We start from the raw sequence: 283,692 nt of genomic DNA on the forward strand, positions 1-283,692 counted from the left end.
CATGCATACCCTCTATACCACCACACAAATCAAAGACAAGAACCAATAAACACAACACAAGGCTATATATATATTCAAGGGGCAAACAAAGGAAGCTAAACTAGAGACAGGTGAAACTAAACAGTAACTAAGGAAACCAACAAGGCTAAATGGAAAGGAAACAAGAAACACCATTTTTATAAAGTTTATATTTTTATAAAGTTTTTTTATAGAGTTTTTCCTTCTTCGTTAAAAAAAAAAAAAAAAAAAAAAAAAAAAACGCATCCACACAAGCACTGTATATATATATATATATATATATGTATATATATATATATATATATATATATATTTTTTTTTTTTTTTTTTTTTTTTTTTGGTAACATTTGGGTGATTGGGACACAACGTTTGGGTGACTGGGACAGCACATCTGTCCATTGATTTAGAGTAGTGTAAGCATATTTACTGTATTGCACATGTTAGTTCATACTTTGATATAATTTTATATGCAATATTTCCTTTTCTGTTCATCATCATTAAGAGTCCATGTTTATGTTTGTTCAACTTTATTTCTCAGTTTATAAATCCATCCACAAAAGAAGGCTTTAAGTCCAAAAGTCATTGAAAATATTTAAAAATTAGCCTACCTGCGTAGTATTGCATTCTGACGCCTCTGTTCTGCAGTATAATGGGAGAACTGTGAATGTTTCTGTATACATGTTAACTTATAAGCCCTGGTAGCGCAGTTATAAGCAGCAATATTTTGGCTACGTCCTCCATTGCACAGACTAGCCTCATCTAAACAAAGGGGATAACAGCGCGCGCTCCGATGTCACTGGCCAAAATCTCAGGTTTCACCGTCTACACGGCAACGCTGTAACCGGAATTTCTAAAAATCTTCACCCTGGCCGGAGTTTTCAAAAAAGTTCGGTTTCAGTTACCGGATGCTGCGTTTGCTTGTGGACGAACGGCCAAACCGCATAGAAAAAGCTGCGGTTTTGAAAATGCCGTGTTGGTGTGGACAGCAAACACGTGAACAAAAGACAATAATCTTGACAAAGATTTTTTAAAATGTTTCAAAATAAGACAAAACATACATTAAAATACTATCTCTTATTTAAATTCACCCCCTCAACTGTTTTTTTTTTTTTTTTTTTTTTAAAGAAAGTACAGTGTTAGTTTGATCTTAATATGAAATATATATATGTAGATGCTGAGAGAGTTAATCAACACTGTCTGAATTTGACCAGCATGTTTTTCACAACAGGACAAAAGACAGTCGTCTTCTCATTCAGTCTGGACTGAACATCAATTTAATGGAACAAACACACTGGAGACTAAGTGGCAACTTGCAGTTGTTCCCTTTCTTTCTTCTTTTCTATAAATAGGTATTATTTAGTGTATAAGGATGATTCAGCTAGTTAATTTAGATGTTACCACATTTCTGTCAGGGATGCTGGTTGCAGCACAAAGAAATATAGTAAGGATCTTGATGCAGCAGCTTCTTCTTCTTCTTCATTCAAACAAATTCAAAGCACCCGGAACCAGGAACAGAACAACCAAAATTACAATGACGAGGACAGACAAAAAACTGAAAGAAACACTACAAGATAATTAATCAGACAGCTGGGACAAATGAACTCAATGATGGTAACCATAGAAACAAAGGAGTGGTGGGAAACTGAACAAAGGAAATACAAACAGAAAGTCCAAACACAAACTGAAACGTGACAATTTTAGGTTAATATTTTTTCAGTGTAGTTGCTAAGCCAAGTCCTGAGCTATGTTCTGTCTGATAGAATCGAGGCTGGTCAGCGCTACACAATCCTTGGCCAATTTTTCTTTTCTAACCAGTCAGTTTCCAGCTCTTTTCTGCTTCTTATACAACACACGTGTAGTGAGCATGTGGGTTTCGTAACCTAAATTGCATCAGTGATTTGTAACCCCAGTTGACCCTTGTGAGTGATGTGCTTTATAAACACGAGCCTTTGAGACGTTTGCTCTTCCTTTCCCTTAGACTAAACATCCATCTCACTTTCAACTGTCACTTAGGTAATTTGGCTCACCACACCAATGAATGAGACATTTTTCACCAGGTTTTGTTTGGCATGTTGGTGCTTGTAGAGCCTTTCCTGAAAGTTCCCAGAAACACCCAAAGAATTGTCTCAGCACAATGGTAACCCAGTTTCTCTAATTAACATTTTATTCTTTTTAGTTTATTGTGGGCAGGCACACTTTCAGTGCAGTGCAATGAACTCTTTTGATATGTTTCGGCCTGAGCCTTTCCTTCTTTTCAAGCAATTTAAAAGTTCCACCCTTTCATTTCCCTAACTTCAAATTATCCCTCATGAATGAGAAGCCATGAAGAATATTTTTTAGTCAATATTCTATTATATTTAAGCTACCTTCAACTAACCACTTCCCTTTATCTACGTCTTAAACAGAAATCTTCCCTCCTCACAGAGAACCTGCGGTCTTCTGCATTTGAACTTTGCCTGTCGTCTGGAAAAAGTAAACTCTTATATCTATTTTTTTTTTTCTTCCAGTTAGCACATTTAAGGCACTAAACCACTTTCAGTTGCCATGGCAAAATTTTTCCTGCCCTACTACAAATGAGCACATTCCCGCACATCACCCTGTGCAGTTTGCTCTGTATTTTTCCAGCTTGATTGTTATGGGGCTTGACAGTGTATGTTGACTCAGGTCAATACGGTGGTGTTATTTTGTCTGGGTTCATTGCAGTCAGTATGCATCACATCATGCAAAGCCAGTTGGGAAGTTGGATCTGCTACCACTACTGGCTCATGAGATTCACTGATTCACTATTTTCTTTTCCCTATGCAGCCTCATTTTTGGCAGACATGCCGCTTTGCAAGTTCAGAGAGTTCAGCAATTTCCCTGTAATGTAAGAAAGGTTTTAGCTGTTACAGCAATTACAGGGCCAAGCACAGTGGATGAAACATAACTTTAGCACAATCCAATGAATCAGAGAACAGTAGAACAATTATTTTATGATAATCTGTACTATTCAGAATGCATATGCATCTAATAAAGTATCAAATATCCATCCAATAAATGTTGTACGGTGAACTTAAGATTGGACAAAATTTGTAGGAGATTTTTAAAAACTGTTCAAAAGTTTGGGTCAGTAAGATGTTTTTGGAAGCAGTCTTTCATGCTCACCACAGCTGCATTTATTTGATCAAAATGCAGATAACTGTGAAATATTATTACAATTAAAAATAACTCTTAATCTCAAAATGTAATTTATTCCTGTGAGGGCAAAGCTGAATTTTCAGCATCATTACCCCAGTCTTCAGTGTCACATGATTCTTTTGAAATCATTCTAATATGCTGATTTGCTGCTTAAGAAACATTTATTATTATTAATGTTGAAAACAATTGTACTGCTTAATATTTTTGTAGGCACCGTGATACATTTTTTTAGTATTCTTTCTATTCTGATGAATAGATGTTCAGAACAGCATTTATTTGAAATAGAAATCTTTTATAAAATTATGTCACTAAAAGTATAAAAATAGCCTATTCATTTCTTAAAAATGTATATTTTAGTTATATCCTAAACAAACCTCTGTGTTTTTGTATACTTTCTTTATATGCTTAATCTATGTCTTAAAAATCTTTAACATTTTTGATTGGCAGTGTATATATTTCTATGTATACGAGTAGATATAATACTTTAATTGTGTGAGTAAGAATAATTGCCATAAAAATGGACAGAAAACATATTAAAAAACAAAAAAGTTTTTATTCAAGAAATGCACATTACTGTCAACAGTAATGTGGATTGTGATTCATTTGGATGTCCAATTTTCAAAAACAGCATTTATCATTTGACACAAAAATCCACCCTAAATCCATACAAAAGCATCTGAGAACACCTCGTGATATTTTTTTTTTTAAGTATGTGTAAAAAAGGATTACAACGCATGTTGCAAGTCAATAACAATATGAAAAATCAGCAATAAATACATCATTGAAATAAATTATTAAAATAAATAAATACACAAATAAATAACAAATTAAAATATGACATCAAGTATCATGGTGAAAGCAATGAGACCTTCAAAATCTTTTAAAGCTCTGAACTCCGCTCGTTCAAGACAACTGTTGGATTAACATTATTTTGTGTGGAGTGCACTGAGCTTGAATTCATGTTTTCTAAACTTTGAACTTTCACATCAGGCACCTGAAAGGACACCATCGGACAGGGTCCATTGATATTCGAGCACACCAGCTTCTTCAGTGAGGCTGTGTTAACAATGTCAAATCCAACTTTCCCACCAAATGTGCTGGGCATCCAGTATTCAGGAGAACAAATAGCATTTCCCATGAGCCCTTTGAGAGAGTAGGGGGCTCCCATCTCCACCATAGTCTCCCCAAATACAGCATTGGGTCTGGGTTTCTCCACAAGAAGGCCAGGATACAGCTCAACAGCGTCTATGTGACCATACAGCTTCTTTAGTTCGTCTGCCAGCTCCTTGTCTCCTGTTTTACCATACAAAAAAAGTTACAGTTGAATAAGAGGTGTATTTTTCATAATATTCTCATTTCTAAATCTGTATAAAAAGAGTTCTTTGTAAATTTTTGCCATATTTTAGGCACTAAGAACGATAACTATATTAATGTACACACCAACAGATGATAACATTCTTTTTTTTAAGCGCACAGTTGCATAAGCGCTTTAAACTCAGGTGGATTCTGATTGGCTTTCAATGTTTTTATGGTTCATCAACTGGAAAAATTTGTTCTGTGAGTGATTCCAACAATATAGTTCTTCTGTGTCGTTATCATTGTAATTGTAGTGTAGACATCCATATTCTCATAGATTAGAATGATTATTAATACTTTTAAGTTATAATTATCATCTTTGGTGTGAATGGGCCTATAGGATTGACACCAGTGATGTTCACGGTTTGTCTTACCTGTCATCTCCTCAAAGGATGAGTAGGGCTTCATGTTGAAGCGTTTTCTGTAGGCATTGAAAGACTGGTAGCGCATCTGTCTGGAATGCTCCAGAGCATTAACAGCCACTCCCTGAACTGAAGCCGGCAGGTTACGTCCACCAGATACCTGTTCACACAAAAAAAATGAGAGAAATTAGCAAAAACAGTAAAGTTTAGTTAAAGATGGACAGACATTTATGCACACTCATGTCGTTTCAAACGTGTATGACTTTTTTCTTCTGTGGAACACATAAGATGATATTTTGAAGAACTTTTTTGTCCATACAATGAAAGTCAATGGGGTCCAAAAAGATCTCACCCACTTTCATTATATGAGGAAAAAAAACCTGAAACATTTTACAAAATATCTTCTTTTTGTGTTCCAGAGAAGAAAGCAAATTATACAGGTTTTCAACAACATAAGGCTTCTCTAAGAAGCTTTCTATCTACAAGTGAAACTCACCCTTCCAGCCATCTGTTTAGTGAAGGACTCCACCATGTTGCGGATGCCATGTTCGGTCACTATAGAGTTGTTAAACACAAACTGGTGGTAGCCGTAGACCTGATCCTGGATCTGAAAGTTGTCGGGCATCAGCGGGTGCCAGTGATACAGAGTGTTGAATTCGGCTGCAATGCGGTTCTGGTACTGGAAGCGTTGATTGAAGAGAAGCTCTGGGTCAAACTTGAGCTTGAAGTTGTAGCCACTCAGATGCTGAACATAGTCCTCGATCACGATTTTGATGGTCTCACCTGGGAGAAAAAAGCAGGAATATTTAATCCCTCTACAAAATTATGAAGATTAGTAATGTTTCAGATGATGCGACCTTGACTCACCAATCAGGATGAGACGAGTGGTTTGAAAGATTCTCTCATCGTCCCAGTCAGGATGCTCTTGCTTCATGATATCACATACACGGTTGTGTTCACGGAGCCAAATGGTAGCATACATCATCAAACCTGGAACCAGACCGAAGGCTTCATGGCCCACAGCAAATTTATGTTGCTCTGGGACATGAGGAGGATAGTGCATCTCCACCTGGACATCCTTCACCAGCGGAGGGTACACCTCACCATCCACAACCTAAGGGTTAAATACAGTTTTCATTAACTTTTACACATTATACCAACAATCAATACTTGTATACATACAATACTGTATGACTTTCTTTCTTCTGAGGAACATAAAATATTTTGAAGAATGTCTTGAAAAAAAGTCAGTGGAGTCCAATGTTTTTTGGTCCCTACTGACTTTCATTGTATGGACAAAAACGGTTCTTCAAAATGGCGTCTTTTGTGTTCCGCAGAAGAATGACAGTCATACAGGTTTGAAACAACATGAGGGTGAGTAAATGATGACAGAAATTTCCAGTGTCCATTTGTCTCATTATAGCACAAACCTGATACTTTAGCTTTCCATCTTTAAATTGACGAAGTTTGTGTTGTCTTTCCAGTGTCTCTCCATAAATGTGCCCCAAGTCCACCTAAAACATTAGAGAACATTTAGAAATTGCATTGTAGTTCCACTTTAGACACTTTAGATGGGATGTAAAATGGTTAATGACAGAGCTTTGAATGCCACTTACTCCATGACCCAGGGCTTTGGTGAAAGCTGGTCCTTTTTTAAAGTCAGACTTAAAGAACTGGTGAGTGAAATGCTGGGCGAAGAAAGCAAACATAAGACTGGATCTCTGTGGATCAGGAATGAACTGTTTCCTCAACAGCACTTTCTCCACCACCTGCTTTGCATTTGGGAGTTCAAGAGTAGGGCAGTTCTGAGGCAATGGGGCGAGTGTGCGGGTGTAATAGGACAGATTAGAATATGCTTCCCAGCTTTTGTAGTTATAATCTGCATTGTACGTCGGTGGACTGTCGACCAAATGGGACCTTGCTGTAAAACAAAAAAAAGGCAATAGTTTACTTTGTGTATTTTTTATTTACATTCAGTTTTACACTTAAAATTAACTTAATTCAACTTACATGTCAAGACGTATCTCATTATGCCATCTCTCAGGAAAGAAATGTTGTTGATAATGTCCCAGATCCATTTATAATGCGTTAAAACGTAATGTACTATGTTTGCCTGTGGTTTCAGAGTTGATCTGATACGCGTGAGAAGCTCAGCTGTGAGGCAAGAAAAAACAGTGTTGAGTGAACACATTTTCTCTATGTAAAATGTTTATCTGTAAAGACCATCCATAGCCAGACTTACGGGTAGTGCAGTTTTCACCATAATAACCTGTCCTGGTACAGTCACATTCATAAGCATCAGCGCCTTTGGATAAACACACACCCTGGTTTTGGCAAGGCTGTGCACAGCAAGGGTCGTCTGCAAGAAACAGTCATAAAGAAAAAAGTGATTATTTCCATGCATGATTATAGGTTATTGCATTTGGGTAGAACAATCAAACTGTGAAAGAAGCACTTTCAAGTCTTCTTTGCTATAGCTGAGCTGACTTACATCCTTCACCGGGAAAGATCCAAAAGCTTGAAAGTAGCACCAGGCAAACCAGTTTATTCATTCCAGAAGTTTTTATCTAGAATGTCCTACACCGAAGCAGAGACGCGTACTCTGGTAGCTCGTGGAATTCTGTGCGCCTTGATGCGATCCTGCGCCTTTTAACTGCTGTTGGGGAAGGAAGTACCTCTTGCGCAATGTCCAAGATAAGAAAAAAAAAAAAGTAAGGTAACGTCAAAAGCAGACCTCATTTTTCCACAAGTGGCACATTCAACAAGGATTTATATTTAGGAAGATGTCTTCATTTATTAAATAAAACTGAAATAAAATTGTAGTATTTATTTATATCTGTTGGTAAAAACCGTTGGAATATATAAACCTAATAAAACATCTTAACGGTTTTATAGCTATATTCAGATTTACAATGGGCTATATTAAGTAATATAGCCTATAATTATATAATTATTATTATAAAGGAAACAAGCTTATAAATCATACAGGATTAGGTTTTTTTTTTTTTTGTTTGTTTTTTTTGAAAATGTAAAAATGCAGAAGGTTTTCTGTGATGGGTAGGTTTAGGGGTATAGGACTAGTGTAAGGGGATAGACTACACAGTTTGTACAGTATAAAACCATTACGACTATGGAGAGTCCCCACAAAGATAGTAAACCAGCTGTGATGTGTGTGTGTGTGTGTGTGTGTGTGTGTGTGTGTGTACGTGTACATGTCTTTCCATCCCGGTGGGGACTTAAACTTGAATGTTCACATCCTCGTGTCACCGTGGGGACCTAAATTGTTTATAAACAAGCTTATAAATCATAGGCTACAGAAACTGTTTTGTTTTCTTTCTTTTTTTTCTTTGAAAATGTAAAAGTGCAGAAAGTTTGTACAGTATAAAAACCATTATATCTATGGAGAGTCCCCACAAGGACAGTGTAACAACCACTTGAAATGAGGGGGCAGAGAACAGTGCACCAGAATGACAGTTAACACTATTCTTTATTAATGTTTAAAACACACCACAACCTCATAAAATACATTACCCCCCTTTATCAGCTTGTAGAATCACACGTAGAGGGGCTTACGTCAGCGGGGAAGATACACTACTGTATTTCCCAGTTAAGTCACTCAGTGGAAAGAATCAGTCCATCGGGCTTAGCATAATCGTTCTGCTCAGGAACCAGAAGTTGTACCCCTAACTATCTGACACAATTACCCCCCACTAACTGGCTATGTTCACTGCCGGAGACACTAATTGTCCGTAGTACGGTGTACATTTTAGGATTTCCTCACACCTCAGTCATATAACGTAAAGGCGTCATGCCTCAGACTAAAATGCTTCAGTCATCGGCAGTGGCGTGCACAAGGGGCGGGGGGGGGCTTGAGCCCCTGCCCCTTTGAGCGCGAAAGTGAAAGTGCCCACAGTTTTTTGGTATTGCCTAACTTTCTATTGGACTTTTCTCCCATCATAATGCCGTCCTTCAGTTGTCTTTTTCTTTCTCCCTTTTTTAAATATTTACCTGTTACTATACCCAAATTGATGTAAGATGTGTGTGCGAGCCTTAATTAAATATTACACTGGTTAGGTTCTATACAGAAAAGAACATGCTGATTTTCACATTGGTCTGCAGATAAACAGCAACGGGCTGAATGAAAATGTAAAATGTGACTCCATCCAGATAGTGGTATTCTGTTTTTATTGTTATTTTTATTTTTTATGCATTCCATTTTTATTCTTATGTATTTGTTTCCTTTTTATGTAAAGCACTTTGATTTACCATTGTGTATGAAATGTGCTAAATAAATAAAATTGCCTTGCCTTGCCTAATCGACTCTCTGACAGTAGGTGGCGCTGGATCAGCAGAAAAGCATAAAGCCGTTTCCTTGGTAACCTCTGTACACAAAGCAGCTGTGCTTATAACAACGCAGTCAAATAGCTCGAAAGATTTTTTACCTCTCTTATAAAAATTAACCATGGTTTTACTACAAATAAAACAAAAAACATGGTTATTGTAGTATACCATGGTAACCACAAATTACCCTGGGTTTTGCTACACTATAGTTTATGGTATTTGTAGTAAAATTATTGTTATACAAATAGTAGTCTATCAATTCGACAAAAAAAAATTCATAGTTAAAATTTTAACCATGGTTAATTTTCGTATAGTGTTCACGATAGTTTGCAATGCAAGCTAGTTGCAATGTGTTATTTAGCTAACTTTTTATACATGCAAATAAAACAAGTGAATAATATTTACAAAATAATCTCAGTGGGATGTTTTATACAACTTAGTGTAACATTTAACTGCGTGCACGTGACGTCACATTGAGGCGGGGCCTTTTAGTCTGAGGCGCGTTGCCATTTTGTCCGATGACTGAAGCCTTAGTCTGAGGCATGACGCCTTTTCGTTGTATGACTGAGGTGTGAGGAAGTCCTAAAATGTACACCGTACTACGGTCCCCACCAGTGAGAACTCCCGCACACAAAAACTCCCTGAGCAGTAATCAAACATTCTTTAAATAGCCTAATCATCTTCACACGCATCACCTGTACACATTAATTATATTAGGAGCACCTACTCACATTGACAGGGGACGTGTACGTTAAACATTCAAATAATTTCCTTCTATTCATCACAATAGTAAACCAGACGTGTGTGTGTGTGTGTGTCAAGGCAAAGATGTAGACAATACGGGCATCCCAGTGATAATACGGGCAATCGGGCATCCAATTCCAGCTCATGAGCGCCATCTATAGGGCAAATGTCGCTATTACATTCATTCGTAATCTTGCATAGATTTTGCATTATTTTTATAATTGAATTATTATTATTATTATTATTATTATTATTATTATTATTATTATTATTAAATAAATCTCAACTGAAAACCTAAACACTTACGTATGTAACGACATTTCACGTTTACAATATTAGGCCTATGAGAAAAAGAGAAACATAGAAAGACAACGTATAGCCCAGCGCTGAAATAATTCCCATCTGTGCCCATCAGAGTGCTTGTGAAATATGAAGATCTGGGGCGGGGAAAGAGTTTGCGAGTGTCCGCCCAAAATGTAACTGATTTTTAGCGAATCGATTCGTTTGAATGATTCATTTCTTTGAACCGGTTCAAGTAACCTATTCACTAGTCATTGAGTGATCGATCAAGTGCTACCATTTAACGTTTTCTTTTTTGTGGTTAAATAAATATTTTGTTCAATACTGATATTATTACTGATCATTTCGATTACGTTTTTGTATTGGTTGTATTTAGCGTAGGCCTACTTTTGTGGCCCTACTGTTTTTCCAGATAATCTAAAGATATGTTTATGGTTACAACACGTCACCTACATATTGTTGTTGTTTTACTTATAAACTATATTCTCCCTTACGGTCGGATGATTTTTTTTTTATTATTATTATTATTATAAACTGTATTCTCCCTTACAGTCGGATGATTTAAACGCTGTGCGAATCGGTTCAATCGAATCCTTACAATGAACAGTTTTAAATGAACGATTCATTTTCACGACTCATCTTTAGTCCGCCCAGTAATGCGCATTCTTCTTGGCTTCCTGAAATGACTTTCTTGTCGGAGAGGGTCCAACATCACTGTACCACCAGTTATGGTAAGTTCTTGCATGTTTCATTTCTCTATAAAATCGTAAAATGTTGAGTATCCACGCGTGTAAATGACTTATGCAACAAAATCGTACTTCAACAGTTTCTGTCATACTTTCTTCTGAACTGAGAGCGAACTTTTGGGTCTCAAGACGTTGAACTGTGTGTTATTCGACAAGGCAGTATCATGTTTCAACCTCTTGTGCGTTTTTCTTCCTCTTTTTATTGTCTAATTTGACAGATGTTTTGACCGTCTTGAAATAAAGTGCCTTCTTGAGCTCCAAATTGCTGTCAGAATGTCCTCCATAGACCCCTACCAGTACATCATAGTAAGTTACTCTTTAAGTTTAAAGCGTCATGTCAGTAAGGAACGTTTTAAAGTATCATGTATGCTGTTTCATTAATGTATGCATAACAGAGGCTTTAAGTCAGGGTAAATTATAGTCACTATAATGTTAACATTTATTTATGTCATAATTTATTTGTGGTTGTTATAAATGTGCATTAACATTTAGATTCTTAAAATGCTGAATTTATGACATTAGAGACATATCTTCTGTTTAGGCATAATTCTGTTTGGGAATCACCTGTTGTCCATTTCCTACTTCAGTAGTTAAATGAGCTTCCTTTATAGCCTACATACACATTTTACTGCTTTTGCCACTCTAAATCCCTGCCTTTGTGGATCTTTTAAATGTGCAGGTTGAGCATCAGTATTCTCATAAATTGAAAGTGATTGTGGTGAGAGCTGAAAATGTGACTAAAGGAGCGTTTGGCGATTTATGTGAGTATTTATTTATGCAGTCTTCTCGCTTTTTGAGGAAATCCTTAAATGAGCATTTATACTTAAGTGACTGTGTGTTTGTTCACAGTGGACACCCCGGACCCTTATGTGGAACTGTCAATTCCAACCACACCAGAGTCAAGAAAACGAACACGCCACATAAATAATGACATTAACCCAAAGTGGAACGAAACATTTGAATTTATATTGGATCCCAAACAAACCAATGTTTTGGAGGTAAAAAATTCAAACTCTAAATTACTAAACTAAAATAAATTAAAGGGATAGTTCACCCAAAAATGAAAATTATATATATATTTATTTATTTATTTATTTATTTATTTATACAGTCAAATCAAAAATTATTCAGACATTTTTGATATTTTTGTTATATTTTTACTAGTGGGTGCAGGAAACTATAGTTCATTTATGTAAGTTAGGATAGCAAAATAAAGTAAACTGTGACATATTATACCCAAAAATTCTTCATTCAGTGGACTACCAGTAAAATTGACAAAAATTTGGAACCAAAAATTATTCTGACACTTTGACCTGACCATGTTTTGCTTTAGTGTTATCTGACATAATTAAGATTTTTTTTTTTCTGACACAGTTTAACTCTGAGATCTTGTCATATTTTATTACCATTTTTTTAAACTATAGTGAATAAACTGTATTAATGAATGAAATGTTCAAGGTGTCTGAATAAATTTTGTATATATAATAAATAAATATATATTTAAACATAAATAAACATATTTTTGTATATATAGTAAATAAATTTGATATATATTATATATATTATTTTTATATTTATATTATTATTATATTATTGTAGTTAATCAAATTAAATATGAGCATGGAGAAGTTTTATAACCAGAAAATTCCCAAATACTTGTTGTCTTAATTTTGAACTAGACAGAGAGAGAGATAAAGAATTAGATTGATCAAAAGAGACAGTAAAGAAACGTGTAATGTTACAAAATATTTCTATTTCAAATAAATGCTGTTCTTTTGAACTTTCCATTCATCAAAGAATCCTGCAAAAAAGTATCACAGTTTCCCTCAAAATATGTTTTTAACATTAATAATAATAAGAAATGTTTCTTGAGCAGCAAATCAGCAAATTAGAAGGATCATGTGACTGAAGGCTGGAGGAATGATGCTGAAAATTCAGCTTTACCATCACAGGAATAAAGTACATTTTAAAATATATTATAGAAAATAGTTTAAATAACTGTTTTAATAATAATTCACAATATTACTTTCTAAGAAATGCAGCCTTGGTGAGCATAAGAGTCTTCTTTCAAAAACATTAAAATATCTCACCCACCCCAAATGTTTGAATGGTAGTGTACATCTATTTTTTTTTAGCATTTAAAACCTAAAAAAACTCTTTTTGGAAATGTTTTGCTTTAAAAGTGTGTCTATGCTGTTGTTGGCTTGTACAGTATATGGTTTATGCAGCATTCATAAAGGTGTTGTATTGCAGTTTAGAAATATTAAAAAATACATCAGCACTATGTCATAATGATGTTTGAATGCTGTCTATTTAGATGACACTGATGGATGCTAATTATGTAATGGATGAAACTCTGGGCACAGCTAAATATTGCCTCTCAAAGCTCAAAGCGGGGCAGACAGAGCAAGTGACCCTCCCTATCGGCAAGGTAAAAGCCTAAAGCTACTTTTAGGTTTACACCTTTGAGCCTGTTATGAATTAACATCATGGTTACTGATTTAAAGTGTCATGTTGTTTACAATTATTCTCTTCTGATTTTTGCTAGACGACCAAAGTGTTCCTCGACTTGTTCTTAGAAGTGTGGTATGTATGAAGTAATGTTTATTTCTGCACATTCTGTGCTTCCTTTGTGGTGATCCATATATTTTTTATTATTGGTTTATCAAATAAGAATGAATAAGTGACTGAATGTGAATCACTTTTGTACAGCTCGTCCACAGACTTGCGCTTTAGCTTGGCACTGTGTGATCAGGAAAAGCTTTTCATGAAGACGCGCAGGGACAGAGTTATGCTCGCCATCAAGAAGCTTCTCAAAATGGAAAACCCACGCTTTCTTCCAGCCTCACCGAGAGAGGTAAAGTTAAAAACCACACAAACAGCCTTGTGAACCATGTTATGCTAAAAAAAGGATCTGTGTGGCTAGTGTTAGAGATCCTGTGTGATTTCAGTTCTGTGTGTGCTTAGGTTCCCACTATCGCCATTGTGGGCTCTGGAGGGGGTTTCCGTGCAATGGTAGGCTTCTCTGGTGTGATGAAGGCTCTGTATGAATCTGGGGTGCTTGACTGTGCAACATATACGGCAGGACTTTCTGGATCAACGTGGTCAGTAAACGTTGAATATTCAGAAAAATCCCATAGACCATTTCGAACACCTCAACAACTGCATAGCGAGCACCACTCACATCAGAAGTGGTAAAAATCTCATAAACGTCCATATTGGCTATTTTTCCACAGGTATATGTCCACACTGTACTCGCACCCTGAGTTTCCTGCGAAAGGCCCAGGGGAAATTAATAAGGAGCTGATGAGCAGGGTCAGCAATAACCCACTCAAACTGCTTCTGCCCCAAAATATCAACCGCTACGTCAAAGCACTGTGGAAGAAGAAATCGGCTGGACAGCCTGTCACCTTCACTGATATCTTCGGGATGTTGATAGGAGAGACTCTTATTCCAGCGGTGAGATACTGTGTGCAAGAATACAAACTGGTTTACTGAGAGTTCTTACTGCAGTAGGACATCAAGAGCTGCATGAACTGCGGTCCACTGTACTCTATTTATACTCCATTCAAGTACAAAGACTCCTTTGTATGTTGTTTCTCTATTATGCATCCCAATGCAAATGGACCCTTCTCTTTTAGGAAGGATCATCCCTGTAAATCAGGAAGATATTTATCTCAATATAAGAAGGCACTACCGTTCATAAATTTGGGATCAGTAAGGTTTATTATTATTATTATTAGAGAAAGAAAGAAATTAATTCTTTTATTCAGCAAGGAGCATTAAATTGACCAAAGGTGACAGTAAAGACTTTTATAATGTTCCAATAGATTTCTATTTAAAATAAATGCTGTTCTTTTGAACTTTCTATTCGTCAAAGAATCCTGAAAAAATATATCACGGTTGAACAGTAGTGCATCAGCAAAACTGTGCGCTTGATGTTCTGCATTCATGTTGCTTATCTGTTGACTGCAGTAAGAGAGTTTTAAATCATTTTCCCAGATCACTGATAACATTGTTTATCTGAATTTTCCATGTGACTTTTTATCAATTGAATGATTTTACTACTTTCAGAAATTCTGTATTTAAAGAATTTATAGCATGTGCTGATATATAGATGCAGCTTAAACACTGATAATGGTCCATTGAAAGTGTGTCTGATGTGCATGATGACGGTGATATTTTAGGAAAACTATGTTGCTTGAACCATATTGCTATCTAAATATATAGCTTGAATGGACCCACATTGTATCTAATAGAAAAAGAGGTCTTTCTTGACAGCACCCAAATATTTTATCATCATTTTACCACTTCTATGGAGCACAAAAGGAGACTTAAAATTTAATGGGGACTAGAGATTGTAAGCTTAAACCAGTACACAAAATCACCATAAAAGAAAATAATCAGTAAATAATACAACTTTATATATACAGTGTATAGTATGCTAAAGCCATACGATAGCTTAATGTGAGGAAAAATCCTGACTAGCACAGTCTTAAAGTTGTGGCAATAAGTGTTGCATGCACTGCAAAAAAATGAATATCTTCCTCAGTATTTTTGCCCAGTTTTCCAATACAAATACCTAACATCTTTGATTTACTTGAGATGCAAATGTAAAATGAAGTCTATAGTCTAAAGTCTATAAAAAAATAACAAAATTAAGTGAGTTTGTTTAAAAAAAGAACAAATATCTGTTAATGAGTTATGTAAACTTCCATTTGAAATAAGCTGATTTTTCTGAACCCATTGGCAGATATTTGTTCTTGTTTTAAATCATAAACTCGCTTCATTTTGATCAGTTTCATAGAAAACAAGACTTTATATTTTATGTCTTTTTCCATCTCAAGTTAATGTATTTTGATGTAAGAATCTCCAGATGATTGCACTGGAAAACAAGACAAAAATATTGAGGAAGAGTGCGATCAGAAGGTACAGTAAAAGTTATTTCCATATTCTAGTGGTTGGGATCAGAGCAATTCAAGCTACTTTTGGTTTATGAAATGAATTAAAATATTGACATATTGTTTTCTCTTCAATTAATTCCTTACATTTTCTTTATTTGGTCTTTAAATGGTCTTTAAAAAATCATTTAAAAAGGTATTAAAAATTATCCCTGAGGTACCTTTTAGAAAGCGCTACGTAAAAAAGTATTATCTTAATTTAAATTTTTTGGCTTACCTCAACACAGATGCTGTGAACACCTAAAGAAAAATAAGTTTGATCATTAAGCTTACTTTGTGTGTTTTTGTGTGTTTTGCACAGAGAATGGACACAAAACTGAGCGCTTTGCAGGAAAAAATTAATGAAGGTCAGAGCCCGATGCCTCTCTTCACCTGTCTGCACGTCAAACCTGATGTTTCTGAGCTCATGTTTGCTGGTAAGGAGAGAGTTCACATTAAATGGGCTACAAATACCAGCAAATAACATTGTATTGCATTGTCCATTATTTATTGCTTTGTGAATGTATAAGTATTTTCAAAATGAAATGAAAAAAGACTGTCAGTACTTGTCATGATAAACAAAATAGTCAGAATTCATGACACCTTGCCCTAGCCTCCATAGAAGCTGAACACTATCGATTTGTTTATATTTGCTTAATACTGTGGAAAACATGCAAATATTTGTTATGGGGCCTAATGATTGACCCACTGTCAGTCAGTCTAAAATTCCACAGCTCCTCCCACAAGTGTAGACACACTATTTTTAGAGGCTGGTCACTGTGAGTAGGTTGTTTTCTGTTGAATGGGATCTGAGCATGTGACTAAACAGGTGAGAGTTAAGTGGAAGTATTTGTCAGGCACTGTCTTTGTGTCATTTTCATTTAATAATATCGGGTGTTTTTTTTTTTTTTTTTCCTGTCAGACTGGGTGGAGTTCAGCCCATATGAAATTGGCATGGCAAAGTATGGCACCTTTATGCCTCCAGGGCTGTTTGGCAGCAAGTTCTTCATGGGCAGTGTTGTGAAACAATATGAGGAAAACCCCTTACATTTCCTTATGGGTAAGACTGAGACAGCTCTGAATTTCCTCAGAAGGCTTTGCTAATTCAGACCCCTAAATGAAAATGACAACAGTACAGTCACTCATGTACTTTACAATTACTCATACTTCCCATCAGATTTACTGAATATTTTTATTAGGTGAGCAACATTGTGACTATCATGATGATTAACTTGTCATTTAGATTGTATTGCAGCATTAAGCAGGATGTTTTAACAGCAATTGAAACTTTAGTAAAAAAAAAAAAAAAAAAATCTGTTCAAACTATCAGTTCAATGAACCAGTTGAACCAATTAACCATTTCAGTACCAATTTGACAGTTTGCGTCACTAAAATGATCACAGAAGTTTCTACATAGCATTTTTTCTATATTAAAATATATTTTAGTAAAAATATATGTACACTATCGTTCAAAGTTTGGAGTCAGTATGATTTTTAGATATTAAGATATTAATACTTTTATCCAACAACAAGGACACATTTAATTAATCAAACATGGCAGTAAAGACATTTATAATGTTACAAAAGATTTCTATTTTTTTAAATACTGTTCTTTTGAACATCATTTAACATTGATAATAATAAGAAATGTTTCCTGAGCATCAAATCAGCATATTAGAATGATTTTTGAAGGATCATGTGACACTGAAGACTGGAGTAATGATGCTGAAAATTCAGCTTTACCATCACAGGAATAAAAATTACATTTTAAAATATATTAAAATGGAAAACATTTATTTTCAGTTGTAATAATATTTCACAATATTACCATTTTTACTGTATTTTTGATCAAATATATGCAGCATTTGTGAGTTTTCTTTTTTTTAAAAAAACATTCAAAAATCTTACCAACCCCAAACTTTTGAACCGTAGTGTATTTAAATAAAGTTTGTTACAGTAGTTTATATAAGTGAAAATGATTAAATGTCATACATCTTTGTGTGCAGCTGTTTAGTTGAAATGATGGTATCTCTGATTTAAAACTTTACTGATCATATTCATGTTCTTCATACTTTTATTCTCACTATGAGCAACTCTTTTAAATGTATCTTATGTTGAATCAAGATCTCTAATCTTGCACAAGCATCTTAAACCTTTCTTAGTTGAAGAGTTTGAGTATGAGCTATACATCCAGGGTCATATGCAGGGTTTCATAATTAATGAGTCAAAAAGTAGAGTTTGCTAGGGGGTTCAGGGGCATGCAATTAATATCATTAAAACTGCCTCACTCATGGATGTGTGAATCCACTACGGAGCATCATCATTGCACTTTCATGTTGTACTTTGCAGCCGCTGCTATTGGCAAACAAGAAAGGGGCAGAGAGAGTTTAGCTTTATTTTCAGTTCAAAACCTCACAAAACTATGTAGCTGTATAGATGTTATTATTGCAAACAAGACCATACACTCAGTCCTGTTTTGGAAAACACAGTTTTTTAAACCTTTCTTTGGAGGGAGTCAAACATTTGAAAATTATTTTGTTAATTAAATATAAGCGAATAAAATGAGCTGAGGACAACGACTCAAAAAAAGACTATCCACACTTTCTTTGTTGGCCAGTCTGAAGTGAATAACATTTTGGATTTACAGGATGTCAATAAACATTTTACAGATTTTGTGCACATTTACAGGATGTCAATAACAGTTTGCACTGCAATATTAAAATCTAGAAAGAAACCACTAGACTGATTTTAGTGGGCTGTTGGTTGTGATTGGCTTAGACCCTGGCATGTTTTCAGTAATTTTTCAATTGTCCATATTTAGATAACTTTTTTAAATATGTTGCAGCATGCTTTGTTCTAATTTATATATTATCTTGAAGTGAAACAGATTATTATGGCAGTTATTATGCCTGTAACAGTTGGGTTCACTAGTTCTAAAAATGTTTTGCTGTTCCGATTTACATCTCATTTTACAACAGATTATATCTATAACAGTTGGTTTACAAGTTATAAATAATTCATCAGAGTACACTGTGGTAACCTGATTTTGTAGGGATTTTTTCTACTTGAGCTAACACTTGTGTGAATTCTGTTAATGTAGCCTTCTGTTACCAAGTTTATTAATATGAAGTACTAGTTTAGTCAAATAATAATAATAATAATAACAGTTAATATAAATTATCACATGAAGCACATTTTCATTTTATTTATTTATTTATTTTTTGTGGGTGGGAGGGGGGGCACTATAGACAGTCTTAATCCACCACTGAGAGTGTGCATACACATTCATTATTAATCTTATGCCTGATGAAACTGCATGTTCAACAATGTGTGTTCAACAAGCTGAAAGAAGTCGATCTGTTTCTTTGTTGGAAATGATTAAATGTAACTGAAGTTTTATTGTTGTCATTATAAATATTCACTTTCCCATGGCCACGGAGGAGTCTCAGAGATTGTGGGACACACATTCAGTTGACAGACAATGACACACTATTTTTTTTAAATATTTATTTCAACAAATGACAACCAAAATCAAATCTCTAGAAGCTTGTGAACAGTTTTGCAGTGGCAAAAGTTATGCTAATTCACAAGCCGAGTAAGAGTCATACTCGCAATGGTAATGTTAATTATTAAACTAAACAAAATACAAACCTTTCAAAAACACTCAGCAATGTGATTATTACTAGATTTGCTACCCAACATCTTCTTGTCACCTTCTCAACCTGCTTTCCTTGGTGTTTTTACACGTAGAAAAGGCTAAAAATGTATTATATTTCAGTACAGTTCAGGACAGTTTTCTCCCTGAACGATGATGTGAGTTACTGTGGCTGTTCTCGATGCAGCAGGAATGACCTACAATGGTGACATTTTTCATAATCACGACAGAAAATCAAAATACTGCCCTAAACTCACTAGCAGAAGGGTAGCGGAAGCGGGATCCTCCTAATACGGCATCTAAACAAGACAGTTACCCTGAAGTCAACACGGCGGACGTCAGCTTTACATTCTCTATTATTTCACAACCTTTATTATATACACCTCAGAAAAATACCGAGGTCCGGGCCTCGGGAACCTCAGCAGTCCTGTCTGCATCAGAATATATAATCCATCATAATCCTGTTTACCAGTTCCATGTATTGTTTGCTGTAGTATTGTAAAGTGTTTGATGCAAGTGTGTGTGCTGCAGGTGTATGGGGGAGTGCTTTCTCCATCCTCTTTAACCGGGTTCTGGGGGTGAAGGAGACAACCAGCAGTAGCACAATGGAGGAGGAGCTGGGTGAGTAAGATTGTTGCTCTTATTCTTCTAGCTGTCAAGAGCCAAAGAACTTGATGAAAGGGACAAATTGCACCATATTTCAAGAGAACACAAATGTAGGACCAGCTAGATTGTTATCTTATCAGCAAGTTTGTATTCTTGTAACATACTAAAATGTGCCATTACTAGTTCTTCTAGTGCAAACGTACAGTTGACACACATGAGTGCACAGTGTTTGTGTGGAAGTGATAAGATTAACACAGGGATCTACACACTATTGATGTATGACCTCAGTCAAACCCCTTGCAAATATTCAAAGTTGAAGTAAACCAACAGATAACACTAACAGATGAGTTTGTTTGGTATGTTTATGTTTATAAATAAAATTAAGTTGTGATAAAATTGTATTTTACGACTTTTAGGACTGTTATAGATTTTCTGCACTGACACTTTATTTTCCACCACACTCTCATTACTGTAATCAAGTTATTAATTCAGCACAACAAATACTTCATGATGTACACTTACAAATACAAATAGTTTACAAATGTGCTATTTGTTTTTTATACAGTAGGCTATTAATAATCAGGGGACCACAGTGCACAAAACCTTAATATGCTTTTTCTAGGCAAAATTTAAATGCCTTTTTTTGAGCTTCACCAATAGTGTGTAACTCAGGACTGGGAAAGAAAGAGGCTGTGTGTGTAATACTGTTTGCATCTTCTGTTTTTCAGAGCAAATTAAGCCAGAGCATATTGTGGGTGATGATTCAGCAGATAATGAGGAGGAAACTCAAAGAGGTGAGAAAGAACTCTTTTCACTCTGTTTTACTTTCTCTCTCACAGACATGCTCAGTTCAATTCAGGGCTCAACAATAAGGACGGCCTGCTGGCCTGGGAAGTGTATGAGTTTTGGGCCAGTTGACAGGACTGTCATTTAGTGTCGCATCATTACATCTTGTGTTTATTCATCATGTACATGTTTTTATGCCTTAAACGTTTGTTTTTTTGTGATATGCTGAACATTGTTATCTGTCTATCTATCTATCTATCTATCTATCTATCTATTTATCTATCTATCTGTCTGTCTGTTACCAAGGTAACATTATCCAACTGTCTAATCTTTTGCACCATATGCAGTCATTTTCCAGTAAAATTGTGTTCATAACTTTCATTGATCATAGTTGCATTTGGTTGCAATTTCAGCTATTATTGCGCAAAAAAAAAAATTAATAAAAATTTGGAGTGTTAAAAAAACTAAATGTATACGGTTATATAACGCTTATCTTTCTGAGGCATATAAAATGATACAAAAATATTTTTTTGTTTTTGGTTCAGTGAAAATATTGGCATAGTACGTAAAAATCTGGAAAAAAAGGAGCTGAGACTCATTGTTTGTTTCTGTTTCCTTCTAGGAGGCACAGAGTCCTCAGAGGCAGAAGATGAGCGGCAGCGTCATGCTCAGGCCAGCTGGGTTCAGCGCATGTTGACCTCCATTATGGGGGACAGCACCCTGTTCACCACACGTGAGGGCCGCGCCGGCAAGGTGCACAATTTCATGCTGGGACTCAACCTAAACTCTTCCCTGCCCTTCTCTCCCTTCAGCGGCATCATGAGCCAGACCTCTGTGGATGAGGAGGTTGATGCTGTTACAGGTACTAATTAATCATTTAGCTGCCACTTTTATGCACATTTACAAACATTTTTATGCCAAGAACGGCCAAATATGATGATCCCCTTGCGAGGACCCCCTTCCTAAAACAGAAAGTCTATTATAAATAGAAAAGTCATTTATTTTCATATATACAAACCTCATTATACTATATGAGTAAAATCTGTGACATTATAAAAGTGAGATATTATAAAGACATTTGTTTGGTGTTGTTAAATGATTGTTTTTTTAAATTATTATATTTAGTGTAGAGAAGGGATTAATATTATCTGGAAAATCTAGAAACTTTATCTTTTGTAATATTAGGGGCCAGATTTACTAACAGCTTGTGCCAGCGCAAACCCTCTTTTGGCGTTAAAAAAACTTCTGTCAGGATTTTCTAAAGACACGTGAAAAATTTGCACTGAAAAGGCATGCTATTTTTGCGGCTGACCTTATTGCATATGCATTTGTAGGAGTTTCCCTTTCAGACGCAAAATTTATGGGAGGAGAGTATTTAAGTGAATTGATTGATTAACTTTATTTTAAGTATTTAAATGAATCATACAAGGTGACTTACTAAGGTTTGCGTTAGTCAGTTTACTGGTATATGCGCCATTATTTAACGCATTATTTAAAGCATGTCTTAAACCAGAGGCTAAATTACACTGTTTTTGGTAGATTGCGTTGGTCATTTTGGAAATTATCCGGTTGTCTGTGATCTTTAATTTGTGTGTCGTCAGTAGATCACACACAGAACTTTCCACTGCCATCTGCGCTTTTTTGGAATTGCGCTCTCACGCTAATTTGCCCTGTTTAGTAAATCTGGCCCTAGTTGTACAAACCCAAAGAGAAACATTTTAAAGGTGCAGTGTGTACATTTTAGCGGCATCTAGCAGTGAGGTTGCGAATTGCAATATAGAGAAGCTACGGTGGCCAACACAGGACAAAGATGTCGTCGTCTGAGCCGCTCTGTAGAGCAGCTTGTCCGTTTGGGGCTACTGTAGAAACAAGCCGGCGCAAAATGGCAATTTAACATGTAAGGGGACCCGCAGTGTATGTAGATAGAAATGGCTAATTTTAAGGAAATAAAAACATAACGGTTCATTATGTAAGGTCTTTATACACCACTGAAAACATAGTTATGTATATTATATTGCATTTCTTTCTTTCTTTGTTTATTTATATAGCACAGTTTAATACAACGTTGGTTGTCCAAAGTGCTTCACAATCCCAAAAAGCTAAAGAACAAAAAAACAAATAAAACGATATAAACAAACATATAACTTTAGAGAAAACATGCACACTATAAAAATCAAACTCCATCATTAAAACTCACAGTCAGAGTTTAGCAAATGTGATTTTAACGTGACTTTGAACACAGGTAAAGGTTTGGCAGATCTAATAGCGACAGGGAGATCATTCCACAATTTAGGACCAGCTCGAGAAAAGACTCAATCACCTTTATGTTTGTATTTTGTCCTAGTAACGCAAAGAAGATATTTCCCCTGAAGATATTATTTTCGGATCTCAAGGATCTGGGGGGAGTGTAAATTGTAACCATCCCAGACAGGTAAACAGGGGCTAAATTGTGAATGGCCTTGAAAACAAGTACGAGAATCTATAACGGAGTAACAGAGTCATGTTTTTTTTCAGACTTGATCATTCTCGCTGCTGCGTTTTGGATTTTCTGTAGACTCATGAGCGCTCTACCATCAACTCCATAATAAAGGGAGTTGCAATAATCCATTCGAGAAAAAACCATAACTGAAATTGCCTTCTCAAAATCTGATAAAGAAAGAAATGGTTTAGTCTTTGCTAACAAACGTAAATTGAAAAAACATGATCTAACAACTGTGTTTATTTGACTATCTATCTTTAACTCACTATCCAAAACAAACCCCAGGTTTTTCTGTTAATAGATCCTCCTAAAATGTACACATTGCATTTTTTCAATTAAATTAAAGCGTATTTATATAGTGCTTCAAATAAAGATTATTGCTTTAAAACCCCCCAGTGAGCAAGAAAGTGCAACATTGGTTACGACAGACTAAATAGAGACTTGAAATTAACTTTGAAATTAACATAATTAATGTAATATTTGTTCACAAAACAAAATGCAGTTTTTTTTTTATTTACTATTGTTAAAAACAAGTTGTCAATAGAAGTTAATATATATAATCTTGATTATTTAAAAGCACAATATGTAAGGTTTTTGGACCACTAGAACAGTGTTATATATTTTGTTGACTTGTATACTTACATTATCCCAAATGTTTTCAAGAATGTTTAAGTCCAGAGAAATAAGCCATTTTAACCAGGATACGGACCATGTCCATGCGTAACATATTAATGACATCATACCCGCGTTATCTTCGATTTCCGGTTTTAATTAGTAGAAACCATTGAAATACAAAAGACACTTTAATATATTATGTGTTTTGTTAGACAGGTGAGCAACTGTTTTGATATATTCATCGACAAAAAAAACTAATCATTGTTACATAGCTCAACACAGTAAGTCTTATTGTTTAAATCTCGTTTTCTTGATTTACCATGAGTACCATGTTTTACCATGACTAATATCGATCTAGCTTACTGCAGTGTGCAACAAGTGTCTCATAGCAGCTGCCGAGCGCACAGAGTAGCATTATATCAACTTTCCACACAAATGTACCTAATATGATAAAACAGTGCCGCGTTACCCCACATACTCATGACCGGAAGAAGCGGCATAATAAAAGCTTAACTGCTCTCGAGTTGTGTGTCGCGCTCGTTTCTGATTAGCAATCGCTCCAGCGGCCTCGTTCCGCTCCAGTGGTTTTCTGCCACACCCTGCTTCATACTACAGTAATGTTAATAAATCTTTAATACATTAGCTCATCCATGAATATGATTTCTGCAAGAGCCTCATCTGATTCTTTTCCACCGCCTATAGATATGAAGATAACACCTCCCGTGATTCCACAAAATCAAGGCGTCATCAAGCTACGCCTTTATTTTGAATAAGCGACCTCTAGTGGCCCAACTGGCCCAAAACTACATAGTGTGCCTTTAAAAAAACCACAATGAACAGTAAAAAAAAACTTTTTTTAGAAAACGTTGCTGTATTTTTCTCTAAAAATGTCCACAGACCCCCTAGCACCTACTGGTTGTATTCCGACTGTATGTTTTTTTTTTTTTTGTAAACACCTGACTGATCGTAAAGTGCCTTGTTCAAAGGCACAATAGTGACAACTCAAGGATCATCCTTCGCAAGATTTAAACCTTCAACGTTTTGGTCCAGAATTTTACTCTGTGTTTTTCTTAATGCCTGAAACCTCTACTTAACTGGGTCTTGTGAAGTATGCAGTTAAAAGAAATGGGTGTGACGGACTGTAGGTGGAACAATAGGCTGAAATCTGGTCAGGTGCCACAGGACTTGATGATGGCTTTCAAACATTATTTGGTGCCTGAGTGGGAGGATGTCAGTTAGTCAGCTCAAAACTACTCACATCTAAGAAATACCAACACACCCACTGCAGATTAACTTTTCTCCCAGGGGTTAAATATACAGATATACCTCAATACATCACACAGGAAGCATCTTGGACACATCCATATCACTGCAAGATCAATGACTGATTTAAAATGAAACAGTTTTGAGCATTAGTTCGCTGATGAGTAAAGGCAGGGTTTCACTTGATAATTGCTGATGATGATAATAATAGCACTGTCAGTGTCTCTGTGGCTCAGCAGTAGTCTACTTCCTGTTGACAGTTGAGTGTGAGAAAAAAGATAAGCTCTTATAAGAATTTGTACAGTAATGTTGAATAAATGATGACATTGTTGCAAAACCTGCAACATAGAATCTTCATTACTCACAAACAACTAGGTGAATGTGATTGACGGCATCCTGTAGTTCCTTTATGTTATTGCCACAAAACAAACCACAACGGTAACATTCAAATGAATCTTTTCTGCAGATCCTGATGAGTTTGAGCGAATCTATGAGCCACTCGATGTGAAGAGTAAAAAAATCCATGTGGTGGACAGCGGCCTGACCTTTAACCTTCCCTATCCTCTCATTCTGCGACCTCAGAGAGGAGTTGACCTAATCATTTCCTTTGACTTCTCAGCCAGGCCCAGTGACTCCAGCCCGCCATTTAAAGTGAGTGTCTGCCCTCAGGCTTGTGCATGACATGTACATTTAAAGTTTAGATAAACTGGGAAATGTCACACAATGCAGATTGTGGTGTCAGTAAAAAGGAAGAAGACAGAAATATTACTTTCATGGGTTTCTGCCTGTGTTTTAAACTTGGGTTGCGCTGAGAACAGCAGAATGGGTCTTGGTCATATACACCTCCATTTAAAGTTTGGGGTCGATAAGATTTTTTAGATTTTTTTTAAGGAAGTCTCTTATGCCCACCAAGGCTGCATTTATTTGATCAAAAATCCAGTCTTCAGAGTCACATGATCTATCAGAAAGCATTCTAATATGCAGATTTGGTGTTCAAGAAAAAAATCTTATTAATGTTGAACGATGAATTGAAAAGAACAGCATTTATTTGAAATTATAAATGTGTTTACTGTCACTTTTGATTAATTTAATGTGTCCTTTCTGAATAAAAGTATCAATTAAATAAAAAACTTTTGAACGGTAGTTTGTTTCTCTGAGTGTAACTGTCATCTAAATGTGTCCTTGTTTGTCTGTGTTAGGAATTACTGCTAGCTGAAAAATGGGCCCGTATGAATAAGCTGCCGTTCCCCAAGATCGATTCGAAAGTATTTGACCGAGAGGGTCTGAAAGAGTGCTATGTGTTCAAACCCAATAAGGGAGAAAAGAACTGTCCCACGGTCATTCATTTTGTCTTGGCCAACATCAACTTTCGGAACTTTAAAGCTCCAGGTGAGAGAATGGCATTTTTATGCTACACATGTATATGAACAACCAGTCAGTAAATACTGATAGTAGTTTTAAGTTTCACTACCTTTATTAATTTTTTCGTTTTTAACATTTTTTAAGCATGAATAACAGAAACAGTTCTCATCTCATTTCATGTAAGACATGACCTGTGGTTGAGTTAGTGAGTGAGTCATTCCAGCTGATTCAAGTTGTGAGTGTTCTGACTGATTCAGTCTTATGATTCAGACTCTGTGGCTCCATTGTTCAATTCATTCTGATTGAACAATTCGGTCCACTTATTCATGAGCAAGAACCACAGTGATTTGTTTGCAAATTGTGCTGTTTGTTTGTTTATAGAATATAGAAATAGCGAACTCCTTTTTTTGTGGAAAAGGTCAGATTTAATAGTTCTCTTTTCTGTTTTTTTGAAGGAGTTCCTAGAGATTCAGACAATGATATAGAGTTTGGCGACTTCGACATATTTGACGATCCAGCCTCTCCCTTCTCTACTTTCAACTTCAAATACTCCAACCAGGCCTTCAAGAGGCTTCATGACCTCATGGAGTTCAACACGCTCAACAACATTGAGGTCAGTTCTACTCCTTCAAACTCTGATTCAAACACCTTCACAGAAATTAGCGTTTGGTCTTCATTCTACATGACTCTGTTTTGTTTTATAGGTCATAAAAGAGGCTATTAAAGACAGCATTCTGCGGAGACGAGAGAACCCATCATGCTGTTCGGTTTCCCTTTCACTCAATGAAATTGAAAACAAGAAGTTCCTGAAACGAGATACCAGCATTGCAAAATGACACACCTAACAGATAGCTATGCAAATAGCTATACGCAAAAGACTTGACATGTGAGAAGGCATTGGTCCGCTAGTGCTTGACGAAAATCAGAGAGCAGATTCATCACACAAGATTGGATTGACCTTATTACAGTGTCATTTTTATGTTGCATTCCAGACAATATTGAATTTTCCCACCTCATACTTGAAAATAACCACTGGAAAGATGCTTGAGGTCAGACACATTAAATTAGAAGCCTTCAGGGTTATTATCATAAGCTAAAACCATAAAACAACATTTTCATTAACTGAAATAAAATTTAATACAAATATTTAAATAATAAAAATGACAAAAAATTACTAAAGCCGAAAATAAAAATTAAAACTAATTAAAAATATTAACTATAATAGTATAGAGGGTATGCACGTGACGTCACCGTTGGCCGGAGTGACTGCGGTTACGCCTACTGAGTGGCAGCATTGGTTTTCAGCGTGAATTCAGCGAAAACACTTCTACAACGGGAAAGAACTGTGCGATTGACTGTACAGATAGAATTGTTGAGAAATCTGAGGTATATTTTTACAGACTTTCGAAAGCTACAGAAAAGAGAGGCAAATGTATCGCTGCAGTTCACAGAAACAACTGGACTCCAGGCAGCGAAATGGGGGTTTGCAATTATCATTTTGTGTCAATATGTTGGATTTCTAGGTAAAATCATACCCTATATATTGTATTGTTATATATTGTATTGACAACTCATCAATTAAATATTTAGCATCTTATATTCTGCCTAATTGGATGTTTTAAATAAACACTGACAAAAACTATACGTTTTAGGGCTGGACGATATGGCGATATATATAACATTGATATAAGTGATCCCCCGGATTTAGACCTACCTATACTGTATTTATATGAAGCATTCACAGGTAAATTTGCTTTATGAATTTCCCCGGCATCGAAATCAGGCACATGTCAGGAAACACGATTCCTGGCTGCATGTCAATATCCATAGATAACTGGATCTTTGGTAAGTTGTAAGGAACACTATATCGAGTCCAACCTTTAGTTTAAACTGATAATCATTTGTTTTACTTGGGTTTTCACAGTTTTCCCTATTAAATCTAGTCATGTAGCAGGCTCTTTTGCCACTCAGTCCGGCTGAGGGGACGTGTTCCGGCGGGAAAGTGATGTCAGTGCATACCCTCTATATCAATGATACTAAAATAATAACACATACTAAATAAATAACACTGGTACCAACCCTGACTTCAATGAGAAGCACCATTTGATATAATTTCCAAGATGGCGACAAATAAAGCGACATTCAGTTGGTTATTTTAAAGTAGAGGTGGGACAATTCTGAGATCCTGGTTGTCTGGAATGATCTAAAGGTGGGAAATGGACAATTTCAATTCAAATTATGCCACCTCTGACATCTGGAATACAGAATCAGGGACATTTTTTGTATTTCAGCACTGATTTTGGGGGAAATTCTGTGGAATATTTTTCAATATGTTAAAATGTGTTAACTGATCTGAGAGCTGAGAGTACTGCACTCTTATAGGTCACTGAAAACTTATCAAATTAGCCAAAATTTAATAAACAAGTACTCAATGGGCAGGGGACACGAAACGCTTTGTAAATGAGAGCCATTATTCTGTGATTCGGTGTGGACCATTTTCCTTTTTTTTATGTGAACATCATTCCAAAATGATGTATAAGTCATGTGGTCAAATTCTCCACACCTTTAATGTTAAAATGCTTACAATTTTGGCTGTGTGCTTCTCTACGGAGCTAAATACTGGCAGCTTTGTTTTCACTTGACATTTAAGCAGTAAATACTGTTCTGAGAGTAATTTATGGTCTCAGTGGTGGCTTGAACCTCAGGACATGCTGCTCTTTATGTGATTAGAAAACAATTTATGTTCTTCGTTCAGTTCTACTGTGACACACCTATGACCACTAGATGGTTGGTGGTAAGCCCTTCCTTCAGGACAGGATTCATCTCATTTTTCAGCTAAATATTCATTGCTTAGAAACTGGATTTAGCTGCTTTTATTTATTTTGCTTACAAATGTGTTCTCCTGCCCTAGGGGTGAAAGGAAGAAGGTGAAATGCCATCTCACATCTCCCACGCAGGACTCCACCTCTTTGTGAGGTGTCAGGAACAATGACATGATGGGACATGTGAAAATCTCCTCATTTCCTGTTTGTATCAGATATTTGTGGCAAATTATGGGACATACAATATCTAACTTCCCACATAGTCATTCCTCTGGTTTACATGATGAAAGTGTACACACGGTTATTTATTTGTATGCTTAATGCTTAAAGTTTTTTTTTTTTTTTTTTTTTTTTTTTTTTTAAGTATTTTAAAATTCATTTTGAAATAAATGTCAATGGGAATAAAGCGATTAAAGTAGATCAGGTAAGGTCATTCATATAACTGAACTCAGGTCAGTAGGATAAAGGTGGAAGGTATAGATACTGCAAAGACTGGTTGTGTGGTAAAAATAGACCTTAAGTGTTAGAGTGCACTTTAACCCAACCCAAAATAAATATCATCCTTTAGACATTCCTTGATGTTTGTGGTCTGTACGGTTGGGTTTGTATAAACTTGATTATGATGTTGCGAACACCACAACTGTCAGATCCTTTGAAAGTAGAAATACTGTATGTTTGTATGATTCATGTATACACAACATAATTATGAGTGTCATGTACTTTTAAGTGAAGTTACTAGCCCATGAGGTGTAGTGTTGTGCATAAAAATAATAAAAGGATATTCATACCAATGAATCGCCTGGGGACTTCTGGAATTATGCAAAGTGTTTACTTTCAGAAAATGACTTCTAAAATGATATTCCAAAATATGGCAATACTATAATTTCACTAATACTTAATAGGCTATATATTTGATGAAAAATGTACTTTAAACAAAAACAAAACACTTTTACTGTGGAAATCACACAAGTGTCTTTTTATTGTTTTGGCAAAAAGGCACCTCATTTCAGGAAATGTCTAGTTGCTGGGAAAAACTGCAGTTAGGAATTTCCTGAAGGTACTGTACAGTAAAACTGAATTTAAAATGCAAATCCTCACAACTGAAAAGCAACGTATAGTTGTTGTTGTTGTTATTAATAATATTAATACATTAGCCTATGTAAAATAAGACAAATTATGTTAAATACTTTATAAAAATCCCATCCACCGCCTCAGCATCTTGTATCAGCTGACAAGATTTCAAGGTGAGTATTCCTGCACAGATTTCTTTCACATAGCCTACCATTCATCTTTTATGAACAGAACTGTTATCTCAAACACACAGATCTCATCAGAGACAAGTGTTCTTCTTGGTCTTCCTTTCCCTTCTCCTCTTCCAACTCCGCACAGTTGTACTTCTCCTCTATTTCAAGTAGCCTGTTTACTATCATTTTTTGGGGTCCAGCATATTGGTGAGTGAACTACAAATTGTGTGACAAGCAGCTGAACAATACGTATAAAGTTTCTTTTTTGAAGAGTGCTATTGCCCAGGGAAGAACTTTGATGCCAAAAAACTTGTATATACTTAACACGTATGGTTGGTTAATAAAATTTGATCCATGACACCACATTCATATAATATAATGGGTTGATTTTTTTGTTAATTCTAAAATGGCAGATGTCTATCTACTCAGATGTAGGCTACTTGTACAGCCCGTTATCTTCCCTAATACACTGGTAGAACATTTTGGCATTGCTTGCTAATCAAATTTGATAGCATGAATGAGCGCTTTTCAACTTTGGAAACGCATTCATTTAGCCTATGTCGCCATCTGCTGGATTGCTGGAGAAATCACATTTACTCAGTATTAACCTTAACTCATGTCTGACTAAAGAAAAGTATATGAACACACATCATTATAATAATGTGGTGCAGGATAACATTATTAAGTATAAAAAGAGTTAACTACATTCATGTCACTGATTGAAACCTAAAAGAAAGTCAAAAAAAGGTTGGGGAGAATTAAATTTTTTTACATAGTTGTTAATATACACATCAACACAGCAACGTCCAACCCAAATTGTAAAAAAAAAAAAAAAAAAAAAAAAAAAAAATGGGTGCCGTCTAGAGTTAGACATAAGATGACACGTGTAGGTGATAATTCAGGCCACAGACACTAGGGGGCTTTCTATGCGGAAGTCAACAAGCACCGAGCTGCTTCCTGAAAGTGCTGGGACTATTCTGTTTAAACTAGGATTTTCTAATTGATTGATTGAACCAGCCATGTCGAAGAACACAGTATCCGATCGATTCAGAAAGGTTGATATAGATGAGTACGACGAAAACAAGTTTGTCGACGAGGAGGACGGCGGAGAAAATCAAATAGGTCCGGATGAGGCTGAGGTGGATTCTCTCATCAGATCATATCCTTTCAGTCCCATTACTTTTATGGTTACTTTTCATAGATTTCTTGCTTACTTGCAGTATGGCATTTTGATTTGTCGTTTTTTAAAAAACACTTGATGTGTTGGCGTTAAGTTTCTAAAATTAATTATTTTTGCACTCTCGTCCAGACATGGGTGTGGTAGTCAGTCACTTCATTCATTTAGGTCATGCATCTTTCACATTGTCATTACAAGTTTACATTGCGGATTCAACTCTTCAAGTTTTTTTTTAAACCGGTAAATTGCGACTATAATGTTCGAAGAGTTTAGCACATAACCTATACCCTAAAGATGTGGCAATTATTTAGAATGGGGTTGCTGTAGAAACACTTCCGGATGCCACCGACTTCCGGTTGCAAGATTAAAATCTGAGGGTGCTCTTAATTCTTTACACTTTATAAATTATATTATATAATTTCCCACATATTATAGTAGTTGCATAATAATAACTATAATAGAATGAATAGTGATAATTAAGAGTGAATGTTATTAGTGAGTAGATTTGATTTCAGGCGTCCTGCGGTGCTTTCCTTAGTGCCTGATACAGGTAACCTGATGGGGGCTTTGCAGGCAGTATTGAAGAATCCACCTATCAATACCAAGAACCAGAATGTGAAGGTAAGTAAAAGCAAAATCACTCTGAATTATCATACCCCAGTTTCACAGACAAGACTTAAGCTAGTCCCAGACTAAAATGCATGTTTGAGCTGTTTGAGCTGAAAGCAACTTGCATTGACGTATATTGAAATATGTCAGTGCCATTGATTTGTCTCAAAATGCACAACAGTAATGTTTTCTTTTTTTCTTTTTTTTTTCTTTTTTTTCTAGGATACGTTTATACAAGCTACTTAAATGTCCTAATTGAACTAAGGCTTAATCCTGGCTTAGTCTAAGCCCTGTCTGTAAAACCAGTCCTTAAATTATCAGTCATGTTAAACTTTTAACATAATCATCCCCTACCAGTGGTTCTCTTGAAGTTAGACCTAGAGGTTTGTTTAGGTCCCCTAGCAGGTTGAGAATTTTACTTAGGTGATCATGATCACAAATATTTGCCTAACAATTAATTGTCTTACAAATAATTGCAATTAACAAATTAATCGTCTGTTACAGTGTAAGCTTAATGCCCATACGTCTAGAGACAGATTTTATTCTCAATGTAAACTCAAATATTGAATGTAGAATGACATTGATAAAGTATTATATCAATGTCAATGCCAGTTTTATTTATATAACACCATTAAAAACAACATATGTTGACTAATGTGCTGTGCTTTACAACAATAAATACAAAAAGATAATGATAATAAATAATAATAATAGTAAATGTATAGTAAAATAATAATAGTAAAAATAATAATAAAAGCAAAGAATTATACATGTTTTATATATTATGCATATTTTTATGTATTATAGATAAATATAATTCATGCTTTTTATAGATGTTAATAAAGTATTTTAATATTTTTAAGTATGTAAAATACACATTTCATGGCATTTCTATAAGTTACTTAAATTCTCTTGTTTGGGTGGCCATATAAGATTGGAGGTGTATAATCATCTTAAATGAATGGATTAAAGATGCATTTATTTTCAAGGGTAGCTCATTATATGTGTGTGTATGTGTGCAGGACCGGGCTGAAGGCCTCGTGTTGAAAGTGCTCAGCTCGTTCAAGGCTAGCGATATAGAAAAGGCTGTTCAGTCTCTGGATAAGGCTGGAGTCGATCTGCTCATGAAGTACATCTACAAGGGCTTTGAAAAACCCTCTGACAACAGTAGTGCCATCCTTCTTCAGTGGCATGAAAAGGTAAACACATTTCTTTAAAGGAATATTATAAAAAAATGATAATTCTCGCTATATTCATTTTCTCTTTCTCTCTCTCTCTCTCTGTCCATATAGGCTCTCTCAGCAGGCGGCGTGGGCTCCATCGTCAGAGTGCTCACGGCCAGGAAGACCGTTTAATGTTCAGCACCTCAGCACCATTGGCGGAGGGACTGGCTGGCACAAGCCCTCGTGGTCTGGTTTCTGCCCACACTGCCAAACTGTGGAGGATGTCCAGTCACTCACCTCTCATCTTTTTTTAAAACGATCAAACATTACAGTCCCATTTGGATTTGTTGCAGTGAAGATAAGCACCTTGGATCTATGTTAACGGAATGGTGATGAGAAAATGTTCTTGTTGACCTCAGTAGATATTAAGCACAGACATTTTAGCTATTATCAAAGGAAACGTCTCTTTACTCGTCCACTTCACGTACTTCACATTCTCATACCTGTCTCTACGTAAATTCTCAACAGAACAGAACAAACAGTGCATGTAATCACATGACTAAATCATTACACAGTCATGTCATTGTTTTTTGATTTATTTAAAGGAACAGTTGTCCCCAAAATAAAAAATTCTCTCATTTACTCACTCTCATATCATTCCAAACCTGTATTTTCTTTCTTCTGTAGAACACAAAAGAAGATTTTTGAAGAACGTTTGAGTCCTATCAACATTCCAAAACCTTTTTGTTTTCTTTTCTGTTGCACAGAAGAAACTCATACAGGTTTTAACCAAAATGAGGGTGAATAAATGATGACAGCATTTTTATTTTTGGGAGAAGCTTTTGGAAGGTGATCAAGCTTTAGTTTGTAGAGGAAGTTCTCTTCACACTCTCTTGCTCATCTGCTCCCTTTTAAGCATAATCAGAGCTGGTTTATGGAACATGCCAACATCAGTATTTTCTTTTTTCCTACTTGCATGCTCTGCATAATATATTAGTTCAGAGTTGGTTGTTGAATCTAGCCTCATTTGAACGCCTGTGCTTTCAAGAGGGAGATTTCCAGCTCAATTTCTTGTGATCAGAGTGTTTATTTTCCTCCACAACCCCTTCAGTAATTCACACGTTTCCATTTTCTCTTTGGTTTCATATCACACCGGGATCACATTTTAAGAAACAAAAAAGGGAATAACTTTTCTTAAGTTGCCAAAAAGGTTTTTATTGTTGATTAATATTAGTGTGTTTTTGTACTCTTTACAAAAACGATGAATTTAATTTTTTTTTATAACGCTGAGTATTAATCGAATTGTCCAACAAAAGCTTATGTATATTTTGATCACATCATTTTTGAACTGTGTTACCAATCGTAGAACATGATTAACATTATTTCTTAACTTTGAACTCAGACTTTATGTCAGGTGCTGATGATATAGCTAACCTCTGAGACACGAGTGTTTGTGTACTCTCACAATTCCCACCAAACACAGAAGCAAGCGCTCAAACTGCAATGGAGAATTTTGCTTCCACTGTGGTCTACTTATTTTTGCCATACTTGAAGCCATACATAAACAACGCGAGGAAGTCTCTACTTGTTCATTTACGGCTCTAAGTGAATGTTGAGTTTGCATCACGCCAGTCAATGATTTGATTAAGTGCAAAAATTATGAACTAGTTTACCAACTGCCTTATAAAATGTTCCTTTTATATTGTATGGTTCTTTTGAAAAATAAATGAAATAAATACAGTCTGTTTTCTTTTCCATCTGTTGATTAAATGTGCAAACCAGAAGACCTATTTGAGGTGTGTAGAAAGCTGTTGTGGCTGTTGTGTGTCTGGGTTATTCTTGTTAACTAAAACCAAAGCCATATAAACTAAAAATAAACATTAACTAAAATTAAATGGTGTGTGTAAAAAAAAACAAAACAAATTATATATATATATATATATACAGTTGCAAGAAAAAGTATGTGAACCACTCGCAGAATCTGTGAAAATGTTAATAATTTTAACAAATGGAATTTGAAGATCAAGGTAAATTGTATTTAATTTGTCTTCCAGGAAACATGCAAGTATTTTCTGTTGCTTCCGAAGGGCAGTACTAAATTAAAAAAAATGATCAAGCGAAATAAGAAAAATTTGGACCTCTTCGTCCTGTTCAAAAGTTTTCACCCCCTGACTCTTAATGCATCGTGTTTCCTTCTGAAGCATCAATGAATGTTTGAACCTTTTTTAATAGTTGTGTTTGAGTCCCTCAGTTGTCCTCCATGTGAAAAGACGGATCTCACAACCATCACAAAACAAAAAAACAGTCGTAGATCATCCAGGTAACCACACACAGTATTAAGAATCACAAACTTTTGAACTGGGTCATTTTAATAAATACAGCTATTTTTTTGTCTTATGGATTATATGTAAACATCTTTTATGTAAAATATCTTACTCAGGACAGTACTAAATAAAAAATAACATGCATTTTGTATGATCTCTCTTATTTTGTTAAAATTTTGTACATTTTCACAGATTCTGCAAGTGGTTCACATAGCATGCAGTACATTGGAAGCATCTTTAAAATAAAAAATAATTACATTTGAAAATATTAGTATAATTTACAGATTGCAGAGAACCCTACTGAAGTAGAAAAACATCCACACCTACAAACCTAGATCAAAAAAGGACATATTCCCGCATTTTACGCACTTTCAAAACAAAGACGTGTATCTTTTAAATATAGTTACATTATGTTACATTTTCAATATTCAGAATGTGTAACTATCCTACAGGACTTTCTACACTTTAATATTTTGCCGCTATAAACGCTTGAGATGCTACAGACATCACAGTGTTTACAATGAGAGTCGAGCACGTGCATAGCAATCACAAGGGGGCGCTGTTTTCTCTGCACTTACATGCTTCTACTTTGTTTATGCAAAGACTCATATCATATAAATGTGCGAGTGCAAATGTGGGTCACAAAAAGTGGTATCATGTGACAAGTTCAAAGATCAATGATGGGGTGAATATCTTTGGAAATACTGATAATGAAGTTAAAGATTAATGGGTTTGTGATTTCATGGGAATGAATCACTCTGTACTTATAACATGATTATTTTGATTTCTTAGAAACTAGTGCATCCAAAAATAACGTAGAGAGAAGAGGTTTTAAATATGCCATTTCTGAAGTCTTATATAAGACTGAGAACTAGAGCAGGAGTGGGTGGATAACTATGAATTAAATATACAGTCTTACAAAATACAGCACAACATCCAAATTAACAAACATGATTTCAAACAAAAAGATTAAAACTTTTAAGTCTGTTCCTAAAAAGAAGACTAGGTTGTATATTTAATCATACACATTTTTTAAATTTAGGTATCAATAACAGGAAGGTAATGAACTTCTTTCTTGTAAATGGCAATGACTTTATACATACATATTATTACTACCAACATTTGCAAAAAGCTCATATAAATGACATCATACCTCAGTGACAATAGTCTGACAAGTTGATTGTGCGTTGTCCGTATAAAAAAATCAATATGGACAATAAAAACATGAACCCTGCCTTCCTTTACATTCTAATGGCACATTTTAGGCATATTTTACATATATCAATATTTAGAGTAACATTTATTTAATTTAATACGAAGAGCCTGAATATGTCATTGCTTCCAAACAAATATATAAAAAGTAGTTTGTTTATAAATATACTTAAATAAATATCATAATACTGCCACAGCTGAATTTAATTAGAGCAATGAAACACACTTGTATTACTAAAATAAAACTAGAGCTCATTCCTGAGTGATGAGAAGTCTTGATTATTGAAGTGCGGCTCAAGAGTCAAGACTATCTGAGAATTATTATACTCTGTTGTCATGCCAAATGTGTATGTTTATACATCTCCATATGAGTAATCATGGGTCACCTGTCAGAAGCAGCAGAGGGGCTTTATTAGCCCATTGTGTTTTACAAGTGAATTGACATTGTTTTCTGTGTGGCAGTTGCTATGGAGACATAAGTGCACAGCATTTTCACACAATTATACTACTAAACTTAAATGGCTTGCGTAACCAAAACACTTTACTGGTTCCCTGCTTACAAAGTAACAATGTACAGTCTGCCTATCGTTATTGCAGAATAAACCTAAATAGAGAGAGGTGCGCCTTCTTAAAATATAAAAATAGTACAATTATAATAAAAAACAAACAAACATAGAAAGCAGTCAAAGCAGACCTAAAATAAAGATTTGTCCAAAATGTAGTAATTGGCTTTTATTTATTATTCCACTAAAGGTATAATAACTTATTTTTATTTTACCTTGAAAATAATGGGTTAATTAGATCTATGGCAATATTAGGAAAAAGAAAAATGTTCAATTTAAATTTTAAATTAAATTTATTTGTATAGCCTTCCATTTTTAATAATGATTATCACTTCCAAACCAGCTTTAGGGACAAGTTCAAGTGAGCAAATTTAGGTGCAGAAATCAACCCAGAAAGATTTAAAAATTAAAAATTAAATTAAATTCCATATAGAGCACAGTTTAAAATCCTTGCAGAGTTTGTTTCCGGTGGCCAGAAACACGCACACTATCATTCCTATATTCCTTGTGATACGAACCTATACACAATAATAACTGCAAATTGAAACATTCATCAGATTAATAGTATATCTGCAGACTGTATCATCATTGATGTGAGCTTAGTGACTTAGTATGTTGTCAAACACGGTTCAGCTGAGTGTCTTATGTAACCTATGCTCAGCTGAACAAGTTTGCATAGAGAGATCCGTAGAGGGAAGGCAGGAGGAGGCATGTCTGTCTACATATTCATGTTTCTTTTTCTAAGTGGCTGGAAACCATGGAGACAGCAGGCTGAGGTGGAGGCGCTTCAGTTGTGCCCATGACGAGGTGGTTACATAATACAGATCTCCACAGAGGAAATGGAATAAAATGCAAAATGACATCACAGTAAACATGACATCTATTTACTTGTAATTGTTTTGTGCAGTGATACTCCTTACAGTCTCTTTTATTGGCCTCATATTTTTTGCTTGTTAAGATGTATGTTCATTTTGACCTGAAAGCACTGTCTATCTATCTATCTATCTATCTATCTATCTATCTATCTATCTAATTAGTATAGATTAGAATCAAAAGATATGAATAATACAACAACACTATCTTTAAACCTCAAGCATTTGCTCCTGCTCCAAAATGTAAACACCTACAATTTGATATAGATAGTGTCTGGACACACCTGTTCTCCATGAATGAATTGCACTGTGTTCTGGTTGCTAGGTGGGGGGTAAGAACTGATCTACTGTGATTAAAGTGAATAATGGTTGGTAACATACAGCCAATCATGCTCACTGCATATTCACACTGGCATTCCATGCAACGCGTTTCTTATCATATAGGTCCAGATATAATACAATACATCCTTTAAGCAACATTTATTCTTTTTTTAACAACTGTAAAGTGTCATTATAAGCAAGTTAGGGATGAGCGCCATTATTTGTCCCTCCCACCGTGCTACTGAGCTCTCGTCATTAGTGACGTAGAATAGTTAAGCGCGCGCTCTTCGGTGTGGCACATCTCGTTAACGGCGGTTCTTTGGACGGATAATCACTCTTTTCCCTAAGTAGATATGATGTTCATGATCTTAAACAGACAAAGGAAATCGGTAAGACGTTTTTCTCATGTTTTGTTTTTAAAATTAAAGCGTTTTTGATGGTTAGGGGAAGGTTAAAGTGGTGTTAAAGTTAGTCGAGCTTGTGAAGTGACTAGAAAAATCCTGTTTTGAGAAAAGGCCACTTTTAGTATCTGTTTGCTGTTTTGCCTGAACGATTGCCCTACAGCTTGAATTTCGGGTGAGGAACATCGATAAAATATCCAGTTTTATATATTATGATAAACGTGGTTCAGTGTACAAAAGACTCAGCTTCTGCTTTTGACTCGACTTCATAGATCGGAATAATAACACTTTAACTGACCGTTTAACACCATATTACGTTTTATGATTTATGATTGACGGTTAAAGATGTAGTTCACTTAAAGATGAAAATGACAGATGTTAGGCAAAATGTTGTTGACCGACAGCCTCAGTCACTATTAACTTCCGTTGAATGGCAAAACGATGCAGTGCAATTGAATGGTGACTGAGGCTCTCGTTCTGCTTAAATCTTTTTCAAATAAATGTGTCATATCAATAAGTATAAAGTATCTTGTCTTTGTCACATGACCTGTCAGCTTGCTCCAGACCTGTAATATGATGTTTATATTGCACCTGTTTTGAATATAAGGTTATGAGAGGTCACGTGCGTTTGTTTCGGCGGTACTGGTTTAATCTGGAAAGCTCAGTTCCTCCTCGAGCTCCGGGTCGCGTGTCTCTCGCGCCTTGAACAAACATTAAACCCGGAAATATAAAAACCACTGAGCGTATCGTCAGTTCAGCAGTTGTTTTGTTTTTCCTGGCTCCTTTTGTTTATGGACATTAAATGTAAATTATCAGGTTTAGAAAGTAAATTAGGTTTTAAACTACAGTTTGTTTGTTTTCTATATAATGTTGCAGTTGTTTAGCCCTACAGTTTAACATTTTTTTTTAAAAGCAATATGACCCGAGAATATTGATACAAACCAAAAACACTGGTTGACTTATCCAAGTTGGTGGTTACAATTTTGGTAAACCCTTTCAGGGTTTCCACAGCCTTTGAAAACCTACAAATCTCAGGGTGATATAATTGGGATTTTCCATGCCTGGAAAAGACATGGGACTTTCTATAATCAATACAAAGTTTTCTACAGCTGTAAAATATTTATAGTTGACACTGAAAGTTAAATATCCCAGAAATCTGAAACTACTGGAAACTTCAGTGGAATTCATTGGTGAAAAGGTTTGTGAACCCCTGACTAAGTTAAACTGAAAAAAAAGGTCGGTAACATCTTTAAAAAAAAATGTCTCTTATGCTCACCAAGGCTGTGTTTATTTAATCAAAAATACAGTAAAAACTGTAATATTCTAATATCACAATTTTAAAATAAGTTTTTTTTTTTTCTATTTAAATTTTTTTTTTAAATTTGTAATTGTCAATCTAATATGCTGATTTGCTGCTCAAGAATCATTTCCTCATACTAGCTGCAGTTAAATTGTCATGGATGAATTCAGTGTGTTTCTCTTTCACTTCTTTAGGTCATCATGCATAATCAAGGTTGTAGAACTTGTATTCTTTAACCCACTGAGTGACATCAGACACGATTGGTGCAGCCGCTGTTTCTTCTCTGTTGAAAGGTCTACTAAAGTGCCTTAGAGCAAGACTGTTCTTCTGTTACATCTGTTTGGTAGGTTTGTTTCTTCACAAGACCTACGTGGAATCTGTGTCCACAGACTTTCGCAATCTGTGGGGATTTCTGCAGAATTTCAGGGTGCTTTCACACTTTAGCACTTTCATTTTTTTTGGATGATGGGAACACTCTTTTTCCAATCGCACCTGCGACCCGTACCCTAGTCTGCATAAAATAAGTGGTCTGGGGTACGGATCATGTGAACTCCATTAAGGTTCACTGATAATATGAATGCAATCCTACTAAATTGTGCAAGTTCAAAAACCGAAATATAAAAGTGAGGTGAGCAACACTGCATTTTGCCGCCTTCTCCGGTGTCGCCGTTACAAAGCAACAGGGGTAAACAGTTGCTGCTTTGATGCAAAAGCACCACGGTTCGGACCCAAATAATATAATGTGAACACAATCCAGTGGGGAAGGGGGAGCAATCGAATTCTTGTTCAGACCAGGCAATCGAACCAAGTGTGAAAGCACCCTAAGTGAGTTCTTCACATCCCCCCACTCCTTACATGTTCATATATTAAATATTTGGCTACTTATGCCCTCATCTTCCAATATAAGTGTAGTACTATCAGCTCAGTTTAACACAAACCATGTTTAAAGCCATTACACAGATATCCCCACACAGATATTGCAGAAAATGTGGTACAAAACTGCCCAGATTTCATGTGGGCCTTCTCATCACATATTTGTAAATGCTAAAAGAGAAGTTCTCATTTTGCTGTGTTTGCCTCTATCCACCTTGACTTTGATAGATCCACCAAAATGACTCCCAACGGATATTTAATATTTGAAGATGAGAGTTTCCTTGACTCTACTGTGGCCAAGATGAATGCTTTGCGTAAAAGCGGCCAGTTTTGTGATGTCAGACTGTTGGTAAGACCCCCTTTGTTTCAGGAAAAATAAACATGCCTTCCTTGTGATACTGTATACATGTACACGTATACTGTATTACCGTTCAAAAATTTGGGTTCAGTAAGATTTTTTTTTTTTCTTGAACAAACTAGGTTGCACTTATTTGATCAAAAGTACAGTAAAAATAGTAATATTGTGAAATATTACAATTTTAAAAAATTTGTTTAAGTTAATTCAGTATCACATGATCTTTCAGAAATAAATCTAATATGCTGGTTTGATGCTCAAGAAACATTTCACAATGTTGAAAAGTTGTGCAGTTCAGTATTTTTGTGGTAACAGTGATTTTTTTTTTTTTTTTTTTTTTTTTTTTTTTTAAATGGAGATCTTGATTCTTCCACGATTCTAAATAGACAACTAAACAAAATAACATGTAATTTACTAGAGGTTCTGACAAAATGTTAATTGCTGCTTAAAAATATTAAATTAATTTTAATGAATTAAATGTTTAAATTAAAGAATAATTCAATGACTCCCTCGTTAAGACTTCACTTGTTTCAATTCTGGATGAATATGCTTTTTGAACAAATCTCTTGAATGAACGATTCAATTACAATTTTTTTTTTTTAATAGTCACACCACCACCTACTGGTGTAACCATGTAATTGATACAGTCTTTAAAGCATCAAGTTACTTTCAAAAGTTTACTCTATTTTTAGCGCAACCGTAGACATCAGTGTTTATACCCGAACTATTTTTTTTTTTTTTACCAGACCTTTTGTGATAATTTAAATTATTGTAACACAGAAATAATGACACTGTGTGGTTGATTTGAGTGTTTGTCAAAAGTTTAGACCTTGCCGAACCGTTGTCATTTAGGAATAAGACTGCATGGGTGTTTGAATCGAGATTGCGATCTTGTAACGATTAATTGTGCAGCTCTAATTTAATGCATCCTCTTTGAAATAAATTTCTTTCAAAAAGTATCTTACTGACCTCAAACTTTTGTATAATGCTCTCTGTACCCACTCACAACATTCTTTATTATGGTACTTCTACAGGTCTGTGGACATGAGCTGATGGCCCATAAGGCTGTGCTGGCTTGCTGCAGTCCTTGCCTCTTTGAAATCTTCAATGCTGACTCTGAGCCACAGGGTGGGATTTCACTGGTTAAATTCGACGACCTCAACCCTGATGCTGTGGAGATCTTGCTGAACTATGCCTACACAGCGCAGTACATATCACATGGCATTTAAACTTTTCATTACACCTTTTATAATGTCAAGGACATACAGGTCTCATATATCCCCATATTCTCCTGTTGACAGACTGAAGGCAGATAAAGATCTGGTCAGAGATGTCTATTCTGCAGCAAAGAAGCTCAAATTGGAGAGGGTCAAACAGGCATGTACAGGCATTTACATGGTCAGAATTCTCTAATGTATACACTGCGGTACTGTTCCCTGATATCCTGAATCCTGTTTTTCAGATCTGTGGAGATTACCTGCTATCAAAAATAGACTCCCAAAGTGCCATTTCATACCGCAACTTTGCTAGCAGCATGGCTGATGGGCGGCTTCTGGGCAAGATTGATGGCTATATCCAGGACCATCTTCAGGAGATTTCAGAACAGGATGATTTCCTTAAACTTCCTCGACTAAAAGTATATCTATATATATATATATATATATAATATAATATAATATAATATAATTTTAAATACTAATTATGTTTTTTGCATTTACTTTTTTGTATAATTCCATTCATAACTGTGTCTATATAGCTGGAGGTTATGCTAGAGGAGAACCTGAACTTGCCTGGTAATGGCAAACTGTACTCAAAGGTGATAAGCTGGGTGCAGCGCAGCCTGTGGAAGAATGGAGATCCCCTGGAGAAACTAATGGAAGAGGTCAGTATTATGGCTTTATATGTACCCTTTCCTTTCACTTTGCTCATGTCTCCTGAATTTCTGTTCAAAAGGTTGACTCAGGTTCCCCCACTTCCCCTGCCCCCATAGTTTTGCCTTTAACCTTGTAAATTTTGCAGTACGTGCTCCTCAAAAATACTGAAACTGAACGGTTTTCCAGGTGAGCCGAACAAACTATGTTAAGTCTGATTTTTTTTCCCGCCCCTTCGCTTTCTTTCCCTTGACTGTATTGACCTGAATTGTCTTTGTGACTTAACATTTTCTCCCCAACAGGGCTTTTTGGACTATTATTAATTTGATTCTAATGGCTGGTCCTCCCCATTGATCTCCCCATATCTCCTGTAGGTTTAGTATACACATCAACAGCAGATTTGTCCAGCCCTGAAGAAGAATGCAAGATCCCAACCATCAGTGGTACTAAGTCAACCTACCAAAAGCCATGTGCTCCCATCTGTGCAGTGTTCCCGAGAGCGTTGCAGCTTTTTTTCCAATCCCACTGTGCAGCGATCATTTGTTTAGATAGCTCTTTGACCCAAAGCGAAGTTACTTATAGTTAGAATGATCTCTCCTTCCAGCAATTTCTACTATCACAGTGACTGTAGACATGTGAAAGGTCATGGCTCCCTCAAGGTCCAGGCAGTACACAGTTGTCAAGGACCTCCCTCATAGCAGCTGACTCCACTGCTTCAAGGAACAAGGCAGAACATTGCTTTGTTCTTGTTATGGAAACACCCACATGGGTCTTGTTGGTGTTTTGTTGTTGCAGGTGCAAACGCTGTACTACTCAGCAGATCACAAACTGCATGATGGGAGCCTGCTTGAGGGGCAGGCAGAGGTCTGCAGCTCTGAGGATGACCACATCCAGTTTGTGCAGGTACATGACTGGATTTCAGTCCTCCCATTCCAGTGCACTGCCTTCTCTGCTGTAGAATAGCATGGCTCCCATTTGATAATGTTTCAGGTGGTTTGCACTAAAAGGCAGATCTGTAAACTACCACCTGTCTTAGCTGTGTTTGCACTGTGGAAGACCTTAAATGGTGGTATTGGCACTGGATGGAATGGGTTTAGCCTTTGGCCCTAAGTCTGTATGCATGCAGTAGAGATAGGGGGTGACGTTTGGGCAGGTTTAGAGCTGCCTGGTTTGGTTTTGCAGAAGAAGCCTCCTCGAGAGAGAGACGAGATGAGCTCAGGCGCCTCTGGCAGCCTCTCTCCCTCCATCAGCCAGTTCAACAAGCACGAATGGAAGTACATTGCATCCGAGAAGACCACCAGTAAGTCTATAGTGCTTCAAACTTTTATGCTATAAATTTCCATAGTTATTTATGCAGGGTCCCAATGGTCATGTTACCTGGATCAAAAAATTAAGTTAAGCATGATTTCCATGCTTAAAGTGATGAAGATTTCTATAGTGGACTTTTTCTTTTTACTCTGCTCTAAAATTTCCTGTTTGTGAATTTATTTTATTTTTTTTAATTAATAAAAAATATCCTTATCTACTAGAAAATCCTGGGTTTTTGTTGATTACAAGAAGTAAGAAACCTGTTTTTGTGTAAATTAACTAGATGTCTCTTGCAGATAATTCATACCTGTGTCTGGCTGTTCTGAGAGGCATGCTATGTGTGATCTCCCTGCATGGCCGCACCAGTCCTCATACTTCCCCATCTGCTACACCATGCGTGCTGAAGAGCCCCAGCTTGGAGACTCAATCAGAAGATCTGCAGGAGAAGCTGTTGAAGCCAATGCATTACGCTCGCTCAGGCCTGGGAACCGCTGAACTGGACAGCAAGCTCATTGCTGCAGGTATGAAAATGGGCTACTTTCCCATAGACTGAAGTGAGACCATAGATGTCTCTTGAGCTGTCGCAATCTGTCTCTTCAGCTGTTGCAGTCTGTCTCTTGAGTTTTACTAATTACAACATGAAATAAACATGAATAAACATCAGAAGGTATGTTGAAAGATACAGTAACAACCGCAGAAAAGCGTCAATAAAACTGCTTGTAAACAATCTCCCATTTACCTCAGAAAAGTCCAATAAATCATTAGTCCGCAAGAAAAATTAACTTGGAGGGGAGCATTTAGCTTAATATATGCACTATATCGCGCATTCGTTGTATTTTTACTTAACCTGTTCTTCAATATTGAATGTTTAAATAAATCAGTTTTATAGCACCCACCATTTAAATGTTAATATAAAAAAATTAGTAGAAACATAATTGTCATTAAAAATGTATTATAACATTATTATAAAAATGTCCTTATGTGCAAGTTCCTTGTATAGTTTACAGCATAAGTTGAGAGACTTTTTTTTTTTTTTTTTTTTTCTTTGAGGAAATTTTGTCATGTACTGTACCTGATAGGCCCCAAAGTAATCAATATTGAATCAAAGTTAATCGAATTGAAATTGAATCACAAGCTTGTGAATCGAAATCAAATCCAATTGTGAAATTTGTCAATGCCCAGCCTTAGTGTCAATAAATGTTTGTTTTTGTTTGTTTGTTTTTTTTCTCACTTGAAGCAAATGTTGCCCCCAGACCCCCCAACAACAATATATTTGTAAACATGTCACCTTTTTCACCTTTTGTGAGTTTGCGGCTCTGTTATTAAAATCTATTTTCTATTTTTTTCTTTATTATCAGAGCAGAACATGCACAGATGTCATGTAGGCCTTTTCGTGTCATTCATGCAAATTTTGCAAAACAAACATTCAGTGTTGATAGTGGTGGAGCTGGAGAAGAACAAATACAAAAACGAAAGAACCACATAGCATGACACAATAAATGGTCATAGATGGAAACATGAGCAGGTCATAGGTTTGTGAAGATGTGATGTTATCTGTCTAGGTGGTTACAACAGAGAAGAGTGCTTAAGGACAGTGGAGTGTTACGACCCAAAGAAGGATTGTTGGACTTTCATCGCTCCCATGCGCACTCCACGAGCTCGCTTCCAGATGGCTGTGCTAATGGTAAAGACAGTGCACTGTTTCCAGTCCTAAAGTAGCTTTACTGCATCTGCTATTACAGCTGAATGAATGGTTTTTCTCTCAGGGTGAGCTGTATGTGATGGGTGGCTCCAACGGTCACTCAGATGAGCTGAGCTGTGGAGAGATGTACAACCCCAAGGCTGATGAGTGGATTCAAGTTCCTGAGCTCCGCACCAATCGTTGCAATGCAGGTATGCATCGCTTCTATTGAGATTTTTGTCTTTATGCAATCAAACTAATTGTGTTTGTTAATTGCAAAAATAAAGTAATTGATAGCAAAACTCTTTGCAGTGCAAATAAATCTGTTTTCATCACGCATGCACAAATTTGCTCTCTGTTTTGCTGCCATTGTTTCCTACTCTAAAACCTTTGCTTGCGAGTTGAAAAGTTTTTGAGTTCTTTATCAACAACATGAAGTGGATTAAACATTACATCAGGGTTTCCCAGACTGGTGTTTGTGAAGGAACTGCAGGGGTTTTGTAAGTTTAATGAAAAACTAATAATTAAATCATAAAAATGTAAAATTAAAATAATATAAAATTATACTAAAAATGTTTTTGAAAGACAAATGCCTCTAGGGGTGGGCAATATGACAAATCTTTTATCAAGATATGAGTAATTTTATCACTGTGTGATAATTTATGTAAATTTGGATGCTGTCCCTGTAAGACTGACGGCACCAATCCATTATACTAGGGCTCTTCAACTGGCGGCCCGCGGGCCACATCCGGCCACAATCCTCTTTATCCGGCCCGAGGGCACCCCAACCTCACTCCTCTTCTTTTCCTGGTGGTGCGGCTAAATTTGGTTAGATACGTGGCCGCAGTGGCGCCTGCAGCTGCACTGTTTGTACCATGCACGCTCCTCCGAAAAAGGTGGTGTTCTCATTAAGGGGTGGATAATCTCTCTCGTTTCTTCTCAGGTGTGTGTTCCTTGCAAAACAAGCTTTTTGTGGTGGGTGGATCTGATCCCTGTGGCCGAAAGGGCTTGAAGAATTGTGACTCCTTTGACCCAGTGACAAAAATGTGGACCAGCTGTGCACCCCTCAACATCAGTATGTCAATTAAATTTTATATTCTGAAATGACTGATTTGTATTGTACAAACCTGAATGTGTGGTTGACTATTGTCCCTCTTCTGTGTTTAGGGAGGCACCAGGCGGCAGTGTGCGAGCTAAATGGATTTGTGTACGTGATTGGTGGCGCTGAGTCCTGGAACTGCTTAAACTCAGTAGAGCGCTACAACCCAGAAAACAATACATGGACCCTGGTGGCCCCCATGAACGTGGCCCGTCGTGGAGCTGGTGTGGCTGTGTATGAAGGTAAATGGAGACTTGTTGAAATAGGAGATATATAGATGGCATTCTAGTCCAGCAGGGTTATAAATTCTCACTGGTTGGAAAATGACTTACACTTGTTAAATTCAGAAATTGCCTTTAATTAAGTTATTTCCCAATTGCTTCCAGGGAAGCTCTTTGTGGTTGGAGGATTTGACGGCTCTCATGCTCTGCGCTGTGTGGAGGTCTATGACCCAGCCAAGAACGAGTGGAGGATGTTAGGTAGCATGATGTCAGCACGAAGCAACGCAGGGCTGGCTGTGTTGAGCGGTGTGCTTTGTGCTGTCGGGGGCTTTGATGGTAACGAGTTTCTCAACACCATGGAGGTGTATGACCCAGAGAAGAATGAGTGGAGCCCGTTTATAGAGGCGTTAACTAAGAACTGAAGGGTGTCGGGATCCCTTCCTCAATCCGACACATTATGCGACGTGATTGTGTTTTACTGATGTTCATCTGTTTGTTGAGGTGCTGATGAGAGAGAACTCTGATAGATGCTCATATAGGGTTGCCAAAAGCAACATAAAGCCTTTGCATATTGCATAATTACTATGTAAATAAATTTCTTTCTCCTTTTTTTTTTTTTAATATTATTTTTTTTTATTTGTTGTTTCACTATCAAAGCTTGTAGCTGGAGTAAAATGGAGATGGCATGACTGCAACAGGTTTATTAGATTGTTATAATATGATCTGTAACAAAGGTTCACAACTTGCCGCAGTGAGGCACAGTGCTTATGAATGATTTGACGATGATTATTGATGATAGCCTTTCTTATTGAAGATGCTATCTATATATGTAAAGTTGGCAAGTCTTAGACCACAGAATACTTAGCTAAAGCTTATCTTAAATGGAGCCATAATGCTTCAGTGGAATTGTATCTTTTGCCTTTTTATAGCATTTTTATACAACTTATCTAAGTGTCTAATATGTAAAGCTGACAAGCATACATTCCAGTTATGAATGAATCTGTGCCACAGGCTTATTTTTACCTAGATGCTTATCTGTGTCTGCTTTATGCTAAAGAAGCCAATGATGATAATGCCACTTAACACCAATTAATGTCTCATCTCATTTATTTAAAACCTTGTTGGACCTGATTTGTAAATGACTTTCTGATGTTTTACTTTTGGTGCAAAAATGGTGCAAAAATTAATAAACCATTTCAACTTGTAGTAGATTGAGTGTCTCAACTTTCATCTGTCCTACTGGAAGGTTACATTTTTAGTTTTAATTTTTTGGGCTGCTTTTTTTCGCTGGTTAGATTTAACGTTTTTGTTAATGATCCTGAAGAGTTAAACATGAAAGACAAGTCTGCTTGATAACATCTCTGCATTAGCATTATTAATCATGACTGGAAAGGTCATGGAAATTTTATAGCTTGTATGTGGGAAATCTGTACAGTGCAATGGAGATTGGGTATCATCATGTCAAAATCACTTTCATGCAGATTACATGCTGCGTTAAGAGAATTAGACTCAGGAGTAATAGAGAGTACTAGGTGCTAGGTGCCCGAGTGAAATTAGTCTAAAACATTTACTTTGCAGTTGGACTACGGGTCACAATTTTCATGCCCAAGTCATGAAGTCCCTGATCCCTGGTAATGTTAGGGCAGGCCACTGTAGGTAAATGGGTCAGGCAGTGTCACTGTGAGATGAGGAGACTTGAGAGTGAACAGATCCTTTTGAAGTTTCCACATACGTCCAGGTCAGGCAAGGATATTGACCTTGGATTCTATAAGACATTTCAAGAAACTTTTAGATACTGCTTTGTTACTTTTGTACTTAGCTGAAAATATAATGCTTCTGAAATTACTGAAAAGGAGGCCATATGAACCAGTGTTATTAGAATCATTGAGTGTAGTTTTTTTATTAATATTTAGAATTCATTTTCATTTGTATATTTTCTGTTTTCATTTTAATTTTAGTTCAAGCTTTAGTCATTTTGTTGTGTTTTTGTCATTTTTATTAATTTTGTAAATATGTAAAAGCTTTTATTAAGTTTTATTATGGTACATTAAGTTAAAATAAGAAATGTTTCCTCAGCAACTAGCTAAAATAAAGTTTGTTTTTAAAATATTTTATTTGTTACTTTTATTTTGAGTAATGAAATTTCTTTTATGGTTAAGTTTTAGTTAATAATAACCCTGATATAAACAGATGTATAGTTTTCATATTAATTTATATTCTCTTTATTATTTAGTGGTTCAATTTTTTTTTTTTACTTTGACTAAAAATGTTCAATAGCTCCAATCCTAGCTAGTGCCCCTTTTGTCCCAGTACTACCCTTGTATTAGCTGGGTATAACCAAGTATCTTATTCTATTTCACTGATGCTTTAATTGGTACATATCCTCTCCACATGTCATCTCTAGGGTGTATAAACCTATTAAACATGGTCCAAAAAAAAAAAAAAAAAAAGGGAAAAAATGACAATCAACCTGTCATATACTCCACTGTTTTGGTCCTTTACAATTAATTTTCATTTGAATAGCTCAGTACAACTCTGGTTCTGTTATGTGTAGAAAGCCACAGGATGTAGTGACTCACAATGAAACCACACAGTACTGCCAAAGAGCAAGAGCTGCATTCTAGACTATTCAAAGTTAAAATGGTGTATTTTCTATTTATAATCTAAAAAAAAATGTAATAAAAATCAACAAAATGAGGTTTGCAGTTGTGTAAAAATCAAATACTACCACACTAAACCCTCTCAGTGCTGTTTTGTTTTGTCTGAGAGGGGATTATGTAACCATCCCATTTTTCATAGTTGTGGTCTCTTACATAAGACAGGCAGTGCCTGCAGGCACAGCTTTTACAGACCCTTTACGCATAACATAAAATGTCTCAAATGCTTTGCTTTTACTGACACTGCTATTTAGAGACTTGTTCTTTCACTCACTTTATCGCCAGGATGTATGTGCTGGCAGTCGGCCCAAAAACAGGTGTGCGATAAACAGGAAATGACACATTACTTCATATAGTTCATAGCCCACAAAGTCAAACTCTAGAAGATGTGAGGTTAATTGTTCACCTCTCCTCTCTTTAACAGCATTTATCACACTTTATCTTTCTGTAGATAACTAACTGTCAAAAGTGCTTTCAGGAACACAACTTCAGTTTGCTATCAGTCCCTATACCCAGCTAACAACTTCTCAGAATGTTCAGGGAAAATTATTTTATGGTTATATATATAAAAATAAAAAAAATAATAAAAATAATAAAACGTAAAAAGAACATTCTTAGAATGTCATTTGGCTCACCCAAAATTAACCAAATTGGAAAGTTCTTACATTAGGAGAAAGTTTGGTTAGCTGGATAGCATCCTTTAGAAATTGCTTGGATTCTTATTGCTGGTTTAATCTATCACATTCACAAAGGCATTATTAATAATTAATGTTTTCATTTTTTGACTTTGCCACTCATTTGGAGAGTTATACTGAAACAAAGGACAACTATGGTCAAGGTATTTGCATCATGTGACCTTCCATAGTTCTTGAGGCCTAACCATGCAGATCCACCCTCAAGCAATGCTATTTGAGGACAGAAGTGTGTTGTTACCAATAATTAAATTTGCTAGGAATCAGAGCAAACTAGACAAACTACCTGTATCACCGGCAGCCTTGATTTACAAAAGCATTACAGTACTTTTCCAGAGTTCTGCTGAAATGTGAGTGAATGATTAGTTGAATAATTCATTTACAATATAATGAATCATTAAGTGTTTGAATACTCTATTAGGAAGTTTAAAAAGTTTGCCAGAGGTGACGGAAGCTGGGCACAATTGTATGAGGAGGAAGGGGAGAAGAAGGCATTGTATTTTTGGCAGTAGGCAGAAAATATCCGGCAGCTGCATTTCTTGTTTATACATCTGACACAGGACGTTGTTCCTTGCAAATATATGCTACACGGACGAATTTTTACCCAGCGTCTCGCGCATGAGCGGAACATTTATAAATTAAAAAGTTCAACTTTTTAAAATGCAGTGTCTGTGGAACTTCTTTTAGCTCGACATGCCGTCAAGTAAATAACTATAACTAAACTATAACTATAAAGTGAATAGTGAAGTGACTTCACTGAACACCACACACCACAACTATAACAACACACAGGGACATTTTTCCAGCTGATGATGAATGATAAAAAAATCAGAACACAAGTTTAAAGAGTGCGAGCATTTAAAGTGGCAGACGACATTGCTGCGTGTGTTTATAAAACAAAAACAAAAAAATGTTATGTCTGTTGGTGTGGAGCAGGAACGGTATTTTTGATCAAATAAATGCAGGCTTGATGAGCATAAGAGACTTATTACAAAAACATAAAATAGGAATGAGACTTTTGATACACACATACACACACACACACAGTTTGTTTTGCTATCAAAGTGAGGACATTCCATTGGCGTAATGGTTTTTATACTGTACAAACTGTATATTATATCCCCTACACTACCCCTACCCCTAAACCTACCCATCACAGAAAACATTCTGCATTTTTACATTTTTAATAAAACATTGTTTAGTATGTTTTTAAAGCTATTTTAAATATGAGTACTCATGAAATGTCCTCATATTTCATGTTTACGTCGTAATACCCATGTCATTATACAAATTTGTGTCCTCATAAATCACAAAAAATGCTCGCACACACAAACACACACATATATTAATATATTTATATATTAATATACACACATTTTTTTACATTGCCCCTTTTTTACATTTGATCCCCTGCCCCTGAGGAACTCTCTGCACGTCCCTGGTGTGGATGAGTGGACACCAATATTGTTACAGTTATCATTATAGTTATCGTTCTTGGTGTGAATGAGCGTTAACTCTAAGAGAATAGCAAAGTCCAGAAACTCTTTTGTGTGTGAATTCAGTTGGTTATGTAGCATGGCTCACAGTCCCAGTCCCAGAAGGCAACTTATTATGCAGCGTGTGGTTTTAGTTCAGATGAATCCTCTTTGCTCAAGCTGTTAAGCATTCACATCCCATGGGTGAAAAATGTCCTTCTGGGACTCATTACTTTTGCAGACTGCCCAGAGAGTAGAAATGAAGAACATTTGTTTTAATGGATGTCTATATCAAAATTCAGAAGTGATTATTGATAAGAATGCTTCCTTCATGGACATGCAATAGACATAAATATTCTGAAGAATTTCCACTCCAGTTAATGCATAATAAATGGTTTACTGGAATCAGGGAATATGTTCTTTGTTAAATGACTTTCAATATTTAGTTTGTTATTCAAATGTTTAACTAAATTGAACATACAGAATGATAACTAAATATTAAAATATACATCTTCCTGAAATTAGAATGAATTATGTAACTTTTAGGTTGAACTAGTCGTTGACGCTTTCAGTTTTCTTTTTATGACATGATGAATTTCCTTTGAATGTGAAAGTAACAGGTTAAAAAGCATTTAATGTGTTACATTAGGACACAATTCCTAATGCTGTGCTAGAAAATATTTATGTCTGAACATCATAAATCACATCTACACACTGACGTAAAGATAGATAAGCTCTCAGATTTCTGTAAAAGAATTTTGTGTACGTGTGGTGCATGATCTGCTTGAGAATGCTTCAGGTTGTCACGTGATCTATAGTGAACACAGCGTTCTTCTGTGGAGGTTCTCTAATTTAGGAAGTCAAAAAACACCTTAGCAACAGCACACCAACAATTGTCCAATATGCCCGAATGGTGGCATGGTGCCCAGGTGCTCAGATTTGGCCCAAGAGTTTCTATAACCCCTAAACAAAGGGAGAAAGTGTTGGAAGCATTCACATACAGAGCACCAATCACAACACAGCACATTTTGTACTTTTATCTCATTGGCTGAGCAGGCTTGATTCAGAACAAAGTGAAACTTTATTTAACAACAACAAAAAGGTTTTGTGGCACAAACATGAAGAATGTGCTTACCGAGAACATTTGCACGTGATAAACTAAACAGTCAGTCCAGGAACATGATAAAATACTAGAAGATAGTTGGCAGCAGATGCATGCAGGGAAGGTTTAATCACACAGGGGATCAGATAGTTAACGAGAACTTTGTTTACACAGAGAATAATCCACTATTTTTTAGAACCTCATGGGGGGGCCAAATATACAGCTGTCGAAATCAATCCACCCACCCCCCCCCCCCCACCCCCAACTGATGAGAGATGTTGATGCAGTGACTTAAAATATGCTGATTCTATCCTCTGTGTGGACGAACTTTAACCAGCATCAGTTTAAATGTTCATTTTTTGCCTTTTTGCCATTTATTATGATATTAAATATATTGAGAGGAAGCTAAATAGGTGAGAGAAGGCAGACGGGATCCAGAAAATTCCACAAGCCTGGATTCGAACCTAGGTTTTTTTGCGCGCAACTGCACCAAAAGTCAGTACACTGTCCACAAAGCCATTAGGAAGCATGAGGCTAATCTAATTTGATAAATATTAGAAACTCATGGGGGGGGGGTAACAGAATTCGACAGCAAATATACAGCTGTCGAAATCCGTTCCCCCCTCAAATGATGAGAGATGTTGATGCAGTGACTTAAAAGACGCTGATTCTATCCTCTGTGTGGATGGACTTTAACCAGCATCAGTTTAAATGTTCAGTTTTTGCCTTTTTAGAATCTCATAGGGGGGGGGGGGGAACAGAATTTGATGGCAAATATACAGCCATATGATTAGAGATGTTGATGCAGTGACTGAAAATGTAGCGATTCTTTTTGGGAAAAGTAGCGATTCTTTTTGGAAATGTAGCGATTCTTTTTGAAGAAAGTAGCGAATCTTTTTGTGAAAAGTAGCAATTCTTTTTGGAAATGTAGTGATTCTCTTTGGGTAAAGTAGCTATTCTTTTTGAGGAAATGTAGCGATTTTTTTTGAGGAAATGTAGCGATTCTTGTTGAAGAAAGTAGCGATTCTTTTTGAGGAAGTGTAGCGATTCTTTTTGAAGAATGTAGCGATTCTTTTTGTTAAAATGTAGCGATTCTTTTTGAGGAAAATAGCGATTCTTTTTGAGGAAATGTAGCGATTCTTTTTGTGAAAAGTAGCCATTTTTTTTAGAAATGTAGAGATTCTTTTTGTTAAAAGTAGTGATTCTTTTTGAAGAAAGTAGCGAATCTTTTTGGAGAAAGTAGCAATTCTTTTTGTGAAAAGTAGCGATTCTATTTGTGAAAAATAGCGATTCTTTTTGAAGAAAGTAGCGATTCTTTTGAGGAAATGTAGCGATTCTTTTTTAAGAAAGTAGCGATTCTTTTTGTGAAAAGTAGCGATTCTTTTTGTGAAAAATAGCTATTCTTTTTGTTAAAAGTAGCGATTCTTTTGTGAAAAGTAGCGATTCTTTATGAAGAAAGTAACGATTCTTTTTGAGGAAAGTAGCGATTCTTTTTTAAGAAAGTAGCGATTCTTTTTGATGAAATTTAGCGATTCTTTTTTAAGAAAGTAGTGATTCTTTTTGTGGAAAATAGCGATTCTTTTTGAAGAAAGTAGCGATTCTTTTTGTGAAAAATAGCAATTCTTTTTGTGAAAAATAGCGATTCTTTTTGAGGAAAGTAGCAATTCTTTTTGGAAATGTAGCGATTCTTTTTGAAGAAAGTAGCAAATCTTTTTTTGGAGAAAGTAGCGATTCTTTTTGAGGAAGTGTAGCGATTCTTTTTGAAGAATGTAGTGATTCTTTTTGAAGAAAGTAGCGATTCTTTTTGAGGAAATGTAGCGATTCTTTTTGAAGAAAGTAGCGATTCTTTTTGTGAAAAATAGCGATTCTTTTTGTGAAAAGTAGCGATTCTTTTTGAGGAAAGTAGCAATTCTTTTTGGAAATGTAGCGATTCTTTTTGAAGAAAGTGGCGATTCTTGTTGAAGAAAGTAGCGATTCTTTTTGAGGAAGTGTAGCGATTCTTTTTGAAGAATGTAGCGATTCTTGTTGAAGAAAGTAGCGATTCTTTTTGAGGAAGTGTAGCGATTCTTTTTGAAGAAAGTAGCGATTCTTTTTTTGAGGAAATGTAGCGATTCTTTTTTAAGAAAGTAGCGATTCTTTTTTGAAAAGTAGCGATTCTTTTTGTGAAAAGTAGCGATTCTTTTTTAAGAAAGTAGCGATTTTTTTTTTTTTTTTTTTTTTTTTTTTTTTTTTTAAGAAAGTAGCGATTCTTTTTTATGAAATTTAGCGATTCTTTTTGAGGAAAGTAGCGATTCTTGTTGAAGAAAGTAGCGGTTCTTTTTGAGGAAATGTAGCGATTCTTTTTGAAGAAAGTAGCGATTCTTTTTGAGGAAATGTAGCGATTCTTTTTGTGAAAAGTAGCAATTCTTTTTGGAAATGTAGCGAATTTTTTTGAAGAAAGTAGCGATTCTTGTTGAAGAAAGTAGCGATTCTTTTTGGAGAAAGTAGCCATTCTTTTTGAAGATAGTAGCGATTCTTTTTGAAGAAAGTAGCGAATCTTTTTGGAGAATGTAGCGATTCTTTTTGAAGAAAGTAGCGAATCTTTTTGAAGAAAGTAGCGAATCTTTTTGAGGAAAAATAGCGATTCTTTTTGAAGAAAGTAGCGATTCTTTTGAGGAAATGTAGCGATTCTTTTTTAAGAAAGTAGCGATTCTTTTTGTGAAAAATAGCGATTCTTTTTGTTAAAAGTAGCAATTCTTTTGTGAAAAGTAGCGATTCTTTTTGAGGAAAGTAGCGATTCTTTTTTAAGAAAGTAGCGATTCTTTTTTAAGAAAGTAGCAATTCTTTTTGATGAAATTTAGCGATTCTTTTTTAAGAAAGTAGCGATTCTTTTTGTGAAAAGTAACGATTCTTTTTGTGAAAAGTAACGATTCTTTTTGAAGAAAGTAGCGATTCTTTTGAGGAAATGTAGCGATTCTTTTTGTGGAAAATAGCGATTCTTTTTGTTAAAAGTAGCGATTCTTTTTTTGAAAAATAGCAATTCTTTTTGGAAATGTAGCGATTCTTTTTGTGAAAAGTAGCGATTCTTTTTTAAGAAAGTAGCGATTCTTGTTGAAGAAAGTAGCGATTCTTTTTGAGGAAGTGTAGCGATTGTTTTTGAAGAATGTAGCAATTCTTTTTGAAGAAAGTAGCGATTCTTTTTGTGAAAATGTAGCAAATCTTTTTTGGAGAAAGTAGCGATTCTTTTTGGAAATGTAGCGATTCTTTTTGAAGAAAGTAGCGAATCTTTTTGGAGAAAGTAGCGATTCTTTTTGAGGAAATGTAGCGATTCTTTTTGAAGAAAGTAGCGATTCTTTTTGTGAAAAGTAGCAATTCTTTTAAAAAAAAAAAGCCCATAAAATGTAACTATAAAATAAAAAGTTAGTTCACCTAAAAATAAAAATTACCCCATGATTTACTCACCATCAAGCTATCCTAGGTGTATATGACTTTCTTCTTTCAGACGAATACAATCGGAGTTATAGTAAATACTGTCCTGGCTCTTCCAAGCTTTATAATGATAGTAAATAGAGGATGAGATTTTGAAGATCAAAAAAGTACAACCATCCATCATAAAAGATATCCACACAGCTCCGGGGGGTAATAAAGGCCTTCTGAAGCGAAGCGATGCATTTGTGTAGGAAAAATATCCATATATAAAACTTTAAAAACTAAAATAACCAGCCTCCGACAGACAGCCGTACACATCGATTTATGGCGAAAGAGTGAACTCTGACCCAATGCATGACGTAATGAAAAACGCGGAAGCACAGAGGATAGAGCAAAACAAAACACCGGTCACGAATTAGAATATATAACTGATCAAATTGAATGCCTTGTTGCTTGATTTTAGTGTTCTTAATAAATCATGTTGTGAGCTTAATGGCAACAAGGGTGTGCTTAAAAGGGTACAAAAATGCACCCATTAAGTACAGCCAGACTTTTTGCATTTAATGATGTACATCTTAATTGAAATGCTTTTGTCATTTAAAATAAAATTAAATATTATTTTGTGAGAGATTAATATTTTATTTTAACATAACTTCTTGTACTGAAACCAGTATCCTGTGCACTAAAAATGTCTCAATGTAGATTTTGGTAAACTTAATAGGTACGTTTACCCTTGCATTTTGAGTCTATATACTTCTCAGTGTTCTCTATTACAGATAATCAGACCTAAAATTATGGACTCAGCAGGAGCTTCAGCCTTTAGTATGGAGGATCCGTTTGCTCAGTTTATGCAACAGTTATGCACAACTCTCGTCAATTCTCCTGCACCTGTCAGTCATGCCAGTCCCATGGTCAATCCCTCTCTGTTTTCTGGATCTGAGGAAGAATGCGGTGGATTCATACTACAGTGCCAATTAGTGCTGGAGACTTACCTGCATCAGAGGACCATACCTGCATCCTTGTGGTAGGCCTAGTTGATCGATTTTCAAAGGCCTGTAAATTAATTCCATTAAAACAACTCCAACAACCTTGGAGACTCCAGAGAATCTGTTTCAACCTTGGCTTCCGAAATTAAAGAAATTAGAAATTCTGACTGCAAAAGAGTGTTAAAGGAGAAGATCTGAATTGAATGAAGCTGTTTTACAGTTTGTCAATGTATAGAGGCAGGTCCTGTTCCTCATTGTGTGTCAAAGCATGAATATCTGATTGTTCAGCACAGTGCATGTGGAACCAACCCAAGAATGTTCTCATCCAGCCCTCAACTCTCCAAACACACACTTACGCTGAGGGAAAAACAGTTGAAATAAGGTCCCTAGTTGTGACTGCCAGGAAATATCTGCACAATGTTGCCATCTGCAAACCAACAAACAAACTACGAGTGCTGATGACGTCACGACAACTGATCATTGACCAGCTTAAAAGCTCAGAACAGTTTAAAATGAACATCAACAGCATCTTAATAGATTTTCCAATCTCTGTTTATGAAAGCTGTGAGCATCAGATGAACTAACAACACAAACGCATGAGTAGATCCCAACTAATCTACCTAAAAACGATGTGGACATTTATGCTTATTCTGATTTATGATTATTCTGATGATCGAGAGTTAAACAGACTCTTACAGTCTGTCAAACGTCAACCCAAAGGGTCTACAGAGATCATTTTTGATCTGTGAAAATGCCAGAGTGCTTAAGGTTATGAGGGCATACTGTCAGGGGCTTTTACAAATGCATGGCCCATCTTTTGATGTGGGAGGCTGAAGCTCTCAGCTCTTTCAAGGCAGCAGGGTGTAAGCAGCCCCTGCCATGACCCCGTTCAAAACTGCCCTGAGAGTGCTTGTAAAAACACATTTCTGTGTCTGCAGTTAGTGTCAGCTGCCTCCTCGCTGTGAGGCTGTAAAATCCATTCTGAATGGCCGCATATCAAACTATGCAGAACTGACACAGACAGACACTGACTTACATGAAGCACATGGTCTGTCGGAATCTCTCTTCTTGACATACAAATGACTGGTAGGTCACCTGAGGTCATATTAATAAGTCGCTTGGGAAATATCACAGTCTCTTAAGCTTCAAGATGCAGGAATAAAGAAAGTAATATGGATATTGTGAATCAGTCCATAAATCAATGTTTCAGACAGTGTATTTGAAAATGATTTCGACATTTTGACTGAATTTCATTGCATTAGAAAACAAAATATCAATCTAAGTGATCCTAGATCTTTTCTCAGACACTGAACATATCTTTCCTGAGTCATTTTGACCAAAAACTTGGTCATCAAAGTGATTTTTAGTGGCAGTATGATGATATCTTTTCAATTTTATATGTGTTAAAGTAAGCACAGGTTGATTTGCTTGGAAAATGTGATTGTTATCTTTCTTTAAAATAAATGTCCCTTCATTTGATACTTTGATGTTTAATGCATTCATACATTTTAAATACTTGAAGGGATAGTTGACCCAAAAATGAAAATTCTGTCATAGTTTACTCACCCTCATGTTGTTCCAAACTGGTATGACTTTTTCTCTTCTTTGAAACAAGACATTTTCATAAATACTATTTGGTGCCATTGTATGTGCACCAGAGTATGAACAAAATGAATTTATGAGCCTCGAGTTTCAAGACAGATGTGATGAATGGCTAAAGCAAGAGTGAGATTGTACAAACACTGACACAAGTCTGATTCCTCATAAAGCACACTGAATGAAAATGTACACAGCATCACAATTTAAAATGCAAGTAAACACAGCTTGTAAAGTGAGAGCAATTGTTTTTAATGTGTGATTATTATATTTATAATATATGAAGAAAATGAGAAACACAAAGAAAGAGATGCTGTTTGTTCCACAGCCATCCAGACACGAGGACTGGCAAAATGCATAGTATTTAAAAATGAAAAGCTGTATAAGCAGATGCCACATGCATCATGTGTTAGAAGAACATGCTGAGCCACATGGAAGAATACAGGACACCAGCCACTATGACCACGAGTCTCATATGTCTCCAATCCACTTTAGAGAGAAGAATGACAAGAAGAAGCCAAAAGAACAGCAGAAAATGCAGTCAAAATGGAGTGCCACATGACCTGAAGTGTAATATATGCAGCACTGACTCTCAGGAGCAGGATAGAGAAACAGATATATGACCATAAATCTGCTATTTCACTTCCTCTTAAACAAACAGTGCTATAGAGCATCATGTGATGAGACTAGACCATCACGATTAAATGTATATAAATACACTATAGACTTTTGTTTTTGAAAGAAGTCTCTTATGCTCACCAAGACTGCATTTATGTGATTAAATATGCTGTGAAATATTACAATTTAATATGTGCAGCTCATTTCCCTTATTTTTATTTTTGCCATAACATGAAAATAATTGTTTTATTGTATTGGCAAGAATTTGATTGGTTCATCCTTAATTGATATAATAGTTATGTGGGACACATCACCTTAATGGACAAATATTAGCAAACATTTTCTGCTTTTAAGTTAATCATTTGTTATTTGTATTGCGGTATGATTTTACACCATGGCAAATTCTTAATTTTTAAATTTAATCAATTGCCATAACCTTAAATGACCTGAGCACTAGCGTCATCTACTGGGGATGTGATGTTACTCCACTATACCGGAGAACCTCTTTAAAAAAAGCTGTTGAATGACACAAAGAGTGACACCAGCATTTGCATACATTTTTTTTTTTTATTATTTTCCAAACAAAGAACGCTGTATACATTTTTTCCCAAACAACAACATGAACTCAAATGTATGCCAAGGATGTCAAACTAAAAGTACTTCATGCTCTAAAAAGTTTTTCCATGTCTTGGATGAAGCGTCTATGAAATGGAACTATCAAAACCTGGGTCCAAATGTACAACTGTCAACTTATGTTTTTATGAAAGGGTACTGTAATAGCTGCAACAACGGTGTCAATATACAATTTCCAGGTAGTTATTCTATAAAGTGATGTAGTATGTACAATCCCCGAAACATCTGACGACCAACACAGTAGTACAGACCAGTGACATGACAGTGTCATGTGAACTAAGCCATCACATTGTACTGGTACACAGTGGCAAGATGCAGTCATGTTAGTGAACAAATGTTGCTGCTACAGGAGTGGTGTGTCAGAAAATGCACTTAAAATCTCTTACAGTTCTGCGAACGTCATTGGTCAAGTCTGATATTAAAGGACAGAGCCATTGGCTGTAAAAGCCACCTTCCGAGCCATGAAAAGCCAGTCTTTCATGAAGCACTCAGTATGATTTCCTCATGGTGTTACCGTCGCAATATCCATTTTGACTAAAATTTTGGTGTGTTAAAGGCAACGTCTGAGTCCTCTTGACTCAAAAAGGACTCAACATGTAACAATGAAATGATTGTGTCAACTGAAAGGGTGAGAAAAAAACAAAAATCCACACTGGTTTGACTTCCATGGCCCTCCCACCCCATTCCCAATGATCGACCCTGGTCTCGTTCCCATACAAAAAGACAATAAAAATACAAATCAAAGCAGCCACAGTTATTGAGGAGCCAGGGCTCCAGAGACTATTTTACTCCAGATGAGGAGGAACAGAGAAAAAAAAAAGAAAGAGAGAAGAGAGGATGAACCATCAGTCTGTCCCGGGTCAGCTTGGACCCTCGTGTCTCACAGGATTCATTTGTGCTCCTTTGTTGGGGCGAAGTACAACTCCATGGGCTTGTTGACTTTCCAGTACTTCTCGCTCACCAGCTCCAGGGAGAAGGAGCCGTTCAGGACCTGTGAGGAGAGAAGGGACACTGTCACACTGAAGAAATGTACGTATGACATGTTTATAAAAATAGGAGTACAATGGTATTCATAGTTTTCATGTGATGTATAGCCTGTATTAGTGTGCATCATCAATAAGGTATATACTGAATTTGATCTTTTAACATCAATGTCTTAGTACATTAAAGGCATAGTTCACCCAAAAATGAATTTCGTCATCATTTACTCACCCTCATGTTGTTCCAAACCTGTACAAGTTTCTTTCTTCTGTTGAACAGAAAAGATGATATTTTAAAGAATGTTTGTAACCAGACAGTTAACATCACCCATTAACTTCCATAGTATTTTTTTTTTTTTTACTATGGAAGTCAATGGGTGCCGTCAACTGTCTGGTTACCCACATTCTTTAAAATATCTTTAGTATTCAACAGAAGAAAGAAACTCGTACAGGTTTGGAACAACATGAGGTAAGTAATGACAAAAAATTCATTTTTGGGTGAACTATCCCTTTAAGCCACGAGAAGCATTTTTTACATGAAATATTGTGTTGGGTGCTGTATATGGATCACAAGCCTAAAACTTTTTTTTTGTTTTTTAAGAGGGGATCTAAATAGCTAAATAGCTTGAAACGGAAAATTGAAAGGGCTGTGCTACAGTTCTATGAAAGTTTTGCCCTCCAGGTCACATGACTGAAAACTATTAATTAACTGCATTAAAATTGAAATTGGTGTAACATCTAAGCAGCAGTATTAGATGATAATTGTTTATACTATCATAATATTTGTCAAAATAATCATAATATGATTGCTTGACCATATTGTGCAGTCCTAGATGTCTTTAGAAGTAGAAGCGGCACTAAACTCACTGTGAACTGGTTGTTCGCTGTAGGGATGTAGATGGTGTACTGTTTTTCACTGGCTGCCTCTACATTGATAGGGCTTCCTTCTCCGTTCTTGCGCATTTCCTCCAAAGCCAATCTGACGGCCAAGTATTTGGAGAGGTGGTCCACTGTGGCGTTCCCCGAAGTTTTAATGTACCTGGTAACAAATTCCACATTCAAGTTCAGACTAAATAAAATGAACAACAACAATAAATTATGGTTAAGCGAAACAAATTAACTGCATATATGTTGGCGAATAGATTAACAGAGATGGCCCACCTTGTCTGTGCGGCGTCTTCTTTCTCCATCAGCGTTGGGTGAGGGCGGAACACCAGCTCAATCTCGCTGGCCCCGTCCAGTGCCAGGTCTCCTCCTCCGTTTTCGGTGGCATTGTCCATATCCAGTCCCGAGTCGTCAGAAGTTTTGGTTCGTTTGATGCTGGGCCCGGCCTCTTGGTTACTGTGCACTGATGCATTGCTGCAGTGTGAGCTGTCCCCATTGTCCTCCGCCCCGCTGCCATTTTCTATCTGGTGCTTCTTCCCCCGCTGCAGTCTATAGCGCCCCAGGTGGTGGAAGTGGGAACACAATAACAAAAGCAGTCGAATTAAAAAAATTTTAAAAAAACGGCAAAATCAACAGAAGATGATCAAAGAAAGCTGTCTTAAGGCCTGTTCACACCAAGGACAATAACTATAACGATAAAGATATAGTTCTAAAAATCGAAGAGCAGTCCACACCACAACTATAACAATAACGTCACAGAGAAATTATATAGTTGGAATCACTTTTAGAATGATTTTGTTCCAGATGATGAATGATAAAAACAATGACAGCCAATCAGAATTCACCTAACTTTAAAGAGCTCGAGCATTTAAAGTGACAGGCGACAAAACTCAGCGCGCGCGCTTTGCATAAATAGAACGTTATCGTCCGCTGGTGTGGACGCTAATATAGTTATCGAGTTACAGAATCTGTTAACTGAAAAACATAATATTTAATATCCAGTCAAGTTACAACTGATTTCAGCACATAATGACAGTTAATAATATGTATGATAACACTAAAAACAGCAAGCTAAACCTTTATGTCATACTGAATTCACGAAAATAAATATGTTATTAGAAAAATGTTCCACATGGATGTATATCAGCCATCTAACCTGTTCATGGCCTGGATTTTTAGGCCCTCTTCAATACTATGGCTGAGCGCCTGCTGGTTGTTGTGCTTGCTGATGCGGGCCAACACTCTCTCCTGGTGGGCTTCGTACTCGTCTCTGCTGGGGTAGATCTTACTGATCAAGGCGTCAAAGTTGGGGTCTGGACGGAGGGAGCGCTTAGACACCAGCTTCTTCCTGCATGTTGGACACTCCTTATTCCTGTGAACCAGAGAAGATATGAAAATTACAAAGTGACAATGCAAATATACAGTTTAAAATCAGCATGAAACCATATTTCTCTTCCCTATTTTTCTCGAATGAAAAACAAAAAATTAGGGTTGGATTACGGGTTGGGTACCATTTGAATTTTAAGGATTCTGATACTTATCGATTCCTTATTTCGATTCCAATATGTGGTACTATCATGTATTATTTTACGTCACAAACAAAATGTACAGTATGATATAAATATGAATACATAAATCCTATGGGTAACACAAACCCACCCCGATCTGAGTGCAGTGATGATGCAGTCGGCACAGAAGCGGTGCAGGCACTCCTTGGTGGTCATGGTGTTCTTCAGCATGTCCAGACAGATAGGACACATAAGCTCACTGTGTAAGCTGCGTGGGGACACAGCGATCTCCAGACCATCCGTGATGGCCTCCTAGAGGAGCACAAAACCACAGAAGCAGAATTGAGGGTCTAAAACTAAACTACATATACCAAAACTGTTTCTCGAAGGGCTTTCATTAGCACATGGGTTTTTAATCTTTTGGGTGCCACGGACCACTATATGATAATCCTGATGTGAGGGATCCCAATCCTAAATTTTAAAAGACATCTATATTTTAAAAACACCCAAATTAAACGCTGAAAAATTAATATTACAAATCTAAAATTTGTTTCGATTGTTACTGTATATATTTTTCTACTCACTATAGCAATATACTGTTAATTGTATTGCTTTTTTAATTTAATGTATCATCACATTTTGATTAATCAATCAAAAATGTATATATTTATTTATCTAATTTAATCTATTTATTAACTAATATTTTTTTAATCATATTTTTTATTAATTAATTATTTTAATCTAATTTATATATTTACTATATTTTAGGTATTAGTTATTAAAACACTATATTATTATTATTATAACATTTTTTTTTTTTTTTGAGTTTTTCTCTAGACTTTTTTTCATGGACCCCGTTACTCCTATGTGGCCCCCAGTTTGAAAACCCATGCACTACCATACATTCAGAATCACGCTTGAGAAACCTAAATGTACAATAATTGGCATATGAATTTTCTTACCTGTGGAGTTCTCTGTAATTCATAGAGACTAAGCTCCCATGTCTTGCTGAGGGGTTGAACCCCATTCGTCTGGACCGTCTGTGTCATATTTATATACTGTGTCTCCTTCACCTCTGTGAAGAGAACATTACTGACATGATGATGTGCAGAAAATAATATGAAAATCTACTACATGATGCGATGAGATACAGAATCAAAACAAAACAATAATAGCATGTTTTATGTCAAAATTCATACACAAATATTTAGGACTTACTAAAAACCTCTTTAAGACAATGATCTAACAATTTTCAAACATCATTTTAGGACAAGGACAGCAAAGTCGTTTTTTTCATCATTATCATCTCTGACAACTGACATCTGAGGGATGTTATGGTCTGATGACGTTGGTTTAACCCGAAAGCTGGCGCGTGATTACGTCCGTTAAACTCTACTCATGTTTACTTCCATCATCAACTCTGCAGTTTTTTGTTTTGTTTTAGATCTTCATACTATAATAAACCATTAATCTGTCTAACCCTGCAGTCACAGAGCTAGCAGGCTAAAATTAGCTTCTGAAGGCACTTATAACTCTTTGTGTCACCGAATAGACAAAGCATCTTCCTGTACGTACAAAGTGTCTTTAGAATGACTGTGCCTGCTCTCCAGCAACGGATAGAACAAAAACAAAACAAAATAAACGGAAGAGAAAAAAATAAGGCGGAAAGGTTTTATCTCCTGCGCTGTCATGAAAACGTAGAGCTAACGGCTAACTCTCTCTGCTAATCCAGATGCTGTATTCACAAGCTCCATTAAATCAACTTTGAACTCAGTGTCGGCGAGATTGTGACATATAAAACCCTTTGCCCTAATAAAAACGTCAATATCGACAACTAGGAAAAAAATATTTCTGTTAAAACGGAGCTGTTTACATACTTACATTTCAATGTTGTGAACACTCTCTCTCCTGCCAGCGCGTTCTGCTAAGCTCAATATGGCGGATTCAGTGGGCCCAAATGAACTCTGGGAAATGTGGTATTTTTGAGTCAGAAAACTGAGTCAGTTTCGCAGCCATGCACCCACTTTAATAATGTGCAAAATGAAGACATGCAAGTACATTGTTTTTCTGTATAAGTTCAATTGCATAAACGACGCGTCTTATTCTGCCTTACACGTTAATATTTAGCCTATATGTATAATAATGTTTAAAGAAAATGGAAAAACTTGACTACAGTTTTTCTGTTCATGCTAGCACTTTCATGGACTAGCCACCTGTCCATTATAGTGAATATCATTATAAGGTAGAACAAAACTATGAAAGCCAATTTCCGCCACATAAGAAAAAGTAATCATGCTTTGGTAAATAATATAAAACAAATCACAAATATGAGATACTAAGTCATAATTATGAGATACTGGCAAGGTTTCACAGACAGGGTTTAGGCTAGATTAAGCCAGGATTGGGCATTAGTTTAAGGACATTTAAGTCTTAACGTTCTTTGGAAAAACATTACTGGTGTGCATCTTGAGACAAAACAATGGCACTGACTTATTTTAAGATATCCCAGTGCAAGTTGCTTTCAGTTAAACAGCTTAAAAATGCATTTTAGTCTAATGCACTGCAACTGAAGAAAACACATGCTAATAGAAAAAACACCAGCAAATTAAGAAAACATCTTCATCGGTTTGACGTGCTGCAAATGCACACAACGCATCTAAATAGCCTACAGATACGCGCGTTGAGCTTTGTGCTATTTGCAGCGCGTTTCTGTAGGCTATGTGGTTGCGTTGTGAGCATTTGCAGCACATATGTTGTCAGACTGTTGAAATTGTGTTTTCTTCAGTTTCAGCGAATTGAGCTCTCTCTGCACTAAGCCTTGTCTGTGAAACCGGGGGACTATGTCATGATTATGGCAATTTATCTCATATTTTTTTTATGACAAACAATGTTTTGATAATGATAATGATAAATTATGCATAATTTATCATTATCAAACCAATGTTTTTCTTCTTATGTGGTGGAAATGGGCTTCTATACACAAAACATATTGCAAAAAACCATAGAGATTAAATATTTCAGTAGCATTTTTTTGTGCGTAAACCTAGAAAAGTAACTGCAAACTGTGCCTCTAGGGGGGAGTAGAGTAATAACATAGCATAGCCTACGCTTTTTTGGATAACCTGTAAACTTTTTTTTTTTTTTTTTTTAAGAGGATTCATTGTGCTAACAATACACAAATTGCATGTGTAAATCTTAATGCACATTTTGCACTTCTTTTTTAATTGGGAGTAATTTCAACTAGAGGACGCACCATTAACATTTATTTTCTTCGTTTTATACTTTGTAGACGGTCCCTAGACACAGAATAATCGAGGCTGATTAAAAGAATATAAACTGCGATGTAAGTTCTATTCTACGTTCTAATACTATTCAAATGAAACAATGTTTATGCCATATCTTGCCAAACCGATAACCCATTGATGTTTTGAAGTTTTTTCCAAAATATCTTTTACGCGGTAAAATACAAAGTTGTTACATAAAAATTAATTGTAAATACATTAATAAACAAACAAAACAGTATAACGTTAAATGCTCTATAATGCTCTATGCTCCTTAAAAATAACTAAAATATTGTTCGGATGTTGACAGAGTTGAGAGGATAAGCGGGCGGCGCTGCCACTGCAGTTTGAGGAAGTTTGAGATGCTTGAGTCACAGTTTATTTGCGATCGTCATTATCTGACAGTCAAAATAGCCGCTGCGCTTTAGAACAGAATCGGACTAACGGGAAAAAGCCTCCGCTCGGGACCGGGACAAGCCACACTGCACAATGGGAGCATCCTCATCCAGTCTGTTGGACGAGAGTAAAATAAGCTACATTCGAGGTAAACAGATTTCCATGTGTAGCCTATAGTATTCGAAAGTTTATAGCCTACATAACGGCTGTAGCTTTCTTATGTTTAAACTTGAGATTTATTATCACAATTGAATGGGACTTTCTCTCGTGTACTCTTTATTTATCCGTGTTCTATTGTTTTAAATTAAAATTCAGCGTCTTACCACCAAATCATTATTTCATTATATTAGTTATTGTAGGCAACTGAAATCCAAGAATAACTTTACTAAAACACATCAGACATGCATGTAGTGCAGGAAATGTCATCAGTTTCATACAGAGAGCACAACCTACCACACGCCCACCACACCTTTAACCCCACCTATCAACAGTTACCCCGCAACTAATGTCATGCAATAGCTCAGTTTAATTATCTATGTCACATACATAAATTCCGAGTAATGAACCTTGAGAAAGAGTGCTGTTGTTCTGAATATCTGCTTGTTTTTGATTTGACTCTAAGTGCAAACTTAGCCTAACTTTAGTAACATAGACACATTTATTGTCTTTAGCTATGTGTACCTACACGTAGGCTTCTTGTGTACATACATGTTTTAACATTATACTTATATTTAAAAAATGAAATTACATCTGCAATTAATTTCTGTAATGACCCTTTCCTTGAACCTTAACCCACCACGAAACATGCTTACCCGTATCCCACTTCAATAGCAGCAAAACTCTTTTGCAATATACAAAATGAATGCAATATGCACAAAACCATTTTTTTGACGTAAGCTCATAGTAGTTTAATACACCTAATATAAAGAAGCACCATAACTTAAAATGTATGTAACATGGAGACTCTAATTTACAGATTAATTTATGCATTCCACAGTTCTTTTGCAGCGCTCTCAGAATCGCTGATGTACTGTCTTTGTGAATGCACTGAAGTGTGTATGTGATTTCAATGGAATGTCACACATTCTGAGCGCATATACTGCAGAGAATGGGTTTCCTTCCCCTGATGGGGAGCACAGCTGTTTCTCCATAATGGGGATTGTTTTGCTCTTATTTCATCTGGCCAGCAGTGAGCAGGAAGTATTGGACCAGAGTGGAAACTCATTCCAACATTCACTTCTCTTTATTGTTCAGTCTTTTCAACTGAATATTTACCCCCATTTGTTTGCTGACTTAAAGTAATGCCAATGCTGAATAAAAAGGTTGTGTTGCCTAAATTCTGCATAAGTTAAGGTACTTGCATGTGGGCTTCAGTTTATAAGAAAAGTGTAATTTAATAAACTGCACATTATAGAAATTATAATGTCCCCAGTTGCAGTGATATTAAAGACACCTAATACAGCTGGACAGATAAGTTTACTATGATCAAAGCAGAATGAAACACTATTTATAATAGCTGACATAGTGACATCACATTCATGAGGTTCAGCTGGTAATCTATTAGCAGAATAGGAGTTTAGGTTATAAACTGAAACAGAAAGGGCTTCAGTCTTGGAGTGAATACCGCCCTTGTGCTCCAAAAACTCAAGTTATTTGCCACGTCCTCTTGGCTTTTTTTTTTGGGTCCTGGCATGTATTTGCTCAGTGCTGTCCAATGTATACACATGCAGGTTAAATGAGGACTCAGATCACTTCAGGGGTTTATGCTGTCGTTAGAACGCTGCATGTTTGATTACATTTGTTTTCTGTCCCATCACAGTTATTTACTTGCCATTAAACAGTCATCATGTAGATGAAAACATAAAGAATAGGCATAAAACAGTATAAGGGTGTGGGCTGACGTAACAGATGGTAAAAATCAAAACACCAGCATATAAAAGCTGCACAGAATGTGTCCTTAATTATGATGCGCTATTCACCACTCCCTCCTCCACTAAACTCCTAAATGATGTCATGGGTTTTTGGCACTAGGATTGATTTAGCTGAGAGGGGCTTGATGTGCTCTGGACTCTCCTTCATATGCTATAAAGTGACCCATATGTTGCTGTTTAGCACAACTGTGAAAGCCAAAAATGTATCATGTTTTGTTTAGCTTGTTTGTTACCTAAATGGTAAGACTTTACAATAAGCTTCCATTAGTTAACGTTAGTTAATGCATCAACTTGTCATTGTTAATGTTATCTCAGGTCCATTAAATAGTATTAACAGATAGAACTTTTGATTTTAATAAATATTGAAAATAATATTAACTAAGATTAATAAATGCTTCAGAATGTTATGTTCTAATGTTAATTAATGTTAACAAATGGATATTGTAAAGTGTTAACCAAAAAAGAAAAGCATACACTGTTTTTAGCATGTAAATGCATGCATACAGTAATGATTAGTGCTTTCTGCAGGTGTGTAATTATGTACTTCCAATCAATGCATAATTTTAATATAAAATATGACTGACGGGTAATTATATATAATTATCATCAGTCATTGTGTCCGTCTTGTATTTAAACTCCCTGATATGATCAGTCCCTTGTCATTTCTCGTATATGACTTATGTTGTTTGTGTTGGATTGTTTTCTCCAGAAATCTCCTGCATATTTGTTTAGTTTATTAATTAAGATTTATTTTGGATTCTCCTTCATCCTCATGCTATCACGGCCACCGTTACACCTTTAGAATGACATCCCATAATAAAGTCAATTTATTAGTCACATAAAAAGATTAAGCACACACAGTACTACTATTTTTTAAAATGGAGAGTGTTTGTGAACTGTTGACCATTTAAATCTCCTGCATTTGAAATCACCAGTTTAATAGATGAAATAATGCTGATGAGATGCTGTTGGAATCCAGTTTGTGTTGCTGTTTAGTCTTCACATTATTAATCCACATATATCATGCTGTATAATGACGGCACTTCTTTAAGTGTATCTTGTGTTCTGTTGGTCTCAGCGTAGTTTTAATACCACCATATTCTGTGCCCACTGAGGTATGATGGCACCTTGCCGAGGTGTGTTTTTCAGCTTTCTCTAAAAGGAATCAGATTACACAATCATTCTCTGTTCTTCAGCTGTTACTTGTCCTCTTGCCTTTTTAATGCCAGCAACTAGCATTAGTAGATAATTGTGCAAATCTACAATCTGGATCCACTTTCCTAATGCAGTTGTTTGAGTGCTTGAAGGAACCAACTGAGCTTCACATCAGATGTCCTTTGCCACTTACTCCGAGCCCTTCATTTAAATTTGCAGTGGGGCTCTAGGGGGAATGGTCATATTTCACACTGTCCTTTACTCACCATATGGGAGGAAGATGTGTAGGGAATTCTTTGACAGAAACATTCATATTTCACCCGTTCCATATGGTGAGGTATAACATTTTTCAGCATTTCCCATTTGATTACAATTGTGTCCAAACACCTTGAAGAAATGCAGATTGCCTTATCGCAATCTCTATAGAACACATTCCTACCACATACTGCAGAACATTCCTCACAAATTAAGTATAGAAATGTACAAGAATCGTTCAATTTAAAGAAAATAAATAGGGTCCACCAATGAAAACTTGCCACCATGGTGATTTTCAAAATGTTGCTATGTGGTTACTAATGGGTGTTGCAAGGTGGTTGATAGGTGGTTTTTCAAAATATTGTTATGCTTTTACTTGACAGTTTGCGGGTGATTTCTAGGGTATTGCTAAGTGGTGGCTAGGAATTTATATATAGTTTTTAGGTGGTATTCTTTTAAGGTATTCTAGGTGGTTTTTAGTTTCTAGGTGGGCTGTTGGAGCCTATACTATGGTGTTTATGTGTTTTTTAGGGTGTTCATGGTGTTAACTAGGGAATTGCTAGGGTGTTCCATCCATCCATAATCATCCATCCATTCATCCATCCATCCATCCGTAGAGTCGTAGGGCTGCTGGAGCCTATGCTATGGTGTTTGTGTTTTTTAGGGTTTTCAGGGTGTTAACTAGGGCATTGCTAGGGTGTTCCATCCATCCATCCATCCATCCAAACTGTTTATTCTCTGTAGGGTCACAGGACTGCTGGAGCCTTTGATATGGTGTTTATGTGTTTTTTTAGGGTGTTTAGGGTGTTAACTAGGGCATTGCTAGGATGTTCCATCCATCCATCCATCCAAATCGTTTATCCTCTGTAGGGTTGCAGGGCTGCTGGAGCCTGTGCTATGGTGTTCTATGTTTTTTAGGGTGTTCAAGGTATTGCTAAGGGGCCATGATATATGCTAAAGTGTTGTAGGTGATTGCTAAAGGTTTTCTGGGTGGTTATTGTTCCAAGACAAAAGAGCCCACCTAAGTCTTTAACGGCATTCTTGCTCAAGTCTTTCCTTCAATGTAAATCTAAAAGATTTTTCCCCTCTGTTTATAGTCTGCCATGCAGGTGAAAATCATAAATTTAATTGCTTAGAAACATAATAGCACACCTCTTCTCAACAAGTCAAACATTTTGAGGTATCATTCATATGCAGAAACGGTGTTGGGCAAGACGTTAAGAGGTTTTGAAAAGAACGTCTCTGGTGTGTTTCTGCTGTTGGGAGGAGTATTAGTCAGTGAATCAGTTTGATTCTGAAAGGAGGAATGGTTCTGAAACCTCCAGTGGAAAACAGCTCAAAAGCCTTACTCTGACCCACACCCTCATAGATTAATTTCATGATTAGTCACACACTGACATACACACTAAAACAAATCTGCTACATGTGTCACTCTATCACACCTTCATCTTCACCTTCACACCTTCATTTCACTGTGGCCTCAGACTTGTCTTACTGAGTGACCAGCTTGCCACATTACAGTTTGGATTCAAAACTATAAAGGACTGAAACAACCTCCTCATAAGCCCACACTGACAGAATAATATAGCTCCTCCAAGAACTTCTCACTTTTGCTGAACCACACACTATTTTTCAGTTTGGACTGGGGGGACAGTGGAGAGCTGTCTCCCTTTTTGGGCGTTTCATGCTTCAGATCTCTTCTGCAGGCCAAGAGGTGATGGGAAAAGCAGGCTCTCTGCTGGTCATCCAAACCACTGGACTTATAACTCTGCTCTGATACTTTTAAACATCAACAAGAGTTAGACAAGTGGTGTGTAATATGCTGTAAAACAAGACAATAAAGTGTAATTAGTTGGCTCTCTAAAATTGTATTGCGAGCTATTTGGGCTGCATGCTCACTTTTGAAAATAAAGGTTCCAAAAGGGGGTTTTCACAGCGATGCCATGTTGGGTTCCCCAATGAACCTTTCAGTGGTCCGTTCTTAAAAGAACCATTTTATATATATGCAATAACTTTTTTTTCACTATTTTGCAATGGAAAGGTTCAATGGATGTTAAAGGTTCTTCATGGAACCATCAATGCCAATATAGAACCTTTTGTTTTTATGAGTTGTAGAAATATTTCCTACACCTTTTAAGCCATTTTAGGTACTTAAAACTATATTTTCAGCTGTCAGAGAAACTGGTTCTGCCAAAACGTTGTTGCACGGCACTGAGAAAGCAGCAGTTCAATGCAAACACTCAGTTTGCTTAAAAATTCTGCATATTACTGTCATTTTTATCTGTTGGTTGTTCTGCTACATAAATGTCATGTATTGGCAGCATCTCAGGCTGTCAGCTAAATGTAGGACATTTTGAAATATGTCCATAAAGAAAAACTTTTTCCAGTCCCACTGTGACATCTGTAGATAGAGAATGGAAAGTGCTATTCTTTCCATTTTCAGTTTCAGATGGTAGTTTAAATCATTGGCCGCATCTGAGGTGTAACGTTTGTGCTGAACCTTTTGCTTGATTTTACAGCTGCCTCGGAAGTTAGCTGCGCTTGTGTTGCAGGAAATGACTTCACTTCACACATAACAAATATGACATAGATGCTTAATTTGACACTCTAAAAAAATGCTGGGTTAAAAACAACCCAAGTAGGGTTGAAAATGGACAAACCCAGCGACTGGGTTGTTTTAACTCAGTGGTTGGGTTGAATGTTTGCCCAACGTGCTGGGCAGTTTTATTTAACCCAACTATTGTATAAAAATTACTATATGACTGGCTTAAAATGAACCCAAAATAGGCTAAAAATCAGACACATAATTACTAGAGGCAACAATAATAATCAAAAGGTGAACATTTTTTAATAAGCACTTTAGTAAATGTTTGTTGTTGAATTATTATTCATTAAACTTAATAATAAATGTTAATTTCCAACAATTTAGGTTCATTTTAAACAACCAATACAGTAATTTTTTTTTTTTTTTTTTTTTTAAATAGTTAAATAAAACTACCCAGCAGTTTGGGCAAATATTTAACCCAACCACTGGGTTAAAACAACCCAATTGCTGTGTTTGTCCATTTTCAACCCAACTTGGGTTGTTTTTAAGCCAGCGTTTTTTAGAGTGTACATTTCGACTTCGTTAGAAAATAATTGTGCAACCAAAAGCAGTGTATGCAATGCAATGAGATGCATGATTGTGTGCTTGATATACTGTTTCAGACCAAAGTTTTTGTTGTCCAGAAGATATTTGACATAAGGGTGGGTAACAATTGCCTTTATTCTCCCTGCTCTTTCCTGCATCAAAGGAACACACATATGTAGGGCAAAGGATAAGGGACATATAAAACAACAAAACTGAAGTCCCAGACACTATCCTCTGTCAGGATATCATGATATGTGGAGAAACTGGATGGGGGCTATTTAAAAACCTGTTTGTGTGTGGAGAGATGAAGGGAAGTTTAAGACTTAAGTTATAGTACAGATGTGCACATAGCCATTTTGCTGTCTGCAAAACAGTTGAGAAGACACTCTGTATTTATGAATCGACACGGGAGACCCACAGATCTGCTTAACTCATCATTGGACATAATACATTTCACATTCTGTTTATCATTGACCATCTGCCCCCTTATCTGTTGTTTGTCTGTTTATATGTTGACATTAAGAAATATAGTTTGGGGTCATTGAGTTTTTTTTTTCTGAAAGAAATTAATACTTTTATTCAGCAAGGATATTAAATTAATAAAAAAAGAGAGACATTGATAATGTTACAAAATATTTCTATTTCAAATAAATGCCATTCTGTTTAACTTTCTATTAATCAAAAAATCCTAAAACAAACAAACAAACAAACAAACAAAAAAACCCTAACCCTAATGTTGTTTCCACAAAAATATTAAGCAGCTCTCTTTTCAGCATTAATAATGATAAGAAATGGTTTTTGAGTAGCAAATCAGCATATAAGAATGATTTCAGAAGGATCATGTGACACTGAAGACTGGAGTAATGATGCTAAAAATTCATCACAGGAATAAATTACATTTTAATATATATTCAAATAGAAAACAGTTCTTTTAGATTATAATAATATTTCACAATATAACTGTTTTTACTGTATTGTTGATCAAATAAATGCAGCCTTGGTGAACATAAGAGACTTTCAAAAATATTAAAAAATCTTACCAACCCTAAACTTTTGAACAGTAGTGTATACTTATAAATATATATAAACCTCAATACATATTTTAGCTTTTTCTCTCTGTTTCCTTGGCAGTTGAGGATTTACAGTATCTCACAGAAGTGAGTACACCCCTCACAATTTTGTATATATTTTATTATCTTTTCATGTGACAACACTGAAGAAATGACACTTTGCTACAATGTAAAGTAGTGAGTGTACAGCTTGTATAACAGTGTAAATTTGCTGTCCCCTCAAAATAACTCAACACACAGCCATTAATGTCTAAACCGCTGGCCACAAAAGTGAGTACACCCCTAAGTGAAAATGTCCAAATTGGGCCCAAAGTGTCAATATTTTTTGTGGCCACCATTATTTTCCAGCACTGCCTTAACCCTCTTGGGCATGGAGTTCACCAGAGCTGCACAGGTTGCCACTGGAGTCCTCTTCCACTCCTCCATGACGACATCACAGAGCTGGTGGATGTTAGAGACCTTGCGCTCCTCCACCTTCCATTAGGGTTTAGGTCTGGAGACATGCTTGGCCAGCCCATCACCTTTACCTTCAGCTTCTTTAGCAAGGCAGTGGTTGTCTTGGAGGTGTGTTTGGGGTCATTATCATGTTGGAATACTGCCCTGCGGCCCAGTCTCTGAAGGGAGGGGATCATGCTCTGCTTCAGTATGTCACAGTACATGTTGGCATTCATGGTTCCCTCAATGAACTGTGACCCACCACCATGCTTGACTGTAGGCAAGACACACTTGTCTTTGTACTCCTCACCTGGTTGCCGCCACACACGCTTGACACCATCTGAACCAAATAAGTTTATCTTGGTCTCATCAGACCACAGGACATGGTTCCTTAGTCTGCTTGTCTTCAGCAAACTGTTTGCAGGCTTTCTTGTGCATCATCTTTAGAAGAGGCTTCCTTCTGGGACGGCAGCCACGCAGACCAATTTGATGCAGTGTGGGGCGTATGGTCTGAGCACTGACAGGCTGACCCCCCACCCCTTCAACCTCTGCAGCAATGCTGGCAGCACTCATACGTCTATTTCCCAAACACAACCTCTGGATATGACGCTGAGCACATGCACTCAACTTCTTTGGTCGACCATGGCGAGGCCTGTTCTAATTGTGGAGAGAAAATGGCTAATTGGGCCCAATTTGGACATTTTCACTCACTTTTGTGGCCAGCGGTTTAGGCATTAATGGCTGTGTGTTGAGTTATTTTGAGGGGACAGCAAATTTACACTGTTATACAAGCTGTACACTCACTACTTTACATTGTAGCAAAGTGTCATTTGTTGTCACATGAAAAGATAAAATAAAATATTTACAAAAATGTGAGGGGTGTACTCACTTCTATGAGATACTGTATCTGCATCAATACATCCTGCAATTACATAAGGCCTGTAATAGCACTGATTATATTTAATTACACCAATTACCAAGAAAGGCCCACTGCCATATAGAGATTCCATCATCACTAGTAGCTGTTTGAAATCTCAGTCCAGTAGCAGTCAGATGAAAAGATGCCGAGGACAAACATAAACATTGTGTGTATTCAAAGATGTGTGGTAGATTTGTGTAGTAGATTTGTCATTTGAATGCACTTTTACTCTCTTGTACCTCTTCATGTTTCAAAACTGTGGAAGATTCAGTGAATCTAGACAGTGTGGTACAATATCAAAATGACAAGTGCATTGGTGCAGCGCTATTAGTACTGAGTCTGACTGTACAATGGTACAGTACATGGTTAGAGAGGTATTGTGGTATGTTGTTTTATAGCTTCTGTGTCTTTTAGAAAGTGAAATTTGCTGAGTTGTCCAGGATTTACAACGGCCATGCTCTTAGCACAAGTGTGTGTGTGTGTGTGTGTGTGTGTGTGTGTGTGTGTGTGTGTGTATTTGTGGTGTATGAGTCCTCACAGGAAACCACCATCTCATCTCCCTGCCCTCCTCAGAGCAGTTGTCTGTTCTCTAACTCACTTATTTCAACTTAGCTTAAGTCAGTCCATTTGTATAGCACCTTTAAAGGGGACATCGGATGCCAATTTTCCACAAGTTAGTATGATTCTTTAGGGTCTTCATGAAAAGTCTATAACATACTTTGATTAAAATTTCTTAATGGTTATGTAAAAAAAAAAACACCCTTTTTACCTTGTCAAAAACAGCTCTGTTCACAGCGAGCCGTTTCGGTGCATGTCCCTTTAAATGATAATGAGCTAGTGTTCACCCCACCCCTATCTTCAGTGGGCGGGCTGTAAACACTATTTGGCAGGTATAGAGTACCACAGGGATGACGTGTTTTTGTAGGCAAAACCCAGAAGCGAGTTAGCATTTTAGGACTTCCGGTTCCATCGCCCCGAAGTCAATGGGTTTTTTGAATGGGTTTTTGCTAAATTGCCTGAAATAAGGTCTGTAGTTAACAAAGCCTCTAAATATTTTCACGTTTTGATCTATGACATAAAACACACCAGTTATAACCTGCTTGTGATTTTTTAAACCTTTATTGTGTCTTTAAAAACAGCGGTTGCTAACAAATTGCTAAAAGGGACTACTTCCTTTGGCGGGGACTTTAGACGTCATCATGACAAACAGGACATTTGGACAGCATTTCTCATGAAAAAGTGGATAAGTATTCATACACAGCGCAGATCATAATCAGCGAGCATGTTTTTAAATAAAGTTGTTTTCTAAATAAAGTTTGAGGAAGCTTGGTGGTGGTGACGTTGATCCGCGACCATGGTGTGCTGTAGTCCGTTTACAGCCTACTGTTAGCTTTTTATATCTGACAACTTTATTTAGGCTTCAAAATGTATGTATATGATTAAAATACATTTGAAAATTACTTGTTAGTCATTAACACCTTTATAAACCTTATTGTAGTGTTACCATGTTATCTTTACATAAAATGTATACGGTAAGACAATCACATTAATGCATTGTTCATTATAAACGTGCAGTTATGAATTACAGTGAGAAGGTTCTGAATATAAGTTTGTTCGACTGTATTATTTTGATAATGAACAAGCTGCGATGTCACATTTGCAGTGCTTTGTTGTGTGTGCGTGAGGCGCCGGCGCGATCAAAAAGCAGTCTTTGCAAGGGAATTGCCTCATCGTCATGGCAACGGTTCGTGGCCAGGTCAGATTACATCAGAGTTTGTTGTCGTTTGTTGGAAAATCATACCATACTGCTCAGACATTCCCCGACCCAACAAATGCCGATTAAACATGTTCAGTCGGGTGAAAACAAGCTCCGACCAATAGCAACAGACACCTACAGGGGTGTCGTGGGAGGGGCCTGTGCAAATTTACGTCACTTTGCCAAGAATCTGTGAACTGCTTGATCTGACATAAGCCCTTTAAAGTGCTTATGATTTGTGGAGATTTAAAAAAAAGCACTGGGTGGATGTTTATCATTATAGGGTGGTTGTGTAGACACACTGCCAACGCACATTTATGTCCAAACACCATGTAAAAGTGAATTTTGCATCCAATGTCCCCTTAAAAAAAAAAAACTTTACATCAAAGTCCCTGAACTCTAATACTATAATAACAAGGAAAACTCCCTTAAGACTCCCTTAATATTATTTTATTCCAAAATAATAACTATAAGAATGCAGTAACATATTTCATATGCATTTTATTTGTTAACTGATGTTCAGCTGTTCTTTTCAGTACTTAACTTATTTTCTGATCATCAGTCATCAAAGCTTGTTATATTTGTACTGAGTTTATAATGGGTCGAAAGCAGGAATTGATTATATTTTTTGTATAATTTTATATCCAAATTCACTCCCTTTTAACTGGATTAAAGTAATAATTAACCTAAAATTAAGAAGTCATGTGAGATTAATGTGTAGAAAAAAGAAACTTAAGTCAGTTCAGATCATTGTATCAGTCAGTTGAAATCAATGACTAGGATTTATGAACAAATCATTAAGTCTCAAATGAACTGGGAGGATTATCCATGACTAGTTAATTATGATAGTTTCCTTACACAAAGAAATTGTATACAGCATAAGTCTGACAATTTATTCAGGTTTTTAAGTAATGTCTTGAATAACTCCACATATTGATGACAAGTTGCCAAAAAGTTTTAGCAGATTAACACTCATTGTGCAGAGAAGGCAGAACACTGTACTACGCCTTTTTAAAGACCCCCTTTGGTGAAAGTTTTTAATGTTGTTTATATGTCTAAGTGGTGATTTTAATATAGCCTACTTTAAGACAAACCATGTGCAAATTCATCCATCAACACCATTGCTGAGTATTTTCTCCTTAAAGGAACACTCCACTTTTTTTGAAAATAGGCTCATTTTCCAACTCCCCTAGAGTTAAATAGTTGAGTTTTACTGTTTTTGCTAAGCTATGCTAAAAGTTGCTCTGTCAGACCCGGAGATCGGCTGAATGGATTCGAAAAAAGTAAAACTCAACTGTTAGGTTGAACAGTTAGGGGAGTTGGAAAATGAGCCTATTTTCAAAAAAAGTGGAGTGTTCCTTTAAAACTGCAGTTTACCAGACAGTCTCAAAAACGAAACCATAACAAAAATGCAACCAATCTCATCAACGTGTGGGGCAGGGCTTTTCCTATAATTCCTATTATGCTCTGAGGACATTTTAACACAGTGAGCACAAAAACACAGACAGGAAAAATATAGTAGATGTATTATGTATGACATATATTACGATGTCATGATGAACTCTATGTCTTTCTCCACCGACTTTTTATGATGTCCAAAGCATACTGATTTTTAGAAGGCAGCTGCCTGACTCTGAGATGGTGAATGGGAACATGGTTTGTGTAACATTAGCAAAACATTATTAGCTGTTTGGTAATGTAGTCAAGACAAAGGCTAATCATATCAATTACCATTATGTGTCCGGTGTTGTGGAGAGTGATACATAAAACTCATTACTATTCTGATACATTGATACAAGCCTGTATAATTTGTTCTTCCTCTTCTTCTTCTGAATCAGTTTCTGGTTCAAATATATATGGCTGAATTAAACCAATATTTTCACTTGTCGTTGTGCAGCGTTTACTACAGTAAAGTTGACAGAGTGGATCAGGTATTCTGAGCTGGTGTGATTGAGTGGAGACGGGGCTAATTTGCATATTCATGGTTCAGCGTATACTAAATGAAGTAAGGGTGTATAGTTACAGTCAAGCTTTTTTAAGTCATGAAGAAATTATTTTCCCAGTAAAAAATGGTTTAAATATGTCATTTAGATTACAAAAGATGAGTTTTAAGAAATAAAATTATTGACTGCAGGGGGACTTTAAGACTCCACAACATCCCTTTTTGTAATCCCAGAATCCTCAGAAACATCATGGGGACCATAAGTGGACCACAAGTCAGTAGTAATCTGTCATTTTCTAAATTGTATCAGACACTGTTTTGTAAAGCACTGGTAATGGTTAATATAGCGTGTCTAATGAGCACCGTAAATTACATATTACTCATCCACTGCCAGTGGCTGAGCAGAACTTCATCCAGACAATCAGAATTCTATACTATTTACTCCTTGGCAGAAAATAATATTTCCAAGTAAAATCAAAGGATATTTTCCCTTAAAATCTTGGAAATTGGGATCCAAGCCCAAGAGTTGTTGGAAATAAAGTTTTGAATTTAGGTTGCACAGTGGAATAATGCTGAACTGGACTCAGGCCTGCAGTCTGTGCCATGTTATTTTGGCAGTGCAGTGAAGTGGTAAAGATGGCTCAGTCTTCTGGAATGAGTCACTGTCTGTCAACTCCCTTAGAGTCAAGAACAATAATATGTATGATCTTACTGTATTACCTTTGACAACTGTCACGAATCAAACCACATGAAAAGTATATATTGTGATATATATCGTTATTGTAAAGTACAATTTCTTATATTGTTATATAAAACTTTTGTCATATTGCCAATTCCTTGTCATGCATGCTTCGAGCACTCTAACTGATTTCGGAAAAATATATTAGTATACTACACTTACTAGTTTTGTATATGAAGATATGGCAGAATAGTAAGAATGTTATGCTAGTATGCTGTTCATAAATATGTGTAAAAAGGTGTTAAAACAACTGTTTTAAATGTTTAAATATTTAATATTTAAATATAAATGAATATTGAAATAAATGTAGTATCTTGGTTCATTAAAATGTACTGCCTGGATCTTGGATCAACAGGGCTAGGGTAATTCTGGTACTAGTATTTGGGTAACTTCAAAAATACCACAGTACACTTAGGATTATAGTACTTTACATGTGCTTTAATATTTTAGTAACTTAATTTGACATTATTACAAAGCAAACTTTTTAAAAATGCATTGAAGTGTGTTAAGAAATAGTGATGAAAGTATACTCTCTTTAAGTACACTTAAAAAGGTTAGTTCACCCAAAAATGAAAATTCTTTTGTTATTTACTCAACTTTATGTTGTTCCACACCCATAAGACCTTCGTTCATCTTCGGAACACAAATTAAGATATTTTTGATGAAATCCGAGAGCTTTCTGATCTCCCATAGAAAGCATCGCAATTACCACTTTCAAGGCCCAGAAAGGTAGTAAAGAAATCGTTAAAATAGTCCATGTGACCACAGTGATTCAACCTAATTTTATGAAACGACGAGAATACTTTTTGTGCACAACCCCAGACCCCCCTCCCCCTTAATTTATAAAATTAAGGTTGAACTACTATAGTCACATGGACTATTTTAACAATGTCTTTACTACTAACAATGTCTTTACGATGGTTTTTGTTTTCTTGGCCTTGAAAGTGGTGATTGCAATGCTTTCTATGGGGGTCAGAAAGTGCTCAGATTTCATCAAAAATATCTTAATTTGTGTTCCGAAGATGAACGAAGGTCTTACGGGTTTGGAACGACATGAAGGTGAGTAATTAATGACAGAAATTTTCATTTTTGGGTGAATTAACCCTGTAATATTGTAGTATCTGCAACAGGGGTGTTTCCTCCGAGGAGGCAAGGGAGGCAGTGCCTCCTCAAAAAAAGAAACTGGATGAGAAAATAATCGATATTACAAAAATAAAACAATGCAAATGTTACAAAATTTTACATTAAAAAGTGTAAAAGTCACTCGTTTTTCTAAAGAAACACTGTCAAACATCGACACCCGCAGGTGAAATTACAGCGGGGAGTCCGCGTCTCTTGTGCCTCCCTTCAGCTCATTGAAACAAAGCAGAGCCCCCAAAGCATGCGGTGGGTTTAGTGGGGGGTAATTGAGAATGAATGGGGGAAAGTCACGTGAGAGGAGGCAGTGCCTCCATCGCGCTATGATTGGATATGATCGTTTACAATTGGACATGATTGGTTCGTGTGATAAATCCCGCCTCTTGTTTTCGTGCACGTTCTCATCGAATCGGCCTGAATGAAGACACCAATGGCGTTAATGGGAAGATTAATTAAAAAGTAAGTGATCAACTGTCACTTAGATATCACCACTTTATTTCATGTCAAAATCAAACTCGAAATGGCCTGAAAACATGATGACTGAGGGGGTTATTAGTGAGCAATCAGCGTGGTGAAATTAAAGGTACATCTTTGTGTCTGTGAGTGAGTGACCAGTGTGTACAAGCTTGATGACTGCTGAAAATAAATTGACTATTAAAAAGAAAAGCTGAATATTAGTTTATAAATAATATATATCGTTTAAATTGTTACTGCCTTTAGTTATCATTTTGGAATAAATGTAAAAATGCGTAAAAACACTAACTTTATGAAATTTATACTTGGTTTTAATAAATAGAACATTACATAGAGTAAAAATACAAAATAGAATTGTATGTGGTCTCTCTTTTTATGTAATGTTAACTTAACCAGGAAAACTGTGTAACAGGAACATAAATGAGGACGTTGCCTCCTCATTTTAAAACACCACGGCACACCACTGATCTGCAAGTACAGATTCGGAGTACACTACAAGTTAATGGCACTTCTTTTTTCACAATAATAATCTGATCGTTCATGTGTGTGTAGGCCGGACAGAGGCTGAGCTGAAAAACTTTAGTCCTCATTACAGAAGGCAAAGCTGTGTTGCCTTCTTTTGCCATCTGAAGGATGAGGTGGAGCAGCACAGAGCAGGACAGGCCCAGCTCCTCAAACAGAAGGTGAGAGCATAGCTATCTTATACTGACAACATCAATTAATGTGGTGATTTTATTGCATTCTCACTTACTGTACAGTGTCAGTGTTATCTGATTTATGATGTTGCAGAGTCTTACTCTCACTGATTCTAGTATGTTTCACTTCAAGGAACCTCCGCAGGCCTCAGAAGTCCTGTACAAGGACAGCATGCTTTACTTTGATGACAACAGAAAGTGGAGAGAGAGATTTTTCGTAGTCTGCGCTGACTATAGCCTTGAGCTACATGATAGCCAGGAGGTCTGTAAATGTTATCTTTGATCATTGTCATGTAAAAGCCACTTTTTATGATAGAACATGCTCATGATTCTGTTATATTTTATGCATCCAGTCTTATACAAAGGGAACCCCTGCACGCCACAAACTTCTCCCAACAGGAGGCACTGTACTGACCTCAGAGGAAAAATACACTGCCATCGTAGACAAGGACTTTCCCGATCCTAATGGTGAGTGTTTCTCTAGTTTTACATTCTGATCTCTTTCTTCCTGTCCGAAATCGCTTACTCTCTTGAGTAGGTTCTTAATTTGAATAAGTAATTACTTTGTGACCGCTAAAAAAGTACATTCTATATAGTATGAATGTGTGTAGTATGAATGTAATCTGGACGTACTACACAGTGTTGCCAGATTGGGTGGGTGATTTCCAGCCCAAAAGCTCACCAAAACCTGCCCACTTCAACAAAAAACTGCTTTAACTGTCAAAATAATGTGATAGAATTTTATTCATCAATTTTATACATCAATTTAGATGTTTGAAAACCGCCAAACTGACCCCAAACCAGCCCAAATTTTGTCCACCTGCCCAAACCGATTTTTACCCGCACAATCAAATTCAAAACCGCCCAATCTGCCAACACTGATACTACATTCGCCACGTTGTCATTATCATGTGACCTACTGTACCAGCATCAGCTGTGTCACTTCACAAATCCTCTCCTGTGGCATCATGGGATAATAAAGTGTCCATCATATGCACACTTCAGAATCTCACCAGAAGAAGTAGATCATCCGGGTACTTTTTGAGTACTGTGAATTCGGACATACTTCTTTTGTCACGTACAGTTTTTCGTCTACTATATAGTAGGGAAGTATGCGATTTCAGATGCAGCCTTTGTGTGTTGTTCAGGTTCTAAGGAAGAGCCCTCCGTTCCTGTGGTGGCGGTTCCCGGTCCGCTTCCTGTGTACCTTAGACTGCCTTACAGACGAGACTCATACTTCTGTTTCCAGCAGGAGGAGAAGCGGGCCCGCTTTGTCTCGATCCTGAATGACTGCGTTCGTCATCAGAACCAAGGTAACAGATCAGTCCTCTGTCTCAGAGTGTACTTTTTTTAAATGTTGTTTGCGGTATATTTGATTAAATTCACAACTTATACCCACTGGGAAATATTTCTATTTACTCAATTCAAAAGTACTTCTTGAGGTCATTCTGACTAATTCTCTGTACACCCACCCAAAATCAAGCCTAAACACATGCTATATTACAGTAGTGAGGCTGATCAGAGGATACCTCAAGCTGCTCTGCTCTCTCATCAGTTTACTACTGTTTTTCTGTGGTGGTCATGGTGATACACTAATAATATCCAAAATTGCAAAGCTCTCTTCCTGCGTACTTGTCGCTTAGCGGTTACACGGCCTCTGCAGAGCATGAAACTGTGTGCAATAATGTTCTACTTCATCACACATACAACTGAAAAAAAACTCTTCACACCTTCATGCTTTACGTACTGGGTAAGAGGAGAGTTAACCACCAACACAGAGTAAAATCATACTGTTGTAAGATTATTTTAATGTTACACATAACTTTTTTTTTTATTTTTTACTTTTGTTGTTGTCTGCTATCGTAAGATGAAAGTCAGATTAGAAAAGAGTTAAGGGTCAAATCTCAAACCCTTATTTATGCAAAATAATAATAATAATAATTATGATGTCTGCTATGGATAGCAAAGCAGCACTAATGATTGTAGATGTTAGCAGTGTTGGGAAAGCTACTACAAAACTGTAACTTGCCAACAGGTTTGTCAGGTCTGTGCAACAAAAAAATAGCTCAATGCGATATTCTCCATGGGGTGGCCGAATTCTTGACTGAATTTACATCTGTGGGGTGTTTTGGGGGTGCCGAAATTGTACGTACGGGGGTGGACATCAACCCACGGAAATTTTTTTCCCCACAGCAACAACTTAAAAGTAGCCCAAAACTGGACTTGGCAACACTGCTTGCCAAGCTAGCTACTTATAATGTAAAGTAGTTAAACTATATCCATACTAACCTTACAAAAAGAAGTATACTTAAAGTTAATTTTATAAAGTAAACTTAAGTATAGTTCAATCATATTTTCCAAGTATACTTTATGTAGTAAGTATAATAAAATCAATGTACTAGCAATATATTTGTAAGTGTCTTATTTTATTACTACTTGGGACTGAACTGGTCCACTGTTTAATTTATAGAAGTATACTTTTAAGTGTACTTTAAATGTAGTAAACAGTTGTAAACTTTAAATACACAACTAGTTTAGAAACTTTTTTTTATTGCAGCTACTGTGAACTATAATATAATCGAACTTATAAGGTATACCTTAGTTTACTAGCTATATACTTCTAGCACACTTTTTAGTTTGTAAAAGTTTTTAAAAGTTTTTACACTTTGAAGTATACTCTTACTTTTCTTAAATATATCTTGGTCAAAGATATAAGTGTTGGACTAAAATACTGGTCAATAAGGCAAGCCAAGTGTACATAAGTAAAACTTTAAGTATATCTCTGATAATTACATAAAAGTTGTCTGAAAGTATATTCGGTTACACTGTATCTTAAGGTGACGTAGTTACATTGTACTTACTCAAATAAGTACTCAGTAATATAAATTAGCTACATGTACTTACTATAATGTTATGGTTAGGGTTTGTTTTAGTGTTAGTTACTTGTAAGTATGCATAATTTACTGTTATTGCTATAGTAAGTACATGTAGTAATGTGTAAGTACAGTCAAACCAAAATTAATTCAGACACCTTGAACATTTCATTCATTAATACAGTTTATTCACTATAGTTTAAAAAAATGGTAATAAAATATGACAAGATCTCAGAGTTAAACTGTGTCTGAAAAAATAATCTTAATTATGTCAGATAACACTTAAGCAAAACATGGTCAGGTCAAAGTGTCTGAATAATTTATCAATTATCAGTTTTACTGGTAGTCCACTGTATGAAGAATTTTTGGGTATAATATGTCACAGTTTACTTTATTTTGCTGTCCTCACTTACATAAATGAACTATAGTGTCCTGCACCCACTAGTAAAAAATATAACAAAAATATCAAAAATGTCTGAATAATTTTTGGTTTGACTGTATGTCACCTTAAAATAAAGTGTTACCAAATATTCTATATAATTTTATTTTTATTTTTTTTAGTTTAAAAGAAGTGTACTTTTAAATGTAAATGTACTCCAAATACAGCTATAAAAGTTAATGAAACTGAATCGAAAAAGTAAGGAAGAGCAGCATTCAAATATTTATTTTAAGAATGCTCAGGGACTTCTGCACAGAAGCTCAAATCAGTGAGTCGCTTCTTTTTGAACAGGTTCATTTACATTAACAATCCAAATGAACCGACTCGCTAAAACGAATCGTCTTCCCAATGCTACTTATGTGTTTAAGGTGAGTGTGTTATTATTACCTCATCTAAGTGCACAATACAGTGTGTCATTAAAAGTGGCAATGTAGCGTTTTGTTGCGCTGCTTGGTAAAATAGCTTATTAATGGCTTTTTTGAAAACAGGTAAGCTAAGTAAAATGTAGTTGCGTTAGTGGTATTGCGCCACTGAATAAGCTACTCCTTAACAGTAAAAGTGAGATTGTTTATCCCTTATTTAACATTACAAGTCATTTATGATGGGTTTCTCAGTTTTCTCTTTTTATCACAGCATCATACTTGGTAATTCCAAGCCACTTCTGTGTCTTGGTCTTTTTCCCTTTCGTTTTCATAAACCAGAAAAGAGAAGTTTCTTAGAGGTGCTCACATGATTCTTCATTACACAATCAATTCATCTGACAAAACTATTCTCTTCTCTATATTATCTGCAGATTATCTGAAGAGTATGGCATGTGAAGTGCAGGCTTTCCTGAAGGCCATTCACTTCTACAGGCAGGAGAAGGGCCACTATGAATCATGGGATATGCTGATGGGTCGTGACTGTGAGGTGGGCCTCCTGGTCTCCATATTACTCACAACTATGTTTTGAATGAGTTTCCAGAAAAGCAGATTCCACTTCTTTTGAATGAATCAGATGAGTCATGGTTCTTTTTTGATGTAGTGGCCACAGAGATGAACAAATAGTCTGACTTAGGTGGACGTCATAGTGTGGTCAGCAGACTGGTGCAGTCAGAGGCTGAGTGTGGACAGAGGGTCTGGTCAGGGATTTAGGAGTGTCTTGCTGTTAACATTCCATTTGTGGATCATTGGACTGTCATTTCATGCTTGACTGAAAGTTTTAAATGTGTGCCTACATGTACTTGTTTTACAAGATCAAGTACATATGATAGATACATGATTTATTTAATAGCTATTTAATTTATGAAATTCATATTTAAAATGTTACATTTAAGTATTTAAATTCACATTACATTTAAGTTATTTAATAAGTAGAAACTACAGAGGGCCATGGTGAATATATTTCAATACTTTGCATTCCCCTAAAAATCTTAACCCAGTTTGCTTACAAATTTGAGTCAATTTGTAATTTGTTTTGTCATATGCCAGACAAAATTTGAGTAATGGCACACCTCTTCTCAAAACGTAACATGATTTGAGGTACTGGACCATTCATGTTTGTAGAAGAAATCTAATAGTGATACATGCCTTAGAGGACACAACAAATTATGCCAAAATTCCTCTTGTAATCTCCTGTTGTTATGAAATCTTGAGATCACAACAGGGTCTTTCACAGGATGTCCCGTAGCCACTCAAGGAAACACCTCTGCCTTCCTCCAACTATTGTTGGGTCCCACATTGAACCCTAATTTGGTGGACAAGGTGTTGTTTTGTAAGAGAACTGAAAACAGACATGAAAAATAGGCTATTTTAACAAGACAAAACAAATCCTGAGAGGTGATCAGGACCTCTACTTTTTAAATAAATAAACAAATGAAATATTGTAAACTAAATTATTATATTATAATACATTACCGTAACTTCTACCATTTAGTTTTTAAAGACATTAATACTTTTATTCAGCAAGGTCACATTAAATTGATCAAATCTGACAGTAAAGACATTTATAATGTTACAAAAGGTTTCTTTTTCAAATTAATTCTGTTCTTTTGAACTTTCTGTTCATCAAAAATAAAAAAAAGTATTAGTTTCCTCAAAAATATTTAGCAGCACAACTGTTTTCAACATTGATAATAATAAGAAATAAGTTTCTTGAGCTCAAAAGGCAGAATATTAGAATGATTTTACTGTATTTTTTTTTATAAATGATTAATAAATTATATTATCAAAAACAGTTTTTTGTGGCTACATTCATTTAAACAATTAGCATCATTATACAAGAAATTTGATCGTAGAATAACCAGTCAAAATCAAAAAGTATTTATGTAATAATTTGTATAGCATATTTAGTTACACTCACTGACGGACAATTGTATTTGTCTTATCAATAAAACTCAGTATCCACATAGGACTCAACTGCCACATCATTGTGGTGATTCTGGCTGTTGTAGACTAATTCATTGCTGTGACATTATACCACTGACAACCCAGTGATTCAACACTTTTACTGTTCCTCCATGAGTCAATGCCATGTGGATATTTTTGTGTCTGTGACTCAGTCCGGTATCATTACAGCTCTTATTCTACCATGGGCTTCCATAGTGACTCGCTCTGCCTATCTGCAGGTGCTGGCTAACCTGGTGATGGAGGAGCTGCTGCCCTCGCTGCAGACGGAGCTGTTGCCCAAACTGAAGGGAAAGAAGCCAGAGAGGAAGAGGGTGTGGTTTGCGGTCAGTGAGATCAGCCTGCCCCTCACATCTATTCTTAGATCTTTGACACGCTATGTGTTGAATGTCACAGTCAGGCAACATTTTGGCTGGTCCATTCTGAATATATAAATCCATTGTTTTTCTGGCCTCCACACCACCCAAAACAATAAAAGTTTTATACCATGAAACATAATTCTCTTTCACAGAGTGTACCAGTTAGATGAGGTCACTGCTCTATAAAAGGACATTTTTTTTGTCATTAGGCAACATGTAGACAAAGGCAGCTCTATGTTCATAATGAAGTGGGATTATGGTGGCCACATTTAGGATGTTACTGTGTTTTTGATTTTTTTCCTTTGGTGGTTAGACAGTGGAAGCAACCTATGAGCTTGTACATGAACAACTGCGAGAAGGATTGGAGAGTTTGAAAAATGAGTGCAGAGATGCCACCAAACAGCAGGAGGCGCTCATCCGCTCTGACATGGACCAGATCATCAACTCACAAACATTCCTGGAAACTAAATTGCAAGGTATGGACAGATATCAGTCCTATATACAATGTTCAGTTCCCCTTAGTTTTTTTACACTACCGTTCAAAAGTTTGAGGTCAGTAAGATATTTTTAAAAGACTAAAGGTGCGGTAAGTAGATTTTGAACAGCGCTGTCGGACATTGTTGATATTTGAAATCAACCCAAACAAACCCACCCCTCTCTTCATTGCTCCACCTCCAAAACTCACACTCCACTCATTAGGATTCCGAGTCGGTCTCGAACCCTGGCCCAATCACTGCTGGCATGTGAGTCGAGTGCACTAACAATGACACTAAACACCGGATTCTCTAGCGGTCGTCAGTGTGCAGTGGTTTAACTGCAAAACTCTCACTATCTGGCCCATGTTACACACGCAATGCGAGTGGATGTCTGGGTCCTAAAGAGCTTGCCCAGTCATAAACCTTCATTCCAGTGATATTCTTTTGAGCTCTTTTGTATTGTGTCCCATCTCTCGTTCTGCAGTTTTTTTTCTTATTTTCAAATCTCCCTCTTCCTTGTCTGTCATAGCATGTGATCACAGCGATGTGGATATGTTTGCACGAGCTCTGTTCAGCACTTCAGTGAAGGCACGTTTATTTAAATAGCATTTTATACAATAGACTGCTTTAAAGCAAGCAGCTTTACAATATTAAATATGAAAAAAACAGTCATGCAGTCATGGAATGGACTATGACTTTCTGTTGTTAAATACTTTAAAAATTAAAAACTGCTATAATTTGAACCTTTAAAACATATACACCTAAAGAATCCTGCAGTCACTTGACTATTTTCCCTTTACTTAGATTGCACAAAATAGTGATTAGTAATGTAAATGCTAATGATACTGTCTTGATTAAATAAAGTTTTTTGTCAGGTATTATGCATATGGTGGTGGTCTTTATGACGCCTTTCTTAAAGTATCGCAATATATCACAATATATCGTATCGTAACCCCTGTATCGTGACACGTATCGTATCGCCAGATTCTAGGCAATACACAGCCCTACAAGGAGGCATAAAATTGATCAGAAGTGACTAAAGACATTTATAAAAATGCTATTTCAAATAAATGCTGTTCTTTTGAACTTTGTATTTGAAAAAATACATCATGGTTTCCATAAAAATATTAAGCAGCACAACTGTTTTTAACATTAATAATAAGAAATGTTTCTTGAGCAGCAAATCAGTATATTAGAATGATTTCTGAAGGAAAACTGGAGTAATGATGATGAAAATTCATCTTTGCCATCACAGGAATGAATGACCATTTAAAACAGATTAAAACAGAACTAATTTTTACCATTTTACTGATTTTGATCAAATAAATTCAGTCTTGGAGAGTATAAACGACTTCTTTTAAAACATTAAAAAAAATCTTAGAAACCCAAAATTTTTGAACGATAGTATATAGACAGTATAGAATAATGTAGCATTATTTAAAAAAAAATGTTTTTCCTTCATAACACAAAAATCATATTAACCTATTGTATTTTGAGAGTACACCATAGGTGGAATAATAATTGTTTCTTTAATATTTAATAATGTTAGTCAATCATTTTCTCCTTTATATGCTACTATTTCTTTTTGCTATCATGAATAATGTGTTTAAAGCAAAATAATAATTGGTAACAACATTATAGTTGTGTTTAATGAGTTACATTTTTTGCTAAAATACTGTGTATCAGCCAATGATTTAAAGAAATAATTTTCATTACATACTTTAAAGATACAGCCTTTCAATTTATTCATACAATTTCCTAGTTCGGAGTGTCTATTTACACTAAGTGCAAATAGCGTCCCTTGTTGGCAAACGCGATTTACACTAGCTCCGCCCACGAATGTCTGGTTGGGCCACTCAAGTTTTAAAAAAGACATGTAGATTCAATGTCTTCAGTGGCACAGCAGCAGCAAGTAAGGCTTGCAGACTTCACTTTTAATGCGATCAACGCGGGTTCGAATCCACCTTTTGCCGAGCTCACATTTATTTTCTATAAAAATGAAAATAATGCTCAAAAAGTGGAAATAAACTGCGAATGAGTGGTTAATAATATTAAAAGTGTTTATTGGGTAGGGTTAGGGGAAGGTGTAGGGAGTGTTTTTATTCTCCCAATAAGGCAGCATCCATTTAATAATTGTAATAGTTATAATCATTTACACTCTATGATATTATTGCATCATGTTAATGTACAAAAATACTGAGGTGCAAACAACTGATACTGATACTGATACTTTTACATGGTGTAAACAGAATCTATCTCTATTTTCACCTGGTGTAAATAGCATATCGCTAAGAAAATGCTGCTATTGTCACTCAGTGTAAATAGAATATAACTATAATAAAATCTTGTTTAATAGCTACCAGTGAATGTGTAAGCAAATGGCCACCTTGACTTATATTATTTTAAGACAATCAGGTTACCCAACTCTTACAAAATTAAATATGACCATATTTTGATTAATGTATCTGAATATTTTTATGCATGTAAATGTAGTCAGCGAAACAAACCAAATCCATCTTCATGTTGTACGGTACCTTTTGACTTACTTTCTGTTTGTGTTAAGCTTTAGTATCAGAGCCAGCCATGAAATACTGTTCAGAGAGCGTGGCCCCATACCTGACCTCTATCCTGGAGGAGCTGATGGGTCCGGTCAGCGCAGGCTTCCAGGCTGTGAGACTGCTGTTGGAAGACGAGCTGACCCGAGTCTGCAAGGATTTCCCTCAGGGGGGAGTCACAGAGGAACTTCAGAGCGTAAGAGAGTGCAGAACATTTAGAAATATGTGGCAATACAGCTTTCTGGCATGCAAGTTCTTAAAATGAATATTTATCTGCTGATTTCAACATTTCCTGGCCAAGGCAATTGCACAACAATTGAAGCAAATCAGGTCAGTTTTTCCTTTGAGAGGAGAGTGAAGTGTTAGACAGCAGAGCTGACGTGATTAGATCATGCTGGAATAACGATCATCTGAAGTCACAAACACACTCAGACTCCCTCGAGTTCTCATGAGTCATGCCTGTCTGTTTGAAGGCTCTGAAGCAGGTGGGTCGTGACCGGATGGAGGACTGTTACCAGCATGTGAATGTCCTGAAAGAACAGCTCCAGGAACTCCGCAACCGCTTCAAGTTCTCCAACTCGACTCGAGTAGTTCACTGCACCCAGAATCAAATGCAGCAGGTGTGTTTCCATGCTCTTGGTGGGGCTTTTAGATGTTTTATGTTCGTGTAATGAAATAGTTCATCTGGCCTTCTGACTCAAGTATAATTGCAAGTATAAATCTTTTCAAATCTTTTTCAGACCTCAGTAGTGGATATAAACTACTGGAATCATATTTGTCCTATAGACTGCTCCACCAAAATGGAGAGCATAGCCTCACCTTGTCATGAACTTTGGTTCCCCCTACAGGCCAAAGGAATATAAATGAACTGTGGCATGGCTGTTGTTTTGTTCCACTCTTTTTAGTTGATGGAGAATGCAGTGTACACTTTTGAGCTCCTGCTTCAGTCTGCCTTAAAAGATAAACCTGACAAACAGGCCTTGGTCATGGAGAAAGCCAAGCTACGTGTCCTCAAGGTTGGTTTTACGCACATTTACATATGAGTGTATACATGAGCAAGGCAGCAGTACACCATCTTACTAGAATAATTCTAATATATGACAATCATTATGAAAACTTTTGCTTTTGCCTTTAGCAATTTGACTATGACAGCAGCACAGTAAGGAAGAAGATATTCCAGGACGCCCTGGTTGACATCACCCTGCCAGCCATCAAGAGAAACCTGGCCCCCGGCTGCAAAACTGTATGCACTATTCATCTCTTAACAAGTTTGTAAAAAAAAAAAAAAAAATGACATTGTTCTGATAATGATATTATCAGAGGATGATATTGTTCTGTTTATTCTAAGCATGCACTGCAGTTTTGTCATCTGCCTCTTTAGATGCTCGAGCTCTTTAAAATCTGCTGGATTCTGATTGGCTGTCATTGTTTTTATCATTCATCAGCTGGAAAAAATCATTCTGAAAGTGATTCCAACGACATCGTTTCTCTGTGCCGTTATTGTTATAGTTGTGATGTGGACTCTGCTATTTTATTATATTTAGAACGATTTTTAGAACTATATCGTTTAGGGCTGGGTAAACAATATCGATTTCTCGACTTTAATCGATTTTCATTTTTACGAACCGATATCGATTCTTAAATCCCAAGAATCGATTAGTCTAGTCTGTTTTCAGTTGATGAATGAACAGAACATGTAGCGCGCCTCCCATCCAATAAATCGCAATAATCTTTGTGCTTTGTTACTTTTGATATGAAGCAAAGTCTCAGATTTCAAATTATGTCCATCTTATTATGAGATTCAAAAAATAAATACCGTTTTGGCGCTGTTTAATGTGACGTGACAGATCGCGCCTCAGTTAAAGAGAAGCGGTAGCACGGAGCGCATGTAAACATCCTCTCCTCCGCTTTAATACGAGTTACAGCGCGAAATAAACATGACTAAACATCTGAAGGTATGTTAAAATATGCAGTACAACTTACCGAAATCCGTATCATGTCTCAGTGTTTCAACGTCGGAAGACGTCAGTAAAACAGCTTGTAAACAATGTCACGTAAAGTCACATTTACCTCAGAAAAACCATATTCAGTGACCATAAACTCATTAGGCAGCTAGAAAAGTGAACTCTAGAGAGCAGCATTCTGATAAATAGCTATGCACGTGACATATTCATTATCATGTCAATATTTAATGCATGTTTGAATAAATCAGTTATGACAGCCACGATTTAAATGTTTATATTAAAAAAAAAAAAGAATTGGAGTAGAAATATGATTATGTAATTCTAAACTTTATTTATTATAAAAAAACAAATTACACTCAATTAAGTGTTTGTATATAAAAAAAAATTTTAACCTTCAATATTATAGTAAAGTAGTACCAACTGACTCCCATGTGTAGTTTACAGCATTAGTTGAGAGATTTTTTTTCCTCTAGAAAATTTGCCATGTACTGTAACTGATATACTACATCCAAAATAATCAATATCGAATCGAAATCGCAATCGAATCGCAAGCATGTGAATAGAAATCGAATCGAATCGTAAAAAATTGTGTCAATACCCAGCCCTAATATTGTTATCATTATGCTTTGTGTGAACGGGCCTTAAAACTGGGAATCAAACTACACTGGCTGTGCTGTATGTATTTGATTCACTAAAAAGAACTGACTAGTCTTACAAGTTAGTAATCAAATATTTTTCTTCTAGACTGTTCATATCTTTTTTAATGTCCATTACATAAAAACGTAGATTGGTGTAATTTGATACTGAAAAGTAAGACTGACTAGCCCTAACTAACTGCTAGTTGGGTAACATAATGGCTATGTTTATGCAACTGGCCCCAGTTCTTGGTTCCCAACCCTAATGATGACCTGGATGACTGAGAATACTCACAGATAGTGATATGTGTTTGTGTCAATGAATGCACTACTTAGTAATGGTCAGCCTGTACAGAATCATGATTTTGTTTGATATTAGGCTCCTGCTCAAATACAGGGGTGATTAGCGTTTTGTTTGAATTGTTGACTGAATTTTTTTTCTCTTTTTGGCAGGAGCTTCAGAATTTTGAACAATTCGTCTTTGCAGATTACACAAACTTTGTTCAAGTGGAGAATATCTATGAGAACTTACTACTCAACCTTTTGAATAACGAAGTTAACAAAGGTAAACTGTTTTAGCTGCTTGTTTTGAGTGTCTAGAGACATATTATTAACTTCAGAATACTCAACATCTACATATTGGTCCATATGTTTGCTGTACAGTGGTGAAGGAGGCGGCCAGCCTGAAGAAGAACAACCTGTTTGCGGACAGTACTGACCTGCAGTGTGTTAGTCAAAGCAGCTTGGCTGACAGCCGCACGCCGCCCCTCTCTGCCCCTTCTAGCCCACCCCAAGTGCTGGCCTCTGTGGCTCTCTCTCAGAAGGCAGAGCAAAAGATCTCCTCCCCACCAGGAGGAACCGTCAGTGAAGACACCCACCAGACACATGATACTTCAGTCATTCCTACAGTGAAGATTACAGTGTCTTCTCCAGAATCTGCGGAACCTCCAGAATCACCGTTCAGTGTTGCTGAAAGCCAGCCAGATGTTCCACCAACATTACCTAATAATTCATCTCCTATTCTAGAGAGAGAGTCAGTCGCAGAAACATCAGTCGCAGAGACTGATGTTTCTTCAACCAAACCTGAAACCATCATATGTGCAGAGGATTCATCTTCTCCACAACCAGAGACACCTTCCAAAGTGAAGGATGATGATGTTACAGAGGGATCTTCTGTTAGTTCAGACCAAGCAGTCTGTCTCAACTCAGCTGCAGAAAGGCCTGTTGCTCTTGCTGATGCCTGTGAAACCCTAAATGTGGAAGCAGATGAGCAGAGTAAAGATGCAAGTACTCCGCAGTCTGAAATCAAAGAGGAATGTGTCCGTACTGTCCAACCTGACGCTAAACTGACGATCAGTGAAGAAGTTTGCACAGATGTATGTGTTGAAGACACTGATGTGGACGCCAAGCACAGTGTGGATAGCCAGGTGTGTGAGGCAGTGCCATCTAGTGATGACAATAGTAATGAAACGCAAGACAGTCCTGCAGTGGATGCTTCTCCTGCTCTTGACTCTGTTCCTGATGGTCCGGTAGGGGGCGCTGTTGCTTTAACATCAGAGCTGGAGGACCATAAAGGCATTGTGAACACAGATTCACCAGAGGAGACCGCTGACAGTGTGCAGGCTATCAGAAATCTCATAATGGAGGTCATCGAGGTAGAGGACATAGTGAGACCTTGTAATGAAAACCAGCCTTAAAAATGTTTTAATGAAAAATTATCATCAACTATCCAGCTTTGCTAACAAAACCAACTACAGTGTTCCAATGTTTTTTTTGTTTTTTATTCCATATATATATATATTTTTTATAGTTACATCATTTACTATTTTTTATTATTAATCTAATGATTAACATTTAAAGTCTGACTTTTTGTAAAATACTTTGACTCACATAGCAACCAAGTGTCTATGTAAACAGAATTCAGTCCTTTTTAACACTTTATCTTGTATCATATTAACAAAAATGGTTGTTTGTACCTGCAGTTTTTTTAGACAGCATAATTTTAATGTTAGAACATTTTTATTTTATTTTTTTAAACAATGTGAGGCTATTAAAATTAAATGACAAAAACTAGAAACTCTAAATTTTTAGATGGTACACAAATGTTTTTAGTGGACTAATTTATTCACAAGCTGTGCTGGCCTGTACAGACAACTCATTCTTTATATTAAATAACAAGGGGGTCATGCTGATCACTAAACAATTATTTTTTACCATGCTGTAGATTTTCTGAAAATGAGACACAGTACCTTTGTACATATGATTATCACAGAGAGTCTGTTAAAATAAATTTCCACAAAACAAAATTAGTGCATTGTTTTATTTCTTCTGTTTGCAGTTAAGGACAATTCACAGGATCATTATAGCAGCAAAGGCCAAGATGTTACGAGGCACGTTTTGTGTCTGGAAATACAGAGCGGTCCTGAATTCATTGTGATAAATTAAAACTAAATTACAGTACTCTAAAATAAGACTTAAAAATGAACAGACACATGCTACAGCTCAATCAGAAACATGATAATCAAGTAAAAACAATTACATAAAATTGTAACAGAGGCAGCATTTAGCACCTTACTTATAGTGTTGTAAGACTCTTTTCACAGCAATGAATCCTGGACATGGTTAGGTAGTTAATTCATAAATATCTCTAAGAGGAATGTCTACTAATATATGCTATCTGACAGACACAGCGTATAGTTTTGTTATAAGACAAGTAGTGCAAGATAGTGAGTGATGCTACATCTTTATGAAGCTGTAAATGCAGTTTATGGTCATTGGGTTAATGAAAACTGGCTATATAATAATCCATTTACTGGCCGAAAGTACATTATAATATCATGTAAAGATAAAATAGTCAATAACATTTTAGCTGATAATTATTTAAATATGAAGAACAGATTTAATCCAGTTCAGTGATTATACTTAATATTAAAGTGCACTCTCCAAAACCTAAAAAACAAAAATAAAATGTATAAATAAATGAAGACTATTCTGAAGCTAAACTGTAACTTTGTCATTAGTAAGTCAGTTGTTTCATTGGTGGTATGTAGCGCATGCAGCACATTATACTTTACCTGTATGTCTCTCTCTCTCTCTAAAGATCAAAAAGTTTTGAACCCAAATTATGCCCACTGAACTACAGCGCTTTATATCTTTCATAAATAATATTAATACATTGTATAAGATAATGTAAAGCATTACATAATGTAATAAAGCTTAGCAGATGTGTGTACATTCAAAAAGTCAGAAAAAAAAAAACAATTTATAACCAAACATGGGAATATAAAATATATAACATATTTTATATTCATATTTGAATGAACGTGAACTACTGATTTGCTTGTTAATTAATCATTTAAAGTTATAAAGCATCACCAAGCATTTTACGGGGGTCTCGTCATTAAATCTGCCTTTGAATCCAAGGGTGGGCTCACATTTTGTGGAAGAGATGGTTGGTTCACAGCGTTTGAGTTTTCAAGGAGATTAAAATCGTCTTGTAGCAAACTGTTATGCAGTGACTCTATCTGCTGGATCCGTACCCGTGGAAGAACGGCTCATCAGGACGAAAGCCGTAGGCAGTGGCAGGACGTGCTTCGGCTCCATTACTGAGGAAAGAGATTTGAATCGAGTGAGCGTTAAATCTGATGATCATGTTACCTTTAACATGTTGCCTCTAAGAGTCACTAGATGGCCTTCTTCCATACATATTATTAGGAGAGACGATATCAGGTGCGTATAGAAAGATTGATTTGTTAACGTAGATTCTGTATTCGTGTCGGTGCTGTGCTGTACTACACATTAATTCATTAAGCTTGAATGTTTTTGTAAATTTAAATATATAAATTATATACTATAACTATAGCATAATATTTTATATATATTACACACACATAATTTCTATGAAAATTGCTATCTAGCTGGCTTTTAAATTCCAAGAATGACTTTTGACATTGATATTTTGCACTATAAAAATGTGCTTATGAAATAAAAGTGGTGTAATTTATTAAGCCCTTAGATTGGTCCAAGCACACTGGATACATTTCATAACCACCAATAATGATTCATTGTAACAATTACATTAAATGAGAAGTTAACAAAGAGAATTTAATGAATTAATGTTTTAACAATATAAAGACTTACAATCACATAACAAGAATCAACCAACAAAACCAAGACTGACTCATCTTGTCTATGATGATATAAACAGAGATGTAAAAAAAAAAGTTATACAAGTATAAAATGAAAACTGCAATCTTTCTGTGAAACATTTACCTGCTGCATATTGTCCCATGAAAGACTGCCAAAAAGCCAAGATTTCAATTCAATGGGCTCTGCATGCCAATGTAAACCATACATCCTACAGTATATCAGCCTCCCATACTGTATACTATTGCCCACCGGCAGCGTACAATACAGGCTACGACATGTACAGTGTCAAGTTACAAAATGTTTAAGTGTGTTAAATATTCAAAACATAATATACTCAAAATATTCCTAAAACTGTTACATTATTCAAGTAAATCTGATGAGATTTGTTTAATAAAACAAAGCAACTAACAAAGACTGAATAAAAACAACATTTCATTTTTGAGAGGTGTGACACGTTCCTGTCCTTCTTGCACCTCGACAAGAATTTTACACTCATTCAGGATGAACAGAGCCAGAAAAGTGCTGTGGTTCTAGAAACAAATTGGCCACTGGCTCTGTCTGCTTCCCTTTAAACTAACAGTTTCAGGCCTACGGTCTTTAAAATATGAGCTGTTTGCTTTGCCCCTATGTGCCCATATTACATTGTGTTGTTTTTAGCCTCATATGACCTCCAGTAATCAAATACAGCTAGCTCCTCTTAGCACCCCGACTCTCACACACTCTGCTGTCTAAAATATGTCTTTTTCCTATTGGCCTGCCAGATCTGTCAGGCTGAATTTGAACAGCGGGTAAGAGGGATTCATGCACGGATTGACGCCACCTGTAGGTGCTCTGAGCCTCTGTTTTTTGACTCCGACACCTAAATTTTACCTTCTCACTTGGGCTTTCCTTGAAAGCAAGTTCTTTAGCAAGAAATACAGGCTTCAAGAGCCTGGGATAGTCATCTACAGAGGAAGAATCTATAGCTGAGAGTTATAAGGGTTAGTTTTGTGCTTCAACTTGGTATCAGGACATTAATTACGGGAAGATAACGCCCAAAAATAACACTATGAACTCAGATAAGAAAATTAATTTGAATTTGAATTTGTTTGACGATTTATCTCAGTCCTGTGACCGACCCTGCCTATGATCCATAGCGAGCACATTCTTGTCTAATTATGAGGCAGCCTGTCACCTCTTCCTGCACGGGGCTTCAAAACAGGGTAATAAAAGCTGAGTGGGGGTGGGACTGACAGCTCATAGGGAGCCAGGTCGGCCCTGGCGTTCTGGGGGGAAACGGCCAAAGGTGCCCGTAAAAAAAGGCCCTTTTAACCAGACATTGTTTCATAGCTCAGAAGAGTGTGTTTGCACAGGAAACGGGTCTCGGCTCTTTTATAAAAGGACGTTTCTCCTCCTTTTTTCCCCAAGTCGTTCTCCAGCCCGCGCTTTGATCTCCCGTTCCTGTCACATCTCCAGTTACAGCAGCCCTTTTTTCCCCTTCCTTTGCCTGATTGCGTCTCCACATCCCTGTTTTCTATTTTCCTCCTGCCTTCTCGTCCAAGCTCCCCAAGGCTTTAGGGACATGCAGCGCCACACTGCTTGAATAAAGGCGGATTTGTCAGGCTGATGTGTGCACACAAAAGACACGCACACAGAACTGGTTTTCCTCTGAGACATCAGAAGCCCATCTGCAGACAGTGTGTCCCGCTCATGCTCAGAGTGACCAGTTTTAGCTTGATTCAGCACCTTGTCTGTCTCTGGGAATCAACAGGGCTCTGGTGTTAATTATATTGGTATGTAGGACACAATACAATAATATTGCAATGCTTACTGTATGGTTATTCAAAATGATAATTTGTGATTAGTCAAAATTAATGCATTAACGTATGCGATTATTTTCTTTTAGTTTAACACGTTAAAAATATTTAACGCAATTAACGCAGCATCCATTTTTTTCCGTCATCCGTTAGCTAGCATTAAATTATATGATCTGTCAATGTCCTATGTGGCAGACACACGACTCATGCGAACAGAAAGCCGCTTCAGCGCACCGGCAGCAAAAACACGCAAAATTATGCCAAAATGCCCGTTTTGATGCCAAAATGCCCTTAAATTAGTTAAATAAAGTCTTAAATTAACATAAAAAGTGAAGAAATGGGATGCATTTCAGATCCGCATCATGTATTAAAGTGACAGCAGCCTAATAAACCTGCTGTAGTCTGTCATTAATCCTAATCAAACAACAAAAGAAAAAGAGAAAATCATTCACTGCTCTTGACTAAATCACTTTTATAGCTTAAATAAAAGTGAATATAATTTATGCAGTGAAGGCTATAAAGTGTTGGATAACTTTATTTAATTTCTGTATATTTCCTACCTGTTAGATCAAATATTTAAAATATACTGTCTTTATGCTGTTTTTTTTACACTAATTTGGAGATTAAATGTGAAATTATTACTATAAAAAATAAATTAAAAACTTAATGTGAGGTGTGATTACTCGTGATTAATCAGAAAAAAATGTGTGATTAACTACTAGATTGACAGCACTAATTATGATCTTTTACTCACTTGTTTCTCTTTTATCTGCATTGGATTTTGGTACTTTGAACAATGAGCAAAAAAAAGCAGTGTATATTATGTATATATATTATATATAAACTTTATAAGTGTATATTATATATACACTCTACAGTTTTATTTATTATTTGATGCTTTTATCCAAAGCAACATAAATTGCATTCAAGGTTTCCCTTTTTTTCTTTAAATCAGTTAATGTATTTCCTGGGAGATATATATTTATACATATATTTCAAGTGCAATTTGACATTGTTAGAGAAATCTCTTCTCCAACAATGTCAAATTGCACTTGAAATGCACCCACTGACTTTGATGCAAATCTGCAATAATTAAATAATCTAACGACACTTTACACACATACACTACCATTCCAAAGTTTAAGGTTGATAAAACTTTTATGTTTTTTTAAAGAGGTCACTTATGCTCACCAAGGCTGCATTTATTTGATCAAAAATACAGTAAAAACAGTAATACTGTGAAATATTATTATAATTTTAAGTGCATGTTTTTTTTTTTTTTTAAATATATTTTAAATTCATCTAATTTATTCCTGTGATGGCAAAGCTGAATTTTCAGCAGTCATTAACTCCAGTCTTCAGTGTCACATGATCCTTCAGAAATCATTCTAATATGCGGATTTGCTGCTCAAGAGACATTTCTTATTATTAATTCTGCAAACTGCTGTACTTTGTACTTAAATAATTTTTGATTCATTCAATGCATCCTTGCTGAATTAAAGAAAATTAAAAAAAAAAAAAACACCTTACCCCAAACTTTTGATCAGTAGATTTGTAAAAAACAAAAACAAAAAAGTCTAAAGATGTTCTCATTAATGTTTATACAAATTTATGATATTTAATTTTGATGATAGTTGATGCCATATAGTATGAAGAATGCAAATGGATTTCATTTATATATATATATATATATATATATATATTAAAAAAACTATTCAATGTGAATGTAAATTTTCGATACCGCTGTACTATTTTTGTACCATACAACCCTACATGGGAATCAAGATGGACCACATGAGTGAATCAAATACATGTCGCAGGTGAAGTCAAACCACTCCAATGGCCCTGCGTTCACACACATCGTTTCACAAGCATCTTAAGTAAAGACTGAGACTCTATTTGATTATTATGGTAACCTCTGTCACTCAGAGCTGCCCACTCAAATTAAACCATTCATCCCAGGACCCTAATGTTGCCCCCCACCCCTCGGTGTATATTTGAAATGTATCACTTTACAAAGAGCCGCTGGAGAACTCGCCCCTCCATCTGGATCCCGCCTCTATCCTCACCCACATGACAGCGCGGCGGCACTCAGTGCCCCAGCCGTCAGTCCGCAAAGTGCCCAAATCCCCACCCAGCCAAAACAAACAGGCCAACGAGCAGCACATTCTCCATACAAAGCACACAGCGCATATATTAAACACGTCCAGTGAAAGCAATCGTATCAAGTATGCGCTATCAGGGCAAGTTTAGACTACAAGAGTAAGCATGCACTATATCAGAGCTGCATATCAAACACAAGTGGCAGATCCATTTCCTCACAGATCAGCTCTTTGGCAGGCTGAGATAGTCAATGTGAGCACTGGAGTGGATGGAGAGGTGAAATGTTATTTCATCTGTACGCATGTGTGTCTGTGTTTGTAGAGGAATGTAGACAATATATTTGGCTGCATGGGACTTAAAAGGCATGTTTATTTTTGGGCCATAGAGTGCCACTGACAGAGAGGAAGGCAATGTCAGACAGAGTAATATTACTTGGTACTTTTTTTGAACAGCTGTAATCATGTTCTTCAAATGATTAAACAACTTAGAAAACCCAAAAATACATTTAATGTGGAAAATTTTAAAATGCTGCTCTCTGAAGACTACAAAAACAAACTGGTGAGCTCAAAGGGATAAACAATATCAATGGCCTGATGGTCTGTGACCAGTGGGAGAAAAGGACCTTCACTTGCCCAGCTTTCACTACACTACATGTTCGTGATTTTATGCCCTGCTAACCATATCCAAAATATTTGGATTTTCGTGATGTATTAAAGATTGTTGCTGATTTAAATACATCACTGAGGTAATATAATCTGTACTGTAGATGGTTTACATGAGGATGACTTATAAAAGTGCCAAAAGTGTCAGTTAGAACTGGATGAATATTATGTTTCACATCGTATGGCAATGTTTTGTAGCGAAAGTGTATTCCCATTTATAGCTGTCACAAAGCTTTTTTAAAAATAATAACCTTCAATTAAAATAATTTTTTTTCTAAAACAATGCTGGGTACATTAAAATATAAACTACTGGTCTGACTAGGCAAGATGTGAAAAAGTATTTTATTTTTCCCTTGAAGGCAACAATATGTTAATAATGGTTTCTTGAACCAAAAACTGTCCTAATTAGTTTTACATGACCATTTCCACCCTTCTCTCTGAATCTTAGAATTAAGCTGGCAGCACTTCTACAAGTATACAGTAGTTCATCCAAAAATGATCATTCTGTGATCATTTACTCACCCTCATATCATTCCAAACCTGTATGACTTTCTTTTTTCTATACGACAAAACACAAGATATTTGTAAATGTCTGTTTTTTTGTTTATTTTTTTCTCAATGGGCTCCAATGTTGTTTGGTTTCCAACGTCCTTCAAAATGTTTTTTTATTTTGAGAAAAGAAAGTCCTTATGAGTAAATGACTCCTTATGTATCCTTATGCTCTGTGGTGCACCATTTTATATGGTTGTATTTGACAGGCTCTGTAGCGCACCCCTTTTCACCAACAGTGACCAAGCTTTATAAACTTTTAGATCTCATCGAGCCAAACAACTTTCGGACTGTATGTCATATGCCAGTCCAACAGGAAGTCGACTATTATGGGTTGTTTGAAAAACGCATGCTCTGGAATTTGATATACTCCTCCTAGGGGATTCATTTGATCGTAACCAAACTCAGTCAGCATGAAGTAAAGACATTGAGGATGCTAAATTGCAAGTGGATTTTTGATATCTCGAATGGTTTGGCCATGGTGAGGCAACAAATTTATGGCGAAAAAAGGGAAACAGGAAGTGTGTTATAACTTCTGCATTCATTCACTGATTTTGATGAAACTTCAGCTGTGTGTTTGTTGGATATGGATAAGACTATTATAAGACTAAGGCCTAATCCACACATGCATGTGTATTTTTTCCTCCTTTGTTTAAAAGATATTCCGTCCACATGAAAACGCAAAAACACGTCATGAAGCGCTGTCAAGAGCATGCCAAACCAACAGGTGGCGATATAACCCTAACCATAAGGCCATGTTGGCCAATCAGAAGGAGATAGCAGCGCACAATCTAATGTTAAACAAAGAAGATAACAGCGTGCACTCCGAGGTCACAAGCCAAAATCTCCGGTTTCCCCGGCTACACGACAACACTGCAACCGGAGTTTCTGAAAATCTTCACCCTGGCACCCTGAGTTTTCAAAAAGGTTCGGTTTCAGTGACCTTATACTATGTTTGCGTGTGGGCAAATGGCCAAACCGCATAGAAAACGCTGTGGTTTTGAAAATACCCATGTTCGTGTGGACAGGGCTAAAGTCATAGCGCCACCAACTGGCAGCAGGAATGTGCCACTTTCTAAATGCTTTGAAATCGCCCTTATTTTTACCCGATTTGCTTCAAGCTTAGTCAAAATAATGACAAGACACCGCAGATGTACACCTCTAAAAAGATTGTAATATCTTGAATAATGTTGTCATGGCAATGCGTCAAACTTTAATATTTTTTGGGGTGTTTTTTTAGACTCTTCGCATGTTTCAAATTGCATGAAACTCGACACACACATCAGAGTTGTTGACCAGTACACATGAGCAATGCCTTAGAAATGGGCTTCTAGGAGGAGCTCAGGAGCGCCACCTTTTGACTAAAGTGGGGGGATAGTTTTACGTACAGTCACCAAACTCGGAATATATATTGTTTTCATTGAGCTGGACAACTTTTTAATATACAGTCATTAGCTCCGACTAATAGAAAGTCAGTTATTTTTGTTTGAATTTGGATTTTTTGAATCAAGCTCTGAATTTTTAACTACTGCTCCAAAGGGCGTCATTCGATTCACAGCAAACTTTCTCAACATGATGCCAAAATATTGGAAGATGCGAAAAGGTATTGCATATCTTGAAGAGTATTGCCATGTTGAGGGATTAAAGTAATGACAAAAAGGGAATCTGGAAGTGTCTTACATCTTCTACATAATAAATTATACACCATTTATTTCTATATAAAATAATACAAATAAAAAGTAAAAGACATTTTTTTTATAATGCATTATGTGAAAGTAAAAATATGCAGATGCTATCTGGCTGAAAAAAAAGAAATAAAATCAAATGTAATGCATAGTATAATCACTTAATGGCAGCATAGGCCTGTTTTTAAACAGAGTTGAGACAAGTCTTGTTGCTCGTAACAGTGTTTTCAGACGTAATTAATTACTTTTATTAGCTTTTGCATTTGGATATATATTCAAACATAATCAAAGACTACTTTCTTTTGCAGTTTAGATTTTACTATTTTTTGTAAATGTTGAATTTCCTGGCTCAACAGTGTCCAACTTATCCTTTGATTAAAATTACCAGGTGTAAACGGGTACGCGTCTCCCTTGTCCACTTGTGATCAGATCGACCAAAACACATCTTAATACCAGGTGTAAACAGGTTTAACCCATTCATTGCTGTGCGCTTTTGCCTGCATAAATGGATAAGAAATCTCTTATGCCTTCTCTTTTTCTATGAATCTGAATAACAAAATAAAGGCATAGATCCAGTTCATTTGTAGTGCACTGACAACATAGTTTTATATAATTAGTTTAATAAAAATATAAAAAGACCTCAAGATAAATACTTCTGAACTTATACATTTTGAGCTGCAAATGACAACTTCACACTCATTTGTTGTTGAGAACAGTGTATCAGACATAATGCTTTTATTAGGTATTGCATTTGGATATATATTAGACATTATCAAAATCTACTTTGTGTCAGTTTAGATTTTATTTTTTTGTTTAAAATGTTATTGAATCTTCTGGCTCAACTAACTGGGAAGCAGTGTCCATAATAATGATGCTGAATAATACTTTTAAAATACTTTTACTTTTTACCAGAAAGACGTTTCATCAGCTTAATAATCGGATTGCTGTTAAACAACACTACAATCCATTGAATACACTATTTTTTCCCTCACAGCCTCGTTTTCATTACAGTCAAAAATTAAATATGGCGCTACCCTGATAATTGATGAACTTTACAGTTATTGAACTGAACTGAATCAAAACTGAACTGACTTCAGCTAGTGACACTACAGACAATGCAGCATATTTAACCTCTGTTTGCATCAGTGATTTTCCTGTTTATCACTGTAAAGCTGCTTTGAAACAATATGTATTGTATAAAGCGCTATGGAAATAAAAGTGACTTGACTATTATTTAAGGAAATACATTTAAAAATCATTTTACATATGTATTTAATGTGAGAGAAGCTGATGAGGGTAACAGCTGCTCACTCACCAGGCGCTGAAGTCTCCATTCTGAGAGTGGAACTGGCTGTAGAAGTCTGGACTGAGGCCGGGCTCAGGGGGCATCATACCGTCTGTACACACACACAAAGTATATAGAGCAAACAAACGTATGAGACAGCGACCCAGCAGAGCCACTTCCACCCAGCAGCTCTCCTCATTTATCTTCCTGACAACCTCTCACTATGACAAGGCTTTGATGACACCAACTCGACGGACGATCAAGCCAAAATACAGCATCACAATTCTCGTGAAAAATCTGAATCTAAATGTAAGGGTTTTAACTTTCCATATCTGTCAATTTGTGGCACAGGATGTCAATCAAGTCATGTCAGGAGACAAGAAAACAGTGAACGTCTTTTGTGGTCTCAGCCATGTTCCTCTAAGGGGTGTTTTGGTGTGTATGTGTGGTTTCGAACCAGTGCTGTAGAAGAGATCAGGCTGCTCTAGGGCGTCCGGGTCGTCTCCATACAGGTATGGCTCTGCATCCTCCATCTGTCTGCTTTCCACCATCTCCAGCCACTGCGAGTTATGCCAGCGAAACTTCTCACTTTGGATCTTCTTCCCCCACTCTTCATCATACTCCTTTGCAGAACACACACAAACATGTATATTTATTCGCCTGAAATGTGTTACTCCCCTCTAACCTAAATTATACCACACAGCTGTGCAAATTTATGTTTTTAAGTTGTCAAAACAGGGCTGGCACTCTGTATTTCAGCGCCAGTTCTACTTGAACTCCCCATAAGAGATTTCCAGTGAATATCTCAGAGGGTCCCATACACTGTCATGCCTGGCAATCTACCATTTACCGTTGCACAGACTTCTAACACCGTCCGGACCCTCCGCAGCAGATATATTTCATTCCACAATGAGGGCTTCTGTCTGAGCAGGTTTTTCCCTATAGGCTGTGGCTGCTGATGGAGCCACAGGGAAACAGACTCTGGTTTAATCCAGTGATTAAAGGTGCAGAGCCCACAGACTGGGTGGAGTGCCACACACAACACACAGGTCGCCCACAGCCGTACACTTTCTGCCCAGCTTGCACTTTTGGTGAGATGGGGAATCAGTTGATTTTGTGTTTTTGGATTCTTTTGCCAAAGCATGTCAAGTGTGTCACTCTGTCTACCTCCATCTCTTCCAAAGAAATGGTGATGAACTAGAGCGATTCTAAGAGAAGTGTGACTATACAATCAGTTATTTAATATATAACAAATACAATTTAATCAATTTACACTATACACTATGTTCAAAAGTTTTGGTGGCAGTAAGATTTTGTAATGTTTTTGAAAGAAGTCTCTTATTCAGCTCACTAGGGATGCATTTATTTAATAAAAAAATACAGTAAATATTTTTACAATTATTAAATATTATTACAATTTAAAATAAATGTTCTATTTGTATATATACACTACCGGTCAAAAGTTTGGAAACATTACTATTTTTAATGTTTTTGAACGAAGTCTCTTATGCTCATTAAGGCTGCATTTATTTCATAATAAATACAGAAAAAACAATAATATTGTGAAATATTATTACAATTTAAAATTATGGTTTTCTATTTTAATATACTTTAAAATATAATTTATTTCTGTGATGCAAAGCTGAATTTTCAGCATCATTACTTCAGTCTTCAGTGTCACATGATTCTTCAGCAATCATTCTAATATGCTAATTTGATACTCAGTTATTATCAATGTTGAAAACAGTTGTGTTGCTTAATATTTTTTTGGAACCTGTGATACTTGTTTCAGGATTCATTGATGAATAAAAGGTTTAAAAGAACAGCATTTATTCAAAATATAAATCTTTTCTAACAATATAAATCTTTACTATCACTTTTTATCAATTTAACACATCCGTGCTGAATAAAAGTATTAATTTCTTTCAAAAGAAAGAAAGAAAAAAAATTACTGACCCCAAACTTTTGAACAGTAGTGTATATTGTTACAAAAGATTTCTATTTTAAATAAATGCTGATATTTTTTATTCATCAAAGAATCCTGAAAAAGTATCACAGGTTATAAAATAATATTAAGCAGCACAACTGTTTCCAACATTGATAATAAATCAGCATATTAGAATGATTTCTGAAGGATCATGTGACACTGAAGACTGGAGTAATGATGCTGACAATTCAGCTTTGCATCACAGAAATAAATTATATTTTAAAGTATATTAAAACAGAAAACCATAATTTTAAATTGTAATAATTTTTCACAATATTATTGTTTTTTCTGTATTTATTATGAAATAAATGCAGCCTTAATGAGCATAAGAGACTTCGTTCAAAAACATTACAAATAGTAATGTTTCCAAACTTCTGACCAGTAGTGTGTGTATATATATATATATATATATATATATATATATATATACACACACACACACACACACATTTAAAAAATTAAAAATGAAAAGAAAAAAAAAAACCTTTAAAGTTATACAGGTTTGGAGTTACAGGGTGAGTAAATTATGACAAATTAAGTTGTTAAGAAATCTAGTTTTCAAATGCTTTTTTTTGTTACTATACTAAACTGAAGACAACAAATTAATTGTTACTCTCACACAGTGGGAAACACGTCTAGCATCCTCTGCACAGAGCTGATCTCATAAAGAAAGATTATAAAGTTAACCATCTCTGCTTAGACAAAGTATTAGATGTACCAATACTAACTCATGCTGAGGCTGGGATTTTTTTCAGCATTAGCTCTCTATGGTGAGACAACAGAGGGGGGGAGGGTGCAGGAGGAGGGCTGCTGGAGTTTAGAGCTCAAGGCCAGCTCTCTGTCCCGGGGTCTAAAGGCCCACAGAGGCGTCCTGCCGCCGCCTGCTCCGCTGAATGAAAATATGGATTAATCAGCCGAGGCCCCCTGTGGCAGAACCTAAGTAAATAAGCCCTGTTTCTCTTTTCTTTGCGGTGTCCATTCATCATGTGGACAGCAGTGCAGAACTGCGCGGGAGCCCGGGGCAAGAAGCAAGCCCAGAGGGCCAGTGAGAATACACACTCACACAAACCTGCACCCACTATTTTAAAGAGTTAGTTCACCCAAAAATTAACAGTGTGTCATCATTTACCCACTCTAATGTCATTCCAAACCTGAATGACTTTCTTTCTTCTGTAGGATATAAAAGAAGATATTTTGAGAAATGTCTCAGTGTTTTTCTTTGTCAATGGCCTAAAATGTTTGGTTACTAATAGCAACATTCTTCAAAATATCTTGTTTTGAGTACCGCAGAAGAAAGAAAGTTTTGAAATGACATGAGGGTGAATTAATGACTTCATTTTTGGGTCAACTATTTCTTTACATCCGTTCTAGATTGTTAAGATATATAAAATATTAAGAATATTGAGATACTTTCTCAAAAAAGCAAAAACAAAGCTGTTGTTGACACTTGTAGATCAGGGTTGAACCAGCTAATCAAGGTCTTTAGGGTGACTTAAAAAAAAAGGAAAACCTGTACCACAAACGAGCTGCTCTGAGACACATAAAACACAGAATCATGAGCTGCAGTATTTGTATTTGCAACACAACAAATTGCAGATTGTTTTGTAATTGTTTAAGGCCATTTTATGATTAACGTGGGTCATACGTCTTCTCTGGTCAGAAAATATGGAAATCAGATGTGTTGGGGCAAATTGGAGGTCAATTCTACAGGATGTTGGCCCTCCAGGAACAAGATTGAATGTAGATGCTTTGAGAATCGTTTTGAAATCAGATCACAACTCCATGAATCAAAATGGAGAGGATGTTAGCTGACAATGTACAATTAAAAAGACTTAAAAAGAAAGTTATGAACCTTGCTACCATCATATTTTTTCACTTTTAAAATCATCCTCTCCTCTCTTTTATCTTAATGAGCATAAGCGAGACTTTTAATGTCAAATTAATCTGTAAAATTAATTGATCTTGAGATAGCACAAAGCAATTGATAAACATGATTGTCTGAAAGAATATTTCAAATCATATTAAATAAAAATCTTTAGAAACTGGAAAAAAGTATGTTTCATAGAATGGCTGCTGAAAGTGTAAATCTGCATACTTGATACCAACGTCAGCCTCAGTTCAAACATGTCAGTCTGCTGAGCCAGAGCTATACATCTGCACTTTCTCTGTCACCACGGATACAAACCAGATCCCACACGCATGCTTTTATGTGGCCGAGGCTTAACGAGCAGGCTAATAAAGTGAATGAAACACTTCCCCAAACAAACCTGGCTCTCAGAGTTCACCACCAATTACTGCTATCTAATGTCAGTGAGTGAGCATTAACTGCAGAGATTTTATCAGCACTGTAAACACACATGGTCAGCACTGAGCAAAAACTCACACAGGGGTCTCTGATTCAGATTTGAGTGCACATGTGTAGTGGGGTTGTTTTAGAATACTTACGGCAATAATGTCCAGAGTGTTGTCACACACCTGTCGGATCTCCACATTTTTGTCATGCATTAGGTCGATGAGGTAAGCTGGGGCCTCTTGGAGATACGGTTAAGGAGTTCACAATTCATTGACAATTAAAGGCTAATAATTGCTGAGTTCAAATTCATTTACCATAATTACAAATCTTCACTCAGTAAAAAAACATTCACATTTTCATCAAAGTGAACACTGCTGAAATTTTATAAAAAATTAAAATAAAAAATTTAAATTTTTATATGAAAACCTCTATCCAAATTTGTGTTCATCATATTACATTTTATTAAAGCAAGTGCCACATAAAAATAGCCTTGGTCTGAGTTTGAGTCCATTGGTCTGGGTCTCAGAAGGTAAAGTTTTGGTCTGGGTCTTAAGCGGTCTGTTATTAGCCTGGATGTAGTTCTACCTCAGAGGCATCAGGCATCTGTAAAATATTTTTTCAGGAAACCCAAAAAATGTGCTTCATGTTGTAACATAAAACAAATATTATTTAATATGTCTGAATCAACCGGACTACTTTAGGCTACACAAACGAAAGTCATTTTTACTGGTTAGATCAAGCATAAATAGATTTGTAGGGTAACTATTGTATCTTTCCACTTTTTACAGTTCAGACAAACCAGTTTTTTTTTTTTTTTTTACATTCTCCTTCTGTCTAGATGCTAAAATAGACCATACAATAGCATGTAGCTGCAGTATTGAAGACTGAAGGACCCAACAGTATCAATGCATCAGTGAACACAGGCCAAACAGCTGTCAAAGACCATTTACCAAACATTTGCTCAAAATAACACACACACGGAAAATCAATTTATTGTAACAAGGATACGAGTGTCCTTAATGATGACATCTCTGGTGGCCTGGTGGAAAACCATCTGGTAGAAGACGTAGATGATCTGACACACAAATTCATCATCTTCCTGTTGGGCTGGAAACAGCAACACAAGCAAATGAAGAACAATACTTTGAGCTCACGAAATAAAGCATTTTGCTTCATATAAAGAAGGCACACTCACTTCCTTATCACGAGAATATCTGCACATCAGCATTAAGCTGAAATGCAATACGGGAAAACTAACAAACACGCACACTCTAGAGCAGCTGTGCAGGCATTTCCTATCCAATGGTGCCTGTTCATGCGAGCTGATGTTCAAAAAACCTCCTCCAGTGGATCATGTTTATGTATGAAGGCTCTCGTGAGAAGCCACCATTTGGGGAGAGTATCAACTTTTCTTCTGAAACGATACAGAAAGCTCCTATGGAGAACTGTGCGGTTGTAACTGCCCCCTCCTAAATTTAATAAAAGCCTTTATTTCAATTTTGATCTGGCTCAGAATGAACTCGTCCCCTGGGATTGAAATTCCTCTAGAAGAATGATAGCAAAGAGGCTTTAGCTGCTCCATGGGACCAGATACTGAATACCGCTACAGCAAGAAGTTGTACAAGCTTTGCACAAGCTACAAATAACATCACAGTGAACATGTCAACGCCTCTTCAGATGAGAAAGAGCCAATGAACGAGTATACGAACACAAGTGCTGAAATGATATGTATAAATAAAACAACACCCCAAGCATCTGTCAATGTGGCGTTGCCACATAATGCTTATCAGAAGGGAAACAAATGTCAGATTTGTTATTGCATTGCTGTGATCAAAGTTTCAAAATATTATATGGCATGTAGTGCAAAAACATTTCGGATGTTGAATGTCATGTAATTGAGACCATTGTGTCTGGAGTGGGATAACAAAAAGTTGCCAGTTCAAGAGGTTTCTTTTCTTTTTCTCTTTGAGAGGAGCTGTATATGTTGGGACGGTCCCGATCTTAGTCCTCCACCTCCTTGCTGCTTTAAACATTTATTCTTTTCATGGCAAGGAAAAGCCCCGCCATCAGGATTTATTGAAATGAGGGCTCACATTGAGCAGAACCAGCAAATCTGATGCATGCCATGAGCCTGGTACTTTCCTGTTCTTGAAAACACTGTCACTTCCCAGCACATAATGCATAAAGCGAGAACCAGCCCTCCGTGTCCCTAGCAGCCATGGGCTGTTTATTTATTCTAATTTATTCTAATTTAATATTAGTTTAGTCTAAATAAACTCTTCAAAACTCATTCCATCAGATCACATTAGAGAAGACAAAGCATGCCAAATTGAAATCTGGTACTTGAGTGGCTACAGACATGCAAAGCAGGGGGGCAGCTGTCGCAATTCGGCCAAACAAAAGTAGAAATGAAAACAGCGCTGATCTTTTCCTCTGAAATAATTTTTATGGCTAGCGATAATGAAAAAGATTTGTTTGTCAAGAGAGTTTGGAGATCCGTTTGTTTCTTTAAGCACTCATGCACTGGCTCAATGGTAATAAATGTGTGTAAACTTTGGCAGCACTCTTACCATTTAGCAGCTCAATAAGAGCAGGAATGATGCCGGACTTTGCCAGCATGACTGCACAGGAGTCGTCCATTGACACTGTACCGATCATGATCACCACCTCCAGGATCAGGTCATCCTCTGCTGAACCTGAAACACAGAGGTCAAAGACCAAATCTGGTTGAGTATGATGAAAAAAATGGTATATCATACTACTCGTAGAAGGAATGCACAAGGATGACTTGCTACCTTTGCCAAAATGTGTAATATATGCACATTTAGTAATATATACTAACACTATATAGACCTACCATTTCAATTGTGACAAATAAATGAGGGTGATGTCAACTTAAAGCCCTTTTGAGACTTATCATGATTGGACTGTCAAAAGTTAGGCCAATTTTACACAAAAATGGACTGCACATATTTATCCCTGGTATAATAAACGGACATCTCTCACTAAAGTAAACGTGAGAATGATATGTAGCACAATATACCATACTGAAGATTAAAATGTTAGGGTTGCATACTGGTTACTGTTTCATATAACATTTATAACACATTTATAACATATTTATAACATGAAAAATATTTATAATATGAATATTTTGAATGCTACCAATCCACATAACAATTTAACAAAACAGGATGCACAATGCAGGATAAAGTATGGGTAATTGACATTAAAAACTTTTGAAAAGTTGAGATGTCTTGCAGAGTATCTTGCTATACTCTATTTAAAACTATTTTAAACAGCATTTTGAAAAATTACACATACAGTTATACATTTTGTAAGCTCAAATTATTATTAGAGAGATGGCATAAACTACTTATACTTCTAAAAAATCATGTCACACTACAGGACCTTATAATGAACAAAGACAGAATTATGAAAAACTTGTCAATCTACATCACCTTGATGTCAATAAAAAAGTACCAAGGGCATGCTATGCGAAAATTACTCGTATACAGTGTAGTACTGCAGTGTATTACACCTACACAAACAGGTACATGTTAGCTTTACCGGGTTTGAGGTGGTCTTTTAGGTAGGGCACCAGGTTGTATTCTTTCAGCAGGAGCTCCCAGTCCAGGTCAGGTATGGTGAGGTTTGCCATTGTACCCAAGCACTCAATAACAAACTCTTCATTGCCCTCCAGCTTGATCTGAGCTGCCAGATCACCCACATAGTCCTGGAAAGTAAATGACACCAAATATCGCTAGATGTTTCATGTAAGACATCATTTGGCACAGAAATTACAAATATTAGGCCTATCAAAATATCTAAAACAAAAATTTAATTTAATTTTTAAAAACTTGTTAAACTTTTAAAAAACATTTTTAGTTTAAAAGTGATTGACTGTTATAAAGGTCATTTTAATAACATGACAATGCTAAATGATGCTTTGATGTATTCAGTAAGTTTATAATGTGTAACTTGTAACTCTCCATGCATGGCAGAAATATTGTATTTACAATGAAGAGTTGTTTCAAGGTTCCATCGTGTTGTGAGACGTTCCTGATCATTTTCATCAGCAGTGGGTCCTTCATTTTGAGTGCTCTTTTCATCAGCATCTTCAATCCATTACCTGCAGATACAAAAATAATCAGTTTCAGCCAGAGTTTAATCATAAGTTTGAACAGACTTCATGTATTATTTATTACAGAAGAGCAACAGTTGTCAGTAATGCGTGACAGTATGCTATATGACATGTAAACACAGATGTTTGTGACAGTGTAGTTCAGTGTTGCATGTCATTCCAGGGGAAATGAGATACAGGCTCTTACCCTCACAGATTATCTGAGCATTAGTCTTGTTAGCAGCCAGGTTGATGCAGAAGGAAATGAGCTCGGTGTCGATTCTCTCTTCACCAAGTTCAAAGAGCATTTGCATGAGCTGCTCACACACAACACAAGATATCATTCAAAATTTCAAAATTACTATACCCAAGGTATCAACATACATGTGTCATACATGAAAACATTGAATCAGCTATAGCAGGGATTGACAAAGTTTGGTTGGGACAAAAGCAAAAAATCAGAAATTTCAAAGGAATAGTTCAACCAAAAATGAAAATTCTGTCATCATTTACTCACCCTCAGGTTGTTCCAAACTTGTATACATTTTTTTGTTATGTTGAACACAAAGAAGATGCTTTAAAGAATGTGGGAAACTAAACAGTTCTGGGGCACCATTGACTTTCAAAGTATTTTTTTTTCCTACTATGGAAGTCAATGGTGCCCCAAAGCGGCCTGGTTACAAACTTTCTTCAAAATATCTTCTTTTGTGTTCAACAGAACAAAGAAATTTTTACAGGTTTGGAACAACTTGAGGGTGAGTAAATTATGACAATTTTAATTTTTTGGTTGAACTATCCCTTTATGGTAGTCCAAACTGTCTTTACACTGCTGCAAGCATTTTTTTTTTTTTTTTTTTTTTTTTTTTACAGAGGTGGGAAATTTATTTAAACAAAGATTGCAGGACACAGTGTATCACTGTCACGATCACCAGCTGGAGTGCCCAGGATATCCACCAGATGGCAGTTTCAGCTGTTTCTCATTTACCCATATTAACTCTGTCTATATAAACCTGGTTAACTCAGTCCCTCTTTGTGAAGTCTTGTATATGTCATAATGCATTTCTGAGCGCTCCTTTGGTTTTGACCCTGTTTGCCTGAGTTCCGGTCCTGGTATCTGTTTGGACTGTTTGCCCATATTTATGACCTTTTGCCTGTTTATTGGATCACGTCTTTGGATTACCCTTAATAAACTACTGCATTTGGATCCTCAACCTTTACGTGTCCGAGCAGTTGAGATATTTTTGTTGAAATCCGATGGCTCCGTGAGGCCTGCATAGGGAGCAATGACATTTCCTCTCTCAAGATCCATAAAGGTACTAAAAACATATTTAAATCAGTTCATGTGAGAATAGTGGTTCAATATTAATATTATAAAGTGACGAGAATTTTTTGGTGCACCAAAAAAAATAAAATAACGAATTATTTAGTGATGGCCGATTTCAAAACACTGCTTCAGGAAGCTTCGGAGCGTTATGAATCAGCGTGTCGAATCCGCAGTTCGGAGCGCCAAAGTCACGTGATTTCAGCAGTTTGGTGGTTTGACACGCGATCCGAATCATGATTCGACACGCTGATTCATAACGCTCCGAAGCTTCATGAAGCAGTGTTTTGAAATCGGCCATCACTAAATAAGTCGTTATTTTGGGGTTTTTTTGGCGCACCAAAAATATTCTCGTTGCTTTATAATATTAATACTGAACCACTGTACTCACATGAACTGATTTAAATATGTTTTTAGTACCTTTATGGATCTTGAGAGAGGAAATGTCATTGCTCCCTATGTAGGCCTCACGGAGCCATCGGATTTAAACAAAAACATCTTAATTTGTGTTCCGAAGATGAACGAAGGTCTTACGGGTGTAAAACGGCACGAGGGTGAGTAATTAATGACAGAATTTTCATTTTTGGGTGAACTAACCCTTTAAATATAATAAAATATAAATGAAATCCATGTTATTGTTGTTGTTGCTATTGTTGTTGTAAACAGAACTACTTAAGAATAAGAACTACTTACTATTATAAGAATAATCACAAAGGAACAAATAATCTGGGCTGACAACTGTCTGACAGAAAAGTACCTGGAAAATCTTAATGTGACACCTGGAATAGTATGTCACAACGAGGAGCATGTGTGGTTTCCAAGTGTCCTCAGAGTGATATCACAATAGACCTATTAAAGCACAATTTAAAACTGAGGAGGATTGCAGAGTATGTAGAGTATCGTGCAACAACCAGAGGGAAAACAAAAGAAATAAATGATGAAACAGACGTTTCCTGACAGAGAGAAGTATTAGTGCTGTCAGTGTTGGCAAAGGGATTGTTATTTGTGTTTTTATTCATGAGCCAGAGAGAGCTGAGGCAATATCCCACAGTCCACTTCAATCAGGTCAACACTGCAGACATAGGACATGCCAGGCCTATCTTAAGGAGGTAACTGGTCAGAAGCCAATGAATTGAGCATGTCTAGGTGAAGAGAAAAATTAAAAGATGAACAGATGAAGAAAGATGAGCTTCATAGTCCGCAATGGGCACAGCCATGATGTGGGCTGGTTGGATGTTAAACAGGAAGGCACAAACAGACCAGCGCAGGCCTGTGAAGAGGCAGCAGTGAGCAATCAGGCCTCTCCCATACTGAGTATCACATAACCTGGTCCCAGGCCTCCAAATCACGCAGTCTAGACTCACTGGCACCTGCTTGCTCCTATTTACCAGCAATGGGAGGCCCTGCCTCGTACCCCTGAGTCATCCCCTCCCTCCCATCTCCGTCTCTGAGCTCTCCATGGTTTCATAGCTCCATAACCCCTGCAAGCATTTCCTCACACACACACACCTCACAGCTTTGAGTAATTATAGCAAGACCCCTTTGTGGCAGAGGAATGGGTCCAATGCCGGGCCTCTCCTCACCAGTTCAGAACCCAGAGCAGCGAGGCTGTTTGATCTAAATCCTCCCTTACTGAAGAGGGTCCAGGCTAACTGCCAGAGCAGACCTGAGGGACACCAGATCTACTGGCAGAAATGGACAGACTGACTTTAGCTATTGATGAAGAGTCAGGGGAGTCTTCAAAGAGAGGAAAAAAAAGAACAAACTGACACACAAAAGAATGAATTAAAGAACAAAAGAATGAACAACTGAAAGAATGAAAGAACAAACCACTTAACAAAAAAAAAGAAAGAACAAACACAAAAGAGAGAAAGGAAGAAAGAACAAAAAAGAAATGTAAGAAAAATCAAACAAAAAAACTACATGAAAGAAAGAACAAACAAACGTAAGAAAGAATAAATTAACAAAAAATGATAAGAAACAAAGAATGAAGGAATGAGCAACTGAACAAAATTGAAAAAGACAGAATGAACTAAAGATCAAACAAAAGAATGAAAGAACTAAAAAGAATGAACCACTGAAAGAAAGAAATAAAAAACAAACAAAAAAAGGAAGAAAGAAAGAAAAAACGAAACAACCAAAGAACAGTCAAATGAATCAAAAGAATGAACGAACAAACGAAAGAACGAACGAACAAATGAACGAAAGAAAGAAAGAAAGAAAGAAAGAAAAACACTGCATTCTTCCCTAAGGAGTCCCGCAGCTATTCTGACATCATGCCCCAACCGTCTCCAGGCGGATTGGCGGAGCGATTAGGTTGAGGAATTTAACTTTTTTTCTTTCTTTTTTTTTTAACAAGCATCTGGTAGGCATTTTCACCCAATTAGAGAAGACAAGCATTTTAAAGATGACAACGTTCGGCCAGAAGTTGTTTCAGAGAAATTGTACCCAGGCAATTGCTGGTGACCCCACAGAGGCCCCCTCCTATTAAATTAGCTCTGTTATCTCATTAACGCCATGTGAGAGAAAGACAGCACTACAATTATCCCACTTTACAACACTGTGAGGTGCACACATGATACATGCATAACACACACAACAGCAGCAGCAATAACATGCAGTATTTGGAATAGCATAGCACAATTTAACCCGACTAACTCTGTTATTCGGGTCTTTGCACCATGCACGCGAACTTCCATCAATAACGGCACTTCAAAACATAAAATATTTTGCTCTTAACAGCAAATAAGCAATTAAATGCCTCTGTCACTTTTAGTATTTAACTCTGCATACTTCATAGAGCAGGCCTGTCAATTAAACAGATCCCAATCATATAGATCAAAACCATATTATCAGTTAAATTAGGTTTTAAACAATAACAATATTTTATTTCTGAAATTACTGAAAAAATCATCTGATTACAGTACATGCTACTATGATAAGAGAAGGAAATGATGTCTATGTCCTTAGACTTTTGGGCAAGTTATGATTAAGATATGGTTAAGATTATCTAATTCATTTAAAGGGATAGTTCACACAAAAATGAAAATTCTGTCATCATCTGCTTGGTTACAAACATGCTTCCAAATATCTTACTTTGTGTACAGCAGAACAAAAAAACGTATACAGGTCTGGAACAATTTGACGGGGAATAAATGATGACAGAATTTTCATTTCTGGGTGAACTATCCCTTTAAGAAATAATCAACAGAATAATTGATTATCAAAAAGCCTTAAATCTCAATAATCAAAAGTGAATAAAAGTGAATAAGACTCTGACCTGAGGGATGCAGTCAGTATACGCGAACATGGATTTAGATTTGTCATCAACGCTGATGTGGTACAGGATACGCATCGCTATGTGCTTGTGCGTGTCATCGCCTACAGAAAAAGGAAGAGAAAAAAACCTTCAGAAAGATTAACAACGCATGTAAACTTTTAAAGCGCTATCTAAATTGATCAGTCGTGGTCAGTTAGATAATGTATTTATACTGGCTCGTGCAGAGAGCAAGTCATTTATCATAGAGATTGGAGATAAGAGCATGTGGGGTATGTGATTACAATCCAAACTCATTTCACGGGGGAGAGAGAGAGCATAGACACACATGCAGCACAAACACTCACACTTCTCCCTACAAACACTCTCATTAATAACACTTTATGCCCTCCTCCTCTTCTTCCCTAATGCTGATATTCCCCTGTGAGATAGGAAACACTCAGATAGATCAATGGTATAATCAGTCATTATAAGTCCAACCATGGCAGTCAGGACCCAAGACACCCTAGAACACATTATCACATCGGCGATTGGAAGCAGATGTGACCATTGGGGAGGAAAAAGTGACGGAAAGCTGAGTAGGTAAAGAAAAGGAGAGAAGAGGTTGGCTTAGTTTGTTTAATTGGGGACACAGGAGGAGGCATATATTTTAGTGGCATTAATAAGCGAGGGCCGTCCTGGGCGGGCCCTCGGTGGCTGGAACATGTGCTTCTTGTTAGTGGCTGCAGACGCAGATGACCGACGTCGCTGCTTCACCTCAGTGAGAGTAAGCGGAGATGGACGGGCTTTACGACACCAGTCGTGTTAGCCTCTTAAACTCAGCCTTAACTGTTGAAGCGTAAACGGCTGACACGGTGGAAAAAACGTGCAGCAATTAAGCCCTTAGATGTAATCACGAGAACGATTTACAAAGCAGCATTTTGATGCAGAGGTGTCATCCGAGCTGGTCAGCAAAAGAGCAGCATGTGATTGGCCTCAAATTACCCAAAATATTGTGGTTGATGCCTGACAAAGACATACAGAAAGCGCTGTTGGATTGTTGTGAACGACTAAAAATGAAAACAGACACAAAGAGGAATTATTCTCCTATGACGTGTGGCTGAACTCAAAGTCACTGGGTAAATGTGTTTGGCTTAGCTAGATTCAGGATATCTGATAAAAATGGCCATAATTTAAGTCAAACCTCCATCATCTACACCTGCACCAGCTTCTGCCAAAGCAGGTTTTTGGTTTCAGTGTAACTGTATATTCTTCAGCTTGTAAAGAAAATCATTCAGATGTAGATCATATGTTGGTTTTCAAATTTAAACATTTCAGCGTTACTGATTTTCCAGCGCAAATAAGAGTGTATAATACACATCTTTAATTTGGAAGCGTACAAATATAATTTGTCCATTAACCTTGCCTATACAAGTTTTATCTAATTTCTTGCTGGCCCAAAGAGGTTTATTTCAAATGGAAAAGAGGAAAATGATATAATCCAGTTCATTTAGGGCTTGGATGAGATGTGCTATTCAGGAGTTGGTCCACAAGGTTTTCTAAACCAGGGGTTTTCAAACAGGTCCAAGGATGCCCATTGTGCAAGAACAAGAGAGCAGAAAATTTAAGTGGAGAAAAAAAAAAGATTTCACAAAATGTTTTTTTTAGGGCCGTCAAAGTTAACTTCTTACTGTTCAAAAGTTTGTTCTTTTGAACTTTCTATTCATCACGAAATGTATTAACAGTTTCCTCAAAAATATTAATCAGCACAACTGTTTTATACATTGATAATATTAAGAAACGTTTCTTGAGCAGCAAATAAGCATATCAGAATGATTTTTGAAGGATCATGTGAGACAGAAGACTGGAATAATGATGCTGAATATTCAGGTTTGATATCACAGGAATAATTATAGTTTAAAATATATTAAAATAGAAAATGTAATAATAATTTTAAATGTAATAATATTTTACAATATTACTGTTTTCATTGTATGCTTGATTAAATAAATGCAGCTTTCGTGAGAGACTTCTTTCAAAAACATGAAAAAATCTTACTGACCTTTTCAAACTTTTGAATGATAGGGTAAATATATAATTGTTATTATTTCTACAGAGTTTCTCAGTGAGGGTTTCAGGCAATATCTCTTGTAAAACTACTTTGGAACTATATCTGTTGCAAACTCCTTGGCATTAAAATTTAAAAAACCTTTCTGTGCAATTTAATTACAGTGGAACAATGGTCTAATCTCATTCATATGAAAGGTAAGAGAGTTACCCAGCAGAGCAGTGAGTTTGGGCAGCAAACCCACATGCACCATCTTGGTGCGTAAGCCCGTGTCAAAGGAGAGGTTGTGAAGGAGTCGCAGAGTGACGTTCATCAGGTCTTCGTGCTCACATGGAACCAGACGAGCTAGCTTCTCCACAGTGTCCATCTCGGCCTATTACAAACGCATAAGTGAAGTACACATAATACATTTTAAATTAAACGTCAAAAGAAACAACTACATAAAAATATTTAAACTATCTTTTCCCTTTAAATTAGTCTGGAGAAACAAACAGAATCATCTTCTTTTCTCACTTGTTCCTAGTATCCTACAACAGCCAGAATGTTTTGTTCAACATGTGTTTTTATGTACGTACATGATGAAAGATTTTCAAAGCCAATTGTCCATTTCTTTTATCTACAACAAGGATTTGGTTAAGGGATACAGGAATAAAAACAACTTCTGTCTTGATAAATGCACATTCATAGCCAAAGTAGATTGACTCCAGGTGGACTGACAGTGGAGCAGAGTAGGACAAGCAGGACGAGTCTCTGTACAGCAATGACAGAAAAATCCTGATATATCTGATCCCATAAACTTCTAAGACACCTGAAAGATGCAGCTTAATGCTTAAAATGCATTTATCATTATTTCATGTCTGTAGTGATCTCATAGTAATTTCATGAATGTTTATTTCAAAGCTTCTGAAGTGCTGGACACCAAGAAGATCTTACCATGTCATTAATTTTTTTATCGTGGCTACGATTCGTTCCTTCATTTTAAGTAAATCGTGCACACGATATTATAATTTGTTCCCTCAATTTAGTAAATAATGGACACATTGTACTAATTTGTTCCCTTTTTTGATTTAACTAAAACAAGAGAACAAATTATTAAAAAGTGTCCAAGATTTAGTAAAACTAGGGAACAAATTGATATATTGTGCGTGTGATTTAGTAAAATGAGGGAACTAATTATTATATTGTATGCACAATTTAGTAAAAAGAGAGAACTAATTATATTGTGTGAAAGATTTAGTAAAACGAGGGAACAAATTATTATATCGTGTACACAATTTAGTAAAACGAGGGAACTAGTTATTATATTGTATGCACAATTTAGTAAAACGAGAGAACTAATTATATTGTGCGAAAGATTTAGTCAAACGAGGGAACGAATTATTTTATTGTGTACACAATTTAGTAAAACGAGGGAACTAATTATTATATTGTATGCACAATTTAGTAAAACGAGAGAACTAATTATATTGTGCTAAAGATTTAGTAAAACGAGGGAACAAATTATTATATATCGTGTACAATTTAGTAAAACAAGGGAACTAATTATTATATTGTATGCACAATTTAGTAAAAAGAGAGAACTAATTATATTGTGCGAAAGATTTAGTAAAACGAGTGAACAAATTATATTATGTGCGCAATTTAGTAAAACGAGGGAATTATTATATTGTGCGAAAGATTTAGTAAAACGAGGGAACAAATTATTATATTGTGTGCGCAAATTAGTAAAACGAGGGAACTAATTATTATATCGTGTGCACAATTTAGTAAAACGATGTAACTAATTATATCATGTGCACAATTTAGTATAACGGGGGAACTAATTATTATATTGTGCAAAAGATTTAGTAAAACGAGGGAACAAATTATTATATTGTGTGCGCAATTTAGTAAAACGAGGGAACTAATTATATTATGTGCGCAATTTAGTAAAACGAGGGAACTAATTATTACATTGTGCGAAAGATTTAGTAAAACGAGGGAACAAATTATTATATTGTGTGCGCAAATTAGTAAAACGAGGGAACTAATTATTATATCGTGTGCACAATTTAGTAAAACGATGAAACTAATTATATCATGTGCACAATTTAGTATAACGGGGGAACTAATTATTATATTGTGCGAAAGATTTAGTAAAACGAGGGATCAAATTATTATATTGTGCAAAAGATTTAGTAAAACGAGGGAACAAATTATTATATTGTGTGCGCAATTTAGTAAAACGAGGGAACTAATTATTATTTTGTGCAAAATATTTAGTAAAACAAGGGAACAAATTATTGTATTGTGCGCACAATTTGGTAAAACGAGGTAACAAATTATTACATTGTGCGCACAATTTACTTAGAATGAGGGAACGAATTAGTAAAATTTGTATTATTAAGTTCATTTGTGCCCATGATGTATATATTTTTCCCGCATGTCATGTATAAAATTCAAAGTCAACATACACACACACACACACACACATACAGTATATATATATATATATATATATATATATACACACATACTGTATATGTGTGTGCGCGTGATGAATAAAAACAATAAAATGAATGAATGAATGAATGAATTAATAACTACTACTTCTAGCACAAAATGTTTGAGCAGTTTGAGCAGTTATACATTTGAAAGGCTTTAGAATTTTAACTGTTTTATGAGTTCCTTGTTTTGTGTTTTCATGTTTGAAAAGGTTTCAAAGTACATTGTGAGATCAGTTTTACAAAATGTAATACATGAGGGTTTTTACCATGTCGTTCTTGTTCTCCAAGAAGATGCTGAGCTTTTTGAGGAAGGAGACCACCAGCACCAGCAGCTCTTCGTTCTCTCTCTCTAGAGACTTGACCAGCAGGTGCACAATGTTCTTGTTCCTCATCTTGAGCTCTGTGCGGGTGTCCTCAGACAGGTTCAACAGCAGGTAGAACGCAACTAGAGCCATAGGGAGGAAGAGGAACACATAAACAAAGCCTCATGAATGACTCCTACTAAATGACTCCTACTCCTAGAAATCTTTCACTTCCTGTACCTCGCAGCAGCTGCTCCTGTTTGACGAGGAAGCTTTGGTATTTCTTTAGGGTTTTCTCATGCTCCTTCCGTAAGCTCTGGTTGTCGGGGTCTTCGTCACGTGGATATGTTAAGGAATAATCTAATTAATTTAACATGTTAATTTAGTGATTCATTTTTGACTTTTAGATTAAAAAAAAATTAACAAAAAGGATATAAGCCTTGCTCTTCTTCTCTAACTCATCCTGCCACAGGTCATATTTCTTCAGCTCATGCTCGATGATGTTCATGCACAGCACGCCGATCTTATAGTGCGTGATGAGCCCGTGGAACTGAGAGAAACTGCAGGAAGAACACGAGTCGTGAGGGTCTGTCCTCCTCTGACCTCTAATGGCACATTCAGCCAGACACTGATGCATGCGATACAATCTGAGAAATAGACAATGGCTGGTATGCAGAGACACCGAGACGGACATGCCAGATGAATTTCATACTCTAGTCCTGATTAGTACATAAACAGAACTGAAAGATCGGGCCAAACAACTCATCATACATTTCAAATACATCCTTCAAACGTCAAAGTCAATCTAGCTTGTGGAAAGAAATTTCCACATTAGCCATCTGAAAATGAGAGCCAAGGAAAACCTTCAAATGAGAACACAGTCTTTCATTGCTCAAATAAATGCTGACAGCTATCTCAGTGAAAGCAGTAACCTGATCTGCGCCCCACTAAAGATGTTTTGAAAACATATCATGGTTTTCTTAAGGCTTTCAATCTTATACAAGAGCTTTATCAGAATGATATATGGTATGCAATCTGCTTCTTAAAATAAAAAGTTAGAAGTGAAGGTAGCATATTAATCCTCCAAAATATCTCTCTCACTACACAGTAAGATTTTTTATTTTTTGAAAGCCATCTCTTATGCTCACCAAAGGTGCATTTATTTGATCAAAAACACAGTAAAAACAGTAATATTGTGAAATATTATTACAATTTAAAAAAAACGGTTTACTATTTTAATATATTTTAAAGTGTAATTTATTTCTGTGTGTCATGGTGTGGCTGTATTAAAGTGCACGATGATGGAGAATTTAACAAAAACAGTATTTAATCCAAGAAATCCAAGGAAAGAAAACACAGGAGATTACAGGAGAAAGCTCAGCAAAAATCACCACATATAATATAGACGACACCAAACAAAGAAATTAATGAACTGCGAGCTTAAATACACATAGGAAGCTAATTCAGGTTTGTAATTCCAATTAGTAACCACAGAAACAAACTCGTGTGAAAATGAGAACAAAGGAAACAGGAACTAGAATTAAACCAAAAAAGAACATACACCTGACACTGTGATATCAAAGCTGAATTTTCAGCATCATTACTCCAGTCTTCAGTGTCACATAATCCTTCAAAAATCATTATAATATGCTGATTTGGTTGGTTGTACTTCTTAATATTTTTGTGGAACTGTTTTTGTAACAACATAAAAATTTTGATCAACTGAACGCTTTCTTTCTGAAGAAAAGTATTAATTTCTTTAAAATAATAATAATAATAATAATAATAATAAACTTACTGACCCCAAACTTTTGAATGGTAGTGTACATATTTATCTGAATGATTATTAGTTGACTGGTCAGTATGAAGGAAGCCACAGGATGTGTCATTGTGTTCAAAAACAGCTGGTGGGGAGGGGAGGGGTTGCTAATACAATGCTATATCAGATATGTACAATAACAATCATAGAAAAAAACAACATTACGATGTCCAGAAATAAATTAATAGTACATTAAGAACTCATGTTTAATGCGATATTATCTAATATATCTGTAATACAATATTACTGTTAGTCCCGAGATTCTTCATATTACACTGTAAAAAAAGTTGCTGCCTTAAATTTTTAAGTAAAATCAACTTGGCTGTTTAAGTAATTTCATCCTAAATGACATTAAACTGACTTTAAAAAATGAGTTGTATCTTGTATAACATAAAAAAAAGTTGAAAATTGCTTAACTTATTTTGATAAGACTTAAAGGTGCAGTATGTAGGATTTCTGTCCGCTAGAGGTCGCTAGAGGCCTATTCAAAACAAAGGCGTAGTTTGATGACGCCAAGTTTTAGCGCGGAATCTTGGGACATGTGGTCTTCACCTCAACGGACGGTGCAAAAGAATAGGGATAGGACTCGGGAAGAAATCATGTTCATGGATGCGATTATTAAAGTTACTGTAGTATGAAGCAGTGTAGGACCGAGTGTTGTGGGAGCTGAACGAGGCCGCTGGAGCGATTGCGCAACACACGCCTCACGAGCAGCAGAACTTTTATTATGCCACTGTCGCCGGCGCCGCTTCCGCTTTTCCAGTCATGAGTATGAGGTAACGCAGCTCTGTTTATCATATTAGATACATTTGAGTGTGTTGAAAATGATGTTATAACGTTACTCTGTGCGTTCGCTTGGTGGCTGCTGTAAGACACTTGTTACACACTGCAGTAAGTTAGATCGATTTTAGAATATCATATTAATAAATGCTGGGTGGCTCGTGTTGATAAATGGCATGCAATTCATTTTAAAACGTATTGTATGATGGAGAAAATTCTGTATTACTGTTACTAAAAATAAAGCTGCATCTGATTATGCTATGTTAGCTACTTGACAAAATATTGTTTTTCTCTGAGGCAAGGTAAAGCATGGTACTCGCAAAAAAATCAAGAAAATTAGATTTAAACAATAAGACTAAACGTGTTGAGCTATATAACAACAATTAGTTTTCGGTCTATAAATATATCAAAACAGTTGTTCCCTTGTCTATTAAAACGCCTTTGGTGTTTCCATGGTTTCTACAAAATAAAACCGGAAACCGAGGCAGACCGAGAGTTAACGCGGGTATGACGCAATTGACAGGCGACTCCTCACACGTCCCGGAGCCTTGGTTAAAATAGCAATTTTCTCACGATTTACAAATAGTTGGAAAAATTTGGGATATTGTAAGTACTTAAGTGAACAAATTATATAACACTGGCCTAGTGGTTTTTGGATATTTTACTGCAAAAATCGTACATATTGCACCTTTAAAGTAATGTAAAAACATAAAACGTATTCATCATATAATTTTTTACAGTGTCGGAAATAAATACATAGATCTGCAATTAGCATTCGAATTACCTGGTGGTAGAAATTTTGTTAACCGTGTCAAAGGTTCTGGGTTCTAATCTGCCCTCATATAGGTTTTTTTCTCATTTAAATCAAAGATGATCAATGACTGTATATCAAGAGCAGGGTCGCGTTTGTGTGCATTTTGTTTTGTGATTTCACCGGAAAGAATAGTCTCTGCAACAGCATTAAGCAATAGATTGACACGCTCGTCTGTGTGAAGACTGTGCACAAGCCAAAAGAGAATGTAAACCCCGCCTACTTTGATTTGATTGGCCATCTCAATCATTTTGACATTGACGTGCGCTGTTAGACCGCTGAGGCAGAGCAGACTAAAAATGTAACTTTTAAAACTTTTTGTCATCACAAGAACCTACAGAGTTCTGCATAATGAAGTGCAGCAGAGCAGTGCAAGAATTTCAAATATTGGGGGGGACAATTTGACCATTTCTAATTACTGGGGGGGACTTGTCCCCCTCAATATCTATGGTGGTTACGGCCCTGTTCTACTCTATTCTATTCTATTCTGTAAATCACCACAACAAAAATTAATATGGCGGTTGACATAAAGGACAAAAAAGCTGTAAAGGAATTGTGTACCTTGAGAAGCAGAAAAAAACGTAGATGATAGTAGTTGCTAACTCCACACTGTGTTTCCAGTCCTCTCTCAGTACCCGGGCCAGAGCTCCAAGTGCAGTCTCTGAAAAACATCAAACATATCACAAACTCACAAATAACTGGATAATGATCGCAGATTAAACCCACACGCTCCACCAACAAAATCAAACATATATTGCAAGAGAAGTCAAAACTGCTGAAATTGCTGCTGTTGTGCAGCAGTTCATGACCTTTCATATGTTTATGACGGAGGTTTGTTATAGAATAATAACACTTTTGACAGTGAATTGAAAAAAAAAAAAAAAAACAACTGGTTAATTTAGTACCATTATGCAGGAGCTCCTCCAGGTTATCAGGGTTACGGGCCAAATGGAGGATCAGAGTGGACCCTCTAATCTTCTCAGGGATGTTCTCATACAACAGCTCTATGTAATCATCGATTTTATTAATATTGGCCTCCTCATCAATCTGAAAAAGAAAAAAGAGATTATGGAAATACATCAACTTTAGACTACGGCTGTCAATCAACTAAAATGTTTAAGTTTGTCACAGTTAAAACATTCAGGAAACTAAATAATAGTAAAAAGGCAGTCTTCAATTGATATTAAAATTTCTATTAAAGGGTTAGTTCACCCAAAAAATAAAATTTCTGTCATTAATTACTCACCCTCATGTCATTCCAAACCTGTAAGACCTTTGTTCATCTTCGGAACGCAAATTAAAATATTTTTGATAAAATTCAAGAGGTTATTTATCCCCAATATAAAGCAACGTAATTACTGCCATTCAAGGTCCAGGACAGTCCAGAAAAACAATGTCTTTAGTACTTCTCTGGACTTTGAATGGCGGTAATTACGATGCTTTCTATTGGTGACAAAAAAAAAAAAAAATTGGATTTCATCAAAAATATCTTAATTTGTGTTCCGAAGATGAATGAAGGTCTTACAGGTGTGGAACGACATGAGGGTGAGTACTTAATGACAGAAATTTTATTTTTTGATGAACTAACCCTTTAGGGACGTTGTGGGTGATATTTCATTTGTTGAGCTTCACTGATGATTGAATTACACCATTCAAAGACTGCAAATGACTTTAATTTTATTAGACGCCTCATCAGGGTTAGGTTTATATACAAACTAAAAAGAAGGAGGATCAGTTTCAATCAGGTTCGAATTAGTTGGTAAAAATCACACAGAACAGAATGAATCAGCTATCATGTCAAATTAGATAAATGTTAACGGCATTAAAATTAGCAGCATTTGACATTTTTAATTAATCACATGTTTTAACACATTCACTTTGTCAGCCCTAATTACAAATAACTTTAAATGTGTTTGGGTGGAAAACATACTTCCATTCCTTCAAACGGCAGTAGTTCTCTGGGTTTCAGCGGTTTCTTTTCCTTCTTCTCTGCTATGGACAGACAACATGAAACAACGAACGCCATCACCATTAAAATGTCATATAATATATTAAAAATAAATAAATAGATAAACACTACTAAAACAACAACATGGTGAGTTGCTCTTTTAAAAGTACAACAAAAAAAAAATACTTTTTATTGCTTGCAAAAGGAAGGGATTTACATTTACTGCTGGGCTTCTTTCGGTTCTGTAAATACAGCAGCAGATGCTCCACTTCTGCCAGTTTTGATGGATGAATGATTTTACACTCTTCCACCACCTTCCTGGCCAGGGAGGAAATGTCAGTGCTGGCATTCAGACTCCTCAGCCGGATGCTAAAAAACAAACAAAGACATAAATGTAAAACAAGCTGAATGAAATGTAATAAAGAGAATAGAGAATGTACAGAGTGTGTGCATATATATACAAAGCTAATCTCTGCTTACATTTTCTGGCATTCCTTCTTTTCCTCATGCCTGGCATTGCCTGACTCTCCTAAAATGGATGCTTCCACCTCATAGTACACCACTAGAGCCTTTTCTGTAGGATGCACATCTATATCACCAATCCTACATTTCCTAATAGACACAGGAGAGATCAAGATTGGATGTGACAGTGAGTTGCAATAAACATTGGATGTGTCTCAAACCCTATAGTGAGCTGTATAATAGGTGCAGCTTACTCGGGACGCGCCCAAAATACTACATAATTGTCTAGATGAGCAGAGACACTGGCCTCACAACGGGATGGTTACAGTAGGCCACGCCCACGGCAAGTGGAGCGGATGAATTTGACCCAGATTTACACTATGACAACAGAAATTATAAGGAATTAATTCACTTTAAAATAAAACCAGCGGGAGTAAACACAAATTAATAATATTTAGTATACACACATTATATGCAGTGTCTCTACCTTGTCGATCGAACTAACATAAAGCATTCATACTGCGATATATGTTTAAGTTAAATGTAATGGTTACCGCTGCAAATACTGCGAATCGTCCGGCTGCATTTTATTCCGTTCATGTGAAAGCGCGAGACGTCGGTTTGGGTGCTCTTCAGATTGTTGTTGACATGAATGAGAATCAAAGCATCGTTCATCCGCACTGGACTGATCCGCTATCACATTCACATCTGATGGGTCGAGGAGGGACAGAAGCCTGAACTGAGCGCGATCGCCATCTGTAGGACGGGAGGAATATGAGGGCGGAGTGGCGTCTTTTCATAGATATTAAATCTATTGTATAGTGCTATGGAGTTTCCAAATGACTATGGTATAGTGTTATTATGGTTAGTTTTCAGTTTTTTTGATGTTGAAATTTTAATGTTTCCATAAGACAACAAACATGCATTTCTTCATTGGAAATTATGGATTGTAGCATTGGTTATATGCAAGTTGTTTATTTACATATGTGTTATATAGTAGGGAATATAATCGAATTTATGCATAAATGAAAGCAGTTAGGCTACATTCTCCAGAGGATATGATTACCTCTAACAGTATGAGTTGAGCTGGTCTTTTATGGCCCAGTTTCACAGACAGGGTTTAGCTTAAGCCAGGACTAGGCCTTAGTTAAACTAAGATATTTAAACAACTTTTATTAAACGCCTTGGGAAAAAAAAGAAAGAAAAAAAAAACATTACTGGTGTGCATCCTGAGACAAAACAATGTCACTGACATATTTTAAGGTATTTCAGTGCAAGTTATTTTCAGTTAAAACAGCTCAAATATGCATTTTAGTCTGGGACTAGCTTAAGCCATGTCTGTGAAACTGGGGGTAAGAGTAATAAAGAAAAATTATAATGATTAATTCAACTGAAGGATGTAGAACTTTGAAATATATTAATAGAAACATTCATAAAATAAACTTTTTGATCATTTTTATCATTTTGCTTTGTAGCTTTTCTTGTGTGTCATGTTGAATGTGCTGGACACTTGGCTGGTCACCAGTGTGTTTGTTCTGGCTTATTTTACAGATGGATTTATATTTACTGAGTGGTGATTCATATATTTGGCATTGCTGATTTCAGAGCTGTCTAGCAGAAAAACTCATATCCTGATAATTTATCCAGCTCTTCTCTGCAGACAAGAGAACATGAAAGAAAGCAAGAAAACTTTTTTTTTTCACTCCAAAATAGGATGACAGATTTGTTTGTTCTGGCTATTAATCCAAACCCATAGGTGAATGTTTAGAAAAAAATACTTTTAGTTGAGGAGTTTCCCTGTTACAGTTTAACAAGCAGTGTTGGGGAAAGTTACTTTTTATGAAAAGTAACTTTTGCGTTACTTTTTCTCACCTGGGCTGGGCTTGCTTGTTTGTTTTTTAATAACAACAAAAAAGTTATGTTTTTGGCAAATGTTTTCACACCAAAAGTGAAATGCTGAAGGAAATGCATATTTACGCCTGTACAGTAGAGGGCGAAACTCAAACAAACCTTTCAGCTGTGCTGCCATTCTGGATTAAAGAAGAATAGGATACAGGAGAAGGAAGTTCAACACTCTTATTTCTAAATCTAATCTAAAGTTATTTTTGCTTATTAGTATGGTTGAATTAGATCATTAAAGGTCAGCAGCAAATACATTTAATAAAGTGAGATTAAATACATGAAGTATATTTGTGTCATTTAATATAGTTAATTATTACAGGTTTGGGTAAAATTCTGAGATTGTTTTTATTCATTTTGGGGACAGGAGAGCTGCAGTCAACAAATGTGAAAAAGTAACTTGCATTACTTATTTAAAAAAGTAACAGATATTTTGTTGTAAATTGAAAAAGTAATGTGTTACTTTAGTTACTTGAAAAAGTAATCTGATTACGTAACTCAAGTTACTTGTAATGCGTTACCCCCAACACTGTTCAAAAGTTTTGCTCTATTTGACTAGAGGACAGGTCACCAGACTTCTGACCAATATAAAAATATGTTATACCCATAAACATCAGCCATTCATATACTTTTACGCTGATGATCAGCTCTAAATTTCAACCGGGAACACCAATAGATTGTGTTACATTTTAAAAGACAGAGAGAATCCATAATGTTTGGGAATAGTGAAAACAATATCAACAGCATTGGGTGGCCTATATATAGTGGCATTACTAAACTCAGCAGCCTATAGCACAGGGCAGCGGATATACTCTCTGCATGAGTTCACACGGATTCAGTCTAGTGACCTTTACCAGTTATACTATACTATAATGATCTCCACTGGCTCACACATGTGAGTCATAGCATTACCCAAATCCAGTTTACCATAATTAAATGTTTTCATTTCTCACAATGAATCATCCAGTTGGATTCATTTACCGGTCAGCCCTTGAAAGCTGGCTAGAGTTTATAGGGATATTTTCAGGTTTAACGTTGCACTCATGTGAAACTTTTTCTTTTTTTTTTCAGATGCATCACACTCAGGGCCATACTATTAATGATGTCATTGGCTGCTCATGTTGTTGAGGATTCACCATATATAATGCTATAACAACATACAGAGTGCCCGCTCTGCTTACGGTTGTTTGCTAAAGTACATTTTTGTCCCACCACGAAACACGACGCTCATTTTCCCGGCCCACCCTGCAAAACACCCTCTGACACATTAGAGCCGTCTAGCACGCACTGCAGCAGTAACAGCAAAGTAAAACAGTAATCTAACTAATTTGAAACATTTTGTGGTGATTTACAGGCAAAGCTGTGAAATATGACTTTAATAATGGTTACAAATGGCTCCACTGCTGTCTGTCTGAGAAACGCAGAAGAGCTCGAGAGCTTATGAAAAAGGCTGGCCCATTTGCCATATTTCTGGCAGCACATTTGTTATCAATGAAATGTGAAAATGACTGTGGTGTGGCTGTTACGGTTATTGCAGACTGAACTGTTGATGAAGTTGCTGTCCTGTGGTTCTGTTGTAATTGAGCTGAAGGTACTTTCATGTGTCAGACTGTGGGATGTGTGTGGTGCCAGTGGGCTGACTGGATTGGTGCTGCCCTACATTTACGAGCCAGCTTGTTTGTTTCAGTACTTCATAACAGTGTGATTTTACTGTTGACAATCTGCGTCAATAAGGTATTTAGCTATATTTAGTGATTTTACTGTTATGACAGATTGAAAAAACATTGGGATACTGATCCTAAATGGAAAACATTTTTTATTAAAACTGAGCAACTTAATTATATTGGCTGAACTTGTTAAAATTGTGCCCAGAACATTGAGGGAACATTTCTCAAACTACTGTGTGACCTTCAGGGTCATTACACTCACTTCAGAAGTCATTACACTTCAGAAGCCACTTTGACACTCGTTCGGTCCTTTGGCTTCCCTCTCATGTTTTATGCACATGCCTTGTACAACCCGTAGGTGAGCGGCCTGCCACATCTGACACCAATAATATGCATAAGGTAACAGAACAAAATGGGATCAAACACTGGAGCCCTCGAACTACACCACCACACAAACCATTTATACCATCAATTTAGAATGTCTCTTTGCTTTTTATATTATAATCACTGTTGAAATTTAAGTCTTCGAAAGACGCATTTCAAGGTAACCTCCTGAGACGGATACTTCTGAAAATAATTAAATGAAGGACTTCCCTTGAGCATTTTAAGCATCCCGGCCACGATCATAATTAATCAGATGAAAAAACATAGCTACTGATTATAGTTCTGTGTGCAGATTTATGTCTGCGCTGATGTGGAATGAAGATGAGAAGAGTTTCACAATGTGCGCCTGCTCCAGAAAGAGTTAAGGAATGTTGTTCATTGTCACATGATGTGGGAGAAGACAGGCAATATTCAACACCCCCCGACACCCCCTCCCTGCCGGGCGCACATCTTGCCCGCAGATGTGGTGATACCACAAACACTTCAAAGTGCCTCCCCTCAGACCAACTGATATTCTGACGCCAACTGTAAATGTCCTGGACACGCAGAGTGGAAAATATGAAACCTTTTAAATGGCTCTGGAGGAACTCCTTGAGAAAAAGAAGCACTTCCATTGTGACTATGGAAAAGTTAGAACAAAAAAATTGTTCTATCTGAAGATTCATTGTATCTGAAAGTGAATTAGGCCTCTGTTGCAGAAAAATAACATTGGCTCTCAGTATTTGCAGGGATAAAAAGTGTCTTGGGCATGCAAGCTGTTTTGGGTTATGTAATGGTGTGTTTTTGATTTTAGGTCATTTTAAGTGTCAAATGCTTTTATACTTACAATAATGTTCAAAAGCTTTGGGTCTCTTTTGCTTGTCACAATCATTTGATCGAAAATGCAGTAATAATGTGAAATATTATTGTAATTTTATGGAACTGTTTTCTATTTGAATATATTTTAAAATGTAATATATTCCTGTGATGGTAAAGCTGAATTTTCAGCATCATTACTCCAGTCTTCAGTGTCACACGATCCTTCAGAAATCATTATAATATGCTGATTTGCTGCTCAAGAAACATTTCTTAATATTATCAATGTTGAAAACTGTTGTGCTGCTTAATATTTTTGTGGAAACCGTGATGCAGTTTTTTCAGGATTGTTTGATAAATACAAAGTTCAAAGGAGAAGCATTTAAATCAAAAAGAAATCTTTTGTAACATTATAAATGTATTTACTGTCACATTACAAAATGTCTATTGTCACTTTCAATTAAATTAATGTATCCTTGATGAATAAAAGTATTAATTCAAAAAAGTGCACTGACCTCAAACTTTTAAACGGTAGTGTATATTTTACCAAATAAATGGTAAATGGACATAATTATTTAGGTTGAAGTAAATTAAATATTTTTTAATTAAATTAAATTACACCAAATGATTAAATTAAATTAAATTAAATACAACTATTAAATCGATTCAGTTCAAATTCAATTCAGTTCAATTATTAAATCCCAGCACTCTTTTAAATGTTTTTTTAGTCAACTCTGCTTCAAACTATAGCATGCAGACGCAATATTTTAAATGTCCTCATGCAGCAACACTTTGACCTCAGCCAGAAAACAGCAACATGAGAGGCCACAATTAGAGCAAGAGAAACCGCACCACAAACCATGCAGAAAGTTCAGCATATTCAGTTCATCTGAGTACCGAATTATGCCTCAGTCTCTGTCATACAGTAGTCTAGACAGACAGTCATCTTCCAGATATTCCAATGGTCAGGACTGAATAAAGTTGAGCTTATAAGACAGTAACAGTGCAACAGACATTATACAGTTTAGAGGTCATTATACAAAAACATTTGACCAGAATAAAGCATTCCTGAGAGTCATGTAGTGAAATTATATAATTTGGATCATGTCAGCCCATCTTCAAAAGTGTACAAAGACCTAAACTGCTATAAAACAATTCTAAATCTAAGTAAGGAACTAAACATGAGGACATTTCAGCCATGACTATCTACCAGATCAACAGAAAACATGACAGTAAAACTACCACGTTTTTTTAATTTGGTGGGTATAGGAACTCACACCTGATCTTGTTGGGAGATCCAGCTATGATAGATGTGTAAGTTAATAGGGAGCGTGTTTAGAGTGAACATTATGACACCCCTGAAGTGGCCTGCTGGTATTATACTGGTTCACAGTTGACAGGCTCAGAGAGTTCAACTCCATATGGAACTTATATCACTCAATCTTCCTAACTGCTGGTGCTGCTGCACTTATTAAACTCACTTTAACACATGGCAAGTGGGCTTCACGCTGCAAGTTTCTTGCACACTCTCACACGCTTACTCTTTGTGGTCAGCTCCATATATTTCACAGGCCCTGACTACTGCAGGAGGATTTGATTAGTGTGAGATGCTGAGATCTGTCATCTTTTCAAGCTTAGCCATAAAGACATTTTTCATTTCTCAGTGGACTTTACTGGCTGAACATTAATAAATACAATACATGCAAACTCTATACATTAAACAACCAGCGCTGTTTGTATCTTTTTGTTGTCCTTTTTTTCTCTTTCTCTCATGGCAGAGATATTTATACAGTAGGCTACCTGTTCGTTTCTCACCTTTCTTTTTCCTTAAATTTTTTTACTTAGGAATTTTCCCATTAGGGTTTTTCACACTGCACTTAACCCTGGGTTATCATCGTTCTAAACCTTAGAAGTGGGGTTAGCACCGCTTTTTACCCGGGATTATGAAACCCTGATCTGGAGCAGGGTTAGCGGTGCCAAACTTGTAAAGTGTGAAATGATGCAGTGTTATGTTACAACTAGATGCTTAGCAACCGACAACCAATCGCGTGCCTTATATTCACGCACTTTGGGCAGTCACGGAAACACTGTGCGATGTATAAACAGTGGTTTCTGCATATGATAGGAAAAATGTCAAACGGAAGTGGAAAATGTGACAATTGGAGTAAAGAAGAGACTGTCATTCTTTCCTTCATAGTTCGAAAAGTTCACTCAGAAAAAAACTTTATATTACAGGTAGCAATGTGTAAAATGAGGATGCGCAATGCTAGAGCCTTTATGTTAACAGGTCACGTGCTGCGTTTGTCCAGTCAGTGACACTGACACCACAAATATGCAGATAAGGACTTTAACCTGGGGTTTAGGAATGTGCAGTGTGAAACGGTAGCTTATGAATACCCAGGATTAACTGTCAACCCCGAGTATAGTATGAGCAGTGTGAAACGGTAGCTTATGTATACCCAGGATTAACTGTTTACCCCGGGTATAGTATGAGCAGTGTGAAACATGAATAAAGATAACCCAGGATTCCGTTTACCAGGGGTTTAGAATGACCCAGGGTTAACTATTTCAAGTGTGAAAAGCCCTAATGTGTGTAAGTTTTTGTTGTTTAGGGCAAGGGTAGCACACAGAAGGTGATGGTATAGCTGATATAAAATCTCTCTAAAGCTGGGTGCATTTTCTGTCAAAGCTTCTAAAACTCGCTTAACAGTTGATCCAGGTGGATTTTCAGAACATTATGTAAGTATTACTAAAGGTAACATGTTGCAGAATGAGAATTTATTTAAAAAATGATACAACTATAAAATATTATGATTTTTATAAATAATAGGTTTTTATGCAAATCAGTGCACAGAATCTCAAAGTGCCCCTATTATGCTTTTTCAGATATTAACTTTCATGCGGAGTGTAATATCGCTGTTTGTGAATGTAAAAGGTCTGCAAAGTTTTAAAGATCAAAGTGCACTATAAATAAAGTTATTGTCTCCTAAAAAAAATGAATTGATTCTGAATTGCCACAGTGAGTCAGTAACATTACATAACATTACATAATAGTCCTATGGTCTTCATTGGCTGCCCACGAACAACGTCTACTTTGACCCGACCTTAAACACTGTAGCTGGTTCTTGTTGTGCACATCGAGAAGACACTGTTTTCTGCACTGCAACAACATATTCTCTTTGTAAACACTTCAAAAGAGTGAGGATGTAAAGAGTCAGTGGTTAAAATTACCACAGCAATACAACAGCAGTATAACCTTTTGACGATTGCGTCACAAATCTCCATGAGATCTAAATGGGATTTATGAAAAAAAAAACCTATATCCATTAAAGATGGGCCAGTACCCACTTTGATTGGACCACCTTGCTCCTCATAATCATAACCTGTAAGTATGATTAATTATTGATGTATTTTCTACCGGGTGTTCAAAATATGTAGTTTTGTGTTATATTGTGTAGGTCTCTGGCTAACTCATGTTATTGTTGTTTTACTGAAATACTTCTGCTAATCAGCTGTGGGCCCATTATTACCTAAAATTGCAGATTGTCTGTTGCTCTTACTACTTTGAGTAATTATAAAGGATGGAGCAAGATTTGTTTTACAAACTTTAATGTTACATCAGTCTTTAATGTTAGTGCTTGGCTAACATATACATATTAGGAAGCCTCCAGAGCTGAAATTCAGTTATAGTAATGGGTTTCGTTTGAGACACGCTGTAAATGGTAGACCAATCACAGCAGACTGGGCCATCTGACCAATCGGTGCCGAGTAGGCTCTCGGAAAGGAGGGGTTTAGAGAGACTGAATCTTCAGACGAGTTGTTTGAGAATCTTTTAAAAATGTGGTGATGTGCAATGTATATTATGAGAAAATAAAAAAGTGTTTTTTGACCTTTGATGCATGTAAATCTGTTGTAGGAGACCTCCAAAACAAAATTAGGAACCTTTAAAATAGCATAATAGGGGCACTTTAATCAACCTTAATCAACCAACATGAGCTTGATGGCTTGTTGTTACTCATTCACACCAAAAAATTGAATGTTTAAAAGAAATCGTGTCTATGGCCAAAATGGTTAAAGTAACATTTAATGAACAAGTAATGAGCTTTTCCTGAATCATGTCTACTGATTTGTGTCATCATTTAGTCATAGTTATCATATATCAATGGAACGTGAGGAGTATAAATTAATGTCAGTCCGGGACACCTGTGGTTAGTGCAGAAATGCCGTGGTGTTTTATTTGGATCTATTTACAGACCTCTGAAGCTTGACTTTTAAAAACATGGCATATTATGAAATCTCAGTTTGGGTTAAATGACTCATTTATTAATAGCTGTGGTCCATTTTCACAGTGCTTTCAACAGCTTAAGCCACATGCTCAGTGAATCACCGATGGAAATGTGCAAAACAGGATGCAGGACTTTCTACATAATAAACACCAATAGACATCATGAATAGTCTCATACTAACATAAAAGCAATACCTCAGCTATAATGTTTGGGGCTAAAGAAAATGTAACATTGGTGACAAATTGCCTTTGTGCGTTAAGGTTGATGACATGAGGCTGATATTAGATCAGGGTTCATGGGGGACAATAGTCTGTACCAGCTGCTTATTTTCTCATTATCATAAATGATACTCAAAAGAACACATAAACTATTTTAAGCCCAGAGTGAGGGGAGAAATGGGAAAAGTGCAGCCACACATAGTGGGTTGCTGTGTTTGCCAGCACTCTCTTGCTGATGGCAATATTGAAGTAATCTCAACCAGATGTTCATTAATGGCTTTTTAAGAGATCTCAGGGAGCGAGGTGGAGAAGCGGCCCAGATCCGCGCTCTGATCTCAGGCTCGCTTTCGCCGTGCCAAGGGCCCGGAGCTCCACAATAACACACATCATCTGACAGCTCCGCTCCCTAGCAACCGGCCTGTTTACACAGACAACACTCACCATAGGGAGGCTATTCGCAGGCTTCCCTCGCAAAAACATATCTTTCCCTACAATTATGAAAAATGATGAGTCTAGAGTTTACTGTAAATTGCCAAGAAGACTGGGATTTTCTTCAAGGGTGCTTGTCTTCCTATACACGGAACCTCATAAATGAGGCTAATGAATGTGACTTATCACTTATTACTCAAAAATATATATATATTTAAACACATTTTAATGGTTAAAGCCTTTAACCTTAGATACCTAATAAAATTAAATACATTAATCAGCTAGATTGCATTAGTGGTGAAGATTTTTTCACTGACTCTTTCTGCAGATTAGCAATATCATTACGCCAGTAGGTGGCGTAAGTGTGAGTGAGTGAGTCATCGACTTGTTCATTCCAGCGATTCATTCAAAACATTGATTATTTCAGAATCAAATTGGTGTTTCCGAAATCGCATAATCTGTTGAGGAGGTACTTTTTTTGAATAATTACTTCATGACTGCTAAAAAAGTATGTTCTTTATAGTATAAATAGTAGTATGAATGTAATCTGGACGTATTACATTCGCCATATTGTCATCATCATGTGACATACCAGCATCGGTTGCGTCTCTTCAATGCCATTCACAAATCCTCTCCCATGGCCTCATGGGATAATAAAGTGTCCATCGTAAGCACACTTCATTATCTTGCCAGAAGAACTAAGTCATCTGGGTATTTTTTGCTTACTCTTTTATGAGTACTGTGAATTCGGACATACTTCTTTTGTCACACACTGTTTTTTGCCTACTCAATAGTAGGGAAGTATGCAGTTTTGGATGCAGCCACTTTTTATGAGTGAGTCATTGAATCATTCATTTAAACGATTTGTTCAAAAATGCTGATTTTTGAGTCAATTGCTGAATTGCAGACTGATTGGTCTACAACATCAAAATACCGCAAGAGCGATTAGAGAGCAGCGTATGCTCATAGATATAGATAGATGCCTCATTAATGGCTGTTACTATGGGCCGCTATACATAAGCCATATTTGAACGGTCAAAAGCCAGTCCGTGAACACTCGAGAGCAAGTTGATTGTGCATCTGCAAACTTAGTTATATGCAAGTATCAATATCTATATCTGCAATAGACTTCAGAAGATGATTTTCATAGGATTTAATACAAGACGAAGGCATTAGCTAACATGATATTAAAAAGTTACCATAATATTGAGTTAATAGGCCTACATACTGTATAAAAGCACAAATCAACACATTCTCACCTGTGAAAGGTTAACCCATTTCTTCAGGAATTTAAATCTCTGCAGTTTTTACAACCAGAGGCTGCACAATATTGTGGCGTCTTGAAAAACTCATTGACACTGATTGGTCTGCACAGCGCCGCTTCAAATCGAACACATAAATGCAATGAAAATTCAGCCCAAGCATAGAGGCTATAATGACAACTTTTACAAACCAATTGCAAATACTTTTATGAAAGTGTAATCTATTAAATTGTTAGTTCATCCAAAAATGAAAATTAGTTTTACAGTCTCATTATGAACTTTTTGAGGCATAAAAGCAGTAGTTCTATAGACTGCTATAGATAGGTGTGGAAAGATAGCTGTGGAAAGACATGAGGGTAAGTAAATGATGATAGAATTTTCACTTTTGAATGAACTAACACTTTAATTGTAATTAAAACATAATTAAATAGCCTTTCATTAAATATGAAGGTTCTGTAAAAATTTTAATTAGAAGGAATTAAATATTGTATTATAGCAAATATTACAATTCATCAAATTAATGCAAAATAAATCTGATCCGAGATCAGTTAAAACCATTAGACACTTGTTTATGAAATGCATGGTGAAATCACGACTTGGTGAGTTTGACAAGCTCTGAACCTCTGATTTGAAACTAAAGATTTGTAAATGTTTTGAAGCTTGTGGGGCAGTGTTTCAAATGCACATTAAGTGCAAAGGCTTACAGCTTTTACTTTGTTTGGAACTATTTTCATTGGCAAAGCAAAGAGGCACAAAGTTACTGGTAATATTGTGTCTAAAATATAAGTTACTCAGTATTATATTCTTGTTTATTGAGCAGATTTGATATTTTTACTGTTGTGGATATCACTGACTAATCACTCAGCATATCTTCTGCGAACACTAAGCAGTGTCTCCTACTCTCCAAAGCTATCAGAGACTTTTTCTTCAAGTTTCTTCAGAATAGCTGAGCTTTGCACATGTTTACGGGTTTTGCAGTACCAGAGCGCACTTTATTTGCTCCTCATGTGCACAGACTGCCAGCTCTAGTCTGGTGCTGTTGAGTCACTCTTGATGGTTTTGATCAACAGAACACCCTGTACTTCCTTTGTTCCCTAATACAAACCAAACATGAAAACAACTGAGCATTATTATGTGAGGGATGAGGTTTACATGCATTCCTAATTAGATCTGGGCTTTACAATCTAAATTTAGATCTGCTTAGAACAAAACCCACCACTTTCCATTTTTCAACAAACAACACATCCAACCTCAGTCAAATAGCAGATAATTGAACAGCAAAATTGGATTATTAGCGTTGCATGATTTGGTTTGTTCGTGAATGACAGTGCGCTATAGAAACACGACAAGTGGTTGCAATCATTTCTGAAGTAATATATCAGCAAATCTTGAGAGTGCAGGTATTTTCCCTCCATCATTCTGACTATATTTGACACTGCAAACATCCACAACGCTGCTCTACTTGGGCAGTAGGCCCTACCAATCCTGCCAGGAGGCATTTATGTCAGAGAGTCATGTTTGATGGCAAACTTGAAATGATTTCCATGCTGCCAGAGGGTGATTCAGGCCTCCTTTTGTTCTTCTGGTTTGCAACGGGCATTGCAACAATTACACGACTGTAATGCTAATGGTGGGTTTATAATGGACGCTGTGCCGTTCCCTCCAGACTTGGGATCCCAATAGACTGAGATTACCTAGGCAAACCTCAGCACAGATGGGCAGTGGAGAAGTCCAATTGGTAACAGATGTGAGCCCCCTGAAATGCTGGCTTGGATACCACAGATATATAGGCCCTCAAGGCCATCACAATATTATTGATCAACTACAAAAGCAGCATTTGTTGTCATAGGTCTAATAACACTTAATTATTTTAGAGCTGCATAAAGAATCTTGTAAAAACAATGTTCTGAAAGCAAATGAATGCCAAGAGTGCGTTTTAATATTCAGTGCACTTCAGGTGTGCCTATGTGACAAACCGGGTTTTGTATTTGGGTGAGGCCCAATCGTGTCTAATAAACATATGGGAAAGCATAATAAACCAGGGAGAATGGCTATGAACGTTTGTCCTAAAGCCCCTGAGGTGAGCCCCTACACTCAATTACCTCTGTAAACATCCCACAGCCCACGTTTCTCTCTCTCTTTCTCTCAGTTGTAATCAGCCCATATCTGGGCAAGAGTTTATTTACTGGGCCTAAGGAAAACAAAAGAACATTTTGAGCTTAACTAAATAAACTAGCTATTAACCCTGTCATCCACTTAAACTAATGGATTTAGCCAGTGTTTGCTTTTACTGATACTTACACAAGGGGTGGCATTTTAATGCCGTTAAATAGGTGAGGCAAGCACATGGATGTTGTTGTGGATGTTATACTGCAGTTTCAGCCAAAAGGTGCAGTCATATTAGCAAAATTTCATCATCAAAAAAGGTCTATTGCCAGCCATGTATAAACTAAAGCACAGCTCACACTGAAGTCACTTTCAAACCAAGCAGCTTTCTGTTAATCAATGCAGTGAACATGTGTGACCAACTTACACCTGTTGTGAAATCTGCACAGGGAAATATTTCGCCCTCTTGTCATGTGGATTCCTATTGATATGACTGGTTCCCTTTCAATATCGGTCTCTCAACGTTGCGCCATTGATGATGCTATAGACCTTTTTAGTGCGATGTCACAATTACGTCACAGGGTTAGCTGGAGGCAAAACAAAGGGAAAACTGGAGACGGCCAATGCAAACCAGCTAGTTTGTCAGCTATTAATATTTATAGTCGGCTACATAAGGAGCTTAAAATGTCATCTTGTGTTTGTTGGGTGCCAGAATTGACAGATTGCAGGCTCCAAATTGAAATTTTATTGCAGTTTGCCAGACAAAAAAAATTACGACTGCTGTGGTTAAACGCAATAAAATGAGCAGACTGGACAGAAACGATCATCAAAAATTCTCACGTTTGTCAAATTGCGCACAATTCATATCAGGGAAGGTTAAATAAACTATTGTCTTTTGTTAGTATGGATTATGGTTTGGTTAAAAGTCTAAAGATTTCCCATGTCTGCCCACCTAATCACAAACTGGGGAACAAGTTAAGTGATTTCTCATGTAACTCTAACTTTTTTAGCACGTAAGTTAGCTAACTTTGCTGCTCCCCTGCTCTGCGTTTCGGTGAGTATGGCATTTTCTTTCAGCGTTGGAAGGACCTTGCTGTCCTCACTGTGAAGTGATTCTTCGCCTCCGTATCGCCATCATCTTTGACAATGTGCTGGCCGCTAAACTGTTCCGCCCTCAGAAAGCAGCGGCAGCCAGAGGGAGGAGAGTCCGGGGACAAGCTCACGCTGAATCAGTATCCGCATGCCTCGCTTCCACCTGAACTACTTATGATTTTCAACTCTGCCTGGGCTGCACCCACGCGGAAGCCACCCTTGAAGAATCAAAAAGCTGGCATAGGTCCCGCAGGCCCTTGTTTTCTGAATGTGCTTACTAGAGCTGGGTGGTATGACGATATATATTGTTACCATGGTGTAAAATGCCTATCGTTAGAGATTTTGATATATAGTGTATATCGCGGTATGTAAATATGTAGCACTATTGACACTTCAGAGTAATGAAATACATGAATGAGAATATAAAGAGTGGGACATGCATGATGTTAAAAAGTGTTACACGTGCAATATATTCTGAAAAGGAACTCATAAAGGCGTATGGTGTTGCTTACACTAACCACTATATAGGTCAGCACTGCTGCCGTTCATTGCCTTGCTATGATAGACACAGGCTGTGCCGCTATTCTCATGAGAGGGTGTAGCTGTTTGCACTGTCTGTTATATAGCTTATGTCTCAATCATGTTCCTCTGTATTTTGGGCAACAGATCCGATTGTTTTGTTTTTCTTTAATCATGGTTGTGCTTTTCCAATAAGAAACACAATAAAACCAAAATAAGCGAAGACTCTCAATAGCAGAGATTTTCTCCTCTTTCCTGCTTGCTGCAGAGCATTGGGTGAACGGCCTTGTATGCAACACCTGGTGCCCACTCACCCGCTTAAAAAAAATAAATGAATAAAAAAAACAAGACAAGCTAAATGCATTCACGTAATGGGGACTGATGATGACATAAATATTATTATACAGAATTAATATTTGTTTTAGCTCTATAGTGTTTTTTTTTTATTATATTTTGTCACAAAAGTTGTTATATTCCTGTACTCACCATTGGAGTGATTAGTGTTCCCTTTGGTGAAGTATCTTCTATTTCAATGAATATGTATGTTGTATAACATTTTTGGAGAATAGAAATAACTTTATATAATTCTGACAGTTTGCTGCACAAACTGATAAACAGGTCAGGCAATCCAAGAAATTTCTATATCATTATTATGGTTAGCTTAACTTAAAATGGATGCTTCTTGAACTTTATTTAAAAAAACAATATATTTGATTTGACAGAACTTATTAAATTATGTTTGATAAAAGCACATTCCTATGGAGCTCCACACGACATGCAGGAAAAAATATGAAATCGTGCGCACGATTTACTAATTCGTTCCCTCGATTTACTAAAATTGCACATTTTAGTAAATCGAGGGAACGTATTAATAAATCGTGCGCATGATTTAGCCTATTTTTTTTCCTGCACATTGTTGATATTTGAAATCAACCCAAACAAACCCACCCCTCTCTTCATTGCTCCGCCTCCAAAACTCATTCTCCAATCCTAATCACCCTGCTCTGAGTCGGTCTCGAACCCCGGCCCATTCACTGATAAACACCTCATTTCTCTAGCGGTCGTCAGTGCGCAGAGGTTTGCCTGCATAACTCTCACTATCTGGCCACTGTTACACACGCAATGCGAGTGGATGTCTGTTTATCACAACTGACGCGCAACAAAATGCTTCATGAAAAATAAAACGCAGATGATGAACGGACGACATGGAAGCACAAAACATGAACGTACAGTACACAAGAGTAAATACAAACAAAAGTTTGTTGTTAATCGACAACAGCACAGCAGCTCCAGACAATCAAAACCCAGTTTTACTCACATGAAAAGCGGGTTCAAAGCTCTCTCCAGTGCTGGAAAGCTTTTCTAATATCAACGCAGGACCTAAAGCACTTGCCCAGTCATAAACCTTCATTCCAGGGATATTCTTTTGAGCTCTTTTGTATTGTGTCTCTTCATCTCTCTTTCTGCGTTTTTTTTTTTTCTTTTTCAAATCTCCCTCTTGCTCTTTCTCTCTCCTCAACCGTCATACGCCCCCTAATGCTGATTGGTTAGACGTTTGTTGTTGGTATCGGCCGACTAACTACCAAACAGTATAGTTGAAAAAATGGATACCCCACCTCATGGTCAACATGTTCAGTATCACCCAAACCAACTGGTGATGATAAGCAGTATCTGGGTTTAGACCCTGCCAAAAGCCTCAGGAAGTTTTCTTCAACCCCAGATGTTTAGTTGGTGGTCAGACACATCAGCTAAAGTTATATCCACTGCCAAGCAGTTTCCAAAGGACAGCGCACCCATGTTTAAAGCAAATGGGAGGTGGTTCCAGACAAATTGGTGGAAAAGTTTATTCTGCTGTCACAACAGTTCCTGTATTGCAAGTTGCCAATCTCAATGACTACTTTGTAAATATGAGTGATCTTTTAAAAAAGTAAATAAAAGACTTTGTAATGATAATATTGCACCATACCTATATAGGACCTTAACTTTTTACTGTTCACTTGATGCGTTTTTGACTTTCAGAGTCCTGTCCTAAACTTTGTGGAAAGCCTTCTCAGAAGAGTTGAAGCTGTCATAGCTGCAAAGGGTGGGCCAACTCCATATTAAACCCTACGGATTAAGAATGGGATGTCATTAAAGTTCATGTGCATGTAAAGGCAGGCACCCCAAAACTTTTGGCAATATAGTGTGTGTGTGTGTATATATATATATACAGGTGCTGGTCATATAATTAGAATATCATCAAAAAGTTCATTTTTTTATTATAAATTATTTTTAAAAATGAAACTTTCATATATTCTAGATTCCCTACATGTAAAGTAAAACATTTCAAAAGTTTTTTTTTTAAATTTTGATGATTAGAGCGTACAGCTCATGAAAGTCCAAAATCCAGTATTTCAAAATATTAGAATATTTCCTAAGATCAATCAAAAAATGGATTTGCAAAACAGAAAAGTTCAAGTTCTTTAAAGTATGTTCTTTTGTGCACTCAATACTTGATCGGCAGGACATATTACAGCAAATGACTTGCTCCTAGCACAAATTACTGCATCAGTGAAGTGTGGAATGGAAGTGATCAGCCTGTGGCACTGCTGAGGCACTATTGAGCCTTCAGATCATCTGTATATTGTTGGATCGACTGTTTCTCATCTTTCTCTTGAAAATATCCCATAGATTCAGGTCAGGCATATTGGCTGGCCAATAAAGCACAGTAATATCATGGTCAGCAAACCACTTGGAAGTGGTTTTTGCACTGTGGGCAGGTGCTAAAGTCCTGCTGGAAAAGGAAATCAGCATTTCCATAAAGCTTGTCAGCAGATAGAAGCATAAAGTGCTCCAAAATCTCCTGGAAGATGGCTGCATTGACTTTGCACTTGATAAAACACAATGGACCAACACCAGCAGATGTCACGCCCCCCCCAAATCATTATTGACTTCAGAAACTTCACACTAGACTTCAAGCAGCTTGGATTCTGTGCCTCTCCAGTCTTCCTTCAGACTCTGGGACCATGATTTCAACATGAAATGCAAAATTTACTTTTATCTGAAAAGAGGACTTTCGACCACTGTTCACTGTCAGTTCTTTTTCTCCTTAGCCCAGGTAAGATGCTTCTGACGTTGTCTCTGGTTCAGAAGTGGCTTGGTAGTCCTTTTCCTGAAGATGTCTGAGTGTGGTGACTCTTGATGCGCTGACTCCGGCTTCATTCTACTCAATGTGAAGCTCTCCCAAGTGTTTGAATCGGCTTTACTTGACAGTATTCTCAAGCTTGCGGTCATCCCTGTTGCTTGTGCACCTTTGCCTACCCAATTTCTTCCTTCCAGTCAACTTTGCATTTAATATGCTTTGATACATCACTCTGTAAACAGCCACCCCATTCAGTAATGACCTTCTGTGACTTACTCTCTTTGTGGAGGGTGTCAATGATTGTCTCCTGGACCATTGCCAAGTCAGCAGTCTTCCCCATTAGTGTGGTTTCAAAGAACAAAAGATACCCGGAATTTATACTGTAGGGATTGTCATTTAATGAAACTCAAATGTAAATATTCTAATATTTTGAGATACTGGATTTTGGACTTTCATTAGCTGTACGCTCTAATCAACAAATTAAAAAAAAAAAAACTTTTGAAATGTTTTACTTTACATGTAGGGAATCTAGAATATATGAAAGTTTCATTTTTTAAAATAATTTACAATAAAAAAATGAACTTTTTCACGATATTCTAATTATATGACCAGCACCTGTATACACCGATCAGGGATAACATTATGACCACCTTCCTAATATTGTGTTGGTCCAGAGGTGTAAAGAGTAACTGAAAACCATACTTGGGTAAAAGTACAGATACCTTACAGTGAAAATGACTCCATTGCAAGTTATAAGTCGCCAATTCCAAAACAACTTGAGTATCTGATTTTAACAGTACTTAAGTATTTTACTCATACTAAATAAAGGCTCAAAGATGCACTACTCCTCAACACCAAAGAGACATGCCAGTGAAACACAAGAAACAATTGATTTGTGAGAAGAGCAATCATATTTATTTTCTATAATCAAAATAAAACCGAACATTGCTATAAATCAAGGTTGACACAATATCCTCTTAAACGTCTATAGACAGTCAAGTCTCAGTTAAGCTCAAGTGCTCAAAAAGAGCATAAGTAAATTCATATCCATCAAAAAGATCTCTTCAGTATAACAGATAAATAAAATAATGTTAAGTAACATAAAAAAGTCAATTCCTTCTAGCACTGGATGTGCCGGTTTCTGTCTCAACGGCAGCTGCAGTCATGTCCTCATCTCATATATAAAACACCAGCCATTCACAACTACTTGCTAATGCACTTGCATTCACATAAAGTAGCCTTGTTGACAAGTTTCAGTGAGTAAGGGCAAAACACACAAGATGTAGTACTTGCAGTGCCCTGTAGATGGCGATATCACTTATTTTGTAGCAGAAATATACTGCTGAAGAAAATGTTAGGTGCCATGAAAAATGTAATGTGTAAATAATTGGTCATTACAAATGTGGTGGAGTAAAGAGTACATATACTTATTCAAAATGTGGTCAAGTAAAGAGTAAAAGTTGCTAATATCTTTTATACTCAGTAAAACTACAGAGTAGCCAAAATGATACTCATGTACAGTAACTAATTTCATTCACTCAAATACTTTACACCGCTGTGTTGGTCCATCTGTGTTGTGTTTGCCAGATCTGGGCCACAAGCAGGCCATAGCAATGCCACATGTCAGCCAAGAGCAAAGAAATAAACCAGAACTGGACCTTATCTGTGTCACAAAATATTTATATATTATTTATAGAATCATCTTAGCATTAACAAGCCTGTTAACAAGCAGAATCACTGAAGGAAAGAAGAGAACAGAAAAAAAGAGACAAACAGAAACACAAGAGCTATAACTGACTTCAGCCACAGTCTTAGATGAAACCAACTGACGATAAAAAAGATATTAAATCTCTCCAGATCTCAGCAGAGAAGGATTAAACCACTCCACAAACAGCACTACAGCTTCACATATTACTAACCAGATTGACTTTATTTCTGTCATTAATTTACAGAAGTTTAACGCTCATTTTTGTTTCATTTGAAGTCACCATAATGGTGATTAATGTTTCCATTAGTTGGGCTCTTAACTCTTATAATATGTTTGTCTTCTCTGGCAAAGAGAAGACTGCCTGCAGCGGTCAACCTGAAGCTTTCACCTGCACACCCACTAAAGCTAAGCAGGGTTGAGCCCGGTCTTTGTCTGGATGGGAGACTGGGTAGCTGCTGGAAGAGGTGTTAGAGAGGCCAACAAGTCTGATCAACCTGTTGCCTGAGTGGGTCCTAATGCCCCAGTACAGTTGCAATAAGCTGTACTGTATAGGGGGTGTAACCCTGGTGTAAAATAGTCCATACAGCACATCGCATACTGCCCAACGCCCCAGTACAGTCACCATAAACTGTACTGAATAAAGGGTTGTAACCCTGGGGCAAAAATAATAATTCTTACATTACATCACATATCATGCAGTTAGTTAGTTTCACATGACATCATAAATGATATAGTACTTTATTTAGTTCTTACAACTTACATGGAAGCACTCTATTTTTTTTTCATTAGTGTTTTTAATGTTTTTGAAAGAAGTCTCATATGCTCATCAGGCCTGCATTTATTTGATCAAAAATACAGAAAAACAGTCATAAACAGTCATAAAAAGTCGCTCAAATCTCGTAATTAATCAAAACGGTTTCAAATTCTACTGTCATTGAGATCTTGTAATTGAACAAAACCAACCAAGATCCAGTAAAACCGACCATCATTGAAATCTTGAAGCGCAACAGAACCAGCCGTCACTGAAATCTCACAACAAAACAAAACCATCAACCATTGAGATCTCATAAAGGAACAATACTGACTGTCATTGAGATTTAGTAAAGGAACAAAAGCAAACATCATTGAAATTTCACAATGAAACAAACCTGACTGTCTTTGAAATCTCGTAAAAGAAAAAAAAAAACGACAGTCATTGAGATCTAGTAAAAACAAAAACAAAAAACAAAAGCGACCATCATTGAACTCTCGTAACGAAACAAAACCAACCGTCATTGAAATTTCATGAAGGAACAAAACCGACCAACTTTGAAATCTCGCAAAGGAACAAAAACGACCGTCACTGAAATCTTGTAACGGAAAAAAAATTAACTGTCATTGAAATCTTCTAACAAAATAAAACTGACACTGAAAACCAACCGTCATTAAAATCTTGTAGAGAAACAAAACCAACCATCATTGAAATGCCGTAATGGAACAAAACAGACTGTCATTGAAATCTCATAAAGGAACTAAACTGACTGTCTTTGAAATCTCGTAACAGAAGAAAACCAACCATCATTGAAAAGTGACAGTCATTGAAATCTCGTAACAGAATAAAACCGAAAATTAACTGAAATTTTGTAAAGGATTTCATTTGAAGCCACCATAATGGTGTTTGGCGTTTCCATTAGTTGGGCTCTTAACTCTTATAACATGTTTGTCTTTTCTGGCAAAACGAAAACTGCCTGCAGCAGTCAACTGCCCCAGTGCAGTCACAATAAGCTGTGCTGTATAAAGGGTCTAACCCTGGTGTAAAATAGTCTGTATGTCACATACTGAGAACTTCTGACAGAACAAAATGTCTCATAAAGGAACAAAATTGACTGTCTTTGAAATCTCATAAAAGAACAAAACTGAATGACACTGAAAACAGACTGTCATTGAGATCTCATAACCAAACAAAACCAACCATCATTGAAATATGTCATTAAAATTTCGTAAAGAAACAAAACGACCGTCATTGAGATCTTGTAAAGGAACAAAACCGACTGTCATTGCGATCTCATATCCAAACAAAAACTGACACTGAAAACCGACTGTCATTGAGATCTCGTACCAAAACAAAACCGACCGTCACTGAATCTTGTAAAGGAACAAATCCGACTGTCATTGAGATCCTGCAAAGGAAATTTCGTAACCAACCCATACCGAATGTATTTGAAATCTCGTAAAAGAACACAGAATCAAAATTGACTGTCACTGAAATCTTAAACAAAAACAGAACCAACCGTTGTTGAATCTCGTAAAAGAACAAAACCGTCATTAAGATCTTGTAAAGGAACAAAACTACTGTCATTGAGATCTTGTAAAGAAACAAAACTGACCGTCATTGAAATCTCGTATCCAAACAAAAACTGACACTGAAAACCGACCGTCATTAAGATCTCGTACCAAAACAAAACCGACTGTCTTTGAAATCTCGTAAAAGAACAAAGGAACAAAACCGACCATCTTTAAAATCTCAGAACAGAACAAAACCGACTTGACACTGAAAACCAACCATTGAGATCTCGTAACCGAACAAAACCAACCATCATTGAAATCTCGTAACAGAACAAAACCAACTGTCATTAAAATCTCATTAAGAAACAAAACTAACCATCATTGAAATCTTGTATCAGAACAAAACCCTCTTTGAAATCTCGTAAAAGCACAAAGGAACAAAACCGACCATCTTTGAAATCTAATAACAGAACAAAACCGACTGACACTGAAAACCAACCGTTATTGAGATCTCGTAACAGAACAAAACCAACTGTCATTAAAATCTTGTTAGGAAACAAAACCAAGTGGCATTGAAATCTTGTAATGAAAAAAAAAATTGCCATTATTTAAATCTTGTAAAAAGAACAAAACCAACAGTCATTAAAATTTCATAAAGGAACAAAACTGACCGTCATTGAAATCTTGTATCCAAACAAAAACTGACACTGAAAACCAACCGTCGTTAAGATCTCATACCAAAAAAAACCCGACTGTCATTGAGATCTTGTAAAGGAACAAAACCGACTGTCAATGAAATTTCATAAAGGTACAAGATGACCGTCATTAAGATCTTCAAAAAAGAAACAAAACCGTCTGTCATTGAAATCTTATAAAGGAACAAAACCAAATGTCATTGAGATCTTATAAAGGAACAAAACCGACAATCATTGAAATCTCATAATGAAACAAACTGACCGTCATTGAAATCTCGTAGCGAAATTAAACTGATTGAGATCTCGCAACTGAACAAAACTGACAGTCTCTGACATCTTATAATGGAACAAACCTGATTAGAAAAAAAAAAAAAAAACCCCACAAAAAAATTATTCTAAGATGACACACAAAGACATCAAGAACCTGCACATGAATTGCAACAAAGGTGACGATCAAAAGTGTCATGCTGCAATGCATGCTGGGAACAATAGTACACTCCCAGCATGCATCACAGCATGAACAAATTATGCAGCTGAATTGTCCTATTATTTTCTTTAATTCTAAATATTTGCTTTTATTTTTGGCTGTGGTTTTTGTTCTGTCTTTTATTAGCTTTTTGTGATGTCCAGTGTTGATCTGATTGTCAGAATATTTTGTTGTCACCATTGTTGAGATTCATACGCTGATTGCTCATATCTGTGTTTGTCAATGTAGTTTATTGTTTTCATCTTGTGGTTTTTTTTTTTTTTTTTTTTTTAAATCTTTTAACTGATTTCTGCAGTACCGTGTGATCTCGTGTTGCAATAAAACAGGGCTTATAATTCAAACATATTAATGGCTATGACATGCAGGGGAAAAAAAATAGTAGGTTATATCATGCGCACACTTTACTAAGTCGGTCCCTCGATTTATAAATCGTGTGCACGATTTACTTATTCGTTCCCTCGGTTTACTAAATCATGTGTACGATTTACTAATTTGTTCCCTCAATTTGCTAAATCGTGCGCATGAAATAATAAAGCTTGCGCACGCTTTACTTTTTTTCTATTGCATTTCATGTGCAGGGCACCGTACATATCAGCATTCTTTGTTACTGCAAATATGTTTGATAAACAAAGACACAAACATAGCATAAGAGTTAAAAGCCCAACTAATGGAAACACCAATCACCATTATGGTGACATCAAATGAAACAAACATGAGCGTTAAACTTCTGTTAATTCTCAATAAGAAATTCTGTAGATGAATGACAGAAAAAAAAAGTCAATTTATTTAGAATTATGTGAAGCTGTAATGCTGTTTGTGGTGTTGTTTAATCCTCCTCTGCTGATATCTGGTAGATTTAATGTCTTCTTTTATCTTGTGTTGATTTCATCTAAGGCTGTGGCTGAAGTCAGTTATAGTTCTTGTGTTTCTGTTTGTCTCTTTTTTCTGTTCTCTTCAATCCTTCAGTGATTCTGCTTGTTAACAGGCTTGTTAATGCTAAGATGATTCTATAAATAATACATAAAGATTTTGTGGCTTAGAAAAGGTCCAGTTCTGGTTTATTTCTTTGCTGCGTCCCCAGGCCTCAAGTTTTTCTGCTGACTGTATGATGTTTTGCTCCAGAATCTGTAATACTGTAGACTTCTTTTTTCATGATGCCATTTACTTTTACAGGGTTGCCTGGCCCATTGGCTGAAAAACACCCCAAAAGCATTATGTTCCCACCACCATGCTTGACCATGTGAATGGGTTTGAATGGTTCTCATGGTTGAATGGTTTTTCTCCAAACAAAAGCCACATCCCTACCTCCAAACAACACAATTTTTGTCTCATCAGACCACAGAACAAAGAAGAAGCCTTTTGGTCATCGATTCTGTGCATAGTCTGATGAGACAAAAATTAATACAAAATAAAAATATATTACAGTATTGGTTGGTTGTTGATTAAAGCACGTGTAAGGTCAACTGTGTTCTATATTAATTACATTACATTGCCAACAATGATTAAATCAACAACATTTGGTCATTTTGAAGATCTCAGTTGATAACATTTGAGTTAAGTTTTGCTGACCCTTCTGCAAGTACTCTAAGTAACCTTCTTACATACAATGTATGGTCTCACTAATTTCATCACCTCCCTCAACGGCCTGTCAAACCTGTCTTCACCCCGGTCACACTGGCATAAATATAATACATATATGACTTTCCAGATTGGACATGCTGAATATTTTGCATTCTATTGAGATCGCTACTGTTTGAAATGCAATATGCAGGGATTCTGGTTGAACTCTGGATGTGCTGGAGTGTTTTTGGTTTGGAAAGGGGGTTCTGTGACTTTAGGCCAGTGGGAACAAGATATGGATAGGGGCACTGGGGTTTTGACAATTTCTGCAGCTGACCATGACTTTAGTTTAATTGTGTATGAGTAAGTACATTTGGAGCTAGATCAAGAAACCTGGCTTTCGTACAGGAAATGGAGATGTATTGCTCCTAATGGTAATTGAAAACATGAGGGAAGTCTCTGATGGTAACAAACTCCCTGAAGAATGTTCAGCTTCCACTAACTGGTGTGCTCAATCCATTCTCGAATGACAGTCCTAAGGCCAAACACATAAAACTCATGAAAGCCTTGTGTTTAAACACGTTTATACAACAGTTAGTTCTGGTACTCAAATTTGATTCTCCAGGCACTGATATAGAGTGCTGCAGTAATGACATATTTTTGTAGGCCAACACGGAAGTTACTTCATCCTGGTTGACTCGACAGAAAGCCAATAGGATATTTTTCCATTGGCATTTGGATTATTGCACAAAACAGGCTCTGTGACCAGCAGAAGTTTATGATTTTTGCGTTTTGATCATCATGATCTTCTTCACAAAGGAACACAGCTTTTATGAATTTTGAAGCATAAATACAATCGGCAGAAGAAAAAAGCTAAACAAAGGCTAAATTAGCTACATTACAGTCACATGATCATTAGGCTTCTGACAACTTTTTTAGTCTATTTAAAGGATTAGTTCACTTTAAAATGAAAATTACCCCAAGATTTACTCACCCTCAAGCCATCCTAGGTGTATATGACTTTCTTCTTTCTGATGAACACAATCTGAGTTATATTCATAAATATCCTGATGCATCAGAGCTTTATAATGGCAGTGAACAGGGCCAATGCATTTGAAGCTCAAGAAAGTGCATCCATCCCTCATAAACATACTCCACACGGCTCTGGGGGGTAAATAAATGCCTTCTGAAGCAAAGCGATGCGTTTGTGTAAGAAAAATATCCATATTTAACAAGTTATAAAGTAAAATATCTAGCTTCTGCCAGACCGCCTTTTGTATTCAACTTTTTTCGTAAGCTGAATACGGAAGGCGTAGGACGTAGCATAAGCATTTTGAACTGTGAGAGGTGTTACACTTACTTCGTAAGCTGAATACAGAAGGCGGTCTGGCGGAAGCTGGATATTTTACTTCGTAACTTGTTAAATATGGATATTTTCTTACACAAACGCGTCGCTTCGCTTCAGAAGGGCTTTATTAACCCCCTGGAGCCACGTGGAGTACATTTATAATGGATGGATGCACTTTCTTGATCTTCAAACTTGTCCCTGTTCACTGCCATTATAAAGCTTGGACGCGTCAGGATATTTATTAATATGACTCTGATTGTGTTCATCAGAAAGAAGAAAGTCATATACACCTAGGATGGCTTGAGGGTCAGTAAATCTTGGGGTCATTTTCATTTTAAAGTGAACTAATCTTCTATTAAATTTCTGTGAAAGTTTGAGTAAGTAGTTTGATCACGATTAAACACAATGAAGCTGCAAAAGTGAACTAGTGAATATAATTTGTTTGGCATGATGTTTAAACTCGGCATGAAACAGAATATAGTCTTATCAATAGTCTTTTCTTCCTTATATGTCAAGTATCTCTAAGTAAAACGGCTGATCGAACAAGAAAAAATGTAAAATGGGACTTGATTTTGTCCATCTGGAATTGATTGGATCATTGGATGGTTTTAGTTGTTATTGCTGTGATCTCATGTGAGTGACAGGTTGTTTCGCCCTTGCGCGAGTACACACGTCATCAGAGAAAGTAGAGATGTAGTTGCAAGATTGAGGGGAAGTTAATTTGAATAAAGATTAAGATAGCACATTAATAAAATAAGAATGGTCAATTTTGATTTCATGGTGACTTTACAAATGTTCCCAAGACCTATTAATTTGTGGTCACGTTTTATTAAAAGGGAAAAAATTAGTACAATGTGGCCATGATTTAACTTGTATGCATAAATTAAAATTCTAATTAAATATATTTCAAAAGTGAAATAATAACCAACATACATGTTTCACATTTTGTGAGAGGAAAGCATCCCTACAACTTCTGAAGAGCAGTGTTTTACAGTTGCATTACATAAAAAGTGTCATTTTAACGTCAGTGTAAACCTAACTACATTAGCCAGGTTTAACAACAGAAATTAAACAATCAAATGTAAAAAACAAACACTGCTTGCTTAGTCTTCACTGTATGAATTAAATCTACCTTAAACCTACAAAAGTTATTCCAAGCGTAAGCTTAGGTGAGAGTAGAACAAATAGGGCTGGGCAACAAACTCAAACTCCTCTGACATTTCTCTTTAAAAATTCTGGTTTTAGACTTCTAATTCATGACTGGTGTTTGGTTTTGCTCTATCCTCTGAGCTTCCATGTTCAATATGTCATGCGTCGGGTTAGAGGTCACCCTTCCGGAGCCAGTGATTATAGTTCATAAAGTTATAAATATGGATATTTTTCTTACAAAAATACATTGCTTCACTTCAGAAGGCCTTTATTAACCCCCTGAATCTGTATGGATTACTCTTTTGATGGATGGATGTGCTTTTTTTTTTGGGCTTCAAAAAATAGTACCATTCACTCCCACTATAAAGCTTGGAAGAGCAAGGATATTTTTTAATATAACTCTGATTGTGTTTGGCTGAAAGAAGAAAGTCATATACACCTAGGATGGCTTGAGGGTGAGTAAATTATGGGATAAGTTTCATTTTTGGAACCCTTTAAGCACACAGACGGAAGCAGGTTTAGCTGTTGTCACTTTACGAGCTGCACTCTTTCTTTCTCAACTGTTTACTCCACTTAAGACATAACTGACTGTTTTTACGTAAATACCCACCAAGACGGCCATTTTTACATAATTGTGTGTGTATTTGGCCATATAAGATGCGGAGGAGAACTGAAATCGGGATTACACGCTGTCCGAGAGGCTGCTTCCTGTGCACATGAGTACTTCGCTTATTGTGCCTAATAACATTAAGCATGTCACACACGTATGTAACAGTCACGTGTCCAGTCTATTCTCTGCTGTCTGCATCAACCTAAAGCTTAGACTTTGTGTAATCTTTTGAAGTATTAAAATCATTCAGTTTTTGTAAGCAATTGCAATATGCATATCGCGATATGTACATTTGCTATAGGCTACTTTGATAATTTCGATATATCATGTGCAGCCCTAATTGTGCTGTTGGTCTTAAAATATACTCGGAAGAACAACTCTATTTCTCATGTGAAATTGCTTAACTGTTTCTTCTACTTTTATTACTTCAATCTAATGTAAATTACAAAAAAAGCAAGCAAACAACATTCATAAAACCTTCTGTCTTTCGTGCTCCTACACAGCTGTCTCTTACTAATCAGTGCCACCAAGCCCAGCAGGGGTCTCTCCAAGCAGGCCAGGAGCTGGAAAGAGTGCTGTACACCCTGCTCTGGGTCCCAGCATCACAAACTCACTGCAGATGTGGAGAGCTGCAAGGTCAGGACTGGAAATTAAAGAACAAATTCAGACCAGGAGTAAGGGAGCCCATTGGTGGTTAGGAAGAGGGACACATCCTCCATAGTAAGGTCAGGGCTGTCCAGAGAGCATGTGGCCTCTTTAAACACATCAGAGATTCGAATGTGCATGAGCGTAACACACATATGAGAGACATATGCAAGTACATCCATACACTTTGTCTTTGGCTGTTTGCCCTTCTTGAAGCCTTTATTTATCTTACTTTTTCTCCTGACCGAGTAGTGCAAGATCTTTTAAAAATGTCAAAGCTGACGGCTAAAGGGAACTCTGAACTTGGGCTGCTGTGTTCATGGAGCTGGCTTGATTTTCTTTAACCTCTTGTCTTAGAGAATACCCGACTGGCAATTTCCTGTCCATAAATCAGTTTCATGCTCAACAGTAGATGGATAAATGTTTGCCTAGAAAAAAAAAAAAAAAAGAAGAAAAATCAAAGAATGTGTTTTTAAAATGGTTTGCATGATTTGTAATGCAATTCACGGTTTGTAAATTTGTTTTTATTTGTTGTTGTACTATGTTTTTGTACTATGATGGAATGAAATATGTAATTTTTCAGTTGAGTAGCACATGCTACTCAAATTTCAAATATTAAGGAATTCCTTTAACAGACACTTTGATAATGATAATTTGAGTATGAAAATTATACATTAAACCCAATCATAAAATTTACGTTCTTTCTGCAGAAGACGGCTCTGATAAATTCATAAATTTTCCTTTAATGTTTCAGTATCATCTGCAACAATTTCGACAAGTTTTCAGATTCCAAAGAACATAGAACCGCTTCTGTTGGGAAGCAAGGCTTGAACGCGGAGCTTCCAGTCTATGCTATCCTCTGTGCTTGCACTGCACAAATCTAAAATATTTTGAAAACCTAATTTCCTGTTTCCTGCTCGAATCCTTTCTGCTGCCATGCCAACATTAGCCTCAGGCTCCCTAGCACTTACATCCCATCATATTGGTGGAAAAGTTGGCTGCCAATTTGTTTGAGTTAATGGGTGATAGTCGATGAAAATACTCTCTAAAGTCCCGCTAGCGTTGGCATGCGGAGGAGGAATGACAAGCTGCCTTTGTGTCTGAGAGTTTATAAGTTTAGTGTTTAGAAACTTCAGCAGCAGTCGCTGCATCAGCGCGTTGATTTATTTCTTATTTGTGTGTTTCAGGGTTGGTTCACTCAGTATAAATAAACCTAAAGAGTGAAATGTGGCTTATACATATCCTGGTCATGAAACAAAGCTTATTTTTGATTAAGTGCTCTCAAATGTTCATTAGCTCAGATTCAAAGGCTCATTCAGAAATGTTACGGTGTGTTGGAATTAGGTGGGTCATTAGAGCGCAGTATATCAATCTTAGTACCACCCCTGATGAACAAACCAAAATTGGTTTGTTGATCTTAACAATGTTTTTTTTTTATGTACACTGCTGTTTAAAAGTTTGGGATCAGGATTTTTTTTCTTTTTTTTTAAAGAAAAATGAAATGAATACTTCATTCAGCAAGGATGCATTAAATTGGTGAAAAGTGACAGTGAAGACTTTTATAATGTTACAAAAGATTTCTATTCAAATAAATGCTATTCTTTTTCTATTCATCAAAGAATATATCATGGTTTTCACAAAATATATTAAGCAGCACAACTGTTTTCAACATTGATAATAATAAATACTTCCTGAGCATCAAATCAGCAAATTAGAATGATTTCTGAAGGATTATGTGACTGGAGTAAATGGCTTTTCCGTCACAGGAATAAATTACATTCTAATATTCAAATAGAAAACATATAAACATCATAAAAATCATATCAACCCTAAACATTTGACCTGTAGTGTATATAGCAATAAGAGTCTTTCTCATCCATGTGTTGTCAGCACTTCTAGGAAGCTGATGTTAAATATAATCAGAATATGGTCAGTTTTCAATTTTTGAATCTCATCTATCCCAAATAATTAAATAATACAGTCTTTCTTCGCTAATATCCCATATTTGCTTCTTCTCAATGTACCGTGACAAATTGATTTGACATTTGTCCTCAGGCATCTTTTTTTTTTTTTTTTTTTTTTAAATATGACTTTATGGATTTGGCCTAAATTTGTATTTTGTCTTGATGTACTAGTAATGTATTCAGTCTTAGAAACACAATTATCATTTTTCATTGATGGGCCCCCTCCATCTTTTGCAGCCCATGTGTTTTCTATCAGAGCCCCTCATTGTGGCAGCACAGTCTGGCACAGACAAATTCCTCATATTGTGACTAATGGTCATTACGTTTTCAGGAAACTTTATTAGATATTAATAGGCAGCGCTGTGAAGTTGGACCTTGGGTGTCAGACTTTTTCAATGTTCCAATGCACACATACACTTTCCCAAATCCACGTCAACCGTCTCACATCTCTGCTTGTGTTAAATGGTTCTCTCCTGAAATTATAAGGCTCTGATTTCAGAACTAGCTTGCTGATAAAATCAGAATTTAATAGACAAATAAGGGAAAATTGGATTAGCGTTGCAATCTGCACAGTCACCTTACATCTGTGTTTGGGAAAAGCTGAAGCAGACCAACACAACTCCTATCACGGTCTATGATCGCAATTCTCCATGAGGACCTGCAATAAGGCCCTGCCATTGGCCCATCACTCAATAACTGGGCTAATAGCCTAACACTTCCCATTAATAAATGACTACTTCTCCTGGCCTCTCGCTCCTTCAGAGGTGATATTCATCACTGCTCTTAATTTTGTTTATCTTTTCATGCTCTCTCCCCTCAGCGATGGCCATCAATTAGCCACTCTGGCCTTCCTTTTCACGGCTTCAGTCTGTCGGCCGGCAGGGTCAAAGGGTTAATATAAGAATGAGCCTAATTTCCAAACAGCTTTAAGTCCCAAGAGGTCCCTGGAATGTGAAGAGGTGGTGCTTAAATGCTGCTCTCCAGGCCAAGACGATCAATATATCATGAACTAAGAGGATAAGGGAAACGATCATTGTTGCTGTGTTTCAGCGTTGCTCTGCATTGCAGCAGTGAGGTCAGAGAATAGCAAAACGCAAGACTGATCTCTGTGTGGGATCTGTTGTTTTTCCTGTAAGTTTTGAATTTGATCAGGCTGTCTTGGTAAAGTACCATTTTTGGAGTGGTGACTGGCCAGAACACATTTTAGAAGCTTTATCACCATTTTTCCGTTTTTTAATATATTTATTTTATTTTTTATTCCTGGCTCTCATTTAGTCTAATCTAATTTCCTTTAACATTGTCCTCATGTAGACTGAAAATGTAGTTTGCAAATGCCACAGTATTAGATGAGAGCAGAAGATTATAGCCTATAATTTACATTCATATCCTCATAATTAGTTTTTTCGTAAGAGACAATTTCAAGGCAGGTGCTTTACATGTTCATCTTTGTAAATATACTCATTAAAAGAAAACTGATGGGCCTAGGCTAATAATAATTTAATATATGCCCGTTTTAAAAAATAAGCGATATAATTAGACGTGTATATGAGAATGTGTTTTAACAGTTCATCTTCATAGAGCAGCATTCCTCTGGATCTGCTTTTAATTTAGTGGGGTTCCTCTCCAGACAACTTGTAAAAGTGTGTAACATGAGACGTAAAAAGTCTGTGTGATAAATACAGAGCACTAACGCCGCTGGCCACGCATTAGTTATAGATTGTAGCTTTTGACACAGTATGTAAACGAAATGGGTTAAATAATTGGATTACAATAAATCATTAATAACTACTGGACATGTTTTTTCGCGCGGTGTAAGGGAAAGTTATAGACATCTATATCTCTTATATTTTTTGTATTAAAGTCAGAACAGCTGCATCATTTGAAATAAAAGACATTTATGAAATTTAATTGCGGTTTATAAAATGTTTTGCATTTAGTTTTAAAGTAATGCCTAAGAAAACAAAACCGTGTTAAGAGTTCACTTTGGATATTTGTAAAGGGAGGCTATAAAAATTTAAACTCCAAATTAACTGATTTTTATAGTATTTTATGGACTTTTTAAACTAAACAAAAGTTTGTTTTGTTTTTGTTTTTTCTTCAATGAGGGGCACATGCCGACTATAGTTTAAAGTGCATGTACATCTGTTTATATGATACGCCTTCACTGTAGTTGTCAGGCCCTTGTTTCTTTTCTTGCTGCTCGTTAGACAAACACATGTTATGAGTAACGTGATGTTATGAGAAAATGTCGCGATGCTGAAAACAAATGTTGTATAAGGTGTGCACATGTATGTTTGTGATGCAAAGGGTTCGGCACGAGCCCTTTTTACGAGAGGATCCTCGAGTCTGATCATAATAATTATCCTAATGAACGCCAGTTGATCCCTTAATAATCCTATGGACATGTGATATGATCCTCGTGAAAAATGATCCGTGTAGGGTTGCTTTCATGAAATTTATTGTCCTCCGTGTTGCCGACAAAGGGGACAAAAAGAAAAAGACATTTTTTAAATTAAACGAATTTGAATATTAATACATTATACACGGTGTTGATTCACCTAATTTTACCTAATTACTTATGCATTATTACTGATCAAATATATATATCAGTCCAAATGTTTAAAATGAGTCATTCCTAATTACTTAGCCTACTTAGGCCTACTTTATTTATTTATTTATTTACTTGGAGCAAATTCGTATTATGTAGGCTAATGCTGGAATGCATAACGTTCCCATGTGACCGAATTTTTTAAGGTTATTCATAAATTCCTGAAGCAATAATAACCACAATAATAGCTCATTTCCATTATTTACGACTAATATTAGGCTATTGTCATGACCAAACTAAGTCTAAACTAGGTAAAATGTATCACCTAAATTATGTCTATTGCTATCATGTTTTAAAATTGCCTTACCGTATTATTAAAAAATATCACCATTAGGCATATATTAATATTTCGATTATGCCTATGCGATTTTCACTTAATTCAAATTGACATCTGTATTGGTTTTCCAATTATTCTGGGTTACAAGTTACAAACAAAAATGCGACTGACAACTCACTACAAGCCATGACAAGATGCAAATATGTTTTGCGTTGATTTCAGTTTCAATTGTTTTATTGTCAATGTCAACTATTATTTGTTGCTGTCAGTGTGACCATCATGACCTCTATTTCTTTCGATAATAAATGCAGGGCAAGTGTTGTCCTCAAAATAAACCCCACCACATTGTAATAAAGTTCATTTAGCCTACTATAACTAAATGACAGCTGTTCAATATCAATGCGTTTATTGCAGTTTTTTTTTTTTTCTTCCTCTATGCAAACAATTATTGTTTTATCGTTTCAGGGTAGATTATTATTTTTACTTTATCCAGTTCGTTTTACAATTTTACTTTTTATTGCCTACTTTTCGTGAAAAAATATAGAGGTCGCTAGACGTTGACTTTTTATTACTGTAATTTTGTTTTAGTGCATAATGTATTTCTTCATCCATATTCAGATTACTCTTAAGCCCTGCTCATAAAGAAAAACATGTTATGGAGGCTGATTAAAACTTTTCTTGCTGGTAAACTAGACGGGCCTGGTTTTGTTTCCCTGTATTCCTCAAAGAAGCGAGAACTTTCATTCTTTACAAAGATTCAAGGTTTCGATATGTGGCAGATTTATGGGCAGAGTAAAATAATAATAAAAGCAAAGCCTTGCGCTGGCACAGGGCAGCGAGCTGGGCTTCGAGGGAGAAATGGGATCCTGGGGGAAAACTAATGATGAAGAAAGATCTCCTCAATCCAAGCTCCTTAATTAAATGCACGGAAAGAACGAGAGAGGCACTGCACATCTGGATTCAATCTGCGCCCCTTTGATGGCATCAAGTGTTCTTTTCCCAGACCTATAGGAGGCTGACGGAGGCAGCTTGGAGCCTGAACTCATGTCACTGCGACACATGCAGAGCTCGATCCCCTCCTGTCAAGAGACTCTTTAAAAGCGCACGCAATGCTTCGACATCCTCTGTAAACCGATTCAAAAAGAACAACATTTTAGTGTCACATCATGGACTGACACCAGGACGCGCGATACCCATAAGAGCTTTGCCAGTGTGTAACTTTGATCATTTTAAGTGTTCGTTTTAATATAGCTTAACATCAGTTAAGCTTAACAAGACCGTTGTCCCTTTAGCCTATTCAAACTTGACTTTAAGACACCACAGCTTGTGATTTAGTAGATAAGGTTACAGACTATTTTATTCAGCTTGCAACAAAAGTGATTGTGATGATCACTACATTGTAGACAAGACATTGTCTATTCAGTTTGTAATCCCAATTGTGAAATAAAGGACATTGACAAATAATGATTTTCGAGATGATAAAAGGACAAAAGTTGAACCAAAAAAAAAAAAAAAAAATGACGACAAAGATTTTTTTGTTTTAAATTAGTAGGCTATAAGGTTTTTTGTTTGTTTGTTTGTTTGTTTTTTTGTTTTTTGACAAAATGTGCTTTTTTATAAAAAGGTCAAAACAAATATGATCTAAAAAAAAAAAAAAACGCATGACAACAAAAATGGCTTCCTAAATGTTGGTTATGCTATTGGTTTGGATTAATAGGCCTATGACAACAAAAACTTTGTTTATTTTTAAAGAAATAATAATAAAAGATGACAAACTAGCTATGTAGTGTAATGTAGTCTTTGACTATATATTTTATTTAAACCCAAAATAAATATCAATGACTTTTAATTCAGAAATGTATACCATGTTCATCATATTTGAACCCCCAAAAAACTATCACATCGTTGACCCATTAATTATTAAGTTTTTTAGAGGGGTTGTTAGGGGTGGAGAAAAGAGATATGACTTTGTTAAACGTTAGAAACGCCGACTAAAAAAACATTGCCACGTAATTAGGGCTTCTTGTATGTCTATCATCCCTCCCCAGGGCTTCAAATGCTCATGTATTTTGCTCTCAGGCTCCCCCCTCAGCGCCAGTGTGTGCCGTTTGAAGTACCGGAGAAAGGAGCTGAGAGAGGCTCGTCCGACCTCCTACTCTTGGGCGTAAATCGTTCATCTGTGCCATCAAACCTTTCTCGCCAGATAACTCCTTCCCTCACTCTCGGAATGAGAGGAGAAAGTCCCAGTTGCAGAAACTAAGAGGGAGTCGTCGGGTAAAAGGCGAAGACTTTGGAGTTCTAAATTTGGAGATATCTTTCGGTGATGCCTTTTTCCATAAAGACGCATGATTGTCGAGTAAAAGATTGATAATTACGCTTGTTTGGATCCATATGACACTGAACTACGGATGCAGAAATCAAAATCGATCTATTTGTCGAATATAGAGTGATTGTTTATGGTCAAGACTTAACCCATGTTGGTTATATGTAGAGGATATCTTGGGTTTCGTCAGTTTGCGTCATGACTTCCAGCTATGCTCATGTAATGGACAGACAAGCCACGCTACCTAACCGACTGGAGAGTCCGATCACCGCGAATCAGGATCATTTACAGGCTAAGAAGAACTTTTCCGTGAGCCACCTGTTGGATCTGGAGGAGGCGCGGGAGATGGTGGGAGCTCAAGCGGAGGAGAGCGTAGGAGAGGCGGGCAGGAGTATGCAGGAGTCTCCGGGACTGACCAGCGGCAGCGACACGACACAGCAGGAGAGTAAGTGCACGAGTAGCACATAATCCCCGAAATTCTTTTAATTACTCAAAACATTCGCAGCATTTAAGTATTAGAATGGCAGTTAATGATTTTTTCTAATTTAATAAGAAATAATTATAGCTAAGCAAGATTTCAACTAAAAAAAGTCGTGCATCAAAAACTGAATATTAAGTTAATTAACATTACTTCTGTTTAGGGTTTCCCAGTTGATTAAATGCAATGAATTTGTACAAGCTAATATTCTTTATAGCCTACTATAGTATGAACACCCTACACATAAAGTAATAGATGTGATTAGCACCGTAGCGTGCAGAAAACGGTCACGTTAGCAGATAAGTGACAAGACATCAGTAGCTACTGAAGGATGGCGTTACTGAAGGATGCATATTGGCCTTACAAGAGTCCCAACTCTGAATGCGTTCTGCTTCATTTACTCCATATGCGTTTAGTTAGCAATTAAGACATGTAATTAATTGTAGGTAGTGTATTGTTGCTTAGACATTCCAGACTTAAACTCACTTGTTTAAACAATAGGCCTAAAAATAGCCTACAGCTAGGCCTGCCTAGTTTTCTTCGATAGGCCTATTAAGGTTTGTTAAAATAAAACAATATCAAAACATAATTTTAAACTTTGAACAGAAAAGTGATAATTTTGTAAACTTTCAGACTGTAATTCTGCAGGCTGTCATGACTGTAGACTTACCAGTCAGCCAGTTTTTATATTTTCTTCTCAAAGAGTCCAATGGCAAGAGTGATCTCGGATCTGCAAAGTCATTATAGGAAATAGATCGTAAATCTTCTAGAGCCTATGAAAAAAAATCTACGTTTCAGATTTAAAGAAGTTGGCTAGTCCAAAGTTTCAGTGAATTACTGAATGAAATTCACTAAATTGGTTAGACCGTGTACATTTTTTCCAAACTAAGGGTTTAACAAAACTGTTCGTTTATTTTTATACTTGTTTTGCGAAAGCTATAGGCTAATTAGCCTATGTCTAGGCTACATGATGGGCTTTATTTTTTGCACATACAATTTTTAATCTCTCTCTTTGAACACGAGGATTAAAACGAAATAATTTGTAGTAATTAACTAAATAAACGTATGGCCTAAATAAAAATTAATAGTTGGGCGTGTATTTCGTAGGCTACGTCGGAGAAATAAAATTAGGCCAATAACCACACGATTTACTCGGGGGCATTTAGGACTATGTTAAAAAAAAATCCTGAACAATTTACGCAACATTTCAGTTGTGAATTCAGATGTACTAGACCTATTTTAAGATAAATTATCTCTGAATAACCATAACTGAAATGAAGACAAATTTCATGTAGGTCTAAGCGCATATAGTAGCTGATAAAAGACGATAAAGTCGAGATGATTTTCGTTGTCACCAAGCACACAGCTGTCACAAGCAGAGCTGTTCATGCTCTGGGCCCAGTACTGATAACCTCTTCTTTCAACTTTCTTTTGACTTTACGGCCTTGGAGGAATTGGGGCGAATCAATTCGTCACTGGGGTATTTTCTCCCTCTCTGGGAGTTTTATGGAGCGATTTAAGAACTGATTTATGTATCAAAAGAGGAGTGAGTCTGCAACTATCTGTTTCTCCCCAGACCAAAAAAGCCCTAGACATTATAATTGTCATTTTACTACTAGAAGAAGCCAGAATAATTTTAGAAAGAAAGAAAGTAAAAGAAAGAAGAAAATAGATACATCAAATACTATGGATAAATAGTGGAAACTGATACATGTAGTTTTATTTCATGTACATTATGGCTGATGGGTAATTCTACAAAACCTGATGAAAAATCAAGAAATAAAAAAATAATATTAATTGTGCATATTTTTAAACAATTTGATAAGGGTCTGGGGTTATATTGACCCAGCGGGTTTATTAACTTAAAATGTGAGTGTTGAAAATGTATTGGAAAAAAATTGGAGAAAATTTGCAGATTTTTAATAAATAAGAATTAGTGTTCTAGCTTACACACGGTTTGGTTGGCATACGGTTTTAGGAAGGATCATCACTTTTGCCTTAAGTATAATTTGTATTAATTCTCTGCAGCTCCATCCCATTAAGCCGACTGTCCATTAAACAGTTATAAACTTCCAGTTTTTCAAAGAAATATTTGTGACTTTGGGTTGAATTTCCATTTACTAGTTTGACTTAAGCATAATCCTAAGAATTTAATATCCTTTTTCCAGGTTGTTTATTGAGTAGGCCTACAGACTATAATGGGGATATTCATGTCATTATTAAATCTCTGTGTTTGCAGATGAGCAGCTCAACTCAGAGGAGAAGAAAAAGCGTAAACAGAGGCGGAATAGGACCACGTTCAACAGCAGCCAACTGCAGGCCTTAGAGAGAGTGTTTGAGAGGACGCACTACCCCGACGCTTTTGTCAGGGAGGATTTAGCACGCCGAGTCAACCTCACTGAAGCTCGAGTGCAGGTTAGCCATTTTTTATATTAGCCTGGTCTACAGAATGTAATCGTGCTCACTGTCGTCACATCATGTGGATGCAGCAGTAGCACATCCTTGTATTTTACCTTCTCAGTTGAAACTAAACACAGTGCTCCATTATGATGGTATGGCTGCTCTTCACACTGTCAAACTGAGCACCTTTCATGATTATCCAGGTGTGGTTTCAAAATCGGCGGGCGAAGTTTCGGCGAAATGAACGTGCAATGTTGGCCAGTAAAAATGCCTCGTTGCTCAAGACTTTCTCAGGAGAAGTAACAGCCGTAGAGCAGCCTATTGTCCCACGACCCGCTCCCAGACCCAATGACTACCTGTCCTGGGGCAGCTCACCATCGTACAGGTTAGAAGTCCATCTCAATTTTTATGCCTCTGCTGGTGTTTCCATTGGTTGTGCAGAAGTTATAAGAATATTCTGGGTTATTTACAAATTATTGAAAATGGACAGCATCTGCAGTATGAATGTAATATTGCCATCCCTCATTTATCTAAAAATGCAAATGAAAGTAGTATATTTGTGAATAAATGGTTTAAATATTCAATTATCCAACCATTTGAAAAGTATAACATTAAATGTGTTAGTATGAGAGTTAGTAAGTTACATTCGACTCAAGGTCAAGGGTTCAGTTCCCTGGGAATGTATACAATGTTAATCTCTAAAATAATTGGTAACACTTTACAATAAGATTCACATTAGTTAACTACATTAGTTAACATGAACTAACAATGAAAAATAGCATCTTTTAATATTATTTAATGTACATTCGCTAAAATGAACAGTGAGCAATTGTATTTATTAACTAACGTTTACAAAAAAGAATAAATACTGTAATAAATGTACTGCTTAATGTTAGTTATTACATTAACTAATGTTAACTAATGGGACCTTATTGTAAAGTGTTACTCGATAATTGCTTTGTCACTAGCTTTGGATAAAAGCGTAGATGTAATTCTGCGTAACTATCCATAAAGCACTGTTGGAGCTGAATTCTACAAACTCCACGTACAGAAATTACATCAGTGATACATAACATAAATAAGAAAGTTGCTGTAAACATCTTTTTTTTTTCAAACTAAGGGAGTGAAAATTATTAAAAGTATTAATTATTACAAAATTAAAAAATTGTCTTGAAATCAGAAATGTGGTGCCACAAATGCTATTCATAGGAATTAAGTTTTTCATCAAAAACATATTAACAATTTTTGCCCCAGTAAATAAAATGAATAGAGAGAGAACATGCATTTCAAATCTTTAATATTTTTTAACTGTTAATGAAAAGTGTGAACTCTCATCCTGACTTCTTCCTTACAGCGCCATGGCAACTTATTCTCCATCATGCGCTAACAACAACACAGCCCAGGGCATGAATATGGCCAACAGTATCGCCAACCTAAGACTGAAGGCCAAAGAATACAGCCTGAACCAGGTACCCACCGTCAACTGAAGTGGACAGCAGGGCTGTCAGAGACTCTGAGCCACATGTCAGAGAGCAATCCCAAAGTCCCGACAAAACTGGCCCCCTACTATTGACGTAAATGTTGTTTTCTGTCATCCTATATGTGTTTAACTCTTATCCATCAATTCTACAAGGAAACGAGAACTTCTCCAAGGTACAGAGCTTTCCTAAACCAATGATTTACATAAGACTGTCATGTTCTTGGCATGTGGGAAAATGACATGTGGGAAAATTCGGTTTTGGAAAGCACAAAATGGAAACTTTCTCTGTTCGCACTCACTGTGGCAGTATGAGTGTGGTCATCCCGTTTGAAGACCGTGGCTTACTATAGATTTCTTTCTTGAGACTTTTGCCGACCACAGGGATTTGATGACCTCTGCGGAATCCATATACTACAATCTTGTGGACATCTGGGAAGTTTTTAGGATTTCCCCCTTGATTTCTCCTTGGAACTCATAACTATGCACTGAGGCCACAAAATTGGGATTTGGATATTTTGATAATTTGGAACTGGGTGAAATTTGGCTACCTTATTACCGTACTCTAAAATCAATCTTCACTGTTTTCAGTTTAAAACATGCCGGGGTTATTTGTTCATTTTGGCATATTCAGAACTCTAGCCATATATGTAAGTAATGAATTTGGAGCCTTGTTAATTTTACCCATTTATATTGTCTAAACATATCTAAACATGTAATATTCCTTTGCAATAAAGATGTCCAAGCAGTTGCGCTTCAGGGTTAGAGTGTCCTCAAATGTCTATGGCCTGCCAGAGAACACTTCTTTTGCAACAATGTTTTTACTACAACTATGTTCAAGATTCACTTGTTCTGTTGCTGGCAGCAGTTCCACATTTCAGATATCAATTCCTATTTCATTATGTACGCATAGCCTCAGAAGAGGTGTTTTAGAATAAAACTAGATGAAAATCGTACTCCCACTATTGGCCCATTGAATTTACACCATTACGTAATAGAAGGAAAGGCAGGTGAAATCATTGAGAAACCCAAGAGTAGTGAGAGTTAGAGATTCAAGTGAAGATGTTATGCATGCTTTTCCAAAGCTAAACTGCTCAAAGTGTGTTTGTGGGCTCCCATGGATGGTTGTTACTCTTTCCTTCTCTCAGTGTGAACATCTACCTTTAAACTGTAAAATAACTCTTTGTCGGGACTCCTGGGGGTTTCGTGAGAACCCGTAGAAAGCTTTGCAGAAATTCCTGCGGCTCTTTTCCTCTCCACCCGTTTTCAACTCTGTTCTTTTCTAGGGTAAACAAAAGCAATGAAACTACAAAATTTAGCTAATCAAACTGGTCATTTACAATGTGCTCCAAACACTTCTAGCGCTGTTGTTCTTCTCCTGCCAGCTATCCTTCCAATAAAGTGCTTGTGTATTTGCTTTGGATTTGAAAGCGTTTTAAAGGCTGAAGAGAAAAATCAGCTGACAGGAGCGTTCTGAAAAATAGCCTTTGCTTTTTACTACCTGATGATGGAGACTTTGGTGTCGCGTGGTGAACTTTGATTCCTTTAAGCAGTCTTCAGGGCCGGCGCTGTTAATTTTTTGTTGAACAGGAATGTTTACTTTCAAAACAGTCTGTTTATGGCACAGGAAGCGATCGTTTGAGTTTAAGTGGCCTCGGGCTGTTTTTGAATGGCTGACACTGGCTTGTTTATGTACCTGATGGCTCCCTTGGTCTGCTGATTACATGTGACCTCAAATGACCTCAGAGACAGTCAATTGGAGGAAGGGGGTGAGCCGGTGAGTTGTTTTTCTTTTCATCTGTCTTTCAGCTCTGTGAATGAAATCTGTCAGCTGCCATCACTGTAATGTGCGCCAACAATTTGTTTACATCATGTTTTGTGGGATAAAATGAGATTCTCACACAGCATTGCTGAATATCTTAGATGTCAGTGCACTAAATTAGTGCACTTTATTTATTGTATTAGTTGATATTGGCTATTTTATTGTGCATGCTCATTTACTCTATTTTTACATTTTGATTACCTTTGCCATCATCTAACGCTCACTTAAAATTAATATACAATGCTGTTTAAAAGTTTGGGGACTGTAAGATTATTACTTTAAGATATTAATACTTTTATTCAGCAAGGATGCATTTAAAATGATCAAAAGTGACAGTAAAGGTTATAAAATATTTCTATTTCAAATAAATGCTGTTCTTTTCGATGTTCTTTTGAAAAAAAATGTCACTGTTTCCACAAAAATATTAAGCAGCACAACGGTTTTCAACTGATAATTATAAGAAATGTTTCTTGAGCAGCAAAACAGCATATTAAAATGATCTCTGAAGGATCATGTGACACTGAAGACTGGAGTAATGATGCTGAAAATTCAGCTTTGCCATCACAAGAATAAATTACATTTTGAGATATTAAAATAGAAAATGGTTATTTTAAATTGTAATAATATTTCACAATGTTTCTGATTTTATTTTTTATCAAATAAATGCACTTCAAAAACATTTTAAATATCATACCAACCCCAAACTTTTGAAAAAGTTTGTACAAACATAAACATTTGATAAAGCTGTTTAATGTAATCTTTAGCAAATCTAATTATTTTTCATATTGTACTTTCACTATTCACTTGTAGCATTTCAACTATTGATTTTTTAAAATTATTATTTATTTAAAAAAAACAGTACAGAATACAGGACTGGTCCCCCAAATGAACTTTTGAAGAGTTTCAATATATGGTGTTATTCCAACTGTTAAAAACTAATGGAAGATAAGGTTGTTTAACATTCAATAAATTGTTGCCTTAGGCTTTTTAAATACAGTTGGCAACAGCCTCTTCACATCCAAGAAGTCCAGATTAGGACTGAGAGCATTCCCGATTAGTTGACCTCTTCCGAGTTAGCAGTGATGGACAAGAACTGTGTTTCTCAATGATCCGAGTTTGAGCATTTTCTTAAATGATGCATCTATATTAAAATTCCTGTTTTTATTCCATTTGTGATGCCTTTAATGTGGCTTCTCCCCACAAGCTGTGCTCGTTCCAGCCAATTTACAGCGGAATCTTTATGATCCAAGCAGTTCATGAGTCAAACCCTTTCCAAATACAGCCATTCTCTGAGGACCTGCAATATACGGGATGTTCACTTTGGAGAGGGAGCCATTTCCTATTTCTACAGGTTTTTTTTTTTTTTGACACTACCCTCTTTGAACCATTTATATCAAGGTCGATGGGCCTTGAAAGGTTCCTTAACAAAGTGAGTCTCTGGTTGGAGGATTTTTAATGATACATGCAGAAAGCTGGACGGATTTGTTACTGTCCTCGCGCCAACATCAACCAAACACCTAAGAATGAATTTACGACTCTAAAACATGCGCAAGTTTTATCCTGTAATGTTCTCGGGTGGGCTACTATGCTCATATATGTTTGTTCACACTGTTGATTTCATAAATAATGAAAAGTCTTTGCTCATGTCCCTAGGAGAGTTGTTTGAGGAAGCCACTAGAAAAGACTGAAAAAACAACTTTCATGTTGTCTCCTCTGTCCCCCTGCCTGGGCGTCCATCTTACCTTTCACAGCCTGGGCTCGCTGACCCCAAGTGCTTCCAGATGTCGTCTAGCTCTAACCTGAGCCCCAGCAGCCCTGATCATACGCCCACCCCACCCCCACATCCCTCTGCACCCTGCAGCCCACTGACAGAGCCTCCCCACGGACGGACAGCTCCACAGATGACAAGCGAGCAGCTCACCCCCATCAACCTCCACATCTGGAGCCCATTAAGAAGGAGACAGTCAGAGAGAGAGAGAATGCTAAAGAGAATGGGGTGGGGGTTCAGTTAAACTAGTGTTGGCTGGAATTGCGGTTTGATCTCTCCTCAAGCTGTTACCTTTGAAAATGCCACTTTTCTTATAGCTCATTATAGTAAACATTATTGTGCTTTCTGGAGATAATCTCAGAGAAAATCAATACAATTACCATGTAAATAAAAAGAATTCTAGTTATGACCACATGGGTTATGGTATCATACTGATAACATGCTCCTTTTAATTAAAATATATAATTACAGATTTTTTAAACATATTGTTTCAAACCGTGTTGCTAGTTTTTTTGTTTTTTTGTTTTTTTGGAAGAATAGTTACATAGCTCTTGCCATTTAACAATTCATTTTAATCATGGGCTGTCAAACATTAAAAAACCATAAAAACACCACAGTGCAAAAACAACTTCTTAATGAGTAAAAAAACAAAATAAAACAAAAAAAACATATCTTCCAATAAAAATGCCTAAAATCATTGAAAACAGGATACATTTATTTGGGAATCAACACTATAACACGGAATAAAATCTGACTGTGCCAAGATAAAATACCCTTATATTAAAGATACATTATCTGAAAATAAGTTAAATTATGCAGTATTGCTTCTCAAGTACATTTATATTGTTTCAAAGATTTTGAAAAATATTAATATTTAAATGAATAATTAAATATGAAATTAATTTCAGTTGTTTTTATTGGATGGATTTTTGAATTATTTAATGGATTTTTAAATATTTTAACATAAAAAATAAGACATGCTCATAACACACTTTTTTTGTAGTGCATGAAAGTATAAGTTGACCAAATGCAATATAAGACAAGTCTTCTGATGCTTAAGTTCTACTCCAATTAAGTCAATATTCACTGATAATCTTCACCCCAACCAAAGCTTTCGTCGACATTCCCGTCCAGATATAAAAATTGTGTGTCAATATCACTGACACCAAATCATAACCAAACTGTAATGTAGTTTTAGTTAAACAAACATGCCACATTATTTTTGAATTCTGCATATGAACACAACTTAAAATAACAGCACACTGGTTTGGAACGATGTGAGTAGATGATGACAGTTTTACAACTTCAATAAACTTGTTTGTGATATGGCCCATTCACAAACAACTTGAGCTTGGCCCATTCAGAAAAAATAAAATAAATCTATTTGCTGTTCTAATAAATTATTATATATCACAATATCTATTCATCAAATACCAAACAGATGCATCATCTTGGAAAAAAGTAGCTTTGTTCCTTGAAGACATGTATTCCAGATTGTGGAAGTTATGAGGCTTTGAACACTGTTTTACATTTTTCAGGAATGATGAATGCTGGAGATGAAATGGTCCAAAACACTGGTCACCTCTCACACAGACACCTATCAGCCCTGAAAATGATCGCTCTGAGCATTGAAAAATATGCTCTGAGAGCCCCCAAAAAAAGTCACTCCGGACCTGATGAGATACGCTGCCCCAGCAATGGTCCTGTCAGATCAATCTGTTGTATTTCACTACATATTAAAATTGAATTGTTTTTCTAAAGGTCTGTCCTCAAACAACCTCTCCTTTCCTTAATAGAAGTCTTTCAAATTGCATTCATGAGAAGTTAGTTGAAATGGACATCTCTAGTTCATAATGCCCTCTGGAGCAGTTTAGACCCAAAACTCATCAAAGCAAACAATCCCAACATTGCTCGATCAGTCTCTGTTCTCTCTGCTCTCTCCCAGAGGAGGAAACCTTCTGAACCAGCACCTCCCCACACGGACCTGTCTGACTCTCATTTCCTCAGCATGTGAACAGTGATGTGGCTCTCATGTTAGAGTCTGTCACGGTTCATTACTGATCACTCTCAGGTACATTCAGAGCCAGTGAATAAGTAGGGGGAAAATGTAAATGATCCATATTGGGGGAAATATACATCTGAAAATATTTAATAGCTGTAAGAGGCACATGGGCATTCAAATATTTAAATCTCTCTCCATTTTGGATCTTGTGTATCTAAAATAGTTGGATTAGAATAATTTTGAGAATAAACGTTTTTCTTTAAAATAATTTACATTTAGAGACATCAGCATGTAAGGCATCATCTGTTTAGCTGATGATGAGTATTGTCCTGTGATTTAGTTTTAGTGTCCCTATTATGCTATTTTGAAGGTTACTAATTTTGTTTTGGAGGTCTCATGTAACAGATTTACATGCATCAAAGGTAAAAAAATGCTTTCATTTTCTCATAATATACATTGCACATCACCACATTTTTCAATGATTCTCAAACGACTCTCATGATGATTCAGTCTCTCTAAATCCCTCCTTTCCATAAGCCTGCTTTGCTCTGATTGGTCAGATGGCCCAGTCTGTTGTGATTGGTCTACCACTTACTATCATACTTACAGGTTGTGATTCTGAGGAGCAAGTTGGTCCAAATAAAGTGGATACTGACCCATCTTTAACGGATACGTGTTTAGTAAATCCTATTTAGAGCTCACGGAGATTTGTGAATCCTCAAAAGGTTATACTGGTAATTTTAACAACTGACTCTTCACATCCTCATCCTTTGTAAGTTTTTACAAAGTCAATTTGCTTTTGCAGAGCAGAAAGCAGCGTCTTCTCCACATGTACACAAGACGAATAGCTGTAGTGTTTGAGGGTGGGTCAAGTTATTTTCGAGCGGACAACGTAGAACATAGGCGGGCATTAGGCAAATGTGTTACCCAGTGATGTGTACCTGTCATGGAAGTGGGATTCAAATTCCTGACAACTCCTGTAAAAAGTAATACACTCTATCTACTCAATAAAATTGTGGCAACAGAGCAATATTATTAATTAAATTCAACATATAAGAACTGAGTTAGAATTAATCAAATTAAAGTCAAATATTTAAAATGTGTAAAATTAGCAAACATCATTACAAAAACCACAAACTGACATAAAAAGCAAAGAGTCAAACTGCCCAACTAAATGGAACACTAATCACCATAATGGTGACCAAACTTTTACAATAAAATCAACATCAACATCTAAACCTCTGTTACTTCATGTGTTTCTCTTTCCTTCAGTCATTCTGCTTGTTATCATCAGGTGTCTTCAATGTTGGCAATAAAAAATAAAGAGTTCTTCATTCATCATTGACATCTGTCTGTTATTCAGATATTTTGTTTAAATTTTACTTAAATTTTACTCATTTTAAATGGTTTACATTTAACAATTAATTTGATTAATTCTAACTCAATTCTATTTGTTGAATTTAATTAATAATATTGCTTGTAATCTGTTGCCACAATTTTGCGGAGTAGATATAGCATATTACTTTTTACAGTGTAGGTGGTTCAGAGTCGATTCTTTCTTTTTAGAGACAATAACTTTATCGTGCACTTTCAGCTTCGCAGCTTTGCAGATTGTTTACATTCACAGACAGCTACATTACATGCATGAAGGTTAATATTCGAAAAAGCATAATAGGGGCACTTTAATGGTTAATACGATGGCACTCTGTTCAATGTGTCAGTGATTTTTATAGATCTACATGCAGATCCGAAGCATAACCAAAACAATGTTCTTCCGCAAAATGCATGCAGTTTTGTTTTTTTAACCACAAGGGCGTAAGTTACAAAGTATACCTTTAATAAACGGTAGCCTAATAAAAACTGTTTTATTTTACATTGAGTGGGTCACCTCATGTTGGCCTTTTTAAAGAAACGACATATGTCAAAACTGCTCACTTTATCTCTGCAACTGCCATTTTCAATCACTACAATCATGGCTGACAACGAATAGTGCACTTCTATGATGGCATTAGTATAGCTGAAAACATTTATTTTGTGTGATGCTGCATCCATAGCACTAAATGTAAGTTCAAGATGGTGCTATATGCACAGCATAAACAAAAAATGACTGTGCACCTTTAAACATGTTTGTAAACCATCCAACTGCTCTGTGGCATGTGGACCAACTGAAGTTCAGTTTTCCTTTCCTTCTCTGTTGCTTTAATGGCAACTCCCTCTTTCCCCAAGTGAAGGAAACAACACTACACTAAAACTCCAGGAGAAGGAAAACAGGTTGGGGCGGAAGACGGCATGAGAGAGTTTTTCTAACAAAGTAGCCACACCATAAATCTGCAGCACAGGCTTATGGAAGGAAGTAGTGATATTATACATCTGTCCCAGAGGCTTTGCACCTTCCTCCCCAGGCTGATTAAGTGGACTCATTCATAAAGGCTGCTATTGTGCTGCTTATCATAACTCATCCATATATTCAATACAATCAGCCCCCTGCTGCAGGTAAAAAATTCCACTGATTTACACGCTTAATTACGAACCTCACTGGACCAAAGAACTTCACTCTTACAAAAGGGAATTCGGGAGAACTAGCATATTATCACTTTGTCAAGTTTGTTTTGGAAAAAAATTATCGACAATAGATTATTCGATTATTAACAAGCAGGCCCAGGAAAATTACCCTGATCTTCTATACCCTCAAAGCAACTGAGAGATATTATGATAAATCAGCAATAATCAAAACATACTTCTAATGTCTCTAACAGAACCGAGGATTCGCTTCTATGAGTTGGTTTAGTGGACGATTCATTTTAATAAACGAGGCTGTGAAGAATAGAAGTACAGTGTTAAATGGATTGTATTGTTGTTTAATAACATATCGATTGTTTAGCTGAAGAAACATCTTTCTGAAAAAATAAAAATGCTGTCAACCCTGATTAAGGAAGTCCCTGTGTTGTTGGTTTTTTCCCCCAATATTATAGCAAAATAACTAAATGCTGCTTATCACTTTTTTTATTTAGTTATTTAAAAAAAAAATGGTTTTGTTATGGCATTTGATCAAAATAAATACATTTTACAGTGTTACAAAATTTCTATACCAAATAAATGCTGTTCTTTTGATATTTCCATTCCTCAAAGAAGCTTGAGCATCAAATCAGCATATTAGAATGATTTCTAAAAGGATCATGTGACACTGAAGACTGGAGTAATGATGCTGAAAATTCAGCTTTGCCATCACATTAGAAAATACAAAGAGAAAACAACTATAATATTTAATATGTAAAAATATTTCACAATATTACTGTTTTACTCTATTTTTGGTCAAATAAATGCAGCCTTGGTGAGCATAAGAGACTTTTTTCAAAAAAACGTACTGACCCCAAACTTTTAAACTATTATTTGACACCTCGTATATGTTAATATACTTAGCTATTTCGTAGTACTGTACCTAGTAATAGCAACTCGAGCTACTTTAATTCATTAATTGCTACATTTTCAAAGTAACTTTGATATGAAATCCATTTAAGGGTTCAGTCATACTAATGAGATATTTAATATTATAACATCATGTGCCGGTGAGTGTTCTCTCCAAACAGGGTCTGGTCAGGAGGCCGTGGAAAATCTGCCTTCAATTTCCTTTCTGGCAGCACTCTCACAGCATGCGGAAGTTTAGCTTTCCAATTACCAATTATGACTAATTGGCAGTGTGGCGAGAAGATCTCCACGATTCTAAATGCTATTATCAAACACTTTAGATCTGATTACAGTGAATCAGTCAGTGCTGATTTGCATCTTCTACTGTTTAGGTTTGCACCAGTTTCCCTCTATGCAGCATGTTTTACATATAATTTTGATTAACATATTAAAATTACATTTTTTTTTTTTAATGTTATTTATGTTAAGAAGTAGTCTAAGAGATTTTCTAAGCATCAAAAGAAATGAATGAAGCAAAGGTTCCTAAACTAGGATTTGTAGTATGCAAACTTCATTATGTCATATGTTGACTTGTTACAGACTCACCATGATATCATAATAACAGGAAAATCTCTGACCACAGGTCATTAATGACCTATAGTTTTCATTCACTTTTATCATATTCAGACAGGAAGCAGTTAGAAAGCCTGTGTAAACAAAAAAATAATGTGCAGAAATTAATCTGGTTGATCTAGTAAGACAAAAACATGCTTGAGTCATCTGTTTTAAATCTGCTGGTAATTGCTTTGGATAGTATTTTAATGATGTTCACTCTCCCTTTCTCTTTTTTCTCTTTGCTTTTTCCCACTCTCCATTACTCTCTTTTTTCCTTTCACTCTCTCTTTCTCTCATTTGGTTTTGATTAGGGTTGATCAGGATCTGTGCCAGAGTATTTCACAAACACACTGGTGGGCAACCGCGGCAAGCCCTACAACTGGATTCCAATGTGTGTTTTATTTACATGCTAGATTTACAAGATTCCCTAATTCATTTTCCAGTCCTCCCTAATTAGGGATAAAACTTTGGGTTCTCAAGTCCTTGAAGGGGATGTTAGTATCAGATGAGTAGTTTTCAGGAAGTGTACAAATACAATGATGTATGGGGAAAAAAATTGTACTTAAGTATAGAACAAAGGAAACCAAAGGAAAAAGGTATATTCATTAGAAACTTACAATGGAATGCAATACAAAAAAAAAAAAAAAAAGACTTCAAACACATCTTACATTTGCCTCCGAAGTACATTCAAAGGTTTTTCTTTTCATGAGAACTTGTAACATGTTGCCAGTGTTTGTCTCAGTTTAATTCAAGATGTTGCTTGCCACTCTTTCCGCACAAACACCGCCCCTTTGCAACTCCAACCTAACGCAATCGTCGAATTAAATTGCAAAGGAAGTTGTACTGCCTCTTGACTCAGAGTGGAAAGAATTCCCTCCCCAAATCTGGAAACTTTGACTACAATATCAAGGGGAATAGCTGAAAGACCACTTAAAGGGTGGAGAGTGAAGGCGTGGGTTTTTGTTTTCCATCATCATGCTAGTCCACAGAATGACTAAAGAGTTTAATCAGTTAGCCTTCTCCGCCACAGCACAGAATGGAAGGAAAGAGGTATGAGGAAACTATTGTTTTTCCCACACTACAAATGTTAACAAACACTCTTCCATGCCTTTAACAGTCTGGTGGATATGTGCCACATTAAAACACCACATACACATTAAAAACCCCACACACAAACGTGTACACATACAAATTCACAATGCTTAAGAGGTGTGGTAGCTTTGAACAGAGCTGGGCTAAATGCAATTTAGACAAAAATCATTTGCTTAAACCATCATTCTCAACTCCATACTCAAGGTTCATATAAATACAATTAACTCTGGATAGCATTTTAAAGTTAAACTGAATTAAGAAAAATGATGTTAGTGGTAGAGAGGGGTTCTGAATCGTTCTTTCGTGCCGTGCTGTTTGAATCTGGCCCTTGTAGCCGTGCCATGCGCTGTACATCAGGACTATCGGTTTTCAGCCAGACCTCAGTAGGGATCGTTGAGGAATGCTGTGCATTTCCCCTCTCGAAGCCCAGCCTGGCTTCAGCCTCATGTCACATGATCAGCTCCTCATCAGCCTCACGAACTCCAGCCAATGACAAATTATCCAAAATTGGGGCAAATATTAACACACCGAAGCGAGCTGCTGGTGACTCTTAGGAATACATTGGTTTTTTGTGCTTTGTAGGATGACCATATATACAGTATATATATATATATATATATATATATATAGTATTCACTAAGTACTGTAGCAGCATCTAGCATGCTCTGTAACCTCATAGCCCATGGCCTATGTCCTAAGTATGAAGTAATACAATAATACAGATGCTAAATATACACTGTTCAGTAATGGTACTGTATGCATGTTTATCATTTTCAAATAATTCCTCCTGTACTTTTCACATAATTGATTCTAAAATCAAATAATGCATATTTGCTAGTGAAGGCCACTTGTTTCAGCATTCAAATGTAGTTTTATTGATTTCCAAAAATTACATTCACTATTAATAAACTGTTTAAAATTATGCCATAAAAGTGTAGGCCAGTGGTTTAAAGACCTCCTTTGACCCTATTATAAAACTATAAACAAACAGTAGGCCCCTTTTTTCCTTCTTTTATGCACAGTTCAGTTGGTTATTAAAATTACATAACTATTACATTCATCCACTTTGTCTTTTGTCTCTTTTCTCAAACTATGGATTGAATTCAAAACATACTAATAATACAGTCCAGTTTGAGGGCAGGAAAACACTCAACATAGCCATGTTCCCTTTCAATATCGGTCTCTTGTCGTTGCGTCATCCTATGACGCTATATGGGAAAACACCTTTCTCCTAAAAATACGGAAGCCTGATTGGAAAAATGCATTATATAGTAAGCTATATGGGTATTTTAAATGTATTCGTATTTACTTAGAATAATCATTAACTGAGAGTAAGGGAGACCCGATTTGTCATGACACCGGCATTGCCGCCACTTAGCCAACCCATTTACACCGAACCCACCAAAACGCTGGTGTTCAACTATGTTCGGTAGTCTCCACTGCTGTCTGTTAACGCCGGAAGCATACTGTTGCGAGACATTTATTGATATGCAATTTGTTATGATAGTTGTATCTTGCATGTATGCAGAATTTTTTAATGTGAGACATTGTACTTATAGGGCCATTTGCTCCGCTTATGCTGAGCACCCTTCGCAGTAACACGCCGTGATTGGACTATGTTCCCCATAGCATCATAGGATGATGCAACGTCAAGAAACCAATATTGAAAGGAAACGTCTCCGGGGTTTTTGTGAGTGCCTTATTCAGTCAAAAGTTTCTGAGGAAATTTTGTTCAGCGCTGCATGAGGCGTTCCCACCATTATGGTGCAACAGAGTTATTCTAATCTGGCCTCAGTACTTCTAGGAGAAAAGTGTTTCCCTATAGTGTCATAGGATGACACAATGTCTCTTTCCCTCATTTCAGGGAACCAAGGTTATGTTAGTAACATGAGACATTTTGTACAAGATTATGTAAAATCTGATTAGCAGAGCAGTGCTTCCAGTCCAACAGCATTAAGACTTTTTATTTTTTGTCGTGATACATTATGCCAGTAGGTGGCGACAATGTCTTTATACGATTTGTTCAGGAACACGCGACTGAGGGGCAGTTAAACGACACCGTTTTCAACTAAAAACTTTTAATGCGTTTTGGCTGTTCATTTACACGACAATGGCGTTTTGGGTGCCTGAAAATGCAAGCTTTTGAAAACGGATTTCAAAGTGCAAGATTTTGAAAACGGTCTCCGTGTAAACAACAAAAACGCGAATCTGTGGAAACGATGACGTCATGCACATGCGTATTACAATTTCAGTCTATGGTGTTTCATCGCCATCTACTGGCCTGGCAGCAGAATACAGCGTTTAGTCTTTTTCGCGGATCCGTGTGAATGGGGATCGTTTTGACAATGGTGTCGTTAGTACGCAGAAAACTTCTCCGTTTTAAGCATATCGTTGTCGTGTAAACATACCCTGAGACAGTGCGTTGTTTCTGCTGCTGTACCTTGTTTTGGAACTATTGCATAACTGTCTAAAACGCAAGTTACTTAATATCAACTTCATGTTTATTGAACTTTTGTGTAAAAGCCATTTTTGATGGTCCGAACTACTGAAAAACTACCCTAAAGCACCTAGAGGATTGTCAAACTAATCAAATGAGGTAGGTTTGCGTGTCAGAGTATAATATGGCACTATACTTTGAAGATACAATTATTATTCTGTAAGTGCTCTGCAGAGATCTCTGTAAGCTTTACCAACTCCATAATAGAGATGATTTACGGCTACGTGGAGTGCATGTTTCTTGTCCACAGGCAGGTCATTTGAACAGCAGCTGTCTAAACACAACACACGTGGTGGGTGTGACCGATCCAGTGGCAGCATGCTCTCTCCTCTCTCGCACACTCTCTCTGTCCCTCTATCTATCCTTTTCTCTCTCTCTCTGTCTCTCGCTCTTGTTTTTATTCACTTGCCGCAGCCACAGTGAATAAAACACGTCAGTTCCAGCCAGCACTGATACTAAATCACATCAACAGAGACATTAGATGACACAGATATGCGTGACCAAATCCAAACCTCTCTTCTTGAATCTCTACTAGATATTAGTTAAATATTATGCAAAGTTTAAAAAGACTTATTTCATGTCTGATTATTCATTTGTCTAGTTATTCATGGACATATTCCAGTTAATTTCCCAGTGTTTTTGTTTGTAGCATATTTTAGCATTGAATGTTGAATTCTGGCTTCAATTTGTAACATATGGCACCAACATGGTCCGACGAGATTCACAATCAACCATTGGAAATATGATCATGTTAGTCATTGATAATCAAGCCTTGGGGCCTGAATCATGTTAAAGAAGGGGAAAGAATACATGTCATTCTTGGAAAGCACCCCTAAGTTCATGTTTTTCCCAGGCTCTGGTGGTTAGAGGTCCAGTATGCTGAGATATCTAAAGAAGAGAGCTGCCTCGCTCCATAACCACTGATGTGGTATTGACAGCTTGTTTGGGTCTGTCATTGCCAGTCACTCTCTCATGACTGTTTGCCAGAAAGTTGAAATAATAATTATTATTATTAATAAAGTAACAAAATATTATGTATATAATTGATTTAATCTTACCTATTTTTTATTTACAATTTTAATTAAATACATTTAAATAATAATAATTTCCACTTTTTTTTCTCACAGTAAATTCCCCAGTGTTAAATTAACACCGCACTGTGTTCATATGGGAACCAGCAGGGTGTTAAAAGTAACACCGAAGCAACTGATGACATGTCACCATAGTATAAAACTCATTGTTGAGATCCATATGCTGATTCTGTATGTCTGTGTGTATCTAAAAACATTTTTCCCAAAATGTTTTTAAAAATCAAAATTTGGAATGTCTGATCTGTGCACTACTTTTGGACAGTTATGAGTTTAATCAATCATTTTTCTTTACAATGATTAAAACTTTATCATCTGATTGTCTAGGCAATGAATTATGTTTTAACAAACACTGTTACAAAGACCACAAACAAAAAGTGAAGAGTCAAACTACCCAAATAAAGGAAACACAAACATTTTCAATAAAACATCAACATCTAAACCTCTGTTAATTCTCAAAAAGAACTGTAGACGAATGACAAAAATTAAGTCAGTCTGGTTTGTAATAAGAGAGATTTAATGTCTTTTCAGTTGATTTCATCTAAGGCCCTGTCCCAAATGGCACCCTAAACACTCACGTCCTACCAGTCCGCAATTTCGTGACGTAACGGCGCTTTGACTGTCGGGAAGAAGTCTGCTGCAAAGCTCGCACCAGTGCGGGCTCAGCAGAAGTGCGCATCGAGGGCGCATATCGGCCGCAAAGGGGGCGCTCGCGAGCACCCTTCTGAAGCCTAAAATTGACAAATGGGACAACCTACGGTCTCGTGGACTTAACGGACACGCGCACGCGGCAGCCATTGTAAGTCCACAAGACCGAAAGTGCATAGAAGTGTGCCATTTGGGACAGGGCCTAAGGCTGTGGTTGGAAAGTTGTATTTCTTGAGTTTATTCAGTGATTCTGCTCGTTATCATCAGGTGTCTTCAATAATCGAACAATCATCACTCAATTAATCAAGTATCTAATGAACTCTAACACTGCTTCGGTGTTACTTTTAACACACTGCTGATGGTTCCCATATAAACACTGTGCGGTGTTAATTTAACACCGGGAAATTTACTGTGCTAAATCTACTTTAATTTACATATACATTTTTACATATACAATTTACATATACATTCTACATACAAGTTCTCTAATTCTCCCAAAGTTAAATTCTCTTAGGCTACATGTTGATTTGGACATCTGTTTCAAACATAATATGGAAGGCAATTCCCAGATATGGGCCTCGTCCAAAATCGCATACTCTCTTGAGTAGGTACATATTTTGAATAATTACTTCACGACTGCTAAAAAAAAGTATGTAATAGTAGTATGAATGTGTATAGTATGAATGTAATCCAGACATGCTACATTCGCCATGGTTGTCATAATCATGTGACCTGTCAGCGTCAGTTGCGTCGCTTCTCTGCCATTCACGAATCCTTTCCTGTGGCCTCATGGGATAGTGTCCATTTTATGCAGACTTCAGAATCTCGTCAGAAGAACTAGGTCATCTGGGTAATTTTTGCCTATTTTTTTGAGTACTGTTAATTTGAACATACTTTTTTTGTCACATACTGTTTTTGCCTACTATGTGATTTCGGACGCAGTTATTGTTTCTTGGATTATGGTGACCCTCATTTAAGTTGCAGATGCCTTTCAGCCTAAACCAGTGCTGTTTTACACAATTGTGACACTGAAATGTGCACTTGCACAGTGACTTTTGAAAACTGACCCTGAAAGTCTATGGTGTTCCTTTTGGATCGGTACTTCATCCACACTGATTGTCTCTGGATATGAAAACAAACATTTATAGTCTTGGACAAAGTAGCTTGATGGATAATAAACAGACACATTTCTCAAGTGCCAGATGATGTAATATGGTGATAAATGAATATAGCCATTTTTTAAAATAGTAATAAAACACTGGAAGCTCTGAGTGAACTGATCAATACACTGGAGAACAATAAATGAAGATGACAACTATTACATTTATTGCTGATGATGTTTTATCACTCTACTCACCTCTCTTTCAACTCATTACATGAGTTCAACTAACACGTCTAAATGCAAAGTCAAAGTTGAGTTCTTCTGTATTTGAAGTGCTGAAACTATGAAACATTATGTTTATTTAAACTTTAAACAATGAAACATTCCAATTATTTAAACTTTGAAATATTCTATTTATTTAAACTTGAAACTATGAAACATTCTAGCGACTGTTACTTAGTTTCTGAAAAGACAAACAAGTAATAAAGCAGAGGTTTTATGCACCAAATGTTTGATTAGAAGAAATTGTAAATAAATAAATAAATAAATAAATAGAACAGAACAGGGAAAAGAAACTCTGCAAAGTGTCCATCTGTTTTTGGCTGATTAGTGTTAATTTAGGCCTTTTGTTGTAAAATCCTCTCTTTTTTTTTTTTTTTATTTTTTTTTTTACACATTTTTCAGTTTTACTCAAATTAGGGTGATGCAAAAATGAGTACACCCCACAACAAAAACTACTATATCTAGTACTTTGTATGGCCTCCATGATTTTTAATGACAGCACCAAGTCTTCTAGGCATGGAATGAACAAGTTGGCGACATTTTGCAACATCTATCTTTTCCCATTCTTCAAGAATGACCTCTTTCAAAGACTGGATGCTGGATGGAGAGTGATGTTCAACTTGTCTCTTCAGAATTCCCCATAGGTGTTTGATTGGGTTCAGATCAGGAGCCACTGAATCACTTTCACCCTGTTCTTCAGAAATCCAACAATGGCCTTAGATGTGTGTTTAGGATCATTGTCATGTTGGAAAAGTGCACGACGACCAAGGGCACGGAGTGATGGTAGCATCTTCTCTTTCAGTTTAGAGCAGTACATCTGTGAATTCATGATGCCATCCATGAAATGCAGCTCCCCGACACCAGCAGCACTCATGCAGCCCCACATAAGGACACTGACACCACCATGTTTCACTGTAGGCACCATGCATTTTTCTTTGTATTCCTCACCTTCGCGACACCATACAGTTTTGAAGCCATCAGTTCCAAAAACATTTATCTTGGTCTCATCACTCCAGAGTATAGAGTCCCAGTAGTCTTCATCTTTGTCAGCATGGGCCCTGGCAAACTCTAGGCGGGCTTTTTTGTGCCGGGGCATTAAGAGAGGCTTCTTTCGTGGACGGCACCCATGCATGCCATTCCTCTGCAGTGTACGCTGTATTGTGTCACGGGAAATAGTCACCACAGTTTGGCTTTCTACTTCTTTAGATAACTGCAGTGAACTTGCATGCCGATTTTCTTCAACCGTTCTCATCAGAAGACACTCCTGTTGAGGTGTTAACTTCCGTAGACGACCTGGACGTCTCTGTGAGATGGTTGCAGTTCCATCTTTTTTAAAATTTTTGTACCACTTTTGCTACAGTATATTGACTGATAAGTAAAGCTTTGCTGATCTTCTTGTAGCCTTCACCTTTCTGGTGTAAAGAAATTATTTTCTTTCTCAGGTCTTGTGACATTTCTCTTCCATGTGGTGCCATTGCTGACAGCATGAATTGGGAATGGGTTTTAACACCCTTTTATAGTCAACTGTCTGCTGGACACCTGTGTAATGAATAATTAGACTCACCTGTGGTTGAATTCTTGTTAATTTAGAAATTTGAGTAAAACTGAAAATTTTGTTCTCTAAGTTATATTATTAACCTTACTTTTAATGTTGTAAGTTAAACAGATGTTATATAAAACTTAGTCTTGTCAACATTTTGGATAGTTTAAAATGTTACTTTTCAAAGGGGGTGTACTCATTTACGCTGAGCACTGTATATTACAGCAACAACAGGTTCTATTTCCTGTTGTTGTTTTCAATTAGGCTGTGAAGTCTTTAAATGTCCCTCACCATTTAAACCTGTCTGATCCGTTCTCCATGATGTCTTTAATCATCTTTAATGAGTATGTGCAGTAAATGTTTAGGACCTGCTAGATGTTTGATTGCTGCCAATATGGATGTGATTGTGGCCTCTGGGATTCCCCCAAATAAAAACCACACCAGAGTTATTATCTCTATGTGGTTTCACCTCCTGGATTTTTCCCTTCTCTTAACCAACAGGGGATTGCTTGCCATCTGACTAAAAGGCTTTATAATGTCGTGTTTTAACAGGAGAGGGGAAAACAAGCCTTTTCTTGTCAGCTGTGAGAATATGCCGAAGGTTAAGTGCTTGAATTCCAATAACACATGATCAAAAAGACACCATTATCCAAGGGGTGTGAGCCGATATTTAAAAGATTGAGAATATATACCTTATGATCCAGCCAAAACACCTTTATAGACTTTAGATGCATGGTGCTATTTAGTATCATTAAGATACTATTATAGCTTTTAGTAATATTTTGAATGTTTTTATTTTTACTTTCCATTTTAGAAAATCAAGTTAAACTAAATGAGAAAAATAAATATTGCCTTGACAGTTTTTTTTTCTTCTCAGTTAGCATTTAATTAAAGTAATGAAATTTTTTTTAATGGTTATAGATAACTATAATAACCTTGATGCAAACACTGTGTAATTTGGCTTTACAAATATAGGGTGGCCAAACATGGCCCGATTTACCTGAATTCACCCATATTTGCAGTGCACCTGGACAATGCATTCATTGATTAACATTTTTATTCATGTTCTCCTATTTGATCTGCCCATTTTGGATAGAGATCTGTCATTTCTACACATGGCAAAACAGCTGCAATCAGGTTGAAATCAGGTAATGCCAACTTTTATAAACAAGCAGTTCTGGCACCACCCAATGGCCATTAAGAGAAACTTCACCCATCTCTGTCACAGGCGCTGAGGCGAGGGCAAAAGTAAAATAAATGCTGGAGAAAACCTACACTTGACACAACTATAAGTATGAACTTATTTATAAACTGAAATCACACGCTTCCAACATAATAAATGAAATGTTCCATAAACTTGGCTGAATAAGGCAATAATAAAACTTCTATATTTACCCTAAAATGACAGAATATCTTAAAAAACAGGGTGAAAGGAAGAAAGCAGTGATTAATGGCATCATTAGTAGTTTATTTTAGAGAGTGTTTCAGATCTTAAGGGAGCAGTCTAGTATTATTTCACAAAGCATATTAGAAATACACTGGCTGGCCTGCAAGGTAATATGCAAATAAAGCAAATGAAAAGAATGGCTTGCCTTTACATTTTGTCTTCACTGCAAACAGATTTGTGCCTAATGAGGAGCAGATTACGCCATGATTCTGGTCTGAATTAAACAGCAGGCGTTAAGAGCTGCGGGAGGCACAAACTAATGTATTTTGTATGTTCTACTGTTACTAGAAGGCTTTTAATGTGTTTCAGCAGTACTGCACATATGATGCAATGGGAAAACTAGATGACCCACAGAACAGAGCGCAGTCCAAAAATACTGAAGGTTTCTCTGATAGAACTCATAGGGGCCATTCACACAGAATGCGTTTTTCCATTCCACTGCGCTACTTTTCCATTGTTTTTCAATGTAAACACGCTCTAGACGTTGTGCTCGCGTCTCGTGCATGATGGCGCGTTCTAAAAACGTGGAGCTCAAGTTAAAATTCAACTTTTAAAAATGGTGCTCTAGACCTTGCGTTTTTTCTCCTCCACTGACCTGGCGTCAAGCGTTTTTAACAGTAAAAACGCGTTCTGTGTGAACCAGCCCGTAATCTGCTTGTAAAGGCAGAAAATAAGATGCATCTGTACTGACACGTAACTTCAACACAACACTCTTATTGTTTAAAACTCAAAGAGAAAAGTCATTGCTTAGTATCGCGTGTTGTGCAGTACAGTGTCACTGAAACGATCTATTGTTACACAATAACATAATGGATAATTCACAGTGGTTTCTATAAATGCTGTTCCAATTAGTGATAATTGCTCCTTAACAGGATACAGCTGAACGTATGGTTTTGATTTATTTCCTAAGCTTCAAAACAAAGATGTTATTAATAAATGTTTCGGTGGGATTTTCCCGTGGGCAATTTGTGAGTTGTGTTGTACATGACAGGAGATGAATAGATCAGAGGTGTAACTGAAATGCTTTTCACATTAAAAAAAAAAAATTAAAGAACTCCAGCTTTGGATAACCAAAAATCTCATGTCCATTACCTCTCATTTTTGCAACCATCACCAACACTGTTTTATAATGAGAAATGACATCAGCAAATGTGCTGAAGCACAACACACTAGCAAAAGACTATATGACTGTATCTTATTTTTAAGAAATAAAACATCCTCTCATTATTATTACAATAATGTGTGAAAAAATATAAAAATAAATGAATGAGCTCCTTTTGTATGTATAATTGTTTGCAGTACCAGGAAAAGCAGTCACCATACATAGCCAGCACAGAACAGGCATTATTGGACATTTTAAACATGAGACCCTTGTATCCACCTCATGGACTCCTTTGCCACCTTGTGGACAAAACTATATAGCAGGTACATACAGGTCACACACCAAGAGAAGATTTTAACATATCAGCCATTAAGCACTGACACTGTCCTCAGCAAGACTGCATTCAATTGATCAAAATACAGTAAAAACAGCAATACTGTGAAATATTACTACGATTTAAAATAACTGTTTTCTATTTTAATATACTTTATAATGTAATTTATTCCTGTGACAGCAAAGCTGAATTTTCAGCATCATTACTCCAGTCTTCAGTATCACATGATCCTTCGGAAATCATTCTAATATTAACTTATTAGAAATAAATGTTAAAAATAAAATAAAATGAAATAAATGTAAAATAAATAAATGTAAATAAATGTTCAAAAGAACATTTATTTAAAAGGTGCAATGTGTAAAATTTAGGAGGATCCATTGACAGAAATGCAATATAATATAGGCATAACTATGTTTTGTGTGATGTATAAAGACCTTACATAATGAACCGTTATGTATTTATTACCTTAGAATGAGCCATTTCTATCTACATACACTGCGGGTCCCCCCCTCCATGTCAAGTCGTCATTATGCGCCGGCATGTTTCTACAGTAACCCTAAACGGACAAACTGCTCTACAGAGCGCGTTTCGTCACTATGTTCGTTGGTGGTTTGAGAGGCAGCTTGCATCACTACGTTGAATACGCACGAAGAAGTAGTTGTAGTAGTCATCTGGTTTATTAGAAGCAGAGACCGTTCTTTGTTAGAAGTAAGAAGAAACCTCATTGCTTGACTGGCTACTCTGCTGTCTCAGACAATGACATCTTCGTCTTTGTGTCGGCCACCGTAGCTTCTCCGAAAGGGAGGGGTGAGCACGGTGTCAAAGAACTTATATTGGCTTCCATACTCTTTGACGGTGCTGAGCCGTTGGTTGCAATTGCAATTCGCAACCTCACCACTAGATGCCGGTAAAATTTACACACTGCACCTTTAAAATAGTATTTTGGTAACATTATTTAAAAATGTCTTTACTGTCATATTTGATCAGTTTAATGCATCCTTGTGAAATAAAAGTATTAATTTCTTAACAAATCTGCAATATGCCGTCTCTATTACTTGGGTTTGTTTTTGCACATCTTATTCATAATCACAGACACATATAATTAAAAAATAACCACTTTTATTTAAAAGTCATTTTAAACAAGACGTCAAAGATCATAAAATACAATTATTGTCTTTTTACAAACATCCTGGTTTTGTAGATTAATTTCCAATATAATTGAATGCACTTCAGCTAGATGAGCAACAGCTTTTAGGAGTTATTTTGAGTATTTAAAGTCTTAAGCATCAGCAAAATCAGCTGTCCAGATGTTACATCTACTCACAATGACACTGCACTCCTGCTAATGAGTCACTAGTTACAAAGACAGGTTACAATGTATCAACTCAAGATACAGAAATGTCCGTTCATAAAGAACATTTATTCTGTTCAGTTAATGATATGAACAGAAAACATGTCAGACACAATTGTCTTACATATGAAAACCATAATTATGCATATATACATATATAAAAAAAAAAAAATACACAAGGAAAAAAAAACTAGTAGTTATAGAGGAAAATGCACATGATTGGCTCTCTGGTCCCTACCAGCAAAACCCCACGTATCTCACACCAAAATAAATGAACATGGCTTTATATCCCTGATTTAAAATATTAATTCTTCCCTTTTCATGAATTCCCTTATAGAAAAGTTAGATGGATTAATTTGAAATAATTTATCCACCATAACATGTGCATCTTGCATTGGCCTTTATGGCAGGTATTTAAATAAATTCCCTTATTTTCATGGATTTGATTTAAATAACTAAACTAAATTTATAATCATAAACAAAAAAAATTCTGAAACGATAAACATGACAATGTGCAACAGCAAAATTAGTCCCTTTATAAAGTGTGTGTCTATAAAGACTGCTGGGTCGAGTGAGAGCTAAGAAATAATAAACCATGATATAAAAGAGGAGTGATATTAACTAATCATGTCTAAAAATAAACTCACATCTTTGGCTCTCAGTGAACACAAGATGAAACCTGTATTGTAGAAACGTGCAAGATGTGACCGTTCTATAGACTTAATTAGCAAATATTGGCCAGTGTGAAAGATTATTATGAACCAAAACCTGATTTTAACTCTAACCTTCACCACTGTGTAAACCAGAGTTCTCTGGTTATCAGAGCTGAAGAATCTCTGCGGCTGCTGTGTGTTCAGTCGACTGAAGGCTGTTCAGAGCTCTCGGAGTCCTCTCTATCACTGCCCATAAGACCAGTCACCTCAGGCAGATCTACAAAAGCAATACAAACATTACATATTACATGTATAAGTTCATGTACACCATTGTTCAAAAGATTGAGGTCAGTTTTTTTTTGTTTTTTTTTGTTGAAGAAACTGATATTTCTATTAAGCAAGGGCACATTAAACTGATTAAAAGTGACAGTAAAAACATTTATAATGTTACAAAAGATTGTTGTTCTTTTGAACTTTCTATTTATCAGCATATTAGAATGATTTTTGAAAGATCATGTGACACTAAAGACTGGAGTAATGATGCTGAAAATTCAGCTGTCATCACAGGAATAAATTACATTTTAAAATATATTCAAATATAAAAGTTATTTTAAATAGTAATAATATTTCACAATATTATTTCTGTTACTGTATTTTTAATACAAATTATACACATAAATGCGGCCTTGGTGATCATAAGAGACTGCAAAACATTAAAAATTATTACCGACCCCAAACCTTTGAGCAGTGGTGTTTAAGTATGAAATCAATCTTTTTTTTTTTTTTTCTTCTTTTTTTTTTTATAAAAATAATAATAATAATAATAAATAAAAAAAATAAAATAAAAAAAATCACTTTTAAAAGGGGTCATATCATATTTTGTATTATAAAAAAAAAATCCACTTATAATGTTTAACATTTTATACCTTCTTCATCTTCAAAAGCACAAGGTTTGGCAAACTTTCCCACATATTATCATTAGTTCTTCTGGGGTTTGGAATGGATTTGCTTAGAATTACTGCATCAAAGCATTTAGTAATCAGAGGAAAAACTGTTTGGAATAAATCCAATTTATACAAATTGACATTTTTTACAATCCTTTATCTCAAAAGATCAAGGAAAACTGACTTCATGATATGACCCCTTTAACTTAAAGGTGGATGATTGATGTTACTGATTGTGTTTTGAGGAGAAAATCATTTAGTTCAGATTCCTGTTATTTCAGACGCTGACATGTAGCCCTCACCCTTAAAGTCTTTGCTGTTTATTGAACTGTTATGATCTCGCTTAGACACTGAAATACAAAACATCATGTCAGCCGTGAGGTGAAGAGGTTACTGAGTAACACCATTAAAAAGAGTGGCTCAAAGAGGAGGTGTATGTATGAAAGTGAGACAGACATAAATAATAGTTTAGTTGAGTTTCTTACAGCGCACAATCTTTATAGGCCAGATAAGGATCATGCAGAGGCTTAGTGCTGCTAAAACGGCCACTCCACCAGTGACGATGACCATGACATAGTGGTAATACCACACGCAAGCCGAACAGCATACCACTGTGCTGAATGAGAGAAATCACACACAAACACTTTCAACTCAAAATTCTATATTAAAAATAAATAATTTTATATTAAACATTAGGGGTGTAATGGTACAGGTATTCGTCACGGTACGGACGTCACGGTTCGGTGCATACAGTCAGACAACAAATACAGTCAGTCACAGGCAATCCACACTCCAATCCAGAAGGGGGCATGCGCGGTAATGCAACACTGTTTGCTAACCACAACAGGAAAAAGCACAAAAGAAGAACATACGATCTATGGCCCTGTCCCAAATGGCACACAGCACCCCCTTTGTGGTCGATATGCACCCTCGATGCTGTTAGAGTGCTTTGACTTTGACTAAAGACCGCGAGTGTTTAGGGTGCCATTTGGGACAGGGCAAATGCATAGATATGTTTACGTGTAATCTCTCAACCAGTGTTTCAACCACGGACAGACATCAATAAAACAGCTTGAGAATAATATCTCATGTAGCATTACATTTACCTCAGGCAAGTCATTTAGTGTCCACAGCATATTAGTTCATTAGAGAAATGAACTCTAGAGGGGAGCATTTCACTAAATATTTGCACTATATTAGCTTATATATTGACAATATTTACTTTACCTGTTAGTAATGTTTTAATTATTTAATATGTTTAAATAAATTTGTCATGAAAACAAGTTATGACAGTAACTGTGTAAATTGTCATATTTCAAAAATTTATTTGAGTAGAAAAATAATTTTATAAATTTGATTTAGAAGTTAATGCTAAACCTGTCTGCGCAATTTACATGTGTTTTTTTTTTGTGTGTGTGTTTTTTTTTGAGTGTTGATTATCATATCAAAAAATAAATAGCAACTAAATTTAATAGTTTGGGCTCTGTTGTTAAGTGTAACCTTTACTATTATAATGATGTGCAAGAAAGAGCTCCCTGTTAAATTACAGCATTAGCTGAGAAAAATTGCTTTTATCCTTAAGAAAATGTTCATTATAATTGAATTTATTTACAGAGAGAGAATTTGTTCAATAAACCACTGTTTAATAAAAAATAAGAAAAAATAAGCAATTTTATGTTTAGTTTTCTCCCCCTGCTGTACAGAACCCGTACCGAACAGTGACTTCAATACCAAGGTACGTACCAAACCGTCATGTTTGTGTACAGTCAGTTACACCCCTATTAAACATACAAAAAACCTGTTTTGTTTTTTTTTTACTTTGTATTTTTTTTAATTTTACTCTAAAAATAAAATTAAACCATTAAAACAGTCTCTCTGACTCATATTCTAGTATGCAAGTATACATTTACCGGCAGGGGTGTAGTGCCTGAATGATCATGACTCCCAGACCATTAGCCACCTTGTCTGTGAAGCTCATAGCTCCATAAACAAAAGCCCCACTTTGCTGTCAGGAGGAAAAGAAAAGTGAAATCAGAAACTCGACAAATTCTTTAAAAACAAATTTTAGTTCCCTGCGACTATTTTAACACTTCTGAAACTAGTCCCTTTGAAGCACATGCCCTTTTCACTTCTGCAAACACCTGCTTTTCTTACTGGTTCAATCATGCGTTGCTATTAAAGTTGTTAGCACTACATACACTAAATAAAACAACAGCTTGAAGCGTTTGCTGTTCATTTTCAGTTCTCAACACTTACTGTCTGATCTCCTATGAGTTCAGCCGTCATGGCAAGTGACATCACCAGGATGGTGCCAGACCCCACCCCTAGCAGGACCGCTGCCCCATACACCTTTTCTCCCATGTGTGTGTCCACCAGCACCCAATAGGAGAACACCAGAATCAGCAACAGTCCCAAAAAATAAGTCATCTATCAATAAAGAACAAGGAAACTTTAGTGTAAACAAAAACCTTCTATCATATTGTATCAACTTTCAATAGTGTACATGAAATTGTCTAGTGAATTGTTTTTCCATTCATTCATTTTCAGATAATTTGGATGGCTGAGAACAGATTGAAGTTCTTAGCGAGCGGGTGAATTTCCAAGGAGCCCTTAAGATGAATCAATATGTAAAGCTTATTTAAACAAGCTTTAAATAAGCTCCACAAAAACAACTAAAACCAAGATATTTCTTATTTTGATTCACCCCTTCTTTTTTAGTTTAAATCTAGATTAAAGACATCTCTTTAGCCAAGCATTCACATAATGCATCTACTATCCTTGCACTCCAGTTATACAGTTACAAGAAAAAGTATGTGAACCACTTGCAGAATCTGTGAAAATGTGCAAAATTTTAACAAAATAAGAGGGATCATACAAAATGCATGTTATTTTTTATTTAGTACTGTCCTGAGTAAGATATTTTACATAAAAGATGTTTACATATAATCCACAAGACAAAAAAAAAAAAAATAGCTGTATTTATTAAAATGACCCAGTTCAAAGTTTGTGAACCATTGATTCTTAATACTGTGTGTGGTTACCTGGATGATCTACGACTGTTTTTTGTTGTGTGATGGTTGTTCATGAGTCCCTTGTTTGTTCTGAGCAGTTAAACTAGGCTCTGTTCTTCTGAAAAAAAATCTCCATGTCCCAAAAATTCTTCAGTTTTCCACCATCTTTTGCATATTTGAACCCTTTACAACAGTAACTGAATGATTTTGAGATCCATCTTTTCACATGGAGGACAACTGAGGGACTCAAACACAACTATTAAAAAAGGTTCAAACATTCACTGATGCTTCAGAAGGAAACACAATGCATTAAGAGTCGGGGGGTGAAAACTTTTGAACAGGATGAAGAGGTCCAAATTTTTCTTATTTCGCTTGAATATCATTTTTTTTTTTTTTTTCCCATTTAGTACTGTCCTTCGGAAGCAACAGAAAATACTTGCATGTTTCCCGGAATAATGCATCATGTTTTTTTCTGGAGCATCACTAAATGTTTGAACCTTTTTTAAAAGTGTTTGAGTCCCTCAGTTGTCCTCAGTGTGAAAAGACAGATCTCAAAATCATTCAGTCACTGCTGTAAAGGGTTCAAATATGCAAAAAAATGCTGGAAAACTGAAGAATCTGCAGGACCTGGAGATTTTTTCTGAAGAACAGAGCTCAGTTTAACTGTTCAGGACAAACAAGGGACTCATGAACAACCATCACAAAACAAAAAAACAGTTGTAGATCATTCAGGTAACCACACACAGTATTAAGAATCAATGGTTCACATACTTATGAATGGGGTTATTTTAATAAATTCAGCTATTTTTTTGTCTTGTGGATTATATGTAAACATCTTTTATGTAAAATATCTTACTCAGGACAGTACTAAATAAAAAAATAACATGCATTTTGTATTATCTCCCTTATTTTGTTAAAATTATTAACATTTTCACAGATTCTGCAAGTGGTTCACATACTTTTTCTTGCAACTGTATCAGATCAAAAGCACATGACTATGTATTGCTTGAAATGTTATGAACAGCAGCTACGCTAATTATTTTTCATTTGCTTTTCTGTTTCTACCTCGGGATGCCCAAGACAGGAAAACTTATAGCACTAATGAAAAAAATAAATAAATGAAAAAACATCCAAGGATGCACAATGACGCTCCATCTGTGTATTTAAATCTGTAATTGACACACCTCCAACACGTAAGGTCTGGGCTCAAATAAAAATCAAACGTTTCCTCACTGGTGATTACGACTTTATGGTGGTGTTCATGTGTGCTTAACTCATAATTATGATCACACGTATATGGCACAGCAATACTGACTGGTATTGTTAATCACTTCAGACAATGGGAAGAGTTATGATGACTTATATTTCAATCAAAAGACAGAAGTGCAAACTCATACTCACACATTTGCCTATTAGCTTGCTGAGAGGTTTCATGATAAATGAGGAAGCAAAGCCACTCAGGAACATCACCAGGGGAATGGTGGCTATGTACTTCTGCAAGACAGAAGGTCAAACAGAGATCAGTGTCTGTTTTCTTTAATGCTTTTGTTGCTGAACTATGTGTAAAGTGAAGTATTACTATAGTTGTCTTACCTTTGGCAGCAGTAGTGTGTAGGTGAGATACATGGAAATGTACGTTTGTGACAGGTTTACTATCAGTCTGGTGGACATATAAAGCACAGCCACCTGAATAGAGCAGGGTTTAGAGAAGATATTACATTTCTCAAGTCAGTTATAACAGACAGTAACCAAATACGGTTTCCTTAACATTTTCACACCACTGTGATTAAGTGATAACATAGTGTCTCAACCCACTATTCACAAAAGCTGAGCACTAAATTACATGCCACTGAAGAGTAACATGGGTTCTGGCTTCTAACCTGGTAGAATGATGGCTGTCTCAGCCAATGTTTCCACTGCAGTGGATTAGTGGGAGGGACAACAGTGGCGTTGTGAAGAAGTGGCTGGCGTTCCCCAGGACTAGAGCCATCCTCCTCCTGACTGGGACGTGCCCCCTTCTCCCGTGTGCCCAGGTGAAACAGCAGCGAGAACAGAGCTCCAATGCCCACCACTATAAGACCTAGATTCTGAGTGTAAAAACATATTACTGCATGAAGCTTGTCAGAGCTCTTTTATTCAGGCCTACATTATGTAACTTGCTATATAAATGTCAACAGAAGCAAAAGCTGAAAAGACTTGTCCATAAAAATCAGCTGAAAACCATAAACCATTGATTACATTCATTTAACAACATTTTTCTACTCATTCAGAGAAACATCTGAGGGAAATTTGTTGGGTCATCTAACTTTTAATGAAATTTCCTGTAGCTCAAACAGTAGACTATGGTGCAAGCAAAGGCAGTTTTATGGGTTCTATTCACAGAGAAGCAAGAACTGTAGTACCTTGAATACAATGCAAGTTGTTTTTTTGTTGCATAAATGTAAATTGATTCTCTTTTCTGGTCTTGGTCTTGATTCTTGGTCTTATAGAGTACATACAAACACTACCTTCAAAAGTTATCAACTTTTAGGAGTACATTAGCATATGGATATTCACAAAAATTTACATTTGATAGGGTCTTTTAATTTAGGTGTTTTGTAATGCAGAATTAAAGGGATAGTTCACCCAAAAATGAAAATTCTGTCATTAATTACTCACCTTCATGCCGTTTCAAACCCGTAAGATTTTTGTTCAACTTCGGAATACAAATGAAGATCTTTTTGATTAAAATTTGAGAACTTTCTGTCCCTCCATAGAGAGCTACACAACTACCACTTTGACGCTTCAAAAGGTTCAAAGAGCTTGTAAAACTAATCCATATGAATTGAGCGGTTTAGTCCAAATTTTCTGAAGAGATTCGATCGTTTTATATGATTGAGCTTCTGTTTATGTTCGCTGATCAATGTTTATGTGTGAATAAATCTGTTAATCATATAAAGTGAATAAGTCTCTTCAGAAAATCTGGACTAAACCGCTCAATTCTTATGGATTAGTTTTACAATCTCTATGAACCTTTTGAAGCGTTAAAGTGTCAGTTGCGTAGCTGTCAATGGAGGGACAGAAAGCCTCAAGATTAACTACATTTGTGTTCCATAGATGAATGAAAGTCGTACAGGTTTGGAACGAAATGACGGCGAGTAATTAATGACAGAATTTTGATTTTTGGGTGAACTAACCCTTTAAATAACCTAGAGTTCACCTCAACACAATAAAAGTTTAGCACTCACTCTGAAAACGGGAATGTCAACAGGGCCAAGATTGTCTGCAATGGCAGGATCATCTCCTTCCTGAGTCTGAAAATGAAACAGGAGCCAGGCCACTGCATACACTGTGATGTTGGCTATCACGGTAAAGGCATACCTGAGGGATACAACCAAAATACAATAAAATGCTAAGACATCATACCGGTCACTATAAGGCAAAGTCCTCGAAACAAGCATCACAAGAATGGTTGATCATTACATGCAAAGAGCTGTATGAGTTTACCTGTACGCAGTGAGCTCCACTTTCTCATGCTCGCAAGACGCCAGCTCGGGAATGAGGGAGAGATGGGAAATCTGGGTGGCCGCCCATCCAAACTGGAAGATGACGATGAAGGGGGTGAAGTAGGTGAGACTGACCCATTGTGGAGTGTTCAGATTACAACCCAGGCACTGATTAAATATAAAGGGGAATGATAGGAGGACGCTGAAGGTCCCTAGGTAGGGTAAAAGACAGATGAGAATGTATATCAATCATCCTATAATATGTATGGAATAAACCTTAAAGAAACAGTTCACCCAAAAATAATCGTTTACTCAGGAAAAAAAATATGCAATGAAAGTGAATGTTGATTCATAACATTGGTTTTTGAAAGTCATACAGCTCTGAAACAACATAAAAGTGATGACAGTATAAATTTGCCTGAATTTTTCCTTTGCCACCATGAAAAAGAAGTTGCGATAGGCTTTTTCTTCCCTATTGTGACACATCTAAATAAAATAACTCAACTAAAAAAAAGAAAATATGTAGGGCATTTTCTTCATTGGTAATTGATTGGATGGTTGTGGTTTGCTATTGCTGTGATCTCACGCGAGTGACAGGTTGTACCGCCCTTACGCCAGTAAACACGTCATCAGAGTAGAGAAGTCGAATAATAATAATAATAATAATAATAATAATAATAATAATAATTAATTTATTATTATTATTATTATTATAACCTGCACGGATAAATCATTTACAATAAATACTGCAATATTCGTTTTAAAAAATTAAGAATTGTCCATTTTGATTTTCATGATGATTTTCCACGTCACTTACCGACTAAATGCCATGTTTTTCTTTTCCCATACGATCCACAGCCGGGTGTCTTATCAGACTCATAACCGATGAGCGGTGTACACACTCCATCCGCTATCTGCCCCACCAACAGCAATACACCCGCATATGTGTTCTGAAAGCCCAGCACTGAGTGATAAAACACCAGCAGGTATGTAAACCACATCGAGGCGCACAGATCGTTGAGAAAATGCCCCACTGAGTAACTCAGACGCCTGAAAGCGGGTAAAGAGGTTTCTGAGGAGTCCGGCATGATTAACGCTATACAGTCAATCCCCAGCCGGCTAAAAATGCGTATTTCCGTTTGTCCACCTCAGCATATTGTCCTCTCCAGCGCCGGCTTCCTCACTGCAGGGAATGAGTCTAGTGTGTGAAGGTCAATGCTTTCGGTCCATAACTGTTATAACAGCAATTCCTCTGGATTTGGTCAGCTGACTTCGCAAATAAGTCACGATGGACGAGGCGCGAAATAAAACTTCTTCATTCTCTTTCATCGATTGAGACTTATAGCCTACTTTTAAATGTAATTTTGGTAAATATCATATGCAGCATGGTTAATGCTGAATTTGTCTAGTGCAAAAGTGATAGTATAGCGTAGTGTCTTGTTATTTTCGATTCCTGTTGTTTATCACGTGCTTATTAAGCCACGCCCTCTCTCATTCGTCTGACGATGGCTTTTTAAAGCGAATTAAAGTCCCTTTAAGATTTTTTTTTTTAATAAAGTCTTTTGTCTAGTGTGGTAAGTTTTTTTTCCATAAATATGATCAATCGCGGGTTTAAGCTTATTTCTACAGTAATAGCCTACAATATTATTTTTATGTATTTGGATTTGCTAGTGTTTGAGCCACATAACACAATAAAGCAAAAGTAGCAGTTGTCAAATATCACCACCTGCTGTTCGTGCAGCACTTTTTATATTCCTCCCGTGTTTTCCCCTTTCCTCGTTTCTGTGCGCACAAGATAGATTTAGTCATGTTTTGTGACTCTTAAAAAATTATAAAAACCATTATAAAAACAAAGACATTTTCTTTGCAACAATATTGCTTAGGCTTGTGTAATTTATCTTTGTGCAGGTTTATATGTCCGTTGACATGTCGTAATTACCGTAATAACGAGATTTCAACTTATAAAATGTGTTCACCTGCTCGTAATTACAATTTGTAAGTTGGGAATTTTCTAAGAGATCCTACTTGTACCACCTGACCTCTTCAGATTCTTTTAGTTGCATAATTCCCAGGCCGAGGTAGGGTATCTCCGAGTAGAACATCACGTGTTGTCATCTTGAAATTACGGTAATTACGACATGACTTGAATGCAGCATGAATATGCAACCGTAAATCAGATAAATTAAGTCAAGCCATTCTCCTGGAAATTAACCACTTATTAGGGGTTATTTTTATATTTAGGGAGATCTGAAAACACTGCGTTTATACATTCACACGTACTAAATTTACTAAATGCGTATTTTACTCAGTTAAAATCTAATATCGCAACTAATAACGTCTGATTTAATGATCAACCCCGGTATATGACGTGCAAGTTCATTACAACAACAAAAAAATGATCGAGAATGCATGGATGATTATCATGTGTCAAAGTTCTTTCTATCGAAGAAGCGACCACATACAAAGGCTCATTTAGATTAGCCAAACCTAATTTGTTAACTCTACACCAGTGGTTCTAAATCAATAGTTTAAAAATAACTTTTTTTAATCCTTGTCCAGTAAATCATGAACTGCTTGAGAACCACTGCTCAACACCATTTCTAAGAACAGCTCATTCATGTTTCTTGACAGTCTGTTCTAAAGAGGTTAATGATTGAATAATCACAAGATGTCATAATTGACTGGCTCTGTTGTATCTGCAAGTGAAAAGTCATTTGGAAGTATCCTGTTCTAGCAAAATACAATAAACTACAAGGGTGTGACACCTGATCTCATGCCATTCTAACAAGGTGTACTACTCAGTGAATTATATTACACAGGCTTTCACGTGCAATAAAAGGGCTGTTTAAGGCACTTGCCCTGCAGCTAAATGTTCTATGGCACCACATCCTGGCGATTCACTGCAACTGTCTGTGTTTTGTCATGTGATGTCGACTACAATTGGAATAACAGGCAAGGATCAACCACAACCATAAACTCAATACAGTGACTGTGCAAGAACACAACATGTACCATTTTATGAGGCATAGAAGAAAAGCAACATTTAATAGGTATGTAAATTAATACACATCCTCACTCTGATAGGCAACCTCTGTTACTGCGTATAAACCCATGGACTCACGTCTTCATGGAGCTTTGCTATGATACACTTTACAACAGTGAAAAAGAAATCTGAGAAATGCCATTAGACTCCATTAGACTGGCATGGAGCGCACGGTAGAGAACAAACACTCTAAGAGGGCCATGGACACCCCACCTGGATAGGAATCGTAGAGAGGGACACATTAGTGTTAAATGTTTTACTTGGAAAGGCACAAACTATGATTCCCAGGTAACTTAATCTAATGCGAAAAACAATAAAAGCACAATTTTGACTGAGAGCATCACTTTTGTCCCTTTGGGAGAGACCAGCCTGCTGTATAAAATGATCCCACATCTGCCTTTATTTCTGTTGCTTCCTGTCAATTTCAATGCCAGAAATGCCAAACGGTTTGCTTTTTCCCCCCAAAAGTGCAATTCACAGAGGAGAGATCCCATGTATTTCTCTCCATCTCCCACAGTACCTGAGACCAGCCACTGTGCTACAACATCATGGACAGGAAAAAAAGAGCAAGTAAAAAAAACAACAGAAGAGAAAATAAAGAAACACTAAGAGCGGTTAAAAAAATGTTCACACATTCTACAACATGAGTAAAACTGTTCAACTCAGGGAGAGCAGATCTTCAAAACAACTTTTTAAATTACAAAAACAAAAAAGGAAAGACAGAATTTACATAGTTTTTTTTTTCTGATTCCTGTGTGTGTTTCTCCACATATCAGTCAGCAGTCTTTCCCCACTTATTTTGATCCCATAAAAAAAAACATCATGGAGCACATCACTCACTCATCCAGCCAGTGTCAAAGTGATCAGATGTCTGTGTGTATGTGTGAGTCTGGTTGCCTTTTAGTTCTCAAATAATGATTTTGCATGTCATCTAAAATACAAGTTTAAACAGTCCATCTGGGTTTAAGTCACATAACATATATCATCTTACTTCTGATGAATGAAGTCTCTTCTGGTGTCCCACATTGTACAAATATATCTATTTGTTCCACTGAATTGTTTCCTTACAAAGAGTGTCAGAGCCCAGAGTGCTGAGGTGTGTCCTCTGAGCGGATGCCAAAAGTGAGGCAGTGAGTTTCTGTTCTGAGGTGGAGCAGAGACAGAAAGGGAGGAGCTCCATGTTTCAGCTCCAAGTCCTTTGCAATATTTTTTTCTTTAAACGCACCAGTGACTTAACGTTTCAAAGATATTCCTCCTCACTTGTGTCGCTGGAGCGTTTTCCTCTTCCTCCTCTTGAAAAAACAACAGCACCTGAAACGACCGAATGAGTTAAAGACAGTTTTGCAATCTCCCTTCATTCTCAAACTTGTCACACAGTGGAGTCTAGGTTATGTCAGGCAGAGTTCAAAGCAAATTTAAACAACCCACTAGGACAAAAAGCTGAATGTCTTCTAATGTTAGCAAGAGATCACACTGCACAATTGTTATATGTGACTGGTGCTTATGTAACCAAAACATAAAGACATAAATGCTACAACAGTGCTTTTACCCATTGAAACCCATGGCAAAACAGTTGTATAGTACCTGAGGAAGAGCTTTTGACCATCTGCTAGATAATGTGTCATTATAGTTATATATATATATATATATATATATATATATATATATATATATATATATATATATATATATGTGATATTTTGGTGTATTTATCTACACTTAAATATGGATTAAATAGTTGTATATTAATTTATGTTTGAAAAGTTGAAAATGTAGCACATTTTTATGAATTAATACAATGATAACCAATTCCTAGCAATGAAACCAAAACCTATACTACCATTCAATAGTTTGTACAGTAAGAATAATAAGCAGCAATACTGTGAAATTTTATTACAATTTAAAATAACTTTTCTTTTTATACATTTTCTATTTTTTATATTTTAAAATGTAATTTATTCCTGTGATGGCAAAGCTGAATTTTCAGCATCATTACTCCAGTCTTCAGTGTCACATGATCCTTCAGAAATCATTTTAATATGCTGATTTGCTGCTCAAGAGACATTTCTTATCATCAATGTTGAAATCAGTTGCGTAATATTTTTGTGGAAACTGATACTTTTTTTTTTTCAAGGTGATGAATAGAAAGTTCAAGAGACATTTCTTATTATCAATGTTGAAATCAGTTGCGTAATATTTTTGTGTAAACGGATACTTTTTTTTTTTTCAAGGTGATGAATAGAAAGTTCAAAAGAACATTTATTTTAAATATAAATCTTATGTAACATTATAAATGTCTTTAATGCATCCTTGCTGAATAAAAGTATTAATTTCTCAATGTTTTTGACGACATCCAGTTTTATAGCCAATGTTGAGCACATGAATATTGGCATTTTTCCTCTTTTAGATGAACAATGAATTAACGGTAAAACTGAAAATGAAATATTATTTCAAATATAATAAATTTTATTATATAAAATGAAGGATTCAATAACAAATGTAAATAACTAAAATTACTTTTTTCAGATTGACAAATACATGTTTAAAATGTTTAATGTTTAAAAAAAATAGTTAAAATGTAACAAAACTATGAATTAATAAATTATTTTTTAACTTATTAATTATCAACTTTCAAAATTTCATTTTTAAAACAAAGCCACTAATTGGAAAAAAAGGGCAGTTCACACGATGACAGCATATGGATCGTTAATTGGATCGACTTGAGCCAAGGTATCAGAGGAAAAAATAATTTTGTTTCTAGCCCTTATGGTTCAAAAGTTATTAGCATAAACATGGGTGCAACGTTGGTGGCGTAGCAGCTTAGCAGCTTCGGTGCTTGGCCCCTTATTATTATTATTAAAAATATATGAATAGTGGTTAAATTAACAAATTAAATAAATTAATTTTAAGTATGGATATTTATTCGTCAGTTTGAACTATTTTTTTAATTATTAAATTGATAATTCCTTTTTTAATTTTAAAGTGTCATTCCAAGCAAAGAAACTATAACCTTTATAATTTTTCTTTGATTGAACACTATAAAATTGCAACAAAAAAAGAAAAGGATGTGTATAACACAAACATGTATTTTACATCGCCATTACTTAACTATGAAATCAGTTTTTTAATATTTTTTATTATACAGCATGACAAATGGTTCTCAGAACCAATTTCACTACCATAGCAAAAAATATTGGAACTATTTAAATATTTTATTTAACTTTTTGAAAATATAAATATTAAACAAAGTCAATGAATTATTAATGCTAATAACAATTTTAAGTAAATAACACATTAAAACATTAGCATATAGCCTTCAAATATTTAATTAAGTAAACATTGCTTTAAATGGGATAAGTGAAAAGTAATAAAATGAACAACAAATAAACAAATTACATAATTATTACACATACTTGTTACAAAACAAGTGGCATGTCTGTTAGTCTGCACTTAATGCACACATCTAATTTGACACATCAGACTTTTTTGTCTCATCTGTTGCTATTTTTATCACCATGTCAATCAACTCAATCTTGGATTCAATCCTGCATTGAAATTGTTGTCCCTCCAAAAACAGTGTGTACATAGCAGCATTAAAAATAAAATTCATTCAAATTGTAAATGGGTTATGGCAAACAAAGAGCGCTCCCTTTAAAATCAAGAGGGCCATTGGGCGCATTCTGACTAATTTCTTAAATGCTTCTTATTGGTTATTGCGTTCATGTGTCCAACATTGTCTACAATGCTCAATGCTGTAAAAACATGTTGTAAGTAGAAACCTTTGATGAACTTTAGAGCGCCACCGCTCACACAAATGCGCATGAGAATGTTTAAAAGCACTCGCCTATCAGCCGGTACGAGTTGGTATCGTTACATCTTTCAGTATCAACAAAATTTCAGTATCAACATTGTATCAAAGTACTTCTGACAACAATCAGAACTAAAAACAGGCTGCATCACTGCTGTAGGTTGCTGTGCCGACCCCTGGTTTATAACGCATAAAAAAATATTAGTTAGCAAGTTACTGAATTAATGTTAACAAGGTTAGGTAGCTGCTTACCAGCTGACATTTGTTGCAAACATTTGAGTAGTTAATAACATTAGCTAACTGCTGCAAGGGAAAATATGAGACTAAACATTATCAAAATACACTTCTCTCACACATCAAAACTCAGAGTCCCTGAACATAGCACTTTCTGCTACTAATGTTAATTGTTTCAGGGAGTGATAAACTCTTCATTCTCAGCTAAAGGAAAAACACAAAAATAACTGTGTATTAATTGTTGTAATCATTTTCCAGGATAACAAGAAGTTTAAGGACATTTTACATTTTCTCTAATTTTCCATATGTTTTCCAGGACTAGTAGAGATGCACCGAAATGAAAATTTTGGGCTGGAACTGAAACTTCTGGATGCACTTGGCTGAAAACCGAAACTGAAAATGCCATTTTCAAAATAATTATTAATTTCTTATTTTAAATTAGTTGTTTTATATAATTGTATTATTATTATACTTTTTAATTAAATTCAGTAACTGAATTCAAAAAATATGAGCCATATATAAAATAGCCACACTTTACTAAAGTAAATACTAATACTAATGTAACAAAAATTGGACAGAAAATAGGCCTGTATTAAAATAACGTAAAACATCAATATATTAATATCAATAGTTCTATGCAACAGAATCAGATTTAACAGATTTATTTTTTGACCAATTATAAAAATAAATGATAGTCCTGACTCCTAAAAAGCAATTATTATCAGAGCATGAGAGCAGATAGCAGGGAGTGGATCAGTGAACGAGAGGGTAGCATCATTTTACCAGCGTTGCCCTGCACAGCTATACCATACCATGTTACAGTACAGTTTGCAAACAGAACCAAACAAGTCCAGAGAAATTTCAAGTTGGCATGTTATTTGAGCGGACTTTGTCTTTCCTGTGAGCGCGAGTGGTACATGAGTGGAGCGTTTGGGCCGTGAGTGACTGAGCATGCAGCGCACACAGAGCGAAACATTGAGCACTCGCTTCGAAGTTGTCCGTATTCTGAAGTGGAGTCGCTTGCAAAGTTACAAAACATGCTGCGCAATGTTCTTTTTCTCTATCGGAAACCAAAAATGCCATTTTTGACCGATAATTTTCAGTGGTTGAAATTTTGATGCATCCCTAGAAATTAGTCATCAATTTTCCAGGTTTTCCAGGACACGTGGGAACCCTATTATGCAAACATGTACTTTTGAAAACAACTGGCAACCTTAAGATTCTTTAAATTGTCCTTACTTTGTATCATCGGCCACCTCCACCTCAGCAGGGGCAGTTATGGGAGCGTTTGAGTGTCCCGCCGTGGGATCGTCTGTATTCACTTCTCCATTGGTCGAGCTCATAACCTGGAGATTAATTTAAGGTAGCAGACAATGTGTTTTCAATATGGACTGGCAAATATGAGTAATAACACAAAACCACAGTACACACTGGGATTTATTTTGTCTAACTGGCACTGCATATTTAACAGTTCATGTATCTCAAATTGGGGCTAAGTAACCCATTGAGGACACTTTTTTTAAAATAATTAACCTGTTCAAAATCAGGTTGCTTAGCACCAACTAGGAAGGTTAAGAAGAAGGGGGGAGGGGGGAATGTAAAATGAAAGAACGGTGCTTGGTTAGATAATGGAAATAAGCTGAAAATGAGTTGGAATTCTTATAACACTAAAATTTTATAAAAGAAAAGTTACACCCTGGATAACTGTATGTACACAAGCAAACATCCATTTGTCTTGCTTAGCTACTTGTATACAATATAAGCAGTATTTTCACACTGAAGTCACCAGATCCCAAGCCTAACCATCAGGAACATGCAAGTGATGTGTGTTAGACAAGGGTGAAGAGAGGAAAAGATCATTTAAGTGTTCACAGCTAGAAAATGGACAGAGGTGTCTCAAGTGAGAGGACGAAAGGAACAGAAAGACTAGAGAACAGAGAAAGGAAGATATCGACACCAACAGCATGCAGTACTGCGCAAACACCCAGTACCTGGACAGAGCCCCCCAGCCTATCGGCCGTGAGGTGCGACCCCAGGAGCTCCCTGTTGGTCACGGGAGTGGGCTGGGACTCACTTCCTTTAGGTTCTGGAGACTGGCATGACAGCAATAGGGGGAAAGGGGTCGGAAGGTGGCAAAGGGCATAATAGATGTTTTTGAAAGGAGGTGAGGGTGCAAAGAAAAAAAGAACAGAAAGAGTTTAAAGAGGAACGCCTTCCATGCACAAGCAGACTGCACTAGCTAACAGGATAGAGGTGGAAATAAAAGTGTGAGTGAAAAAACAATAGAGCATGTGACATGCAGAGATGGAGAGGAAAGCTAAGCTCCAGCCAATCATAGAAAATGTATAATGTAACAGATTTAAAGGGACTGTGACCAAGACATGGCAATACCACTCTCAAAAAGAATGGCATTCAGCGTCTGAGGAAACGACAGATCTTCAAACTAGCAAAAAACTACTCTGGCTACAGGAAGTTGTCTTGGGTTTGTTGATGAGTGAAACCAAACATTAACCACATACTGCTGACATGGGTTAAAAGAGAACCATGAAATACTGAGATAACATTTCAAAAATTACACTGCATTAAGCAATGTTTTTCCACAAATAACCAAAGAAAAAAAAAAAAAAGAAAAGAAACTGGTACTTAAATGTAATAACTTTGTCACATTCTTCCTCTTTTACAAGGACTTAGCGGTAAAACTGAAAGTGAAATATTTCAAAATATAATAAATATTACTATATAAAATTAAGAAATCAAAAAAGTGTTTTTAAAGTGTGTTTAAAAATAGTTAAATGTAACGAAATAAATTAATAATTCATTTTTAAACGCAACTTTTAAGTTTCATTTTTAAAACCAAGCCACTAATTAAAAAGAAAAAAATGCCACTGGGCAGTTCACACATGATTATTAATAGACATTTTTATTTTTTTTTTAAATTAATAGTGGTTAAATTAAATTAATTAATTTTAAATATATTTATTAATCAGTTTGAACAATTTAATTAATAATTTGATTATTCCTTTTTTAATTTTAAAGTGGCATTCCAAGCAATGAAACTATAACCTTTATAATTTTTCCTTGATCATACACTATAAAATTGCAAAAAGTAAAGTAAAGAAGAAAGAAAAGGGATGTGTATTACGAAAACATGTATTTTACATGGCTATCAACAGCATGAGGGTTTATCTCACCTGGTTTTTGGTCTGTGGTTGTGCTTTGTCTCTGCTGCTGGGTTGCAGAGGTGTGTCACTAGGCATGGGTCCTATTGGAGTCGGCTGTATAGATACATATATGAAACTCAACATCCATTTACTTGCATCATATACAAGCGGTTTATGGTTTGACATCCAAATAGACTTACCAGCGGCTTGCCGACCCAGTCGTATTCATAGTCAAAGACATAGCCATTCCTGTCAAAGAGGTCTGTAAAGAGTTTTCTCAAGTAGTCATAATCCGGTTTTTCAAAGAAATCCAGTCTCCGCACATAGCGCAGGTAGGTGGCCATTTCTTCTGTGTGATGAAGTCAAAGTTAAGAAAATGCACTGGAGGTGAGAGTGTTCGAGATACGTTTGAAAAAGAACTCGCTTACCAGGGAAACTCTCACAGAGCACTTCTATAGGGGTTGCCCTTTTGGTATCTCCAATTTTCTGATAGCGCTCCTTAAGTGTGTCAGCCTTAAATGAATAAAATGGGACAGAACAAAGATTAGAACATTTTGGGAATTCCGTAAAGATATTTGTTCAGTAAATTGGTATCTTTTTATACTAATAGTATTAGCAAATTTTATTTTACAGTCCCTTGTTCTGCATATACATACTACATATACATACTTATATTAACTGGGTAATAACTAGGTACTACCCCTGAAACTAATTCTAAACCTAACCTTAACCCATCTAGTTACTTTATATTATTCAGTACTTTCTTGGGTAAGTAAACTGCAAGAACACTAAGTGCACATACTGTAAAATGAAGTGCAACCAAAATAGCTTTTTGACCAAAGAATTTCCCTGACCTCTCCCATCATCTGCGATTGAAAAAAGACTAAGCTCAAAAAGGACCATTTCTAGCTGATTGAATATTTTAGAGCTAAGACTTTCAGAAAAATGTACTTTAGAAATTAAGTTGACTAAGTTTTTATTATGATTTTTCAGACATGTCCATATTTTCCATGACAATGGGAACCATGTAATAGGCGAAATTATGATTAGCATGTGTCATTTAAAGGGATAGTTCACCCAAAAATGAAAATTCTGTCATCATTTACTCACCCTTATGTTGTTCCAAACCTGTATGAGTTTCTTTCTTCTGTTGAACTAAAAATGTTGCTTAACCAGACAGTTGAAGGTAGCCATTGACTTCCATAGTATTTTTTTTCCTACTATGGAAATCAACTGTCTGGTTAACCAACATTCTTCACAATATCCATTTTTAGTTCAACAGAAGAAAGAAACTCATACAGGTTTGGAACAACATAAGGGTGGGTAAATGATGACAGAATTTTCATTTTTGTGTACACTATCCCTTTAACAGTAAAGTCACCAAGACTTCAGTCCCCCCCCTCCCCCCCTTTTAGGCTATAAAACCAGATAAAGCTGTAAACAAACACATTTAAAAAAAATTTTTGATCTTCTAAATAGGTCAGCTTATCGAGGCTGTATTGGTTATTCTGCTGACTTTCTGTGATAGTGACAGATAGTGGGGCCTCTCACTTTTTCAGACATTAGCTGAGTGAGATAAGACTCTCAGACCAGAAGGATACCATCAAAACACAGTTAAGAGAATGAGACAACTGAATGGAGGGGAAACTAACCATCGATTTATAATTTTTATTGGTACAAAACCGCACAGAACTGACAAGATGCATTAATCTCTCATATATACCATAATCTGTGCTTTAAAATGCTTAATGAAACGCAACAGAATAAAACAAACCACATTTTCTATAATAGTATCGCATATTTTCTCAGTTTTCGAAACAAACTCTTAAATCAAAATGTATAAAGGCAGCAAACATTTCTTTCACTCCACCAAACACAATACCTTCAAGCCTTGCCAAGGCAGACTGCCCCGTAGGAAGTACATAAACATATGACCCAGCGCCTCCAAATCATCCCGCCTGCTTTGTTCTACAAGAAAAAAAAAAAATTATGAAACTGCTAGGTACACTGGAATCTGTCTTCAGTCTGACAAAGAGTCTTAATTTACTTTGCAAAATGATTTATGCATTTAGCAAATTCAAAATCCTGATCCAAAGAGCACCTGCATCTTACCAGTGCCATGATTAAATCTAAGTTGTGACTGAGCAAGCAGATTTGTGTCACTAACAGCTAAGCTAGGTTTTAAGACATACTTTAGTCTTTATCCCCCTATGAAATTCTAATAACCCTTCCTAAGCCCTGACAGAGCGAATCTTTCCCATGTCTGCAAGTCTTACCCTTTCCCAGGTGTGTGTTGATGCTCATGTAGCGAGCTGTCCCTGTTAAGCTCTTGTGCTCCCTGTAAGGGATGTGTTTTTTGGTCTCAGGGTCAATGTATTCTTTGGCAAGCCCAAAGTCGATGATGTGGATTGTATGTTGCCTCTTGGTCCCCGGTCGGCCCACCAAGAAGTTCTCTGGCTTAACATCCCTGTAGATCAGACTTCTTGTGTGCACATATTCCATCCGTGTGATCTATAATAAAGGTATAAGTCAGATAAATTTTTTTTTTTTTTTAACATATTAGTTCCAACATCTTTGTTTCTCTCTCATGAGTGATTACACTGACCAGCTGAATTGCGATCATGAGGACGGTCTTGAGGGAAAAGGTTCTGTCGCAGAGGTCAAACAGGTCCTCCAGACTGGGGCCCAGCAGCTCCAGCACCATGGCATTGTACTTCCCACAAGGCCCAAAGTAGTACACCTGAGGAACACCCTCTGAACACACACGTATATATGCAGTTAGAAAACAGATCCACAGAGTTCGGTAATACAAAGAGGTACTTTAGCACAGCATTAACCTAAATGGTCAGAATTAATAAGATTACGTAAAGACAAGGAAGAATAATCTTTTGTTATTTGGTGTTTGGCACTCTACATAGTACTGCTTCATATTGAGGTACACTACATTTTTGTGTATAATAGCAGTATGAGGCAACAGGGTATGGATTCTATTAGGTGACATATTGAACTGGAACATGGAGAATATCGTAATTCTTTTAATGAGCGTTTGATTAGGCCACAAATTTGTGGTCTAAAAAGACCACACTAGTACACAAGCTTCCTGCACACTCTTTGTGTCACAACTACAGTATGACAGCGTTAAAACAAGGTATTTAAAAACCACCTTTGATTTAAACCTCAGGAGCAGAAACACTGACAAAGTTGGCGAGTTTGATTCATTTAAGCTAATCAGTTCTTTCAAACTGTCCATTTCAATTAATCACTTAAACAAATCATTTGTCATCACTCAACGTTCACAGAAGTCTCCATGTGAATGTCTTCATGCCTTAAAATGTTTTGGGAAAAAAAGGGTAATTATAAAGATTATAATATATACAACAATGGCTGTTTGAGCAAAACGATGGTTTTAAACCAAATTCACAAACAGAAACAAATCAAATGTTTTTAAAAGGCTGGAAAATATCAAGATAAAATATTTTCATCAATATCACCGAGCCCTAATCAGGCCTGGTCACACTGTACAAAAAGACTACCTTGAGTAACCACAAACACGCACAAAAATTAGATTCACAATACAACTTCAGCATAGGAATGAGTAATTATTCAAAGTGTACAGTGTCATGTTTTTCTAATGCTCTCCTCATGAAAAATGCATAGCAGAATAAAAAGGTTCTGAAGCCTTAACGTTGGGAACAGAGATCTCCTCTGGCTCAACAGCAATGAGAGATGCAACGCTACAACCATCAACCCTAGGCTTTATTTGATCTGTGCAAAACACTTAATGGCATTCTTTTATTGATGAACACATTCTGAATACATCATATCATATTGAAATAAGCTATATGTTAAGCCGTCACATCTTTGAATACAAGTTAACCTCTTTCTGTCCCGTGTGAAACGCTGTGTGAAAAAGACTAAAGCAAGTAGAGCAATCGATGCACAGGAACCACAGCCTGTGCTGATTAAATTCATCCTCCGTGCTGAAAAGAGGATGTGGACAGGATGAGCTAAAAGCAACAAGATTGTAAATAGGATGTGGACAGCTTAAGCTCTACAACAAAGAAAGTGGTCTAAATATGGGTGCTAAACTGTAAGATTCAAAGTAACGTATGGTGGATAATAAAAAGAAAATAGATAGAAATACAGCATATTACTTACCCGAGTTGCCCAACTGTTTGTAAAACCTGTACTCGAGGTGGAGCTGGGGTGCTCTGGATTTGATTGGCTCCTATGAAAGAGTAAAATTAAATGACAAAAACATAAGAAGTTTTGGAATTTCTTTTAAATAAAAAGCCAGTTTTTAACATTGGTTTTAGGTTAGCATGAAAGCTGTAAACCATTGTCAGATAACTGACGTAGTCCTTATTATGGGTGCTTTGGGTTACATATACTGCAGTGGATCACTATAATCACCATTGAAATTTCGCAGGTCCATTGTCAATAGTGTAGCAATGTATGCACAACATGATGCGAAATATTTCGCCCTCAAACAAAATTTTCCATTGTGTGGATTCCTATTGAAATCCCTCGATTTCGACCGTGACAATTTACAGAACAATGCAACTTTGATCAATAGGATATCGTTCTGCGTGGTAGATCCAGGTAATGTCATCCCTAAGTGATAAATGCAGGGTGGTCCATTTAGTTGAATGCTGGTTTTTACATAAATAATGTAAGTGGTAGAATGTGTACGTGCATGTTCAGTTAAGTGCAGGATCCAGGGTTGAGTCATCCATGGCACCAGCAGCTCTGAGCATGCGGAGAAAAGTGCTGCTAAGCAGGAGGCAGAATGGAAGAGCCAAATACATATATAAATAAATTAAAAAAAAACAGATTGCATAAAGGCCACAGGATGTATTAAATACCCAGCAGTGGAGAGTGAGAAGTACAACACTGTTACTCTTTTAGAGTGTATTTCCAGTTAATACTGATTAATGGTCATATCAGGAGCAACATCAAGACTCCTTTATTTAGTACCAGTAATTGGATAATACAGCCTTTGTGTAGCTTCTTCAGAGAGGATATTTGTCTGGTTTAACAGAATCAGTACCACTAGGCACACACGTATGCATCTCGATATGCATGTCATAGCAGAAAGCTTGAAATCGGTGTTGTAATATCTCCATGAAGCTGTGTGTACAGACCTATACTTCACTTGCTTCACTCTTATCAACAAATGGGTAGCTACATTTCATGAAAGTGTGATTAAGGATCTCAGTGTAGTATGTAAAGGTTAGACCAAGGAGCTAATGACAAAAGTGAGAGTGTCTTACTTACACGATCACATTTCTTTCAAAGCAGAACAGTTGGCAACATGGAAAATGTAATAATGAAATAAACTTGAGATTTCTGCAATGTTGTGAGACTCTAGAGAATCTGAATATTCACAGAATACATCTTACACACTCAACACTTGAAATTGAGGCCGGTGTTGCTCACGAACAATGTGGGTGGCTACTAAAATGTCCCTAGATAATATTCTAATCACTAACTAATCTTTCCCTATATGTATTTTGGATATGCATGCTTGAAACCAAATCCAATTAAAATACTTATCTGGAGGAGCAGTTTTTAAATTGTTTTTGTATGGTTTGCACAGCAACAAACTAACAAAAAGTGGATGTCCTTCTAAATGAGAAGGCCAGGCACAATTTTCACACTGTGATACTGACCAATCATAAAATAAACATGTACGCTACTGTTCAAAAGTTTGGGGTCTGTAAGATTTTGTAATGTTTTTAAAAGAAGGCTCTTATGCGTACAAATGCTGCATTTATTTAATCAAAAATACAGTAAAAACTGAAAAAAAACTTTTTAAAATCTAAATATATTTTAAAATGTAATTTATTCCTGTGATGGCAAAGCTGAATTTTCAGCATCATTACTCCAGTCTTCAGTGTCACATGATCCTTCAGAAATCATTCTAATATGATGATTTGGTGTTCAAGGAACATTTCTTATTATTACCAATGCTGAAATCAGTTATGCTGCTTAATATTTTGTTGAAAGTTTAAAAGAACAACATTTATTTAAAAAAGAAATACAAATGTCTTTGTCACTTTTGATTAATTTAATGTGTCCTTCCTTGCTGAATAAAATTATTACTTTTTCAAATAAATAAATAAATAATGACCCCAAACTTTTGAATTATAATTTTATATATACATATAATATAATAATTATTTATTTTCATTAAAATTGTACTTAGTGTTTATGAAATCTAATTTGTTACTGCTTTCAGCTACCAAATAGGAGTGTATTATTCTCAGCTCTAACACATTTTACCATATTTATCCTTTCCACAGACTTTCCCCCAAAATCATTGCAGAAAATATATTAAAAAGTCTAAAGATCATGTCTGATCTTGCCAATCGCTGATCAGACATCAAGCAATCAGAAATAGAGAAATACATCTTGCAGCGCAATATTTTTTTTACCACACTGAACCCGCCAACACATCTCAAAGGATTCCTGTTCAGCACTTCATGTTTTTACATGAATATGCTTATTTGCACTTTCACAATCTTTTGTAAATTTACAGAGTATATTCCTCACCACAGGTTAACATACTGCAAGAAAAAACATATGATGTTCTGCATATTTTTATGCAGGTACATCTGTTGTAGAATAAAAAACTATTTAAACAAGACTGCAGTTTCTTTTGTTCATTTAGTTTAAGTAAAAGGTGGATGACTGTTGTCTCCAGTACAAGTAATTACATGGTAATGAGTGTGTGTAAAAAGGTTTTTTTTTTTTTTTTTTCAGATGGAAATGGGTGAACAAAGGAGAACAAGCACTGCATATTAATCTAATGTGGCTAGGTGTTATGAACAACTGTGTGTTGATTTCTTTTTGCAAATGTTTAACAGCACACACACAAACTACAGGCAGCAGTGGAAGTTCAGGGTTCATCATTAATTCCTACAATCAACACAATATTGACTATTATTTGTGAGGCACTTACCAGTTTAATGGCCACATATTCATTAGTGTAAAGATTCTTCCCGAGTCGAAGCTCTCCAAAGTTACCACAGCCGATCTTCTTTCCCACTCGGAAGTTAGGGCCAACCATAAGCACCCCGGAGTTGGAGTTTCGGCCACCTCCATGCCCTGTCCTGCTCCCGCCAGTCTTAGACATTCTCTTTCCTTCCTCAGCCTCACCTTTTCCTCCTCCTCCTTTCTTATCAAAATCCATAAGCTTGTGATACCCCGGCCTCTCCACGATTACTCCGCTGCCATAAAATCACAGAGCCACCAAAACAACTAGCAACAGGGGTACGGGGAATGGGATGGAGGAGAGGAATTTAGTGAGAAAGAGAGTGGAGGGAATGGCTTATCCACAATACAGCTCTACACATGTAGATTAAAATAGACATTAACTGCTTTTATAGACGGGGGGAGGAGGGGGAAGTATAGCTGACAATCCAAGGGCGATACAATTCAGGACGAAGACATCATACAGAAATCTTCCTTAAATCCAACTGCAGAGGAGCACATTCCTCGGGAGATGGACACATGCGCACGACACTAGCTGGTGAAAGTGAGGTGCTGTCTGGCATTGGTTTCCATCCTTTGCACCCCCTCCAGGTGGATTTGCAGAGTTGTGTCAGGCATTCCTTGTGTCCAAGTACGAATGCAGAGCACACCAAAGTTTGCGTTTAGGGGAAACAGGCGGCACATCAGCAGCACACCTTAGAATATCTGGGGCAGAGAAAAGGCACAATTAGTGCTAAATAGACTGCTTAAAAGTTCACTGCACTCTCTTGGAACCTGTTCTACTATAGACACTGATTGTCCCACTCATTTTAAGGAACAGTCCACCCAACAATGAAAATTCTGTCATTATTTACTTACCCTCATGTCGTTCCAAGCCTGTATTACTTTCTTCTGCAGAACACAAAAGAGGATATTTTGAAAAATGTTAGTCATCAAAGTGTTTTGGTGACCACTGACTTCCATTGTATGGACAAAAAAAAAAGACATCTCAAAATATCTTCCTTTATGTTCCACAGGAGAAAGAAATTAATACAAATTTGGAGAGAAATAATGACAGAGTTGTCATTTCTGGATGAACCAAACATATTAATGATATTAAAAGACCCCCCTAAGAACTTATGACCGCACCTTAAAGGATTAGTTCACCCAAAAATTTAAATTCTGTCATTTATTACTCACCCTCGTGTCGTTCCACATCCATAAGACCTTTGTTCATCTTCGGAACACAAATTAAGATATTTTTGATAAAGTCTGACAGCTTTCTGTCCCTCCATAGAGATCCACCGCAACTACCACTTTCAAGGTCCAGAAAGGTAGGAATAACATCATAAAGTACTCATAAAAACATAATTTACCACTTTACTTACAAAAATATTGTCGTGATGCTCTCGTGAATGCATGTTGTGTTCAGACTTGAGCATCAACACAACGTACATGCATGAGTGTTCACGAGAGCATCATGACGCATGCGTTTTGTGTTGACAATTGACATTGTTGCGTGAACACATTTAGGATAATATTATTTTGCAAATAAAGTGGTAAATTATGTTTGTTTGTTTTTTTTTTTGCACAAAGCACTCATGTCACTTCATAAAATTGAGTTTGAGCCACTGGAGTCACACGGAGTACTTTAATGATGTCTTTCCTACCTTTCTTTACCTTGGAGTGGTAGTTGCGTTGGATCTCTATGGAGGGACAGAAAACTCTCAAACTTCATCAAAAAGATCTAAATTTGTGTTCCGAAGATGAACAAAGGTCTTACGGATGTGGAATGACACAAGGGTGAGAAATAAATTACAGAATTTTCATTTTTGGGTGAACTAACCCTTTAATCAATCTAAAGGAAGTTGCCAAAACTACTAATACATGACTTCTGTCTTTGGGATATTGCTCAGCATAGCAGATTCAGGTAATGTCATCACTAAGTAATCAATACAGGGTGGTCCATTTAGTTTTTATATAAATAATGTAAATGAGAGAACTCACTCTTGCGTTACCAATTATAACTTTATAAACTTATTACAGCGACTATCAAGGCAGCTTGTTTTAACACAAAGAATTATAACATTTACACATAGCCATATAAATGTTGTTGTCCTACTTACAGTTTGCTTTGTTTTAAAGTATCAATCTTATGTGAGAACTCAAATAAAACACAACGTATACAATAAAAATGCAGGAAGAAAAAGTCAGCATTGCACTATCACCGTTTCTATGAAACACACAAATTAAGAGTCAGAAGGGACACGAAACCAGAGACCATTTCCCTACAGGAAATGTTATCTAGCTTTTCTGACTTCCAGCTCTAAAAATACATCCCTCAGGAGCTCGAGATGAGGCCTGAGGTCGTGTGAAGACGAGCCGGAGTCATCTTGGACCGAGTGTCTTGGTTATGTTTTGAGCAGAGGGAGGCACCTCGCCAGAGGTTATGGATGATGCCGTCCATTGGCTGGTTTATAAAACAACAGAGAATGTCTCAGGAAACGCTCACTGGGTTGCTTATCATTACAAGAGTAATTTTGTCACAAGGCAACAATACTAAGTACCAATAAGTTACACTATGATAGAGTGATAATCCAATAAAGAGATGATAGATAGATAGATAGATAGATAGATAGATAGATGACTAAGTGATGACAAGAACATATTCATTGCTTAAGGCGACATAAAACATGACTTTCCAATAAAACGTTCCTTATGATCAATTCACAATGGATCCACTGAAATGTTACATCTTAACATCGTGAATTATCAACGAAACTACTGAAATGTTACATCAAACCATTTTGTTATGATGCACAAATTTTAGACGTGATAGCCTAAAAATACAAGAATATATATTTTTTCCAGCCTGTGTGGATTGTAGCATCCATTCCATATCCAAGAGTAAGGTACCAGTATTAGAAACGATGACTAAATGTTATAAAACTTATTAAGTTAACCGTCCAGCTAAGACTATAATCCATCGTCTCGCGTCGGATCAGGCCTGATCTATATGCATCGACAACAAAACTGTTTTACAATGCCAACAAATGTGATGAATCAGGCCTGTACGCTGGCCCTCTCTTTGGATTCAGCAGCTTGTCTTATGTATGACCCATACTTTTAAAGCTAGAGAAATAAAATAACGCCAGTGTCAAATATTTCAATGTCTAAAGGAATAGCCTGCTGAAAAAAAACTGACTAAATGTGCCTGCTAGCCTCATGCAGCTCGCCACCAAAGTATGAGAAAGAAACTTGGGTTACTAAGATAAACTTCAAACATTTTGGTACATTCTGTTCCCTTTGTAAGAGTACATTATATGAACGTAAAGATAGCAACGAAGAGACGTTCGTGTGAATCCTCGAGTGTTGAAGAGCCAATGTTGTCAGTTAGCCACTGAGTTGCCAACTAAGCAGCAGAAATGAGTGAACACACGGCTAGCGCGCTAACTAGCCCAAACAAGCTAACGATCTGTGGCCTGCGCTTCAGCAAGCTAACGAGAGTTACTAATTCAACAACAGCAGCAGGGTTATGGAAAATAAAATACAGCTTGTTATTATCTACAACAACATTATACATACATCAAAGCAATATTTGTTGACAAGCACATAGATTTTGTTGCCAGCCATTAACCGGGCAACTCCTTAATCCCGAACAGTCGAAATTGATCTAAATTACGTACGCGGAATATTCCATAAATCGTTCAAGGAGGAAGGTTTATCAACAGATTAGACACTTTTACCTAGATCTCTGTATTATAAGTCGATGACAATTCCCATTTTGTCGGTTTTAATGGTCATTCCTTGAAGCCATTATCATTTTTTCTCCCTCTTCGCTGATGTCTCTTTAAGCCTCTCCGTGCAGCTGGCGCGTTTCCTCCGCTGTCGCCGATCACATCACCGGGTCTAAGTTGCAAAACTTGCGTAGTTGGGTTTGGAGAATACTGGGTCATAAAATTCCGCGCTCTTCGGAAAAAATAATGCGCAGTTTCATTCAACGTAAAACTACGTGAGACTGAACCGGGTGACGTAGAAACTGGTATCGACATGAAAACTAAGCTTGTAGCTACTGTACGTGGGTCAAACTCAATCATATTATGCAGCTTATTTTTATGTCCCCAACATTTTGTTTTAGTACACTGGATAAAATATAAAACTGACTTAAATCATGTTAGTTCGTTTATATAATTTATTTATTTATATAATTTATTTATATATATTTACACTACCGTAAAGTTTGAGGTTTTTACTGTTTATACTGTATTTTGATCAAATAAATGCATTAGAGCATAAGAACAATTAAACAGATTGTGTGATCCTTTAAAACAGATTCAATACTTTTGGTTGCCATTTAAACATGAAAACATGATGAAAACATTTACCCTGGCTATAATATCTATACCTTTTTATAGAAATACAACTCGGACACAATCATTTTTGAAAAGTTAAAAATGCGTAACAGAAATGACCCATATGCTTTCTTATTTTAAGTTTCAGCTATATTCAAAATAAGTAGCCTAAAAATAATTAAGCAGTGTTATGGGTAACGCATTACAAGTAACGCGAGGTAATAATCAGATTACCTTTTTTCAAGTAACTAGTAAAGTAACACACTACTTTTAAATTTACAGCAACATATCTGAGTTAATTTTTCAAATAGAGTAACTTTTCAAGTTACTTTGTTTTTATTGACTGACAGCTCTCCTGTCCCCATGTTGAAAGAAATCGTGAGTAGCTAAAAAGTGCAGAGGCATTGTGGGCGCTGTGTGAATGGTTATTGTAGTTCTAATTAGGCATTTGCTTTTATCCACCTTATTTTTCAAGTAAGGCGTTTTCTGTGAATGAGTGAGACTTCCGGTTTATTATCCGCTAGGCTACAGGGAAATAACAAGAAGAATATCAAAGTGCAGTAAACTGTAAAACTGTGCGCTACAAGCCAACATGTTTAAAATTAAGACAATACATTAAAATAATATGGTGGAAATACCAGTTTGCAATATCAAGCAGCATAACGAGCTTTTTTTGTACAGCTAAAAAATAACTGCCCTGTTGAAAAAAACAGCAAATGCTGGTTAAGGTAGGTTTTGAAGTTGGTATGCTGGTTTATGCTGGTCAAGTGCTGGTCCTAAACTGTTCCTATGCTGGTCCATGACCAGCATAAACCAGCTCAAAACAGCATACCAGCTTCAAAACCTACCTTACCAGCATATGCTGGTTTTTTCAACAGGGTGGAAGAGAATGACACCGGAAGCCAGACACATTAAAACTACAAATGGCCGCGCCGCTCTTACCTGAAAAATAAGGTAGATAGCATTTGTTTTTCATAAATTTTATCAGCTGAAAGTTTGTTTGAGCTGCGCCATCTACTGTACATGTGTGAATTTGCATTTCCTTCAGCCTGAGGTTTATTCATTAATTTCATTTTTGGTGTGAAAGGGCCTTTACATTTTCCAAAAATAGAACTTTTGGAGGTTTCGTTATAAAAATTAAAAAAAAGCAAGCCCAACCAAAGTAAGAAAAAGTAATGCAAAAGTAACATAACACATTACTTTCCATAGAAAGTAACTAAGTAAGCCTACTTTTTGAGGGAGTAACACAATATTGTAATGCATTACATCAGGGCTGTCAATTTAACACACTAATTTAATTAATTAGTTATGGGAAAATAAGGCATAAAATTATTTAAGGTATAAAATTATTTAGGCCTAACGCATTTAACCCTCATGTTGTGTTCCAGATCATTTTGACCCGGATTTTCCCCCCACCTTGTTACACTTGTTACCTACAAAAATTGCTTGTACATCGCTCATTATGCTATATTATCTATATATTATTATCGTTATTCTATATATTATAATCCAATCAGGTTTTAGGAAAAACCATTCCACAGAAACAGCACTGGTGAAAGTTCTAAACAATATATTACTGAGTCTGCTGTGTTAGTGCTGTTAGATTTGAATGTGGCGTTTGAAACGATCGGCCACTGCTCTGACCTCTTGTTTGGAGCACTGGGTGGGCATTCAGGGAAATGGTTTCAATCCTATTTTAATAGAAGGTTCTCTGTTAGTATTGGTGAATTTACTTCATATGCTTATGTGTGGTGTCCCTACAAGGTTCTATTTTTGCTCCGATTTTATTCTCCTGTATGTTTCCCTTGGGGTCAATTTTTAAGAAACACGGCATCTGCTTTCACTGTTAGGCTGACGATACCCAAATCTATCTGCCCCTGGGATCAAATAACATGGGTTTGGATACTCTGTTGGCTTGTCTAGTGGATGTAAAGGCCTGGATGTCCCTAAATTTTCTTCACCTCAATGAAGGCAATACAGAGATTATTGAATCTTCAGAAGCTGCTATCTCCCCTTGCTTAAATTTTGTCCATTTGTCTTTGTGTGTGAAACCAGTGAAGATCTTGGGCGTGTTTTTCAATAGTGCTTTCAGATTTGACAAACAGATTAGTACGGTAGTCAAAAACAGTTTTTTTCATCTCAGAGTCCTTTCTTTCTTTTAAGGACGGTATTAACCAAGCATCGTTAGCCATCCTTAATGGTGTGTGTAAATGAGAGCACATTACTCCAGTTATGATATTTCTGCATTGGCTCCCAATTCGTTACAGAAATGATTTTTAAAGTTTTGTTGCTGGTTTTTAAATCAGTGAATGGATTAGTTCCTGTATATATTTTCGATTTATTATCTGTTCACAATCCTAGCAAAAAGCAAAACTCAAAAGCAAAACTCAAAACCTATCTTTTTTCTTTGGCTTTTAATTGTAGCTAATTTGTGCTGTGTCTGGTCTGTTCTGTGTTGTAATTTATGTTGGTGTTAAATGTTGATGGTATTGATGGTACAGCACCTTGGTCAACAATTGTTGGTTTTAGTGGTGCTATAGCTAAATAAAGCTGAGTTGAGTTATCACCAAATATTGGTGTATTAGGTAGCTTTATAGCTGTACGTATCTGGTCTGGCCACCAGCTGCAATAATTATTTATGGTTCATTAAACGAGCATGAAATATCTGTAAAGCTTGGGGTTTTACAAAATTATCTTTAAAATACAGTATCTTGAAAAAGGGACGTTTATTTTTTTGCTGAGTTTATATAAATGTATATAAATGTCACCATAACATTAATTAGTCATACGTAGTCTAAATTTAGTCTTAAATATTGGCAAGATGATTGAAGTTTTTTGTTTGAATTCTCAATATGCTGTATGGCTGTAAATAAAAAAAAAATAGACCATTATACATGTTTTTGCAGGTGATGTTTCAGTTTGATGTCCTTTCTGTGATTTGGGGGATTTTTGTTACTTGAATGTATCAATCTCATTGCTCATCAACTGATAAAATACAAAGCCACAGCCTGAGTTATTTCCTATTGTTCACGACATGCTCTGCAGAGTCTATTTCTACTCGAACCTCAACGGGTGGTCGCAGTTCAGTTCAAACATGTGCTTTCTGAAATTCATTTTGCTGCTGTTGATTCCATCATATATAAGTGGTAAGTCTCAAAAAAGGTATATAGTAAAATGTTTTTTTTTTGTTTGTTGGTTTGTTTTTGACTGTATTTGGAGAGCTACATGTCTACAATAACTGTACATTTGTACATAACAACTAAAAATTTAACATTTGTAAATTACAAATTGTAAACAGTACTCTTGTAAATAACATATCTGTACATTCATTAAAACAATTATATATTTTTTCTACTACCGTATTATATTGCATTATTTCATTTTTTGTTTTCTGGAAGCTCCTGTCACCAAGACAGATTCCTTGTGTAAACATACTTGGCAATAAAGCTCTTACTGATTCTGATTCTGTCATTATTTCTTTTAGGTGGCTGTCAGTCCAACATTAGTGTAAGTGGAGGGCAGAATGTTTGCTACGGTCAAGACTTTAACCTCACATGTCAGTTTGCTTGCCATGGACTACAAAACCATGTAAAATTGGTGAAAGAGCAACAAATTGAGTGCAGAAAAGTGTCTTCAGATAATAGTATCACACTCTCTATGCAAGTTCATGGTGCAAATAGGAATCATTCAGGAACATATAGCTGCCAAACAGAGCCAGAGGATTCAATAAGCATGGCTTATGTAAGAGTGGAAGGTAAGTGTGAAATCCTCTCGGCCCATTGAACAAATTTAAACTGAATTTTTGAACATTTTTGACTAAGAACGTATTTTCTATTTTCTTTTTCTTTTCTGTGATTCAGACTGTGTTTTTCCTTCAAAATCAACATCATCCCCTCTGGCTACCACATACCAAAGCCCCACACCATCAAGTAAGTTTCTCCAATTAATAGACTTAATCCATCAGTATAGAGAATTTGGATTATTGAAATAAACCATAGCCTATATAACTTATGTTAATGGCTTTATTGGCTTTATCCAGGAATGTGATACAGATCAATATGCAGGATATAACTTACTGTTTGATAAATGTCTGTTGACAATTGTAATACAATATTACTTATCTCTCCTATTGTCCTGCTAAGAAAAAGCTCTGACCTGTGACTTGGGACAAACATTAGCAAGTAAAAAAAAAAAAAGGTTTACATACATGTGCCAGAGTAGATTATTATTGATTTTTTTTTTTAATTAAATATTGATAAAGTAACACAATTTTTATAAGAAAACTGCAACTGTTGTCCTTTTTCCTGGATATTTCAGTCACTTTTGGCATTTCATAATATTTAATGCATTCTATAACAACTTTAAGTGTGTTTTTCTATCTGTTTCTGTAAGGGATCTTGGCTCCAGGGCTGATATGGTACATACTGTTCAAGACAGGGGTTTTACTCATCGGGTCAATAACTGCAGCGCTGAAAGTCAGAAACACTGAAAAATGACAAGAATTTCTGTCATTTAAATTAAAATATGCTTCTAATAAATCATGTACTCCATGCATCTTCACTTGCATGCTGTTTTGCAAAATTCAGTATTCTTGTAAATGTCATGTAGTTGCTATAGCTTCTCTGTGTTGTTCATAAATCTAATGTCAGATGTTCTCATAGATCTTGTCCTTCTTAAAAGAGAGAATGCAAATCATGCCTTTTTGGACATACATGCCTAACTGGACCAGTTCTTGCTTTCTGTTAAAGATGATGATGTTAATATACAATATATTTTTCACAAGTACGGCTTTGTGAACTTGGCAGGTATCTCTCAGAATTTTTACAAAGTAAATAAATAAATATATATGATGAATATATATATGAATTCTCACAAATCTGCTTTCAAAGTGATATGGATCCCATCCTCTGATTCTTTGTGAAAGACAATTTTCTATACCCTTCTAGGATAGCTAATTTGAATTTTGAATTGAAATCAATTATTGCGTCTAACAGTTCAACAAAAAAGTTAAATGAGTTACATGTCCTTTGCCTTGCTAACTGTTTTTTTTTTTTTTTTTTTTTTTTTACCAGTGAAATGAATGTTTAGACAAAATAATGACGGGATTTCAACACTTGGGGGAGCTCGTGTCCGTAAACTCGGGAGGAGGCTTATTTCATGTAAACAGGATTAGATTGCATCTTTTTAAACGGAGGTTATACTTAAAGTCTGACACAGCCACTGCTACTTTCTTGCAAGATTAGGCTACCTTAAACCATTTTTAAAACCACCTTTAAAAACATTTTTTCGTAAGGGAATAATTACCTAATAATTTTATTGCAGTTTTACACACTTTCCCCCGGTTTCACAGACAAGGCTTAAGCTAGTCCCGGACTGAAATGCATGTTTGGGCTTTTTTAACTGAAAGCAACTTGCTCTGACATATCTTTAAATATGTCAGTGCCATTGTTTTGTCTCAAGATGCACTCCAGTAATGTTTTTTTCTAGTCTACGTTCATAAAAGATACTCAAATGCCCTAATTGAACTAAGGTCTAATCCTAAACCGGGCCATAGTTTCACAGACAGGATTAGGCATTCAATTAGGACATTTATGTAGCTTTTATAAACATGCCTTAGAAAAAACATTATTGGTGTGCATCTTGAGGCAAAACAATGACACTGACGTTTTAAGATATGGCAGTACAAGTTGCTTTCAGTTAAAAAAGCCCAAACATGCATTTTAGTCTGGGACTATAGGCTTAAACCTTGTCTGTGAAACCGGGGGATGATGTAGCAGTTAGTCTGAGCCGTGCATTCATTTGAACGGTGACAGCTATGTAGCAAATAAAATAAATAGAAAAATATTATCTGCTTTACCATTAGAAAAATGTTCTTGGCCCATAAGAAACTTTAATTAATGCTGTCAGTGTCACGTGACAAATCTACTTCACTGGTAAAAAGAAATAAATTGCTAATAAATTGCTAACAATATTGAAATACAAATGTAAATCCTATAAGAATAATATAAATTGTGAAATAATGTAAATAATTAGGCATTTTATTTATCGGTGTTTATTTATTTAGAAATTTCTCAAGTTTTTCGTCAGGTGTGTGATGTTCTTATTTTAATCTGATGTCATTACGTTGCTGTCTTGCCGCCAGCCAATCGCTGCACTGCTGATCACGGTTTCTAGTATCGATATTTATGCCCTTTCTAAATAACACAAGGACGCAAAGTAATATCAGACAATTTAATCCAGATATTTTAATCAAATCCGCCAATTCGCATGAAGAACCAAATTAGCCAGAGATCAGTTATCACGATTGGAAGAACTGGCATCTGTCAAATCATCTCAGATAGCCTATAAACGAGGTACGAATGGACCCCTGTTTTGAAAGTCTTGTAAATACACGTTTTTTAAATTGTCAGCCATATTTATCAGATGATACTTTTTTTTACTCTGATCAGCACGCAATAGTAGCTATACTGACACAATGGCACTGATCCATTTTGCCCCTTAAACTAATTAAACTAAGTTTAAACTAATAGACATCCTGTAGTATTGTTAGCATTGCCTGCAGTATCAGAAACTACCTTTAATTTATGCTTACGGGAAAAACATTCACTTTTGTAACAAATACTACATTAAATGTAAATCACCACTGAGAATAAAGAAATACATTCAGAAGCATTACAATTAGGCCTACATTTTTCCCCCAACACTTAAAAAAAAAAACCCCTCATGTTATGGCAAACTCAAGTGTTTATCAAAGCTGTGATATAAAAATGACCTCTGAGTGTGTCTACATGAAGGACAAAAGTTCAGTGATGTTTGTGAGAGACGAACAAATGAGAAGTAATTTGTGTGAATTAAAACATTTTAATTAGAGAGAGAGAGAGAGAGAGAGAGAGAGAGAGAGAGAGAGAGAGAGAGAGGTAAACAACAACAAAAAAAGTCATTTAAAAAGTTCAAGGAACATTCCACAGCACAAGATAATGGGCCTGGTCTGTGTCTATCTGAATTAGGGGAGGATAAAAATAAGCTGATTATTAAAGCATATTTACAGATGCAGATGTTCTCTTCTAACACAATTTAAATGAACTTTGTGTATGCTGTTTGTTTGTCATCCTAAAATAATAATAATCCCCTGAGCTTAGGTAGTCAATTATGAGAGTGCTTTTACAAAAAAAAAAAAAAAAAAAAAGAATCAGATAAATAAAAGTAACAACTGTAGTTGAACATTTTTCCATGTTTTTTTTTTTTTTTTTTTTTTTTATTTTGGCCCCCCTGGGTCAGATGCAAAACAAAAAAAAAGGTACAACCACATGAAAATACATGAAATACATGAAAAACACGAAAGCTACACCAGTGGTCCATAAAATGAGTGTAGAGGGGGCATCTATGAAAATGCAATGCCAAATAAAATAAAAACAAAAACAAAAATGAGGTCTTTCTCAGAAGGAAGACTAAACTCAGCATATTCCATCTTCCAATGTGGTTTCCATAAGGAAGAGAAAAAGGGAGAAAAAAAAAAAAAAAAAAACCCCTCAATTATAGGCTTTGCTTCACTCAGAGTGAGTAGGAGCACTTGGTTTTGTTCCTGGTTGATCGGCATATTTGCTTGTGACATTATATATGAGAAAAACCAAATCAAACATTAAAGTGTCTACAGTCATTATAGACAACAGCCAGCCTTTGATCTGTAAATTGGCACTTATTGGGAAAAAAAAAAGGGGGGGGGGCTCATTTTCTCATAATACAACTTCAACAACTTTTAAAAACAAATAGACAAACACTTAAAAAAAAAAAAAGGAAGATGAAAATCTCCCTTCCTAACATAAAAAAATAAAAGGGGGGAATAAAAAAAATAATAATAATATAGCAGCACAGCACATTGGTGTCTGGAGGTTTCCTGTATATCTGAGCTTCACCTTTCTCTCAGATGTCTGTCTACAAGCACAAAAAGGAGGCTAACAGAGGACTTAAGGTCTTCATGGAATAAATCACCTTTATTCAAACAGTGAATGGAGTCATTGACAGAGCCCGTGTGTTCACGAAATGTTCAATGACTAACTGAATGAATGAATGGTGAACGGAGCTGGAAATACAAATGCTAGAGACTTTCTCAGAATTTGCTGTAGAGCCTTGAAAATGCACCTCTGTCAATTCCTCAAAACCCCCATGGCATGGCATGACATTTCAGGTCAAAAGGGGAGGAAACAAAAAGGGGGTGGAAATATGATTGTGCAACCAATTCCTGTTTTCCTGAGAGGCCAAGTACAGAAATTGTGCTGCCTCCCTGAAAGAAGCTAAACTTTCCAGTGCAAGGACAGGACATGTAAAACACCAATTAATGAACTAACGTAAAATGGGTTTCAGCTTTAAAATCTGCTTTGGTTGTTCATTCAGAGAGAGATCCTGAGGTTTCTACTGAAAACACTGCTCAGATTTGCTTTTGGCAGAAAACAAGTGTTTTTACAGTAACACAGTGGACTGAAATTTGTAAATGAGGTCCTTGATAAATAAATTAAGGATAGAGAACCCTGCACAACATGGCTGCAATTTCTGCCCTGAATAACTTGAATGAATGATAAATTAATTTGCCACTTAAGTCCCAGCAACAGTCCCAGCAACACTTAAGTCCCATACATATTCACAGTCTGCCATCACTATCACTGTGTGACTTTGTGAAGAAAAAAATAAGTCTGCATAAGTACAAATTATTCAGTTGCTGGGGGTCCCGTGTACGCAAACAGCAAAAGAGTTTTTTCTGATGCTTCGAAATTAAATGGCTTATGTGGGGTCCAGCTTTAGATGAATGGAAGCAGCTTGTGTCCTTTGATGCTCGTGCTTTTCGTAAACATTTTGTTATATTGACAGATTCTAGGGACTTTCAGACGTCAACAAGTCTTTTTCCAGCCACAACAGCCTTTTTATCGAATCAAAACTGAACAGGGCCTTTGAGGTGCTTCAAGTGCTACATGAGAGTCCTTCCGACAAAGTAATTGGGCAGAGAGGTCAGAGGTCAACACACTGCCTAGTTGAAGATTCTGATAAAGTTCATCAGGGATGACCAGAGGCTGGAGAAGGTGGTAAAGATCAGGCACAGTCGCCCACGATCACAAGTGGAGCGAGGAGCTGGCGCAGTTCAGAAGCACACACCGGCCCTCGGTGCTGGCTGCCTGCGGTCTTCCTGCGGCAGGCCAGCTTGGACCTGGAGGGAGGGGACAGCAGCATGGAGCCAGAGCTGCTGGAGAGGAGATGGGGGGAGGAAAGCTCCTTGTCTAGCTGCTGCTGCTCCTCGCTCTCTTCCCTCTCAGCCAGCTGCCGGTTCATGGCTACGGCCTGCCCTGCAAAGAACGTCAGGTCCTGAGCACTACCGCCCCTAGAGAAAGGACATTGATGGCCAGGACAGCATGAATATTAATGAACTGGTATTTACAGTCAAAACTATTGCAGCTGGATAATGGGATTCAGAAACATTATTAAAGGCCCCGATATTCTTCCAGCAGAATCAAAAAACGAACTTGTGTGACAAAATCCAAACAAAATCAGACAGAGTTCAAATTCTGCCAAAGCAGAGTTCGTTCGGGGATTGTTTTGGAAGTGTGAAATTCCTGGGGAGGGGGGTTATATAGAAATAAAATAATTCACTCCGGCTAAACCCATTCAAACTGCCATTGGTCTGTAGCCATTATGTATAGCTAAGTGTGCTTCTAATCAAAAGTGACATGCACACACCTTTAAGTTTAATACTATAAAGCTGCTTTCTTTATAGTACTTTATACAATAGATTCCTTTATAAATAAACCTGACTTGGCCAAATTGAAGAGCTCGTTTTCTCAACACAGTCATTTTTGTTGTGTTTATATTTTGTTATTGAGAGGAAAGTGCGTAGCACGCATTTACATATGTGGGCGACATTGGGATGTTCGCTAACAGTATACCACTCATTTCAAACTTAGAGCACAGTGAAAAAAGAACTTTGCTGTAGGTATATCAGAGCCTTTAGTCTGCACTTTACCCACCTCTGATGTAGTATGGACGCAGACACAGCGTTTGGTGCACACTAAAATGAAGGACAACAGAAATGGGTCACTAAACACGATTTACAAGTCAAAGAAGCAAATATGTGTTAACTAGGTTAAATAACGTCACCAGAGTCCTAGAGATGGGAGGGAATGGACATACCCCTTTAACCCATGGGTGCTGCAGCACTTGAGCGGCACTGAGGCGGTCTTTGGCATCCCGTACCAACAGCTTGGTGATGAGGTCTTTGGCTGCAGGGGATATGTGTGCCCAGTCCTTCTCAGGAAACTCATATTTGCCTTCCTGAATACTCTCAAACAGCATGCTCTGTGGACGCATTGTGATGAATGGTATTAAAAATCCAATCTGAAGTAGTATCAGGGAATTTTTTTTCCTACTGGCCTGGTCAGCCCAGTGGTTCAGATTTTTACTTTCCCTGCCACAAAAATAACTATTTATTGATTGATTTCATTGCGCTCTTCCCTTAAAAAAAAAAAAAAAAAAAATAATATTTATTTTATATTATATATATTATATATATATATATTATATATATATATATATATATATTTATTTATTTTGTAACGATACCACTGCAAAAACTACTAGCCAAACTAATGTAAAGTTAAAACATTAAAGAAATAAAAAGTGATTTACCCCAGGCCAATCCCTGGCTTTGAAACAAGATGGCTAGACCAGGTCCTACTGGGTCTTTCATACTACAATTCTTCGGAAAGTTTTGAACTTTCAGTACTTTCGATACTGAATGATTTCCCAGAAAACTAGATGTGTGGTGTACCTGGCAGGCTTGGCAGGGCTCTCCCCAATCCCAACCGCAGTCTGTTCCACAGCGACCCACAAAGGGCGGGTATCCACTCAGCATGATGTAGAGGATGACGCCGAGGCTCCACAGGTCACAGCGCTTATCGTAGATGCTAGCTTCTTCATTAAAGGCTTCCACCACCTCAGGGGCCATGTATTCAGCTGAGCCACACTGTAGGAATAAAATAAACTCTTTAGTATGTACTGTAAAAGCCCTCAGACATACAAAGGAATGTCCATAAATCTCCCACATGGTTTTTAAATGCCACAAATACACTATTGGGGTAGAGCAGAGAGGAACAATCCACCCTCAAGTTCTGGTTTCACTTCATGTTTACAACATATACACTCATTACTACATCCCATCAGAGTGTCCCTAGTTTGGACAACAAGTTCTGATGTACGGTAACGAATCACAAGATGAGCAACCTAGAGCTATCATTTGTCAGAACTGTCAGCACTCCCTCATCTAGGCCTCTCCTGTTTGCTTTCACCTGCGGAGGCATTATCAAGTTCATTGTTCTGAGTTAAGCTGGGGTGGCCTGATCCAATTCAGACCTGGGAGCGTCAGGGGACAACTGTTCCAGCAGGGACCACAGGCAGCTGTCTGCACTGCGTCATGTGGAAACTAGGCCAAAAGGTTGCTGCTCGAGGGGAAAAAAAGAAAAAGGATTTAAGCTGCTCTACACCGGCTGGGGATAAACAAGCCCCAACCCTGCTTGAGTGTTACATAACACACACATACAAATGGACACCCTGAATGGTGCACTAATAATTAATGCAACAGACAAAAACACTGAGGAGGTTAGCAGTTTAGCAGGACAAGCAGACCGGTTTATTTTTATGGAAGTGCAGCGGTCTGGTAAAAAATTGTTACACAACTACTGCATGAGTCACTGATGCAAACGGAGGAAGCTGCAGACATTATGCCGATGTTTCTGTGCAGACCTAGGGGGAGGAGACTACGTGTCCTCAAATATCCTAAATATCAGGCTGGACTGCCTTCCCTCTGACCCTGACAAATCTAAGCCCAAGCCTTGGTAACCTCGCAAGCACACTCCATGTTCCCTCAAACCATCAGAGCTCTGTAAATCTGTCAGGGGAATCACTTTCAAGGAAACGAGATAGCTGGCAAAAATAGAGTGTGCTGTGATAAAATGCGACTGTGTGCTTTTTCCGTAAGAGGATTGGCCAGTTGATCTTATGACACAATGCCTTTGTAATCAGAAGTAGGAGCTATTGGTTAAACAATTGAAGCTAATAAAAGATCACCTGATAGTGGAAGTGCAATTGGACCCCTTTCACTAGGGACACAGTGGTGCACTGTGATTCAACAAACCGAGAGTCCAGCAGTGATCCCCAATTGTCAGTTTATTGCCCAGCTGATTCTGCTTTCAGCATGACTGAACTCTTACATAATGCTCCTCTGTGCAAGAGGAATCTTAGGAGTGTCACACAAAGCAGTCTGTTGCTTATGAGCAGCCCCACCCACTTCCTCCTGTCATTAAAAAGGAAAAACAAGTGTTTCCAGACAACATGTAGGCTACAGAGGTAGGATTAGCAAGTGATACACAAAGACGATAAGTCATCTTGTTTATATCAGTGACCTCAACCACTGTTAGTTAGCGCTGACATTGCATCAGTCTCAATAACAGTATGTTCTTAGATGGTTTGTGAAGGGAATGTTATCATGGCAAAAGAGGACTTAAGCTCTGGCAAAACCAGGGACTTTCCCTGGTTTCTATTCTAGCAAGTAAAACCACAGTTGTGGGTGAAAAGTGTAACAAAAAGAGTTAAGGGGAAAATCAACCACAGAGTATTTAAAAGGGACAGTTCACACAAAAATGAAAACTGTCAAATACTTGTAGCCATAAGACTTTTGTTCAAGCATGTTTGAGGTCCTGCAGACCAGATTTTATGTATGAACAAAACACTACATTAAATCGATTCATCATATGAAGTTATAATGATTCTTCAAAAGACTTGGATTAGACTGCTTGATTCATAAGGATTGCTTTTAAGATGTCTTTGAGAAGCGTCAAATTTTAGTGGAATAGCTTTCAATGGAGGGACAGAAAGCTCAGGTTTCATTAAAAACATCTCCATTTGTGTTTTGAAGATGAACGAAAGTTAAGGTTTTAGAACAACATGAGTTGGTAAATGACGACAATTTTCATTTTTGTTGAACTAGGCTTTTCGCCTGGTATGCCTCAGAGGGAAAAGTCATTTCAAATGAGTTATTGTATACAAAAGTAAAAAGCCATGTAGAACTATGTCATGGATCTGTTCTTGAACATCCTGGTGCAGTTATGATCGAATAAAAAAAGTAAACGGAAAGGGTACACCATCCAAGTTCTGTCCCACCCTGTTTCAGTTGTAGACATCAGGAAGAATAGACTGTACAAAACCACAAGCCTGTAGTAACCCAGTCTGAGTGCTATAAAAGTGTCTGAAAACCCCAGGGTATGGTGGGAAGAGGGAGATATGGGTGAAAAGACTTCCATGAGGAATTTTGTTTATGCTCTCTGTACATGAAGGTATTCACATTAAAAGACCTTTGCCTGTTCCCTTCAGACTTTGAGAGTTAATAAAACTACTTTAGGTCTACGGTTCCTTGATCTGTAATCTTGACATAATTGTGTGACCTATGGTAACGCTTCATCAAAACAAATGTTGAAACTTCACAAAACTCAGTTACTGGAGGCGATCACTTGAAGGTTTATTGGCTGTAGCTTTAAAGCAATAACCTTTATCTCTGCTGTTCTTATTTTGATAGAGGACAACAGTACAGTGAAGCAGCAATAAAAATGACATTTAAACACTGGCTAGTTTTAGTGACTTGATTTAAGTACACCAAGAATTAAATGTAAGTGAAATAAGTTTAATTTGTGGGTGTTTGCAAGTTCTCAAAAGTCCTCACAACCTTTAAAGTGTTAGTTCAAATGAAAAATCTGTCATTTATTATATCATTCCACATCCGTAAAACCTTCGTTCATCTTTGGAACAAACTCAGATATTTTTGATGAAGTGTAAGAAGTTTCTGTTTCTCCATAGATATCCAACGCAACTACCACTCCAAGGTCCAGAAAGGTAGGAAAAAGACATCATTAAAGGACTCCATGTGACCCCAGTGGCTTAAACTAAATTTTTTGAAGGGACACGAGTGCTTCGTTTGTGCTCTTGATTTTTGTAAGTAAAGTGGTAAATTATTTTTTTTTTGCGCAAACAAAGCACTCGCGTCACTTCATAAAATTGGGATAAAACCACTGGAGTCACATGGAGTACTTAAATGATGTCTTTTTCCTACCTTTCTGGACATTGGAGTGGTAATTGTGCAGGATCTCTATGGAGGGACAGAAACCTCTCGGATTTCATCAAAAACATCTTAATTTGTGTTCCGAAGATGAACAAAGATTCTCCTCTTAAAATGGGTTTCTGACTACTTTTTCCTACCCCTGTCTTACAATCACCCGTCCTATAACTCTTTTAGTCATGTTTTAACAATTTCAAACACTTTAATAGCATTACAGAATCAAGAAGCTAATATCCTCCTGGGTTAAACTCACCGGAGTCAAAAGTTCAGGGGTGGAGATGGGAGAGCTGTCACTATTCAGTTTGATCCCACTACCCAAATCAAAATCACAGATCTTCACTGGAGAAATCTACAGAAAAGAAAAAGAAAAAGCAAGTTAAGAAGAGTGTTGCATTGAGTATTCCTAAACCGGGTCAATTCATGTCCTGTTCAACAGCTCAAAAAAAAAAAAAAAAAAAAAAAAAAAAACACAGCACAAAATGTTACTGTACCCAACAGATTCGTCAAAAATCTGGTCAGAAATGCAGTGCATGTTTGTTCTCCTCAGATGTCTCATGTCTCCTCGTGTACAGAGAGAGACTCACCCTGTCACTATGCTCACAGAGGATGTTCTCTGGCTTTAGGTCTCGATGCGCCATCCCTAGAACAAGTAGAAGACATAATGAATAATCATCTATGTTGGTAATGTATAGACTGCATGAAGACATTGTATGCATCATTAATAAAGATCCCAACCTTTGTTATGGAGGAAGTCCAGAGCACTGGCGATGTCCTGCACCACTATGCTGGCTTCCTGCTCATTGAAGTGTTGTCTTCGGTGTATGTGAGTCAATATAGAACCTGAGAAAATAAATAAATGCATGAAGATTGCTGATATTTTAGATTATCAAAAGTTCAAAGTTTTCATTTTCTCATGATCCTTCAGAAATAATTCTAATATGCTGACTTGGTGCTCAAGAAAAAAAAAAAAAGATAAATATATTTAATAAACCCACACACCACTTACCGCCTCTCAGTTTTTCAAAGACCAAATAAAATTTGTCCTCTTCCTCAAAGTATTCCACCAGTTCCAAAATGTTTCTGTGGTGAGAAATTATATTAACATTAGGCATTGTAACATGTCATCTTAAAAGGATTTTCAAATGAGCTTCACAAGCTTTGTTCCAAAACCTAGTAAGCAGTATTGCGACGTCTATGTAGGCAGCTACTTTCTACAGCAGCATCTTAACAGTCACAAGACTTGACCCACAATTGATTTTTATAGTTTGCCATTACCATGTTGCTAAGCTAACTGCATAATACTCCAAGAATAAAGATACACAACTTCGGGTAATCAATTTCTAATTACATTCAAACTATTTAATTAACACTTTAGTTTACAAACAGTATTAAATGAAGTTTTTCTCCCTTGTCCACCATCTTGGATTCATTTTTACCCACAAAATGAGGTATCAGAAAGGACCAATAGTCTTACACAGAGCTTTCCGTACCTGTGGCCCTGACACTGGTAGAGCATTTCCACCTCCCTGAAGACACGGCTCCGACTGTGGCCCGGCCTCTTCTCAATTATCTGTATAACATTGGAACATCATCTTAATTACCTAATACAAACCCAAGGAAGGACACAGTTCTGCAAATCAAGGTCAGAGCACAATGAGTCTGTTTCGATGGGCTCTTTTGCTACCTGGAGACAGCCCTTTAAGTACACATTTGCTTTTAAGTGGCAAAACTCTCAGACATGTCCACGTCATCTCAGTATTCAGCTTGAGTCGACAGATCTGCGTGTCCCTTTGTGGATCACCCACGCACAGCATGTGTGGGAGATTAGCAAGCACACAGATGACACGCCACTGCTCGTCTACAAAAGAACATCTCAGACCACTGATTCAGCAGGTCACCACATGGTCATCAGGCTTTACAAGCCAGCAGACTAGACAGATGATCAGGTTTCACAACATTCAGGGCACCCAGGGCATATGTAATGTACAGCGTAGTGGCAGGTTCTTAAATCACAAACAAAGGGTTGACTAATGTTGCGATCAAGTCATGTTGTAAAGACTGTACTTACGAGTTGAACGCACATGAATGCCACCACAAAGTCGTACATAGGAGTGGGAAACTCTATCTTCTTTAAGCCCAGAGTTTACTAGTTGGGGGCGTGTCACTGAGAATGGCAGAATACCACAATTCTTAGAGATATTTAGCAGTGACATCGCCAGGCTATTTACAACAAAATAAGCTAATTGCCTGCACAAAATATAATAGCATTGTAATATAACAATATATGTAAAGCAAAACACACCTGATGCACATTCTTTGTTCTTCATTTTGTATATAGTTTATAAAACCATGCTGTATTTTTGTGTAGTTAATTAAAAGACGGTACACCGCCATCTTGTTCTGACGAAAGTGATTTGAATGCACCGGACGTCATAAACATGACTTCCCAACTCGTAAATACGAACTTCCCAGGAGACCTACTATTGACGAACCAAATGAATAAAACCAAATCATGCCACCAATTTTCTGGTTTTGTTTACTGGGTGCAGATCCATCACCAGGCCAACTGGGAATGTTGTGATAAGTGGTGTATAGCAGTTAATTTAAATAGCACTGCTTAAATCTCACAAAATGTCTATTAAATTTTACACTGCCATACAAAAGTATGGGGGGTTGGTAAGGTTTTTTTGTTTTTTGTTTTTTAAAAAAGCACAAATAAAAGTTTTGCATTTATTTGATCAAAAATACAGCAAAAACAATTTAAAATAAATTCTTTTTGAATATATTTTTAAAAATGTTTTTTTTTTTTTTCCTGTGATGCAAAGCTAAAATTTTCAGGATCATTACTCCAGTCTTCAGTGTCATATGATCCTTAAGAAAACATCATTGTTGAAAACAGTTCTGCTGAGTAATACGTTAAATGGAAATTCGCAATTTTTCTTTGAATAGAAAGTTAAAAACATAAAATAAAAAAAAAATTAAAAAAAAAACAGTTTTTATTTTTAACAATTATTTTATAAACGTCTTAATGGTCACTTTTTAATCAATTTAGTGCATCCTTGCTGAAAATTTTTTTTGTTGTTTGAAAAGAAATTAATACTTGCTGACCCCAGACTTTTGAATGGTAGTGTATATTTCTGTAGGGCTTGTGCTTACAAGATGTGTTGCCCCCATTTCCAAACATTTCAACCCAATTACACAATTCACATTATATGGGATGCAAATTACAAATAATCTCAACAGGGAAACTACAAACTTTCCCCAACTTCTAGAAGAGCACCAGCTATTTAACAATATTCCATGACATCAGCCATGTGGAGAACCTGCGGTTTTCAATTTTGTTTTTTCTTTTGGTAAGTTACAGAACATTTGCTATGAAATGCCACATGAATGTCCTGCACATGCTTTATTTAGTCCCCTTCCGTTTCCATAATATTACCTTTCCATCTACTAGAGGTCAAACAGATGTAACGAGAGGAACCACACTGCTTTTTCAAAGATTACATGTCCTGCTGCACAATAACAACAATTGAAAAGAGGAAGTTTCTCTGCTGAACAGGCACTATAGTCATTTATTTTTGTTTCACAGCTGCAGCAGCAGGACAGTAGCTGGAAGGCCAAAGTTCCAGAGAGAAGTACACATAACACAACGCATAAACAAAAACGGCTTATAAGAACACAGCTCAAATCAAAGCTAGTGTCCGGTATTTCCTGATGAGGGCTGAAACACTGATACAGAGCCATCTGTCCCAGCATAAACCCCCTCTTATTCTTATGTAACGCTCTACATTGAAGGCAGGACACATAACTAAGAGCCAAAATTTGCTTGCTTACTTTCCTCAATACATACACCTAGTGTCAAACACATCTTGGAGTGTTCATAAATAAAAACACAAATTTAAGAGAAGATACTAACAATGTTCACCTGCAATCCAAAGTTACCTCGATTTAGATGCAACTTTTGTAGCAGAATTCACTCTAAAGATGGTAATTTGACCATTTTAAATATATATAAAATATTGTATTGAAATTATGATATATTTTATATAAGCATTTTGATTTGCTTCCTTCTTTAAGCCTTTTATTTTCTCATCGGTTAGCACATTATCTATGCATTGCTCACTCTACAAAACTACGCTGCAGTAATATTAAACTTTCTTTAAAAAAAAATAAATAAAAAAATAAGTGTCATGATGAGTGACATCACAAGATCAGCTCAGATCATTTAACACACTTCGGCAAATACCACAAGTCTGATTTGGCTATGATCTGGTATTGTGACAGCAAAATCAGAGCAATAATCATGTAAGGAGGGTATTTTGCTTTTGTAACTGGAGTTTAATCTGTACATAGATAAGACTAATTATTTGATAGCCACATGAACAGTGATAATTTGTTTAGCAATGTGCCGTTTTAACATTAACACTAAAAGAGGGTGTTGATACTTGCCTTAACTGCATAGTCTTTATTGGTGATCAGATTGATGCAGGTCTGTACAACGGCATAAGCCCCTTCTCCAAGAACCTCATTTTGCAGTTTGTAAACATCTGTTAAAAAAAAAAAAAAAAAATTCACACACACACACACACACACACACACATATATATTTATATATATATATATATTATATATATATATATATATATATATATATATATATATATATATATATATATATATATATATCCTCTACAGACAGTGAAGCTTAACTCCAGGCTCGAGAATTTACAAAACAAAAAAAGCTTGCCTTCAAAACGTCCAGAGAAACTGTCAGTGGCTCTGCATCTTTTTTTCTTCTTATTTCTTTTCTTGGCATCAGGGATATCAATGGGCTTGCTGGATGGCATGACTTGTAAAAAAAAAAAAAAGTTAAGATAAACAATGTGTGGCAAGTTCATCCCTCTAATCTACTATGAACTTTGACTAACACAGAATGAGTTCTTGAGGAGATATCTCTTATCTCTACCTCCTTAGTTTACATCAACCATTAGGAATGACAATAACTGTCGATATTAATTAAACAGGAGGCAAAATAGCTGTACCAGGCCTTGACGAGAGGTCTAACTTGAAGGAGGATTCTGAATCTATGAATTCATCAGTCTTGAAAGGATTTTGCCCCTGGGAACAGGAAGACAGGAACACTTCTGTCAAGTGTCACAAATTTAAGTCCGCCATTTCACATTCACTCACGCCATTAAAACACTTTCTGTCAGAATAGCAAGTAACCAACCTTGAAGGAGCGATGGAATCCTGTGACCTCTGTGATTTTGTTTTGCACCATGTTTTCGAATGGTCAGATGATGGAGTCCAGCTTGGTGCCTAAATCAGTGCAGTGGCTCCTTTAAATCAATTATTTATCACCTCTGATCTGATCACCTCAAGGTGGTCATGCAACAGATGACTCCTGCATACACAGGGAGATAAAAACAGCATTAATATGGGTTCAGACACTCTTCCAGTGAGACAGATAATCTGGAGTCTCAGAGATAGAGATAACTACAAGAGAAGAGAAAAGCTCTTGTACAACTTTTTTCTTCATTATTATTTTTTTCATATTGCAAGAGTCAGCAGTCAGAAATTTGACATGCAACAAATGTATTAACTTGATATTAAAATCGAGTAATATCAACTGATAAGTCTTATGTATGTTTACAGTCCGTTCAGTATTAGTTTACAAGGTATCAGTAGCTGTTTTAATCAAGCTGACCGAGTAACCTACCCTCAGAGCTGCATGTGGTTGCATTTAGAAAGTAATGGGCTGGAGTTTATTTGCTCAAAAAGAGTTCTCAGAATCATTTCATAGGCAGAGGAAAGCGTTTCATCTTACCCCGTTACTAGCCGTGAGGCGCCAGCGTTCACGCCGTTGCTCCAACCCACCGTTTAATAAGTTCCTACTATGTGTTTGTCAATTGTAAGCTAATCTTGAGAGCACAACGCATATATAAGGTTTTATCCCGCACTCCGCCCACTCTATATGCAACATCCAATCAAAATGATAGCTTAGAAAGTCAGAATTGAAAACTCAGAACACTATTGGACATTTCATTTCAGGGGCGAGGCATCCCTATCCCTACGTCATCTATTCAGAAACAAAACTGGACAGGCGATTTAGTGGCAAATTCAGTGGACTTGTTTATTGCCCCATCTACTGTACAGTAGATAAATTAACACAGTTAGATTTGAGGCAACAAATATTTTCTAGCTGTTTCTCACACTTTTAACTAAAACAAAAGCCAAAACTTTACAGATTAATTTATAAATAATTAATTGTTACCATAAGACATTTGGCCTTGCAATAAACATGGTAATATATATATTTTTCGTGTTAGGTCAATTATTGTACCTGTGGTTAGGAGTTACATTTTTAAAACGGATGACTGCAACTTTCTTAAGTAAAAAGAGTGTTTTTATTTACTGTCATAAAAATATGTGTATAGTTTGAATTAAGTATGGTTGGGAACAGCTATTAGAGAAGGGGGTTTCAAACTGTGTTATTGTTATATTTTAAAAATTATATTATTTTTTTGGCGGGGGGAGGGGGCAACCTTTTTATTTTGCATTATTTTAATATAACGTAATTTAAATTAATTTAAATAATTTTAAACAATTTCATCTTGGTTTAGAACCACTGGTCTATAGGCTGGCAGGATGTGTGGATCACTGCAGCCATCTGCTGGTCATTTAGGTTAATTAAGTCTAAATACCATAACGTTTCAAAATAAATGCTTTAAGTTGTGTGAAACATATTCAGCACCATACAATGTCACAGATCACTATTTTCCAAACACAAAATTAGATCAAATAACCTCAAAACTGTTTCGACTTACTAAATATTAAAAATTATGATATTCGGATGAAATGTTAAATTAAGAAGAGCATAGTCTTTATTAAATGTGTTGAGATGAGATTTTGTGCCATCTATGTTCAAAAGAAGAAAAAAAATTCGAATCAATTTCTGCTAATAATTAGAAGTGTAGCTGAGCTAAACTTCTTTAAAAAAAAAAAAAAAAAAAACAATGTTAAACAACATCAAACATGTATAGAAATAGTGTTTGGAAAGCAACTGTAACAAATTGTACTTATCTCATTTACTTGCCATGTCTACAAGCTGTGTCAACAATTATAGGATTTCCCTTGACATTTTGGAGCCTTCTGGTTGCTCAACTACAGACAGGAAGACATATAATAGCAGGAAAACCTTTTAGACTGCCAAAGTCATTGAATATTTTAGAAAAAAAACAAGTAGGTATTACTGTAGAACCACGAGCTGCACAAAATATATAGAAAATACCCTCAAGATGCCACTCCCACTAGCATAATGTTTTTATTCTATCCACAAAATTGCAGACTGAGCAGTATTTTTAATTCCTGTCTTTTTATTAATCGCTATGTTGTGGATAACAAATGAACTAAAACTAAAATTTGCTACAAAAATAAAATCGGTTGTAAAAATAAAAATGTCAAAATCAGAAACTCTGAGTTGCGTGCAGTTTTGAATAAAAATGGAAATGAAAAATAATAATCATCGTCTGTCAGTCATCAGTAAACAGCACGAACTGGAACGCGCGAACGTATGTTCTCGCGATATTTAAAGATGAACGTATCGCACGTAGCCAGGGTGGAAATGCGATCTAGTTTGGTAACGTCTTTCATTTGAATTAATGTCTATTTTTGAAAAGAAGCTTTGAAAACTTCGAGAAATCCATTCATAGTAAGTGTCATGATCAGTGTGCACTATAAATAATTGCTCATTGAATACATGTATTCTAAGCAGATAATGTGATAATTTGTTGTTGTCTGCTAGCTCGTGCGTCTGCTGGCTGTCTGCGCACGTCCCTGATTGTTTACGTTAGTGAGATGATCTATTAGTTTCGTCAGTAAAGTCAATGGGTTGCTTATTGTTTGAACATTGTTATTGAACAAATGCATGTTACTCTACACTAATTGCTTTTAAGTCTACTGTGTTGTTACTCTTTGCACACCCACATTAGAACTTACTACGTGCCATTCACTGAAAGTGCATGAGCATTAATGCACTATATCATATTTTATCTCATTTATCTAGTCTGAACTAGAGCAATTGTTATCTTAAAGTGCAGTTCTGGCTGGAAAAGCATCGATTCCACTTCCTCAACTCTAAGCAATCACCATGATGGAAGGTATGTCAATATTAGTGCTATGTTTTAATTTGCTGTTTCAGTGTTCATGCATAGTAAAACCTATTTTAAGTAGCAGACAATGTTCCACCAGGCTGTCAAATGTCCTGCTCGTTTTATGGGTGCAAGAGGACCTACAACAGTCCAGAAGCATTGAATAGTCATCTTCAGGACCATCAAAAGAACACTGCCCAGTCTCTTCCAGGTGTGTATATATATATATATATATATATATATATATATATATATATTGTACTAGTGCTCTTGATGGATGAAATGCTGTTTGTAATCGTTTAATCAGTTAATTTATCGTCACGAAAAGTGTCACGTCAGCAATTTGATGTCAGATGTACTCTCCTTTATTCTTTAGGAAAAGCTTTCCTGTGCTCTCAAATAGGATGTGATGGTTCATTCAACAACATGCAGCAGCTCATGGAACATATGAGACACCATCACAAGCCAAATTATTTTTTCTTGTGAGTTCCGCTTTGCATTTAGGCTTCTTTCTTAATAAGGATACATTCATTTTTAAATTGTCTCTATTTCTACTCTTCTAAATATAGTTTATTTTGTTGATACCTTTGGAAAGGTTTTAATCAAGTTAACCCAAATTTATTTTTATATATTTTTTTAGAAGAAACAAGTCTTGAATATCATATTTAGTTTCTATAACAAATTGTAATAGCACATGTATGATTTTTGCTATGAAAATAGCCAAAGAAGCTGTCATGGCATTAAAAATAAACAAACATTTCACTCTTTCTTCCCATTGTTTTTATATCTGGAACCATATTATTTCAAGGAACTTTCTTAGTCCTAATGTCTTTAAAAATGTTCTCAAAATCTCACTAACCAATTTACAGTTTTCTTTTATCAATGTATTTTTATTTTTTCATATACATTTTCATACTTTTTTGTGATTTGATGTTTTCTTTTACTATTGATTCATTTATTTTTCATTTTTAAAACTTTTTTTTTAATCCCCAATCATTTACTTCTGTTTTTTAATAATATATTTCAGCTTTATGCTTCCCTGTTACCATTATTTCTATGCCCTTTAGGTGCGAGAGCTGCAGGGCCAAACTGCGTTCTTACCGCACTCTCCTCAAACACCTGCAGACCTGTGCCAAGGTTGCTAAGAATAAGGCTGCAGTAAAGACAGAGCCTGACGCAGAGCCCACCGGTGTTACTCTCACTTCTGGTGACATGGAACCATCTGGACCCATCTTAGCCCCAAATATACCCGAGGAGATGGAGTCTATGCCATCTATGCCCTCTTTAGCAACACATTCAACACCGGCAAACATGCCAGTAACCCAGCGGCCCCCAGAAAACAGTGCTTTCGCTAACCTGACCCCTGCAGGCCCTGCATCTCTGCTCCTTGCCACTCTAAATTCTGCCTCGACCCAAAATCTTCCTTGCAAACCAGAATCCCCCTACAGCCCCTTTCCACCCACTCTGTCTCCTGTTAACCCAGCTATCCTGCCAGATCCAGGGCAGCAGCAGCAGCAGCAGAGGTCTCCCAGGTCTGGTCCTCCCAGTCTGCCCTCTTCACCGCCCCTGCCGTCATCGCCAGGATCAAATGCAGTCTGGAGGAAGAACCAAGGTGAATGGATCTCATAAAGCTTTCCTCTGTGAGTGAGGAAAGCCGACTTAAAAGGTTAGTTCACCTAAAAATTTAATTTCTGTCATTATTACTGTCACCATCATGTCGTTCCACACCCATAAGACCTTCGTTCATCTTTGGAAACCAAATTAAGATATTTTTGATGAAATCCGAGAGTTGTCTGACTCGTCCATAGACAGCAATTTAACCACCACTTTCAAGGTCCAGGAAGGTACTAAAGATTACAACAGTCAACGTGACTGCAGTGGTTCAACCTTAATTTTATGAAGCAACGAGAATACTTATTGTGCACAAAAATAAAACAAATATAACGACTTTATTCAACAATATCTTGCTGTTCACGTGAGCAGCACGATGCATGCATGTGATGCTGACACAGGAGACAGCCAATACTGAGCCGGCATTCTGACGTAGAACCTAGAAGCACTACATGTAAACAGCGTATGAGAATGACACAGAAGTGAAGATATTGTTCAATAAAGTCGTTCTTTTTGTTTTGTTTTTGCGCACAAAGTATTCTCATCGCTGGTTGAACCACTGTAGTCACGTCGACTTTAATGATGTCATTAGTACCTTTCTGGACCTTGAAAGTGGTGGTTAAATTGCTGTCTATGGAGGAGTCACACAGTCCTCGGATTTCATCAAAAATATCTTAATTTGTGTTCCGACGATGAACAAAGGTCTTACGAGTGTGGAACGACATGAGGGTGAGTAATTAATGACAGAATTTTCATTTTTGGGTGAACTAACCCTTGAAAGAAAGTGTCATTGCTCACAATGGGTCTCATTCACTATCCATGTGTATGCACAGATTTGTTCAGGAATATCTGATCATGATTCATCAATAACTTTCATACAAATTTTTTTCTTGTAAGAACAACTGAAATCACATATGATCACATATATTATGTACATATATACACAATGTGTTAAGATGAAATTTTAGATATAATATGCTGCCAAGGAAAGTTTGTGCAGAAAGCCCTTAAATTGAGATTGTTTGGGCATGCTTTATGCAAATCACTAACCTTGGGCACACATTTGCTCTTTTAGAATACTCCATATTCATTAACATTAGAACAAGGTTAACAAATCCATGTGTATACACATGTGTTGTAAACTATAAGTGAATTTTTTTTCATAAGAAGCTCTCCAGTGCACATAAATCTGAATAACCCATGCAATTATTAGTGAATGAGACCCAGTGTTCCTTAAATCATCCTACATTTTAGACGCTGTTCACCTGTGTATTTTCCAGTTTGCTCAACTGATCTCACCTGCTTATCAACAGGTGTGAGTCCTTTTTAAAGGGAATTTGTAAGTCACTTGGGGGGAAATGCCTAAGCCTTGGCCATGGCCACTTTGAGTGAACTGTGTTTTGTCATGTTGCACTGTCCTGCCAGACCCGCCCGGGCCCCTTTTGCACAGATGGAACTCTCCAAGCAGTCAGAGTTTAAGTAGAGATGAAGTCCAGGTGAGGCACAGAGAATCCACACACACATTGCTTGAGGGAACAATCAGATCATCCCTCAAATGATACTTTAGATGCTAATTCTCCTTCCCTTCCCCTGCTTTAACCGGTCTTAGTGTTTCACTGGGTGTGCCATCTAGCTGCACGACTCAGTCCACTCCCATCCGATCCTAAATGCATATGTCCGGGGGCTTCACTAACATGTAATGAGACATCAGAGAGTCTGCTTTTAGGGCCAGTGTTCCTTTACTTCCCTTTTCCCTTCCCATTAGCATTTTGCAAATATAAGGTGGTCATTTCTGGCAAGAGATGGTGCTGTATCATAATAATCGATCATGTGTGGAGATGTTGAGAGTGCTTAATCCCAACACCTATGTGCCCATTTTCATCCGTCTAAACTGGGTTTAATCATTTTGATTGTGTGAATAATATTGCTTTTGTATATGAGCTGATGTCAGTGATTATTGGGGTTCTTTTTCCAGCTCAAGTCAATCATGTTTTTACTGGTGAAGGTTCTGTTTCTGTCTACAAACATTCTCATTGAACATATAACCATAAATATGATCGTCTTTGTGTTAGTTTTGATTTTAATGACTCGCCCATTAATTAAATCTTTCAGCTCAGTCCTTCAACTGCCGCATCCTGTGGGAACACACAAGAGGGCGATACAGCTGCCTACAGTGTGGCCACTGCACCCCAGACCGGGGGGAGATGACCGCTCACATTGAAGGCCAGCACAGGAACCCAGGTGGCAAAGTGAACGGTGATCATGGTATGATTCCCTACTTCAAAATTTTAATTATTATCCTTTTAATGAATTCAGTACACTTTCACTTTGTATTTCATTGGGTTAAGGCTGGAATAAACTACACAACTTTTGCACAGATTTTTGCTCTGATTTGCAGTCTGGACGAGTTGACGCAAGTTGCTGAAAGCCAGAGCCAGCCTGCAGATTTTGGGCAGTCGGAGTTGACAGATTTAGCAGAAAGTCACGTAGTGTATAATGGGCACAGAGTATTATTTTTATTAGCTTTAGACTCTGATTCCATGCAGTCGGAGGATATCAAACAGGAGGATATTTTAGAACACATTTGTCATACATCTCCTAGCATCTAGGCGCATGTTTCTGCACAAGTTTGTTGTGCTCGGAGCGACTTGAAGTGTATGATGTTTGCTGTTTTAAAATCTGTTCAGATTTTCAAAGTCATGTAGTGTATTCCAGCCTTGAGTCTTTTGAAAATAATTACACAATGTGGTGACATCATCTCACCAGACTGAACCTTCTGTGCATTTTACAGATACAGAGATTGGCACTGCTTCTTTACTGGCTAAGACTTCACTGCACACTGAGAACTCAACTTATACACAGCTCTAGCATGAAATGAGATACGAAACCTGCTGATTGACAAAGAAATTTTGTTGTAGCTTTTTATACAGAGAGAGCAACTCAGTGTTTTCATTTGACTGTTAGTGTGGACTTCAAGAATCTCTATGATCTGGATCTGTCACAAGTTCTGCATGCCTTGTCTTCAGTAAGCATTTGTCAGTCATCTTAGAAAAAGACTTGTTAGGTTTCATTATATAATTTGGAATTGCATATAAATAACCTGAGTAATGTTGTAATATTATGTCACCTACATTTTTTTTAAAATCTTTTTGCAGGAGGCTGTATCTCCAGAACCGTATTCATGTTTAAAAAAGAAATCTTGGCCACTTGTAATTGTTTCTGTAGTGTTTACTACCTGCAAATAAAGCCTGTTAGAAAAAATGAAAAAGTGTGATGGGAGTTTATATGATTTTAATATCTTGCATGATTTTCTGTGGTGGAATTTAAGTATTTAATAGTCTGTTTATAAATTGTATAATTTCACTTTTATAGTGTAATTAAATAGATCTTTTAAAAATACTTTCAGAACTTCGCGAAAGAAAGTTATTGAAAACCTTTACGTATTTTTTTACAGTAAAGGGTGGAGTAACTTTATTTGCATAGTATGTAAGCAAATAATTAAAGTAGATGAAAGATGTGGACGAGAAACACAATTAGATGAAAACCATTCTGCTTTTATTTTAAAAACTGTCAGTGTCGCGGCCATTTGTTCAAACTGTTCAGTTTCTCCCTTCACACTCCATCAGATGTGTAAGAGCGAGGATGCACATTCAATCTACTTCAACGCTTTTGTAAATAAACTAAACAACCGGAACACAGGCAACAATGGAGAACATGGTAATACGACTTTACTGATACTGCCAGACAGCCATCAGAGATATATATGCATGATTTTATCATTTATAGTGAAAGACGCGAGGCCAACGTTTTTCTGAAGATGGTCAGGATGCTAACTTAGCCAGCTAGTCACTCGTACGAGCCTTAAAGCAGGAAACCAGCGGAATTACATCAGTGTTTTATGTAAATTTAAGTCGTGACGAAGATGTGCTTACAGAAACAAATCTGACTTTTTATAAACCTCAGCATTTGGCCTATAGGACAGATTGACTCTTGAGTTCCAATACTTACTAGCTGTCCGGCTAGTCCGGAGACTGTCACAAAACCTAGTGAGCTGCCTACATAGACAGCATTTGTGGGCGTCACAGGCCCGGCGCGCGCGAACGTTCGAACGCCCCCATCGCCAGTCATGCTGTCTAGATAGGGGGCTCACTAGGTTTTGAGACAGTCATCATGAGAAAATTCTTCCATTGAATTGCAAATAATTACACTTAATTAATTCAACAGCTTCTGACGATTTTCAATAGAAAAAAATATCTCAGAAGTCTCTTTAGTACTCGCCTGAATTCAAGACTGATTCAATGACAGCTCATTAGATATGCAAAATTCCAGTGCTATCTATCTATGTATCTGTCTGTCTGTGCCTGTCTGACTGACTGAATGCATGGCCTTAAAACCTTAAAGGTATTGAAACTACTTCAGTCTTAAAACCTTAAAATTTTAAGCTTTTAAAATGACTTCAAACTTTATGGCCAGGGCTTTTCTAGCTAATCTTTGTCTTGAACTTTTACTTTTTTTATCTAGTTTTGTATTCAGTCACTGAAAAAAATGCTTTAGGCATGGATAGGATTGAAACTCAGTCAGCGTAGGCAAGGAATTTATTAACCACAATGAGCTAACGCAAACAATCGTTAATTTTGTTCCCATACCAAGATAAGCTGTAAACAATAAACCATCATGCGTGTGAAGAAGGCCACAGAACTGTGAGTTTCCATCTCCAGCTGTCGGAGAGATAAAGCAGGTTGATTTCTTGCAGATATGAAGTCTAGATCTGACAGTAGTGTTGAGAAGAGCTCCTTTTAGTCCTTTGTAGTCTCACTCTCTGATCAAATATTGCAATTCAGCAGTGCTTATTGTTATTGTGTACCCATGTTCAGAATAGAAAACGGCCTTTAGTCTTCTGGTGGATGATTGTTGCGTTCCTCTTATTACAGTGCACTGTGCAGGTGAAACTGGAGCTGGGACACAGAGCCCAGTTAAGGAAGAAAGTCACTAACGAGGGCTTCACACATGACTGGATGGTGTTTGTTCGGGGCCCAGAGGCATGTGACATCCAGCACTTTGTGGAGAGAGTTGTCTTCCGCCTTCACGAAAGCTTCCCAAAACCTAAGAGAGGCAGGTTATATTTTGAGTGTACTTCATAAAACTGTAAATTTATACTCACAGTGATGTAGGTTAAGATTCCCTTTCAGTCATTGTTAAAGAAAGGCCTAGTGTGTACACCCATCTTCTGTTGTGTTAAATCTGCCCTTTTAACTCAGGCTGTTGCCCAGACTAACATGCTTTGTGTAGTTTTGGCATGTAAAGACCTAAGATCTAGTATAATATAAAAGTAATTGTATAGCAACTATAATAACTAGCATTGAAAACATTACCAACCCTGGCAAAAATTACACAATCACCACACTTCTTTTGCCACATTCCGTGTTGGATTTCCTTCTTAAAGGACTTTCCATTGTTTCAGTGGACAACTCTTTAGTCGGGGCCATGTTTCCTTTCAATTAAAAACGTCCAACAGATTGATAAGGTCTGTTATTGAACGGAACTGACTGAGCTGAATTTTTCTTCAATAATTGATGAATTTCCTGTTTATTACTGTGATGCTGCTTTGACAATCTGTATTTTTTAAAGCACTTTATAAATAAATGCGACTTGACTTGTAAGCACTCTCTTTAACTGCTGTCAATAGGTATTGGGGTAACACTTTATTTGGTTCGTAACACTTTATTTTAAGGTGACGTAGTTACACATTACTACATGTACTTACTATAGTAATAACAGTAAATTAAGCATAATTACAAGTAACTATCCTTAAACCAAACCTTAAACCTAACTGCAACTCTATAGTAAGTACATGTAGTTAATTAATATTACTCAGTACTTACTGGAGTAAGTACAATGTAACAACATCACCTTAAAATAAACTGTAACCCTTTGTGCCCTTGTTACATGTACTTACTGTGATAATAACAATAACAGTAAACTATGCATAATTATAGTTACACTGTATAGTTACACTGTAACAAGGACACTTTTAAATAAAGTGTAACCGGTATTTGCTTTAGAAATGCAAATTACAAGGTGATTCTATATTTTTTCCTCAACATTGTGTGATTCCATATTTTGTTCCTTTACTTGATCTGGTAAACAATATTCCAAATTTAATTTGTTTCAGGAATGTTTTACAAAGCCAGATTGTTCAGCTATTAAACAAATTGTTTTGTGTCATATCTGTGATTTGTTTATTTGTAAAAAGTAAAAAAAAACCTGGACGGATGTCCTCTAAGTGTGGTGATTCAATAATTTTTTGCCAGGGGTTGTATTTAAAGATGAAGTGTGTTTTTTTTTTTAATGTTACATTCTTCTATCCCAGTTAATTGTACTAATTGTAGGTTGACTTCTTTAAAAGTGATAACACTTTGTCTCTGGGCTGCTTTCAAAATATCTCCCTGTTTGTTTGAGTGGTCTGATATGTCAACCTCTGGCTCAACCAATGGCATGATTTTGGGGTGGGGCTACCTGATTTTAGGAGTGTTGCAGAAACCTGTTCGGAAAAAATGGTTATTTTTGCAATTTCGTGGTGTCAGTAGTGGCAAAGAAATAGCACACTTGACCTTATGTAGTATGTACATGTCGATAGTACATTCTAGTTTCATATATCTGTTTCAGTGTAGATTGAAAAATGTATAGCTAAACATTAACAAAGTATTTATCTTTTTTCCACAGTTTGTAAAGAGCCCCCATATAAAGTGGAAGAGTCTGGCTATGCTGGTTTCCTCATGCCCATAGAGGTCTATTTCAAAAACAAGGTGAGCACATCACCCCATATCTACAGCAGTATCTGCATTTCGTCACCTTTGACATGAATAACTGGTATTTCAGGCAAATCACATGAAAAGGCTGTCAGATTGTTGTGCTCAGTCTTTTTAGATGTGTGCCTGGCTGCGTTATTTTTAAGCGGTTTGTTGTCTGTATTGGAAAAACGTTGTGATGAAGAGTTTTGCAATTTGGTAAAGGTAAAGGTCACACAACTAGGTGAACTCAGTATTTGCACTGGGAGCGAACAGATTTACAGACAAGCTAACAGAGAATTGACATGAAGCTGTTGAACTGCAGAGAACTTGGAGGGGGTGTAAATGGTAAGAATATGTGAATTTGTATTTCACTTTAAGACTTACTTCCTTTTCATATTGTTATCATATTGTATACTTACTTTTTCAGAACTCATAGTGGAATATTTCTGGAGGTTTTCTTCTAACGTTTTCTTCTAACGTAATCTACCTAAGACCTTACGTTGATCTAACTTTACTGTAAATGTTTCACACACTGCTAGATTGAGGTTCGGGTTTGATACTTATGTTCAACTCAACATATTTTTTTTTTTAAATATCTATGAAGCCTAAACATGCTTGTCTCTTCTATCACAGGAGGAGCCTAAAAAGGTGTGCTTTAATTATGATCTTTTCTTGAACCTGGAGGGCAACCCACCTGTCAACCACCTGCGCTGTGAGAAGCTTACGTTTAACAACCCCACACACGAGTTTCGACGCAAGCTGGTCAAGGCCGGTGGGGTGAGTGGGGCTGTTTGTTCTTGCTTTTTCTGTACCTCTGTAATCAGCTCTTTTCAACAGACTCTAACTCTCTCTTTCCGTTGGGGTGTTATTCTTGTCTCAGGCTATAGTAGTTCCTGAGGGAGCAGAGATGATGCCAAGGCCCAGTCCAGATTATCCAATGCTGCCGACTATTCCACTCTCTGCCTTCTCAGACCCCAAGAAGATCAAGTCCTCTCATGCAGTAAAGGTTAGTAAAAAAGTCATTCTTTGGTTGAAGAGTTATTTAAATTATTTTAAATAATTATTTAAATTGTTTTCGAAACCTATTTAAAGGGTTTAAGGTTGATAGTCTTATTGTTTAATTTTGAAATTTGCAATATTTTGCACATTTTCACAAAAAAGAAAGTTTTTGGTTAAAGGGATTGTTGATTAATTCCAAGCCTGTAAGACTTTCGTTCATCTTCAGAACACAAATTAAGATATTTTTAATGAAACCTGAGTGATTATTCCATTCACCTGAAATTTGCATTCACCCAAACTTTAACCCTTCAAAAAAGTTAATAAAGGGATCATAAATGTAATCCATATGAATGGCTTGATATATCAGCAGTTTAATTCAAATCTTTTGTAGAGACACGATCGCTTTATTATGATGAACAGATTTAATTTAGGTTTTTATTCACATATAAACATTGATCAGTGTACATATATAGAGCACATCAAATATGGTAAACGGAAGCTCAAACATGCTTGACTCATGAGAACCAGTGTGTTTGTTCTCACATGTCACACAAGCACATTTGAACTGGAGGTCTACACAGGATTAAATTTTCAGCCCTATTCCTGCAACATTCTGTCTAAAGTTATATTTCTTCCGGACCCCATCCGCAACTTTTACGTCCTGCTCCCACCTGCAAAATCCCACAGGCAGAGATCTATGCAGTTTTTCTTGTCCTGTTCCAGTAAGATTCTGTCACACTCCAGTGTCATAGGCTACTTTTTCCACTTTCCACACACACGTGACACTTCAGACCTCACTTTGTTACATTTGTCGCAACAGGAAAAAGGAAGGTTCTTTCCCTTGCTGTCTCATACAACCTGACCCGAAAAACATTGAGAATATCCAACCCTGTGCCTCTAAACCTTTTTTTTGTTGTTGTTGCGCTATAGACGATTGACATTCTGCATCTTTAAAACATAAAATAAGTTTGAGTAACTTTTCCCACGCACAAATCAGTACCTTCCCTCCTGCACTCAGCAATTCAAAACTTGTACCCTGCCGTACTTATTTGTGGCGAGTTCTGCGGATCCCAGGAATTCAGACCTGTAATGGAGCGGTACAATACAGTACAGTACGATTCGAGATGGTAAACCCTGATCCGGTTTGCGTTTTCACCGCCAGCAGTACCCGTATTTGATAGGCGTGGTGTATGCTGGAAAGTAGCGATCAATGTCATTCTCGCACAAAGAAGAAAGCTACACAGTAAACAACAACTCCAGCTGTTGTGGTCTTTCACATTACGGTAGTCGCTCCGCAGCTTCTTGCATTTAATGCTGCACTGCTCGAACATCCGCTGGAACCTCTCGGCAGCCATCCTCTCAGAAACATGCTGAAAAACCTTTTCGTTTCTCACCATGCCATCAAGTTACATTTACGGCCTTTCTTCACCGATGATACACAGGAAGGTCTGCACCTCCAGGGTCGACCATGGTACGTTGCTGCGTGCCGACATTGTGTTGCAAAGGTACTGTGTTTCAACTGTATATTTAAAAAATGACACCTCTTGTGTTGTCATTCCCCTTGTAGCATGCGCAAATGACGATTCTCTGTCAACCAGTCAACACTCTGCAGTGAGTCTAGCTCCATCCTTTAGGTACCGGACTACTGTGCTTGGTACCCCAACGGAAGGGTCCCAAAAAAGTGGTACAGTACGGTTCTCTCTTTTGGTACCATTCACAACTTCTGACAGTTGAAACGGCAGTAATTGCGTACTGTACCGTACCGTACTGCTCCATGGAAACGTGCCATAATTTGTCCTTCAGTTAACCATATTTGATAATTAAACCAATTGATTCATATGGATTCCTTTTACAATGTCTTTATGAACTTTTTGAAGTGTCAATTTTGGTTGAGTGCACTTTCAGTGGAGGGACAGAAACATCTCAGCTTTCATTATAAATAGCTTCAGTTGTGTTTTGAAGATGAATTAAAGTCTTATGGGTTTGGAACGACATGAGGATGAGTGCTTATCGAGCACTCACCGATGCAAAACTGTAGTAGGGTCACAATAGTAGGGTGTTCTGGATGGTTTCCAAGCTGTTATGAGTATGCATTTAAAGATCAGTCTTTTAAAACCTTTTTTGTAGGAATCAAGTAAAGATGGAGGAAGTGGGAGCAGCAAAGGCCTTAAAGCCCATAAGGCAACCAAAGAGCACAGAGAGCGCACGCGAAAGGACTCTGAGAGCAAGGCTGCATCCCGAGAGAGTGACCGCGAGGGCAGCAAGTCCTCACGAGACCAATCTTCGTCCTCTTTTTCAAAGAAAGCCCCTGATGGTAGAGGAAAAGACGAGGGGAAACCTGTACCCAAAGCAGCCTTCAAAGAGCCCAAACTTACGGTCAGAGAGTCCAAGATGGATGGCATGTCTCCAAAAGGTGGTGGAGCAGTGACGGGTGGAGGGGGTCAGCTAGACACTCGAACCCCGAGCAAGCGGCCCTCATCTGCCATGGAGTCTCCGAAGCTAAGTACCAAGAAACAGAAGAGGATGGGCTCCGAGGGCATGAAGGGGCCTGTGAGCGGAGGCTACAGCAGCAACTCTCCCCGTATTACCTCAACAACACCCTCCACGTACCCCGAGAAGAAAACTCCTAAAGATAAAGGCCACTGGCCCAAGATGAAACCGGAGGCACAGGAAGTGAAAAGGCAGCCCGACTCTGACGAATCCAACTCTGAGGATGAAGCCTCTTCCAAATCAGAGGTATGTTTATGTCTTTCCATCAGCAGAACAGGGATTTGAATGTATTCAAATGTACTAAAGCTCAAGGATGTTGTTTTTTTAGCAGTCGGCTCCATCTAGTCCATCAAGTTCCAGCTCGAGCTCCAGCTCTGATTCTGACTTTGAGCCCTCGCAGAAGCAAGGCCAAGGTACTAGGAGTTTAATTGTGAATTGTATGATCAGTAGTGTGATGCTTCATTAAGTTTGGTTTAATGTAATGATTGTTTCCAGGGCCGCTCCGTTCTATGGTAGAGGATATGCACTCTGAAGGCTCTGATGATGACAGCAGCTCTGAAGTTGAGACGCCCATGAAAACGACTCCACCCAATCAGGACTCTCGGTTTGTACCTTGCACTTTGTGATCCAATTTGGTCTGATCCAACTGAAATCTTTATTAAAAAGGAAACTTGACAATGAAAATCAAATGTCCATGCAGACAAAAAGTATTTTGTCCACACTGTACATATTACCACAACCATGTTACACATTGAATCTGATTTATATTCCTTTCACAAGTTTTGATTTTCCCCTTTTCAGTTTAAGCATGGACAGTGAGAGTGATGGCAATGAGGAGTCCCGTCCTCCCAGCCAGGAAGCCCCCTCACCTCTACCCAAACTGAACGCAGCAAACCTCAAGGTAAGATTGGCATTGCATTGCGATGAAACTTCAGACTGGTTTATATTAGGTTTATATTTAAAATCTATTTAAAATCATTTGTGTTCATTGTTAGATGTTAGGAAAAAAGAGCCCAGACTCTTGCACCCGTGAGAAGATGCTCAAGAGGGGATACGACAAGGTAGGAAGGGTAAATAACTGAATTCTACTCATCAGTGAAATTCAGATTTTTATTGCACATAAAACTACAATGGAAGTTTTAAACGAGTGATCTGATTACAGGCTTATACAGAAGAGCTTGTGGACCTCCATCGCAGGCTGATGGCTCTGAGAGAGAGGAATATTTTACAGCAGGTAACAATAAGTTATTTCTGTATTTGAGTGTATTTTCTGAAAAATGCTTTCACCATCAGGCATTATACCAAAACTCCTTTGAAGATTGATCAATGCCTTATTTCAGGACACATTAATGTGTCCTGAATAATTAACATAACAATAATTAACATGTGTCATTAAAAATTATTAAAGGATTAGTTCACCCAGAAATTCACCCTGTCATTAATTACTCACCCCCATGTCGTTCCACATCCGTAAGACCTTCATTCATCTTCGAAACACAAATTTATATATTTTTGATGAAATCTGAGAGGTTTCTGATCTCCCATAGAAAGCAACATAATTACCACATTCAAGGTCCAGAAAGGTAGTAAAGACATCATTAAAATAGTCCATGTGACTACAGTGGTTCAACCATAAGGTAATGAGAATACATTTGTGCACAAAAACAAAACAAAAATAACGACTTTATTCAACAATTTCTTCTCTTCCATGTCATTCTCCTACCTGTTTACAGACACTGCAGCGCTTCCAGGTTCTACATCAGAACGCCGACTCAGTATTGGCCGACGCTGTTCACGTGAGCACCGCGACGCATGCAAGTGATGCTGACACAGGAGCTGGCCAATACTGAGCCAGCATTCTGACGTAGAACACAGTGGTGCTGCACTGTTATTTTTGTTTTGTTTTTGCGCACAAAAAGTATTCTCGCTTCTTCATAACATTAAGGTTGAACCACTGTTATATAATAATATAATGATATAATATGTCAAAATAATATAAAATAAAATAATTATTGAATGTTAGTGTATATGGAAGATAGTTCGAAAAATATCATTTTTGAGCATTTTAGGTAGTAAAAATTGCCTGTCATTGGAAAACAGCTAATTTTTGGTTCATGACACTTTTGTGTTTGCTGCTTTTTGATTGACACATTACTTTGTATCTTTTAGATTGTAAACCTCATTGAGAAGACTGGCCATTTCAACATCACCAATACAACCTTTGACTTTGACCTGTTCTCCTTGGATGAGTCAACTGTGCGTAAACTCCAGAGCTACCTGGAAGCCACGTCCACATGACACAAGGATGCTGCTCGCCCGTGATTTTTTTTTTTTTAAAGTGTGAGAGAGGCCTCCAAACTAACTGGGGGAAGAGGGAAAGGTATTGAAAGCAAAATATAAATGCACAGGAAATGAACAAAAACAAAACGAACAAACAAAAAAAAACTTTATACTGTAATACATATAAGCAAACAAAAGGACCGGGGCATAAAGGGGCGGCATTCAGGGTTTATCTAATAACAGCACTGCGCATTGCACTAAGAAACAAACTGTTGGCACAATACTGTCCAAAATGGACAAGATCTTGCATAGGCACCGTGGATGAGATACCTTATTACAAGTAGGTACATTTCAAGACTGGTTTTGCACCAAAGCTGTAACACTGGTGGAATGGATCCCTCGCTCGGGCCTTTATGCAGGGGCGATGACTGAAAGACTGTGTCCCCTCTCTACCCTGTCACTCTTCTGCTCCATTTATGTCTACCACTCAGCACAGCGTGGTGGCGTGGAAAGAGCTCAACTAGATCAAACCTTATCGGCATACTGTTTGTGTCTGCATAGCTTTGAAGCCCCATGTGTTGGATAAAGTAATACTCTCAAGCTTTGGTGATAGATGCTCCCTCGGATCAGCTAAAGGGGAAAAACTATCTGCCTTTGTAGTGCCTTTTTAAAATGTCATGTTTTTAATTATAATTGTCTGTGAGTCTCTCATTGGTCTTGGGATGACCAAAAATGATCCGTCAATACTGAAATGCCTGAAATTGACATTCAAAGCCCTTTTAAAAGCGGTTTAATACCTGTCCGGAGAGAACACATTATGATAAAGCCGTTCTGCATGTGTGATCTGAGAAGGTCTTGTGCATTATTCTGTTTTTTGATGGTCAACAACATGAAGTCAATTTGTTAAGCATTTAAGGTTCTTTTTGTAGTTTATTTAAGTAACTGTGCACTTTTTCTGGTCACTTCAGTGCTTTGTAATTATCTGATAACTATATTTATGATTATTTTCTCTTTTTTTTTTTTTTTTTTTTTTTACATAATATTGACTTGCAAAAATGTACAGATTTTTGTCAATGTTTTTAAATGCATCTATTGAAGTCATATTATTGATTATTCAATCACTTGAGAGAATATGCACACAGAATGAAGGGGGAAGGGTTTGTCTGTATTCCGATGGTGCAATTGGAAAAAGAGTCTTCTGTTCACCTGAAGTATTATACAAGTGAAAATGTATTTGTGTCAGATACGTATTGTCTGATGACATTGCTTTTTGAAAAGCATACCTGCTTGACATGTTATTCTTCATTGTCGATTGCCAGTTACCCTTTTTGATTCTCAATAATGTATGGTTATTAAGTAAACAATGTTTTCAGTGAAACTTTTGTGGCAGATGTATGTTACATCATGGTTAAATAACAGTGATCCGTGTTTGTGCATGATTAACACATGAATTATCACTTGCAGGAATATGCACACAACCCTATATGTTTGCTTAATCGGCTTTTCTCAGGAATACAGAAGATACTCTTAATAAATCCACACAATATAAACCCATATAACATAAAGCACAAGCTAGAAACTTCTTGTAGCTTGTGCTTTCTTCTGTAGCATTGTAGGATAGCCATATCAGGGGGAATGGGTTCATTTTACAATATTTATGTAAATATGTAACAATGTGCATTAAATGGGTTACCATACACTGAAGGCTGAAATTGTGGAACCATTAAAGCTCATTCTTCATTTAGTTTATATCAGTATGTGTGTTTATAGATTTCCTTTTTATACAAGTCATTTCTACAATTTGTGCCTTCTGGGATTAAAGGAAATGTTTTTAAAAATCGTACACCTCAATCTCATGTCAATGACAAACTATTATTATTTATAACAACATTTTAAACACATGACTGACAAATTAACCATCCAACCAATAATAGCCTAATATACTATTACAGCCAACTGTAATCTGTACAAATTTAACAATATAAATGCCATAGCTTGTATTCGAGATTTTAAAGACACCAAATTATTGGAATGACCTATATGCATCCTAAAATACAGACCAAAATAACATCTAAAGCACATAAATCGGAGGTGTGTGGAATGTAATTGTTTAGGGTTATAAATAGAGCAATATTATATAGTTTATGGAGGCCATGTGTAGATACTTCAGGTTTCGAGGACTTTTATTTTAAAAAATTCGCGACCGGAAACGACTTACTGAAGCTAGATTCCCATTGATACCAATGGTCGATTTGCCGGGATACGAAGCGGATGGAGAGTGCGGGCGTCGTGTTTACGGTAAATCTGGGATTTTGCATTTGTAAACACCACAATGCTGTTAGAATAAGGTATTCGACATGTACACATTTCTTCAGTTGCAGGATTACGACCGTTAGCGTGCATCTGAAAGTAATAATCATGTCTCTTTGAAATGACTCATAAGATTTTTGGGCTACTAGCAGACTTGACCGTTTTGTTTTCTAAAACTTATTCTTAATCATAAAAAGAACAAGTATATGGTTATGTACTAATCAGTATTTTAAATTCGACTACATATATGTTTTTAACACATCTACATGATAAACTCAGGAGCTCATCTAGGTACAAAAGCTAGTTCTGGTGTCCTGACAACCGTTAATGTTACAGTCAGCTGCGTCCAGAAACAATAAAGCCAGCTTAAATGCTTTTACTTTATAATTTGTCGTTAAATCGAAGATCATTACCCTAGTCATAACCCTAGTAAACATATTTGAATGAGATGACACTATTGCGAGTAGCATCGCTACTTGATATTTATAGGAAATATCTTCAGTGGGGTTTTTTTTTTTTGTTTTTTTTTTTTTTTGTGGTTTATTTAACTTTAATAGCTCTTATTACTGGGTTCATATTAAAATGAATGCAAGGTAAACGTCTAAAAAAAGATGTCCCCTGCTAAAGCTATTGACTGGATTCATCATGTCTTTGATGTGAGCCATTCAGAGAATCCAGTAATATTCTGCAGCCAGTGTGATGTGCTCTTTGTTTGAAGTAAACGCTTTATCTTCTCTATTGCACGCTGCATTATGTCCTTTTTATGTTCTGCTTTTTTCAGGAAGAACGTGAGAGGTCGTGAAGATGAGTTCTCAGCACTATCCACGTCCAGGACTCCCATCTGGCCTGGGACAAGGACAAACACCAGGCAGTAACACTACAGGACTTCCAGGAAGTCAAAAGAACACAGGTTTAAGACGCACTGACTTACACAAACTAGCATTAAACAAACTAGACCTTCACTCCAACACCTCTGTAATACAGGTCATTATAAATGTTTCTAATCATTCTAGAAATCATTCCAATATGCTGATCTGGTGCTAAAGAAACTTTTCTTATTATTATCAATGTTGAAAACAATTTTGCACCTTAATATTTTATTGGAAAGTCCCCCTGTAGTCATCAATTTTATCCCTTAAAACTCATCTTTGATCACCAAAATTACATATTTAAATGTTTTTTCCTGTGAAAAAAAAATTATTTCTTCATGCCTTAAAATAGCTTGAATATGACTTTACACCCTTGCTTCATTTAGTATACGCAGATCCATGAATATGCATATTAGTCCCCGCCTCCACTCAATCACATAAGCTCAGAATACCTGATCCATTTGGTCTTTACTGTAGTAAACGCTGCACAATGGCATGTTGAAATACTGATTTAATTAAGCCATATGTGTTTGATGTATCAGAGTGGTAATGCGTTTTATGTATTGCTCTCTACGTCAGACACCCAACGATAATTAATATGATTGGCCTTTGGCTTGACTACGTTATCAAACAGTGTGTTGCTACCCATGTTACCCAAACCATGTTTCCATTCACCACCTCAGAGTCAGACAGCTGCCTTCTAAAAATCAACATCCTTAGAAACGCTTTGAACAACTTAGAACATCAGTGGAGAAAAGCATATAGTTCACCATAACATCGTAATATACATCATGTACATAATTCACCCACTGTATTGCTAAATGTACACAATTTTTTGTTTTGTTTTATATCAACAGAAAAATATACCAGGATAATCTGGCTTCTTTTGAGACCCCCTGTTTTGCAGCATAGTTAATGATATGCTAAAGCCCGCCCACACGTTGATGGGATTGGTTACATATTTGTGACGTAGAGAACAAGGGTGATTTCAAACCATGTTTTTGAGACTGTCTTTGGTTTACTGCAGTTTTAAGGAGAAAATACTCAGAAATGGTGTTGACTGATAAATTTGTACATGGATTGTCTTAAAGCATATTAAGGCAGGAACACACCAAGCCGTTTTATTCGTCGGCCGACTAAGTTTTCTCAGTGTGTTCCACACCGTCGGCTGAAGTTGGTCCTCGTCGGCTTTTTTTCTGCCGATTCGACATGTTGAATCGGCGTCAGAGCTCGTCGGTCCGTCGGGCCATCTGATCATTCTGATTGGCTGTTCAGCTACTGCCACCTGCTGGTACGGAAAGGCATTTCATCTTAGGCAGGCGCAGAACAGGCGTGCTACTTGGCCGTCGGCTGTCGAGCGTTGGTTTGGTGTGTCAGGCCAACTTTGGACCCAGACGCTGTCGACGTGAGCCAACCCCGCAGTCTGCTTTCGTTGCCACTAGTTCGTTGCCGTCGGTTTGGTGTGTTCTTGCCTTTAAAAACACCACATAGACATATAAACATAGACATTTCACCACAGAGTCTTTAATATTTTAGTGGAAGTTCAAAAGAACAGCATTTATTTAACATAAAAATCTTTTGTAACATTATAAATGTCTTTACTGTCACTTTTGATCAATTTAATGCGCCTTGCTTACCCTAAACTTTTGAACAGTAGCGAAGTTGAAAATCCCTCACTGAAAACCCTGGTGTTAATGCATATCAAATGTAGACGATAACAAGCTTGTTTATGTCATTAAACACTTCACATCATCAATCATGACCTAATGTGGTTTCATTAAGGAGGACATGAAGATTCTAATCATGCTCCACGTGAGCTGATGTCCAGCGGAGCCACAGCGTTCAGAGATGACAAGCTAGAGACGGTAGTGGTGCGACCCTACCCACAACCCCAGAATCAGCCCCCGCCCCACGGAACAGCTCCGACTCTGCCCCCTCCTCTCCCTCAGCACCTCCCCATCCAGCCAGGCACACCCGTCTCTGTGTCAGCAGCACCATCCCACCTCCCTCAGGGTCTTTCCCTAGCCTTCACTGAGGGTCCTCTGAAGGTACACGGGTTTGGGGTTTTTGATAATTAAGTATCTTCAATTTATAAAGCTGATCCCTCTTGTCTTCTGCCTGAAAATGTCAAAAGTAAGCAAATGTAAAAAGCATGTCCATGTTTACCTACATCACTCTTCTCTTTAATCCAGTCTGCCCTGAAGACAACCATGCCAAGCCGTGTAATTGCTCCAGCACCTGTGTCAACACCGGGCCACCTCACCCTCCCCCCTAAGGTGCCTGGTCATATCACTGCTACCATGGAGTCTACACAGGCCTCTGGTATTCCTGTGGCAACCATCAGTGGTCAGCAGGTTGGTAGTAGTTTTAGATAAATATAAATCAGTTTTGCTGAATTAGAAGTTACTTGGTTTCTCCAGTGTGTGTGTGTGTGTGTGTGTGTATGTGTATATAAAAAATTATATAAATAAAAAAAAAAAAAAAATTATTTTAATTAATTGTGATTTTTCCTCACATAGCATAAATTTAATAAATGACTCTCCAAATTAATGTAGGAACAACATGAAGACTATAAAGAAGAAAATATGATTTATTGCAGAAATTAACCTGAGATATATATATATATATATATATATATAACACAATTACACATTTTTTTGAGATTAACAGTTTTGAGATAAAAATAAGAAATATTAATTATTAATTTTAATTTAAAATATTTTATTCAGTGAATAATAGTGATCTATTAATTTATTTAATGTTTTGTTGGACACTAGTTCATTTAGATTAGTATGGTAAAAAAAAAAATAGATTTTTTTTCATTAAGCAAAAAGTTAAATTGACAGACCTTGGGTAAGATGCACTGTGGCAGAAGGCCCACAGTGGAATTTTGTTGCTGGTGTTTTTATTTTTTTTCAGTAATTATTATAATTTATGGAGGTATTGAATCCTGCCATTATTCTCTCATAATTATTTACCTAAATAAACATTTGCATAGAAAATTGATTTTAATATTTTACATGAATGCACATTCTTCAAAAACAAATAGTTTATTAAAAATATATTTTATATATTAAAAAAAAAAGCAGATGAAAGGACCCAGTTAGGATGTCATATTTTCCCCATAGTTGGACTTGCTGTGACCAGCTTGGTTTTAATTGTTGTTGTTTTTTTGTTTTGTTTTTGTCACAATAAGGGTCACACTGGTAACCTGCATCATCTAATGACAAACGTGCAGATCATCCGTAGTGGAGCCCCCACGCTGCAGATCGGATCCTCCACTGCTCCTCAGCATCCTTTCACCTCCCATTTACCCAGAGGTGAGTTTACAGATATATGCTTCTTCTCATATCAAACAATTTTGTGTTGGCACACTAACTGATTTTGTTCTGTTGTCACAGGAGCGGCTGCTGCGGCTGTTATGTCAAGCTCCAAAGGAACCACAGTGCTGAGACCAGCAGCCGGTCCGAGCTCCGCCACGGGACAGCCTACAGTCCAACACATTATCCATCAACCAATTCAGGTTAATACATCTGTGATCATTTTAGGCATACATTTTGGGATCTATATTAAACACAAATTTGTTTACAAAGCCTGATTCATTTCATACATATCTGTTTGTGTTACAGTCCAGGCCTATAGTCACTACCTCTACGGCAGTCCTGCCTACAGTAGTGGCTCCAGTGACTGCCACCAGACCTCAATCTCCGGTCATCACCACAGTGGCTGCCCACTCTGGAGAAATGGTACACGGGTAAGATGCATCAAGTTTAGATCAAACACATGCACTGAATTTATAGCAGTTGAACTGTAGAAAATGATTTTGTCTTTCTGGATTCTAGTCGTTCAGCTGTGACGATCCACCCACCCCAAGCGACCTTGAGTATTCAACGCCCTCCACCCTCACGTGACACGCCCACAAGGATCACCCTGCCCTCCCACCCTGCCATTGCTGCTCAGAAAGCCATTCCTCACTCTGTTGCACAGGTTAAAATCATTCTGCCCTATCCTTTTGGAAATATTTTTTGAAAATACAAAGCATAAGGAAAGTCATACCTCTTTTTTTCCTCTGTTGTAGAAGCCCATTTTCAGTACTGTGACACCCGTTGCTGCCGCAACAGTGGCTCCAATTCAGGCCACCAATACTGCACCATCACCCACTACAACAGGTGATGAATCTACTCTATACACCTGTGATTTAGAAGCATCTATGCACATCACATAGACTTACGTTTACAGATATATTATAGTACTAAGTATCTGATGTTATTTTAACACCTTTTTTAAAGGCTCCACCCCCTACACTCAGTTGTCTAGTGGCAACATTGTCACTATGACGGTGGCCTCTCACTCCTCTCATGCCACAGCAGTGACCACATCCACCATCCCTGTGGGTAAGTTACCTTTAGCTCATCTGCTCTGGGATTATTTTTATTTCTATTACCACAGAAGTATAGGTATATTGTCTAATATTGTAAAGGGGGGCTTTAGTGTGAAAGCATATGTAACTTTTGCCTATCGTGATTATGTTCGCTTTCGTGTGCTGCCACCTACTGGAAGTGCAAGGTCACACACGTCAGTTGACTTCAATAGTGTGAAGTATAGCGTACAGAGCCCTGCACATGACATGCGGGAAAAAAATAATAAATCATGGCCACAATATAATAATTCATTCTCTCGAACGCTTCTATTTTTGGAATAATTTTTCTTAAAGGTTTTCTTAATTTGTGCAATGATAACCCACCAGCAATGTAAAAATGATTTTATTAATGTATTAGAACGAGTACATTACAATATAAATTTATTAGAATGAGTACATTTATGTGCTTAAAAAACAAGAAAACAGTCAGAATATTGTACCTAGTGGGGAGAGCATGAAACATGAAACCTACGCCATTACCTATAATGTTATACAGTGCTAACAGAGGCTCTTCATAATGCAGACTGCAGAGGGCAACTACCTGCTCTGCCTATAGTTAGCAATGACCCTATAGTATGCAGTGTTTAACAAACAGCTGTTATACTAAATTCTGCTGAGGTGAAATTTAGTGCAGACCCATATCGTGACATTCGTCATACCGTGGCCTCTGTATCGTGATACGTATCATGACTTTGTTGCCAATACACAGCCCCAATAACCATAGCAACATTTTAGCATCTAGTGACTGTGAACAAGAAACATGGTGAAGCAACAGTTTAACATGTTTCCTGTTTGCTATTTTGGACCAAAGTATTACTAATGACCAAAGATGCACTATGTCTGGCAGTTGCACTGCTTTTAAACAGCGCTCTCTCCAGTATGAATGTATTCTAAAGAATAGAGAGTCCCCCCCACAAGAGAGTATTTTAATGTAAATTCTATTAATGACATTAATGATCGCAATTATATTATCAAGGGAAATAAATTTTTTTGTCAAAATCGTGCAGCACTAGTTCGCAATCAAAAAAGTATTCAGAGTAAATGTCATTTTTAAACTTTTTTTATTATTCAGATGCACTCCCTTACAAAATCACCCCAATCTTTCTCTAAACAGAGCTATACAAGTCATCTGCTGAAATTGTTTTCATATCGCAATATATATACAAAAGAAAAGCAAAATATCGCAATGGCATTTTTTCCAATATTGTGCAACCCTAATTGATTTCATACTTTCAAACAGATATGAACTGTACTTGCATGGCTGGAAATAGCTGCCTGGGGGCATAATGTCTGTACTTTGCAAAGTGAACAGACTTGCTCTAAATTGTTTGCTTTGTTCACTTTTAGCTAAAGTGGTTCCGCAGCCCAACACACACATATCACCACGTATCCAGTCTGAATACACTGGAGAAAGGGGCAACCTCATCCCTATCTCTGGTCATCGTTCCTCTCCCAACCCAATCACCATGGAGAACCGCACTGACAACAGGTATTAATCCTCTCCCTTCAATATATTGAAGAAATTATGCTCCTTTCCACCTTCTTTACATTTGAAATGTGTTTTTGGCCACAATCTGGCAATTTCCAGATCAGGTTCATTCTGTTTGCCCTGCTTTTAATGGCTCCCCACAGACAATCTGTTCCAGTGCAGTTTCAATACTTCCTGCCTACCTACCCATCAGCACCATATCCGCTGACCCACACTTACACCCCCATCACCAGCTCTGTGTCATCCATACGCCCTTATCCAGGTACCATGTGGTGCTTAAATTAATATTAGATAAAGCTAAGTGACTTTCCTGCCCTGGAAACTTAATTGAAATTGGTGGGTACTAATTCATTTTGGCTTTTGGTTATTAACATTTGTTTTTCGTGTTGGCACAGTTACTGCTCAGGCGCCCAGTGCAGCGATGCCTGCCCAAGCCGGTGTAGGAGTTGCATCTGCAGTTCATCTGAACTCTATGCAGCTGATGACGGTGGACCGCATTACCCAGATCAACACTCAGAACATTCAGCCAGCTGCCATGGCAGCACAGGGCGTCCAGCCCACGCCCATCCCAGCCCAGGGCCTCCATACCTCTGCCCAGATCACCACCACAAGCATTCAGCCTACACCAGTCAACCAACAACAACCCCCAACAGAGTCTAAAGCTTCAGGTGAGGAGCCTTAGATCAGCTCTGAATCTTACATTAGGGTCCACCTTTAGTGCTGTACATGTATTCATATACCAAACAACTGCATACAAACCTTTCTTAAAGTCAAACATTTGTAGTGATGAGTATCTCTCTGTTGTGTTTTTCTTCAGTTGTACTAGCCGATGGTTCCACTCTAGTGGCTAACTCTATTAGCAATGCATTCAACAACAGTCAGCCTGCTACCACCGTGGCCCAGACACACAATCAGAGTGCCAACGCTGGAACCCCCTCCCTTGTAACGTCCCCTCGGCCCAGCATTCTGCGCAAGAAACCTGCCAATGAAGGGTAAACATGATAAACCCATTTTTTTTTTCATGTTCTTGGCAGTATTTCTCAAGTGTAAATCTCACTATGATATCTGATCATATTTCACCCCAAAATTACAAAGAAAAAATTAAGTTTAATTCTAATATCTGCAATGCGAAAAATATTTACATTACTGTAATGCAATAATGAAAATCATCTTGTGCAGACTCAATGATGATAAAAAATAAAACAATGATAAATAAATTACTACTATCATGATTCCAAGTGCAACTTTACAAATGTACTTAATTTAAATCTTTTGTCACTCACATAAGCCTTACAGAAATGTATCATTAAGATAGTGGCACAATGAAAAAAATATTTTTGCTAAATTTTGGTTCTAAAATAGGCATTATTTTCTTTACTTGGGTTTTTTTTTCCCCCCGTTTTGAATTTAGTGAGAAATATGACCAACACTTGTTCACGAGAGTCAGTGTTAAAACTATTTTAATAGTTTTAGTTTTAACAATAACAATGCTGAATCTCCTGTAAAAAGTTTCTACAATGTTCTACTATGTTTTAGTAGTTCAACATTATTTTTAGGGATGTAACGATATCAAAATCTCACAATATGATAATATAATAATATCTCGATATGAAGTCCACGATACAATATTTATTGCGATATTTAAAAATAAAAAAAGATAAATGAAGTCTTTGTCAGTTTGAAACTTCCAGTGCAGTGTTTTCAGTTTCCATAATAAGGAAAAAATATTAAACAACCAATAAAAAATAGTAGTAAGGGAAAAAAATGCACAATACTCAACGCCTTTTTGTGTTTATTATACTTGTAAAATGAGTTCAACAGACTGCTAATTCACTAACACTTTACAAATAAGGTTCATAAACAGTTAACTACATTAACTAATAATGAACTGCATTTCTACACTATTCATTAATCTTTAACATTAATTTCAACATTTACAAATACATCATTAAAATCAAGAGTTGTATTTGTTAACATTATTTAATGCACTGTAAACTAACATGAACAATATGAACAGCTGTATTTTTATTAACTAACATTAACAAAGATTAACAAATACAGTAACAAATATATTGCTCATGGTTAGTTCATGTTTGTTAATACATTAACTAATGTTAACAAATGAACCTTATTGTAAAGTGTTACCACAAATTCAACACACATTGGATTCATAAAGACATCACTGTTTCTGAAAGAATGATTCAGTGATACAGTTTTAACAGTAATTTGTTGCCACCTAGTGGCGTAACAATGCAATCAATATATTAGTTAGCCTATTTGAAGCATTCTCAAAAGGTTATTTATTTTGTTTTGATCTGTAATGTAGACAACAGCGTTTATCTGAATAATAAACTTTTGTATACTTCTGTGATAATTGGAATATTTGTAACAGAAATAATGATACTGTGTGTTTGAAAAGATTGTTTGTGAAGCTGTGTATATCTAAATATGACAACTGCTCTTTAGATCAGTGGCAGTGCGAACGCAGATTTGAATGTCGTGATTTTATTTTTGTCAAATGTTTAATATAGCCTACACGGGCGAATTGTTGTCATTTAGGAATTAGATCATATGGTTGATGAAATCGAGAACGCAATCTTTTAAAGATTAATCGTGCAGCTTTGTGCAACTACCTCTCTCTCTGCATTGATATCTGACGTATATGAGTAGCGCGAGGGCTTTTCAGTGCATTCATTGTTATAAAATTCATGAGGTGAGACGTCTCTATTAAAGGATACGCTCCTCGCACTTCGTTCTGGATAAGAACCGGTTCTCTGTTCCCAACCCTAGTTACCACTTCCCTCCGTTCTGTTCCATTGGGCTGAAAAAAAAACTACACTTTTTGCCCAGAAGACATATTGTTTCATACAGTCGTGTGACCACGATGATATCGAGACAATTTTGCTATTGCGATACCACAATATTGATAGTTACATCCCTAATTATTTTTGAAAAAAATTGACATTCTCAAGATTAATCCGTCTCTTTGATTTATTGAAGTGCTGCTGTTAGGAAGAACCTGATCCCAGGTCAGCTCAGTGACTCCACAACCCCCAGAATTGATGGACACATCAGGAGTGCTTCAGGATCACCTCGTCCTGCAGGGTATGAAGTATTCAAATTGATTTTGAGATCTTTAGGTTTATTTAAAGGGTTAGTTCACCCCAAAATGAAATTTCTGTCATTAATTACTCACCCTCATGTCATTCTACACCCGTAAGACCTCCTTCGTTCATCTTCGGAACACAAATTAAGATATTTTGATAAAATCCCAGAGTGCTGCATGTAAACTGCAGAGGTCATTGACAGGGGAGAGACAAATTTGTTGAATAAAGTTATTTTTGTTTTGTTATTGCGCACAAAAAGTATCCTTGTCGCTTCATAATATTAAGGTTGAACCACTGTAGTCACGTTGACTATTTTAATGACTTTACTACTTTTTTGGACCTTTAATGTGGTAATTCCTTTGCTTTCTATTGAGGATAAAAAAAAATCTTGGATTTCATCAAAAATATCTTAATTTGTGTTTCGAAGATGAACGAAGGTCTTGGAATGACATGAGGGTGAGTAATTAATGACAGAAATTTCATTTTTGGGTGAACTAACCCTTCAACACCTTTATCCTACTTTTTGTAGTATCAGTTGGTCTTAAATTGCAGCTCAGCTTTATAAACACTAAATCTCCAAACCCTTTGGCAGAGTGAAGCCCAAACCTGACATCCACATGAGCCTCGCTCCATCAGTAGCTGCGGCAATAGAGGCTATTCCTAGCCAAGGAAATGAACAGCAACCACAACATGTGGGACCACCTCCCTCCCAGCTGGCCTCTCAACCTCTCCCCTCCCTAATGACGTCAGCCACGCCTCCCTCCCAACCCACTCCTGCTCTCTCAGCCATACCCGCTGCCATGGCAGTCACCCCACCAATCCCCTCCATGGCCAATGTAGTGGCCCCGCCCACTCAGCCAGCAGCCAGCACCACTTCCGCATGTGCCATCAGCTCCACCCTCCCTGAGATGAATATTAAGCAAGAGGCAGAGCCTATGGATAGTACAAAACCAGGTGAGATCTTTATGCAAAAGAAGTTTTACACTAGTAGTCAACCTATATATTAGCTTGAAAATTAAACCCCTTGTATTTGACTGAGATTAATTTATTAAACCAGTATTTTACATACTCTTCCCAGTGCTACATTGTTTATAAACTGAAATATTGAAAAGATAATGATGTGATACATTAAAGAGACACACATGAGGAGCCAGATTCAACTGATTTAACTGAGTTTAACTGATGAAGCAGTTTCTTTCACCTCAAACCCTCTCAGTGGCATCAGGTCCAAACAGTGGTGCACAGATGTTGGCAGTCCCTGCTACAGACGTCACCCTGGGAGCCTCACCCAGAAAGAAGCCCCGCAAACAACAGCACATCATCTCCACTGAGGAAAGTGAGATGATGGAGACCAACAGCACAGATGAAGAGAAATTCCCACCCAAACCCCTCAGCCTACGTGCAGAGAAACGCAAGTCCCCTCCTAAAGAATACATCGGTAAGCTTCATTACCATGAAGCAGTGTCTTTGTTTGTTTTATTTTTGAAAATGAAGATAATAATGAGGTTCGATAATCAGAGAGATTTCAATTTAATTCAGTTCACATTTATTTGTATAGTGCTTTTCACAATACATGTTGTTTCAAAGCAGCTTTACAGAAAATGCATGCGTCTACATTACAATTTAGAGTGATCAGAGGTGACTGTGTCCAAGTAATGGCCATATTTCAGAAATGTACAGTTCTAAGATAATATAAATCAGCTAACATCATGTATTAACTTTAAGCAGAAACAATAAGCTTATTAAATTATTACAAGTTATGAACATAATGATTACAATATATAGAAAATTTGGCAGTGGTACATGTTGATTCAGAGGTGGTGTCATCTGAAGTCCTTGCAGGAGTTGGAATCATCTCCTCACAGGTGTTGGGTCATCTGTCAAGTCTTCGTAAGAGGCTAGATCAAAACTGGAGCTGGCGTAGTATCTAGTTACCTCCAGATGGGCATCCCAAGATAAAACAGAAAAGCAAATGGAAAATAATGAGTATAGCTGCTGTTCATAACATTTCAAGCAAAGATAATTGTGCATTTGATCTGATATAACTGGAGTACAAGGTTATGGGATGCATTATGTGAATGTTTTGCTAAAGGCACAGTTTCACAGACAGGGCTTAGTCCTTAGTTAATTAGGACATGTAAGTAGCTTTTATAAACGTGCCTTAGAAAAAAATATTACTGGTGTGCATCTTGAGACAGAACAATGGCTGTGACATATTTTAAGATATGTCAGTGCAAGTTGCTTTTAGTTGAAACAACTCAAACATGCATTTTAGTCTGGGACTAGCTTAAGCCTTGTCTGTGAAACCAGGGGAAAGAGATGTATTTTTAATCTAGATTTAAACTGGGATAGTGTCTCTGAGCCCCAAACATCAGGAAGGCTATTCCAGAGTTTAGCAGCCAAATGTGAAAACGTTCTCCCTACTATAATGGATATCCTAGGTACTACCAAAAGTCCAGAGTTTTGTGACCTTAAAGAGCATGATGGATAGTTAGGTGATAGAAGATCAGTTAAATACACAGGAGCTAAACCATTTAGGGCCTTATAGGTCAGTAGCAATAATTTGTAATCGATACGGAACTTAATAGGTAACCAGTGTAGAGATGATAAAATTTCACTTTGTAGGACAATGCTTTTTTTTTTTTTTTATATATATATATATATATATATATATATATATATATATATATATATATATATATATATATATATATAAATATTGTCAGAATCAACATAACTCAACAAAATACTGATAATCTGGGTTTTCACTTTATGGGGCAATGTTTTAATATTTGTTTTTTTTTTTTTAAGAAATTAGAATGGCATAAATTAAATTCACTAGGCAAGTCACCTTTATTTAGCGCTTTATACGATACAGATTGTTTCAAAGCAGCTTTACAGTGATAAACAGGAAAGTAATGATTCAGTGATGCAAACAGCATTCAATTCTGCTGTAAAGCAGCTCTAAAAAGACAATAATAAACAGTGATTATTCAGTTGAAATCAGTTCAGTGTTGATTCAGTTCAGTTCAATAAATGTGTAAAGTTCATCAATTATGAAATGAGTTCAGTTCATCTGTAAAGCTCCAGCTCGGTTCACTTCTCATCCAATAGTGTCAGTGCATTGAAATCAATGAGATTGCTGAATAAGTGTTCCCAACTAAGCAACCCAAAAGGCGAAAGTGACAAGGAACCCAAACTCCATCGTTGACAGAAATGGAAGAAAAAAAAATATATAGGAGAAACCAGGCTCAATCAGGGGGCCAGAGAAGAACTGCAAATGCTACCATGATATTTTGCATATTATTTCACATCTTTATAATTTAGTTTCATAATTTGATTTATAATTAATTATTTAATAATTTAAGTTAAATAATTGTAATAATCTGCATTGCAGAAGGCTACTGCTAGTTGGAGGATTGCCACGAAAATAGTAGCACACTAAAATGCACAATACAAAAGTCCCAGACTAAAATGCATTTTTGAGCTGTTTTAACTTAAAGCAACTTGCACTGACATATCTTAAAATATGACAGTGCCATTGTTTTATCTCAAGATACACACCAGTAATGCTTTTTTCGAAGGTGCGTTTATAAAAGCTACTTACATGTCCTAATTAACTAAGGCTTAATGCTGTCTGTAAAACCAGGCTAATTTTCTTTGTATTTTAATCTACTTTTTTTTTTTTTAAAAAAACAAAAAAAAACAAATTGAAAGTAAATTAAATTTCAGTATTCAACAGTTGCTTTTATGATACTTCCAGCTGTGTTTTTAGTAGAATTTTTAGAATGGTGTCTGGAAAAAAAATTCACTTCTTTCTCTGTGGATTGTCTTAAGACTCCTTACTGCCTTCTACCTGTGAAAGCCTGCCAACCTTTGTTCTAAATAGTACATTATGAAATGGCAACTGTGATGGTGTCGTAACCTAATTGAACCGAGGCCAAATGTTATAACATTGCTGGAATAAGATAAAAACATTTAGAGATAAAGATCAGAGTCATCTTGGCAGTTTGTAAGCTGTTCTAGAGATGACTGGTACCGACAGTTCCTCTGATGGCAGCGATTGTGGGACTAGCTGTAGTTTTGACTTATCACAAGATGTAAAAATGATTGGTGTTTCACTTTGTATCTGTTTCACTGCAGATGAAGAGGGAGTTCGGCATGTTCCTACCCGAGTCCGGCCTCCGATCACTCTGCTGCGGCACTACCGCAACCCCTGGAAGGCAGCGTACCATCACTTTCAAAGATACAGTGACATCCGTGTCAAGGGTCTGTTTAGACTCATCACACAGTATCTTATTGTCCATTTTGCATTAATACAATAAATATAGTCTGGCATCAGTCATTAATACCAGCTTGTGTTATCCAATCAGAGGACAAGAAGGGAACCCTGCAGGATGTGGCCAATCAGAAGGGAGTGGTGTGCAGAGCCCAGGGTTGGAAAATTCACCTCTGTGCAGCTCAGCTCATGCAGCTGGTAACATTTTTTTTTTCTTAGGCTTTAATTCATTACCAGTAATGATGTCAAGCTTCAGAACGAATGTGTTTTGCCTGCAGACTAATCTGGAGCATGATGTCTATAGTCGTCTGACGACTCTCCAGGAAGGCCTCATCCCGAAAAAGAAGGCCGGAGCCGATGATGATCTTCACCGTATAAATGAGCTCATACAGGTGAGAGTCACTGATCACTTTTAACAACACATGATCACTTTCAAATGTGCTATCGGCAAGATTAAAACTTTTACTTGCTTAAATCTTCTTCTGGAGATCTATCAGTATATGCACAATATATTGATACCATGTCAGTTATCTGACATTAGAGTTATTTATTTATTTTAATTCATTGGATATTACATGCTTATGTTGTCAAATGTACCGATTTCGGTAGCGAGTCGATACTGAAATTTTAAAAATGTGACGCTTTGAGCGCAGTTGAGCAGATTCGTAAACACCTCTGATTGGCCATTGTGTTCACGTGCTCATCAGATATGTCTGTGATTGGCTACAGTGATCAACACTTCAAAAACCATGTTGTAAATAGACATCAATGACGCTCTTCACTGAGCACTTACACAGCTACACGTTTTCAAAATGCTTTCAAATTTAACACTTCCTTGAAATGCTCCTGTGCATTGATCATTGTAGCCAATCACAGACATATATGGTGAGCGCGTGAACACAAAAGCCAATCAGAGGTGTTTATGAATCTGTTGAACAGCGCTGAAAGCGTCACATTTTTAACATTTCAGTACCAACTTGGTATCAAAGTCTGTACTTTTGACAACACTATTACAGGCTCATTTCCTCTATTTTTACATTTATATTACTAGAAGTGATCATTGCAAATTATTTAATAATAATTTAATAGCCCTGTTAAATATAATCTTTAGCAAATCTCAAAATGAATATCCATTTTTAATACTCTACGTTATGGTGTGATGCTTAAATTTACTTGTAGCATTTAAAACAATTTTAGTTTTTTGTTGATTTTATGTACACAGAATAGTGTATTCTTTTAATATCGACCATTTATTGGTTATCTGTAATAACATGAACCAGAATATCTTCATAACTACTCTAAAATGTAAAAAAAATGCTTCAGACCCGTTTTCTGTACTGATTATCTAGTCAATTAGGCAAACTAAAAATTAGGCAATTTTAAAAATGTTTTTTGAAAAGTTTGGGGTCAGTAAGATTTTTTTTTTTTTCATGCTTTTGAAAAGTCTCTCATGCTCACCAGATCAAATAAATGCAGTAAAAACAGTAATATTGTGAAATATTATTACAATTAAAATAATTGTTCTATTTTAATATATTTTAAAATGTAATTTATTCCTGTGATGCAAAGCTAAATTTTGTCAGTCTTCAGTAGCCACGTTTACATGTACACTTTTTTTGTCATTACGATTAAAATCATTCCGATTGAAAGGTTCGGTGGAGTGTTTACATGAGGTGTTATCTAATCCGATATGGTGTTTACATGCACCAGCGCTTTCAATCTGAATGACTTTGTGACATGCTCACATTAGCTTATGTCCTGTTTGCCGCCTTGTATTCCTGTCAACATGGAGTGCCGTTATTTCTTATGCGCGCTATTTTTATGTAAAGTGTTGCTCTTAATCAAGCAACAGCGTGAAATTTGTAGCATATTACTGCTGGATGGTATGAGGAAAAGACGGGAACAGGAAGCTGACCTGTTTGGTGGCTGTTCTTCTCTAAGGAGCATTTCAATACTACCCCTCCCTCCACCGTAAAGCAGAAGCGTGTGGATGAAGGGCCGTAGTAATGATTCATTGAGTTCCTTCAGTGTATTTAATAAATGTATTGTTTCAGTTTTACTCCAGTTTAATTTTGCCGCCGACATTTTGCATTCTGACGACCCCTGACTGCTTGACGTGATGACGTAGACGCAAAGTAATCGGTTTAACTCGTTTACATGGCAGACTTTTTATTTTGTTCGGTTTTTAGAAAGGTTTATCCCACCTCTCTCAAACCAATTACAATTTCATTCGGTTTGGGCATTTTTATTCCGATTGAGGTGTTTATATGGAGCATTTTCATTCGGATTGGACTTTCAAACCGATTACAATGCTCCATGTAAACGTGGCTAGTGTCACATGATCCTTCATGATACTTTTTTTTTCCAGGATTGATGAATAGAAAGTACAAAATCATTTATTTGAAATATAAATCTTGTAAGTCTTTCAAAAAACAAAACATCCTACTGACCCCAGACTTTGGAGTGGTAGTTATACAATTGATGTTAATCATAATGCTGTTTCACCACATAGGGCAACATGCAGCGCTGCAAGCTGGTGATGGACCAGATCACAGAAGCCCGTGATTCCATGTTAAAGGTGCTGGATCACAAGGAGCGTGTCATGAAGCTGCTCAACAAGAACAGCAGCACTAAGAAGCTCAATAAGCTGAAGCGTAAGGACAGAGCGTGAGATACACGGACTGGGCCACACTGACCTGATGTGGGACAGGGTTCAGCATGACCACAGAACCTTCTGCTCCATGACCTCTAGCATGCAGGCACACTGCCCTGCCTCACTCTGTCTCTACCAGAAGAGATTCACTTCGAGTCCTGATCTGATGGCAAGACGTCTTTATCTGGCAAGCCCTTCCTCTCCCAGCACACATAGAAGCTCTAGGGAACGACAATATTATATTAACCACAACATGCATCTTTAACTGTATCTTCACTGAAATATGAATGTCTAAATGTTTTATTTTAAACAAGACAACTCGGTCACAAAGAGTTTTTTTTTAGGGAAGTTATTGGATGTTGAAGACTCCATTTTTAAGTTATACATTAGCAGAAATCAGTAAAAGCAATGCTGTACGTCTTCAAGTCTATAGATTATATTCACCACTTTATCATTTTGGGTGCCTTGAACGATGATGACCTGGTATTGACAGTTTGTACAGATTGACAGTCTTTACTGTATTAAACACCAGATGGCAGTATTTCGTAATGGCCCTTCTTCATACCGAAAGGTTTCCATTTTGTATTGTAGCACTTGAAACAATAAGAATTGAGAAGCCATAACAACACCATCCTCGCTGTCCTAAAGGAACAAAGACTGAAGCATTTTACCACATATGATTTGTGGGAAACGTTAAAGGTGCTTTGGTGAAATGGAGTATCGTGCCTTTCTGTGTGCCTCATAAAACATGGTTTTGGTGTGATGGAAGCAGTTTTTCTGCGAAGGTTAAACAGAGTCTGAATGTCTGAATCATATTGAGTTCTCACATCACTGTCTGTCGATTTGTGAGGATTGTTTCATGTATCGTCAGTCTTGCAAGCGCTGCTCCAGCTATGGCTTTCTAGGTTTACTCTTTGGTTGGGTGTGATTACATTCATACATTAAGAGTGGTGAGAATCATGTTCAGATATGACATGTCAATCAGAATTCAGAGAGATTTGTATGTAAGTTAAACCTAAGTGTATATATAAATATAAAAAAATAAGCCCTCTTCCATTTTTTTTTTTTTTTTTTCTTCATAATTGAACGATATTATGTTTATTTTTCCAGTTAAGTTGCTTGAAGCAGTGTCATTTGTGGCAAAGATAAAGCGTTGTATACTGTTTGATCACTCAGTTTCATTTTGAATGGCATTTCATGTTGCACTTCGCTGCTGAAGTAAAGACACTTTGTACATGTATATGCAGATGTTTGTTTTTTTCTACAAAGTCTAATTTAACTCTTAGAAATCTAAACACAGATATTGGTATATTCCCTCCCCCCAAATCAAGGTACTGATTACACAAACCATAATTTTACCACTGTATTTATACTTCCGTTCACTATAGGGGGTCTTTTTTTAAAGAATTTAATCATTTTTATTCAGCAAGGATGCATTAAATTGATCAAAAGTAACAGTAAAGGCATTTATGATGTTACAGTTGATTTCTATTTCAAATAAATGCTGTTCTTTTGAACTTTCAATTCATCAAAGAATCCTTAAAGGGTTAATTCACCCAAAAATAAAAATGTCATTAATTACTCACCCTCATGTCATTCCAAAACCTTAAGACCTTCGTTCATCTTCAGAACACAAATTAAAATCTTTTTGATGAAATCAGAGAGCTTTCTGACCCCCCATACCCCCCCATAGACATAAAAAATTACCACTTTCAAGGCCCAGAAAGGTAGTAACGACATTGTTAAAATAGTCCATGTGACTACATTGGTTCAAACTTATGAAGCGACGAGAATACTTTTTGTGCGCAAAAATGCCCCAAAAATAATGATTTACAGTATCTCACAGACGTGAGTACACCCCTCACATTGTTGTAAATATTTTATTATAACTTTTCATGTGACAACAAATGACACTTTGCTACAATGTAAAGTAGTGATGGTACAGCTTGTATAACAGTGTAAATTTGCTGCCCCCTCAAAATAACTCAGCCATTAATGTCTAAACCGCTGGCCACAAAAGTGAGTACACCCCTAAGTGAAAATGTCCAAATTGGGCCCAAAGTGTCAATATTTTGTGTGGCCACCATTATTTTCCAGCACTGCCTTAACCCTCTTGGGCATGGAGTTCACCAGAGCTTCACAGGTTGCCACTGGAGTCCTCTTCCACTCCTCCATGACGACATCACAGAGCTGGTGGAAGTTAGAGACCTTGCGCTCCTCCACCTTCCGTTTGAGGATGCCCCACAGATGCTCAATAGGGTTTAGGTCTGCAGACATTCTTTAGCAAGGCAGTGGTCGTCTTGGAGGTGTGTTTGGGGTCGTTGTCATGTTGGAATACTGCCCTGCGGCCCAGTGTCCGAAGGGAGGGGATCATTCTCTGCTTCAGTATGTCACAGTACATGTTGGCATTCATGGTTCCCTCAATGAACTGTAGCTCCCCAGTGCCGGCAGCACTCATGCAGCCCCAGACCATGATACTCCCACCACCATGCTTGACTGTAGGCAAAACACATGTCTTTGTACTCCTCACCTGGTTGCCGCCACACACGCTTGACACCATCTGAACCAAATAAGTTTATCTTGGTCTCATCAGACCACAGGACATGGTTCCTTAGTCTGCTTGTCTTCAGCAAACTTTGCGGGCTTTCTTGTGCATCATCTTTAGAAGAGGCTTCCTTCTGGGACGACAGCCATGCAGACCAATTTGATGCAGTGTGCGGCGTATGGTCTGAGCACTGACAGGCTGACCCCACATCCCTTCAACCTCTGCAGCAATGCTGGCAGCACTCATACGTCTATTTCCCAAACACAACCTCTGGATATGACGCTGAGCACGTGCACTCAACTTCTTTGGTCGACCATGGCGAGGCCTGTTCTGAGTGGAACCTGTCCTGTTAAACCGCTGTATGGTCTTGGCCACCGTGCTGCAGCTCAGTTTCAGGGTCTTGGCAATCTTCTTATAGCCTATGCCATCTTTATGTAGAGCAACAATTCTTTTTTTCAGATCCTCAGAGAGTTCTTTGCCATGAGGTGCCATGTTGAACTTCCAGTGACCAGTATGAGAGAGTGAGAGCGATAACACCAAATTTAACACACCTGCTCCCCATTCACACCTGAGACCTCGTAACACTAACAAGTCACATGACACCGGGGAGAGAAAATGGCTAATTGGGCCCAATTTGGACATTTTCACTTAGGGGTGTACTCACTTTTGTGGCCAGCGGTTTAGACATTAATGGCTGTGTGTTGAGTTATTTTGAGGGGACAGCAAATTTACACTGTTATACAAGCTGTACACTCACTACATTGTAGCAAAGTTTTTTCAGTGTTGTCACATGAAAAAGATATAATAAAATATTTACAAAAATGTGAGGGGTGTACTCACTTCTGTGAGATACTATAGTTTCTTCTCTTTCTTGTCAGTTTCCGACGTTGTTCACGTAAGCAACACGGCGCATAGTCGCATACGTGTGATGCTGATGCAGGAGCTGGCCAATACTGAGCTGGCATTCTGACATATAACACGGAAGCACTGCACTGTGTTTACAAAGCGAACAGCATCAGAGGCTGACACGGAAGAGAAGAAATTGAATAAAGTCGTCTTCTTTTTTTCGTGCACAAAATGTTTTTTCTCGTCACTTCATAACATTAAGGTTGAACCACTGCAGTCACATGGACTGTTTTTAACAATGTCTTTATTGAAAGTGGTAATTACGTTGCAGTCTACTGGGGGTCAGAAAGCTGTCGGATTTCAACAAAAATATCTTTGTGTTCTGAAAATGAGCAAAGGTCTTAAGGGTTTAGAACAATATAAGGGTGAGTAATTAATGACTGAATTTTCAATTTTGGGTCAACTAACTCTTTAAAATATATCACTGTTTCCACAAAAATAAATAAATAAACGTTCAGAATAAGAAATGTTTCTTAAAGGACCAAATCAGCAGATTTTACTTTTGAAAATATATTAAAATAGAAGACCGTTATTTATAATTATATTTCACAATTTTACTGATTTTACTGTATGGACTGACCATACACACAGAAAAATAGTAATATTGTAAATTTAAAAGAACTGTTTTCTATTTGAGTATGTTTTAAAATCTAATTTATTCCTGTGGTGTCAAAGCTGAATTTTCATCATCATTACTCCCTTCTTCAGTGTCACATGATCCTTCAGAAATCATTCTAATATGCTGATTTGCTGCTCAAGGAACATTTCTTATTATTAATGTTGAAATCAGTTGTGCTGCTTAATATTTTTGTGGAAACCGTGATAAATTTTGATCAGTTTAATGTGTCCTTTCTTAATAAAAGTATTAACTTCTTTAAAAAGAAATGCTGACCCCAAACTTTTAAATGAGTCAATGTAGTTTTAACCCATATTAATTTGGTAATATTAAATTATTTTAAACAAGTACTTTATAGGTTCAATATTTTCTTTCCAAAAAACTGAAAATCAGGTGCTGCTTATTGTGTTTTTCCCTTTCTGACTATACATACTTTTTTTTTTATTACTATTATTTATATAATGAAGTCACTGTCCAAATCAAGATCCTTGTCTGGTTCGTCATAGGGGCTGGTATTAAATGCCTTTAGATAAGTAATGGTTATCAGTTTTTAGGGTGTGTTCAGGGTTTCTATGCACTTAAATAATTGATCCCTCCTTTCTTAAGTAATTTATTGTTTTCTAGCGTCAGCTTGGATTCAGTCTTATCTCCATGGAGATTTATAACACAGAACTTAACACTTTGCTGTCCTTATTCCTCAATCTAAATGGTGGCTACAATACTAAAGCTTTTTTATGCTGAGCCCTTTATGTTTTTAAAAGCTATAAAAAGTCTTAATATACCGTCAACCTCCAGGAAATGAAGGAGCATTTGTCTTGAACTTAAATGTGCACTTTGAAACCTCCTGCTGGCTGCTCCTATGTTTTCATAATCAATGTATGCAACATCACAGTCACTTATGAAAACA

General features: G+C 36.6%; 14 protein-coding genes and 1 long non-coding RNA gene across 38 annotated transcripts; 9 read left to right on the forward strand and 6 right to left on the reverse strand.

Moving 5' to 3' along the window:
* Window positions 1–3,728: 3,728 nt before the first annotated feature.
* LOC127494950 (prostaglandin G/H synthase 2) lies at window positions 3,729–7,641 on the reverse strand. Its single transcript, XM_051861202.1, has 9 exons — window positions 7,405–7,641; window positions 7,156–7,272; window positions 6,924–7,067; window positions 6,530–6,834; window positions 6,344–6,427; window positions 5,781–6,027; window positions 5,410–5,696; window positions 4,926–5,073; window positions 3,729–4,488 (listed from the first exon to the last, which is right to left on the reverse strand). Exons 1-9 carry the CDS (start codon window positions 7,463–7,465, stop codon window positions 4,076–4,078), a joined length of 1,806 nt encoding a protein of 601 aa, XP_051717162.1. The 5' UTR covers window positions 7,466–7,641; the 3' UTR covers window positions 3,729–4,075.
* A 3,294-nt stretch (window positions 7,642–10,935) lies between these two features.
* On the forward strand, window positions 10,936–30,367 carry LOC127495782 (cytosolic phospholipase A2). 2 transcript variants are annotated; one of them, XR_007925182.1, is made up of 19 exons: window positions 10,936–11,029; window positions 11,263–11,350; window positions 11,724–11,805; window positions 11,894–12,042; window positions 13,362–13,475; window positions 13,593–13,630; window positions 13,757–13,901; window positions 14,012–14,148; window positions 14,281–14,503; window positions 16,307–16,421; window positions 16,907–17,044; window positions 20,171–20,260; window positions 20,974–21,039; window positions 21,654–21,893; window positions 25,855–26,039; window positions 26,588–26,777; window positions 27,206–27,363; window positions 27,455–27,636; window positions 29,662–30,367. XR_007925182.1 is itself a non-coding variant. In XM_051863052.1 (18 exons), the coding sequence occupies exons 2-18, from the start codon at window positions 11,318–11,320 to the stop codon at window positions 27,584–27,586; spliced, it is 2,235 nt and encodes a 744-aa protein (XP_051719012.1). In that variant the 5' UTR covers window positions 10,937–11,029; window positions 11,263–11,317; the 3' UTR covers window positions 27,587–30,367. The 2 variants fall into 2 exon arrangements, 1 of the variants encoding a protein (XP_051719012.1); XM_051863052.1 differs by having other exon boundaries at window positions 10,937–11,029; window positions 27,455–30,367.
* A 1,348-nt stretch (window positions 30,368–31,715) lies between these two features.
* LOC127495823 (actin-related protein 2/3 complex subunit 5-A-like) lies at window positions 31,716–35,505 on the forward strand. The gene is made up of 4 exons (XM_051863160.1): window positions 31,716–31,974; window positions 32,541–32,614; window positions 33,625–33,801; window positions 33,895–35,505. The coding sequence occupies exons 1-4, from the start codon at window positions 31,836–31,838 to the stop codon at window positions 33,955–33,957; spliced, it is 453 nt and encodes a 150-aa protein (XP_051719120.1). The 5' UTR covers window positions 31,716–31,835; the 3' UTR covers window positions 33,958–35,505.
* A 3,774-nt stretch (window positions 35,506–39,279) lies between these two features.
* LOC127496285 (influenza virus NS1A-binding protein homolog B) lies at window positions 39,280–49,372 on the forward strand. Of its 2 annotated transcripts, XM_051864108.1 has the most exons (15): window positions 39,280–39,446; window positions 40,953–41,101; window positions 41,860–41,980; window positions 43,021–43,193; window positions 43,288–43,363; window positions 43,449–43,622; window positions 43,743–43,868; window positions 44,653–44,760; window positions 45,040–45,157; window positions 45,462–45,686; window positions 46,728–46,849; window positions 46,932–47,058; window positions 47,790–47,921; window positions 48,014–48,187; window positions 48,332–49,372. In XM_051864108.1, the coding sequence occupies exons 3-15, from the start codon at window positions 41,870–41,872 to the stop codon at window positions 48,586–48,588; spliced, it is 1,923 nt and encodes a 640-aa protein (XP_051720068.1). In that variant the 5' UTR covers window positions 39,280–39,446; window positions 40,953–41,101; window positions 41,860–41,869; the 3' UTR covers window positions 48,589–49,372. The 2 variants fall into 2 exon arrangements, with proteins under 2 accessions (XP_051720068.1, XP_051720070.1); XM_051864110.1 differs by lacking the exon at window positions 41,860–41,980.
* An 11,875-nt stretch (window positions 49,373–61,247) lies between these two features.
* LOC127496286 (E3 ubiquitin-protein ligase RING2) lies at window positions 61,248–66,701 on the reverse strand. Its single transcript, XM_051864111.1, has 7 exons — window positions 66,588–66,701; window positions 65,669–65,781; window positions 64,858–65,018; window positions 64,355–64,570; window positions 63,475–63,747; window positions 63,181–63,352; window positions 61,248–62,324 (listed from the first exon to the last, which is right to left on the reverse strand). Exons 2-7 carry the CDS (start codon window positions 65,753–65,755, stop codon window positions 62,223–62,225), a joined length of 1,011 nt encoding a protein of 336 aa, XP_051720071.1. The 5' UTR covers window positions 65,756–65,781; window positions 66,588–66,701; the 3' UTR covers window positions 61,248–62,222.
* A 1,632-nt stretch (window positions 66,702–68,333) lies between these two features.
* Window positions 68,334–98,012, forward strand: LOC127496283 (protein Niban 1-like). The gene is made up of 14 exons (XM_051864103.1): window positions 68,334–68,531; window positions 83,879–84,009; window positions 84,155–84,283; window positions 84,375–84,489; window positions 85,170–85,334; window positions 88,127–88,242; window positions 89,939–90,043; window positions 90,390–90,552; window positions 93,116–93,303; window positions 93,581–93,727; window positions 94,013–94,123; window positions 94,243–94,350; window positions 96,160–96,271; window positions 96,370–98,012. Exons 1-14 carry the CDS (start codon window positions 68,477–68,479, stop codon window positions 97,401–97,403), a joined length of 2,679 nt encoding a protein of 892 aa, XP_051720063.1. The 5' UTR covers window positions 68,334–68,476; the 3' UTR covers window positions 97,404–98,012.
* LOC127496284 (kinesin-associated protein 3-like) lies at window positions 98,013–132,344 on the reverse strand. 4 transcript variants are annotated; one of them, XM_051864104.1, is made up of 20 exons: window positions 132,146–132,341; window positions 131,610–131,741; window positions 131,347–131,498; window positions 131,112–131,173; window positions 130,087–130,228; window positions 129,743–129,842; window positions 126,207–126,418; window positions 126,012–126,110; window positions 125,736–125,914; window positions 123,194–123,356; window positions 120,940–121,040; window positions 116,547–116,655; window positions 116,235–116,347; window positions 115,786–115,951; window positions 114,786–114,911; window positions 113,224–113,322; window positions 112,368–112,453; window positions 108,393–108,558; window positions 107,966–108,047; window positions 98,013–99,311 (listed from the first exon to the last, which is right to left on the reverse strand). In XM_051864104.1, the coding sequence occupies exons 1-20, from the start codon at window positions 132,175–132,177 to the stop codon at window positions 99,227–99,229; spliced, it is 2,406 nt and encodes an 801-aa protein (XP_051720064.1). In that variant the 5' UTR covers window positions 132,178–132,341; the 3' UTR covers window positions 98,013–99,226. The 4 variants fall into 4 exon arrangements, with proteins under 4 accessions (XP_051720064.1, XP_051720065.1, XP_051720066.1 ...); XM_051864105.1 differs by having other exon boundaries at window positions 126,207–126,331; window positions 132,146–132,340; XM_051864106.1 differs by lacking the exons at window positions 131,610–131,741; window positions 132,146–132,341 and having other exon boundaries at window positions 131,112–131,170; window positions 131,347–131,412.
* A 34,419-nt stretch (window positions 132,345–166,763) lies between these two features.
* On the forward strand, window positions 166,764–172,319 carry LOC127496054 (paired mesoderm homeobox protein 1-like). The gene is made up of 4 exons (XM_051863640.1): window positions 166,764–167,453; window positions 169,726–169,901; window positions 170,090–170,271; window positions 171,241–172,319. Exons 1-4 carry the CDS (start codon window positions 167,207–167,209, stop codon window positions 171,371–171,373), a joined length of 738 nt encoding a protein of 245 aa, XP_051719600.1. The 5' UTR covers window positions 166,764–167,206; the 3' UTR covers window positions 171,374–172,319.
* A 20,890-nt stretch (window positions 172,320–193,209) lies between these two features.
* Window positions 193,210–203,025, reverse strand: LOC127495780 (major facilitator superfamily domain-containing protein 12-like). Of its 2 annotated transcripts, XM_051863048.1 has the most exons (11): window positions 202,369–203,025; window positions 201,553–201,763; window positions 201,294–201,426; window positions 199,947–200,153; window positions 199,660–199,752; window positions 199,468–199,560; window positions 197,312–197,482; window positions 196,966–197,060; window positions 195,541–195,671; window positions 195,358–195,405; window positions 193,210–194,388 (listed from the first exon to the last, which is right to left on the reverse strand). In XM_051863048.1, the coding sequence occupies exons 1-11, from the start codon at window positions 202,637–202,639 to the stop codon at window positions 194,312–194,314; spliced, it is 1,530 nt and encodes a 509-aa protein (XP_051719008.1). In that variant the 5' UTR covers window positions 202,640–203,025; the 3' UTR covers window positions 193,210–194,311. The 2 variants fall into 2 exon arrangements, with proteins under 2 accessions (XP_051719008.1, XP_051719009.1); XM_051863049.1 differs by lacking the exon at window positions 195,358–195,405 and having other exon boundaries at window positions 202,369–203,023.
* A 1,540-nt stretch (window positions 203,026–204,565) lies between these two features.
* On the reverse strand, window positions 204,566–222,687 carry LOC127495465 (casein kinase I-like). 5 transcript variants are annotated; one of them, XM_051862331.1, is made up of 13 exons: window positions 222,519–222,663; window positions 219,652–219,684; window positions 218,762–219,498; window positions 215,956–216,025; window positions 214,403–214,551; window positions 214,074–214,308; window positions 213,680–213,765; window positions 212,226–212,310; window positions 211,998–212,146; window positions 211,828–211,911; window positions 210,628–210,729; window positions 209,876–209,982; window positions 204,566–205,905 (listed from the first exon to the last, which is right to left on the reverse strand). In XM_051862331.1, exons 3-13 carry the CDS (start codon window positions 218,990–218,992, stop codon window positions 205,851–205,853), a joined length of 1,353 nt encoding a protein of 450 aa, XP_051718291.1. In that variant the 5' UTR covers window positions 218,993–219,498; window positions 219,652–219,684; window positions 222,519–222,663; the 3' UTR covers window positions 204,566–205,850. The 5 variants fall into 5 exon arrangements, with proteins under 5 accessions (XP_051718291.1, XP_051718292.1, XP_051718290.1 ...); XM_051862332.1 differs by lacking the exon at window positions 219,652–219,684 and having other exon boundaries at window positions 211,998–212,143; window positions 222,519–222,687; XM_051862330.1 differs by lacking the exon at window positions 219,652–219,684 and having other exon boundaries at window positions 222,519–222,687.
* Window positions 222,688–226,153: 3,466 nt separating this feature from the next.
* Window positions 226,154–228,660, forward strand: LOC127495816 (uncharacterized). Its single transcript, XR_007925189.1, has 4 exons — window positions 226,154–226,270; window positions 226,609–226,878; window positions 226,985–227,053; window positions 227,517–228,660. It is a non-coding gene; the product is annotated as an uncharacterized LOC127495816 (long non-coding RNA).
* Window positions 228,661–230,280: 1,620 nt separating this feature from the next.
* Window positions 230,281–243,254, reverse strand: LOC127495820 (MAP kinase-interacting serine/threonine-protein kinase 2-like). Its single transcript, XM_051863156.1, has 14 exons — window positions 243,098–243,254; window positions 242,501–242,674; window positions 242,313–242,388; window positions 242,018–242,119; window positions 241,720–241,817; window positions 238,761–238,840; window positions 238,277–238,350; window positions 238,006–238,110; window positions 237,855–237,910; window positions 237,524–237,619; window positions 233,935–234,129; window positions 233,298–233,462; window positions 233,135–233,175; window positions 230,281–232,491 (listed from the first exon to the last, which is right to left on the reverse strand). Exons 2-14 carry the CDS (start codon window positions 242,549–242,551, stop codon window positions 232,206–232,208), a joined length of 1,425 nt encoding a protein of 474 aa, XP_051719116.1. The 5' UTR covers window positions 242,552–242,674; window positions 243,098–243,254; the 3' UTR covers window positions 230,281–232,205.
* A 1,562-nt stretch (window positions 243,255–244,816) lies between these two features.
* LOC127495990 (zinc finger protein 414-like) lies at window positions 244,817–250,299 on the forward strand. 10 transcript variants are annotated; one of them, XM_051863499.1, is made up of 8 exons: window positions 244,817–244,981; window positions 245,336–245,429; window positions 245,500–245,631; window positions 245,797–245,902; window positions 246,488–247,032; window positions 248,457–248,527; window positions 249,144–249,296; window positions 249,823–250,299. In XM_051863499.1, exons 2-7 carry the CDS (start codon window positions 245,420–245,422, stop codon window positions 249,237–249,239), a joined length of 960 nt encoding a protein of 319 aa, XP_051719459.1. In that variant the 5' UTR covers window positions 244,817–244,981; window positions 245,336–245,419; the 3' UTR covers window positions 249,240–249,296; window positions 249,823–250,299. The 10 variants fall into 10 exon arrangements, with proteins under 10 accessions (XP_051719459.1, XP_051719452.1, XP_051719450.1 ...); XM_051863492.1 differs by lacking the exon at window positions 248,457–248,527 and having other exon boundaries at window positions 249,823–250,056; window positions 250,187–250,299; XM_051863490.1 differs by lacking the exon at window positions 248,457–248,527.
* Window positions 250,300–250,593: 294 nt separating this feature from the next.
* Window positions 250,594–261,340, forward strand: LOC127495952 (protein ENL-like). Of its 5 annotated transcripts, none has more exons than XM_051863418.1 (12): window positions 250,594–250,748; window positions 251,963–252,143; window positions 253,755–253,837; window positions 254,456–254,599; window positions 254,703–254,828; window positions 256,949–257,557; window positions 257,640–257,724; window positions 257,807–257,915; window positions 258,113–258,212; window positions 258,307–258,381; window positions 258,474–258,545; window positions 259,481–261,340. In XM_051863418.1, the coding sequence occupies exons 1-12, from the start codon at window positions 250,737–250,739 to the stop codon at window positions 259,607–259,609; spliced, it is 1,725 nt and encodes a 574-aa protein (XP_051719378.1). In that variant the 5' UTR covers window positions 250,594–250,736; the 3' UTR covers window positions 259,610–261,340. The 5 variants fall into 5 exon arrangements, with proteins under 5 accessions (XP_051719378.1, XP_051719380.1, XP_051719379.1 ...); XM_051863420.1 differs by having other exon boundaries at window positions 258,307–258,372; XM_051863419.1 differs by having other exon boundaries at window positions 257,643–257,724.
* A 411-nt stretch (window positions 261,341–261,751) lies between these two features.
* Window positions 261,752–279,958, forward strand: LOC127495997 (histone deacetylase complex subunit SAP130-like). Its single transcript, XM_051863505.1, has 21 exons — window positions 261,752–261,889; window positions 262,683–262,811; window positions 264,553–264,818; window positions 264,963–265,124; window positions 265,967–266,090; window positions 266,172–266,293; window positions 266,400–266,524; window positions 266,613–266,757; window positions 266,849–266,939; window positions 267,060–267,164; window positions 268,538–268,679; window positions 268,823–268,941; window positions 269,075–269,347; window positions 269,497–269,671; window positions 271,680–271,784; window positions 272,379–272,740; window positions 273,003–273,224; window positions 275,930–276,055; window positions 276,160–276,263; window positions 276,344–276,457; window positions 278,578–279,958. Exons 2-21 carry the CDS (start codon window positions 262,706–262,708, stop codon window positions 278,734–278,736), a joined length of 3,147 nt encoding a protein of 1,048 aa, XP_051719465.1. The 5' UTR covers window positions 261,752–261,889; window positions 262,683–262,705; the 3' UTR covers window positions 278,737–279,958.
* The last annotated feature ends 3,734 nt before the right edge of the window (window positions 279,959–283,692 follow it).

The sequence above is a fragment of the Ctenopharyngodon idella genome, chromosome 15 (assembly GCF_019924925.1).
Source record: "Ctenopharyngodon idella isolate HZGC_01 chromosome 15, HZGC01, whole genome shotgun sequence".
Classification (NCBI taxonomy): domain Eukaryota; kingdom Metazoa; phylum Chordata; class Actinopteri; order Cypriniformes; family Xenocyprididae; genus Ctenopharyngodon; species Ctenopharyngodon idella.

What these genes read in the sequence shown, in the direction of transcription:
- LOC127494950 (XM_051861202.1), bottom strand. Translation starts at nt 7,465, where the DNA reads ATGAATAAACTGGTTTGCCTGGTGCTACTTTCAAGCTTTTGGATCTTT. An exon ending in AATGAGATACGTCTTGACAT is followed by an intron (nt 6,835 to 6,923) that starts GTAAGTTGAATT and finishes TTTGTTTTACAG; the next exon opens with CAAGGTCCCATTTGGTCGAC. An exon ending in ATGGAAAGCTAAAGTATCAG is followed by an intron (nt 6,028 to 6,343) that starts GTTTGTGCTATA and finishes TTTAACCCTTAG; the next exon opens with GTTGTGGATGGTGAGGTGTA.
- LOC127495782 (XM_051863052.1), top strand. Translation starts at nt 11,318, where the DNA reads ATGTCCTCCATAGACCCCTACCAGTACATCATA. An exon ending in ACCCCTACCAGTACATCATA is followed by an intron (nt 11,351 to 11,723) that starts GTAAGTTACTCT and finishes TTAAATGTGCAG; the next exon opens with GTTGAGCATCAGTATTCTCA. An exon ending in GACTTGTTCTTAGAAGTGTG is followed by an intron (nt 13,631 to 13,756) that starts GTATGTATGAAG and finishes ACTTTTGTACAG; the next exon opens with CTCGTCCACAGACTTGCGCT.
- LOC127495823 (XM_051863160.1), top strand. Translation starts at nt 31,836, where the DNA reads ATGTCGAAGAACACAGTATCCGATCGATTCAGAAAGGTTGATATAGAT. An exon ending in GGTGGATTCTCTCATCAGAT is followed by an intron (nt 31,975 to 32,540) that starts CATATCCTTTCA and finishes TAGTGCCTGATA; the next exon opens with CAGGTAACCTGATGGGGGCT. An exon ending in CCAAGAACCAGAATGTGAAG is followed by an intron (nt 32,615 to 33,624) that starts GTAAGTAAAAGC and finishes GTATGTGTGCAG; the next exon opens with GACCGGGCTGAAGGCCTCGT.
- LOC127496285 (XM_051864108.1), top strand. Translation starts at nt 41,870, where the DNA reads ATGACTCCCAACGGATATTTAATATTTGAAGATGAGAGTTTCCTTGAC. An exon ending in AATTGGAGAGGGTCAAACAG is followed by an intron (nt 43,364 to 43,448) that starts GCATGTACAGGC and finishes CCTGTTTTTCAG; the next exon opens with ATCTGTGGAGATTACCTGCT. An exon ending in CAGCAAGCTCATTGCTGCAG is followed by an intron (nt 45,687 to 46,727) that starts GTATGAAAATGG and finishes TTATCTGTCTAG; the next exon opens with GTGGTTACAACAGAGAAGAG.
- LOC127496286 (XM_051864111.1), bottom strand. Translation starts at nt 65,755, where the DNA reads ATGACACAGACGGTCCAGACGAATGGGGTTCAACCCCTCAGCAAGACA. An exon ending in AATTACAGAGAACTCCACAG is followed by an intron (nt 65,019 to 65,668) that starts GTAAGAAAATTC and finishes GTGCTCCTCTAG; the next exon opens with GAGGCCATCACGGATGGTCT. An exon ending in GAAGACGCCGCACAGACAAG is followed by an intron (nt 63,353 to 63,474) that starts GTGGGCCATCTC and finishes ATTTGTTACCAG; the next exon opens with GTACATTAAAACTTCGGGGA.
- LOC127496283 (XM_051864103.1), top strand. Translation starts at nt 68,477, where the DNA reads ATGGGAGCATCCTCATCCAGTCTGTTGGACGAGAGTAAAATAAGCTAC. An exon ending in CCCAGCTCCTCAAACAGAAG is followed by an intron (nt 84,010 to 84,154) that starts GTGAGAGCATAG and finishes TTTCACTTCAAG; the next exon opens with GAACCTCCGCAGGCCTCAGA. An exon ending in GAATAACGAAGTTAACAAAG is followed by an intron (nt 96,272 to 96,369) that starts GTAAACTGTTTT and finishes TTTGCTGTACAG; the next exon opens with TGGTGAAGGAGGCGGCCAGC.
- LOC127496284 (XM_051864104.1), bottom strand. Translation starts at nt 132,177, where the DNA reads ATGCAGCCGGACGATTCGCAGTATTTGCAGCG. An exon ending in GTTTTTTTCTGCTTCTCAAG is followed by an intron (nt 126,419 to 129,742) that starts GTACACAATTCC and finishes TCTATTTCTCAG; the next exon opens with ATTGTATCGCATGCATCAGT. An exon ending in AAAAGACCACCTCAAACCCG is followed by an intron (nt 114,912 to 115,785) that starts GTAAAGCTAACA and finishes TCTGTGTTTCAG; the next exon opens with GTTCAGCAGAGGATGACCTG.
- LOC127496054 (XM_051863640.1), top strand. Translation starts at nt 167,207, where the DNA reads ATGACTTCCAGCTATGCTCATGTAATGGACAGACAAGCCACGCTACCT. An exon ending in CGACACGACACAGCAGGAGA is followed by an intron (nt 167,454 to 169,725) that starts GTAAGTGCACGA and finishes CTGTGTTTGCAG; the next exon opens with ATGAGCAGCTCAACTCAGAG. An exon ending in GGCAGCTCACCATCGTACAG is followed by an intron (nt 170,272 to 171,240) that starts GTTAGAAGTCCA and finishes TCTTCCTTACAG; the next exon opens with CGCCATGGCAACTTATTCTC.
- LOC127495780 (XM_051863048.1), bottom strand. Translation starts at nt 202,639, where the DNA reads ATGCCGGACTCCTCAGAAACCTCTTTACCCGCTTTCAGGCGTCTGAGT. An exon ending in AAAAACATGGCATTTAGTCG is followed by an intron (nt 201,764 to 202,368) that starts GTAAGTGACGTG and finishes TACCCTACCTAG; the next exon opens with GGACCTTCAGCGTCCTCCTA. An exon ending in AAACAGCAAAGACTTTAAGG is followed by an intron (nt 194,389 to 195,357) that starts GTGAGGGCTACA and finishes TTGCTTTTGTAG; the next exon opens with ATCTGCCTGAGGTGACTGGT.
- LOC127495465 (XM_051862330.1), bottom strand. Translation starts at nt 218,992, where the DNA reads ATGGATTTTGATAAGAAAGGAGGAGGAGGAAAAGGTGAGGCTGAGGAA. An exon ending in GCTCTGTGAGAGTTTCCCTG is followed by an intron (nt 212,147 to 212,225) that starts GTAAGCGAGTTC and finishes TTCATCACACAG; the next exon opens with AAGAAATGGCCACCTACCTG. An exon ending in AACCACAGACCAAAAACCAG is followed by an intron (nt 210,730 to 211,827) that starts GTGAGATAAACC and finishes CTGTCATGCCAG; the next exon opens with TCTCCAGAACCTAAAGGAAG.
- LOC127495820 (XM_051863156.1), bottom strand. Translation starts at nt 242,551, where the DNA reads ATGGTGCAAAACAAAATCACAGAGGTCACAGGATTCCATCGCTCCTTC. An exon ending in TTTCTCTGGACGTTTTGAAG is followed by an intron (nt 241,818 to 242,017) that starts GCAAGCTTTTTT and finishes TTTTTTTAACAG; the next exon opens with ATGTTTACAAACTGCAAAAT. An exon ending in AGCACCCATGGGTTAAAGGG is followed by an intron (nt 233,176 to 233,297) that starts GTATGTCCATTC and finishes CCTTCATTTTAG; the next exon opens with TGTGCACCAAACGCTGTGTC.
- LOC127495990 (XM_051863490.1), top strand. An exon ending in CACTGCCCAGTCTCTTCCAG is followed by an intron (nt 245,632 to 245,796) that starts GTGTGTATATAT and finishes TTTATTCTTTAG; the next exon opens with GAAAAGCTTTCCTGTGCTCT. An exon ending in AGTCTGGAGGAAGAACCAAG is followed by an intron (nt 247,033 to 249,143) that starts GTGAATGGATCT and finishes TAAATCTTTCAG; the next exon opens with CTCAGTCCTTCAACTGCCGC.
- LOC127495952 (XM_051863418.1), top strand. An exon ending in CCACCCAATCAGGACTCTCG is followed by an intron (nt 257,916 to 258,112) that starts GTTTGTACCTTG and finishes TCCCCTTTTCAG; the next exon opens with TTTAAGCATGGACAGTGAGA. An exon ending in AGAGGAATATTTTACAGCAG is followed by an intron (nt 258,546 to 259,480) that starts GTAACAATAAGT and finishes TGTATCTTTTAG; the next exon opens with ATTGTAAACCTCATTGAGAA.
- LOC127495997 (XM_051863505.1), top strand. Translation starts at nt 262,706, where the DNA reads ATGAGTTCTCAGCACTATCCACGTCCAGGACTCCCATCTGGCCTGGGA. An exon ending in TCACTGAGGGTCCTCTGAAG is followed by an intron (nt 264,819 to 264,962) that starts GTACACGGGTTT and finishes TCTTTAATCCAG; the next exon opens with TCTGCCCTGAAGACAACCAT. An exon ending in TTCCTCACTCTGTTGCACAG is followed by an intron (nt 266,758 to 266,848) that starts GTTAAAATCATT and finishes CCTCTGTTGTAG; the next exon opens with AAGCCCATTTTCAGTACTGT.